The following is a 270,993-nucleotide window of genomic DNA, read 5'->3' on the forward strand; positions in this document are numbered from 1 at the left end:
GGACGTGTTTGCGTTCACACAGAACGTACTCTAGCAATTCTATGGCAATTTTCTGGGATCAAGAGGTGGAATTTTCTGTGAAAGAGTCAGTTTAAAATAACAGTGTCGATGTTGCATAATTCGTCAATTATGAAACAAAAGTCGAATCAGAATACAGAAATCTGTGGTGTCATCATTCAGCTCAATTCAGTTCAAGTTTTCTTGCCATCCAGTAGTGGCCACTTTTAGAGACTTGATTAATTGCAGACGCAGCACAGCAGGCCCTTATTTGTAGTTCTACGTAATGCTTATATTGACGAAAACTCTGATGTCCTCAAACAGCTGTCGGTTGGAAACATCCCCTTACTGTCGTCCATCATGGAGGTTCACCGCATTGGGTGAGACAGGGCCGTTCTTTCCGTCCAACGCAGGCAACGGAGCCGCTGATTGTCCCGGGACGAGCCTCCAGTGTACATCTCTCGCAGGAGGAGATCCAGAAGCTGCGCTTCAAACCCACCGTGGGCAAAATCCAGCGCTCGGAGGGGACCGAGGTCACGTTCAACTGCTCCATAGACATCAACGACGTGAGCCAGGCCCAGGACCTGAATATTCTGTGGTTTAGGAATGGGAAGGAAATCCCTGATGGCATGCAGACGCAGATCTACATACAACGGACATACATCTTGCAGTCCACTATAAGGTGAGATGACGTTCTTACAGCTCAAAAACAAGCATTCAGTTGTGACCAATTCATAGTTTTCACGTGGCGTCACACCATTATAGGAACGCCCATCTGGAGAGCAAAAAGAGCCTTTCCTCCATTGCATTGTCTTTTTTTTTTTTTTTTTTTTACCAGGTTTGTAGTAAGACAGAAATATGAAAAAAAACAAATTCATTATACACTTTATTGATTATGCATACTTTGTACAGGCAGGCGAATGAACAGAATACTAATTATTAAGTGTTTTTTCCATCGAAAAGCATTATAAAGAAAACACGTTGCGTTTATATTCTTGGCTCATTTGCTCGCCTCTATATAGTATGCATTATCAAAAAATGTGTAAACTGAATTTGATCTTTTAATATCACTGTTTTAGTACATTAAGTCACTTTAAGGGTGGGTTGCACAAATGTGACCCTGGACCACAAAACCAGTCACATGGGTCAATTTTCTGAAATTGAGATTTATACATCATCTGAAAGCTGAATAAATAAGCTTCCCATTGATGAATGGTTTGTTATGATTGGACAATATTTGGCCAACTATTTGAAAATCTGGAATCTGAGGGTGCAAAAAATTCTAAACATTGAAAAAATCTCCTTTAAAGTTGTGCATTTATGTTGGCGATTGTGCTGCATTCACTCACAAAAATAAATGTTTTATATATTTACGGTAGGAAATTTACAAAATATCTTCATGGATCATGATCTTTACTTACTATCCTAATGATTTTTGGCATAAAAGAAAAATCAATAATTTTGACCCATATAATGTATTGTTGGCTATTGCCACAGATACACCCGTGCGACTTATGACCAGGATCCAGGGTCACAAATAAGGATTCTTTAGCCTGGCCTTGGTTCGCCCTTTAATTCTAATGGTCTTTCTTTCTGTGTTTAAGTGGTGCAACACAACTCGATTTAAAATAAAACCCAGATCAACAAATCCTTGATTAGCGTTAACTTTGCTTAATTTAATCCTTATTGGTGCAACACATCCCTAAGTGTTTTTCACACTTCCCTTCTGTTTTTAGTGATTGAAAAACTGCAGCAGGAGCTTTATATGAAACACAACTGCACAAAACTTGCATCTTGTTTAAATATTTTTATATTGGTAGATGACAAGTTTGCCCAGTCAGGTTAACAGATGAATTAGTCTCAGAGTCTACGAATGTCCTTGTAATTGGATAATTTTGTATTTTTTGTAAGTGGAGTTTTGTGAATGTTAAGGAAATCCATTCACGACACCTTTTCCATGAAAAATTTATTAATTTTGTTTATATTTTTTAATAAAAAAATTTAATTAAAAAATGTAAGATAAAATCGAATGCAAATAAATCTAATTAATCAAAATTAAATAAATCTCAATTTTCATCTTCTTCTACTCTTCTGCTGTAATATTACCAGCTCCTATTATACATTATTTTATGTTTTTAAGAATTTGAAAGTTGCATTGGTTATACTCATCTGCTAAATTAATAAATGTAAGTCTAATTGTTTGTATAATTTCAGCAATATTATGCATGTCGCAATTGCTATTGCATCAGCCTATGCATAAAATATCTGCACTATATCTTTCATCAGCCACCTTTCTCTTTGAAAAACAGTCAACTACTAAGAGTAAAATTTCATGCAACACGTTTTTGTGCCTCCAAAGCTGTAAAATCAAAATTTGATAAAAATGTATTTGTATACGTCCTCTTTCAGCATTAAAAGTGTCCAGAGAGCAGATGCTGGAGAATATCACTGCAGGCTTAGTGTCAGTAACAAGATCATTGAGTCAAATCCCATCATTTTAGAAGTGGAAGGTAAGTAAACCTTCAACCTAGCACACTAACATTTGCTTATGCATTTTAGACATTTGATGTTTTCCACATGTTACTCATATCCAGGCCTGCCGACCTTCACCATACAGCCGAGTGACGTGAACATCACGAGAAGCACTTCCTTCACGTTGACCTGTGAGGCGGTCGGTCCCCCGAACCCTGTAATCATCAAGTGGCTTCAAAATGGCACGAGATTTGTAGAACGCAATGAGTCGTCCAGCACCATCACTGTTAAAGGTGAGAACGTTGGCTTCTTGTATGGTCCTCAGTGCTGTTTTTAAGCTGCCCTGTTTCTTTAATTTAGCTGTAATTTAAAATGCTTTAGCTATATGTAGGAATTTTCATGTATTAATAGTTTTTTATTGCCAATGTGTGAACTGGGGCCTTGAATCACGTTCAGTCTCTTGTACGTTACGTATTCACAAGCAATAAGTTGCTGACTGCAGTTCACTTAACGGCCACCGGTGTCGCTAATAACAAAGGTTTCTGAATTCTCCATATGTGACCCTGGACCACAAAACCAGTCACATGGGTCAATTTTTGGAAATTGAGATTTATACATCATACGAAAACTGAATAAATAAGCTTTCCATTGATGTATGGTTTGTTATGATAGGACAATATTTGGCCGAGATACAACTATTAGAAAATCTGGAATCTGAGGGTGCAAAAAAATCGAAACATTGAGAAAATCTCCTTTAAAGTTGTTCATTTATGTTGGCAATTGTGCAGCATTCACTCACAAAAATAAATATATTTATGGTAGGAAATGTACAAAATATCTTCATGGAACATGATCTTTACTTAATATCCTAATGATTTTTGGCATAAAAGAAAAATCTATAATTTTGACCCATACAATGTATTGTTGGCTATCGCCACAGATATACCTGTGTGACTCGTGACTGGTTTTGTGATCCAGGGGCACATATAGCAGACGTGTTGTCAATATACAGTACAGTAGCAGAGAATCTCAAGGCCTTTAAAGTGAAACCTAGCTGACAAAAAATCTCTGAATTCAGAAAGAATGGAAGATTTTGTTTGGGTTACGGTAACAGATTTGCTGTCCACATTTTTATATTTGTGGTATAAGGTCTACCACAAGGTTGTACATTCCTAAGCGCCTGTTGACATTAAATGAGTCTTCAGTACGCTGACAAAAACATGACGAACTGTTCCTCTGGTCAATTAGGACATCCGTATTATAGGAAAACAGTAGTGGCCCAAACCTTGAACAACAGGAAACAATAGAAACCAAACTTAGATTTCCAGTGCTGAGGTAAGATTAAAGTGTGTTGTCGGGGCCAAAAAAAAAAAAGTCATTTATAAAAAGGGCAATTTTTTCTATAAAAAAGGTTTTAAGCATTTTTAAGTGTTAATAAATTGCTTTGTGCACAAAAAAAAAACATTCAGGATATTTTATTTGTATTTACTATTATAGTATTTATTTGTATTTTTTCAGTTTTAATTTTAGTTGGTTTAATCATTTTTATGTAATTTTGTCATTTTTATTAGTTTTTAGTTTTATAAAAAAGATCTGAATTTAGTTAATTTATATATATATATATATATATATATATATATATATATATATATATATATATATATATATATATATATATATATATAAAATTATTATTCTTTTTTTTTCAACTTAAGTTTTAAGTTTCATCTTAACATTTTTCATCTTAAGTTTTTTATCTAATATGTATATTTTATATTTTCAGTTTTATTTCAATGAATGAAAACAATTTTTAATGTTTTTTGTTTTAGTTAACAATAACATCACTGCACTTATTTCAGTAGAAATGCACAGCACAGAGAACCTGAACTCTACAGCTTTCTTATCCATTTACTTTTCAAACAGTTGATGTCATAAAACCTCTCAAATCCATTTTTATTGCCTAGCCTTCTATGGTGATTGTAATTTCCAGTTTTCCTCTAAAGTAATCAGTTTCATATTCCTAGCAGGGTCATGTATCCCCTCGAAGCAGCCGGGCTGAGGTCATCCGGCACATTTTGGAAAACGATTTGGAAATGTAAAGCAAACTCAAACCAACTCTGATTAATCAGTCGTGTTTAGATGTGAACTTTGAGACGGAGAAACAGTGTGATAAAATCTACTGATGACACCGTTTAACACTGGTAATTGAGCAGTCAGATTACACTGATTACAATGAGAACTTTAAACTGAGGGTCATTTTCTTTTTTGATCATATCAGGTGGTATAATTGAATCTGTTTCAGCTTTGATTGAGTCACTTGATTGATGAAATGGAAACTATTTTATAAATGTGTACTATTGAGCTTATAGTGAATGATTCATCCATGCATGTGACTCTAAATCATTTTTAATGTGATTTTCATTGCGATTTTAACTTAACTTATTAAAAATATTTTTTTGTTGTTAATTTTCATAATTATTAGCACTTTGAAATTCCCATTTCCTCTTTTGACTTGGCTAGTCTGCCTATTCTGTATCCCAGAATACACTACACTCTTATAAACAAAGGTTCACAGTGGCCCTCAAGGATCTGAGTTTAATTCATTTTTTTTTAAATGAATTAAAACAAAGTTTATTAATTAAAACTAAATCCATAAATTGATCCCTTTATGGAACTCCTAAAAGGTTCTATAACTGAAGTGCGTAACGGAACCTTATTGAGGTTTTATATACTATATAGAACAAATACAATTCTATTTTGTATTTTTACATTGTCTAAGTAATTAACGTTGTATTTATTAAAACTAAGTCTAAATCTCGTCAAGATAGTTTAAGCATTTTTACATTTATTCCAAAATAATAAACTAAAGGCAGTAACAATTTGAACAATATATTTTATTTGTGAACTGATGTTCAGCTGTTCTTCAGTAAACACTCGTGGTCACACAGAAATACCTTTAATTTCACCAAGCTGATTGCTCACTAAACCCCCCCCACAGTCATCATGTTTTCAGTCCATTACAATTTTGATTTTGATGCGACATAAAGCGGTGAAGTTGTTTACTTTTTAATTAGTATTTCCATTAACGGCATCATTGTCTTCATTCAGGCCGATTCGAGAACGCGCACGAAAACAAGCGGCGGGATTTATCATAACCATAACCAATCATAACCAATCACATCCAATCATAGTGTCATGATTGGATGTGTGTCCAATCACATCCAATCATGTGACTCTCACATGACTTTCCCCCATTCATTCTCAATTACCCCCCCACTAAACCCACCGTATGCTTTAGGGGGTGGACACTGTTGGACACTGTTACTATAGTAAAACAAGTGATTTATGCACTTTTTAATGTTATATTTTGTCATATTTGCGTTGTTTTATTTTTGTATTATAGATTATTTTCCTATTTTTTTGAGGAGGCACTGCCTCTCTTGCCTCCTCGGAGGAAACGCCCCTGGTTTGTTGGTTTTTATCAGATCAGTGTGTTACTCCTAGGGGTTGCACACACTAGTCGACTTTAATACTCTGCCATGACACTTTAACCTTGACGTCGACTAGTCGCTGATCACGGCCTATAGACCTTATGTAGCCCCGCCCCTTTTTCAGCGCTTCGCTCGTTGTCTTTTGTCTTCCAGTCTGTATTTTCACAGCAATCTTGCGTATTTATGAATGAACGACTCGTTTTAATATCTTCTCGGTCTACTGACGTATGTTAAGACATCTGCTTTAAAGGGGGGGTGAAATGCTCATTTTCACTCAATCTCCTGTTAATCTTGAGTACCTATAGAGTAGTATTGCATCCTTCATATCTCCAAAAAGTCTTTAGTTTTATTATATTTATAAAAGAAAGATAGGCTGTACCGAGTCTTTCCGGAAAAAAACGAGCGGCTGAAGGCGGGCCGTGTGGGCGGAGCTAAAGCTGTGCTAACGCGCCGAGCTAACAACACACAGAGACATTTGTTCAACAGTTTTACTCACCGCCTGCGACCGCGAACCTTTATCATTGTGACTGCTTGATCCTTAAGCATTAGACGATCTGCAAATCCGTCGATCTGGGCTTTGTTTATAAAACAATCATCGTCGAAATGCAGGGAACAAACAGTCTTGCACAAAAACAAACAGTCTCTGAAAAAACAAACTCCATCCACTGGTCCCTTAACGCTGGGTTCTTTAGGAATCTGTGCAGGGTTGACTTGCCCTGGCAACCAAAAACCCACTTCTTTGGTGACATTGACTTCCCTAAAGCCGAGCAGAGCGCTTTGATGGGCGTACTGCTTTCGCTCTCTTCTCTCTCTGGTCTACGAGTGCGCGCCCGCATACTTCCGGAGAAGTGCCCTTAGGACCCATATAAGGAAATTCCGCTACATCTGACGTCACACATGCCCATACTCGAAAAAAACTTTCCGAAACTTGTGACAAACCGGAAGGAGCATTTTTGGAACAGAAATACTCCTTCAAACGTACAATTTAATTTTTGAAACTTTGTCCATGGGAATGTTTAGCATGGGAATCCAACTCTTTAACAGTGTAAAAAACTCAGTATGCATGAAATAGCATTTCACCCCCCCTTTAAACATTACAGTCCTCATGATAACTTTCGTTAACTTTACGTTAAGTAAATCCACTTCAAAAGCTAATTACTCCTGGACAGCAGCGCCATAGAAATATACAGAGCGACCGCAAAAACGGAAGTTCAAAGACAGTATTCTAAAGATGGCGGCGCCCTCGTTTCTCTGGCGCATAAGGTCTATAGAGGGCACAGCAGGATAAGAAATCTTTGAAGTCCACTTTTACGGTCCATTTCCAAAGAGTTAAAATGACAAATAAATGCAAACTCTGAGAGCGTTCCACAAGATATGGTTGATTCTACCATCGGGATGCTCAAAATGCACATTTTAAACAGCTTATTGTAAGCGACCAGCGTTCAGTCTCGGCTCGAGGTTCAGGCTTATTTGTTCATTAATTACGTCAGCGACTATTCGACATTGACTCGATTTTCATCACATAAATGTCGTCTTAAAATATTAGTTCAACCTCTAGTTACACCTGTCGCCGTTGGTCGGGTTTGTTTTCACCCAACTGAACATGTTCATTGTTTTTTGGTGTCTGTTAGTGCAGTGTGAACATGACTGTTATTGACTGTTACCAACATGTTTGCTGGTGTTTGTTGCCGTTTGTCTGTGCGATGTGAATTGGCCTTAAAAGTTTGGGATGGACGCAGTGAGTTTTGCAGGGAAAAACACTCACGGTTTCAGAAAATGCTTAAATGTGTTTTTGTGCTTAATCTCCAAGGTATGGTAATCGGTTTCTCAGCGTAACTCAGCGTAAACCTGAGTTATTGTGAAAGCAGGAGTTTTATGGTTAAAGTTTATTCAGCCGGTGCTATAGGGAGAGAGTGCTGATATCACACACACAAAAGCCTCATTCAGCTCCACTGCAGAGAGCCTTGAAAATAACACACAGATCAAACTTTAGATGGCTGGAGCCGACCCTTGCTCTCGTTATAATAAAGACTTTAATCGTTCTTTGCTGCACATTATATGTTCAACCACACTGTTTTAGTTGTTTATGGTCTTTCGAATATTAAAAAAGTTCTAGATGTTACGATACAGGTTCTTCAGATCAGATCTATATTATCTGTAATCTTTTAAAGAAACTAAAAGTGAAGCACTTTTAAATCCTTCAAAGCATCAGAACCTATTTATATTACTTAGAAGAATAGGCAGATATAAATATTTATACATATTTAATATTTGTATACATATTTAAATTTAATTATGTAAAAATATATTTTTAAAGACTTTTAAATGGAAACCTATACTTCCCTTACAAAAACGTACTGTGGTGATACCATGGTACAAGGATGATATCAGATGTACCATGGTGTTAATGATTATTATGGTAATTTCCTTTTCTTGTTGGTAAATTTAGTTAACTTTTGTGTTTTTCTTGACCATTTTTCACTTCTAGAATGAATCAGGGCCCACATTTGGCTTTAGCAAGAACTCTTTGGCGATGCACATGGGAAATATTTCACATAATTTTGATAAATTAAATCAGTGTGTCTTCACTTATGTTGTGATTGACACAATGAACTGTGCTTCTTGTTATTCGCATTCAAGGAAATCTGTTAAATTGATTGTCATGAGACAAAAAAATAACAACAATAATGTATAACACAGTTTTATAAATTTATTTTAAATAAATGTAATATATATTTGTGCAATAGCGTGACGTCAGAACCTGGAAGTCTAATTCGCCGCTGGTTCCCTTGAGATTTTCCATTGAGGTTTTTTGATTTATGTGTAAAATAAAGCCTGTGGTAAACAACTTTACGATACTTAAACGTTTTTGCTCTACAACGTTAACACCCATATCGAAAACACAAATTTTAAAGCTGTTTTTTATTTAAAAAAACGTATGTTTCTAATAAGTAGCAAGACGTTCGGAGTGTGATTGTGTCCAGTTTACGCTGGAGAGCAAAACGTTCAAGTATTGTCAAGGTATATTTACCGCACAGACCTTATTTTACTCATAAATTAAAAAACACCATTGGAAAATCTCGAAGGAAGATTGGACCTTTAGAAGGACTGCTCTATATCTAGGTCATATATCAAAGTTTAAAATGGCTTTGAATCTGACAGCGTGTTTAATCACATCAATTCAGTTTGTAGATCTTGTTTGAAGATCAAGATCAGATATGCGCATTTCTTTGTTTAATAAGTGCATGTTTCATCTCTCATGTATGAGACAAAAAGACTCAGTTCTCCTTTAAAGTGTTGTTCTTACTGGAATTGATTCAAACAATGTGAACACAGAAAGCCTCTGATTTTCCAAGTTGAACTCGGGCTCACTGTCCTTCTCCGCACAATGGATGCATTACGTAATGCTCACACAAACACTTTCTTTCTCTCTCTGGATGCTGTGTGTTTGCATTAAGAGGGAACTAGTTAGAGCTGGATATGACAGTTTCCCCTGTGTAGACTGGCCAGTAATTACTGCTAAAGTTACAAAATGTCCACGTTAATGCTGAGTTCGGTAAACCATTATGAAACTTCAGCCACTGCAAATGTGCTTAATCATTTCAGGACTTTTTATACACAGCTACACTTGTGTTTGGATGCAATTATATGCTCAATACGGACTCAAAACTTTAAATGTAATATATAAAATGTGCATCACTTCCTCCCAGTAACAAATCAACTAGACAACAGATTTCATATTCCAGACTGGTCTGAAACTGAAATAAATAGGCTAAAATATGGTTGGATGGTCGCAAGGGTGTTGCTATTTTATTTTGGGTGGATGAATGAATTTTAGAAGATGATTGGAGTACGTTTTACAAGAAAATACTGTTTCATTCCTTTTTGTACCTCAAAATTTCACATTTAAAGCAACACTAAAGAACTTTTTTTACCTTAAAATAATCTTTCCAAAATCGTATCAGTGGTTCATCAACTCGTAACAGGGTGAACGGCACTTCTGCATTCGCTTTGCGGCCCTCTATCGGCTATAACCGCACTATGCAAGTTTGCCAGATCGGGTAGCGGATCTGTAGTTCGAATGAGACATAAGAAACTACAAATTTGACTTGCTTTATGGCAAGCGTTATAATGTCATTATTTTGTTTTTCTTCGTTTCTGATGTCGCAATACATCATACTTTCATAAAATCATGCAACATACTCAACTTATCTGTGGACATCGTTCATTCTAAAGCTGGTGCTGGATAAACAAATAGTGTGCGTGCGACGGTAGGCTAAATTATTTACAATAGCGGTAATGGACAATTCTGCTTCCAACCTGTAGGGGGACCGAAGAGCAAGCAAGCAAGCAACTTTATTTATATAGCACATTTTCAAACAACAGACATTGCCCCAAAGTGCTTTACAGAAGCGAAAACATTCAAATCAAAGCAAACATAACTTATTCGAAAGCTAAAGAAAATAATTAAGAGGAAAAGTGCTTTGGTGTTGCTTTAAAGGCACAATATGTAAGATTTTTGCATTAAAATATCCAAAAACTACTTGCACAGTTCACTTGTGTACTTACATTATCTCAAATGTTTCCAACAATTTTTAAATCCAGAGAAATTCGCAATTTTAACCAATGTAACGTCATTGTGACTGTTCATTAGTGCTTCTCTTTACAAGTACGGGAAGATGGTTGGTGCATGTTTAGTTTCCAAATGCATGTTATAAGCGACTCGGAGCAGATGCAGAGATGAGTTCATGTGGAGCTGCATTTACTGTGAGCTGCTCGGAGACACTGAAAACACTGGATCATGAGCTGGAACACATTGAAACGCCCCGCATACACAGTATTGATTTAACTAAACTTCAGCCTCTGCAATTTGATAATCCGATAAGCCATGATCCGATTACGGATTTATTTCAGTTAATTTAGCAGCCCTAGCTGCCTGGATGTTGTTTGACAAATTAGATAGATAATACCATGCTATTTGTTTCAAGGTACATACAGAACAGGTAAGAATTACCATGGTACATGCTCAAAAAACTTCTTTCTGGTACTCTTTTGTTAGTGTTGTAGTAGTAGACCCTGTACCAGAGAGATTCCAGATTCTGCTGGATCCGTGTGCAAAGTCTGCTCGCATGGCTGTTCTCCAAACCCAATAATTACAGGCCGTCAGAAAATGCATAGTTCCTGGCACCCGTACAACGTGCAATCTGTCCAGCCTACTTGCATGCTTTTTTGGTTTCTTTTCATAGCTTTTTCTTTTTTTTTTCTTTGCAAATGGCCTAAATTTAGTCAGATTTCTGAAAAGGTGTTTGGAGAGTGTATACTTTCTGTTCCGTCATTTTTCTGCTGAACTGAAGCTAAAAATATGATCTTAACTTTACTAAATGTTCCTCTTCGTTTCTGGCATTTGATTTGGCTGACAATGTTTCTTTTAAAGTCCATTTGCTTTTCAAAACCATACTCGTGTATATGAACTCTTTGCAATTAATTAGTTTCAAAGGGATGGTTTATTTAAAATATATTTGAATGTTGTATATTGTATCTCTTCTCTGGGTAAGAGCAAGAAAAAAGTTAAACGTCTGGCCATTTGTCTTCTTGATGGAGGTCTACCTCAAAAATAATTAGTGCAAAACATCCCTGTGAGTTGGTTTCAGTAAATTAGTCATTTGGGAATACTGGAGCTTTTGTACTCAAGAAATCTTGCTTTTCCAAGACCAGATTGAACCCATAATCATTCCTACAGTGAATTAAATACTGGCATCTATTATTTAAATGTGCATCTTTTTCCAGACGGCATTTCAATAGCATAGTTCAGTCACTGTGGCGCTTGAAAATGGAGGCACGATCTTGTCCCACTGACAGTCAGAGATAGACACGTTTGATACTCAGAAACATGTCAACAACCAAACAAGCAGCTTCCTGTCATCTCCAGTGGGGGAGGCAATGTGTCCTTTGTGACCGAGTCTCTGGGCATGGGCAGAAATGCACTTGCACAAAAGGGATATTATGGTTGTGCTTGTGTCAGAGTGGGACTGGAGTGTTGGCGTGGAGTGGCACTGAAAGACTCGTGCTGTGAGACGCGCTGGCGCTCGACCTCCACGATTGATGCAAACCTTCATTGCATGTCACCTGGAGACTCGCATCACTATTATTTTGATTTTAAGGACCATTAGTGGCACCAAATAATAATATCTCTTTACAGCTTAAAAAAAATAAATAATTTAAGTGATGCATAATTGTGCAATTGTAGGCTGCTGTGGATGGCAGATCAGTTTCCAAATTTGTTTGTGCTTTTAATTGTGTTGCTAGGTGTGTGTATGTGTGTTATGTGGTAAAATGTCACTTCTGCTCTCCAAGGCTTCATTTATTTGATCAAAAATACAGTACAAAATTCTGAAATATTATTACAATTTAAAATAACTGCTTTCTATTTTAGTATACTGTAAAATGTCATTTATTCCTGTGATGCAAAGCTGAATTTTCAGCATCATCATGTGTCACATGATCCTTCAGAAATCATTCTAATATGTTGATTTGATGCTCAAGAAACATTTCTTATGGTCATCAGTGTTGAAAACATTTTTGTGGAAACTGTGATACATTATTTTCTGGATTCTTTGATGAATAGACAGTTCAAAGAATGGCATTTATATGAAATAGAAATCTTTTGTAACATGATAAATGTCTTTACTGTCACTTTTGATCAATTTAATGCATCCTTGCTGAATAAAAGTATTAATTTCTTTTAAAAAAAATCATACTGACCTCAAACTTTTGAGCAATATTATATAATTCTTAAAACCATGAGTAATAATAATAGTTAGCAAGCACCACTGATTGTTCCCGAACAGGCTCCCATCTTCCATAGTTTTAATATCTTTAAAAATACTTCTAATAGCATGTTCGAGTGAGATAGAAAATGTTTTCTTGTGTCTTCTCTGCAGGTGTTGATGCTCCCACACAGTACAGCTGTGAAGCTCACAACGAGAAGGGCCTCACAGTGTCCAGAGAAGCTCACGTCAATATCAAAGGTGCTGAACCTGAGAACAATGCTATATTTAGCATTATTTATATACTATATATTATTTTTATATTTTCAGTGTTCATTTTAGTTTAAGTTTTAGTAGTTTTGTTATGTGCTTTGGTCATTTTTATTCGGGTTTTTTTTTTGTTTCTATTTAGCTTCATCTAATATTTATATTTTATATTTATATTTCTGAAAGTGAATTTTACTTAACACTAAACAAAACTGTCTGAGAATGATTTTTTTCATGTAATTTCATAACGTAATGGCGATTCAAGTCATTTTCCGTTCTTCGCCATTTCCCACAAGGGTGTTACACAAAGGATTTGATGCGTTAATCCATAACTTGTCATGTAAAGGTTTAATTTTTCTTTGTTACATCATAAGAGAAATCAAAATCAAAAACTAGTTTACAATTAATCAAGTTCCAAAGGCATGAATTTTAGCGTTTTCCACAGTCAAAAGACCGTCTAGCATAAAACCCTTCCTTCTTCGTCAAATTGTAACACATACGTAACGTATAAAACTAGCTAAAGTCACGTGTTACAATACAAATAACACAAAATATACATTTATCAACAAAAAAAAATCTGAATTCTGAAAAGTCTTATTGACGTTGTTTTTGGCTCTAACACACGTTTTATTAATGTTTATCCAGAGCTTCCTGACAAAGTGTCAAACGTCACAGTAGTAAAACGTGAGTCCAACAAACTCCTCTTGAGCTGGACTCCGGGAAACGATGGCTTCTCTCCTCTCAACACGTGCCACATCACGGTAAGAGGGACAAAATGAATGAACACTGTTTGTACAAGGTTATTGTATTGTAAATAAATCCTCTGGGGAACAAAATGTTCAGCTCAGTTCAGGGTGATGTCTGTTTCCTGTGTTATTGTCCATCCATTTTAACTTGCGCCAAGTTGACATCGTAATTCTGTTCATTTGGTAAAGTAACACCACTGAAAGCTTTGATTCAGATGATGATCATCATTTTTGTAACGGGTCATAAATCATCTGTTATAGGTGCGAGAGCTCGGCCGAGAGCCGGGGAGTCCTACTGCCGTACAAAGCACACAAGTGCCTCCATTCCAGTATGAAATCAGCAACCTCAAAGCCATGACCTGGTACAACATGAGTGTGTCCTGCATCAATGAAATCGGGTCGTCACCGCCCAGCGCTTGGGTCCAGAGCAACACCACTGAGGGCGGTGAGTCAGATTCCTGGAGCAACTTCCTGGACTTTCAGTAAATAAACAAACATTCTGAGTCACAGGCTTCATTACCATTCAAAAGATTTACATTTTTCGACAGACGTCTCTTATGTGCATTTATTTGATCAAAAATACAGTTCCTGACATGCAACGCTGAATTTTCAGCATCATTACTCCAGTCTTCAGTGTCACATGATCCTTCAGAAATCACTCTAATATGATGATTTGCTGCTCATGAAATATTTCTGGTTATTATCAATGTTGAAAACAGTTTGCAGAAACCCTAATACATGTTTTCAGGATTGTTTGATGAACAGACAGATAAACCGCATTTATTAAAAATCGAAATCTTATAGTATATTAAAAATGTCTGTACTGGCACTTTTGATCAATTTAATGTAGAGCTGCATGATTCTGGATAAGTGGAGAATCACAATATATTTGTTAAAAATAGAGATCATGATTCTGAATAGACAACTACACAAAACAGTCTATTTATTTTTTTTTTTTTTTAAATCGGATTGAATGAATGATTCAATGACTCACTCATATAGACTTCACTTGTTTCATCACTGGATGAATTAGCATTTCTGAATGAATCTCTTGAATGAATGATTCAATGACTCACTCATATAGACTTCACTTGTTTCATCACTGGATGAATTAGCATTTTTGAACAAATCTCTTGAATGAATGATTCAATGACACACATTTTTAAGCCACTTGTCTCCACCTACTGGTGTAACGATGTAATTAATAAAAAATTTATATGAAGCTCAAGTTTCAGCAAGGTGACTTACTCTATTTTGATCGCTACCATAGACATCAGTGTTTATATCCGAAATATAAACATTTATCCCAGTACTTCTTGAGCGCAAGTGTATGTTCAGAATGGAACACTAGCTTACCACATAGTGTATACTGTACTGCATACTCATTTTAAGGAAAATGATATGCATTTGCAACAATAAACATGTTAAACATTGATATGCTGCTTTGTCACATGTGAGTACATTCAGTTACCTTAGAAAGAAAAGCTTTCCATTTTTATTATCAAATAACAATTAAAAAAGGTATTAAAATAATTTAATTTCCACTTAATTCTGCACACTGGAAATGAAAGATGTAGTTGAGAGCAATATGAGACTACCGTTTTGCTAATAAGAGAAAGATTAGAAGAGAATTCCTGTAGTATGTAATTATGTCTTTCATGTCCAAGAATTTTCCAAATGCCAAATGGGAATGGGAGTGACCTGGGAGTTAGAAATGCTTTTCTTATGGGTGTGTCCGTAAAGGATTTCCTCTGTATTCCTAAAAGAACTGTGAAGGATGTTTTTAGTCCCTGATAAGCATTTTGGTTTGTTATACTTTAATGTAATATAATCAGGAATTGATTTCAAACTAAGTAGTCCTTTGGTTTGTCTTTGGTCAGTATTTTCCATGTTGCTCAAGAGATGATTTATCTGAAATGAAAGTGTAATTTTACTTTTTCTTTTATTATTGTCAGTTCCTTTGGAGGCCCCCCAAAACTTGACTGTTAATGTGAACAATTCCATGTTGATGATCCGATGGGAAGCTCCGCCCCCTGACAAGTTGAATGGAGTCTTGCAAGGATATGATGTCACTATTAAGCATGGGACACGTACGAACAAGGTTAGTAATTGGGTTTGCCAATTGTGTTTTGTGTACTAACAAAACTGAATTTAGTAAATGTCAATTAAATTCTGTCTTTTCACTCACAACACTCTGGACATTTGCGATACTTCACCGATTAGCATGAAGCTTTGTATCAGTAGAAACCCGGTCATATTTTCGAATGGACGTGCTTCCCTCCCTCATGTCCCCCTGAGACGAGAGATTTCTGTATTGTGTGTCTGGAAAAAAAACTCAGATGACGCAAAAATCGTCATTTATCATCATCTGAGGCTTTTTTGTCCAGAGGCGAGAGACTCCAGCCAGTAGGAGGAGCTCGTCCCGCATGTCTTCAACCCGCCCATAGGGGGATCTCACGATAAAACGCCGTCTTTTCAGTTTCAAGTCAGCTAGTAGCCTAGTCGTATCATTTCTCCTGATACTGCCCTCTGTAACCGGTGGGCGTGGCTTGGGAGTGACCTCGTAGGGCAGCGAAGCAAGTGCATTCTGGGAGTTGTTGTCTTTCATCCACATGAGCCAAAAATACATTTAATGGCTTTTCTCAGTCTAGAAGGCACCAACTTCTAAAATAATTTCACATTCTACTACATAAATGACCTAATTTACATACACATTCATCTTTCTTGCGGTGAAATATCCCTTTAATGCTTGCTTGCAATGTCTTTTTATTTAGAAATCAGCTGAAAAACTTGCCCAAAGTTGTCACAGCGTATAGGAACGTTCTTTAAAGGGGGGGTGAAATGCTCATTTTCACTCAATCTCCTGTTAATCTTGAGTACCTATAGAGTAGTATTGCATCCTTCATATCTCCAAAACGTCTTTAGTTTTATTATATTTATAAAAGAAAGATAGGCTGTACCGAGTCTTTCCGGAAAAAAACGAGCGGCTGGAGGCGGGCCGTGTGGGCGGTGTGCTAAAGCAGTGCTAACCGAGCTAACAACACAGAGAGACATTTGAAGCAGTTTCTTACTCACCGAACCTTTATCATTGTGACTGCTCGATCCTTAAGCATTAGACGATCTGCAAATCCGTCGATCTGGGCTTTGTTTATAAAACAATCATCGTCGAAATGCAGGGAACAAACAGTCTACACAACTCCATTTATGCTCTGAAAAAACAAACTCCATCCACTATTCCCTTAACGCTGGGTTCTTTGGGAATCTGTGCAGGGTTGTCTTGCCCTGGCAACCAAAAACACACTTCTTTGGTGACATTGGCTTCCCAAAAGCCGGGCAGGGCGCTTTGATGGCGAACTGCTTTTGCTCTCTTGCTCTGGTGTACGAGTGCGCGCGCGCCCGCGATCTTACCGGAGAAGTGCCCTTAGGACCCATATAAGGAAATTCCGCTACATCTGACGTCACACATGCCCATACTCGAAAAAAACTTTCCGAAACTTGTGACAAACCGGAAGGAGCATTTTTGGCACAGAAATACTCCTTCAAACGTACAATTTAATTTTTGAAACTTTGTCCATGTTTAGCATGGGAATCCAACTCTTTAACAGTGTAAAAAACTCAGTATGCATGAAATAGCATTTCACCCCCCCTTTAAGAAACTTTGCTGAATTTGATAAATTATTATTTAAAGATTCTCTCAAAGAATATGTTTACTATTGAGTGTCAAGGTTTAAGGTTTAAACAATGACTATATAAAGGTAAACACAATTTTATTTTATTTTTTTCGTAACTGGTCACTGTATCTTTGACATTTTCCGTATTTTTATTCACTTGTTGTGCAGTTCACTTAAATAGTCTTTGGTGCAAAAGCGTTTTTATTAGTACAAATATTCTTCTTAATATAAAACTGTATGCTTAATTTATTATTATACAATAATTATTGCTGTTTTACTGAAGATTTTCACTTTCAGCTGGTGAAAATATTCACATAAATTCTACTTTACTCTGTTTACTGTGCTGCAACCAGGGTTATTATCATTAACCACAACTAAAAACATAAATTACTTAAAATAAACATTAACTGAAATAAAGTAAAATATTAAAAAAAAAATTAAAATGACTTTATTTTAAGCTAGTTGCCAAAGCAACATTTCTAATTTTCATTTAGTTTAAGTTCTTAAGTACTAAAGTAACTAAAACCAAATAAATTCAAACTTAAAACTTAATAAAAACAATAGATATATTTACAAAAGATAAATAATAAAAATGTTTTACTAAAACTTCAACTTAAATGAAAATATAACAAATATAACTTAAATGAAAATATAAAAATATTAATTCCAAATATTAACAAAAACTATAATAGTAAATCACTGATACTAAAATAACACTAGTAACAACTGAAGTAAACATCCACACATCTGTTCTGTCTGTTCTGTGCCACACAAAATAAGAGCAAAACCCCCTGAGTTCACTTTATAGGATCTACATATCCTGTACGTAACCAATTTGTTTTTATTACTCAGTTCATCTACTTCTAAGTTGCCCAGAGCAGCATTTTAGTCGTCGGTGTTGCTCTACAGACATGAGATTTTCACCAGCTGTGAGGAAATTGGCTAGAGCCATTAAAATAAAACAGCTGTTCTTGTTTCTAAGATGAAAGCGACAGTCTGAGATCATTAATGTTTCGTTTCCTTCGGCATGACAGCCTTCTTGAGTTCATCTGTATTATTAAATGCCCCTTAGGCAAATGTCTTCATTATGATGTTATGCCTTTATCATTGCAGATCAGTTTGCAATGTGTGATATTTGCCACGAAAAATTCGACATGAAACTAAAGTTGCGCTAGTCTTTTATTCCCTAATTTGAGACAAATCTGAGTGAAAAAGCTTCTTGAACTAGAGAAAATGTAGGGCGGGACCTGATTTTGTCCATCAGGATTTGGTTGGATGGTTGTGGTTTGCTATTGGTCGATCATTTGAGTGACAGGTTGCCCCACCCTTACGCCAGTAAACACATCATCAGAGAAGAGAAGAGATGCTGCAAGAGGGAGGGGAAGTTATTTTGATTACAGATTACGAGGCACTTGAATTTAAACAAAATCATGTGCACGGATAAATCATTTATAATAAATAATGCAATATTCCATACAAAAAATAAAATTGGCCAATTTTGGTTTCATGGTGACTTTTAAGGAGAATTGTGTCATTTCTCTAAGTGCAATTGACCCTCGCAGGGATTTTGATTGTCAGGCGATCTGACCAATCATAATCCGCCATCCGCCGAATCCGCCATTTTTGTCCGACAAAGCAGTCAGGAGAGTTTGCAGATTAACGTCTTTCCGCGGTTAAAACAACATTCCTTCTGATGGACACTCATGTTTATTTGATGCTATAAATGAACTAGAAGGAAGAGATGATCGGTTCACGAGCAGCTTTAACTACAGCGATCTGTCAGACACATTAAAGAGCCACAAAACCGTATTTATTGTTTAAATTTTGTTAAAAAATGACCAAATTTCAAATTGTTTCATATCAAAAGTACCCTGGTCTGTGCTGTCTGTCAGTGTGTTGTCAGTGTCCTCTCGTCTCCGCGATGCATATTTCACTGTGAGAACGTGTGGCGTGAGAGAGGCGTGGGCGTGGCTTGTCGGACATAGCAACAGTAACTAAAGGGGGCGGGTCTAATTTGAAAAATAATGACTATTAATAAAACACTTTAAAACACAGTTTGGGTTGTAAGTCCCACTAGAATTAATAGTTTTCGAGGTCAAGTGTGTAACAACATGGGGGAAAAAGTATCATAGCTGCTAGCGCTGTGGAATATAATCGTTTTTATGATTTTATGACGATTCTGCATCGATGCATAAAAACTAAAATTATTTAAAAAGGCCTATCATACATATTATTGTACTGTTTTATTGAAAATAAAGTACTCAGAAAGTTGTGTATTTCGTAACTTATGCTTTAGTTTTCACAAAAAGACGCATGAATGAGGAAATAAAGTGCGGGACGTGCTTGATGTTAAGCAGTTTTGCCTTGACAACTCTTGTCTTGACCAGTATTTGAAGGTTGAGCAGCGAGTTCATTGGCTACTGATACTGCAGGAACCAATCAGCTGTGCCCTATAGAGATGATGTGATTGCAAGCAGATTGAGTTAAGGACTGATCAGCCTGCGCCATCTAGAGTTTCATGATAGAACTTTGAAAAAGATCTCAATGTGTTACTCGCACTGACTTACACACTCAAATTATGTGTACACGAGTATTCACGTAAGCATAGTCAGTTATGACTTAAAGCGGTGGTATAATGCCCTTTTCACAAGATGTAAAATAAGTCTCTGATGTCCCCAGAGTGTGTGTTTGAAGTTTTAGCTCTAAATACCCCACAGATATTTTTATATAGCATGTTAAAATTGTCTATTTTTGAGGGTGAGTAAAAACGCACCGTTTTGTGTCTGTTCCTTTAAATGCAAATGAGCTGATACTCCCAGCACAGGGGGCGGAGCTTCAACAGCTTGTGTCCTTTTACCTCACACACACATGCACTGAAAATTTCTAAAACGTTTAGCCAACAGGACATTTCTGAATGGTTAGTTAATGAATTTATGTAGCTTATGTGTAGATATCTTCTAGTCATTGATTAGCATATTCTATAAATCGTGATATGATAATCTATAAATCGTGTCCCGGGGGGTGGGGTTTATGTAAATTCTAGGGTTGGTGATGTCACTAACCCGGGAGGAATGTGGTGTAGTCTCTACCAGCCGTTTGTTGTAGTCCTTAAAAAGCAAATATCTCCCTTTGCTTTGAACTTTGAGCGTTGTAACTTTGCAGAAGTTGTTTATGCTCAAACAGCAACATTACACACTAACTAAAGTTAGAAAAGTGAAATCATAATCAACCACCCTTTTAAGTGAACGTAAACATTTGGGAGGAAAAATCTGATGTGTAACATTTTATTAAATCTGTGCATTTGCTCTTAATATAATAAACCTGCTGCTTTTAATGTTGATCAAACAACAAAAGAAAAGAGGGAATCACTCACTGCTCTTGACTGAATAACATTTTTATAGCTTTTATTAAAATCAGTTTATTTATTTTTTGTATTATTTCTCACTTGAATGCTTCTGTTCAATAGAATTGGAGGAAAATATGCATCATGATGCATTGAGAATCGCTTTACAATCGAATCGTTGCCCTCTGAATCATAATCGTCGTGAGGCAAGTGAAGATTCACTCCTCTATTTATAGGTGCACTTGTTAAGCTACAAAGTCATTAGTTTAGTTCCCATAGTCTATCACCTCTGAATGCCCTGTGAGATCTTTTGTCGATGGCCGGTGACCGATCATATGGGAGTGGTTTTGTAACAGCATGGCATTTATTTCTCTCCTGGCACAATGATGTACTTCCTTTTTCTGTGCTAGTCACAGGAAAGCGACGGCATGTGGAGAAGTCATTTGTTATTGTATGTCTGTCGTGACTCACCACTGAGTGACCTGGAGTTCATGACGACAAATCAATGGCTGTGGTTAACAATCTGTTGTATTCTATAGCTGTGACTGACCTGTGTGATCTCATACTGTGATCTGTGTGAAAACAACAGTAACTGGAAATGAGCTGGTCTTGGACCGACACCTGTTGCTCTCCCTCAACAAAATGACTTTGTAGTTCATCGAGTAACAACTGCTCATGGAATAGTGCATTATTGCATTATTTTGTTCTACATTTGTGTTTGGGTTTTTGCCAAACACTTTATCACAGCACATATAAGTGTTTAAAGACTAATCTTATAAAACCTGTAAAGAGCTTGTACTATAATTTTATATTAAATATATATATATTTATATTTCTAAGTTCTGTTTTTTTTATGCTTTTGTCTTTTTTCATAGGTTTAATTTATTTTTATTTAACTAGAAATTTTAGAAATTTGTCTTCTTATTTCAGTAAGTTGGCAAGGCAACATTTCTAATTTTTGTTTAGTTTAAGTTTTTCATCTAATATTTATTTTATTTTATTTTATTTTATTTTATTTCAGCTTTATATCAGTTAACATGTTTCAAACTAAAACAATTTAAGAAAAAAATTATATATTTTTCTTACTTGCTTTATTTTCTTTTTTATTTTATTTACTATATTTATATATATGTATATGTATATATGTTTAAAAAAAAAATATATATATATATTTATTTTACTTTATTTAAGAAGGTTCCTTGATTCCTTCATCATGACATCAGGCCTAGACAAGAAAAAGCCTTAAAGTTTGCCTAAAATAGTGTTGCCTGTTTTAGCTCTAATGCAGTTACTGCAATAGTTACTGGAATAGTTAAATTATTATTTAAAAAACAAAATCTTTGCTTCACAGGTACATTTACAATAATGACAGTGTGGGTTATTTATTGTTTGTTAAACCCTTGAAGTCCAAATAAGTATTTACTTATTTGTATATTATAAGTTCTCATTCGGTGCATCGAGACAGTAATGCATTGCAGGAGGTTATTCAGTAAATGAGTTGGAAAACATGTTGTTTTATGCTTGGGTTGAGTATAACTGCTGAGTTCGCTTTTCTGACCATAATCCAAGGGTTCCTTCAGCAAACCGAGGGCAAGGATTGAAAAACTTCAGGACCAGTAAAAAAACAGAAAGCTATTATGTGAACTAGATGACCAGAAGTGGCTTATCGCAGTGACTGGGCAGGATTTAGTTCTTCTTTTGGGTTTATTTTTCTTTCTAGCATCTATTTAACCCTTATTGTGTTGATTCTCATGCATGGTCAACAGAAATGTGCACATAATAGGAAATGCAAATCCAGTTTAGTAGATAAACATGCAAGTATTTCAATATTTAAAAACCAGAAACCATTTACATGCAGAAATGAGTTGCATGCACCCTAAATACCCTAAACTGCCCATGTGTACTTCTCAGGGCCCCTAGAACGAATCACTTCTTGTTTCGAGATGTGCAGATGCAGTTTTTCCACATTTTTCACTGACTCAGTTTTAGTGTAAGTGTCAGAATGTCTGATCTTATGGAAACAGAAGTGGCAAATTTACGCAACCAGCACATCGGTGTGTCACATGCGTCATGTGTTAACCTCCCGATATCCTCATGCTCACTGCTCACGAATCCACAAAAAAAACAGCTTCTCTTTTTCATCCAGCCTTTGTTTTGTTTTTACCCTTGATTTCATATAAAAGGTTTTTCATTCCTGCAATGCTAAACAATATTTTCATAATACTTTTTTTTTTTTTTTTTTTGAGAACCAATTATGTAATTTTTCAAAGTTTTGGGCACTACTAGAATAGGTTTACATGCTTGAATGTTCAAAAAACACATTATTTTTCACATATTGTACAGCTCCTCTCTTGCCAGTCTGTCAGTAACGCTCTGTTTAGTTCCTGTCTCTATGAAGCCCCTCCTTCTGAAAGCACACTGTGCTCTGATTGGTCGGCTGGAGCAGTGTGTTGTGATTGGTCAAGCGCTTCGAGTGTGTTTGGGAAATGTCCCGCCCCTTTCCATAACCGCCAGTTTAACACACTACTAACTAACTCAACCAGGCCCCGCCCCTTTATTCTGCGTATGAATTATTTAAATGAGGAATATGTGACGTGTTCGTTCCCGGAAGAAACTCAAGATTACACTGGAGGCGTTTCAGGGAGTTCGTAAACAGTGACACTGATATAGAGAATAACTCAAAGAGGGACTTTGCAGACCTTTTCAATGCTCAAACAGCAACATTACACAATAAATAAAGTTGAAAATGTAAAAAAAGCATAATAGGAGCCCTTTAAGACCCGTACTAAACCAGCTTGGACAAGCATGGAGATTCAGACTGGTCTATGCTAGACATTTGACAATACAATGATTAAAAAAAATGTGTGTGTGTGTTTCAGATTCACAGCATCACCACAGAGGCCGCAGTGACACTGCAGGTGTTCAACACCACATACAGTGTGGAGGTCGTGGCCTGCACTCAGAGCGGCTGTGGGACCAAAAGGTCACGCTTTATCTTCGTACCAAACACTGGTGAGCAGATGCACGAACATTCCTCTGGGTTTTACCATTAGTAGATGTAGTGAAACATTGCAATGGAGTGACACTGCAAAAAGAAAAAAGAAAAGTTAGTGATGTTTCCCTGTATTTGAAGTTTTTGGTTTTGCCTTTGCTGTGCTTTTTGTTTTGTTGTGTTTGTTTTACTGCTTTCTGGTGGAATTCAGCAGACAAATGTGTTTGTATAATGACCACTAAACTGTATAATGAACTATTTTCCCATGTAACATAGATCTATCAGTGATTAATCATTGAAAGATCACGATCTCGATTCACTGACCCAGAGAGAGCAGTTGTCATATTCAGGTTTTAAAGAGCTTGACAAACACTGGGATAAAAGTTAATAGTGCGGATATAAACACATACACATTAATGTACTAATGTATTAATAAACACATTAATGTCTACGGTAGCGATCAAAATCGAGCAAATCAGCTTTTAAAAGTAAGTTGATGCTTCAAATAAAGATTGTATCAACTAGAAAAATGCATTTCCGGAGGAACTGCAAAGTGTGCTTGCTCGGGTGCAGTGCACTAACGTTAGCAGGTAGTGGATAGATGCGAGATGCGAGAAAAAATGCGAGAATGCGAGAAAAAAGATGTCAAACTGTCTTTTATTTTCAAATTTAATTCCTCAATCAGTGCTGGACCGGCATTTTCTGTCTTCCGCTGAGCCCTGGCCGTAGACAGATCATATGTTTTACCCTGTCAATGCAGTGGTCTGCGTTGCGCTGATCTTATTCACACTATCGAGTGTAGGTGCAGCATTCTAACATTGAGTCATAATGAGCTGTTTGTGAAGAAATTATCCTCTTCCAAATTATGTCATTTTAATCACGAAATTGAAACATTAAAAAACAATTTGCTCTTTATGGTGTGCGAGTGATAGAGCGCGGCAGCAACGAACCATCAGCTTGCAGCGTAACAACATTGAATGCTCGGCCGAACAGGTGATCATAGCTGTACAGGGCGCCTTATTATTTTTCATCTCCATAAATATATCTAGTAGTAAAGCTAATGCAAGGGCTAGAAATCTATTAATCTTTTGCTGATACTTCCTTAGCTGTGTCTGAAACCGCTCACTCGTTCACTCATTCACTAATCCCTACATAGTGAATGGCAGTTGAGTGCACTACATCAGCAAAGAATTCGGACGCTGACATAATTATCACGCGCCAGAGAGCTCGGACAATTTGTCATAAACATTACCTACCCATCTTTAATATTTCCTTTTTTTGGCTGTATGAATTGTATGTAACAATTGTATGTATGTATTTTTCACGTTTATTGCGTTATTTGATTTAAAAAAAAGATAATAAAAACACTTGCTTGTCATATTTATTTACTTTTTACATTTATATGTGAAAATAAAAGAGAACAAAACACTACACAACACATTTGTTTATTCAAATATAGATATAACGGTATATATAAATATAAATAAATAACCAGGCGTCTGGTCTTATAAATGATTGTTTTCTAACTCGCATGCACCGTTGCCATGGTGACATTTTTGTTTATTTTTCATTCGCGCTCTATCACCTTATCGTGTTGGATTGTGGGAAATAGTGTCTCAGCAAGTGTACATCGTATGTACACTCGAATTCAGAGAGGATTGTGGGTAAAAGTAGTGAAGAATGTAGGGAATGATGTCGTTCACTCAGAATTCGGACACCACTACAAAATGGCCGACACCCTAAATAGTGCATTGTATAGTGGATAGGGAGCGATTTCAGACATAGCTCTTGTCATCATGGAGCAGTTCATGGTTGCATAGCAACGACAGACGCCACAGGAGAACAAGCGCTTGTGGAAAGGAGACAGTGGCGCGCTCGCGCTTTCCACTTGTTTTACACATTGATTGTTTGAGCATGTGACTGCGCGTTTCTCCTTGTTTTCTATTGTTATGCGCAGCATATTTCCCATGCGCACAAACACAGCCACAGACAATGAATTGTTTGTTCGGTTAGCGAAGAAGAGCATGATGTATTTTGTATAAAGTTTTTTTTTGTTTTTGTTATTAACTGCTTTGAGAACTGGAAATGCACAATTCATGCATACAAATCTGTATATATTAATACAGATGATGATTAAATTAGACCAATGCAAAAAACGAAATTCATGCCTGCATTTATTAAGACAAACCTAGTAAAAACGAATGCAGTGTATATACACTGACTTGGCAGCTCTGTGAAATGTAATACAACAGTGCCACCTACTGTCTAAATGCATTAACATTAAAAGTGTGAGGAAACTCTTGCATAGACATAGGTAAATGGGTTTGTCTATTAGCCTGAAATAAAAAAAATAAAAAATAAAGTCAGATCTTGTGCTTCCTCACATTGGAGTCTCAAGTTAATGTACAAAGTTTGGTTTCAATATGTGACAGCGTTCCTGAAATATTAACTACTTCCTGTTTTGGCGACTACGCCACTGATTTCGTTTGGCTGTGACGGGCAAACGCTTCCGAAAATAAAAAATCCTTCTAGTAACTTTTGTGAGGCTTGGTCCAAGGATCATGTACGTCCAGTTTCGTGAAGTTCGGACCAAATTTGTGACCTGTGAAACTTTAGTTTCGCTTTCTGTTCAATCCACTATGGCGGACAAACAACATGGACTCGTGATGTCATCTTCGCGAGCAACTTACACCGGTACTGACCGAACGTTTTAAAGTTGGAACGGTATCTCTGTCTCAAAGGGCCTAGGCGCAGGAGCTGGCCAAAATTTTTCTCCCGGGAATAATAATAATAATAATAATAAGAAGAAGAAAACTTAAGAAGAACAATAAGTGTGCTGCTTTCAGCAAGCACACTTAATTACATCATTACACCAGTTGGTGGTGATAAGTGACTGTTAAAACGTATTTGTCATTGAATCATTCATTCAAAAGATTCGTTCAAAAATGATTCATCCAGTACTGAAACAAGTGAGTCATTGAATCACTCATTCACATAAATTAACTAATAATTAATTCAAATTATATGTCCAAATATTTTTTAAATAGACAGCAGCAATTAACATTTTGTCAGAACCTCTAGAAATTAAATTACATGTTATTTTGTTTGTCTATTCAGAATCGTGGGAGAATCGTGACCTCTATTTTAAACAAAAAGTCTTGATTCTCAATTTATCCAGAATCGTCCAGCTCTAACGTAACAGATTTCCTCTGTGGATTTATTAATTCATATATATATGTATATATATATGTATATATATATATTTATATATTATTTTAATTTAAATAAAATATATATTCTTATTTATTTTAACTTTTTTTCCATTTATATGTTATTTTAAATGTTATATACACATACATTTTGTATATATATATATATATAATAAAAAAAAAATATATATATATACACATATATATATATATATATATACACACACACACACATACATTATATCTTTATATATATATATATATATATATATATATATACATACACACACACACACACACACACACACACACACACACACACACACACACACACACACACACACACACACACATTATATCTTTATATATGTGTGTGTGTGTGTGTGTGTGTTATTTCTTAAGAAGCTCCTGTAAATAATTACCAGCCTAAATATATTTTTGATATTTAAAAGCACTGCAGCAAACCTGAGTTAGTGCAAACAGCTTCTTTCTGGAAGGCATCCCACTGAACGATTATCTTGATTTTGTAAATTAATGCAGTAAATACATCCCTTGTTTCCCATAAGATACATTTCCAGTTGATCTTAAAATTAAAAACCTCTTTAAAAATGTAGTCGACTAAATAAAAATAGTCTCTCAGCGGCCAGGAGGGATATTTGTTCGGAAAGAATGCAGTTAAATCACTCTTGTGTGATCTCAACATTTTGGACAACAAAAGAGGGTCATGAGCAAAGGACACATCATCACCTGTTTGATGAACGAGTTTCCAGAGCAGCAAAACTCAAGAGAGGATCATATTAATATCACTATATTGTCCATTACAGTGTGGATGTCTAGTATTCTGCTGACCTTTTGTTAGAAGTACAGATAGTCTTATTGTTGTTTATGCTCTTGTTTATGAGATGGTGAAGTGCATACATGTGTGTTCTGCTTTCAGGATCTCTTGATTCTCCATCCTCGACGCCAGTTCCCAGTCGTTCCGACTCCGTGTACATTGTGCTTGGAGTGGTTTGCGGCTTCTGTCTGTTGTTGGTAGTGATGTTTGGCGTCTTGTGGCTGCGCAGTCACTCTTTTTTGCCGTAAGTTTCTTTGTCATTTCTCTTTTTTTTAATCTTTTATAGTCAACATGACATCAAAATCGACTCGGTTTACTTGAACACAATTTCCTGTTTTTATATTACATGATTTATTAGCACATGTTATTCCAAAGAAAAACCCTTTAAAATAACTTTTAACCTGACGTCATAATGTTAGCATCATAATAAAATAGCTGTTTAAAATGGAGGCTTGTTTCCGTCACAGAATTAGAAATAAAAAAGGGAACTGCGACTTGTTACCTCACAATTCTGACTTCTTTCCCTCGCAATTGTTTGTTTATGTCTTATAATTTGAATTTTGCAAACTTGCAATTGCAAGTTTATCTCTCAATATTCTGATCAAAAATAAAAAATATTGAAAAGGTGTTTTTTTTCTCAGAATTGTGAGAAGCCTGTGAATCTTATTTATTTTTTCTATTTATTTGGTCTGCATATGTTATTTAATTTACTTTACTTTTCTCTTTCCGTATGCATTTTTTTCTATTTATTCAGTTTGCATATGTTATTTCATTTACTTTACTTTTCACTGTCCATATGCATTTTTTTTCTGTTTATTCAGTTTGCATGTGTCATTTAATTTACTTTACTTTTCACTGTCCGTATGCATTTTTTTCTATTTATTCAGTTTGCATGTGTTGTTTCATTTACTTTACTTTTCACTGTCTGTATGCATTTTGTTTGCTTGTTATTGTGTTTTACCGAGCCAGTAGAATGTAATATGTTTCACTCTGTATTTCTTTGCTGTAATTGTTGCTAAATCTCACTGCTGTGCGATTTCAGACGTCTTTTCACTCTTAAGACCAAATCTGAAAAACAAGGGCTATTTTAGGAACCAGAGTTTGTTCATATTAATGTACTTGGGACAAGAAATGAAAGGCTTCAGGAAAGAAAAGTAGGGGGAAGGTTGCAGTGCTTGGTCTGTAAAAACAGCATGGCTTCTTAGTAAAACAAAATTATGGAGGACAGAGTTGGCCAAAGTAGTGCTATAAGCAAAGAGCTTCTAGTGAGACTAACAACATCCCGTTTTCATCATTCTCCGGAATACTTGAACAGCCTCCGGCTGACTTCACTGATAATGTGCAGTGGGGGTTGTGGTCGCTTTGCGGTTAAATATCCACTAAGTTATTAACCAAATGTTAACTATAAAAGGTCCTTTTTCAGGACTCCAGACTGCATCTAAAGTGACTGCAAATCTGAAGTCTAATCTGCATAGAAGACAGGAAAACCAGCATGTATTTGGACAAACAAGGGTTAATGAGAAGTAGCTGTTTGCTGTGAGTTCATCATTTGAGCTGTGTATTGCAGTATGTGAATAATGCTGGTAAAAATAACCACATTTCTTAGAGAATAATGAGATAAATGGAAATTGCATGTAAACGCGAGTTAAAAGGTTTGCTTGTAAACATCTTACTGTGATTAAGACCATACTCTGTTTAGGTAAAGGTCAACTTTCATAAGAGAGTTTTGTTGTAATTCATACTGAATTTTAAAATAATAATCATATATTATAGTCAGTTCATCCCATTTCAAGGTAGTGTCTGCTTTTTAAAAGGAGGCAAAATAAAGAAACTAGGAAGAAATGCTTCCGCTCAACACTAAAGTGCATTTCATTTCTATTGCATTTTAGGATCCTATGGCTTTTTAGTCTTTTATTTTGTTTGTAGCTCCTCCATTGCTGGCTTAGACCTGCATGAAGTTTTATAGTTTTTGCTGGTTAGTAGTACTGGTTTTGTACTGATATAGCTGGCTGATTTACATTATAGTCAACTAGCACTAGAAGTAGGTGGACCAAGGAGTTCCTGCTGGTTCAACAGATTTACTGCAACTTAATGTCAGCTTTTCAGCCTGAAACTTCATGAAATCCTAAATCTCAAAATTGCTAAGGGTTACAGTTAGTAATTAGTAATATGTTATGGGGAAATGTGTACATTGTGAGTCTAAATGAATGATTTTTATTTGTGTGCTGTGTATAACTGTATCACTGGCTCCCTCTACAGGTGTTTGTTTGGTGCTGATGACAAGCTCACTCCTAATGTTGAGTACAGACCTCAGAGATCCTACAACCGTTCAGTCATCGAAACTACACGTACGTCAAGCATTGCTAGCATTTTTCCAAAAAAAACTTGAAGATTTAAAATATTATAGATTGTAAAGTATTTCTTCTTTGTTTTAGTTGCCAGTCTGGGCATTAGCAGTGAGCTTCAGGCCAAACTCCAGGACGTGATGATCTTAAGGAACCTGCTGTCCATCGGTAAAGTCCTCGGAGAAGGTGAGAACGCAGTCTGGTGTTGTGTTGTGTTGTGTTGTGTTGTGTTGTGTTGTGTTGTGTTGCAGCTCATGTCAGATGCATTTATTGACCTAATGTCTCTTCTTTAGGTGAGTTTGGATCTGTGATGGAGGGGCATCTCATACAGCCTGATGGAACCTCTGAAAAAGTTGCTGTGAAAACCATGAAATGTAAGTGTTTGATTTCAAAAGTGCAAATAATTTTAGTTTGCATATTTTAGATTAAGATTATGAAGGTGGATACTTTTTACTTTTATTAAGTATTTAATTTAAAATTAGTTATTTTTTATTTTGAAAAATTACATTTACTTATAATTATTATTATTATTATTATTAAAATATTAAAGTTTTACATTTTTAATTTAAAATTATTTAGAAAAATGATTACATTTATAATATTACAATTAATATTTTATTTATTTATTATTACAAATTTTATTATAAACACTTTTATTGAACTGTAAAAAAATATTAATAATTGTTGTTATTTAAAAATATTAAGTTAAAGTATTACATATATATAATATTACACTTTATTATGTAGTATTACATAAATTATTAATAAGTATTACATTTATTATTATTAAAAAAATTAATTATAAAATTAATAATAAATGTAATACTTTTTTCAAAATATTTTTTATCATTATTATTATTATTATTATTAGAAAAATATTTAAAAAGAGTATTATATTTTTCATTCTTAATAATATTAGTTTTTTTGTCAAATTTAATTTAATATTTAACATTTATATTTTATTTATTAATTCTTACTATTTAAAAAATATTTTAAGTTAATTATTTTTTTTAAGTATTACATTTATTATTATAGTATTTTTTTTTTATCACATGTATTCATTTATTACTGTTTTTGTTATTACCATATTTGCAGAGATTCCCAGAGATTCTTTTGTATGTTTGTTTTTCATTTTTTACAGCAATAGATCTTTACAATGGTCTGCAAAGACACTAAACTTATATTTTATGTGAGATCTATATAACTAGAAGAGAATATGATATAAAATAATGAAATAAAGCATTAATTTCTGCCTCTTTCAGTGGATAACTTCTCCCAGAGAGAGATTGAAGAGTTTCTGAATGAAGCTGCTTGCATGAAGGATTTTCACCATCATAATGTCATCAGACTCTTGGGTAAGAAGCATGCCTGGCACCTGCGTTATTGAACACACTAGAAATATACACTCATTATTATCAAATAGAGTGAAAACATTCTGATATCAACATGCAAAGTGTTTAAATCCATAATATGTTCAGGTCCATGATATCAAAGCGTATATCCCTCATTCTTTATCTACTGCTATAATGCTGATTTGTTCACGTAGGTGTTTGTTTAGAAGTGGGTTCAGGACACTTTCCTAAACCAATGGTCGTGCTCCCCTTCATGAAGTACGGAGACTTGCATAGTTTCCTCCTGCGCTCACGTCTCGAGGAAGATCCTGTGGTGAGATGCCAAATAAGCAGCATTACTATTGGTCTCCATGCATGAACCAAACTGTGAAGTTATCATGGGTCTAACAGATGCTGTGTTGCATTTCCAGTTTCTCCCTACACAGATGCTCCTGAAGTTCATGATTGACATCGCTCTGGGAATGGAGTATCTCAGCAACAGAAACTTCCTACACCGGGACCTTGCGGCTCGCAACTGCATGTGTGTATCCTGAAACTTATAGTCACCTATTAACTGAAAAAAAATAAATAATAATTAAGCAGTTTTTGAACATTGATCATTATCAGAAATGTTTCCTGAGCATCAAATCATCATATTAGAATGATTTCTGAAGGATCATGTGACACTGAAGACTGGAGTAATGATGCTGAAAATTCAGCTTTGATCTCAGGAATAAATGACATCTTAACATATATTCACATAGAAAACAGTATATTATAAAATATTTCATAATATTACTGTTTTTACTGTATTTTTGATCAAATAAATGCAGCTTTGGTGAGCAGAAGACCTTAAATGCAATGCTAGGGATTTTATTACTGTTTATTTGAACTTTATAAGTTTCAGTGTTTGTTTCAAGCAATTCATTTATTTTTTCATCCAGGTTGCGAGATGACTTGAGCGTGTGTGTTGCGGATTTCGGCCTGTCAAAGAAAATCTACAGTGGGGACTATTACAGACAGGGCCGGATAGCCAAGATGCCTGTCAAATGGATCGCAGTGGAAAGCCTAGCTGACAGAGTCTTCACAGTGAAAAGTGATGTGGTAAGAACAGCCTCTTCATAACTCTGTTTTATTCAAATTCACCAGAGGATGTGTGATGTATTTATTATCTACAGCTGCTCATAACTTTTATAGTTCCTTTTATTTGACATAAACTACATTCATTTTTTTTAAATGGCTTTAAAAGAAGTCTCTTCTGTTCAGCAAGGGTGCATTTATTTGATCAAAAATACAGTAAAAACAGCAATATTCTGTAATATTATTACTATTTTAAGTAATGTATTTTATTTTAAAATGTAATTTATTCCTGTGATCAAAGCTGAATTTTCAGCATCATTACTCCAGTCTTCAGTGTCACATGATCCTTCAGAAATCATTCTAATTTGTGACCCTGGACCACAAAACCAGTCACATGGGTAATTTTTTTTTGATTTATACATCATATGAAAGCTGAATAAATAAGCTTTCCATTAATGTATGGTTTATGATATGACTATATTTGGCTGAGATAAAACTATTGAAAATCTGGAATCTGAGGGTGCAGAAATATCGAAACATTGATAAAATCTCCTTTAAAGTTGTTCATTTATGTTGGCGATTGTGCTGCATTCACTCACAAAAATAAATGTTTTATATGTTTACGGTAGGAAATGTACAAAATATCTTCATGGATCATGATCTTTACTTAATATCCTAATGATTTTTGGCATAAAAGAAAAATCGATCATTTTGACCCATACAATGTATTGTTGGCTATTGCCACAGATAAACCCGTGCGACTCGAGACTGGTTTTGTGATCCAGGGTCACATATGATAATTTATCAATGTTGGAAAACAGTTCATGCGGCTTCATATGTTTGTGGAAACGTGATAATTTATTCAGCATTATTTGATGAATAGAAAGTTCAAAAGAACAGCATTTATTTGAAGTAGAAATCTTTTGTAACATTATAAATGTCATTTTTGATCAATTTACTGCCTCCTTGCTAAATAAAAGTATAAAAATCTTACTGACCTTAAACTTCAAACTTTTGAACTGAAGTGTGTGCTACTTCAGTACAAGAAACGGCTGTTCATATGGCATATGACTTCTCATTGATAAGCTTTAGACCATAGTCAGGGTTTTTGAATGTTTGTTGATGTTCAGTTATTAATGTTTATTATCCCTTAATGTCCTGTTTAGTGGGCGTTTGGAGTGACCATGTGGGAAATAGCCACTCGAGGCATGACCCCATACCCTGGAGTACAAAACCATGAGATTTACGACTATCTCCTTGATGGAAACCGACTGAAACAACCCAATGACTGTCTTGATGAACTGTGAGTTTTAAAATGTCTGTGGACAAAACTACCTTTTTCCTGGACTAAACTTGTATCCAGTCCAAAACTGTTAGTTAACATGAAATCCTAATTGACCCCATTTACTTTTTTTAATATGCATTACTTACCGCATGTCATATTGTGCATAATTCATCAGTATATTATTCTAAAAGACGATAAAACGTTGTGCTTTATCAAAATATAATAATTTTATGCACCAGAAACAACTTTGCTTATATGTGACCCTGGATCACAAAACCAGTCACGAGTCGCACGGGTATATCTGTGGCAATAGCCAACAATACATTGTATGGGTCAAAATTATCAATTTTTCTTTTATGCCAAAAATCATTAGGATATTAAGTAAAGATCATGTTCCATGAAGATATTTAGCAAATTTCCTACCGTAAATATATAAAACATTTATTTTTGTGAGTGAATGCAGCACAATCACCAACATAAATGAACAACTTTAAAGGAGATTTTCTCAATGTTTCGATTTTTTTGCACCCTCAGATTCCAGATTTTCTAATAGTTGTATCTCGGCCAAATATTGTCCTATCCTAACAAACAAGCTTATTTATTCAGCTTTCATGTGATGTATAAATGCATGTGACTGGTTTTGTGGTCCAGGGTCACATATCTTATGCATGTTCCTTCACAGGTTAATTTATCTGTTAATTTCATGTAGTGTGTAGTAGAGCTGTTTGTGAATGTTAAAGGTCTGTAAAGTTTTAAAGATCAAGGATAAATAGAGTCTCCCAAAAGGACCCAAAATGAGTCGCCAGTAATTGTAATCTTACTTCCTGCTAAAACCTATGTAGGTTTGTACCAAATTTGCATAATGCCAGCCTGTGGTCCTCATTGGCTGCCCTCGAACAACGTCTACTTTGCCCCGCCCTCAAACACTGTAGTTTATCTGAGACTGGAAGAGTTTGGTTTCGTGTTGTTCATGTCGAGAAGATGCTTTTTTCCAAATCCACTTTGCATGAACTTCCAAAAGATGAAGATTCGTGCTTGAATTGATGCGCTAAAAAAACACCATTGTTACTCTTCATATCACCTGAGGAAGAGCTGAAATTCAGATATGGTAATAGGTTGGCGTTTCATTTTCAACACGCGCTGTAAGCGGTCGACCAATCACAACAGACTGGGCCGTTGGACCAATCAGAGCAGAGGAAGCTCTCAGAAAGAGGAGGGGTTTAAAGAGAGTTTCAGACACTGTAAGAAAAGAGTTAATGCTGAGTTAATAAATAGTTTTTTTGACCTTAGATGCATGTAAACCTATTGTAGGAGACTCAAAAACAAAATTAGGAACCTTTAAAATAACATAATAGAGGAAATACTGGAAAACAAGTCAGAACTGCTGATTAACTGATGTGATTTTTCTTTTTTAGTAAATCTGATTTGACTATCATAACATGTCTTGTGTGGTGTTTCAGGTATGATATCATGTTCAGCTGCTGGAGCGCTGATCCGGTGGACCGACCCGACTTCACACAGGTTAGGAAGAGACTGGAGAATCTGGCCGGGAAGCTCCCCGCGGTGTCCAACCGGAGGGACATCATCTACATCAACACCAGCTTCCCTGAGGAGGAGGACGAACCACCCGGCGTGGCGGCGGAAGGGCCTGTGATGACCTCCTCACCGTCCTGCAGTCGCCAAACCACGGCGGACGTTCACGAGAGCACAGACGCGGAGGACGACCGCTACGTGGTTGTCATCAAATCCTCCGGGGAACACGCGGCGAGAACTGCTGTTGACATGCCACTATTGAGTCACAGACTCTTGCAACAGGACAGCGATGAAGTGGTCAGGGACGCGACGGGGACGCAGCAAACATCCAGTGACATGACACGTTTGCTCTGATGGAGAGTTGCATGATGGGAACTTGAAATGCATCAGAAAATTTACTTTTTTTCGTGCCGTCCAACTAAAGTGTGTAATTTCGGTGTCACTAGCGCCAACACACTGAAGAAATAATGACTTCATTCAGATTTTTTGAACACTTGTGGTCGGACAAACTGTGCCGAACTCACACCATTGTTTGAGGTGGTGTCATTGCGATGGGCTTGATGGGATGCTCAAAAATGTTTTGAAAGCAACGCAGAGACGCTGTTACTCTTTACAGAGGAATCATGAATGCTTTAAATATAGACTGTATATTAAAGGGGTGGTTCAGGATTTTGGACATCGGACCTCATTTCCAAGTTAGCCTGGGTTATTTATCAGTAGGGCTGGTCCGAATACCATTTTTTGAGCTTCGAAGCTTCTATAGTAATGAACATCGAATATTCGAAGCTTCGGAGAGAGGGTGCTGAACATATTCTTCTCTCTAATAAAGGCAGGAATCTCTATGTGTCTTTATGTCCGTTTGCATTTAGATTATTTCGAGAACCGTTCATCCAGTCGACTTCACAAGGGAGTGCAGCGTCACATTTGGTGCAATATAGATGGACACCAGACGCGACACATTCAGAATTAATAAACTTTTAGTAAAACTACAGAACAGCGCGAGCGGGAAGCGGCGCGCCTCACGCGGGCAGGGCTTATATGCTCCGAGAACGGACACTGCACTAGTGATATAAAATGCACACACACAGGTCTGTTAAATTAAGCAATACTTTTAAGGTAGTCTAATATTTTTTTCTGACTAACAAATTACTGACACAAGGGTAGATTTAAATAAAGAAAAACTAAATTTAAATAAAGAAAAATGAAATTTAAATAAAGAAAAAACTAAATTTAAATAAAGAAAAAACGAAATTTAAATAAAGAAAAAACGAAATTTAAATAAAGAAAAACGAAATTAAAGGAGAACTCCGGTCAATTTTAACATTGAGCTCATTTTTTTGTACATTTGGAGTGCTGTCAATACAGAGAACAACGACAAAAATCGGTGTTGCCTACACCGAGTTATCCTCTTTTTAAAATTTGCACCCTGTTGACTTCAATGGGGCAAGTACTAAACCTGCTTTTAGCCTCTTAACATCCTTGATGTGTCATTACAAGTGCACAGAAAATGTGAGTGATTCCTTCAGAGTGAACACGAGTGAATCTGACTGCAGTAGATGTGAAAGATATGTATAAAAATGATGTTATTTAAGCCAGCGCAAATACCTTTGTTTACATCCTGTTTTTCGGTTGAAGTCCAAAGTAGTCGATTGCCGAGTTCACGCGCGTGATCATAGGTATTAAACCTATGCGTGTGAACTCTGCAATCGACTACTTTGGACTTCAACCGAAAAACAGGATGTAAACAAAGGTATTTGCGCTGGCTTAAATAACATCATTTTTATACATATCTTTCACATCTACTGCAGTCAGATTCACCGTGTTCACTCTGAAGGAATCACTCACATTTTCTGTGCACTTGTAATGACACATCAAGGATGTTAAGAGGCTAAAAGCAGGTTTAGTACTTGCCCCATTGAAGTCAACAGGGTGCAAATTTTAAAAATAGAATAACTCGGTGTAGGCAACACCGATTTTTGTCGTTGTTCTCTGTACTGACAGCACTCCAAATGTACAAAAAAATGAGCTCAATGTTAAAATTGACCGGAGTTCTCCTTTAAGTTAAATTAAAAAATGAGATTAATTTAGATTGATAATAACGGGTAAAAAGGCTAATACATTTTGTTTCTATTATTATATTTTCCACAATGTCAAAGCAACGCAGTTTAACCCAAAACACAAGCTCAGGCATGCACTTCTATTTCTAGCATGCACGCGTTTTCCGCGTGGCTGGAGCCGCACCTGAGCGTGTGCAAACACCAACCTGTTAACATGGGAGCCGAAAAACGGACACGCCACGCAGCCAGTGTGGCGCCGGCCTTATTCAAGGGTGAGAACCATTTCGCGGGGGATCCCAGGTGTGCAAAAAATTTTTTAAAAACGAATATTCGAATGTCAAATTTTCAAATCGAATACCAACCCACCGAACGAATATTCGAATGTTCGAATATTCGGGTCCAGCCCTAAGGAGACAGTTTTCAACATTTTTCATCCAGTCCTTCCAGTTGCATAGTCCATATCACTCCGCCGCTGCTGTAGACTGTGCTAATAAATACAGGGAACAAAGTATAACTATTGCAATGCGATGAAAGGGTAGTTTGATTTCTAACATTATTCTCTCAACAGACATTTACATCGATAGTCTGGCGTTATAATTTATTTGCTTTTGGTGTACTGTGGAGTGGGTAAAACTGTTTTAATGGCAGGCTAGCAGATACCATTGACTCGCGCTAGCCTAGCACCGGCGAACTATGCAACTGGAAGGACTGGATGAAAAATGTTGAAAACTGTCTCCACTGATAAATAACACCCAGGCTAACTTGGAAATGAGGTCCAATGTCCAAAATCCTGAACCACCCCTTTAAGACGAGTTACGAGAAAATGTTTTGACATCAAAAAGTTGCATCACTGCAAAGTATGCAATAAATTGGTATTTTCTGTTTACAAGCCATCTCTAAAACACATCTGTGTGATTTATATAAGATTATTAGAAATGTGCTGACTTGTTAAATACTCTCAGATGTTGTAGAGGAAAGTCTGAAGTAACATCATGATGGCATTCATTACTACACTGCCTTTCAAATAATAGGGGTCAGTATGATTTTTTGCTTCTTTTTTTAAAAGAAATTAATACTTTTATTCAGCAAGGACACATTAAATTAATTAAAGGTGACAGGAAAGACATGTATAATGTTATAAAAGATTTCTATTTCAAATAAATGAGCTTTCTATTCTTGAAAGAATCTTGAAAAAAAGAATGTTTTAAACTTTGATAATAATCAGAAATGTTTCTTGAGCTGTGTATCAGCGTATTAGAATGATTTGTGAAGGATCATGTGACACTGAAGAGTAATGCAACTAAAATTCAGCTTTTAAAATGTCATAATATTTCACAATATTTCATTGTTTTTGATGAGTATAAAGACTTTTTTCTTCGAAAAATCTTACCGACCCAAGACTTTTGAACAGTAGTGTACAGTATGCCAGTATATTGCAACCAATTTCCAATTTCATGTCTTGCAATATGACAGATTGAGTGCAGTGTGAAGAAAGCCTTGTGCAGGTTTGACCTCAGACAGTCTTTCACAGTTCACAGAATCACGACGGACCCTAAACTCACCTGGCTGAACTGGTCAGAAAGCTTTACCATGGTGTTGTCTTTGCCTTAATGCATGTTAACGCACAGACCGCAAAACTGTGATGCTACAACTGTTATGAAACAAGTCTTGTATTTTTCAGAGGAGACTGTTTCCTTTTGTAATGTAATTGTCTTCAAAAGTGTTATAAAATTAAGCTACATTGTGATTTTAAGCTTTTTCTAAACTTTGTTTTTGCATAGAATCTGATTTGTATATTAGTAATGCATTTTTGTAAATATAAAGGACATGCTCTTTGTCTATATGTAGTGTTTTTTACATTTTAACTTAGAAGTTAAACTGACATGAAGAAAATCTATGGGAGAAATGTTCAAATGTTGTCTGAAGTAATTTGTATGAGTGTACCTTTTGATTGAGGCACAATAGCAATATCTATAATATTAATTTGAGATTGATATAAAAGTGCAATTTATTACTGCCATTATGAACAATATCTTATTAAATAGTTCTAACAAAATGACATTTGCTTTGAGGTTCTGTGTAATTGTTTTTGTCCATGTTTTTTCTTTAACCCTCTGGTGCTGTTCGGTCATTTTTTTGACAGAAAAATAACAAAAAAAAAGTTTTTTTATAATTTACCGGAATGGTACGAAACTTGGTAAAGGTTTTGGCACTTGCTGTGTGAACACACAAAAAAATCATAGATATGATTCGAAAAGGTTAAATGGTCCTGAAAAAATAGTCACACTTGTGTTGTTCACAGTCAAAAATGAGCGCATTGGAAATAATTGTTTGCTACTTTTTTAAGATGTCAACCTCAAATTTGGAACACAACTTGTTTAGAGTTATAGCTTTGATTTCCTCACATTTTTAGATTAAAACATGTTTTGGAAAATATATATTTCATATTAAAATGGAAAATTGTATTTTTGAGCATTTTTCATAACAATAAGTGTAAAGTTTTATAACTGTTTTTCAAGTTTACTTTTAAAACTTTTTTCACTACATAATTTGCCAAGTGTCATCTTTATTTTTAACCAAGTGTTTGATATTTATGAGCGTTTAAGTTGGAAATTTTATTTTCAGGTCCACGCTCATAAAGTGAATAAATGGATTACAGCATAAATATAATTCAGTGCCATAAAAATACAAAATATTAAATAAAAAAACTTATTGAACTAGAATATGGTACAATCATTTCATTGAAATTAAAATAAATTCTGTCATTTTTTGACAGGCACGTGAACAGTACCTGAGGGTTTTGCAGTCATAAATGTTAACCCAGACTAGTAGCCTGAATGAGCAATTTAATATGAATTTTTTTTACCATTAATATGAGAAGCTGTCACTCAGAAACGTTCCCTTGTGATTTTTAGTGTGAATTCCACTTCAAATCTGACTTTCATCAATCAATATGTAAGTATCACAACATTTCAGTTCTGCTATAAATACCATGGTTAAACTTAGTATAGCAAAACCATGTTTAATTTACTTTTTTTAAGAGTTTTTCATACTATTATTATTATTTTAGTAAAACTATGGTTAATTTTCGTAAGGCTTATTATTAATGTGTAAAAAATAATTATTTAATAAGTGTAGGCGAACATGAAAAAATCAAATCACAAAATTGTCATTTCAGGCGTGTCAATAAAATTGTGTGTCATTTTTAGTTGTTATCGCTTAATTTCAAAAGGTTTATGAGAGGATTAATTTTGTCGAAACGATATTTTGTTTGTTTTATGACAAGGAAGGGCATGACGTGTCAGGTCACGCGCACGCACAGGTGTGTGTGTGTGTGTGTGTGTGTGTAGCTCCGTTCGAAATCACATACTTCCCTACTATATAATTGACGAAAAACAGTATGTGACAAAAGCAGTATGTCCAAATTCACAGTAGGCTACTGATAAAAGAGTATTGTGGGCAAAAAAATACCTGGATGACCTTCTACTTCCAGCGAGATTCTGGTGTGCATATGATACTATATATAACATACCTTTTTTAGCAGCCCTGAAGTAATTACTCAAATTTAAAATAAGTACCTACTCAAGACAGTATGCGATTTCGGACGCAGCCTGTGTATGTTTGCGTGCGTGTGTTTGCGTGTGCGCGCGCGCGCGTGCGTGTGATTGTGCGTCTCTGGTCAGTAAACATGGCCGTCCGAAGCTGTCGGTGGATACGGGACAGCAGCCGTTTGCTCTTTTTAATCCCATTTCTATTAATCGTTTCATCATTAAATGGAGTTAACGCCGCTCCAGAGATGGGAATGTGGACTATCACAGTGCTTAATGTGAGAGTGGATGATATTTTTGATTATAAATGGATGACAATGAGCGAAGAGGCCAAATGCTAACAGCTAGTATTATATACCAGGGCATCTTTATTTTATAGATTACGAGTTTTTACGTTACTGTTAGTAAGACAACCCCTAGAAATTAGATTAAAACGTTATGAAACGGCTGTCGGAGTCATTCGGATTACGAAATACTGCTAAATTGTTGAAGTATAACGCTGCTGTGTTTACATGGGGGGAGTCAGTGATAGTGATAGCTCAGTGATTCATACTACAGCTTTCCAAAAATTAATATTGTGTCTTTTTTGCTAATTTAACTGGCATGAAGGGCTGCGGTAATGAGCCCCATATTTAATATTGCTGTCATGATCAGATGGTTGTATTTGTTAGTTCTGGGTCATGTAGCAGGCTGCTATGATGTGCCATAAATGATAGTATTTACAATATAAGTTAACCAGTTTAATCACTATACACGCAGGACACAATGCAAAGAAGCAAGGTGTTGAGGGAAAAAAGAGAACATTTGTCACTATTTGCTGTATCTGATAGCAATAAATGGAGCCTTTTCCTGCAAACTGAGGATTTTACTTTATTGCTTTTGACTGTGACGCTGTCACCTTTGATTGTCCATATGATCTGTGTTAAAGTTTGTGACAAGGTCTTATCAAATATTTAAAGACCTGTCTAATTTTTCCACGAAGGTTTCCAGTGGCTGCCACTGTAAGACAATGCCATTTACTTTAGTTTAATTTACTAGCAAGCTCTTTCTCTGAAAAAAAAAAAAAAAAACTATAGAAAGATTTTGTACATTGTATGTTTTCTGTATATGTTTCAGTAACTCAATATTCTCTTTTCTAGACATCAAGACCTTTATTGTTAAGAAAATCCATGTATAAGGACACTGACATTGAACTGAAAGGTATCTGGGGTTTTTTGTGTTTTTGCATAGATCAAAGATGAAGCTGAATAAACACATTAATTTAATATGATTGTTATTAACTGCATATTGACGTAAGGTCTTTATTCTCCTTGCAGTGACATCATTTGGTTGCCCAGAGGAAGTGACGTTCACCATTCAGTGGTTTTTGAAGCATTACCCATGTCACAATGAGTACAACAACATTGAAGTGAGTGGCACCTGTAGTATGCTTCTGAAATCCAGCTGTGTGTGATGCTCTTTCTTTGTTGATCGCTTGTTTGTTTGCTCGCTCAGGAAATGTATGAAAAGACGCCACTGAGTCGAGGCAAGAGTATGGACCCGAACCCTCTCGGACCCGGAGAGTATATTCAGCACAAATACAGGGAATTTTCCTGCCGCAGTGACATGCACATCTTCCCTATGTTCAATGTACGTTTGCAACACTTGATCTCACTCAGTACTGTAGCTGATATTGCCTCATTTTTAATCAGCTTGACTTGACATTTTTTATTGTGAGTCCAGATAAGTGTTGTTTAAGTATTATTTAGTATATACCGTTTAGAAAAATCTTATTTTTCTTTTTATATTTTCAGTTTTCATTTTAGTAAATGTTATGTGCTTTTGTCACTTTTGTTTATTTATTATTTTAAATATTTCTGTTTAGCTTTCAAGATCATTGGTGAATGCACTGTGAACTAATATGAACAAGAATATTTTCATTAACTAACATCAATAAATGCTATATTGCTTATTGTTAGGTAATGTTAGTTTATGTTAACTGTGACCATTTTTATTTCAGTTTTAGTAATTTTAGTACTTCAGTTAGTTGAAGTAAGGAAATATTTCTCTTGTTTTTCTTAAAAATTTTATAGTTCAGATTTATTTCAATTAACAAAATTAATTTTTAATAGTTTTAGTTAGTCAACAATACTGGTCAGAGACCAGAATTATTATTATTTTTTTATTTTTTTTGCATTTTATGTAGTACACTACACACACACACACAACTACAATGTGAAAGAAATCTCATTCTCACATTCTCTGTGTCCGGACACAATGATGTGTCTTAAAACATTAAAATCAGCATAAATTAAAGGCAGTTCAACAAATACTAGCGTGATGTATACTTATAAAAACAGCTCACAATAATGTCATATGAGTGTCTTGTTTACAACCTCTTTCAACTTCCTGACAGTCAGCTGATGTTAATCTTTATTTCATAATTGCATGTTAGGAGATCAAATGTTACTTGCTTTTTTAAAATGTTGTCTATTACATATTTCTCTGCAGAAATCAAAAGCAGAACCGAAAACACTGAAAACGGTTGCAGTGGATGGCGAGATCCAGGTAGTTGCCGTGAACTTTTGACCTGCTTCAAAAGCCTGATTGTTCTCCAAATATCTAAGAGAAACATATTTTTGTTTTTTTAATATTAGGAAGGCAGTTTCACAAGTTCTCCTGTTGCTGAGGCTGAAGCAAAGGTGAGACATTTCTGGGACATAATATATGGAGTATTTGCCAATTTGCCTGCAGTAAAAGATTGAGAGAGTAAAAGATTTGTTACATAATGGCGCATAATTTCTTTGTTGGAAGGAAAATGTGATTGCTACGACCTGGAGGGACGGGCCGTACCTGCTGGTGGTGGCGATCCATCCAAACAAACATGATGTCAACTGGAATTTAACTTGTAGGCATAATCACCTTATCTGATCTGATCATAAATGCATGAATAATTCGCTGCTTAAAAAGGTGTTTCTGTGCAGTTACGTCGTCTTTTCTCATTGCATCTTATCTAAATTGTGTGTTTCAGTCAGTGTTATGATGAAGGGAACCCACGGCTTTCTCTCTGTCACTGAATGGCCTCTCATGATCGTAAGTAGTTGCTCATCGGTTTTGTGTCATTTGTTTATTGGCGCAATAAGATCAGTGTTATAATAAAATATATAATATGCGTTATTATAATTAAATATACACAAGTTCAGAAAAGTTTGGGGTCGGTGAGATTTTTTTTTATATTTTTGAAAGAATTCTCTTATGTTCACCAAGGCTGCATTTATTTAATAAAAATCTGAATGCCTTCATTCAATATTAATTTCTTTAAAAAAAATCTTGCAAAATATTTTTTTTATCAATTTTCTTATCAAAAGCCATAATTAAAACCCTAGAAAGCCCTATTAAGCTTATCCTGCCATATTTGTGCTGTGAACATGAGTGAAAGTTTAAATCCTGCTTAAGTCTGGTTGAGGAGAGATGTGCTTTACTAAGTGGAAGGTTTTAATCTGGTGAATGCTAAAATCTTAATTGTAAAAAAATCGTAGGTTACGTTTACATGACAACAGTGTACTAAAGACGGAAACGTTTGACAACGTTGTCAAAACGATTCCCGTTCTCACAGATTCGTGAAAACGACTAAAAACGCTGTATTCTGCTGCCAGGCCAGTAGTTGGCGATGTCATTTTGTGAAGAAACACTACGGGCCTATAGATTGAACCTTTTTATACTGTCTATGGATTGAACATGTGATACGCACACTTGATAGTTTACAACAGGGCTTCCAACTCTCACGCATTGAGCGTGAGACTCACACAATTGACACTTTTCACACGCTCTCACGCCACACATCCATTTTCTCACACACAGAAAAATTGCGGAGAAAAGAGGTACTTTTAATATTAAACTAATTCTCAGCTCTTAGATTCCGTCAATTTTATTACGAAATTCAGGCAAAAATACGTTTGGCGCTTGTAAATGTGACGTGACAGATCGCTGAGCGCCTCAGTTCAAGTGCACGTGAACCGATCATCTGGTACTTTTTTATTTAAAGATGCAGTACAACTTACCGAAAGTATACATAATATCGACCAATTAGTGTTTTTCAACCACGGAAAGAGGTCAATAAAACAGCAGGAGAACAATTATGTCACATAACGTTACATTTACCTCAGAAAAGCCATTTAATGGCTATAGCATGTTAACTGAATAGAAAAAATTGCTAGAGAGGAGATTTTGTTTCCATATTTTTCACACTATATTACATATTTATTATTTTTACTTATGTCATTAAATAATTGTTATTATAACAAAAAACTGCATTATATTTAATTTAATTTGTTATTTTTAACCTTTAATAATACCAGCAGATTGGGCCCTATATGTTTACAGCATTAGGTGAGATTATTTTTTTAAATAAAATTTAAAATAAACATGTATCCAAATTAGTCAATATTGAATCAAAATCAGAATCAAATCACAAGAATGGAATTGAAATCTTGAAATTTTTGTCAAGCAATAATAAAAACTGTATCCTACCAGTCATTGTACAATGTAAACATTGTAACATGTTGTCACTAAACTTCATAAAATTCTATTTCGTTACCAAATGTTTTGACAATCACAATTACACTTATTGTGATGCAATATTTGTTTTTACATACACCCCCCCCCCCCCCCAAAAATCTCACTCCAAGCTAAACTCAAAAGTTGGCAGCCCTGTTACAAGGAGACTTGCACTTTGAAACCTGTTTTCCAAAGTTTGCTTGTTCAGGCCCCCAAAACACTGTTGTAGTGTAAATGAACAGCCAAAAGGCAAAAAGTTTTCCGTTTTTGGTTGAAACGGTGTTGTGTAATAACACATTTTCTGTCTCTTTTCTTCAGTTCTACATGGTGATGTGTATGGTGTACATTTTGTACGCTCTGCTCTGGTTCGTGTGGTCGTCCTGCTACTGGAAAGACCTGCTGAGGATCCAGTTCTGGATTGCAGGAGTCATATTTTTGGGCATGATAGAGAAGGCCGTCTTCTGCGCTGAATATCAGAACACTAACAACGTGGGATCTGCGTGTTAGTCAGAATACACTCTAACACACTTTCTTTCTCAATTTCAGAACTTCTCTTACCATGGCCAAACAAATGTAGACACTTAAGTTACACGTAAAACTGTTGCGTGAGATAAAATGTTTTTTTTATTTTTCATTTTCTTTTCATTTTTTTGTAATTTGGAGTGCTGTCAGTACAGAGAACAATGACAAAAATCGGTGTTGCCTACACCGTGTTATCCTCTTTTTAAAATTTGCACCCTGTTGACTTCAATGGGGCAAGTTTTAAACCTGTTTTTAGCCTCTTAACATCCTTGATGTGTCATTACAAGTGCCCAGCCATGTGAGTGATTCCTTCAGAGTGAACGCGGGTCAATCTGACTGCAGTAGATGTGAAAGATATGAATAAAAATGATGTTATTTCAGCCAGCGCTTATACCTGTATTTACATCCTGTTTTCGGTCAAAGTCCATAGTAATCGATTGTCGAGTTCACGCACATTGGTTTAGTACCTATGATCATGCATGTGAACTCGACAATCGATTACTCTGGACTTCGACCGAAAACAGGATGTAAATACAGGTATGAGCGCTGGCTGAAATAACATCATTTTTATTCATATCTTTCACATCTACTGCAGTCAGATTGACCCGCGTTCACTCTGAAGGAATCACTCACATGACCTGTGCACTTGTAATGACACATCAAGGATGTTAAGAGGCTAAAAGCAGGTTTAAAACTTGCCCCATTGAAGTCAACAGGGTGCAAATTTTAAAAAGAGGATAACACGGTGTAGGCAACACCGATTTTTGTCATTGTTCTCTGTACTGACAGCACTCCAAATTGACAAAAAACTGAGCTCAATGTTAAAATTGACCGGAGTTCTCCTTTAAAATGAATGACACTTGGATCGATATTTTTACTAAAAAACAAACTTCAAATAGGATTCTATGTTTAATAGTAAATAGTTGACTCTGTTTCTAGTTAATAGTTTGTGTACTCTCCAGCTCAGGGTCTTCTGATCTTCGCCGAGCTCGTCTCTGCTCTGAAGAGGACTCTGGCCCGTTTGCTCGTCATCATCGTTAGTCTTGGGTACGGCATTGTCAAGTGAGTGATGAAAGCATTGATTTGCAGGTTTCAGGATGATTATAGAGCGTGAGATGATGATGTTTTTCTGTCCTCAGACCACGTTTAGGCACCGTCATGCACAGAGTGGTGGGTCTGGGTGTGCTTTACTTCTCATTCGCTGCGATCGAGGGCGTTCTGAGGATCACTGGGGTAAAGATGACGTCCTGGAGCATTTTTTCTTATGCTGCTTAATTTAAACGGCCGGTTTTCTTCTAATACATGTCAATGAGACGTCATTAGGGCTTTAGAGTTGCAAGCATTTATCTGTTGTGAATAATGAATGTGATTGGTGTATGTTGATCTATAAGGGTCGAGATAATGGACCAGCCCTCATCTCTTATGTCATACTAGCTATGTTTGATTCTTCGTTCATCTGGTTCATATCCTTCCGATGGGCTTATCAAACCTGTTAGATTATTCATTGTTTATTCATTCTTTTATTTTGGATAGCCCCTTGAGATGTACCATCTCATTTTCAAGGGGGTCCTTTCAATCACTGATTGAAAATAACAACAAGAGCCACACATGCTCAAAACATGACAATACACAATAACACATGTAAAAAGAAAGACAGCACAAAAATAAAGACCAAACTCAACAGGACATCATTCACAGCATGTTCCCCCATAAGACCCACCACCTCCCCAAATTATACAATAAATTACATTATCAGGGTATCAGTTTACAATGAGGTTTCATTTGTTAGTTTTCTACATTAAATGCATTTATTAATCTTAGTTGATGTCACTCAAATTTAACATTTACAACATCAAAAGTTGTATTTGTTAACATTAGTTAATGCACTGTAAATGAAAATAAAAAACATTTTCTTTCTTCTAACTAACATTAACAAAGATGAATAAATGCTTTAAAGATGTTTTGCTCATTTTAGCCAATGCATTAACTAATGTTAACAAATGAGATCTTATTGTAAAGCGTCACCGATAACCTAACCGTGTTTAAAATGACTTATTCTGTCATTGCATATTTCTTGCATGTGTAGTTGAGAAGTGTTTTACAAGGTGTATGTTCATTTCAGTGTGATTTAGTTTTCAGTTTATATTGGAGAAGAACTTGTTCCTTATTTTCCCGGCGCTGTCCATCTCTCTCTCTCTCAGGCTAAAGACTCTGACCTGGCCCTGCTAGCCAACATTCCCCTGGCTCTGCTTGACTCCTCTCTGTGTTGGTGGATATCCTTTTAGGGAGCCGTGTTTGTGTCTTTGCCCCTGCACAGTGTGTCTATTGGCCATATTTATTCCTGCATGATGCCGTATGCCTTTCCTGCTAGAATAATCCGTTTTATTTTCAGCATAATGTCTGTATGTCCTCGTCCTTCACTGTGTAAATCAATGTGAAATGTTTACTGTAAAGATCCATATAATGCAAGCTGGTGTATTTTAGCATTATACTATAGTTCAAAAGTTTGGGGTCAGTTAGATTTTTTTATTAAATTAATACTTTTATTAAGCAAGGATGCATTAAATCGATCAAACATGACAGCAAAGACTTTTATAATGTTACAAAATATTTCTATTTCAAATAAATGTTTTTCTTTTGAACTTTCTATTAATCAAAGAATCCTAGTTTCCACAAAAATATGAAGCTGCACAACTGTTTTCAACACTGATAATAATAAGAAATGAATGTTATTAATACATTTTATAATATATTCAAATAGAAAACAGTTCTTTTAAGTAATTTAAGTCTTAAAAAGGATTAAAAAAATCTCACCGACCCCAAACATTTGAACGGTAGTGTATCTTGATCTTGAATAGTTAACTCAGCCTGACTGCATACCAAAACATAGTATTTTATTATTAAATATATTATAAATAATAGGCATATTATGATATCAAAATATAAAACTTGTGTAGCTAGAAGTGCTTGCGTTCACAATATTGTGTAGAGTATGTCTCATGCCTAACATTTATGTGCATGGTTATACTTTTAATGTAGTGTGATAGTTGCATATTTTCAACATTATTCTATTCTAGTTTATTATTATTTTTCCCTCTGTGATAATTGATGGCATGCCACACGACACACAAACATTAGGTTAATAACAACCCATAATATTCCTAGTCTTTTGTTCCTGTATAAGCCTGTGTCTCATTTCCTTGACTATATCTCACATATTTGTCAGTCTGGCACAAACCATTAAGACTCTAAAACTCAGGAGAAACCCAGTGAAGTTGTCTTTGTACAGACACTTCACCAACACGCTCATCTTTGCTGTACTCGGTGAGTATAAGGCATGAACTGAATAGAGTTAAAAAATGAAACCCAGTCAAAGTTGATTTATATGTGGCGTGTGTTTCAGCCTCCATCATTTTCATGGTTTGGACAACAAAGAAGTTCCGGTTATCAGACTGCCAGGCGGTGAGTATCTGAACTCTCTGAGGTCACAGCTCTACTCAGATAGGAGCAGATCCAGAACACTTGAAACTGGTTGTTGTGTGTTTATGAGCAGGACTGGATGGAGCTGTGGGTGGACGATGCTTTCTGGAGGTTCCTCTTCTCCATCATTCTGCTGGTCATCATGTTTCTGTGGAGGCCGTCTGCCAACAACCAAAGGCAAGCGTACTGAACATATCATCTTTATGGTCCAAATCTAGATGATATGTTCAGTCCAATGTAAATCCAGTCCAAAGAAACCAATTTCTTCTAAAGCAGCGTCCATATGCTCTGTGTGTAGGTATGCCTTCACGCCGCTCATTGATGACTCGGATGATGAAGAGATTGAAGAGTTCCTGGTGTCTGCAAATATTGGTCAGTAACCCTTTTTTTGTCTATATGTATTGAGGTATTCACTGTATATTATTGCACTGTGTGGAAATGGTGTTAAATGAAAATTGTGTGTTAATTAATATGCACTCTTTCATCTTCAGCTGATGGGATAAAGTTGAGAGCAGCGAAGACAGAAACCAATGGAACAGTGAAGCCTGCAGCTGCTAATGCGGTCAGTTTCATTCTCCAATATAGTTATAAAACTTATTCAAAGATATTTTTACAGTAACATTTTTTTAAAGCAATCTTTTTTTTAGCAAGGATGCCTTAAAATAATCAAAAGTGACAGTAAAGACATTTATAATGTCACAAAAGATTTTTTATTTATTTATTTAAATGCTGTTCTTTTTTATTTATTCTGTTCATCAAAGAAGCATGAAAAAATATATCACGGTTTTCCATAAAAATGTGAAGCAGCAAAACTGTTTTCAACATTGATAATAATAGGAAATATTTCTGATGCTGAAAATACATTATTTAACAGTCACTTGTCTCCACCTACTGGTGTAACAATGTAATTGATACAGTTTTTATTTGAAGCATCAAGTTTCTTTTAAATGCTGATTTTGTTTGCTTCCGTAGACAATCGTGTTTATATCCGAGTTATTATTATATTTTTATCCCAGTACTTCTGTGATAATAGGTTGAAAAGACTGTTTGTGAAGTTGTTTCATTCCTAAACATGACAACTGCTCCCTCTGGGTTAGTGGCAGCGTGAATGCAGATCTGAATGTTCAGCTGTGATCGTACTTGTCAAAGGTTTTAATAGACATAGCAGAGTCGTCATTTAAGAATAAGATTGCGTGGGTGTTTGAATGTCCATAATAAAAATCTAGTAAATATCAATACATGTAATTATTCATGCAACAAGAAATATTTGATTGTTGCAGGATGACGACTTGAAGTGGGTGGAGGACAATATTCCTACCTCTCTTTCTGATGTGTAGGTCATTTTCTGTTTTACAAACATACATACTTAAATACCCACATACATGCATACATACATACGCCCTCTGCTGTCTACAAGAAAAAACGACTTCCCATGTCAATTTCTAATTATTCAAGTCTCTTATTTTCAGAGCTCTTCCTGTTCTTCTCGACTCAGATGAGGTATGTAAACTCATTTTATTTCTACCATAGCTTTGCTTTGCTTTATCTTTTAGTTTTTTTCTTACTGTTTTGCTACTGAAATGGGATAGACAAAATAATGAGTCATCACATTGTGTCATTTTATAATTATTGCGTTGCATTAAAGTATGCAGTATGGTACAGAACAGCAAGGTATTAATGTTGGAAATTAAATAAAAACAAAAAACTGACAAAAATTGGTTTGTAAATTGAAATGTCAGATGTGTGCATTAGACACATCATTAAAATGTCATTTCCATTATTTTGTCCATCACTTGTGTACATATAATTTGATTAATTAATACATGATTTTCAACAGGAGATCATGACCACCAAGTATGAGATGTCTAAAATGGAGTGAGGATGCGAAAGCAAAGCTCCAGAGATCAACCAAACCGCTGTTCCTACGACTGGCATCTGACCCTCACCAGAGAGCCACAGGCTCCTCCTTTGGTCCGTTTGGTTGGCGGATTTGGGGTACATTGAAGGAATCGTGCTGAAGCGGTGGACGCATTCTAGATGATCTAGACGCCGCACTACCTGAACTTTATGTGAGGTGATACCTCTTTTTTTCCTGAACTGTTCAAACGTCCAGAAGACTTTAAAGTCATCATTGATCTGTATAAAGTGACGACGGTCTATGTTTCTAAACTTTCGTGATGACATACCTGTCAAAATTATGAAGAACTGATCATATGGAGAGATAATGTATTATTCAAATGGGTTTGTTTTGTGTGAGTGTCATTTGATATTGAAAAACATTGATAAGGAACTTCAAGTTGACCAAAGCGTCTTCTTCATTTCTTTGGCTGTTTATAAAGTGTTATTTCAAACATTTTGTCTATAATTTCAGCACATGATGTGAATAGTAGAATGTCTGTCGGTTTGTTGAATTTGTATTTGTACAGGGAGTGATTTAAATACGCAGAATGATTCTTAATTTTTCATAAATATTCTGAATAATTGTATGAAGTTGTTTTTGTTTTGCACAGAGCCCAGCTCAACTTTTCCCCCTGAAATCGAAATTATTTATTTGGCCTCATTTTCGTACCATGGAAGTTCTGAAAGAAAATTTAGTAGTGCATACGACTTGTGCAAGTCTTCTGAAATCATATGATAGCTTTGTGTGAGGAACAGAGCTAAATTTAATCCATTATTGGCCAAAAACCTTTGTGAATGAGATTTAAGAGCAGTGAATAACTTATATTTTGGTCTGTTCCTCACACAAAACTATTGAGTTGGAATATAGCGCATGAGATGCATTTTTGTGTTTTTAAGATGCATTTTTTGAGCTTGAACTTTGGTTGTAGGCAACAAAGTAGCATAAAGGCTTGCAGCTTTTGCATTTCATGGTGAAATATTCCTTTACATGTTAGTTTTTCTTTTTGAGGAAAAGCGTACAACTCTTGGATCTGTGTGTAGACGCATACTGAAGCCTTAACACACTTCTGCTCTTAAGTTTTGTTCTGCAGTATCACTGTAAAATCGGCCCTGGTCTCGGTTGGACATTCTGTGACATGTCTGCTTAACAGAACGATGTGACTGTTAAACTTCCAAAAGATGTCTTTTATTTCCTTTATGTGTCCTTGAGAAGAAATGAAACATGTGAAACAACTTCTTAATTGTGTATATTATAAAGCGCACTTTAAGTTATTGTGGTTTCTTTTGGTCATGGGATGCGGTGATGTGCTTAATTTATCTGTATGATGCTGACCTTGTCCTTCATGTGTTACTGTTTTGTTTGCTTCATAAAAACGCTTTACTTTACAGTGTTTTTCATTGCCTTTTCTGTTTGCTAACAACCAGGTAGTCTCCTCGAATGTGAGCTCACATTATTCAAAGAGGAAAGCACAGTAGAGCTCAGGTCCTGTCTGTTTTCTGTCTACATGAATGTTTATCCACGTTTCATACACGTTAAACAATGTGGGTTGCAATAAAGACTCTTTACTACAGTCAAATCGTGAGTTCGGAGGCGTCGAGTTGTTATGGGTTTTATTGTATCATATGTTATTTAATAGGGTTCACGGTGTCCTGAAGGTGAGAACATATCTGATAATATGATTGACCATGACATTGTCATTTCATTTAATCTGTTCTATGAAAGATAAGCTTGAAAATGAAGGTCATCTTTTAGATTAGTAAATACTTTACCAAGTATTACCAATATTTTTCACCAATTTCGTGAAAAGAGTTTCGTGACTGAACACATTCATCACCATGACTCCACTAGACCGAGTGTTTTTTTGTTTGTTTACTAATCAAACGCTCTCTAGACTGAGATTTTCGTTCCTCGTCAACCTTAGCCAGGTTAGACGCCATTTTGAATTTACCGCGGATAAAAACAAGGCTGTGAGGGACAGACTTACCATCATTGTTTTGTCTCGAGATGCACACCTGTAAAAATAATAATAATAATAATAATAATTCTAAGGCATGTTTATAAAAGCTACTTTAATGTCCTAATTTAACTAAGGCCTAATCCTGGCTTAATCTAAACCCTTAGCCTTAGCCATGTCTGTGAAACTAGGCCTTTAAATTTTATATTTATTATTTCCCATCTATGTTTTCAGTGAAGCCACAAGGGGGCATCCCTAACCAAATGGTAAGCACAGCACTTCTTCATATACTTGATAAAAACAATGGATGTAATACTGTTAATTTCTGTATGATTTATAAATGTTCTATTCAATTTGAGGAATCTAAAGCAATTTGCCCGTAAACGTTTTGTCTTTAGTGAATAGTGAATTGTCTTTTCATTTTAATCCATTCGCCTATCTCAAATAAGATTCTGTTAATTCAGCATCAGATTTTGTTGTTGTTGTTGATAAAATGAAGGGGAAAGTGTACATACAGCGTTTTCTCCTCTCAAAACAACCACAAGTCCGTAAGAGTCTTTCAGCTAATCCGTGAACTTTGAGTCTTAAACCAAGGAACATGACAAACAAACACAACTGTACCATGACCAGAACTAAACATAGGCAAGATAACAATCTACTTTTCCAATGGCAAACACATGTGGTTATAGTGATGCATGACATTTTCCTCCTATTGTTTCTCCTCTTATTTTATATCCCAGTCCAAAATACTAATTTACAAAAACACATGTATGCACAACTCAATCTCTCAAACACTTCAACACCAGGTGTTTACTGGGTAAATTACATACTATTGTTGAATTACATTTCAGTGAGTCCTCACACATAGCTATCGTATGAATTCAAAAGATTGTTTTATGAGAACGTTTATGCTTTTCTCTCTATATGCTTTCAGTGAATGGAAAAGAGCAGCGTGAACATTCCTGAAAACCATCTGTTTTCCACAGAAGGAAGACAGAAATTAAGGTTTTGGAACGACATGAGAGTGAGTAAATGATTCCTTTCGTTTAAATGTTTGCTTATCTCTTCTTCCCTCAAATTGTCCATGTTTATTTCTTGTAGTGAAAGATAAATGATGACTTTGGCCCTTAAGTTTTCTCTGGCAAATCCAACTGTACTTAAAACCTTTTGAAAGGTTCAGAGTGGCCCGTTGGACTGTGAGAAGAGATGTTTCACAATAATTATGAAGAGATTTTGTGGTTGATGTGCATTGTCATTTAAAATGGGACCCGGCCGTCCTGAACATGTGCTTCTGGAAGCTTGTGGTTCTTTTGATCATCTTATTGCAAGTTAAAGCACAGACAGAGAGAGAGAGAGAGAGAGAAGGGGGTGGGCAACCACATGTGGTCAACATTACTTTCCTTTTCTCTTTCTAGCAAACACGTAATTGAAAAACACATTGAGGAATACTCTTTAATTTCCTGATTGTTATTGTTCCCGGCATTCCTCTAATTTTTAAGGTTATGATACTCGTCACGTGAAGGAGCTTCATATTTCATTTCATATTTTCAATACTCATTTAAACCAAAATAAGAGATTGAGAATAGAAAGAACAGTATTAAAAGAACATTTATTTGAAATATAAAACTTTTTTAACTGTAATTTTTTATCAATTGAATGCATGCTTCCTGAACAAAAGTATTAATTTCTTCATCTTCTTTTTTACATTTTTTTTACTTACTGACCCCAAACTAATCGATTGTTTATTTGCTGTGGAGGATCAAAGAAACCAGAGAAAGACATCAAAACTCTGACTTTATTTAAGAAACGTTCAACACGTGTGTGCAAGACAGAGAAATAAAACACAATAATGTGTGAAATAGCCATTGATTTCAATATTAGATACCAATCCTGATATACACTAGCATGAGCAGCAGACATGAAGAGCAATATATCATACTCAAATGCATACTTTTGAGTAATCAGACTTTGTTGATCTTATTGTAAAACACCTAACAAACATAATGGAACAATAATTAAAAACAGGCCATTTTTCATGTACTGTAGATGCTAAGAAGTGCTGTTGTTCATTTCAGTCTGTCTAAACCTCACTGACCGACAGCAGTGCATATTTACAAGCTGAAATTAACTTTACTGAAACTGAAGAAGGTAATAAAAACAAGGAACGACTCGCCGCTCTGTTCAACAGGTTTAGCTGATTTTGTGTCTGTCTTTAGACTTTCAATCTCTAGCACTTCAACATGGTCACATGGTCTTTTCCTCACTGACTGATCTAACCAATCATAAAGCTCTCCTTGTTGTTAATTCCCAGGAACCGCACCTTTCCCCCCACTTTTTTTCTTTTTCTTCAACATGTGCATAATACACTTTCCTGTACTATTTTTCCACTTGCATTAACCTTTATTGCGTAACAAAAAAACCTGCACGTTTTATGTTTGACCATTACTGTAGTTCTTGGATGAGATGTGCAATTGTGTCATTTTTGTGACGCAAGCAACACCAAACGTTAGGTTAAATATCTTAAATGGTATAACAAAAGTCTTAATTATCATTTAAGAGGTCTTAAATTTGAGGATGGAAAAACAGGAATCGTGATATGACCTAATGTGATTATTAATCTTTTAAAATGTATATGAAATAGCGTTTTAATTACAGTAAGTAAAAGAATCGGAGATGCATGCTTTATTTTGTGATTGCATAGGACATCATACAGCATTCATTTTAATTGTGCAGGTCTTAAAAAGGGTCTTAAATTTGATTTTAAAAGCGAATAAATGAAAGTATTTTAACAGAGAAAATAATTTCACGCTTCACCTTTAACCACAAATGTACCAGCAGGTAAAGCAAAAGCATTTTTCTTTACTTATTAATTTAAAATATTAATTTGACTTCCATTTGAGCATGACTTTCCACTGTACTTCCCGTATTTTCATTTTTGCGCCATCCCAACATCAAAATCCGAGCCGCCTCTGAGAACAACTCTATCATTCAGCTTTAGCAATAAGGAAAACATTCTTTCCTCTTGGAGTCTAAACATCAACTCTGGATTTGGACAGCAAGCAGCCTCTCTTCAGAACTCGTAGGGTGAGATCAGGAGGTGGACCCGTGCCAGATGTTTGGCTTGGAAGGTGCGCTCGGCGTACTCGGACATCTCCACCTCCACGCTGAGCTCCTGTGGGCCTGGCATGGGCCGGACGAGGATCAGCTCTCCGGTCTGACGGTCCGAGCGCTGCATCACGAACGTGCTCCTGGAGTCTCCTCCTCCTGCGATGCCGAAGCGGAGGCTGTCGGGACCGGGCCGACCCGGGGCCGTCGCGGTGGCCATGCGGAACAGGGTGGCCGGGGTGCGCAGGTTGGACGGCAGGGACAGGTAGTGGTGAGAAATGGTCTTGGCGGCGAGCGGACAGGACCGGCTCTCCATGGGACAGGGATTCCTTTCACACTGGCTGTGGTGGAGGACAGAACATCAACGTTACCTCATTAACGGTGTTTGAAATACTGCACATCTGTTCCAAAATACAGTCCCAAGAACTTTACAAGCAATCCCATTTCCAGCACATGAGAAAAAAAAAATCATGCTTTGGTAAATGATAATTATGACATAAAATGTTGACATATTAAGTCATAGTGTACGTGCTAAGTCATTGAGATAAAGTTGAAATTGAGATAAAAAGTCAAAATTACAACAATTATTACAAACATTTTGACTGTCATAACTTTTTATCTCATTATTGTGGCTTTATGTCATAATTATACCTTATGAAAATGTTGACATACTAAGTCATAATTATGAGATAAAAGTCGAAATGTCACAATTTGATTTTTGTATCCCATTATTGGCTTGTCATAATTGTAACTTTATCTCATTATTATGACTGTCATAATTATAACATGAAAATTTTGACATACTAAGTCATAATTATGAGATAAAAGTCAAAATGTCACAATTTTATTTTCTTATCTCATAATTGGCTTGTCATAATTTTAACTTTTTCTCATAATTATGACGACTTATCTCATTATTATGAATGTATATCATAATTATGCCTTGGAAAATTTTGACATACTAAGTCATAACTATGAGATAAAAGTCTGAAATGTCATAATTGTATTTTTGTATCTCATAACTCAATCTTTTTCTCATAATTATGATTTGTGAACATTTAAACTTTTTAATCTCATAATTCTAATTTACCAAAGCATCATTTTTTTTCTTATGTGGTGGAAATGGGGGGGGATTTTGCTTTCAGATGATGTAGTTATTAATAAAAGCATCTACCAGCAGGGACGAACTGGACCATGCTAACCAACTCAAAGTTTCCTTTTGCACTACATCTTAACATGGGCTATGCCAGTTATGATTGTAAATATTTCTGGTGCTGTTACTGAGAATATAGCATGTGTGCCTAAAACTTCAAGGTTTAGTGACTCACAGATCACAGCCTCTCACATTTAGCAGGACACAAAGGGCCCATTCACAGCTTAAAAAACATCTTACATAATAAAACAAGCATAAAAGTGTCATACAAGAAAAACAAATGATTGTAACCCACTTAAATTACACCGCAAGCAAGTGGCAAGTGATTTAGAGGAGGCATGAGTGGCCCCCAGTGCTGTGAGGGACTCCAGGAGACACATATGTGTGTGTTAGCTATGGAAACACAAGTTCAACATGCATTACTCCCGTCCATGTCATTTTCTCCCGGTTTCTAGTCGAAATCGTCACATGCAAATCTGTGAGAAAGATAATTCTATGATTATTTACTCACCCTCGTGTCATTCTGAACCCGTATGCTGGTAAAACTAAAAGTTTTTAAATCACATAGATATTTTGAATAAAACAACAGTTCATAGTGGTTACAGGCAGGTTTGATGTCATACATTTCAGCTGGTTTCCTCACACAAAGTTTTCGTATGACTTCAGTCTTAACAGCCCCTGGTCCACTATGAACTGTCATTGACTGCTTCTATGTACACAGTATATATATATATGAAGAGTTCAGATGCAAAAGCCTCTAAGTGCCATCTGAAATTTTCTTCTAGAATGATCATTTTTATCAAGCTCGTATATTTAAGTTCAGTAATTTCACTTAATGACAATTCATAGGTAATTTTCATTGCCATTGAAGTGAAATTACTGAACTTAAATATACGAGCTTCATAAAAATGATCATTCTAGAAGAATTTCAGATGGCTTTTGCATCTGAACTCTTCATATATACACAGTATATATATATATGTATGTATATACATTCACACACACTCATCGGCCACTTTATTAGGTACACCTGCTCATTAACACAAATATCTAATCTAATCATTATCTAATGGATCAAAGTGTACGTTTTTGAAAATGATACCGTTATCATCACCATGCAAACAACAAAAATGTGAGTTTGTGGTGCCCGTGAGTATCACGTGTTCAGTCTACAGGCACATAGTGTTTCTTTTACAAAGTGATGTCTGGCATATATTTTAATGGACACCTGCCATGGTGTTTCTTATTTGATTTAGATTTGTGTCTATGAGTGTGTCCTAAGCCAATGCACCGTACCGTTTATTTACTCATAGCCACTGCTCGCCACCAGTGTAATCTTGTGTGTGAAGCAGGTTCTCCTTCAGATATGCTGCAGTGTACAGCTCACTGAGCTTTAGTGTGTGTATGCTCACTTACAACGGTGACGTCTTGACGTAGCTGACGTTGCCGTGCGAGCGCGGACACTCGGGGTTCACACACTGGAAAGCTCCTCCGGTGTTGATACAGGTGGTGCCACGGCTGCAGTTGTGCTGTTGTGTAAGACATTCATCCACATCTGGAGCGCCGGAGGGAAGGGAGACATCAGAGGAATAATACAGTGAAAGAAGAATAGAGGAAAATAGTGAGTTTGCTACATGCGGGACTGCTTGTTGTGACTGTAAATTTGATTTGCGTACAGGTCTGTGATCGTAGACGTGTTCCTGGCTGGATTTCGGAGTGAGATCATCTTTGAAACACACCGTCACCCGTGTTAAGATACTAAAGCTACAACCCATCTGACATACAAGATCCTTTCAATTACTTGTGTGATATCTAAAGTCTATGTATCCTTACAATATAATTCTATTAGCATTTTTCTATATATCTGTATATCTCATATTTAAATGTTCTGCATCTTCTGAAAGAAAGAAATTAGCACTTTTATTCAGCAAGGATGAATTAAATTGATAAAAAGTTACAGTAAAGACATTTATAATGTTACATAAGATTTCTATTTCAAATAAATGCTGTTCTTTTGAACTTTCTATTTGTATATAACAATACCAGTAATACAAGAAGACACCATCATTTATATAACATAAATTTACACAACATAAAATCCCCAAAAATACTAGTTGATTAGTGAGGTCAACTACTTTATTTGTTTATTTTTAGATATTTTATAACAGTGATGCTACTACTGAAATGTATTTATTTTATTTATATTTCTTTCAACACTGAGTGTCACTGACAACCAGGGCTTGACATTACCTTTTTCACTCACAGTGGTTTTCCAAAGTTACTAGCCAACTCAGCATTTTCACAATTTTGACATCGATACCATGGGGAAAAACTTCCATATAGATATTTTTAATATGATCTCATAATTTGGCAGCAGGTTTATTAGGCTGCTGTCACTTTAAGACCTGATCCATTATACTGTTACACATGTGTTTTATTTCTCAACTGTTTACGTTCACTTAAAACATAACTGATTGTGTTTACATGAATACTCACCTTTTTATATTATTTTGTGTGTATTTGACTGTTTAAGCGCAATAAGCAGCAAAAAAGACTCAGTGTGTGAGCACAAAATCTGCGGGAATTAGTAAAATTATGCGCAATCTCACGCCGAAATTCAAGCCCTATAACACCAACAATATTCATCCCGAGCAAATTAAACGAGTGAGTGAGGAGAGGCGGGTTTGTGTGTCAATCGCTGTCGGAGAGATTCATGAGAGAGAGAGAGAGAGAGAGAGAGAGAGAGAGAGAGAGAGAGAGAGAGAGAGAGAGAGAAGCACAGTATCGTATACCTATTCTGCGTAAAATGAGTATTGGAAGCGTTTCAGATTTGAGTATCAATATGTATTGAAAAATGTATATTTTTACAACACTACATAGCACCTAGTTTATTATTTCAGAAGCATTTTTTAAAAGACTACAATTGAAAAACTGTATATATATATATGTCAGTGTTTCCGCTACATTCATTCTGCCGTGGTGGTCCGCCACAACAAAAATCATCCCGCCACGGCTGCAGCTTCTCAGTGAGGTCCGATATTGTGCATACTATTGTGTTAAGCCCCACTAAAGGCATAAAAAACACTGTAAAGCACCATAAAGTTTTCGTGCACTATATTCCAAGACTTCTAAAGTCATTCGATAGCATATGTGTGGTAAAAATGAATATTTAAGTCGTTAATGGAAACTCATCTCTCCTCAGTCATTCTCCATTCAGCATTCAAACAGCGCGACGCGTTCGGTTACGACAGTAACACGATGACACTCCCTTCAAGATCAATGTTCCCATTATTATACTTTATTTGTAGATAAACTTCTATGGTTTGACTTTATCTTGCTGGAGTTTATTGCGCTTTCTAAATCCTATTCCTTTCTCCCGGGTGTCTGTTAGATTACAGCACTGGAGTAGAGAGCACTATGTATTGATCTTCATGCGCACTGTAACTGAAATTTAAAACTGTTAAAAGAAAAGACTCAATAAACTGTTGCATAGATATAATACACTAATACTTCTTCGCTTTGTGCTTTTCAATGCGAAGCGCTGCACGCTGTGACTTCGTGTTGCTTCAAGTGCATCATTCTGCTTCATTCATTCGCTTTGCCGCTCTAAATTGGAGCCTTTCATATTATAATACTTCAGGGAGGTTTCAATAGAGCTGGTAAGTCCCGCCCCTTCCATAAAACCCCACTGGACCTCTAGGTTGAAAAATCGTCAATGCAAGTGAATGTGAGAAAATAATTATTTTCTGGTCCCGTTTGAATTGTGCCATGAATGTGAACATATGTTGTCTGTGAATTTTTTATATAATCTTTCATGTTACGAGTTTGACAGTATATGGTATGATTCTTCGGCTAGCAGTTGTGGAAAAGACATAACGAGAAAGACTGCATGTCGCCTATGTGACGTCACCCCATAAAGTTGACTTGCCCGTAATTTTCGCCAACCTCAACGATTTTGTCCTCTCCCTGAAAGAAGGCGGTGAAGTGCACCAAAGACACAGCCATGTTTAGCGGGATCCGTGAGCTAGTGTCCGTGTGCGAGTGGTGGTGACGTTTCAAACGCGTCGAAAGCAGCGAAGAGTTGTAGTCCACAAAGTGCTCTCACACAAAGTCTAACCGTATCAAACTTCTACCCGCTAAATTGTAGCATTCTTCACACGAAAGATTATATAAAAAATTCACAGACAACATATGTTCACATTCATGGCACAATTCAAACGGGACCAGAAAATAATTATTTTCTCCCATTCACTTGCATTGACGATTTTTCAACCTAGAGGTCCAGCGGGGTTAGCGGAAGGGGCGGGACTTACCAGCTCTATACCTGGGGCAAGGGGGCGTGGCCTATGGGAATATCACTCATGGGCGACGCCCCCTCCCCTGGGAAATGGGCCTGCCACCACAGCTGGAAAACAATCCTAGAGGAAACACTGTATATTTTATATATAAAATTCAACCCGCCAAAGTGTCTAGTAGGAGTGACTGCATTACACCCCTGCTGAAATACACACGCATTTGGCGGTTGGAGGGTGTTAATGTCAAGCCCTGCTGACAACACAGACCCAAGAGCTGAAATCGTTTGCAGGATTGATTCATATCAAGCAGAAGAACTCCCTCACCTTTGCTCTCCAAATGTTCCTCCAACTCACCAGCCAAAAACTGAGTCAAACGATTTTCCTCCACATCCTCACTATTTGTCTTCATCTACCAGCTTCATTTACCCCTGGAGGTCTTTGTAAGGTGTCCAAATGACTTTTACAGAGTATGTCCGGCCTGTTGCACTTTCAGATTCAAACAACTAAGAATAGAGGGTCTTTCAGCAAAGAACTCGTTCAGATTTGGAACGACATGTGGATGAGTAAATAACGTTATTTTTAGTTGAACTATTTCCTATGGGTGTGAAACACTTCTAATCTGAAGCGCTGTTTGTCAGTGTATGTTTCTCACTCACCCTCACAGCTTCTTCCATCGGCGAGCAGCTTGTATCCGGTGGGACAGGAACAGTGGTACGATCCCGGGACGTTTACACAGGCATGGCCACACAGAGGCCCTCCACGGTCAGCCTTATACACCTCACATTCATTCACATCTGGACACACATGCACACATAATAACTCAACGTATGATTAAATGACAGGAGAGAGTGACGGAAAGGAAACGAGACAAAAAAAACAAAACATAAAATGCCTTGTGGAAAATGTGCTTTTCACTACTTCCAGGATTGCAGGAAAAATATGTTTTTATTGAACGTTGATGGAGCAGCAAATTTTGAGGGAAAATAATAAATCATAAAAGCGTTTTGTTTTGTTTAATAATAATATAAATGTATGAGTTGGCGAGTGGGGCCTTTTGCCCCGCAGTACTGATACAAATACAGTTAGCTAAAGTAATATTAACAAGTTGATACTTGTTCAAAACAATAACTTCAGCAAAGTTTGTACTATTTTCTGTTTATTTTGATCATTTGTTTTTGTTCAAGCGGTGGTATAATGCCCTTTTCACAAGATGAAAAATAAATCTCTGATGTTTCTGAGTGTGTGTGTGAAGTTTTAGCTCAAAATACCCCACAGATATTTTTATAGACTCAAGAAGAAGTGCAACAGGACGTCTCTGAATGGTTAGTTGATGAATTTATGTTGCTGATGTGGAGTTAGCTATCTTCAGTTAGCATATTCTGTCATGATAATCTATAAATCACTCGTATAGGAACTGATGTGAGATGCACAAAGAGTGACTTTCTATTGCGTGTGAAAAGACGGATGCTACAGTTTGAGCCGACTCACAAATGTGCTTGACTACAACAACTCAACATGGAGTGTGTATTCCGGGGGCGGGGTTTATGTAAATTCTAGGGTTGGTGATGTCACTAACCCGGGAGGAATGTGGTGTAGTCTCTACCAGTCGTTTGTTGTAGTCCTTAAAAAGCAATTTCTTTAAAAGCAAATATCTCCCTTTGCTTTGAACTTTGAGCGTTGTAACTTTGCAGATGTTGTTTATGCTCAAACAGCAACATTACACACTAACTAAAGTTAGAAAAGTGAAAAAATACTGAAAAATTATTCTGAAAGCTCTCTCATAATAATGTAATTTGGATTTACAGTTACAGTGTGATAAAATAAACTTTATTGCTAAATTATACAAATTGCTGCAAAATGATTAAATGTAATGTAATGTAAATGTCTCAAGCGATATCCTTGTATGTGGTTGTTTGAAGCTATGAATCCTGGACATACCCTGACAGATGCTGTTGTCGGAGGTGCCGCTCATGTGGAAGCCGGCGTCACAGCTGCAGTGTTGAGCTCGGTCCACTCTCGCACAGCGAGGCTTGCGGCTGAAGGCCGGGTCATTCATGACACTCCACTCCGGAGGGGCTGAGAGAGAGACAGAGAGAGAGAAAGGAAATGGAAAAGAAGAGGTTTAACCTCCCACAAACACTCAGACCCACATATACAGCAATGAAGACAAACATTCACATGCATGCTTTCATTTATGGACCGGAACACAGGTTAAAGGTGAAGTGTGTAACTTCTGCTTCACTAGCAGGCACATTTGAAATTGCAAATGTATTTTTTTAATTTTCTGGAAAAAAAAAAAAGTGTTGCAAAAGTCGCCACCTAGTGGGCAGTGTTGGGGTAACGCATTACATGTAACGTGCATTACGTAATCAGATTACTTTTTTTGATGTAACGAGTAAAGTAGTGCATTACTTTCTAAATGTACACATTAATATTTGAGTTTTTTTTTTTTTTCTAAATTAAATGTAATGAATTAGATTAAACATTTTTTAAAACTGCTAAATTAAAATGATCTTCTCCATCCGTGCACGGAAACAGATAAAAAGTAATTAGTTTTGAATTTCAATAATAATAGTTCAACACCTGAAATGTTGAGAGAACTTGTGTATGGCATTTGTGTATGGCAACTCTTATAATATTCTAATACTCTTCTATATTCTAATTCTTGTTGTTAGCATGTTTCGGTTACACTTTATTTTACAGTGTCCTTGTTACATATGTTACATGTACATACCATAGTAATAACAGTAAATTATGCATAATTACATGCAAGTAACACCATAACCAAATCCTAATCATACCATAACTCTATAGTAAGTACATGTAGTTTCTTGATATTACTCAGTACTTAAATATATAATTACACTGTAACAATGACACCTTAAAATAAAGTGTAACCCATGTTTCTATGTGAATTAGTATGTGTCCTCTATAAGCTGCATGATTTGACACCTAATTAAGGTGTATGATGTTACATAGGCTATGTTTTTGATTGCATTACTGCATTGATCACTTGTAAAAAGCTCAGAGCGAGCCTCAGCCGTTGGCTGAGAGATAAAAGAAGAGATTGGCTAGAAGAGATAAAAGAAGCACAGACCTGTCTGCGTCTGGTATTGACATTGACTCCCGCTCCAGTTGTGTGGACAGGTGCACTTGTACTGGTTCAGAGCCTCCGCACAGGTGCCACCGTTCTGACACGGGTTACTGGCACACACACTCACATCTGTGTGAAAGATAACAGCCTTAGTACTGACAATTAACAGGTCTTATGGCAAATCAAGTCAAGTCATGTTGCCTTTAGTAATAAACAGAGAGTAACAGATTCGTATGATTCGAAAATGTTAAATGGTCCTGAAAAATATTGTCACACTTGAGCTCCTTGCGGTCAAAAATGAGCGCATTGAAAATGAATGGGAGACTAAGTGATCTAGTGGAAGCGTTTGGTACTGCGGCCAAACAAAATCTTACTGAAAGCTCATTTTTTGAGATATCAACCTCAAATTTGGAACACAACTTGTTTAGATTTATGACTTTGTCTTGCATTTTTAGAGTAAAACTTGTTTTTGAAAATATATATTTCATAATGCAATACTTGAAAAATGAGAAAAGGTCCAATTCTGCTGTAAAGCAGTTCTAAAACCACAAAAGTGACATTATTCAGCTCAGTTTAGTTCAGTTCAGTTCAGTTCAGTTCAATAACTGTAAAGAATTAAGTTCAGTTCATCTATAACCATCTCTACTGAAGATACTGATGACGTGTCATTATTCAGCTTGGATTTGGATTAATTTGAGTTCAGTAATCAGTTTTGAAAAACGATTGATTCAGCTGTAATGCAGAAGACTTTAATGCAGCTCACTTCAGTTAAACATTTGTTCTCATCTAATAGTGTCAGTGCAGTTACATCATAAAAATATTGCTGAATATTAAGTTAAAGCTTCCTAAATGCTGTCCGAATGCTAATAATGCTTATCATCGTAAATGGATCCTATTTTTAGGACCATTAAGTTGTTTTGAAGTGTGACATTTATTTTCTTGACAATTGACCTACTGATGCTCTTCAGTCAAAATTTACGTTTTGTTTTTTGTAGAATTTTTTACAGAATCATCGAAATGGTACGAAACTTGGTAACGTTTTAGGCACTTGCTAGACAATTTACATGATTCGAAAAAGTTAAATGGTCCTGAAAAAAATAGTCACTCCTCGTGGTCAAAAATGAGCGCATTGGAAATGAATGGGAGACGAAGTGATCTAGTGGAAGCGTTTGCTACTGCAGCCAAACTAAATCTTACCGAAAGCTCAATTTCTGAGATATCAACCTCAAATTTGGAACGCAACTTGTTTAGATTTATGGCTTTGATTTTCTTGCAGTTTTCGAGTAAAACGTGTTTTTGAAAATATATATTTCACATAAAAATTTAAAATAGTATTTTTGTGCATTTTTCATAACAATAAACGTAAAATTCTGTAACTTTTTTTAAGTTCACTTTTTAAACTTTTTTCACTTCAGCAATAATCTGCTAAGTTTGATCTCTTTTTCAAAGACGACACTTGGGCCAAATGTCATCTTTGAAAAGAGATCGAACTTAAAGGAGAACTCCGGTCAATTTTAACATTGAGCTCATTTTTTTGTACATTTGGAGTGCTGTCAATACAGAGAACAACTACAAAAATCGGTGTTGCCTACACCGAGTTATTCTATTTTTAAAATTTGCACCCTGTTGACTTCAATAGGGCAAGTAGTAAGCCTGCTTTTTAGCCTCTTAACATCCTTTAAGTGTCATTACAAGTGCACAGAAAATGTGAGTGATTCTTTCCGAGTGAACACGGGTGGATTTGACTGCAGTAGATGTTAGAGATATTAATAAAAACGAAGTTAATTCAGCCAGCGCTCATGCCTTTGTTTACATCCTGTTTTCGGTGGAACGCCATAGTAATCGATTGTCGAGTTCACGCGCGTGATCATTGGTAACTAAACCTATGCGCGTGAACTCGACAATCGATTACTATGGCGTTCCACCGAAAACAGGATGTAAACAAAGGCATGAGCGCTGGCTGAATTAACTTCGTTTTTATTAATATCTCTAACATCTACTGCAGTCAAATCCACCCGTGTTCACTCGGAAAGAATCACTCACATTTTCTGTGCACTTGTAATGACACTTAAAGGATGTTAAGAGGCTAAAAAGCAGGCTTACTACTTGCCCTATTGAAGTCAACAGGGTGCAAATTTTAAAAATAGAATAACTCGGTGTAGGCAACACCGATTTTTGTCGTTGTTCTCTGTATTGACAGCACTCCAAATGTACAAAAAAATGAGCTCAATGTTAAAATTGACCGGAGTTCTCCTTTAAGTCTGTCGCTCTAAAGCATTCAAGATTTACGACAGTTTAAGTTGGAAATGTAATTTTCAGGTCTATGCTCAAAAAGTGATTTAAAATGGATTATTAAAACAGCATAAATATAATTTAGCACCATAAAATCCCATAAATACAAAATATATACAATAAAAAACATTATCGAACTAAAATATAGTACATTAATTTCATTGAAATAAAAAAAAAAAATCGACACGCAGTACCTGAGGGTTAAATAAAAAATATATTACTGCAATGAATCTGGACCTGTTTTCTTTTTTCGTTTTGCCAATTTTCATTATTCGTAATAATTATTTCTATAGTATTTTTTTTTTAAATATGGAATAGTAAAAAATGTAATACAATGATTTTTTTTTCAACCAACTTAAATCAGTGATTTAATTCAACATAAATTAAAGGCAGTACAATAATGCATACTATGACATACATACTTTTTAAATACAATTTAAATAATATTTTATGCATTGTTTAAAGTAATGAGAATGGGTAAATATGCTCTCATGAAAATAATATCACAATGCAAAAAAAAAAAAAAAAGTTTCTTTTGATTTTGGGGTAAAATATATCCCAAAAATGAGATTAATCCTGAATGGTCGTGTTTTGTAAAGCCACTAAATCCGGAATACCGTCTTTTTATCATGGATTTGCACTCCTAATTAAAGCAGAATGAAAGAAATACTTGAAATGTCCCAGATTCTTATCTCCTTGTCTGTACAGAGCTGAGGATTATGTGTCCATGGAAAACACCTGAATTGTTGAAGGAATTAAACGAGCCCACATTCTTCCCTATTTCCTGTACAGAATGAAACCGCTGGAATGTTAACAACGGAGTGGAGAAACAGAGGAAAGCTGAGTTCATCTAACCTGTGGTTCTCTCACAAGCCCGCTGTCACATTCACAGTGTTCGTTTGAGTCCCTATCATAAACGTTTGAGAGGTCGGTTAGGTTTACAACAGCTTCTGTGCCACACAACATCTGTCCACGGCAGCTGCGGGCTGCAAACTTCATCTGCTCTCGATGGGAATTTACTGCCGATGCTGTAAATATCATTGATGGGCAGTGAGAGCATGCTTGTACAGAAGAAGCGTTAACACATGTTCCTCAAAGATGAGGAGATAGAGCTCTGCTAGCTACACATGTTAGGGCAGAGATCCCTGAAGAGCTGATCAAATGATCCTTGAAACCACTTTCTTTTGACTTGATTTGAGGTTATTTCTATAATAAAAGAGTGCAACTGCTGTGGTCTAGTATCTGGTTTAGATGATTCCAGAAATATGCCAAAGGACAGATTTGCTTCATTGTGCAATAGTCAAAAACACTATATAAAAAGAAAAGCTCTGTAATCAGTGTTTTAAATGCTCAATTTCAGATCAATGCATTATGATGATGAAGGTTTCATGATAAACACAGACTTGCACCATCAGGACTTAAAAGCAGATATTTGAAGCAGTGTTATTTTTTTAGTATTTATATACACTATTATAATATTTTCAATTCATTTTGTTACCGTATGTGCCTTTGTCATTTTTATTTTTTGTTTCAGATTATAGCTTTAATCTATTTTTAGTTTTAATAATTTTAGGATTTCAACTTTAACTGTAAGTTTTTCATCTAATATTTATATTTTATTTTGGCTTTTATTTTAATTAACTAAAAATATTTGTAATATTTTAATAAATAACACTAATGTGAAGCATTTTTGTTAAAGCCAACATAATTCCCATATATATATATATATAGTAATGAAAACGAGTTAGTTTTGCTTAATTGTTATGAAAATAATGTCACAATGTAAAGTTTACATTTTTTAAATGTAATTATTGTTTAATTAAATTGAAAATGGCATAAAAATGGAGCCTATTTTAGGACCATAAGATGTTTTGATAACAATAACACTAATATGAAGAATGCATTTTTGTTAAAGCCAACATAATTCCCATATATATCCCTATTTTAAGACACTTTTTCATGAAAATTAAACACAGATTCTCATTATCATCAGGACACTTTCCTTTTGTGTTTGTGTGTTTGTAATTTTTATAATTTTTCTAAGTAAAAAAGTCTTTATTTTGTGTCCTTACGAGAGGGTTTAGCGACTCAAACATGAGGGACGATTCTGTGGTAATCAACATTATGCCAAAAATGCTTTCAATACGAGTTTCTACAAATAAAGAAAAATTTCTACAGTTGTCCAGTTAAAGAAATGTCCAGTTAGACATCAGACACAAGGACATTTAAGTAGAAAGAAGTGAATGAGAAAAATTAGGTTTGAAAATCTAAAGTTTTGACTCTCCGGCCAAAGGAATGTTTCTTCGACAACAGTGCTCACGATCCTTCTCCTGTTTATTTTCTTTCCCAGGAGGCTTAAGCACGAGAATTTGCAGATGTAAAAGGTTCACTTCAGTCCCTAAACTATTTCAAAACTCCTTATGAACATATTTATGTGTTTTCATCCACTCTGAGTGGTGCTTTCGGAAGCAAAACTCTCAAAATAGACTCACTTACTCCCACCTGCAGAAACAGAGACATTACAGCGTCTGTGCTGCCTTTCAAAGCCAAACTCTCCTCAAACACACACACACCCCTTTCAAACACACTGCGGCACGCACGCCCCGTCCCACTGTACCACTAGGAATGTCCCGAACGCTGCCAGCAGCGATATTAAAGGAAGTCATCAATAGCATGCTTAGCATAGTTGCGTGCCATCGGAGCATGGGCCGCTTAATGAGATGTGTGCATGAGCTTAACCTCTGCCCACTGAGACTTTACACACACACACAGTCTGAAGCTGGACTATCATAATAACATTTTCTCATTTTAGAGAAGTGGAAGTATGGGAATGATTTAGTGAGCAAAACATGAAAACTATTACTCTATATTCTTGTGCTTCTATGTTTCGATTCCAGTTCTGCTCATGAAGTGCATCCTGGGAATGTGTTCAGACACTATTGAAGGAGGAACATGTGTGATCTTCATGTTATCCTGTTTCCACTTCAGAGTCAAAAATCAAACAGGTCAGATAAAGGGAAAATATGAGATATGCAACAATTAGAAACATAGTTGCAACTGTAAGAAATAGTCACAACTTTTATTTACTAGCCTGGAAATCCAGCCCTAAATCTAAAAGATGAATGGTCTGGCATCGACTAATGAAAATGCATTGCATGCATTTGAAAATATCACTGCACGCAATTGGATAACACTACGACCAATCACAACAAGCCCCATACGCTTAGCTACCAGCGGAGCTAACTGGTAGATTAGACTCTTGCCGTATCCGGTCGGCAAAACAGCAAAAACGCCCTTCTTGCAAAGGAAGGATTCGAGCGCCGTCTTCTGTTCCTCTTTTAGAGAAAAAGCCAAGTCTAACTCGTTCATTGTAGCGGCCAAAGCCGTTTCAAACAACTGGTGTTCATCCATAGCCATCTTGCAACGTTTACTAATGACTTCAACTTCACAGCACTGTCATCATCTGTTTAGCTCCGCCTATATCAGATAACCCGATGTGATTGGTGCAGCTCGGATACAAGGGCATATTTAATGAGCATCATTACTCGACGCCAGAGTAACTCGCTGAGCAAATTCAACTTGTGCTCTCGCGAGAACTCTGGATTTCCAGGGTATTTATTTATTTTTGTTTTTATTTAATTTAATTTAATTTAATTTTAGTTACTTAACTTTTTACTCAACTTACACTTGTTTTATTTCAATGAAACATTTCTTATTTCCAAACCTTGCAAGATCATGTTTAATAGATGTAGTTAACAACACAAATTTGAATATATATATATATATACAGCGTACAATAATGAGAATGGGGTGATGTGCTTCATTGTTATAAAAATGCTATCATAAAGTAGTTTAAAATAGTTTAATTTATTAAATTGTTTAATTTAACATTTTTCATGATAATTAAATTCGTATTAGGCATTTGGCCCTTTCAATTTTGTGTATGTGAAAACTTTTTATTTAGAGTATTTTTTTTTTTTTTTAATAAAACTTTTTTTTTTATTTAGAGTATTAATATTTCCTTTATTTAAGTTTTTTTTTAACTTTCAGGTGGAAATGGGTTCCCATACCTCCTCCTGCATCCATTAAAAATGTTATTAAAATAATTAAAATCTTGTCTCACAGAAACTTTAGTTTTAGTTTATAAGAAATATGTAGAGACAAATAATGTTGGTAACATGTTACAATAAGCTCCCATTAATGTTAGTTAATGCATTCACTAACGATGAGCAATGAATTTGTCACAGTATTGTACATCTTTGTTAACGTTGTTCAATACAAAAACAACTGTTCATTGTTAGTCCACGTTAACTAATGTAGATAGCGCTATTGTGAAGTGTTATTATTATGTTTGTCTACTTTGTTTAAAACGTTTGTTTTTTCAGTCACATGTTCTCCTTTGTCTTAGTTTCCCGCTAATCATTACTTTCTATGGACACTGATTAATCATTACAGCTGCTTATCATTTAGTTAATTATCTCTGTCTATTTAAGTTCCCCTGTTTGTATCACTCACTGTCTGGTATTGTTTATGCGTAACACAGTTTCATGTTGTTTTTCTGTGTTCAATAAAGCTAGCTGTTATTGGGAAATACTTTTTCATCCTCGTTGACCAGGGATTGTAACACAAATGTTTTTAAGATTACGGGAAACACAAGTTCAGTCGAGTGTGTCCAGACTTTTGTGTGGTGGTAGTGTATCTGAAACTTGACCTATGAGTCTGGCTCTTTTTACAGTAGCCCTGCCAGCAGAGTCGAACCCGAAGCATGAAGGCGTTGAGACGCACCATGGACAGGAATGCAAGTACAGGTGTTTTTCTGCGTCTCGGGACACTTAATGCTCCTTTAACGAGCGCTTCATTCAGTGCAGCTCAGAGGCGAAGAATGCCTCTCTTTCTTCACCCACTCCTTATCTCTGTGCCTGTGTGTGTGTAGTGTTCGCTTTAGCTGTGGTGTTCACAGTCAGTTTCTTTCACAAGCACGGGTATTCAGGCACTATCTCAGTAGTGTCACTCTCAATGGGATTTCAGATTACCCAGCTCACAATATAATGTGTGTCTTAGTCCAGGAATTCTGCTCAATAACACAGATATAGTTACATAGCAGAGAATGTGTGAGGTATGTCTGATGATGATGCATGCTGCTTTATCAGATTTTTGAGTTTCTAAGCTACTTTAAAGCAACACCAAAGCACTTTTTCTCTTCGGTCCCCCTACAGGTTGGAAGCGGAATTGTCCATTACCGCTGTCGTAAATAACTTAGCCTACCGTCGCACGCACGCTATTTGTTTATCCAGCACCGGCTTTGGAAATAACGATGTCCACAGACACGGTAGAGTATGTTGCATGATTTTATGAAAGTATGATGTATTGCGACATCAGAAACAGCTATTTTTTATGTAGGCTCCACCTATCAGCTATAGTAACGCTTGCCGTAAAGCAAGTCAAATTTTTAATTTCTTATGTCTCATTCGAACTACAGATCCGCTACCCAATCTGGCAAACTTGCATAGTTCGGTCATAGCCAATAGAGGGTCGCGAAGCGGATGCAGAAGTGCCGATCACCCTGTTACGAGTTGATGAACCACTGAAACGATTCTGGAAACATTATTTTAAGGTACAAAATAATCTTTAGTGTTGCTTTAAAACATAGCCTAATCATTTAAAAAATGTCTTCAACCTTTTTCAGGTCAAGGTCTCTGGGCACTTTAATATGACTATAATAGATCAATATTATTATCATATTATTATTTTATATATTACCATATAATATTCATATACATAATTTTTATCTTTATATATATATATATATATATATATATATATATATATATTGTGTGTAACGGTACACAGAAGTCACGGTTCAGTATGTACCTTAGTTTTGGGATCACGGTTCGATACGAGATCAGTATGTTTACATGCCTGATTGCTTAAAGTAAAAAAATGAAGGAATTGTTGATTTGTTACTCTGTACCTCCTCTAAAGGTTAGATAAAAAGCACAGGACAGTCTGTTTGGACCAATAACAGCTTATTAACTTGACCGTTTTTGACGCACCTTTACAGACGACACCGGCTCCGCTCCAGGTCCCGTTCTCCTGGCACACGCGTGTCCCCGGTCCAATCAGGCGATAACCCTGAGAACACGTGAAATGAACCTCATGACCCACCAGGTGCTTCGAGCCAAACTTTCTGCCGTGGGCCGGAGCCACCAGAGCTGGGCATGAGAACTGGGCTAGAGATGAAAACACAGGAGAAAGAGACATAAAGAGAGGAGGAATGTCAGAGCAGAGAAGGGTTACATGAGGGACGGAAGTCACGCATGCTGAAATGCTGAGATATTTTGCCTGAAGGCAGGCACATGTTACTGAATGTGGGAACTGTCATGGGAAAAGATTCATGGGAAATGCCTCATTTCATACAGACAGCTTATGAATACGTGAACAATAGCACATGGACCACGCAGAACAACAAGAGCTGGTGCTTGTCTGTTGTTTATGCCTTCTTGAAGTGAACATGAAATCAAAGTTGACTTAAAAAAGTCGGCCTTCTTGTGCACAATTCATGCACAAAGAAAAATAGTTTGCTTTTGTAACATCAAAATGCTATAATTTGCTTCTGAAACAACTTCAAATCATCAAAGCCAATGTTATTATAGTTAACTAATAGTAAACTAATATTATCTCAATGAAACTAAACTAACACTGATCTCAAACCTGCTCTACAATATTTTAAATTGAACACTTTGTTTCATTCCAAAATATGTCACAACACGGAAATAAAATATATTGTTGGTTTTCAACTTTTTTAAAATCCACGTTAATACCATTGTACATTTTCTGTGTAATATGTGAGATGAAACAACTAATGCATGTTGGATTATAATTATTTTTTTTTATGTTGAATAAATACAGGACACTGAGAGTTAAAAAAAAATCCAAGCAACAATAAGTATGTTTTTAAAAGGGATTGTTTTTTAAGAAGTCCAATAGGGGAATAAGAAAAATGCACAATCCTGTCACATCAGCGCATAAATGTAAAAGATGATCGGTAGTTTGTCACAAAATCTTCATCATTTTGTCCTGTCAAGCAGTGGCTGCTACAAACACCAAAGTAATTCTTGATCATGAAATGTGCATCAGCGTGAGCCAAACGACACAGTCTCACATCCGACACATTCACATTATCCGTAGAGTAATCCAGACCTTGGACTCCTTTCCAAACCTGAAGAACCAGCCAGAACACTCATTTGAAGGAAGGAAGGAAGTCATTTCATGCTTATAAAATACTAATAGATTTCGAGAGATCTTGGATTTGTTGGAATTGTGCAGCCCTTTCAACTCGTTAATAAGGATTAATAAATCCTATTTGCCAGAATTACTGTCCAAAAACAATTTTTTTATTGACTGAATACTTTTATCGCCAACTAACACACGCTCTTTCGTTCAAAAAACACATTTGCATGGGGAAATGTTTGATTAAAGACCCTTCTGTGTAACTTCCTGATTAGAAGAACGGATTTAAACACAAGGCTGTAGCCAGAAAACATATTTAAAGGGATAATTCACCCAAAAATGAAAATTCTGTCATTAATTACTCACCCTCATGTCGTGCCAAACCAATAACACTTTCATTCATCTTCGGAGCACAAAAGAAGAACTTTTTGATGAAATCTGAGAGATTTCTGTCTCTCCATTGAAGGCTATGCACTTTGACACATCCAAAAGTTCATAAAGAGATCATAAAACAAATCCATAGAAAAATTTAGCCGTTCAGTCCAAATTTTCTGAAAGGGACACAATCGCTTTATATGACGAACAGATTTAAATTAGGCTTTTATTCACATAAAACAGAAGTTCAACTGAACCTGCTTGACGCGTGAGAACAAGCCTCATTGGTTCTTGCTGAAGCTCAAGCGTGCTGTCATGAATGATTATGAATGCTGAAGTACAGAGCAATGCAGCCTCTTAAAGGGATGGTTCGGAGTAATTTCAACCTAGGGTCCTTTGCACCATGACCTCAAGCCACACACCCCCCCAGAAGCCTTTTTCCCTCGGTTGAACATTATTAATGTTAGAGCTTATTTAGAGATATCAGCCGGATGGCTTAGTGCAGACGCTAATGGATCCAAGGATGTATCTCGTAAATTACCCCACTAATAATGCCCAGAATGATACCAAACTTCTACAGTAGTACAAATAGGTTCTGTACTCATAAAACGAGGCATTGGAAAGTTTGTAAGTACATCAGGAGTTTATTTAAATAACACTTGCCTGACGACTTCGAGGTCACTTCCTTTGCAAAACTCATAAGTGTAAGGGAAAAGCTAGTGAATTTAACACTCCATAGAAATATATCCCAAAAAAAAAAATTCTTTTTTCCAAAGTGTTGACAACTTAGTGTTAACTAATAATTGTTGCAAACTGGTACTAACAACAAAATATTAGTGCATTCCTGGAACTGGGCGTCGTTACACTACATCCTCATGCATCGCTTTCTGTCAGGACTCTTACAGGCTTTTCCCAAATCACGGAAGTGACGTTGACGTCCGGGTTAGCGGTAGCATGAGCCGTCAAGCAAGTGTTATTTAAATAAACTCCTGATGTACTTAATGCCTCGTTTTATGAGTACAGAACCTATTTGTACTACTGTAGAAGTTTGGTATCATTCTGGGCATTATTAGTGGGGTAATTTACGAGATACAACCTTGGATCCATTAGCGTCTGCACTAAGCCATTCGGCTGATATCTCTAAATAAGCTCTAACTTTAATAATGTTCGACCGAGGGAAAAAAGGCTTCTGGGGGAGATTTTGGCTCGAGGTCTTGGTGCAAAGGACCCTAGGTTGAAATTACTCCGAATCATCCCTTTAAACAGTCTGTACATTTTTTAATTTCTCAATGCCTCGTTTTTTTATAGGCTTAGATGTCAAATTAAATATACCATCTACCCTGACTAAGGCTATTCATCTTCCAATTTAGGGCAGCTTGCATATTTTTATTATGTGTTTTATCTAATATTCATTTATTTTTATTTCAGCTTTATGTTACCAACAATTATTTCTGATATTTTTAGTTGTATTTTTAGTTTTAGTTGTAAAACAATAACAACACTGGCCTCAAATCCTGAAGCAGCCTGCAGGGTTACATCTTTAATACACAACTCTGATGTATGTTTTACGGTCTGGAGTTGACGCCAGCAACTCCAGATGCCTAAATGACATTTCTCTCTGTCACACACACACACACACACACACACACACACACACACACACACACACACACACACACACACACACACACACAACACACACACAACACACACACACACACACACACACACAACACACACACACAACACACACACACACACACAGAATTAGAAGTATATAGGATACAACGGGGCTATTTTGTGACAAAGGTCTTGTTAATAATTTTCAAGGTAATTAAAGCTTTTTATTAAGTTTATAAAAGTTTATTTTTTATTAAAGTTTTATATTAATATTTGAACAAAAATGAATTCTTTTATTTATCAAAATAAACCGAAAATAGTACAAACTTTGCTAAAATGATTGTTTTGAACAAGTATGAACTTAGACATATATTTTAAGTATTTGTATCGATACTTAGTGCCTTTCGCCCCATGCTGGTTTTACACAGTGTTTCTAAGGGGAAAAGACCTCATAGATTTATATGATTTTTTTTAAACAAACTACATTTATGATTTATTTTCATACTAAATCTATTTCTCCATCAGTATTCAATAAAAGCATGTATATTTTTCTGTGATCATATATGGGAGAAGTGAAAAGCACTTTTTTCTCAAGGTGTGCCTTTAGCCCCGTTGTACCCTACATATAAAAATAATGATTCCACAGAGATAATGAGATATGTGAATATGCCATGCGTGACTTACATGAGGACTGGTCTGCTTGTGGGAACTTGGACACTGAGTTTTGAATGTTGGTGAGCTTGGATTTCATTATCCGAAGCCCTTCGGTGAATCGGATCTCCTGTCCTTTAAGAAACTTCTCCATCTGACGCAGGATGCCCATCACTCGGTGCTTATCCATGCAACCCTGAGGCACAAAAGTGCACGAGTTAAGAAACCATCCGAGCACCTGGTTACAATTTGATGGCAAGCAGTTATCCCGAAATTACAGAACACAAGCTCATATGGAGGAGATATTGGACATCTAAAACGATCGCAAGAAACATTCCCACTAAACGTTAGCTTTGTATGGAAATGAAAAATGGCACACATGAATTATCAAGGCCAGATGTTGTGGGTGATGTCATGGGGACTCCTGTGGGGCATGACATGAAAGCTCAGGCCAGGGTTTAGCAGCTCATCGGTGTGCCAACACACAACCAAGTCCCCTTAGAAACACAAATATTACTCCAGCAACGATTTATCGAGTCGATGTTGTCCCAGATGCATTTGGGCCGTGTGTTCGGTCAGTGGGCAACCTCTAAGGTCCTCTCCAGGAACCACATGTAAGCGTCTAATACTCTTTTTCTCTTCAGCGGCTTGATGGCAGTTGTACAAAAAGCTGTTAGGCAGATGTCTCTGCGACCTCTGTCCAAAAGGCTGGTCTCCTGTCTGTTATTCATGGCAGTTAAATACAGACTCGTTAGAGGAGAGAGGAAATGTATTGGCTTTAAATTTCACTAAGCATTTGCCATGGTAAACAAAGACCGTGCTAATCTGGATCACACACAAAAATGCATCTGACATATTTAATGATATAACTTTGTCTCCTGTAGTGGTTTCGAAAACGTTTTGGGCACACTTAAAATGTCTGAATGTCATTGCACTAGATTAGAGAAATTATTTTGCTATATTGTTTGTTATATTTTTTTTATATTCAATTATGTGAACTACACCTGTGGTTCACTTGAGAAGTAATGACTTCATAGATCCACTAAAAATAAAATTTCAAGACATTGAGCAAAAAATGATAAAGGAAAGTAAAGAGAGTGCAGAATTTATGCACAGATGATACTTAATATTTAGTTTTTATTTTTAAGTGCGATTTAAGTGTCCAAATACTTTTGGGGCCTCTGTAAATTAACATTGTTATTTTTTAATAACTAAAATAGCATGCAATGTGCATTCAGATAAATGTAGGGGTGAATTCATGTTGATTGGGACACTTTTTCACAGTCATCTCATTGGCAAAAAGTGTCCCAAATGTATCAACCTGAATTCACCCCTACATACAGCCTATATGCCTTGTCAAATGTTTTTAATTAAGATTGCTTTCATTACCAACATTTTTTGCAACATGACATACATTATATTAGGCTTTATTTATATATTATATACATATTATAAATAATATTAATTAATTGTGTTATAGAAATATGAATCTAAATATTAATTTAATATACGAGTATACTTACTTGCGTTGCATCATTACAGTTGCACAGTGATAAGAAGTTTAGCAGGAGAAAAACTGTGTATGATAAATTCATCCTCCTGTATCCGAGTCAATGTAAAACCGCAGAATTGTGTTCTTGTGTCGGTTGTTTTTAATCCTCAAGTGTCTTTACGGTTCCAAACTGTGCAGACTCAGTCTGATAGTCATTGAAACAAGCCTGAGAGGAAATGTTTGATAAACGGTTGCAGAAGTTGGTAAAGATGCTCCTGTTCTCCTCATGAAGATTCTGAGCGCATGAGGAGTCGTGATGTCTGATTCGCGATTTGTTCTTTTCGATCGATTCTTTTAAATGATTTGTTTGAACCGATTCGCAAAACGTGGATTCCTCTGTGAGTGCAGCATTTATCTATGCATCAAAATGTCACTATGTGAACTATAACAGCAATACTGTGCAGATACAGATATAAAACATGTGTAGCCTACTACATCTGATGCCATTTGTCTCCTAAATCTTCAAAAAATGTAAAGGTAGAGAAGTTGTATTTATTGAAAGACATGTCAGATTTTTGGGGTTTTGCTGCCACCGGATGTTCAGGGTGAGTCTTGCACAGCAAATATAGATTTTTTTATTTTATTTTATAATGATTAAAGGACACTAATGTATGCAAACACTGATTTACAGAATAAATATTAAAATTAAACATGCAATAAAAATAATTTAAATATCCTCTGATGGATTAGATTACCTAAATCAATGAATTCTATACTGTGCTCATCTAAGATGTACTTCAGTTTTTCAAAAGCATCATTATAATTGAGAATGCCATGTTCTTCTTAAAATCAGGACAGATGTCATGATGCCCAACAGGATCCCGAGAGGTAGTGAATAAGCCCAGTAGGGATGTGATGTGTGTACAGCTGGAAACTCAGGCCCTTGAGGAAAGAGCAGAAGGTGTGTATTATGAAGGCAATGTATTACTTTTTTAAATGCAATTTGTATTTCATAATTTTTCAAAAAAAGGGAATGAACTCACCCCACACTTTCATTGTGGGTTCAGCCATACTACTGTGTCTCACTTCACATGTGTACTCGTCTCCAGTCCGCGGGGTGATAGTCATGTACTTGTACACTCTGAAGGTCCAGTCTTTGCTGTACATTAAGTCAGAGGTCTTTACCTTCACAATTGACTTATGGCCATTTTGAAAAAAGTTTATTTCAATGTCACCAGGGTAAAACCCCGTGGCATAGCAGTAAAGTACATTTGCTTTTCCTTCTTCCTCAGGAAACTCAGTATACACATTGACTGAAGGGCGTACTGTGGACAAGCAATATAATTAGATTAGTAAAAGATTCTGCAAAACAGAAGCAATTTACTTGTTAATGGTGATCATCAGATTTACCCAAAAGTGGCTTTGATGAGTTTGTTTCCTCTTTGAGTTTTTCCAGGTATTCAGCTTGTCGATAGAATCCCTTTGTCACCTCGCCCAGGCAGAAAATGCTGTCTCGCTTCTCTAAAACAGAAAATCCGGCGCTTGCACTGGGACGTAGGGCAAACGTTTTATTTTCCTGGTCAAAGTATGCAAATACGCTGTCATTCACCAAAACAACAACTGCCTGATCCATGGACCCCTTTCCCATCATGCGAGTATAGGCCAGGACATTTACTGTATGGTACTCTAAAAAAAAAAAGAGAGAGTAATGATAAGGAATTGATCGGTTTGTTATTTATATTAATGCATTTCTTTTAGGACATCAAAGATGATTGACAGATAGCATACAGTGGTGGCATGGTTCTGTTCTGGGCAAGAAGAGCAGGGAGCGCAGCGATGACCCCCATAGGCTAAACAAAACAGAACCAGCATATTGCCGAAATCATTCATGTTCTTAATGACAATAATTTAATGTAGCAACAACATAAATCAAGTGAAAAGACAGTCTGATTTGAAGAGAAAGGCAAGAAAGTCCTGACTGGACGAGAGGAGGAGCTGGGGATGGAGGAGGGTAAATATTCTGCCTTCACATGCCATCGGAAATTGTATTTCCCACTTCTAAAGTCGTAATTACGAGCTCATTACGTTCAAGTGCTTTGTTGTCTGAAAGAGCAGGAGGACACCAGGTTTATTCTTAGATATTAACTGGGAAAATCGTATTAAAGCCAAAATGATATTAAGCCCATTAATTGGCAACCATAGGCCTATAAACATTCACCATCACTAAATCTATAGTCATGTTACGGACGTAGGCCAGTAAGAGCTGTGTGTGTAAACCTCACTCCCCTGGCCCCAAGAGGCACGCTAGCACCTGATGCTAGCAGCTGTGGTCTTTAGCATGCTTGTTAGTGTGCCCGCCTCCCATGCCGTCGACTTTGGTTCGAATCCTGCTCAGAGCGGGTCGAAGAAGACCGGTTACAGTCAGTGGAATTTCGGTAAAAAACAGGCTATTATATATAAACAATATGCTTCAAATGATTATTCATGTACGTAAATGCACTACTGTTATGTCCAAGGATGTTTTAATATTTTTTGTTTGTGTTATTTATGCAAGAAGTGTTAGTGGAGTTTGTATTTCTCTCTCTCTCTCTCTCTCTCTCTCTCTCTCTCTCTCTCTCTCTCTCTCTCTCTCTCTCTCTCTCTCTCTCTCTCTCTCTCTCTCTCCCCCTCTCTCTCTCTCTCTCTCTCTCTCTCTCTCTAAGGACAAGACAAGGCGATGTAGCGGTTATGGAAAAAACTAATAAAGAATAGCAGTCACAGCAACTATCGTTTTCCCTTCGCCATGTGTAAAGTTTGTGGCTCTCTTATCTCAGGAACTCGGGTATCAAAAGTATCCCCGAAGTTCCCAGTGGTAAATACGACTTGAGAGGGCGTTCATGTCGAATTTTTAACCAGGAAACTCGTAATTTACAATAATTCCTATAGCACTGAAAGCAGCATTAACTCCTGAGAAATGTATTAAACTTATATGCATAAAAGATTGCCTGACAGTAAAAAGTAAAAGAAACCGTTATGAATCATTTACCTGTCCACATTGTGATGATCTGTGGATACAGCAGAAGAGTTAACACAGATGCTCGGACAGTTAATATTTCCATGTCTGCCATTTAAAGACTCGTCTCTTTGCTGTTGTTCTGTTGTCTATAAATGGTGCCCTATGTTTAATCACACTGGGTTCCCCCTACTCTAGTGAACACAGTTTCACTTTTGTTCTTCCTGCGGTATCATTTCACAATTTGTTTTTTCGCTTTCACATTTTAAATAATGTAGACGTGGACTGTGTCAGAGCAAAATGTTGGCTTTTCTCCTCATTGTGGCTTTGCATGAAATCATCCTTGGCGCAGGTAGGACTGTCCTTAGAGGATTACCCTTTTGCCAATATGATTTATAGATGTGTATGTAAATAAAGCACAACTTACTTGCTCTTGTAGCATCTGTCAATGAGTCGTTTAGTCGTTAATAGGCTATTGCACTGTGGGGAAATAAAATACAGGAGGAAACTTTATTTGGATGTTGAATTTGGATTCATGTGCAATGCATTTGTGAAGGGAAGTAAACAAGGTTAAATAAATATATGTCAATAATCTAAGGACGCTGACATCTGCCAGTAGGTTTTATAGCAGCATAACATTGGTCCAACAGATGTAATTCCTCCAAATATGATGTCAGAAAGATTAAACCATTATATTAGAACCATTATACCATTTCCTGAGAATGAACCAGTATCAATGTTCTGTGCATATTTTCATTTGAAATAATTGACAATAAAAAAAGAGTTGATGTTATTGTTGTCCTTTAGAAGAACATGCATACCAGCAGTTCATCGAGTGTGCATTCGACAGTCAAGGGCAAGTAGACCATACATGGCGCTATGGGTATGATGGTAAAGACATCATGCATGTGGATTTGGTGAAGAAAGCTGTGGTTGCTACCAGTGAACCTGGTAAAATGTTAGAAGAAGAGAGAAAACATATGGAATACATTAAGAGGAAAGAAGAAAAACTAAAGATGGTGTGCTCCGCTGTGAAAACTGTCTTCTTAAAGTCCAACAATTCTCTATCTAGGGCAGGTAAATTTAAACAAAGTAACCCTCATTGCCAGATTTCTAATAAGGATGTTAGAAAATTATTATTTATTTAACAACACGTAGTGCTATAGTAGGCACCTGAGACTTTATATATACTGTACTATATAGATCTTGTAAATCTCAAAATTTCAATCCAGTTAGACAATTATAAATTTATTCAAACTGTTACTTTGTTTCTTCAATGTAGCAAAACCAGCAGTGCTTTTATCTGCTGGAGGAAAACAGGATCAGAAATATCTTAAATGTGTTGTGCATGGCTTCTATCCGAATGTCATCCGAGTGCGTTGGACCCAAAAAGGAAGGCCGGTCTATTTTGGTGTATCAAGTACTGGAATACTCCCGCACAGAGATGGCACATTTCAGATGACCTCCTATCTTAGCCTTATTAACATGAGTGCTCACGGTGTTACCTGTGAGACTGAACACTTAAGCCTGAATGGGATATTGAGAAAAACCTATGGTAAGTGATTCAGAAGGGCATACATAATTCATATGAGCATTGTGATAAATGATGTGAAAACTCAAATGACTTGCTCTGTCTTTTTGTTTTAGAGGAGGAATCACAAATCACAGAACATGTTCTTTGGGCAGTGGCTGCCTTTGTTCCCGGTTTTGCATTGCCGGTGTTCCTAACTCTATTATTTATTTGGAAAAGGCGACACACAACAAAACCACCTGAGGACACAAGTGACAGATCAGAAGCATCTTTATCTTTGAATTTAATGAATATGTCTCAGGAAACATAAAATATATAAGCGAGTGTGACTCCAAACCAAATTGTATTTATTATCATTTTGACCACAGACAAATACTTGTATAAAATGTATAATAATTATATAGAATTGAATCACAAGCATAGTATACACATCATTTGTGTATCTCTATAGGCAATAAAAGTTTATGCAAGAGATTTACATATAATTACTAAAGTTGTGATGCTTGATCCCTTTTAAAAAAGTTTATAAATGTTGTGGAACTTTATTGTCGCTATAACTAGTTTATTTTGCATAGTCTAACATACATACTTCACAGTACTGTAATTAGCTATGGAATTAGCCTCACTTGCAGTCATTTATTTGCACACAATAAACAGGTTATTTATGGGAAATGCTGAATAGTACTTTAGGTAGCCTATTGCTTTAGGAATGTGAGTTATTGTTTAAATCTTTTTAGCCTTTGTCATGTTTAGCTATATCTGTTTAACTCAGATCTTATGATTTGCACCTTATACCGTCGTATTAAATGTTAGTCTTTAAATGTATGTATTTTTTGTTTTCTTGTTGATTAAATTTCAAAACATGTAAAGGGGCTATGTATATTGGAATACTTTAGAAAATGAATTGTTGTTTAAATAAAAGGATAAAAACAGAACTGTTACCAAAAAGTCATAAACATCAGAATATAAATAGTGCGTCATACTAACATGTACGCGCTGAGCAAAATGATTGGCATCTTCAACAACCAAACAGATCAACAGAAAATTGCCCTCGCACTTAGGCGCCAGTGCTTCAACCAATAGTAGAGCAAGACAATGCAGCTTCTCGACGGCGGAAAGGCCAGTGATTGGCTCCGAACACAAACTGGGCGGGACCACACGCTGCTGCAAGATCCTTGCAGCCATTTTCACGAAAGTGTTGCGGCCGCCATGACTGTGGAAGATCCCGAAAAAACCTTCGATTATAAACACTATATTCTGCGTCTGCAGTCTCGCACCAGGTCATCTGTGAAACCGCCGGGGACATAAACAAAGCTGAGGGTATCAAAGCTGTGTTGAGACAGCGTTAAACATGAGACCGGATATAATGTCTGTTAAGCGTCTCATGTGTTGTTGAGACGTGTAAACCGTGAGTTTTTCTCCAGACTGTCAGTATATCAAAACCTTCAGCCAACGAGTGACTGATGCTCCTAACTCTGGTTGCGGAGAAGGGCCAGTTGCGTTTCCAACCATCATGGCTTTTGTGAGCCTCTTCTCCAGTCCCCCAAGCCCCGTACTTGACAAAAACATGACAGACTGTGAGCTGACAGGGGAAGAAAGGTCGAGTAAACATGTTCTTATCTGCAAATGCTTCACTGTGCAGGTTCATGTGTGTGAATGTGAATCTTTTGGCACCTATCTTGTTTTTTTTTCAACGTCAAGTCTTCGTTTTCGTTTTTGGACAGGCCTTTCCCCCAGTTCACTAAGTAGTGGTCATGTTTTCCTGCATGCACTTTCATTTTAATATCTGTTAAAGAGGAAAGAAAGTGACACTGCTCATCTTTGTCAGTTTTCATTGTTTTCCCCCACTTGGTTTGCGCTCTTATCTAGCTGATTTTGAAGGACATTTGAGTTTTTGTAGAAGGCTGTAGCTGGTTATTATTACAGTAATGTTAATAAGTCGTTTCAAGGCTGTTGAATATGTAAATGGATATTTTGCCCCGCCCACTCACGTACAATCGGATCGCCCCGCCCACCTGGGAAAGGAAAACATGTCTGGTAGGGATTCGTGGCAGGACTGTTGAGGCTTTGTAAGCCATGCGTTGAGCTGTTGTAATTGTCAACCAGGTCAGGTTGACAAGAGTCTGACATAAGTTTAAGTTTATCTGCCCATTGTTAACTTGACATGAAAACCGGCCCAATTTATTTTCTTTAATGCATTCATGGTTTTATTGAGCACCATTCATCATCACACTGCGTGTTGTCCATATTTGTCAAATGTCATTGTTAGAAATTGTTGAATCGGTTCATTGAAACAAACATTCACATCCCAATTGGTTTTAATCCAACAAGAGTTTGCTGCTCCATTAACGTTGCAATGGGAATTTAAGAGGATAGTTTATGTAACTCTGGAATTACCCAAAGTTTATTTTTATTCATCACAATTTTTATAATGCTGTGTTGCCCATTTTTGACAAATTTCATTGGCATAATTGATGTTAAATCAATTTATTGAAATGGTCATGTTTTTGAACTCATAAATAGATCGGCCTAGAATAAAATAAATATTAAGTTATGTAACGGATAGGCCTAACATTTCCCCCCTCCCTACTTATCTAGGGCATTTTGGAGGCTTTTTTGTCCTGATTCCTGAATAATTTCTGACCCTTATTCAGATGCATTTATATCCCATTAATATAATTGCACTTCAGTTGCAAATATGACCAACAGTGATATAGCATGCATTATTGAATAAAGAGATTGCTGGCTTGGCCTTGACAGAATCCACATGCAAAAACAGTCTCATTTCAATTCCAAAACATGCCAGCTGTTTTTCAGATAGCTTTTTACAGCAATGTCTCACCTCTGCATGTGCATTACATGCTTTTCATTTCAATCTGTTTAATATTGAAGAAGTGTAATGTGTTTTAAATATTGTAATCATTGAGTTTTGCTTCCATTTCCCCTTGTTTTTGCCCTCCAAGTTCAACACAGAAGACACCCAAGTTTGTCATCAAACCACTGATCTCACATACATAGTGACCACATCCTCCTGTTTACAGACGTGTTGAAACATTTTCTCGTTGGGTTATTAAACACACTAAGGGCCATTTTTGGCATGTTCAATGCTAAGTCACTGTGTAAAGGCCATTTATTTAGCTGTAATACCCAGACGTGAAAAAAATCCAATAGATCTTGGTTTCTTTCTACAGTGTCATGGCCTACTTTGTCTAAAACTGAGAGACCTTCAGAGCCTCAGTGTTATCGTGTCCTTGTTCTCGCTCCAGACTTTAACGCTGAGAAACTGTTGGGAATTTGACAACTGGCAAAACAAACATTCACGTCCATTTTGGTTTTAATCCAAAAAGAGTTTTCCATTGATGTTGCATTGGGCATTTAAGTAGAAAGTTTATGCCCCAGGGTTATGTGACTCTGGAATTACCCAAAAGATTTATTTAATCTTAAACATATCCAAAAAAACACAACTTCATAAAAAATAAATAAAAATAGGCTATAAATAAAAGCAAAGCAAACTGTATTGTTCGTATCCAGCCTATTATAGGCCTTTAGAATAGAAGCTTATTTTGTGTGTTATATTCTTTTTAGTTATTTTTACTTTTCGATTTACAAGAATTTAATATGTACTGAAGAAAACGAGTGTTGTTTGCCCAAGCAAAACTGAACGACACTATACTATGGTGTTGTGGGTGTTTGCCAGTGCATTGCTATGCAGTTTCTAGGATGTTCTTTGAGGTTGCTAGAGCATTGTGGGTGGATGCTTTTTGGCATAATTCTTACTTCATAACAAACTCCTAACTGAGTATGCACATTAATAGTAGTGTTTCTATACTGTTTTGCCTAGAATATTAATTTATTTCACTGATTTGATAGTCTTTTCTTGGCTTGATCGTTTTTGTTAATGATACGCTCAAACGTTTTCTTACAGGGAGGATGGTGAATTGGAGGATGGAGAAATAGATGATGAAGGCATAAGCATAGAAGAAGTAAAGGAAAGTAAGGAAGAGTCTGAAGGGGCCGAGAAAGACAAAGAGAAGGTAAAAGACGAGAAGTCACACCGGCATTCACGAAAGCGACACAGGAAAATTAAAGAAAAGCGACGGTCGAAGAGGAGACGACGAGAACGGCAAAAGGTAATCTATCATTGCATTTTTTTTGTGCAACTCGTTTGTTTTGACCTTTTCTTTAATGCTTTTTTTCCACCAATTTTTTTTCCAATTTCAGCATCACTCTCCATCCAGTGGCTCCAGCTCGGACAGCTATGACTCTGAGCATGAGCGTCAAGAAAGACCTAAGAGCAAGAAGAGCAAAGGGACATATCGTGATCATGACAGCGAGTTGTCTCAGGTGAGTTCAGGGTTTTCCCTACAGAATTTCAAATTTCATTATCATCCCGCTCAATTAATTTCCCTTTCTACCTGTGATCCCAGCGTGAAAATGAACCTGTAAAACCACCGAGATCAATGCAGCACAAGAACAGCGATCTGGACAAATACAGTGACTACAGTGAAGAAAAGTATGACTATGATGACGAGGATGATTTCTCAGAGGAGTTGTCGAAATACAAACATGCTAAGGAGTCATCTGGTCGTGGCAGAGGAGGACCACCGAGGGACCAGGCCAAGAGACCAATTATGAAGGGACAACAACAGCAGTGTATGTTCGTTTACTTCAAAATATTATAGAGGTCTGCATGGAAATTAATTTGAAGACCCAACAGAGTGAATCGTGTGGTTATCTCTTATTCTTTTACTTGTTATATAGTTGGTGGACAACGTGGTAGAGGTCGTGGTGCCCTTGGCAGGGGGCGAGGAATGCCCAACAAAAATAAGAAACAAAAGGGGAAGAACTGGGGCCGAGGCCGTGGTCGAGGAGGAGAGCAGGGTGGAGGAGACATGGTGAGAATTTCTCATTTTTGATCGGATCATCACCATTAGGATCTCAGAGCACTCTTTTTATATGTCGTCATATGTCTTGTAGCAGGAATCTAAAGGCCCGCCCAGTTTCCAGAAGAAGCGTCCAATCATGAGCCAGGAATTCATTAATCAGCATACGGTTGAACACAATGGGAGGCACATTTGTAAATATTTCCTTGAGGGTCGATGCATCAAAGTAAGCTATTACAAAACTATAATACAAATACATCACACAAACATGGTTAAACATTTCATTTAATTCAAATTTGTTAAAAATGTGTACATGCTTTTAAGATCTTTTATTCACTTTGCTTACAGGGGGACCAGTGCAAGTTTGAACATGATAATGTTGTTCCAGAGAAGAAAAAGGAACTGTGCAAATTTTATGTCCAGGGATACTGTACCAAAGGAGATATCTGTATATACATGCACAATATCCTTTCAAAACATTTATTGGATGAGTTTTTTTTTGTACAGATTAACTGTAAAAGAGATAATCTTCACATGTCTTTAGGGCTTTCTCTTGTTGCACTGAATGTGTGTAGGCACCTATCGTAGTTGTTAGTGTTCTTCTTTTTCTTCCGCTTCTTCTTCTTTCACGCTTGAGTCTAAGGCAGCCCATAGACCGGCTTGTGGGAAAGTTATAAAATTTGGCACACAGATAGAGGACAGTCTGAACATTAACCACAACAATTTTGTAGTTTCTTAGCTCAATCCCTCTAGCGCCACTAACTGTCCAAAATTTCCCTTACGTTTATGCTAATAACTTTTGAACCGTAAGGGCTAGAAACAAAATTGAACCAGATCATCTTCAAACCATGGTGACAAAAAGTTATGGAATTTAAGTTGATTCGTCAATCCGTTCTCGAATAATGCTCGAAAGAATTCGATAAAGAGCAAAAATGGACGTGAGGCTATATCTCCGCAACGCTTTAGCTTATTCTGACCAAACTTGGTGTGTGTAATGACAACCATGACCTAAGGGTATATGCACAGTTTCGACACAGAGCCACCTAGTGGTCGGGAGATATGAAAAATGTCTATTTTTGCTTATAACTTTGAACGGTTTGGCCAAATATCACAGTTTGGGTGTCGGCCATTTTTAATTTTGTGTTTAATTAAACATTGTTGTATCGTTACGAAACTCGGTATGTGTCATCAGCACCATGCCCTGAAGGTACTCAAAAAGTTTCGAGACAGCACCACCTTGTGTTAAAAAATTACAATGAAATTTCCAAAAATGTTAATAGCTTTTGATTAAATTAGCCCTATTGTAATGAAATTTCTTGGGTCATGCTGAGAATAAAGATACTAATTTTGCTATAGTCGGATTAACTTCCTGTCCACCTTTTTGATTTTCTTTAAAAACCTACTTTTTCGAACTCCTCCTACACCATCTGTCTGATTTTCACAAAACTCGACTCAAATCATCTTCAGACCATGTTGGCAAAAAGTTATGGATTTCGTGTCGATAGACGAAAACATTTTTGTATACCGCAGAGACAAATTTGATGGCATGATGCTAAAACGACTCTGAGTCTGTCTCTCTGCAATGCTTTGGCTTATTGACACCATACTTTGCATGTGTCATTATGACCTTACTCTGACCACACCACATCAATTCGGTCAAAGTTTTTTTTAAGCCATTTTGCCTAAAATCATCTTAATATGTCTTAATCATTGTTACAGTTGGTCTGATGCTGGCATGACTTCTTTGTGCTTGGCCCTTTAATTTATGCTTGCAGCTTTATTTTTTCCTTGTTTTGGACCTTGACCTTAAAGTTTATGTGAGTATCCTTGCAAGTTCTTTCACACCGGAGCAAAGTGTTATCAAGGAGATAACTGCAAATTTTCCCATGAGCCTTTAACCGATGTGACCAAGGAACTTTTGGACAAGGTATGGGCTAACTTGTCACTTAACATTCATTTTCCCTACAAATACATGCACTGTATGCATATTTAAAAAGCACTGATGTTAAAAATTTAAGTAACCTGGGATAATGCGTCTTGCTCAGCTATGTAATGGTAATAAAAAATGTGTTCTCAGCAACTGTCCAGTTCCAGGCTCAAAATGATGCTTTTTTTAGCACTTTATAAAACTAACTTCAGCTGGACAATAACTTAATCCTAGAGCTGCTGTAAAGCCAAAACAAACTCTGTTACTGTAAGTTCCTATTATCACCGTAAAGCTGCTTTGAAACAATTAATATTGTTAAAAGCGCTATATAAATGAAGGTGACTTGACTTTACATTTATGCATTTGGCAGATGCTTTTATCCAAAGCGACTCACATTGCATTTCAAGGTACACATTTACATTCTTATCAGTTCTTGCTTTTCCTGGGAATCGAACCCATGACCCATGGCGAACCCGCCAATGCTTTACTGTTTGAGCTACAGGAAAGCTACTGTTTATATGCAGTCCATTGGCAAGATGCATAAACAGCCAATATGTTAAGACTGTGTCTTTAGAACTAGTCTGACCCACAAGGGGTAATACGTCTTACTTTTCAGATTCAAATTAGATCAATTTACTTTTTTATGTAACTAACAGAGAACAATTAGATGACTAACTTGTAAGAGTAGTCCAAGCAATTTATGCCACCAGCCACAGGTATGGAAATATCAATCTCATATCTAGCTAATTTTAAGTTTAAAATATTTTCAACTCTTAGAAATATTTGGTCAAATTCAACAAATAAAGCATGCAATGGAAACCTGATTGATGTCGCACATTTTAGATCCTCAATACAGATGAGGAAACTGTCAATGAAGATGAGATGGAGTTAGCAGATCTGAGAAAACAAGGAATTGCCCCACTGCCGAAACCCCCTCCCGGAGTCGGATTGTTACCCACCCCTGGGCCTGGAAGTCCCCCGGATGGAGGAAAGAAGATCCCCTCTCTGTTTGAGATCAAAGTTCAGCCTACTGTGGACTTGGCACAGAAGATTGCTCTAAGGTACTATTGCCATTTATTGACTGAATCCCCTTTTAACTGTGTTTACATCCAGAATATTTAGTCAAGATTGGTCTGTTTACATCCGTTTCATAAAGTCATAATAAATAGTGGATTCCCCCCTATTTTTTGCAAGTTAAACTTCTTTAAAATTGAGAACTGTTGTTAGCATGGATGGATTACCTATTCAAAATAATAGAAAAGTAAAGTTCACAAACTTTTTTCCTCCAATAGTCCAAATAACTTTGTTCTAGAGCTGCTGTAAAGCCAAAACAATCTCTGTTACTTTGATTTCCTATTATCACTGTAAAGCTGCTTTGAAACAATCTATATTGTTAAAAGCACTATATAAATGAAGGTGACTTGACTTGACTTAGTTATGATTTTATATCTTGCTATTTTATTTGTGCATTAATTTGTTGTGTATTTTATTGCAGGCCCAATTTCTACAACAGTGCATCTCCCCCTGCTGGTCAGTTTCAAGGTGGTCCACAGTTTGGAAGTAGCCCTGAGGATATACAGGCTGGCAATATGATGTCTTCTCCACCCAATCCTTCCCATCCCCCTCATCCAGGCTCCATAAGGAGCCCTCCCTTACCATTCACAGGTCCAGGAATGCCCCAAAGTCCACCAGGCCAACCTCCACCCCAAGGCTTTCCAATGCCACCTCCAGGTCAGCCTCCTCCTTTCCACGTCAACATGCAGCACATGAACCATCCTCCATTGAATCACCAGGGGGCTCCATTTCAACCTGTGCCTGACATGCAAATGCAAATGCCTTTCCCAAACATGGGCCAGATGCCCTCCGAGTTCTTCAAGAATTTGTTTAGCAGTCAGTCTCTGGCCCAAGGGGGTAGGTCTTCATTTAGCTTTAAAAAGTCTTTTCCCATTAATAGATGAAAAAAGCTTGATATATATGAAATACCCTATTTCTGTTGTACCTACAGATGAGGGACCCATCCAGGACTCCCAGCCACATGGTAACACTAATTCCAGTGGGATGCAGGACTTCCTGCCAGCTGTACAGAAGGTTTTGCTTTTACATCTAAACCAGAACAAGCAAGACTCTGACTCTCATAGGGACGAGGGATGTGGACAAGGGTCTGCACCTCCCAACAGAGAGAAAGGTTAGAGAGGGATGTTGAAAAATAAACATTTTGAAACAATATTGCTTTAACTTTGAACAATGGCGTGCTGCAGGAATGAGTTCCGAAAATGGGAAAAAAGTTGTTGTTTTTTACTTCTGCTAATGTGTTTTTGGTTAAATGTTTGAAATAAGGTCTGTGGTTAACACAAGCTCAAGAAATTTTATTACATGTCAAAATGCATCAGTTGTGATTTAAAAAAAAAGTTTTTACGTGTCTTGAAAAAGGCAGTGGCTAAATGGGACTACAGAGATTGTCGGGGACATTTAACATCATCATGATGAACAGGAAAACGCATCTACTCAATATCTACTTTTACAGCTTAGTTGTGTTTATATTCAGATTCTTACAAACTATTCTAAAACTTTTCACTTTGTTGATTTTAAATTTAAAAGATTGTTTAGATGTGCACCAATAATGCAATCTTTTCCAATAATCAGAGTAATGACATGAGCAAACCTCTGCAGTCCTATTTACATGCAATTTTCGTTATTCTGATTATTCACTCAGAAGTGTGGTTATTTCTACCGCCATTATTTGCACACCCCACAGAACAAATTATGAACTCACATACTTGTTATATACATGCATGTTACTGGCCACTGTTTTAATTTACTTGCATCAAATGCAAAACACATTTCCACGGACATATTGGATATTATTCGGTGCCGTGATGAACATAGCAATGGTGCAATTAGAATTTTAATTGCATTAGTTTGATCAAACTATTGTGTTTACATGATGAGGTAAAGTTTAATGGCAATATTTCCAAAATCGCATTATAATTGCATTACAAGTGTGCATGTAAACATACACGTTGAAAGAGTTGTCGAAAGCTTGGTGACGAAGTCAGGTTTGTTTATAGCCTAACTTTAAATTTTAATTCTGGCAATTGTATTTAGACTTCAAAATTCATTAAAACTGGGTTAATTTGTGAAGATTATTTTGAAGACAAAACTTGTAAGAATCAAGCGTTGGCCTACAAAATTACATAATTCCTGCAGCACTGAAACTAAGAACTTTTTTTTTACATTTTTATATAGTCAAACCGTGTTATTATTGGATAGTAATAAACTAGCAAAGATGGATAGTTCTTGGTTCCGGTTTGAAAGTTCATATTCTAATATAATTTCTGTTTATTAGATGAAACCCCTAATTGGTACTCCAGTGATGAGGAAGAGGGCAGTAGCGTAACAGCCATCCTTAATTCTCTAAAGAAGCAGAATGATATGCTGAAAAACCAGCCAAGCATGCCACCAGCCGACCCTAGACTCCAAAAGGAGCGAGCATTGCCCAGCGATCCTCGAATAAAAACTGACCCGCGTCAGAGACCTCCAGACCCCAGGAAAGACGCTGGAGATGGTGTCGGGGATCCCAGGCTTGCCAGAGACCCACGCAAGATGAAACCTATGGATGCCTCCAAACCTGACGCTCATCGCCACCCAAACCCCTCCAGGTCCCACAAACCGCCCACTGGAGAGGATGATGAGGAGTTTGAAAGAGAGCTAAGGGAAAGAGCAGCCTTGATCCCATTGGATCCCAGTCCTGGAGCCACGCTGCGAGACCCGCGCTGTCAGATTAAGCCGTTTAGTCACATCCGGGTGGATATACTCCTTCAGCGTCCGGCCTTTGCTCAAACCGTGGTTTGGGCTCCAGAAGACCTCATTCCTCTGTTGATTCCCAAACAGGAGCACTCCATAAACCTGCCGCTCCCACCTTTAATAGCAGATGCTCAACTAAACCGTACCCTTTCCTCCCCTCCGGATCATCCTCCATCAGCAACTCCGTCTTCTCCTGATCCACGTCTCGCAGCCGCCCGCTTTAAGGAGGGTGTTAGTCGACTCGGGAGCCCTCCCGGTAGGACGGTAGATTCTCGCCACCACCATCCGGACAAGCCCTTGGACCCACGTACTCACAAGACTCTTGATCCCAGAATCAGCCGATCTGGCAGCCTGGACTCCAAGCCTCCAGGTGTGAGGGAGAGTCCATCAGGAGGAGGAGATCCACGGCTACAGCGTGGATCCTCAAACCAACCGGTTGCCGCTTCCGTTAAGCCCGATTCGGAGAAGTTGCCTCCATATGCTCCCCGTCTGGCATCTTCCATCGGTGCAGGTCTTGATAGTCCAACCACGCTGTTAGGTGGGATCAGTTTATACGATCCGCGCAATCACAGCTTACTCTCCCCGAAACGTGAAAGCGAGGAGCCACCTAAAAAGTCGAGTATCCTAAAGCCTTCTGCGAAGCTCCAAAGCTCTCCACCACATGCCTCGCCGTCACAGGGAACAGGGATGGAAAAAGATGAAAAAAGTCCAGTTGATGACTCTGAGAGCAACACAAGTGGCTGTACGTCACATCCTCCTGCTCCTCCTCCTCCTGTGCCTACAGTAATGCCAGCGTCTCCGTGTTCGCCAGTCCGAGCGCCAGCTCCCGCTGTGCACAACTTGCCCATCCAGGCACTAGCAGGACTGATACGGCCTGCTTACACGGACCCACGCCAGAACAAACCTGTGGGATCTGCCGGTGGGACTCAGCAAGAGGATGAGGAGGACAAAGACAGTAAGAAGAAAGACAGGCCCCTGAGGGATGTCTTTAAAACCTTTGACCCGACAGCCTCACCATTCTGTCAGTAAACACACTTATACTGAATATAGCTCATGCATTTACTGTATTCTGTACTTTGTATTCACCCTGCATGTATATGAAGCTTTTCTATTTATTTATATTTGTTTGTACACATATTCTCCACTGCTGCATCATTGTCTAAGCAGAGATATTTTTCTTTTGGCTCTTGTGCGTTTATAGATTCTCATTAGATAGTCAGTTGTGTCACAGCAAAAGACTTTATTTGCTCAAGAAGCATTTTAAGTACATTTGTATCTGGTATATGGACACTTTGGTAAGCAGAGTCTGCTGATCAGGTGCGCATTAGTGACACATTGTTGCTTTAGAAGGTTAAAAAAGGGATGTGTGGCTTATAGTATTCATATTTGTAGTACTGTGTAATACATAAATCTATTAAAAATATACATTTTTGCTAAATTCCCACAGTATTTATCATAACTACATACAAAGCATATATAAACACTGTAATATAGCAGAACTTCTATGTCTCATTTATCTAAAATGTGCATTTTCATCAAAGGTACAGTTGTGATTTTGGTGAGGAAAACGTATGAGATTCCTTTCAGAGAGTCTATTGTAAATGGTTTTCTTTTTAACACTCGAGGCATTTTTCATCTTTTTTATTGTCATTGTCCTTTTCTGTAGATATTTTTTATTGTGTTAATGTATATTTTTCCACAGAAAATGCTGAATTGCTTTTGTGTTCTTTTTACCATTGATGGAAATGCTAGTAAGGGAATTTAAATACAGCAATCACTTTCTTCCTTTTTTTAATTCATTGTCTAAAATAAAATAAAAACAAATTATGTGATTCTGATGTTGACTTCAGTCATTGTTGTAGCCTTCTGCATTTTATTCGTTTTATAGTAAATGTTTATTCAGAGGCCATAAAAGTGCTCTGTGCAAAAACAAAATGGTTTCAATGTCACATCATCGTTTGTTTCGAAGTACAAATTGTACACCTGATCTTATATCTGAAATGTATGTATGCTGAAAAATCTATCTATAAATGTACGCCAAAAATGTTTGTAATTGAAACGTAATATAAAACAATCAGACAATGAGTTGAAAATGAACAATTAAATGCAACTCATCAACATATTTTTCTTCCTTTAGATTTCAGGAATATAAGTTATTTATTTTTTATTTTTTTCTACACAATTTTATAATATATAAATGTCTGAACATGTATAAGTATTGCGGTAAATGATTTATAAATGTGATCAGGCATGCAATTTCTATTTAGACTTTGCATTATGCACATTATTTTTATGGCCTCAATACATGTTTGTTTTTTTGAAAATCACAAAGCACATTGTGTGCAGGCTCTTTTATGGTTTCTCACTATACAATAACAACAGAATAAAACCAAAAGTTACAAGCAAAAATTAAGACCATTTATTTCATGTTTACTTGTTTGTAATTCTCTAACACATTGAGGGGTGGAGCAAGGCTGGGAGCCGCTGAATGCTGGGAGGTCCTACGTAGCCCCAAATCATCGGTTTCAGGGTTGAGCTGTTCTTGAGCTCGGTGGATAAGGAGACTCTTTTTCCACTGGAAACAGAAAGCTGCTGCCTTTGCTGCTTCAGAATTTGGCTCAGGTTGTTTCAAACCCTGTAAAATCAGATAGAGCCATTTAAAATTGAAAACAACAATGTTGATCATGCCAGATAACATACAAGAGAAGATAGACACCACTACTTTTTACTCATTCCCTGGTGTAATGTAGCCTGGAAATCCAGACCTAAATCTGAAAGATTAATGGTCTGGCATCGACTATTGAAAATTGGCCAGCTCGAGGGGCGGCACCAAGCATGCATTTGAACATCTCACTGCATGCAATTGGATAACACTACGACCAATCACAACAAGCCCCATACGCTTAGCTAGCAGCGGAGATAGCTGGTAGATTAGACTCTTGCCGTATATCCGGTCGGCAAAACAGCAAACAGTCTATATCAGATAACCCGATCTGATTGGTGCAGCTCGGATACAAGGGCATATTTAATGAGCATCATTACTCGACGCCAGAGTAGACTCGCTGAGCAAATTCAACTTGTGCTCTCGCGAGAACTCTGGATTTCCAGGGTAGGTGTAATGCACCAGACTTTGGTTTCCTTTTTGCCCTGTCTGTTCACCACAGTGAAACTTTTGCTCCCTAAATGTTATTTTGGAGTAAAGTTTTTTCAACTTCTCTTACCCTGATGCAAGCAGTTTCTGCAGCTCGTACTCCTTGGATAACCGTCTGGAGTAGATTCTGTGCGTTCTTCACCAGGATCTCATCTGATGATTTACACCCAGGAGTAACTGCATTAACACTGGAGAGACACCATGCACCCCTTGGGTCACATGAGATTTTTGCACGTTTAATTTATTGGTAATATTGTCGTTTAAACAAGATTGAATTAGTCAGTGATGTAGGGAAGAAAGACCTTCAACCAGAATTGTTGGGATTCAGGGAGATTAATATGCTATTGATTATCTCTCACCTAGATATGATGGTAAGTTGGTTGGAAATGGTAAGAATCTGCTCTGCAATGACACAGAGCTCATCTGTGCAATGCTTGTCCAAACAGTGGTCCGCTATGACACGCACAAACTGGGTGATCGACTGGCCACTTGAGACGAGATCTTTAGCAGATGTTACAAAAGCATCTTTAGTCTACAGGTGAAACAAACTTTTGTCAATATGGGAACACAACCTTTGTTCAAAACAAAACTTTAAAAGTTTCTGACCTGGATTGGCCCTTTCTTCTTTAGGTACTGGGCCATGTGATAGAGTTTATCTGCCATTTCTTTTGTCACCTTGACAATCTGGTTACCCTTGTCATCCCACTTCTCAGTCTCCCATTTCAGAAAGAGAGATGTGTAAGAGAGAGTTGTACCTACTAAAGTGAACACAGGACCTCCTGGGCTCCTCTGGGATGTCTCTTCCTAGGGTAGATAAATTATATTTGACATGGCTTAGTCTAAATTGTTGTGTACAATTACATGAATCATAAACAATTGTGTTACCTTCTTTGGCTCCTGATTGGACACATCTGGGACACTGGTACTTGGTTTGCTTTTAATAGGAACTTGAGTATTTGTGGAAATAGGATGTGGTGTTGCCTTTTGTGTCCGCGACATGACAAATCCACTAGACTCTTTGCCCTGCAAGCCACACTTGATCTGTTCCTTTGTGACCACAAGAATTCCATCAACTTTACTAAGTTCTTCAACAAGGTAATGTGCCTTTGCTGACCAGCACTGTGAGTGAACATCAAGAGTGAGAGTGTCTCCAAGAGTTTGCGTCTCTGCAATTAATCTGGCTCTACTCACAATGTCTGACATCTGAAATGTCAAGTGGTCATTAATGAATCTCAGATTGGACCTTTCCTTTGGGTCTCTAATGAAGTTGAAACAGTCCTGGATGGAGTCTGCGGCGTTTTTAACATTCTGCATAAGCAATTCTGAAGCACTTTCAAATTGCGCAAGTTTATCTTCAGTTTCCATTTCACTGTCTTTTGTTTGGACCGAGCATGCCAAAGCAATAGTATTTTGAATGGCCATCACATAATCTTGGTTAACTTTGCTCAAAAGACAACACAGTGCTTTCATTTTAATCTGAAGCTGTCTCTGAAGCAGCTCTGACTTCGCCAGCATTAGGGCACTTGAGAGGGACACGGTACTAACCCCTTCAGCAGCCTGTAGGTAGGAGTCCATAAGCATCTTCACGTCTTCTCGTTGCTCTCCTAGCAGCTTTACTTTATAGGTGTCTCGACAGTTCAGAGAAGACAATCTTGCGGCTTCTTGTATACGAAGTGAGTTCTCGGACATTACTGCCAACCATTTCTTAGGTGTCATTTGATGTGTAATTAGGTGCCCCTTACCATCAGTAGTAGTAGTTCCCAACATCTTATCCAATGAGTTCAACAGTACTTGGACAGACAAGGCCCAAAGCATGCAGTGACCATCAAGCTCATCAGTTCGAGTTGGTCTTGAACCCACTATGTCCGTGAGATTCTTAGTGTTGGTTTGAGCTTTTTGGAGCTTGCTCTGCAAAGACCCTATACTCTCATGACACCCACCTATCAACTTTATATCTGCTGATGTCACAAGTTGCACGGCATCTGCACATAAACACATGACCTCAGTGAGTTCCTGTGTGATGGACTCCAACATATTTGGTACATAGTTTTGAAACATAGAGGATACAGCATGGTACCACATCCCAGCCACTGGCAGCAGTATCTTCCGCACATTTTTTATGAGGTCAGAGAATTGCGTACTGTGCCTATAAATGCTATCTGTACCCATGGCTGAGCTCATGGCTGTTTCCTGCGCTGTCTGGACTAGCAAGGGTGTCAAAGATACAAGTTTGGACCGTAGACTTTCCACTTCTTCATTATCGGCAGCGTCTATGACACTGATGGCTTCTCTTGTAGCTTGGGCATAGCTATTTGAGAGTCCTAAAACTCCAGTGCAAGCCATGTTGAGAGCCTCTACATCTTTACCTTTGGTCATGCAGACAACTTCACACAAAAGAGGCAACAACTCAATATTATGGAGATGTACAACAGCTTTAGATTCCATGACAGGTGCAACCCATGCTTCTTCTGTGATTGGCAAAACATGGTCTATTGTTGTTTGAACAGCCTGATTCTCCAAACCAACTTCAAGTTGACAAGGAATTTCTTCACTAGTGGAACTTTGCACTGAAGATTCTGTTTTATCAGAGTCTGAAGGTAATCTTTCATGTTCTGAAATGGACGTAGTACATGATACAGCACCAGCAGACTGGCGAGCTCCCTCTCGAAGTGGGCTAAGAAGGTGTGGATGCTGCAAACCATCAAGTCCTTCACGTAGAATGTCAAAGTGTTTTAAAGCTGTTGAGACACTTGTAGAAAGCAATGAGAAAGCCTCGTTGCTAAGACTGGTGTGAGAATATACATCAGTGACACAGCTTGCAACTTCAGCAGCAGATTCTTCCGCTTGCTTTATCAGAACCAGGAGTCCATTACGGTAGATTGGATTGTCACTCCTACTGACATGTCTTCTCACGAGCTGGATAACCAAGCTCATATGGCCAATGAGCAAGCTTGCCTGTTTTGTGAGAAACTGTGCATCCTCATCTTTATGTGCCTCAATGCACCCCTTGAAGTTGCTCTCCATCTCCTGCAAAGCAACACAAACAAAGTCCTTCACGTTTATAATGCTACTACAAGCATGCAAGAGCTGCTCCATCTCCTCTGACCATCTCTGATGCATCTCTTTTAGCTTTTCCAGAGTTTCACTTGAACACACCTGGTCTTCCTCAAAATTTTGTACAAGTGCTGCAATTGCATGTTTCAGTCTCATAATGCATCCCCTTGAGTTCTCCACACCCTCAAGACTCTTTTCATCAAGCGCTAAAGCTGAGATGAAGCCAGCCACCTCTGATATTTTGTCAGCATGAGCCGTGAAGGATTCCAGTTGCACACGAAGTGTTTCCACATCCAACCCATCATCATCTTGCTCATCCTGGAAAGTATAGCCTACGGTGTGCACCAACTGTTCCAAGGGAGTTGAACTTGTGACAAATATGTTCATTACTTGCAACTGGCTGGCTTTTACCACAGCATCTTCAAGTTTGTGGATTTGCTGCAATAGGGAAGCACATGATTTTGCAAGCTGTTGATCATCACAGCATTTCATGTGTTGTGATATCTCTGACCAGAGCTGAAGGACTTGCTTGGAGTGTGCAGCAACCTCAAACTGAACATCCCTCCGAGACGTGTTTGCTACCGCCATGCTGTGAAACACTAGGTCATGAAGCACAACATCAAACCCACCATCTTTAACAGAAGTAGGGTCAGACAGCAGTCTTAGTATCTTGTTCTGTATTTCAGTGTAGTATCCACATGAACCCGTGGAAGCTGGTTCACAGTTGCTCTTGAGTGTGGTTATGATGTCATTTACAGTTGAATCCACCTGGTTTAAGATGTACTGCTTTGCACCCTGAGCCTCTTCGCTGTGTGGATGTTTGATGGTTGTGTACATGGCAGTGTGAAGCATGGAAACACATTTTTTCAGGGTTTCCAGAGAAGCCCTCAAATGCTCTTGCTGTTTGCCGTCACGCAGTTCCTGAATTCTTTCCACCACTAATTTGTGAAGAAACAGCATTGCCTTTGAGTATACTTGAAATGCTTTTAATAAGGACGAGATGTTCGCTGCGGCTCCAACTTGAGAAAGACACTGCAGAAGCCAGTCAGCAGCTGCCGTGATCTTCCTAATAGTTGCATCATCTTCAACTAGGAGGATCTATAGTGCAAAAACAATAGAAATTGGGGGCATTTCAATCATGTAAGCCGATCGTGTTTAGATGGTCAAAACCTTTTTCTGCAAAACTCAAAAGATTTGATTGAAAGTTCATGTTTAATGTTCAAGAGTTAGGGATAGATTTACAGCAAGGGTTGCAGCACAACTCTAAATAAACTATGATTTCCCCATGTGAATTTTCCCCAACACAAACATGTAGGCTAGGGCTCCTATCTCTGGCCCTCAAGGTTCACTTTCCTTCCTCCATCCCTAATCAAACACACACGAATAAGCTAAACAAGGGATGTGTCCAAAATCGCCCCCTATTCCCTCATTCACTATTCCCTAAAACGATTGAGTAAATTCGAAAACTGTTCGAGTTCGAGTGCCACATTTGCATAGTTTCTGCTTGCTGTTTAAAGGCACACAGTTCATCAGTTTCCGTTTTTCTCAAACAGCGACCCCTAGAGTCACTGTGGAGTACTTGTATTTAACGTTACTGTCGTAAATACCACGTAAATACTCTCTGCGCTTTTCCGACCACGCTTTCTGCGTTTTCTTCGTCGACTCTGCCATGATTCACGTCTCTTCCATAGAGGCTGCTTCATTATGTTAAAGGACTTTATACCTGTATGACATTACACTGTAGTAGCCACATTGGACCAACGGTTTGGAAAATGGATGGATGGATGATTCAACTGCGGCGCCATCTTCTGGTCAGACACGGTAATTCATTCAGCATTACATCACGGACTTGTAGGAAAACTGCTTAGGGTGCCATTTGGGACAGGGCCATCGTCCACTATGGTCACCAACTTTCGGACACCACTACAAATGTTTGTCCCCTCATGTGCCCTATTTAAGGGTATAGGGGGCGATTTTGGGCACAGCAAAAGTCTTCAGGATTAACAGAAAGTTACAGGCAGGTGAGTTTGATCAAGAAAGTAAACACTGAGGTCTAGAGCTGAGAACCCCTGATATTAGCCTACAGTACAGTACACAACCCATTACTCTAATTTCAGAATACAGTTATTTTTCTTTACAGCACAAAAGATGTGTTACCTTGACCACACCTAACAGCACATTTTGAGTGGCCTCGATGAGCTCTTCTCTGTGCTCGATGACCTCTGGTTGTATGCTGAGCTTTTGGGTGGCCAGGAGCACATGTTGGCCTGAAACAGTCAGAGATTCAACAAGTGGATTCATCTCCATTTTCAGGATCTCGTCTTCAGTATCTGCCACTAGCCTGAATGCAAGGATATGAGGTATAATGTGAATATCAATTCCTCAATTCTATCAAAACCTCTGTGGACCCGGTATACCATAGAACAAAAAAGTAGCATGGTATTTCCTTGGTTTTTCCCCACACATGGTACCACGCTAATGTTTTTTATTTATTTATTTTTATATATGGTAACTTTTTTTTTTTTTTTTTTACATGTACCATAGTAATTCCCCCACTTTTGTTTTCATAAGGCAACATTTCAGAATCAGAATGAAATTTAATGCCAAGTATGTTAACACACACACACACACACACGCATTGGAATTTGTCTTGGTGAGGGTGGTAAAAAGAAATATAGCATAATAATAATAAAAAAGCAATACATTTAAACTAAATTAAATGTAATTTAAATTACATTTAAATACAATTCATACAATAATAAAAAATATAGAAAATTAACAATTGATAAAATAACGTATATAGATGTAGTTATGTGCAAAATGTAAGTGTAGAATGAGGCTGTGCAAATGAAAAATGGAATGAATGTGCAGAAGCAAAGCTTTTTTTTTATAGATTTAAATTATATTATCACATTGTATGGAACAATCAGGTGGAAAGATCACCTGAGGGAAATTTTTTATAATGTAAATATTAATATGCTTCACCTTCTACCCCGTTAGAAAAACAATCATGCAACTGACCTCGTGGCTACAGCTGCCATGTTTTTGGATGCTTTGGCCACGGCTTTAGCGGCAGCTTCCAGTGGGACGAGTTCGTGGAGTTCAGTCTCGCTCCCGCACAGCAGGGTGAGGTGACACAGGTGAGTGGACAGAGGAGCCGCAACCTGCTCTATTGAGCTCGTTTTTATCAAGCCATCCTCCAGTACAGATGTCATTCCTCTAGCACAAGAAATAAGCACTTTTACTGAATACATGTCTATATAAATGCATTACTTGGTGGGGAACAAAACATAACATGTGCTACTCTGAGACTGGAATATCAGGTCAAACAGTTTCAGATACTGACATTGCTAATGGATATATTGAAATAAGCATACCTGGTGGTGTAGAAGCTCCATGCAAGTGCTCTGCCTGTCACACAATGAACGAGCTAATGAATAATGCAGTGCATTTGCAGTGTTGCAGCACTGTTTGTTTGGCTCTCGGATGTCCCATGGTAACCAAAGTAATTTATCCCAAACTAATTACAAAGTGAGATAAAGAGCTAGTGTAATTGTATAACACGACTAAAACAATCAATAATTTAATTCAGAATATTAAAACATACATTTCTGTGCAGTTTCATTTGTTTAAATGTCTAAACAGATGCCGAGAACAATTTGAGCACTTTCCTGATTTTGATGCAAACTTGTAATTCCATCCATCACTCAATATAGCAATCCTTGTAATTACAAAATATAAATATATATATTTTTAATACTGTATTCCAGAATACAATGCATTTCCATCCACTTCCAGTATGAATTAACCATTCTATATAAGCTGTGATTTTCAACATCCCAACTCATCATTTGATTGCATTGCTAAAGATGCATTGCTAAAATTCAAAAGAACAATTTTAAACACATTTTTAAGATAACCACTTCATATGTAACTTACATATGCACTTGCTAAATTCCTACTACTCAAGCATATTACTTTTATTTTAAATTTTTATAAAGCATATCATTGTATAATGAATTTGGTCATATATTGATAAGTAAAAAAGAGCAGACATTGAACACTGCAGTAAAGAGTAAGCAGTACGCTAGTTTTACACTAGAGGGCCTCAGTGCTACAAGCAACACACTAAATATTTTGGGTGGCACCGAAACAAAACAGAGACGAAACATCTGTTTGTGATTTTTAATTTTAAAATGGCAGTTTCAGTAGATAAATATACAGCTTGAGCTTGTACAACAAACATATTTCTCAATACATCTATAAAACTGAAATTCAGTGACAGTAGTTTATTCTAAAATGCTCAAAATAGGTGATAATGGCAACAACACTCACAGTTATGTTATACACTTACAATGTCAAGTATGTGTCTCTCTGAAACACACCGATGCAAGAACCTGGTGTTGGGCCGGACATGAAAAGCAGACGTGTTTTTGCCATGCCATGGTGATATATATATATATATATATATATATATATATATATATATATATATATATATATATATATATATGTATACTTTTTTTTTGTTGAAAATCTTCCAGAGATCATTTGACATCCAATTGCAAAGCTATTGATCATTCGGTAAACATTTACTTTCAAAGTAACCCTCCAAAATGAGAGGGAAATGGAAAATGTAACAAAACAAGCAACCAAGTTCAATGAACGTCTAAAACAACATCAGTTCCATTTTTGTCTTTCAGATGAGATATTTTAAAATCTCTATATTTAAAAGCTAAACTTATTTGGGCTCTGCGCCATTTCTGCATTGGTAACAAGCTTTGTTTGAGCGGTTAAAGGCAGAATGGATGTGAAGTCTGACAGCGAACAGCTCATGTGAAGTCCAAACAAGCTGTTCTCATAAGATCCAAAGTACGAGTTTGTGCCCAGTGATGAAGTACTGCACATTCCCACCTATTTTTAGGCCATTACACACTGCAGGTCCTACATGGTTAAAACACGAGCATACGCAGTCTGAACTTGTCATGGGATTTGTTCAAAAGCAGGAGACACATACTATATGGTGTTAGATTGACTGAAGAAGAATAACACAGAACATGCTGCAAGTCCAAAAAGAATATTTTTACACTTGCAGTAGAATTGTAATTCATGACTTGAGATCTTAAGTCAAACAATTGCGACATTGTGAGTGAAATAAGGATTCAATGAGGAGAATTTGTAGGGTGGGATTTGATTCATTGCACCCATTAAGAATTGATTAGATAATGAAAAGTTTCTATTTGACAAGTGGTTGGAAAATAAGACAAAGTCAGAGAAAGTTCATATATTTTGGTTAAAGATTATGAAGACTTTTCCTTTGGAATATCATGCATCTTTCAGTGGGGTCAATATCCAGTGCAGAACAAACAATGCTCTAAGCTGTGAATTTCACATATCATGAACAAAACGTGTTTGAGCTGAGAACGTAGATGCTTTTCTCTTTCTGTTTTTTAGCACGACTGGACTGAAATGAGCAACTCGAGCAGTTTGCAATGATGCAGTTTGTCTGGGATAAGGGTTCATTCTCGTTTGTTCATGACATTTAGTAGCTCGAGAGTTGTCCGAATGAAGGACACAAACGTTTGCTATGTATTCTCTGTAAATGAAACCTTGTGGGGATAAAGAGATACAATCCATCTTCAAGGTCTCCCCTTCATCTGAAAACACTGTGAAGGAATAACATCATCTGTTTGGCATGTGTCAGTCATCAGTGCTTTAAAAACAACTCTTGAAGCTCTCTTCTATACAGTATGGAATACATTTTATAAAAAATAGATTTTTTTTGCTTTTCAACAGCGCCCTGAGGGTTGTAATTGTCTGCTAGTATTGACACAATATCCACATTCCTTTTCAGGAAGTCTCTCTTTCCGTCTCTTCAAGAGGCCTGTCCCATTGGGATCAATGGTATTCCACTGCGAGTGTTTTCTGGCAGGCCACACGGTCCCCTTAAACGTCAGCTAGATCACCATCAATGAAAAAAAAAGTGTCAAACCTCCGAAAAATCTGGAGAATATTCTTTTCTTCCACATATGGAAGGCTGGAGGGTTTTAGGAGAGAGCCGTGATGAAGGTAGCAGCTTATTGGATTTTCTGAACCCAATCCAAGCTCTCATTGGCTCTTCTGGACCCAATCCCAGCTTTCATCGCTGTCCTTCCTGTTCTTTTCCGCCTCTATGATTTCTCTGTAATGCCTCCTGAAGAATCCCATCTGCAAAACACAAAAATAATTGTGTCAGCAACATTCAGGGTGTGACAGTGGACAGATGTACAGACGCTCGCTGACAAAATTACACCCCGTTTCCCAAGAAAAATCATGCTAATACACTACCTTTCAATATTGTGAAAACATTAATACTTTTATTTAGCAAGGGTGCATTAAACTGATCAAAAGAAACAGTAAAAACATTTATAATGTTACAGAAGACTTCTATTTTAATTAAATGCTATTCTATTCATTTAAGAATTCTGAAAAATGTCAGTTTCCATAAAAATATGAAGCAGCACAACAGTTTTCAACATTGATAATAATCAAAAATGTTTCACGAGCATCAAATCATCACATTCGAATGATTTCTGAAGGATCATGTGACACTGAAGACTGGAGTAATGATGCAGCTTTGATCACAGGAATAAATTAGTTTCACATATTTAAATAGAAAGCATAATTTTAAATTGTAATTTTAAATTTTACTGTATATTTGTTCAAATAAACGCAGCCTTGTTGAGCAGAAACATTAAACATATTACCGACCCCAAACTTTTGATCGATAGTAGAAAAAGGAAGGAAAACTACTTGTTTTAACTGGCAGATCAGATACACTCAACCTAATGCAATCCTGCTGTCAGAGGAAAGGGGATGGAAATATGTATTTAATCAAATTAAATATAGTATATGAAAATACCACACATTTTGAAGGCCTTGATCTAACATAAGGTTTCATTATGAAATCCCTAATGACTGATGATATTCAAACTGTAAGAGGAATGCTTTATCATATAGGTATCCAAAAATATTATTTATACATCCTATAAATGTACATTAGCAATGGTATTAGGTGTCATCAATGCCTGGATTGAATGTGTACACATGGATATTTTGAATTGCTAATGAAATTTGAGCAACAGCAGAGGAGACGTTTTTAAATAACTATATATATATATATATAATGTATATACACAGTTGCAATTGAAATTATTCAACCCCCATTGAAAATCTGGTTTTTGGGTAAAATTTACAGACTTTCAGCTGTTTGCAGTGAACAAATGACAAAAGTCATTTAAATAGCTCAACACAACAAATGTGGTTTCCCCAAATTCAACTTTTAATGACTTCTGCAGTTTCTTAAAGGGATGGTTCGGAGTAATTTCAACCTAGGGTCCTTTGCACCATGACCTCGAGCCACACACCCCCCCAGAAGCCTTTTTTTCCCTTGGTCGAACATTATTAAAGTTAGAGCTTATTTAGAGATATCAGCCGGATGGTTTAGTGCAGACGCTAATGGATCCAAGGATGTATCTCGTAAATTACCCCACTAATAATGCCCAGAATGATACCAAACTTATACAGTAGTACAAATAGGTACAAATTTGGGAAAAGCCTGTAAAAGTACTGGCAGAAAGCGATGCATGAGGACGTAGTGTAATGACGCCCAGTTCCAGGAATGCACTAATATTTTGTTGGTAGTACCAGTTTGCAACAATTATTAGTTAACACTAAAGGTGATGATACACAGGGCAACTTTTTGAGCAATGTTGCTGGGCAATCTTGCATAGCGATTGTTGCTTGGGCACTTTCCCATTGAAAATGGGCAATACATTTCTATCTGGATCATTTAAATTGGTCGTGGGCCCTGTGTCTCATCTGGTTGCCCGTTGATGGCAACATTGCTCAAAAAGTTGCCCTGTGTATCATCACCTTAAAGGACAAGTTCGGTATTTTACACTTAAAGCCCTGTTTACAGATCGTTTCTGATGAAATAGAACGGTTAAGATTAAATTTTGGACAAATGCTGCTGTCCCGAGAATTTTAGGTTTCTTTCGCTTTCCCCCCCACCAGTAGACTGGGTGTATAGGTGCACTGGAACAGTCCTTCCTAAAACACATTAAACTTTCGTTTACAAAGACGTGAAACTCACCGAGTGGTCAGGGGTGTTCACTGATATGCTCACACAAAAATCGCTGCAAAAGATGCTTTCCAACAGGTTTTATCGTAGTTTTTGTCCAACTCCATTGACTTGCATTGGATGTGCTGTGAGGTACGGTATTACTCCGCGCCGGAAACTGAAGTGGGGTTGTTTTCTTCTTCTTCTTCGTGTTTTTTTTTTACGGCGGATCGCAAACAATGAAATGCCAGTGGTTTGCTTGCAAAGGTGCATTATCGCCACCAACTGGGCTGGAGTGTCTATTATTCAAGCTCTCAACGGAAGAAGTACGGGTGTGAGACGTTTGTAAAAATAGGTCCACAGTTTTACAACGAATGGTAAAACACCTGTTGGAAAGCATATTTTGCAGCGATTTTTGTGTGAGCATATCAGTGAACACCCCTGACCACTCGGTGAGTTTCACGTCTTTGTAAACGAAAGTTTAATGTGTTTTAGGAAGGAGTGTTCCAGTGCACCTATACACCCAGTCTACTGGTGGGGGGGAAAGCGAAAGAAACCTAAAATTCTCGGGACAGCAGCATTTGTCCAAAATTTAATCTTAACCGTTCTATTTCATCAGAAACGATCTGTAAACAGGGCTTTAAGTGTAAAATACCGAACTTGTCCTTTAAGTTGTTAACACTTTCTGTGTTTTCTTTCTGTAACACTTTGCTTTCTGCCAGGACTTTTATGTGCTTTTCCCAAATCACTGAAGTGACCTCGACTACCGGGTTAGCGGTAGCATGAGCCATCAGGCAAGTGTTATTTAAATAAACTCCTGATGTACTTACAAACTTTCCAATGCCTTGTTTGAATGAATTTTGCCAATAAACCTGATTTGCAATGGGGGTCGAATAATTTCGATTGCAACTGTGTGTATATATGTATATGTGTATGTATATATACACACACACAGTGGAATATGGTCCAATTTATTGTATGGAAAACTCGTTTGTGTTTCTCAGAAGAGAGAAAATCACACAGATTCTGAGCAACAAGAGAGAGTAAATGATGTCATTTTTGAGTGAACTATCTCTTTGTGTAGTTCGAGCCAACGGAGCGGCTGGGAGTCAGATAAATAGTGGGATGGGCGACACAGATAACGCTACTGTAAAGAACCGCGTCAGCGCAGGAAACGTGCTGTTCCTCTTCCTGTGACTCAACAGGTTTGTCTTTGTTTGAATGCAGTTTATTGATTCAGACCTCGGCTCTCTCCAGGCATTTCCTGAAGCTGGAGTAGCTGGACATGTGCAGCTCATGTTGAGGAGGTTTACTTTGGCAGTTTTGGGATTTGGGGGGGAAAGTATCCCTACACCAACATTCCAGGATTTGCTCTAGTATTCCCACTGGAAAGTAATGGAGTGGAAAAGAAAAGAAGGTCTTGTTCGGGAAGCCTTGAAATCCGTTCGATTCACTTTTATGTGTAAGTGTAAATTATTGTCAGCGCTGTGTTTTGTTCACTTTACGGCCGGTCTAAAGCTCTCTATTGAGCCCTCAGGCCAAGAAAAACAACAGTAGTGTGTGAATGAGGGTCTAAGGGACATGTGACCCTCTACAAGACTCCCGCTAAGTCTAGCTAAAGTGGCTCTGTACTTTTACTTTGCACAATGACAATAAAGTTGAATCTGAATCTGAATCTAAAGACCATCAATACACTAATTATAATCCAAGTCGTCATTCATGTACTGCATCATTTCACTGATGTTTCATTATCTAAGAACTGTTACTGTACAGTTCAACCACATCCGTTTTACTGTGCCTTTTTTTGTCAGAGGATATTAAAAGCAAGCCAGTGCTAATTTAACTGTAATGGGACGCTGCACATGAGCAGGTGGTTGTACTCTTTCAACACACCGTGACCTGATGGGTCACATTCTCTGCTGACATTTACTTTGCAAAGAACCGAACTGCTGTCTAACAGGAACCATTTCTGGCTTTTGATTTGTACTGGGTCTCATGTGAAAAGACAAAGTGAACATGACAAGCACATTTGGACTGGACGTCTCTGTGTGTTGGACCAATGAGGGAGGAAACCTAGTATGAGCATGTGTATGGTTCACCATCCTCTGTTGATTCTGGAATAAGGTTTATACCCCAAATCACTCTTAAATACCAGCATAACCCTAACATCAGAGAGAAATGACAGGTCGATAATGCTCGAGCTGCTGAACTTAATCCTCAAGGCCTCAGAAACGATCTGAAAAGTGTGGCGTACACAAATCATTAAGCTTTCCAGCGTGGCTCATGAATATTAATTAGCTGCCATATAGCAGATAAGTGTGCGGTAACAGCAGTCTATTACTGTTTACCCGATCCAGTCTTGTGTCGAGTGTAAATATAACTCGTTTGGGTTACACTTTATTTTAAGGTGTCGTTGTTACAGTGTAATTATATATTTAAGTACTGGGTAATAATAAGCAACTACATGTACTTACTATAGAGTTAGGGTAGGATTAGGGTTTGGTTGAGGGTTAGTTGCATGTAATTATGCATAATTTATTGTTATTACTATGGTAAGTACATGTAACATATGTAACAAGGACACTGTAAAATAAAGTGTTTCCCTTGTTTGTTTACAAGTAAACTCCACTGTGTAAGCTACCTTTTAATTTAGGGCCCAATGAAATTAGTTTAATTTTTATCCCCAAATTCTGTGTTTTATGATTTAATACAAAATCATAAAACTTACAAAATTTCAAAAATTAGTTTTTTTTCAATGTTTCAATATTTTTGAAAGAAGTCTCTTCTGCTCACCGATTCTGCATTTATGTAATCAAAAATAGAGTAAATATTATTACAAATTAAAAGAAAAATAGTGATATGGATTCATTGCCCAGTTCTAGTGGTTGCTACAGTAGATGCTTCTGCTTGGTCTTACAGTCGCTGTTTTACAGTATGTGGACGGCTCCTATTTCTTCCCTTTGCACAGTGACCGGAACTCATAAAATATGATTATTTCCCAAAAAGTGTGGGTGGTGAAATATCTAAACATGTTAAACGTTTGGTGCACTCCTGCCAACCCTAAATCTAATCCTAACCTACTCCTAAAATCAGAGAGAAATTCTAGGCTGATAAGAATGTTATTCAAGCCCCTAAATTCAACAGCAACCTCGAATGTTTTCTCCAGAACCAACACGGATGTTGATCCAGGAGCATGTGTTGTCTAAAGCGGTACCTTCCAGAGGAGCACAGCGAGAAGCAGAAAGATGAGGATCCCAACCAGCAGACTGATGGCAATGATCCATCCCACCACGTAACCCCTGGGCTCCTGACTGTGAAGAGCCTCAAACACCAGCTGCAAGAGAGAGAACACACACACAACATTCAGCAGAGCCCGTCATAACCTCACTGAGTTGAATAAACATATTAGAGAACGTCATTCTCAGTGGGACCAAAGATCTGATTTTATAGACTGTATGAATCAGTGTGTAATTTCCTGGATGTTATAATGTCTGCGCTGAGTCTACAGTATATTAGGCATTGACTCAATCAAAGGGAAATGAGATTTCAAGTCAACAAATCAATCAAACACACATCCGTGAAGGTTTTCATTTATCCAGATCATTGTATAATGTCAGTAAGAGATCATTTATTTACAACTGGACTTCATTTATCATTATAAAAGGATGAGCTATCCTTCTAAATAACACTCGAAACGCATACATACACAGTTTTATGCACAATATGTGTTATATGGCATGCGTGCTTGCTGACCGTAAAATGTGGAAGAATTTCACCTCTGAAAACCATAATGCACTTCCATAAAAACACAGCGAGAGCAACAGTTCCCTCAATGGATCTGGATTTAAATGTTGCATGAAAAGCTAGCAGAAAATCCCAGTCTGGAGAAAGATGCCAGCCCAGATAAATCTCGCTTCAGCTTCTGGACACAATTTCACTCCTTGACTATGAGGGCCGGAATAAAGTACCACAGTTCACGGCCCGCAGTCGTGTAAAATCACAAATGAGATCTCTTTAATATCTCAGTTGTTTCTTCTAAACAGTAATGAGATACAAATGAAGACCTTTGAAGAAGTCTCCAGCTTCTCTGATGTTTCTCCTGAGACACCAGTATCTCACATGTAGCTCCTCGTTATGAGTTATGAGAAACTATAAACTCTGCTCAGATTTGCCAAAGTTTTTTCCCCCCAGAATTATTTACTTACTTTTAGGATCTTCTAAGATGAAGTCAATCCTGAGCTATGAAAGAGCAATAATATCTTCAACTGTGTGCTGTCTATGAGATAAACAGTACTATATATCACTTCTATTCTTGACTAACAATGGAAACTGAAGGGTAGGATATAAATATCGCACTAAATATATCGAAAGCATTTGTTGAGTTCAGATGACTCAGTCGAACACTGAAGTAAAGATATAGTAGCATATAAAGGTTTAGCGATCACAGTCGGTCTGTCATTTCCAATTTGTCTAGGTGGCTGTGAACATGATGGAAATTATACATTTGAAGCACGCTAGAAGACTGTGTGGTATTAATGCAATTTCTAAATGAGAGTTGCATGTCCACCATTTGCCCGAGGGACTGTCTTGTGCAACTTAATAAAAGATTGCTCTGGGACTGATACATTACCTAAGTGCCGAGGGCAGAAGGGGCACAGACCCATTAAACATCCCTATTAGGAATTGGCCACTACACTGGTTGAAACCGGGTCAGAAACCCAATCAGCTGAATGCAGGGCTGAGTGAGATGCCATGGCACCAGACACCATCAGCTCCACTGAAACACGTCCCATATTCCTCCAATCAATCGGCACGCCGAGGTCTGCAGTATTAGAGTCGACTGTTCCTGAGCACAGCTGTAGAGTAAAAAAAGCCTCCTACTCCCACATGAGCAGCAAACTCGACCCACATCTACAAGTTGATGAGCTCCGAATCATGCAAACGGACAATTTAATTCTCTTGCGTGCATCAGGGGTCCTGATCGGTTTCAAAGACAATAATCATACCGGTTTCAAATCGCACAATGAAAACCACTAACATGTCGGCTTGGGTCTTGAGTGTAGTTTACGGTAATGGTACAAATATGCTTGGCAAGAAATGCCTGACTGTTGGATTGGATTATTCATCGGTTTGATCACTTACAGAAATCTCCTCTGGAAGTCCGGTGGAGACCTCCACGGCCCTGTCGTCCAGCTGGACGTGACCTCGTGTCACAAACTGAATCACAGAGGAGCTGTCCTGCAAACCACACATAAAGACAGACACATTTACAGACAGACAGAGACGCATCAGCCTAATTTATAAATGTTAAGGCACTGCTCAACTGTTCCAGTTACCATGTCTTTTTTGTAGCGAAATATTGTGTTAAAACTGTTATTTAGCACTATTTTTGATTACGGTTTCTGCTTTATTAGTTGTATATTATATATATATACGCAAAGCTGAATTTTTAGAATCATTAATCCAGTCTTCAGTGTCACATGATCATTAAGAAATCTTTCTAATATGCTGATTTGCTCAAAAAACATTTCTTATGGTGTTTTAAATGTTGCAGAATTTAATACTAAATTACTCATCATTTAAAGTAGTTAAACTACAGTCAGGCTAGACTGTAGTTTAACTACTTTAAATGATGAGTAATTTAGTATTAAATTCTGCAACATTTAAAATTTGAATCAGATCAGTAAATTAAAATCACAGAATTTCCTTCACCACACTCTCATGACTTGCATTGACATTTCAATAACTTTTTTACTCAATTACTCACCCTCTGTAGTATTTCAGTGTTCAGTAGTATTTGCACATCTATACTTGTGGCCTCTTCTTTAGCCTGAGAGCCCAGACTGCAGGAAATTGTTAGACACGCTCTGCCAGGCCGGTCGCAGTCCTGTTGACACAGTATACCATCAAAGATTCACCCGTTCAGCACAAAAACTGATGTGAAATGAGGAGAGTGTTTTTAGGGGGCATTAAATGCTGTGATCCGCTGCACTAATACAAATGCGTCGACAAAAAGTGCTGTCAAACAACATTAAATATGCAAATATGGCTTATTTCCAAAAGCTAAATGCATTTGGATGCCATTTTCACACAGTGAGGTTTTTTCACCAATAAGTGAACTATTTCCAATAAGTCCTTTGTCATACCAGAACTTTTCTTCCGGATTTGGTGAAGAAGGCAAAAATGGTGTGGAAGATGCTCTCCTTGTCCTGTGGGATTGTGCAGGGTTTGGGGTTCTTGTGCCACGTGCAGTTCCCTCGACCTTCTGATACCTGAAGACACACAGAAAACAAGATCAAATTCATTGTGGGAGAGTCTCACACTCAGTGTTATTTTAGCATCATTCATATACTACTTAGTTAACTATAATAAACCGGCTTACAGTTCCGTTTGAGGCTTAAACACACTTGTTCACTGTTGAATTACTGCTGCCATCATCAATAGAATATGTCCATAAACATATCAAAATATGTCCAATAAAATTCTTTTCATTTGCAAACTGCCAATGGTTGGGTTGGATTATTGAAAGGTGATGTGCTGACATTGTAAGTCATCCAGTGAGCTCAGACCTGCTAAGTAATTCAGATAACGAAAGGAAGTTCTTTCCCAGTGGGAGTTCGGAAGCCTTTCTCTGGCAGCGCGTCCCATCTGGAGTGATTTAATGTCCCGCTGCCCCTTCCACCCCTCTGGCCCCGGGGAACACTTCACCTCTTCCTTTAATTCGCATCCTTTCCAGTCAGACCTCCATAGAGTAAAGCATCTAAAGACCTCACATTGTCTTCTCTCAAGTCAAAGGAAAGGATCTCAGCCTGTTTCATGTATGACTTAACGAGCCTACTTTACAGTGTGTCATTTACTCCCGGGCTGATTTTCACTACAAAACCTAGTGACTTGCCTCCCTAGACAGCGCTTTAAGAAATATACAACCCAAGCTTATTGGAAATTGGCGACATCACTGAAAAATATTGCTTCTAGCACGTTTGAATTGTGAAATGTCCAGTGAGTGCCGCTAAATGTACATTTAGTTTTTATCCGAACCAGATGAAAATGAATCTGGCAACATTTTATTATGTTATTATGCATCGCGACAGTTCAGAAATGAAATGGTAAAAGGTTAATGCTCTATCGCCTTTGAAAATAATGTACCACCTACAATAAACCCAATCAACAGTGTTGACAAAAGCAAACGTGAGATAAAAATGCATTTGCTGAAGGAACGATGTCATTTTAGCTTGCTTCTACTTTGAGCTTTATTTTGTGATCGAACAATGACTTCATAAGAAAAGTCATACATAAGTAGCTGATTATGTGATGCAAACTTTAAAATGTATTAGTTTACAAATTATGTACTATGGTAAAAGTGTTGTGAGGTCATAACAGTATTATGCAAGAAACTGTGCAGAAATAAGCCTTTATTAATAGACATTCTGCCATTGTAATCCTAATTTGTGTGAAAAGGATTGAAAATTGTTGGTGTTTTACTGCAGTGAACTGTATGTATACAATTTGCCTATATGTGCGCTCTCAACACCAATGTCATTCCAAATAATAGGCAGTAAAATTAATGCAAACATTTCTAGCTACACAAGATAAACTGTGTAAACTGTAATGCAAAAGCACACGTTAAGTATGTTTAAAAAAAAACTGTGTACTTGCCAATCATCCACTTTTGCATTCAAGTATTTGCTTGTGTTAATAAAATAGGTCCTCTGTTGGTGTTAGAGGTCACATTAAACCCAAATTATATAATATATCATTCATATTTTAGTCTAAGCTATAATAAAGGTTTTCTTTTTCTTTTCTTTTTTTTTATATTTGGCTCTTTGCTGTTTTTCAAAGTGTCGATTTCTGGTGAATTGCATGTAAACCAGTGGGGGTCAATTTGACTCCTAACACTATAGCAGGCACAACATTTATACAGCCCTTCCAAAACTACATTACATCTACAGTGAAAAAATTGGTGAAGAAACAATTTTCACTTAGAAATTGCTAGTAAACAAAAAGAATTGGCAAGTAACACATTGAATTAAACATTACATTTTGAAGTAGAAAGACTGAAATAATGTTTTCTTATAAAACAAACTCCAATAATCGGTTTTATTTATAACTTTCAAAAATATTTTTTTTACAGTGTGTGTGTCGCAACTTGCACATTCATGACCCTGAAGTCATAAATAAACAATTTACCCAGTGTTTGAAGCAGTTTAAATGCGGGTCAAATTGACCCGAACACAAAAGCAGGGTTAAAGCATGTTTGTGGCTTTGGAAGGTAGAAGACGACTTTAACCAGCTCTAGGGTTTGGAACAAAGCTATGTCACGTAACCCTCACTAATTTAAGACATCTCCTCAGCGTCGAGGGACCAGCCCAAACTGTTTATGTAAAAACGCCCCATATGTTTTCAGCCATGTGAGCAGTGGAATTCTTCCACGTGTGCATTTTTAATTAGGCCGAGTGTTTGTGCGGTCCGTGTGGGCGCCTGGGAACATCCACTCCTCTGTGAGTCGGGTTACCCGGCATTGCCACTGTGCTACAGGTTAGTCAGGGTGAACAGAAGCTTTTCCCCAAGTGTCCCATTCCACCCTTTCGTGCAAGCCGTCTAATCCCTCGTAAGTGATTCCATATGGGGCGTACAGAGTGGGATACAAACCTCCCCTGTCCTCCCATTCACAGTCAACAGGTTGATCCCTTGCCTGATCTAGTAATATGGCCGCCGTAAGGGTTAAATCAACATTGAATGCGGTGCTGGTCTTGAATTTCTACCCTCGATATGAAGCTTATTGTGAGTCTAACTTAGGCACTATCCATGGCACCTTGTCTATCACCTCTGAGTTAACTATAAGCCTGAGGATGTTGACCTCTCTAAACTCCGTGCTGTATGTGAAAAGAACATAATCAACACGCCGCCCTCATTTCTATAGATACAGTATAGAAAAAGCCTAGCTCTGTATATTTAGCTGAAAAATCAAAACATGCAACGATTGTGGCATTTATGAAGTACTTTATAAGGTAAATATAGTACATGTAATCATACTTAACCTTAAGTAAAAACAATGTTTTACACGTAATATAAGTAAGGCATAATTGACAATGGACCATTGAATTATTGAAAATTGTATGCATGTAATATAGGCATAATGCAACAATCCAGGATGAGTTGTTCTACTTATACCATGATTGCCATGTGTACGTTTACGTCAAGACATTTTCCGAGATTGTTTTGTCCATTAAACGTTCTCTAAAAGTCCTTACTTACTCATTTAACTCACAATTAACCCTCATCAAGGCTGCAAAGTCATTTCAAAAGTGTCTGAACCGATTCAGAAATAACGTTCTGAACTGATTTAGAAACCGATTCAAGAAATAACGTGGCAAAATGATATATGTAAGGAATAATTGATGATGGGGACATGAAATTATTGCAAATAAAGGCACCCTAAGGTGGCAATGCAGATATGATGCAATTTGCGTTCATTTTGGTTTGCAATAAATGCTGCTCCTCATGAGAGAAACAAATAAATAATGGATGAATGAATGAATTTAGAAGCTTAAAACGAACATGGTGAAGTGACATGGAAATTATTCAAACTCTCTGAGATTGGTCAGCCAATCAAAAATCAACAATGCCGTGGTGTGACACAAAATACCAAGGAAGAAAAGCTTACAGCACTAACACATTACATTTAGATGAGAAGGTACTGAGAATGAAGTCTAGCTAAATAAACAAGAGCATCAGTGGCAGGAACTCACTTGTGTGTCAATGATATGGAACATATCTGGTCCGTTCCCAGCCAGGCGGTTGGGTATCCTGATGTCCATCGTGGAGCCTGGAAGTCTGCTGGGCCCATTGTTTATCACCTACACAAACAGCACATGGGAAACGGATTTAAACTGGGATTTATGCTCTGCACAACAACTAACTGCTAATTAATCACAGCAAATAGTACACTTCATATTCATTTAAAGCACATTATAATGCAGCTTGGTTCTGGACTGGACATTTTAAAGTCACTTTATTTTGCATAATGATACTAATTGGACCCTTTTCACTTTTCCAGGGTTTTCAGAAGCGGAAGTTGTTATAGTTGGGTAAACTAAACTTGAACGGAAGCTACATTTGACCCAATAGCAAAAGAAGAAAATCATGATAGCGCTGCTATGACTTTCCAAAAGAAGAAAAAATATTGAGAGATTGATTATGTTGGTCAGAAGAGAGAAAGACATCAAAACTGCCATCACTCTCTCACAGTTATGCACTCATTTAGCACCGAAAAATACTTTTCATTTGAGTTTTAATTGACGTTTACTGGACAGGTAAGTTTTGCCTCAAAACTCCATAAAAATTCAGTATCAAGTATGTTTAATGTTACCCTCAATATAACTATAGAACTGAATCACATTGAAGTAAATTGAGCTGAATAATGACACTATTGTCTTCAGTAGAGCTGCTGCACAGCTGAAAATGAAATTGGTTTTTAATAAATGAAAATATAAAAAATATTTTCTAGATTTGCAGTGTTAAAAACTGTGGAAAGGCATAATCACAGTCTGTTTATTGTCTTTAGGATATAACAAGATATCATCCATTCAAACAAACACACAGGGAAGGGGGAGCAACAGATATTATCAATAACTAAACAGAATGAGATAAAAAAAAAAAAAGGAAAAAAGGGGAGGGGAGGAGGGTATAATTAACCATTTTATAAGGCAATTGATCCCCTGATATCTCTAGTGCTTTGATTCAAACGCAAAGCAACATTTCATGTCTTTATTTATTTGGGAAGTAATCATGTAAGTGTGATAGCATACAGTTAACCAGTCATTATCGTAAAATAAAGTCCTTCAGAGTATACGTCACCCTGCTGGTTCAGGGTCCTGATCACTCTGTCAGTGTTTACTGATCACTAAAGTCAGAGTCTGCAATAAAATGCCCAGAAAAACTTTATATCTGAACAGCAAATGAACACATGGGATACCTGAAAGGTGAAGTTGAGCGGCTGAAAGCGGCACTCCATGTCTTCCAGCTGAAGGAAGCGTGATCGGTCGACTGAGTTTCCATATACAAAAGACGTAGGGTTGACCACACTGCAGAAACGGACACACAGTTATACGGCAATCCTTCATTGTGCTTTAATATTATGTCTTTCACTTAAAGAGGACCTATTATTCCCTTTTACAAAGTCTTGATTTTGTTTATAGGCTCTACTAGAATAGGTTTTCATGCATGAATGTTCAAAACATTTTTCACACATTGTACATTGTTGCGGCTCCTCTCTTCCCAATCTGTCAGTAACGCTCTGTTTACTTCCCGTCTCTATGAAGCCCCTCCCTCTGAAAAGCACACTGTGCTCTGATTGGTCGGCTGGATCAGTGTGTTGTGATTGGTCGAGCGCTTTGAGCGTGTTTGGGAAATGTCCCACCCCTTACCATAACCGCCAGTTTAACACACTACTAACTAACTCAACCAGGCCCCGCCCCTTTATTCAGCGTATGAATTATTTAAAGGAGACATATCATGCTTTTAAATCGTTCCTTTTTACATATAAATCATACATTTGTAGTCTATATAAAGCGTAACTGCAATGCTTGGGTCTGAATTCCTCATTATTATAGCTCCACAGGCCCCTTTTCTACCCCTTTTCTGGTGTGCGTCTGAGAGCAACTCGTTTTGGTGCGGTCTCTTTAAATGCAAATGAGACACTTCATACCCCGCCCCCTCTCCAGGATGCAGAGGTGACACTCGGTTCAACTCCACCCTGTTCGGCCATTTTTGTAGTTTGATAGCAGAGATACGATTATCTAGCGGCACAGAAACTTTTTATTCACACGTTATTAACAAAATGTCAACAACTGAAGACTTGTCCAGCCAGCCTTACGTGTTCGAGCCAGAGTCGGAGCCGGAGCGAGATGAAAATGAAGACGACGAACCTGCAGAACAACGTCTTCATATGGATGTATCGCAATGGTGTGTTACTGTATTTACACATGAAACTTTGGTCTCCCGACCTTTTACCACCGTGTCGATTTATTTTGATTAATGTGCGAGGGAGAGAGAGCAAGACAGCGTCTAGTTTGGAGACGGTGTCTTGTTTACACTTTCGCCTGGCTCCGAAGAGAGAGAGAGAGAGTGCGTGCGCGCGACCGGGTCTCTCTCTCTCTCTGCTCGTTCTTTCAGTTAAACGTGCTCGGCAGTTCATCTACATTAGACGGTGTAATGAAGCGTGTGCGTTGCTACATCCAACAATGTGCGTTTCATTTAAGACTTTAAAATGTGGCAAATCCGAACCTGCCAGGAAAGGGATCTCTCAAACATACAATACTGATTAGTGATAAAGTGACGGACAGGGGACATTTGTGCAAGTGGCTATTGAAGAGTACATTAAAGGAATAGTTCAACCAAACATTAAAATGGTCTCATACTTATCCTATGTCATTCATATCATATGACTTTAATTCTTCTGCAGAACACAAGAGAAGATATATCAGTGTTTTTTGTCCATAAAATGAAAGTCAGTGCGAGGTTCAGTGTTGTTTTGGACCTCAATGCAGTTCATTATATGGACAAAATCAGTTGAAACATTCAGAGAAAAGAACCATGACGGTGAATAAATAATGATAGAATTTTCATTTTTTTGGGTGAACTATCCATGACCATTTGAAATCGACATTTTTTACTTTATTATTGTGGTTGTGACTCACGCCCCATTTCTGGTATTAAAGGAGACATATCATGCTTTTAAATTGTTCCTTTTTACATATAAATCATACATTTGTAGTCTATATAAAGCGGAACTGCAATGCTTGGGTCTGAATTCCTCATTATTATAGCTCCACAGGCCCCTTTTTTACCCCTTTTCTGATGTGCTTCTGACAGCAACTCGTTTTGGTGCGGTCTCTTTAAATACAATTGAGACACTTCATACCCCGCCCCCTCTCCAGGTTGCAGAGGTTCAACTCCACCCCGTTCGGCCATTTTTGTAGTCTGATAGCAGAGATAGGATTATCTAGCGGCACATAAACTTTTTATGCACACGTTATTAACAAAATGTCAACAACGGAAGACTTGTCCAGCCAGCCTTACATGTTCGAGCCAGACTCGGAGCCGGAGCGAGATGAAAATGAAGACGACGAACCTGCAGAACAACGTCTTCATATGGATGTATCGCAATGGTGTGTTACTGTATTTATACATGAAACTTTGGTCTTCCGACCTTTTACCACCATGTCGATTTATTTTGATTAATATGTGCGAGGGAGAGAGAGCAAGACAGCGTCTAGTTTGGAGACGGTGAATCTTGTTTACACTTTCGCCGGGCTCCGAGAGAGAGAGAGAGTGCGAGCGCGACCGGGTCTCTGGTCTCTGCTCGTTCTTTCAGTTAAACATGTGGATATGGCAGTTCATCTACATTAGACGGTGTAATGAAGCGTGTAATGAAGCGTGTGCGTTGCTACATCCAACAACCGAACATTTTAACTTACCCTCTCGTAACTTCTGCATCTTTTAGCTTGGACTACAAAATTGCAGCGAGAAATAAAAATGGCGGATTGCTCGAAGTTTTGGGCTGGAAGTCAATGTCCTTATTTGGCAGTTCCGCTGCAAATACTGTGACGTAATAGTTCACAAAACGTCATAGATAACAGAAAAATCGGAACAGGTTGAAAAATAAGGCCAAAACAGAATATAAAGATATCAACGAAGCACATGAAGAGAATAATTTAAACTTTTCTGTACTTCTAAACACTCCAAATATACAACAAAATGCATTTAAGGGCTAAAAAAGTGGATTTAGCATGATATGTCCCCTTCAAATGAGGAATATTGTGACGTGTTTGTTCCCGGAAGAAACTCAAGACTACACTGGAGGCATTTCAGGGAGTTCAGAAACACTGACACTGATATAGAGAAGAACTCCCACTGGAGGAAACCTTTTTCATGCTTAAACAGCAACATCACACACTAAAGAAAGATGAACATGCAAAAAAACATTATAGGAGGAAACCCTTTAATGTGATTAATTTGATGGTAGCTTTGATCTATAATATAATGTAAGTGTGCTGCTCTCAAAATTACTTCATTTTAGTAAAACATTGCAGCTTTTATAGTTAAAACATCTGGAAAATATTCCATGCAAGAAGAGTATTGCATAGGTTTGTCTATAGGTACTAAATACAATCTTTATATTCATAAACTGATTACAGAAACCTTCTAATACATATGAAGTTAACCTGCTAAATTACACAAAACAGACTTTGATCTGGTTTTACTTCGAACCTCTGGAGTTTGTGTTTATATATTAAAGTGTAGTCTCTGGCGCGCTCATCTAAAACATTACAGGGAGGACGTTCACATTATCAGGCTGTACATCTGGCTGAAGAACATGTTGTATATTCAAGCATCATTCATCTCTGTGAAACAAGTGTCTGCGAGCCTTTAACTTTGAAATACTCCAGCGGTGCAAAGAAACAGGAGCCAAAAAAGAAATGTGCACATAAGAACTAAACACTGAGCGGACCACATATGTCTCTGGTGTTATCTGGCAGTGTGATCGACTACAAAGCTCTTACAAGAATAGGCTACCAAAAACAATGAAAAGAAAACTCTTATATCATGTACTTACTCTCATGTTAAAAGCATGTATGAATTGATATTTCCCCCCCACACAACACCAAAGGAGATGTTGTGAAGAAATCTCAATCTGGTCTTATGGATTCAATGAAAGTGCGTAGATTTTTGGGCAGTTCTTCAGAGTTATCATCTAGCTTCAGAATATGGTGTACAATATTAAGTCTTATATTATATTTAGACTAAATTTTTAGGTATTTTAGGTTTTTTTTTGTGACAATCCACAGAGGAAAGAGAGTCATACAGGTTTTGAACAACATGAGGGTGAATAAATAAGCAAGTAAACTTTTCCTTTAAGCTTGTGAAGTGTAAATCTTACCCAGTGATTGCTGTGTCCACCTCATGTACCAGCGGTATGGACAACTCCAGTGTGTTATCATGAAGAGTGCTATTATGCTCTGGATTGGCACTAAGAAAGAAAGAACAATAATATTGAACAAAGAACATTTGAATTATTAAATTACACAGATTAAAATCTCAAGTTGACAGTTTAACATTTGAGCCCAAGCCTCCGTTACTAATTCGAAAATGTGACTTTAGAACTAGAAATGAAGAAACGCTGAGTCACTTTATTGAACGATTGCTCATATACAGTAGTTTAGTTTGGGGTAAGTAAGATTTTTTTTATTTTATTTTTTATTCAACAAGGATGCATTAAATTGATCAAAAAAATTGACAGTAAATACATTGATAATGTTACAAAAGATTTCTATTTCAAATAAATGTTGTTCTTTTGAACTTTCTATTCATCTATGAATCCTGAAAAAAATTATCAAGGTTTCCAAAAGAAAATATGAAGCAGCACAACTGTTTTCAATATTGATCATAATAAGAAATGTTTCTTGAGCATCATATTAGAATGATTTCTGAAGGATCATGTGACACTGAAGACTGGAGTAATGATGCTGAAAATTCAGCTTTGATCACAGGAATAAATTATATTTTAACATATATTCAAAAATACTTTTAAAATTTTAAGAAAATTATTGTTTTACTGTATTTTGTTTCTTTCAAAAACATAAAAAAATTCTTACAGATTCAAAACGTTAAACGGTAGTATTGGTACTGACATAGCATGGTTATATATACAGTTTAATTGATTAAGTTTCCACTGTAAGATGGCCAAATATGCATTATGAGAGTTATATTTGCCTCACAGAGAGCTAGACTTTACCACTTAAGTGTGTAATGCACATCTCTGAGCAAAGAAAACACATCTGGCCAGCATTAGATTCATATCACGACTTCAATATCAAGCAAAACCACTTAATTTCTCACAAATGAGCCAAACAGGGAAAAGTCCAAATGTCTAATCTAGCTAGTTGTTTCAAATATAAACATCATGCGGCATGCCATTGGACTGATGATGTGAACCATGTGTATTTTAATCATAGAAATAAACCATGAACTTCTGGGGGGGGGGATAATTAAATCTGTTCAAAGCTCACCTTCTAGCGTGTACTAAAAACAGCAGTGTCTCATTTTCACCAGATAGATGACTCGTGTCAAAAAGCACAGATAGATGGTACTGGAAAAAAAAGGTTAAAACTACAAGGTTAAATGGAATTGCTCTATAATTAACAAGATCACTAAGTAAATCATTAAGTTGTTAAACTGAAGCTCCTGTCATACTACCTTGGTTTGTGCCCTCATGAAAGGAAATCCAACGCTGCACTTGAGGAAGTCCAGCTCTACCAGCATACAGGAAATGCCCTTCTCTTCCTGGAGCCGAAACAGACAGAGAAAACACCAAATGACAGTGAGAATAACCAGTCAAACCCTTCAAACGCTGTACTAATTGGTACGGACCCCAGCAGAAAGTCTCAGCAACCGCAGTGCCGTCCTACAAAGCATGCCTTACAAAACATCCACAAAAAAACACAAGAAATCACTGATTCCCATCCCAGGCAAACATTCAGAAGGCATACAAATGGTTTACCATTGAGTAAAATAAACTCTAGCAAGCTGGATTCAATATGATTTACAATTATGTTTAGATCTCCAATTTAGGTCTGCATAAAGACAGTTGGAGGGAAAAAAATAAGGATTTTTATGTTTAGCTCTTGCAATTTCGAGAAGAACTGGTCGGCTAGATTTCAGGCAAGTTTGTTTGTTTGTTAGACTTTATTGTCTGTTCTGATTTACTAGACAGAAATTCATCTTTAACAGTGGCATAAGACACAGATACATCAGACAACACTGTACAACCACATTGTATACCACATTGCATACATGATTAAAACAAATGAATACAATATGTATACACACGTTCATACTCCTATAGTAACTACCTCAATTGAAAATTTGATTTGAAGGAACACGCCGACTTTTTGGGACTTTAGCTTATTCACCGTATCCCCCAGAGTTAGATAAGTCCATACATACCATTCTCATCTCCGTGCGTGCCGTAACTCTGTCTGACGCACCCACCGCTAGCCTAGCTTAGCACAAAGACTGGAGGTAAACGGCTCCAGCTAGCATACTGCTCCCAATAAGTGACAAAATAACGCCAACATTTTCCTATTTACATGTTGTGATTTGTATAGTCACAGGACTCACAGCGTGTACAAATAACAAGGTCACATGAGACACAGCCATCTTCTAACCGTATACATACTGGGAACTATATTCTCAGAAGGCGAAGCACTGCTACTTGGGCGGAGGGATTTGTTTGCAGCGCCTGAGAAGCGCCGTGGTGAGGAGCAGAGAGTTTGCTCAGAGTTGGAGTAAATCACTCAGCAGAAGTAGCAGTGCTTCGCCCTCTGAGAATATAGTTCCCAGTATGTATAATGTAAAATGTTGCCGTTATTTTGTCACTTATTGGGAGCAGTATGCTAGCTGGAGCCGTTTACCTCCAGTCTTTGTGCTAAGCTAGGCTAGCGGTGGGTGCGTCAGACAGCACGCACGGAGATGAAAAGGGTATGTATGGATTTATCTAACTCCGGGGGATACGGTGAATAAGCTAAAGTCCTAAAAAGTCGGCGTGTTCCTTTAAAACAGTCACCGCCAATGGAACAAATTATCTTTTATAAATGTTCTTTTTAGCAAATGGTATACGCAGCTAGGGTGTTGTGGGTGGTTGCTATGCAGTTGCTAAGGTGTTCTGGGTTGTTGCCAGGGTATTTTGGGTGGTTACTAGAGCGTTTCTAGACGGTTGCTAGGGTGTTCAGGGTGGTTGCTATGGTGTTACTAGGTGGTTGGTAGTTGTCACAGATGGAGTTTTTATAGAGTTCTTAAAATCTTCAGTAACTTTAGTACGGCACTACATTTAACATTTTTTGCAGCATCTACAACCAGTCGAAATGTGTCTCGCAAATGTGGACACTGGAAGAGTGTTGTGAAAGGAACAAGCCATGAGATGGATATTGTGCACAAGGCATTCGGCAAAAGTTTGAAGTCAGTCTTGGGACAGTATAACATAAACACGGTTAACTTAAGATACAATAAAGATAAAATAAAACACCAGGAAAACTTTTTGGGGTTTAAAAGAGTGTATATATTCAGTAATATCAGTGATTTAACTGCACTGACTATCGGAAGAGAACAAAATGTGAACTGAACTGAGCTCAATAATAATACTAACTTTGCAACATCGACTTATTGAACTGAAATGAATTAACACTGAACTGGCTTGAGCTGAATAATCACACTATTGTGTTCTGCGGAGCTGGTTCACAGATAAAACATGTATTCATTTCATAACTGATGAACTTTGCAACATTAACACTGTTATTGAACTGAATTAAATCATCACTGAACTGAATTGAACTTAATAATAATGACAGTTGTCTTCTGTGGAGCTGCTTTATAGCTGAATTTGATTTGGTTTCACAACTGATTAATTTTACATTTAATACTGTCGTTTTCCTGATTATTAACGTGTATAAAGGCAGGGCTATATAAAAAATTTTAACTTGACTTGACTAACCCATAAATAACTGTACTCTCACTAGGAGAACAGAAACAGGGACAATCGCCAGTGAGAGTCGAGAGCTTCTTCTAAACACAGCAGAGAGCACCGGCTGGTCTGTGTAAACAGCTGAGATTGGACTCTGTGAGGGGTGAGCGTTCCTACAGCGAGAGTTCACGAAGCTGTCATTTTACAGAGCCGAGAAGGTAAAATACGTCAGGGCCGCTGATCAACCAGACGGCCTCACGCTGCTGGAACAATGCAGAGGACGAGCGCTTAACTCGGGGATCTTCAGTTCCACGTGAGGTCTTGCACGTGTTCCCCATTCTTGAGTTTATACTGGAGCTATTCTTAGCGAGGTTGCAGCAATAACAAGAACTGCTGCCGGAGAAAATACATCAATAAATAAGTCAAAATAGATGAGGGGGGTGCAGGAAAGCCTAGGACTGTTTGCAAAACTCATTTTTTATGCACTTGGCGGCTCTCTGGGGAAGAGTTTGAGGCTTTGGCCTCACGTTTTGCACTGGTTTGGAGCGTTTACACGAACACCCTGGTTTCCCCATGCAGATTTGCGTATTGCTAATGCACAGCAGGGCACCTCAACTGGCGGCCCGCGGACTAAATGTGGCCTGTTAATCATTTCTGAGCTCAAGAGCATTCAGTGGTGCTCAATTTGCGGTCTGTGGTCCATATCCGCACCAGATCAAGCATTTTCACATTTCTTTGTCTGTAGTTCAGCTACTCTAGTTTCCCAAAATATTATTAGGCTCAGATATTCAAATGTGTCTGATGCAATCTGATGTACACTACCGTTCAAAAGTTGGGAGTTATACAATAACAATATTCAGCAAGGATGCATTAAATTGATCAAAAATGACAGAAAAGACATTTCTAATGTACAAAAGATTTATATTTCAAATAAATTTTATTCTTTGGAACTTTCATTTCATGAAAGAATCTTGAAAAAAGTGAATCACAGATTCGGCACAACTGTTTTCAACATTGATAATAATGAGAAATGTTTCTTGAATGATTTCTGAAGGATCATGTGACACTGATGACTGGAGTAATGATGCTGAAAATTCAGCTTTGATCACAGGAATAAATTACACTTTCAAATATATATATATACACTCACCTAAAGGATTATTAGGAACACCATACTAATACTGTGTTTGACCCCCTTTCGTCTTCAGAACTGCCTTAATTCTATGTGGCATTGATTCAACAAGGTGCTGAAAGCATTCTTTAGAAATGTTGGCCCATATTGATAGGATAGCATCCTGCAGTTGATGGAGATTTGTGGGATGCACATCCAGGGCACGAAGCTCCCGTTCCACCACATCCCAAAGATGCTCTATTGGGTTGAGATCTGGTGACTGTGGGGGCCATTTTAGTACAGTGAACTCATTGTCATGTTCAAGAAACCAATTTGAAATGATTCGAGCTTTGTGACATGGTGCATTATCCTGCTGGAAGTAGCCATCAGAGGATGGGTACATGGTGGTCATAAAGGGATGGACATGGTCAGAAACAATGCTCAGGTAGGCCGTGGCATTTAAACGATGCCCAATTGGCACTAAGGGGCCTAAAGTGTGCCAAGAAAACATCCCCCACACCATTACACCACCACCACCAGCCTGCACAGTGGTAACAAGGCATGATGGATCCATGTTCTCATTCTGACTCTACCATCTGAATGTCTCAACAGAAATCGAGACTCATCAGACCTTGCCTGGTGTTATTCAGTGGTATCTAACAGCAATGAATTTAGAAGTGACCAAACACATCAACGTTTTCCCTATTTAAAAACAGTTACACAAGTAGTTATACGACCAAGTATGGTGACACAAAATAAAACGTGGCGCTTTTCTAAGTGGGTTAAAAAGGATAACTATAATGTAGGGCGGAATAGCACTTTTGGGAGTACTTTGGGAGTACGCAGTAAAAAGTCACGCCTGATCCTCTTCCTCTCACTTCTGTCATTAGAAGTAGAACAAACGTGACTTTTTACTGCGCCGAGTCAAAGTACTCCCAAAAGTGCTATTCCGCCATACATTATAGTTATCCTTTTTAACCCGCTTAGAAAAGCAACACGTTTTAATTTGTGTCACCATACTTGGTCGTATAACTACTCGTGTAACTGTTTTTAAATAGGGAAAACGTGGAGGTGTTTGGTCACTTCTAAATTCATTGCTGTTATATACCACTGAATATACTGGGCTAAGCTAAGTGCTATCAAAGTGTCACCGCGCTCCAGAGCGATTAAGTGCACGCACTGAGATGAGAGAGGTATGTATCAACTCGTCTTAGTTAAGGGAATAACATAATATAATATGAAAAAACGGTGAAGTATCCCTTTAACCCTGGCCTGAACATCATAAAATGTGTTCTGTGTTCAATAATAATTTTTCCACACAAATATCTACACAGTCTCCATTTGTGCCCAGAAATGATCATGTTTACAGTTTATCAAAACCTATTGGAATTGTTAGACATCTAAGCCAGATAGGACTTTAAAGGTGACCTTAACAAACACCTGATTACATTAATATATCAGACTCAAAATGCTACAATGTTATATATAGATGGATAATGTTCTGTCCCCCTTTTTATTTACATAATGGCCCTTGAACATAAGTGGTATAAGATCCCTCACGTACGATATGTGGCAAGAATCGTTCAACATTATTTATACAGTCGTCTCCCTCTTGCTCAGCACTTTTTCTGCAGTTTGGTCTCATTAAGGAGCCGTACTCTTTGTCTTCATCAAGTCGACATAAATAAGCAACTCTCTGACTCAACGTCCTCTAAAGTACTAACAGGAAAACCCCAGGACAACTCGAGTTCAATAAGGACCTCTATTTCGCCAAACAAACAGTTAGTGGTCCTACGGAGAAGAGCGGGCAGCAGGGAAGTGCACGTGTTTACCCATCAGCCACCTGGGACAGTATCTGGTGGGCATGAGCAGGGCCCTGCGGATCATGTGACATAAAATGTTTTATCGTTTTATCCTATTATTTTATTTTGCAAGTTTATCTCTGGCTTTATTTCAGTAGATTCTCATGCAGGGATTGTCGAGGTCTGTAAGATTTATGCTCACCGACATTTATTTGATCAAAAATACAGCAAAAACAGAAATATAATGTAAAAAATAACAGTTTATATATATTAAAATGTATGCTAATATATTCCTGTGATCAAAGCTGAATTTTCAGCATCATTACTCCAGTCTTCAGTGTCACATGATCCTTCAGAAATCATTCTAATATGATGATTTGCTGCTCAAGAAACATTTATCATTAGTATCAATATTGAAAACATTTGTGATACTTTTTTTCAGGATTCTTTGATGGATAGAAAGTTCAAAATAACAGCAATTATTTGAAATATAAATCTTTGTAACATTATTAATGTCTTTACTCTCAACTTTGATTAATTTAACGCATCCTCGCTGAATAAAAGTATTCATTTCTTAATAAATCTTACTAACCACAACTTTTCAACAATAGTGTACATGAACATGTTCCACAAGTGTTTCACAAGCACAAAGTGGCACAGTCACATTTTCTAAATTGTATCTATTGTTTTATCATTTTAATAATTTGTTTTTTGGTATTTAAATTATATTAAATTTTTTGGTGTGCTTGTACTATATCCTTTTTCTCAAAGAAATGCCCCTTCTCTAAATCTGTCCAGTGTTTTGTCACTACTGTTTCAGTAATTGTATTCCACCATGACGTACAGGAAGGAACGAGGTGTTTTTATTAAGTCACCATTCTCTGGTTTGTTTGTTATTAAACTGAAACATTAACAAATCTCAAATGATGTATGTATTGGCAGCGTCTCTCTAAAATAAACTTCATATCCAGCTAGATTGTTTCACTCTCTCTCTCTCGGCCTCGTCATTTAGCGCTTCAGTAACTCTAAAATAAATCGAATTGTTTCCGAGACACCAATTTGAAGGTCTTCGCTTCTCCTGCCACAATCGAATAAAAGGACAATCCACCGTTTATCTAATTACAGTGAGTGTGTTTCTTCACAAGAGGGGGCCCGGGGCCACCTGAATGAGGCAATGGAGCTTCTGAAACCAATTCACTGCTGCAGATGGTGTGGGTTGCAAGACAAACACACGGCCAACAGGACCTACTATAAAACAAGAGGCGAGCGCAAGTTCACACTCGGCATGATGGAAAGCTGAACTGGCCTGAGGGAGACATTCTGGCCTGACCTCCACCGAGTGAAGACGGGTCACATCAACACAGACGACTTCTCACGGCGTTGGTAATTAGACGGGTCCTGCTGAGCGTACAGTGCTAGAACAGCAAACAAAGTACGGCCACTGTCTTCTCACAATACACTTCCACCTGGACCCCTGCATGCATCCTATTCAACAGTCATGACCAATTACTCTCAGAAGAGGGAGGAAGCACCGCAGAAAATGATCAAAATGAAATTTAAGACTGTAAAGCAATGTTAAGCGCTTCATCTCTGTCAAAACACAAGGATTTATAGAGTGAAATCTGAGCACTTCAAAAACAAACAAATTAATTTAGAAGGATTTTGGAACGCTGAAGGAGAAGAAAACAAATGATGGTCAAATGACTAAATCCAAAAAGTCTAGACCAAACATAAATTGTTTGGAATTCTTCACCTGAAAATAAAAATGATGTCATACTTTATTCACCTTTCCAAACCAGTATGACTTTTTATCTTCTGTGGAACATTAAAAAGGAGATGTTTTGTTGAGTGTTCATGCTGCCCTTTTCCATGCATTGAAAGTGAATGAAGACGGATACCATCAAACTTCAAAAAGGGCAAATAAACATTGAATATGTTTTTGGAAAAGAGCAGCATTATTTTTTTATGCGGATTTATGATAATTTATTTTATGTTGATGTAGTTACACATTACTACATGTACTTGCTATAGTAATAACTGTAAATTATGCATAATTACAAGTAACTAATCCTAAACCAAACCCTAGTAATGTGTAACCACGTCACCTTAAGATAAAGAGTTACACTGTATTTTAAGGTGTCATTATTACAGTGTAATTATATATTTAAATACTGAGTAATATTAAGCAACTACATGTACTTACTACAGGGTTAGGGTAGGATTAGGATTTGGTTGAGGGTTAGTTGCATGTAATTATGCATAATTTACTGTTATTACTATGTCAAGTATAACCCTAACCCTAACCCTAACCCTAACATATGTAACAAGGACACTGTAAAAAAAAAGTTACCAAATAAAGTTTAACTAAATTTATTTATTTAAACATTTATTTTTATTTTTAAGAAAATCATCCTGGTTTGGAACGACAGGAGGGTGAGTAAATAATGCCAGAAAATGTATTTTTGGGTGTACTATCCTTTTAAGTAGGAGTATTTCTGTCGCAGTTATTGATAGTCCATTCTCGCATCTTCAGCATTTTTTTTTTTTTAAATCAATAAAGTTGTTAAAAAAAAAATCAGTAAATCTAGAAAAGGTCACAATTAGGAAAGACATGTACAAATTTAGATATTATCCCTTAAAATTAGAGAACAACCATTAAAGTGCGCAATTCTGCTGCATCGTTTCCCTCTTGAGAAGATTGATTTTATCACAGAGGTCCGTTTAGCAATCTTAAAGAGTTTCTCCATTATTGTCAAACTAAAGGAGGAAATGTTCTTGCTCATGCTACTGATAAGCACAGAAAGCTTTTCAGCAGAGGAAACAGACCTTGAAGGAGCTGTAACAGAGATTTCAGTGTGAGAGACGTGTTCTAGAAGCCTGAGATAACGATACACTGACCAGCTGCAAGTGCGATCATCGGTAACTGTGCACTTCCTCCTGTTTCCACAACTTCCTCTGCTGACTGAACGCATATCTCGACATATCCTACACTATTTTTTCCATTGTGTCCCTTTAAATCATGGATATGATGACCACATTTCCTTATAAAGAAGATTCAAATTGGTCACATTTTCCATTTAATCTATTTGTCAGTATTTGGCACCTAGTTCATGGCACACCCATGAGCCGCATGGTGTGTATTATAAACAAGAGTGGCAAGAGCTCTGCAAACTTCAAACTTCTGTCTAACTGGCTGGCTTTACACAATCTTCAGTAGGTTTTTAAAACTCCACTGGGAAACAAATTGGTGTTTATCAGGCTGCTATAATGAACACATCTGAAGGTACTAGTCCTGAGGAACTACTTACTGGATAAGTTCTTAGCAATCAATCTTTGAAAAACATTGGGGAATTTAGTTTGAAGCAGGTTTTGACATTAACTTTGATATTCTCTGGCTAGTGGTTTTCCCTGGCCACAATTTTGACATCGATACCATGGGGAAAAACTGCCATATAGATATTTATTAATATTGTCTCATAATTTGGCAGCAGGTTTATTAGGCGTCTGTCACTTTAAGACCTGATCCATTATACTGTTACACATGCGTTTTCTTTCTCAACTGTTTATGTTCACTTAAGACATAACTGACTGTGTTTACATGAATACTCGCCAAGATTGGCATTATGATATGTGTACTTGACTGTTTAAGCGCAATAAGCAGCGAAAAATAACTCAATTTAGTTCTGAAAGACGGCTTTATGTGCGCAAACTTTGTGTGTGAGCACAAAACTTGATAATGAGTAAAATTATGCGCAATCTCACAGCGAAATTCAAGCCCTGTAACACCAACAATATTCATCCAGAGCAAATTAAACAAGTGAGTGAGGAGAGGCGGGTTTGTGTCAATCACTGTCGGAGAGATGAGAGAGAGAGAAAGAGCTGCGGGTATCATGTATCTAATCTGCGGGAAATGAGTATTGGAAGCTTTTCAGATATTTTAGTATCAAAAAATCTATATTTTTGACAACTACATCACACTTAGTTTATTATTTCAGATGCCTTTTTAAAAGACTACAATTGAAAAATGTATAGGCTATATTATGTATAAATTTAAACCCGCCAAAGTGGCTAGTAGGTGTGACTGCGTTACACTCCACTGTTGTGAATGTCAAGCCCTGCCTGTATGTCATGTTAACAATAGTGTGTCACTTTACATGTCAGTCAGTTCTTAAGCTGCAAACTGGACAAGACTGCAATTCATCAGTCAAAAGTCTGGTTTAGAGAAACTACCGGTAATATATCAGACTTACTCTTTGTAAGAAGTTGATGTAGTGAACCTCTCTGGAGAAGTTCAAGTAGATGTTGGTGTCATAGGCGTCATCTCCAGCATTAGAGATGGTCAAATTTAATGACACATTTTTCACTCCACCTAGAGCCAGATGAGAACTGATGTAACGCCTGAGAAATGAGAGAAACAAAAGAGAAAACAAGTTGGACAAGGAAAATCTCAACCTGTTAAAATATTTCTGGGTCATATATATCACTGTATTTCTATATTTTGATGGTTTAAATAACAAAAAAATACGGTAACACTTTATATTACATTGTTATTGTTACATATGTTACACATAGTTACTAACTAATAGTAATAACTATAAATTATGCATAATTACATGCAACTAACCCTAAACCAAACCAAACTCTGATCCTAATCCTATAGTAAGTACATGAAGTTACTTTATAATTACAGCGTTACTTTATAATAGGCACCTAATAAATAAAGTGCAACCAAAATTACTATTACTTAAAAACTTAAAATACTTACTTTTTAAAAGTTAAACCAACAAAATCAGTTTTTATAGTGCACTAATAATAAAAAATGTAAAATATGTGAATATATTTGAATAATGAAAATATTGAAATGTAAAAAAAATGTAAAGAGGTCCTAAAATAGACTTCATTTTCCTTATACAAATACATAGAGCATAGAACATGAATGCCTGTTTTGTAGTCATTACAGTAAAATATGTTTTCAATTACTAGCTCTAATACATACTGTAAGTAGTGAATCCCCATCTGCTCTTTAAACAGTGAAGGTTCAGCGTTTAAGGAAACTACAGAGAAACCAGGTCCAGATCATTCAGAACCAGACTAGGCCTTCCTAAAGACGGTCTAATGAATGACGTCATGGGCCGGTGAGAGCCAAGCGTGTGTCCACACCCACAGCGACTCAACCCTAATGACGTCAATGAACTGAAACGAGCCGCTGCGCAGAACCTGGAGAGGAGAAGACCGGGGGCTTTACCCAGAAAGCAGAAGTTTCCCATGAAGCCTCAGGTCAGCGGCACAGTCGTCTGACAGACAGTTCTTCTCAAACCACGTCTGTGAAGAGTCAAACAGAGCACAGGATGTTTACACAACTTAAACTGTCAGGATAACCCGAGTTGGGAAGCAAATACTAGAGGGTGCTGTTGTGCAAGACTTCACGATGGCCTGAAAAGCTTTAGTATGAGTGGCGGTTTCAAGCGTAATGAAGAAGAAAGTGCCGTGTGTTCGTGCTGGATAGATTTTAACATCAACACCTTTGCTTTAGCGCTACAGACAAACGGGTGGACACAGTTACTAATGGCCTCAGATTCCATCATAATGGATTCCTGCCGCGCTGAAAGATGCCAGCGCCATGTTTCCTCGAGCTCAGAGGGAAAAGCATGTCGACTAACAGGAGGGCTGGATATGAAGTGGGCTGTTGGCAAATAAATTCATCAATCTTCCACATTCCATTCACAAAGAGTCAACAGCCATTATTGAGCGCTAACTAAAACCACATTTACATATGCATTGTAATTTCTGGCATTCTGAGCTGCTGGGTGATGCCAACGGCAAATGAGTACGAGGCGGTAACTTTAGCTGGACAATAACTTTATTCTAGAGCTGCTATAAAGCCAAAACACTTTCCTTTCCTATTATCAATGTAAAGGAACAACATTACATTGTTAAAAGCGCTATATAAATGAAGATGACTTGACTTGACGTGAGTAACAGTCTCAGAGTAAATTAGAATAATGTACTATATAAAACCACTGTAAAGATGTTAAAATGTTAAAACGAGCAATATATAAGGTTTTATAAGTGTTCTAATCAGGTGTGATATGTTTGTATAAACATTCAAAATCACAGGGAATCAGAACATATTTGATTTGATGTGATATTTTACTTTTTTAACACACGTGTAGTCTTTTTGTGCATGATTTATCAGTGCTTGTGGAAGATCATGTTCAAAAAAGCAACCAGAAAATTGTCTTGGCTAATTAGGACAGAAAATCTGATTAACGTGGAAAATTAACATGCTTAAAGTTTCTTAGATTATTCATTTTCTTTACTTGTATTAAAAACTATATTATATTAAAACATACTTTACTCTACTCTACTGTACTGTACTATTAACTCTTTACCCACCAGCGTGAAAAAGTTGCCAGCAATTTTGATCATTTCCACAAAACTTTCATGGCTCCCAGAATATTTTGTTGTAACATGCAATACAAAACAGTTTATTCTAGCTTTATGTATTCTTTCTTTATCAACACTTGAATGTGGGTAAGTTTCATTAAAAAAGCAACATTTTGAGCAAAAAGCTTAGAAAAATGTGTTTTTGTCAAAGACCATGCATGCCCGGATCGGATTCAGAATGATGACTAATACACAGATGGAGTAGATCGAGTCCATCATCACCCCTAAAGTCCTGTCTCTCGTCCTGGATCGACATTTCATTAGGCAGTTTTGATTTATATGCTGTTTAATGTTTGATGATCACGTTATTTTACATGTGCGTAAGCAATGCTTCTATCGCTTGTTTGTGCTGCTTCTTCGTCTGTGTTTTGATCAGGAGTTTCTTTACTCTTTCAGAAGATGAGTAATAGCGCCCCCTACCGTATAACAGTGAAAACACGGAAAACTGGAAAATTCCATCAATGGTGGGGAAAGAGTTAAAATAATTATACTAAATTTAATTTAAAAAAAGAATAATAATGCATTAAATATATATTTGTGCATTATGGTATTTTTTTGTTAGTTAGGTTAAGTTAGGCAAGTTATTTCTGGCCTTTCATGCCTTTATTTAAAAAAAAAAATTGAATTTAAATCGATTGGATAGGATATTACAGATCAGACTGGAAAGCATGAGGCGGAGAGAGGGAAAGAGCAAAGGACCTTGAGCCGTTTAATGGATCCGTGTGTCAAGTCTTAAAGTGACAACAGCCTAAAATACCTGCTGCCAAATTATGAGACAATATTAAAAAATATCTATATGGCAGTTTTTAAATCAAACTCGGGTCGCCGAAGGTGCAGTTGGCCATCCGACATTAATTCCTAAAGGTTATCTTCATTTCTGGTGCTATCCTGTTTAAAATGGATTCTTCAGGTGCAGAGAAAGCTGACGAATACAAACCTCGTTCTTAGCGGCGATCTTCTCTCCTTTTTTCCAGCGTAGAATAGGAGTCAGAGAGGGAAGGTCACGGTCCTGATATCCATCCACGACGTGCTTTCCTAAACTGTATGCTGCCTCAAACACGATGGCGGCGAACACATCCTTCACTTCTCTCTGATGAAAAGCACAAACATGGGAAAATGTGACATATAAACAACAATAAGAAAAACTTCAAATCTTTAAAAGCTGAAATGTGTCAGTATCATTGATTTACTATTCAAGTTTTTGTAAATATATTCCATTTTAGTTTTCATTCAAATTCTTCATTATTTTCATTCTAATTCTTTGTTTGTCATTTTTATTGCTTTTATTGCTTTTTAAAATGTCTTTATATTTTTTATTTTAGTACTTTAAATACAATCCTCTATCCTTGTCAACTAGCTTAAATAAAATAAGTTATGCAAATGCTTATATGTTTTAGTTAACCCTGAAATGTGCCACAAACACAGAAAAAAAAAAGTTATTCCTGATACTGAAACAACAATCACTCTTTTCCTTTCACGACAGTGCATCACATCCACTAATATTTCAAAATAAAAGCACAGACTAATAAAAGTTTAGATGAATGGCCCATATGACAAGTAGCTCACCCAATTGGTGGCCGTGTAACTGGCTTTGCACGGGCTAAAATCGTATTTGCGGTGAAAAGCTTTATAGCCGAAGCTCTTTGCAAAGCTCTTGTTGGCTCGGTCAAGTACTATGTGCCTTTAAAGAGCCACCAAAAGCTATCGGATGAACATTTGGAAAAAGCTGGCACTGCCCTGCCCCAACACACTTCATCTTCCCTTATTTTGGCAATATGAGCCGCAGCCCGAGGAGTGTTTCCTTTGGCACACGACTTGGAAACAGTCGGACGAAAGACTGAACAGGATCAAACCTCGACATCCTTGTTATAGGACACTAAAGAGGGAGGGACATGGGAAAAGTAGACCTCTCCTGTGCCCTCTTCTCTCCGATCCCCTGACGATTAAACATCATTGGCACCACATTGGCTTTCATCTGTACCAACATGATAGAAGAGAAGCACCCCTTCTCTTTCTTTCGTCCCGAGAGATTTATCACATGCTATCTGTTTGTCCACCCACCCATCCTCTTCCTCAGCGGCGCTGAATCAGACCGATGTTTTAACACATCATGATAAAATAGATGCACATCCTGTCCTGGTGTCCAGCCGACCCGCACCTTCACATGCTGATAGAGTTACTGCAGGAAAGAGAGGAGTGGTGGCGGACCGGACAGCTTTTAGCCTCCACTAGACTTATTTACACCATCAAATGGGGCGTATGTGTTCATTATGGATGACAGAATTAAGACAATATTTGAATTAAAATAGTTCACACAAATATGAAAACACTGTGATCATTCACTCACCCATTTCAACCCTGCATGACATTCTGTATGTTTGCCAAGCTTTCATTTCAATAACATTTAAGAATTTACCAATAAAACACACACCATAAATGTGTCATATATTATTTTGTAGATCAGAATTGGAAATAAATATATTAATAATTGAACACAAGTAAAGTTTTTCAGGCTGTTCCACCCGAGAGGAAAAAGGAGATAAAAACAGTGACAGTTAAAAAGTAATAAAAAAAACAACAACAAACAAACAAAAAACAAATACAGTAAAACATATTTGGTGTAGAAACCAAGTAAATTTCATAAATTAATTATAAAGATATAGAAAGAAACACATTTAAGTAAACATGAACTTGAAGTAGAAAGACTGAAATAGTATTTTCTTGTCAAATGTACTCCAATAATCTTTGTTTTATTTACAGCTTAAAAAAATGAATATATTAGTTTTAATTTATTACTTTTTATTTTTATTTTATTTTTTTGTTTCCATGTATAATATCTTCATTGGTTTTCCACAAAAGAAAAAAAGTCATACAAGTTTGGAATGACATGAGGAGTAAATGATAACAGAAATAATTTTTTTTGGGTGAACAGGTCCAGAACATTTGGGCTTTTTTGCCTTTCTTTGATATAAGCAATAATAATCATCATAAATCTCATGCTACGGACCTTACTAAAGGTATTATTAAAATGAAAACTGAAAATACAGCTAATAAAATAAGTATATATATATATAAAAAAAATAAAGTAAGAGATGCGGTTACTGACCAAAAACAAACAAACAAAACAAAAAAACCCTGCTTTGTGCTTTAGGTGTATTAACCAAAATATCTGTAGAATCAAAGCTTGTGTGATAAACCCTAATTACCCATTAATCACCGGAGCCCTGGTTCATCAGCTGAGGGCTTCTCATGTGCCCTTTGGCGTCCAGAGAGAGAGGGTTTTGTTACAGTAATACGCTCGAGTCGTAAAATGAACAACATAAAGCTCAGTGTTGTGTAAAGAGCTGGTGCTCTCCTCAGGTCCCAGATGGGATTAAAGCAGTATGTATCAAATGGGCCTTATGACCTGTCCGACCAATGACCCCAACTCAGGGGAGCAGTAAAGACCAGGCGTTCAGGCTTCACCAACAGTCTATGTGCCACTTTCATTGGGACACATGTGAATTGAGAGCATGAATGACCTCTTGTTCTCCAATACGAAAGTGTGCACCAACTTCATTTATGACAATAAACATGCCATAGTAAAATATAATCACCAGTCCAATAGCGATGTCTACTGTAAATGGAGTACTTTATTTTCAAACTGTCCAACTTATCTGGACTGATCACAACCTCACTTGAATTGATCCCTGATTTAAATGACGCTTGTGGGCAATCGTCATGTAAGTTCAGCTCCTATCAACCTAAACAGCTAAAGGCTGAAAAAATATCTGCCAAACATTCATTTCAATCACAATTAAGAATTCATCAATAAAGCAAAACAAAAGTATATTATTGTGCTTATAAGTAACTTTGCAACTACATGTCAATTAGCAGTCATTGGAGTATTTGCAGACTGTCTGCTTAATATCTGCAAACCCTAACTATAAGCAACTACATCAACTTATTCTACTAACCCTAACCCAACAGTCTACTAACAGTTGACTACAGTCTACTAATACTCTAATGACTGCTAGCTGACATGTAGTTGCCAAAGTTACTTATAGTTAGAAGAATGTCTGAAGTGGATGATTGAATGAATGAATGGCTTGTTTCAGGTTGGTCCATTTGTCCAAGTAGACAAACATTTAGTTAATATATAACTATAATATTATATATGTAACGTATATATAATATATATTTGCATCTCTGTCGTCATTGCAATTCATGTGCACCTAACTCAAATTACAATTTTGACACTTGTAGGCTGCTTAAAGGGATATTTCACTGCTGGAAAGATGAATGTGTATGTAAATTAGGTCATTTATGTAGTAGAAATGTGAAATTATTTTAGAAGTTGGTGCCTTCTAGACTGAGAAAAGCCAGAAAATGTATTTTTGGCTCATGTGGATGAAAGACAACAACTCCCAGAATGCACTTGCTTCGCTGCCCTACGAGGTCACGCCCAAGCCACGCCTACCGGTTACAGAGGGCAGTATCGGAAGAAATGATACAAATAGGCTACTAGTCGACTCGAAACTGTAAAGACGGCGTATTATCGTAAGATCCCCCTATGGGCGGGTTGAAGACATGCGGAACGAGCTCCTCCTACTGGCTGGAGTCTCTCGCCTCTGGACAAAAAAGCCTCTGATGACGCTAAATGATGATTTTTGCATCATCGGAGGATTTTTTCCAGACACACAATACAGAAATCTCTCGTCTCAGGGGGACATGAGGGAGGGAAGCACGGTCATTCGAGAATACTACCGGGTTTCAACTGATACAAAGCTTCATGCTAATCGGTTAAGTATCCCTTTAAGGGCTGTTTTGAAAAAAAGTTGTCACTCCAAACCAGAAAACCAAACACAGGAGACACAACAGGAACAAGCACCTCCTGCACATTAGGAAGTAGTAGAGGTCAAATCTGAGCCTTGACCCGGGCTTTTATCATCATTATTAATGTTCCCGTTTGCCTTCTGCTTCTTCCTTTCCCAGCCCCCTGAACTCCATCATAAACTGTATGTATTTATAGAGCAGAAGAAAGCAGGTCTCAGGACCGACCTCATGCTTTTAATTGGGTGGGTGGTATCTGAAGGAACCCAAACAACTGTTCCTCACACACTGCTCACACACACTGACAGACTTGAGCCAAGCAGGTCAGTCAGTCGCCACAGGGCTTCATTGTACAAGACGAACGGCTGAAGCGTCATCTGTTTCCTTACATTGTTCCCATTTGGCACAGTAAAGGCTTTCACGGAAAGAGACGGCACTACAGAATGGCTTCCCACAGGCGGATTCGCAAGTCATAATAGCCTTTTTTAACGACAGTAATAAAACGAAACTTTCAGAAGCAATGGTCACATTTTAGGCTAAAGTGTTCATGTTACTGTGCATTTATATTAGTAATCATACAACACTACTGAAAACTAGTATGAATAATGAATGCTGGATCTGTACGTGCTGGCATCTTGCCAAACCAAGCACCAATGTAATAAACATCATGTGCATAATGGGTAATTATTTGGGGGAGCTGCAAGTAATTAGTGGTGTTTTGATATACATTGGTTATATAACCATTCAACCATTTGATACATACCATAGCACATACTGATTGTCATAACAGTGTCTAAAACATGGTACTTTTTGTAAGGTCTTACCAAACAAGCATGATGGACTCGAAGAGACTGTGTTTGTAGGTTATGTGTTTCTGAACATAATCTGACGCTGTCATTCAGCACTCTTGTAGGAAAGTATGATTAAAAAACCTCTATAGTCGCGAGTGCAGGAAATACAGTGTCTAATTTACTGTATGCAGGGTTGGATGCCGTCCATTCCCAAACTCACCAGAGATATAATCTCTCATCTGAGGATCATTGGGTCTGACCTCACGCTTTTAAACATGGAGACAGTGGTGAAAAATATTGCTGAGTGAATGATCAGAGCTTGTGAAGAGCTTGTTTAGAGTTTCACACAAAGACATCTTGATGATCATCAGAAAAAAAAGTGTTGAATGTCATTATAAGTGGTCAATCTTAGTCTAAATAAAATGCATTAGGAGTCTTACTATTGAGGCTATTATAGGTTGTTATTATAAGTTAAAAAACTTGTCTTGAGTAAAAAATAAATAACACATGATTGCAAGATATACCGTTCGAAAGTTTGGGGTCGAGAAGATTTCTTTAATGTCAATGAAAGAAGTTTCTTCTGCTCACCAAGGCTGCATTTATTGGATCAAAAATACAGTAAAAACTGTAATATTGTAAAATATTATTACAATTTAAAATAATTGTTTTCTGTGTGAATATATTTTAAAATGTAATTTATTCCTGTGATCAAAGCTGAATTTTCAGCATCATTACTCCAGTCTTCAGTGTCACATGATCCTTCAGAAATCATTCTAGTATGATGATTTGATGCTCAAAATACATTTCTGATTATTATCAATGTTGAAAACAGTCATGCTGCTTCATATTTTTGTGGAAACTGATACATTTTATCAGGATTTTTTGATGAAATTTCAAAAGAACAGCATTTATTTGAAATAGAAACATTATAAATAACATTATAAATGTCTTTACTTTCACTGATGAATAAGCAGTTTTACTTCTAAAGTAAAGTTCTTGTTTTAAAGATTGTTTTTCCATTTTTCAGGTTTTCTGTAAAACCCTTTTTTTTTTCCTGACAAACTTTGACACACTTCAAATCTGTGGGCAGAAACCGGGAGGCTGATATCATGCAATGCTCTTAAGAATGTAATTTGTATTTAATTGCCTAAGTTCTCCAGTTATGTGCCAACATGAGAAGAGTTGCAGAACCAGAGGCTTTGACACATAAAACTGGTCAGTTTATCTTTAAGATAAGCAGCGCGGCTGAACTCAACTTCTTTCTGTTCTTCAGGGAAGACAGAAGGGATGATGTCATCTGAGCAGCGGCGATCGTGATTGGCTGAGGGGATCTGAGCTGCCCGCGCTCACGTGGCTTCCACCAGATCGTTCCAAGAGTTATTAAATACATGCACACGGTGCACAAACCGGGGCTTTATCGAGATCAAGACCCTCGGAGCTAAACTCACAGTTCCTGCTATTAATTTACGCTCGGCTCTAGGATTCCCTTTTAAGGCCAGATGCGTGCATGACATGTATTTAGAGTTATGCTAAAAATATAAACTTCAGCAATTCATGCACTTCAATTCCAAAGATGTATAAAAAATATCACTATTTATATCGCTCATATTTGAAAAGCTATTAAACTTCAGCATGCAATCTATCCCACATTATTTGTTTAATGCATTAAAAACCACTGAGAACATAGCAACTCCATAATAACACCCTAGCAACATGATAGTTTTGCACATGCACACAACTAATATTTAAAAATTATTTTTATTTACCAATGCTGTTATTTACGCTAAAACCCAAGGTCATCATGTAACCTAAATTTTCCACAGCCATTTTATTTCTTGCAAGTGATGAATGAGTGAAACCTGAAGTACTTCCTGTATAAAAGCCCTCATATAGCATTTCATTCATACTCACATGACCCATCTGAACATGATCCTCCCACTGGATACTTCAACAAGGTGAGCTATAGTCCAACAACGTCAAATCCCATAGTAATATAGTCCCTGACAGACATTGTTCAAGACAACAACATCCCATATGGAACCAATTAAAAAGCAATTCAGGGCATGAACATTAATAACTGTGGAGAAGTACACAACCCATGCCACCTGAAATAACCATGTTTATGTGCTGCATGTGTTTGCAAATGAGATTAACTTATTAGAGTGTCAGATCAAACAGATTTAGACATTTACAACGCCAATTGTGTTCCACCTTTGGTCGCATAAGTTCAGGATAGATCACTTAGTCTGTGGAAAACTAAATTAGCATGAAAGATTAATTAATATATCGCCAGAACAAGTTCTCTGGAGCTGAGCAGGTGAATCTGCATTTGATTCCTGCATTAAAAGCCGGAATGAAACGGTCATGAACCGAGCAAAGCCTGAGCGTGAAGATATTTCTCAGATCTCTCTCCAAAGTCCACGAGCTCAACTAAAACCCATGATAAATCACAGACACTCATTCCTGAAGTGTTAGTCCATGTACAGAAATGCCTTATTTCATAAACAAATCAAACTAGCAGCTCTCCAACAGCTGCAAAATGAGCCAAAGAAAAGAAAGCCTTCTGATGTCAAACAGATCATAATTAAACTGAGTGGAGAGAGACATGATGAGCTTTAGTTCAGTGGTTCACAACTGGTGTGTCACAACAACCCATAAATGGGTCACAGGTCTGTTCTGATAGTGAGAACAATGCTTCTAGATATATAAATAAGCATAGATGGTCAAAGTGTTATTAAATGTACTATTATAGTATTTAGAATGAGCTTTTATTGTTATATTTTCAGCTTTCCTTTGTAATTTTGAATAATGTTCCTTAGTAATTGTTTAATAATTTTGATGGGTTTTAATAATTTGCATTATTTTTTATTATTTCTCAGTTTTAGTTTGCTATTTTTTAACTTAATCTTCAACTTAATTATATTAATTATTTCAAATAGCATTTCTCATTTTCGTTTACCTTTTTTTTTTAAGTCACAATTTTTCATATAATATTTATGTATATTTTTTCTGCTTCATAGTTTGACAAAAACTATTTTTTACTAGTTTTACTTAAACAACACTGAGATGGGATGGCAAAATAAACAGACAACAGAGAAAACGCTTTCCCTAATAGTAATATATGAAGATTTATATAATGCAAAAGTGACAAAATGCTAAATTTCACACCAGCAATGTCGCATCTCTTCTGAGCATTTATTCAATTACATCTAAAAAATTACCTATATCTTCAACCTTTACCCATAAACGACACTTTATACCAAATGGCAGTGAACAAGAGTTCAAGAGAAAGCGTCGCCTCGTTTCACAATATGTGTCTGCTTGCTGCAATTTTTGTTACTCATTTGCTGTGTCCCAAAACCTAGTGTAAGCAGCTTTGCTAACTAGCATCCTGACTGAATATACAAAATGCATACACGCATATAAAATGCATAACGCAATTTTGGTTTGTTGTTGCAACGCATTCTGGGATTAGCCCTTTTGGTCTCCATACCTTTTGGAACAAACTTGGAACACAGTTGTGATGATTTTGATGCCGTCATGTGGTGTCTAGTTAGGCAGCTCACTAGGTTTCAAAACAAAGCTTTCCTCTTGAAATGTTGTGATGTCAAGGCAGATACAATTTCGGCTTGTTTGCCCAAACTGCAGGAGTTATCACAGGGACAAATAGTTTCCAAGCCTTTCTATTAACCCCCCTGAGAACTGCTGACATTTTCCCATGAGAATGACGATGGTTAACGCACACTGGAGTGAGAGCATATGGGACGCCCATCACTTCAGCTGGCTGGAAACTGATTCCATCTGTGGTTAGTATGCAGAACCCCTCCACACTAACTGCTTTCCCCTTACTGTACACACAACACACACTTCTAGATAATTAATAACACACTGGCTGTGCAACATATACAGAATATGCACCAATACATGCCTCAAACAGTTGAATGCTACATAGTTGTCACATGACCTTGCATATTCCGTGCAACTCACACAGTATATACATACTGCAGAAAAAAAGAAGCAAATGTACAGTATGAAAGAGATGATATAATACTCAGTGACACATAAGAGAATGAAATACCGGAGCAATGTCCTTGTAAAAAATCAATAACAGTGAACTTTTATGGGCTGGTGTACATAATGTAAAAGGTATTTAGCATGTGACCCTCAGTTGAAAACACAGCTGGGATTTATAAAGCTGGAATGGAGGTGCCATGCTCCCGTGGCGTAAATGGGCACATGGAAAACATTTTCTCTCTGAACAATGAAAAAATCATTGTTCATCCAGCACTAAGGAACATCTACCAACAAATTAAGGATTTTGCATATTACAGTTGCGCACAGTGCTAGCAACGTCAAGGTCATGGGTTCGATTCCTAGGGAAAGCAAGGACTGATCAAACGTGTACCTTGATTGCAATGTAAGTTTTATGGATGTCAACATGATTAAGCATGATTGGTCAGTTACTGGCTTATGAACAAAAACAATTTAGTGACATCTAAAGACATGTTTGGTCTATTCAGTGTCTTCATCTACCACAGTAAAAGTAATGTCTTTGACTTATCTTCTTTTGGGGGATTTTCTCAATTAACATATGTGATTAAATAAATAAATAAATAGGGATGCACTGCCTATATTTCTACGGCAATTGAAATAAAATAGGAATTATAAAAGAATAAACTCAAAAATACAATATTTTGAAAATTTGATGGGAAATATGCTTAATAGGCCTATGTCACGAAAAAATTGAAGACCAGAAGTACGTCTTTTAGTAGGGATACGGCTCTTCAGGTTAGCTTTTTACAATGGTGGAGTCCGATAGATACCGCTGGACCAAATCTCTCCGCAACCTGCCTGAAGTCACATGTGACGATGTGGTTCGGATGGTAAATGAAAACTCTCAAGTGGAAACGTCAAAACTGAGGAAAGGGTACAAGTTCTTCTGGGAGAAATTCATTTTCAATTACAGAGGTGTTTGAATTCCGCCGCCAGTAAGGTAAACGTTTCTATGGTAACAGCGAGTTGGACCAATCAGCAGACGTTGCTGCTACGCTTAGGATTGTGGGTAGTGTAGTTTTTTTTTCATAAGGTCGTGGATAAAACATGTTTTTCTTAAACCAAGGTTGATTTCATACGAACTTATAGCTTCTACAGGAGAAAAAACCTTCGTTTCACAACCTCATAGCTCGTGGTCAGTCTACCTCGGATGGTTTAGACATTATGGCTGATAATCGAAATCCTTATCGAGAAATACTGTTGACCGGAAGTTCTGAATCCCTACTCCGCGTTCCGGAAGCAGGAAGTGTGACATAGGCCTATTGCCAAGATAAAATTTCACGATAAAAAAAAAACACTTATCTGAAAACTATGCTTCATTTTCTTCTTGCACAATATATTTCCATTTTTTCTCTTGATTTTGTGTTGAAGTGACCTGCACATGCTCTTGACAGGTTTTGTGCAAAGAACAAAAACAAAAAAAAAGACTTGTTATTAGAGTGAGAACAAAGCATTCATCAAATGCTTATGGAGACATCAGGCCAAGATACACACACTCTCTTAACACTTCACCAAAAATTAAACTGCCTGGAAATCTTTCCACTGTGCAAAAATACACTGGTATTTAGAAGGACATCCAGCAGTGCCTTTTCATTTGGAAGAGCAACAACTCAATCCCTTTGGCCTTGACATGTACAGTAATATTTCCATTGCTTTATACGTGCTCTCTGCTGTTATCCGTCAACATAAATGCCTGGAATAACTGATATGCCCTTAAGTTTAACTCACTTAGTGAGCAGGTGGGTCATGTCAAGGGTAAGTGTAGGGAGAGCCAACAAAATCCATTACTCCTGCTACTCATTCCCAGAATTCCAAGCCATTCCTCCTTCAATCATCCGGCCCGCTCTCTGCTCCGGCTCACGGTCCCCTTATCTGGCTGAAAACTGAGCACTCCTGTGAAGGTCCCACCAGCACTATACGCACCCGGGAAGCACAAGTCATGAAGAGAGGATTGGGATTAGTTCCTTTTATGGAGTTGTAATGTGAGTTAGGGATGCTGGCTGGGAAATATGGCTTCCATCACACAGTTATTCCCTAAATACCAGTTCATGAACACAGATCGTGTACAAAACAAGTATTTTAAGAAGCTGCACTGCAAATATTATTGTCTTCCTCAGTATTTTGTCTTGTTTTCCAGGACTTAAATAGCTTAAATTACTTGGGAAGCAAAAAACGACTCTTGTTTTCTGAAAGAATGATCAAAATAATGCTTATTTTATGAGTTTATGCTTAAAACAAGAAAACTTATCTGCAAGCGGCGTCAGAAAAATAAACTTCAATTAAAGAGAAAAGTTTATTTTTCTGACCCATTGTCAGATATTTTTTATTGTTTTAAGCATAAAGTCACTGACTTTGATACATTTTTCAGAAGAAAAAAACACTTGTTATCTTATGTCATTTTTGCTTCTCTGGTAAGTGTATCTTGATTTAAGGAGGTTTAGATATTTGCACTGGAAAACAAGACAAAAATGCTAAAGAAAATGACCTCCTGCTTTTCTAGCATTCAGTCACTGAGAGGCATTAGATCATATCTATGTGACTTAATGGCAGTAGTCATCTATAATGCATTTATCAAAACTGACAGGAGCCTAAAAATAATTTATGCTTCGCCTTTTGCCAGAGATTCGATGTTTGCTCTGTTTTATTAAGAAAAACACAGGAATAACAACAACAAAAAAGGTTATAGGACTTCCTTTTGGTGAGGGATGGACTTCCAGCTGTCATTTATATTCCATTTATAATAAAACCCTATATCCTATCTTTAAAAAAATAACATTCAAAACTACAAAAAAGTAGCATCTAGTGATCATCTAGGAAATTATTTAGCATTTCTATACAATATTGTGAGAAAAATGAACAGCTGACTCTCCTATTTGGCTGAAATATCAATGCATGACTTCAGATGTCCAGTGAATGTTCATAGATTAAACTGCCTGTTTTCTGTTCAACACCAGAGATTGTATTAGTTTTATCTCTGCTGAAGCATCTCTGTGAACGTCAGTTCATCCTGAATGGTCAGAACGGCAGCGACAGATGCTTCCTCCGTCTGATGAGATCAGGGCTCATAAAACTGGTCCACTTTTACAGTGTAGTTATTCTGGGTCTATTGTTCTAATCGATGCAGCCTGGATACAATCTTTAAATCTACTGCGCGTGGGCCGAGAGACACTTCAGCTCTTGTAAAATAAACTGCTATACTTGATATGTTTGAGCCCCACACACCGAAGGAAGTCCACCACCGCGCTCCAATAGGAAAACAGACACGATTCCAACAACAACCAGGGTGTGGATGAGGTTGACCGAGTCACTAGTGTGGCTGTTGTTAAACATTCACTAGAGAGAAGTCAGGTGTTGAACACCACACATAACAGCATGTCCATCAGACCATATAAATAAAACCCTCTAAAGTCCTGCTTTAGGGAACAGAAAAACAAATTTATCAGAACATTGTGTGGTTGACAAAATGCACATTTATGCAAGCCAAATCTCACAATGGAAATGTTGCTTGAAACACGTTTTCTTGGTGCACATATACACTCAGTATTCATACACATACACTCACCACTTACAGGTAAAACTGGTCAACTGCTCGCTGTTAAGGCAAATATCTAATCAGCCAATCACATGGCAGCAACTCTAGGCATGTAGACTTACACACTACCATCTCTAGGGTTTACAGAGAATGGTCTGAAAAGAGAAATATCCAGTGAGTGAAAATGCCTTGTTGATGCCGGAGTTCAGTGGAGAATGACCAGACTGGTTCATTAACAGCAACAGTAACTCAAATAAGCACTCGATACAACCGAGATCTGCAGAAGAGCGTCTCTGAACGCTCAACATGTCCAACACTGAAGCAGAAGAGCTACAGCAGAAGAAGACACACCGATGACACTCCTGTCAGATAACAACAGCAAACTGAGGCTACAATTCACACGGACTCATTAAAACTGGACAATAGAAGATTGGGAAAACGTTGCCTGGTTTGATGAGTCTCGATTTCTGCTGCAACATTCAGATGGTCGGGACAGAATTTGGTGTAAAGAGTGAAAAGCATGGATCCATCCTGCCTTATATCACCAGTTCAGGCTGCTGGAGGTGTAATAGTGTGTTATATATTTTCTTGGCACACTCTCAGTACCAGCTGAGCATCATTTAAACACCACAGTCTACCTGAGTATTGTTGCTGACCATGTCCATCTCTTTATGACCACAGAGTATCATCTTCTGATGGATCCTTCCAGCAGGATAACATGCCGTCACAAAGCTCAAATCATCTCAAACTGGTTTCTTGATCATGACAGTGAGTCACTAAACTCAAACATCTCCACAGTCACCAGATCTCAGTCCAGCAGAGCAGATTTGGGATTTGCTGGAACGGGAGATTCACATCATGGATGTGCAGCCGACAAATCTGCAGCAAATGTGTGATGCTTTCATGTCAATATAGACCAAAATCTCTGAGGATTGTTTTCAGCACCTTGTTGAATCTATGCTATGAAGAATGAAGGCATATATAGTTATTAAATCTGATTATGTCATATAATACAGTATGATGATTGTCAGGGGACCCGATATTGATTCTGATATTGAATTTTACCAATAAAAATCACTTGTGAAATCTGAAATTTCTCATCAAGATGTGCAGTAGGTCCACAGAGTAAAGGAAGATCACTGCCGTGTTGAAACATTCATTCAGTGACACGACTCTCCAGCATCATGCTGTCCACTTTCCCTGAATTCAGCAAGCAACTAAACAGATGCTTGGCTACTTCATATGAAGTTTTCTCCCATTTCGACATGTTTCAGAGTTCTTTCCATGACATTAATGGTCAGTATTGTGGGTTTCTTGCAATTTAATATTTTTCCGTCACCATGTTTTATAAATAGATGCTGGAGTCGTGAGCGTGTTTATTGGGAGACAGCTGGATATGATTACCTTCCTGCCGTGTGGATTCATTGTATCAGCTTTCTTGGCTGTGCGTAAATGAAGCCCGTGGAATGGCATTGGAGGAATTGCAGCGTTATGCGGGACTGTTATATGTGGCAACACAAAGCCAGTAGTGTGGCAAACGGCCTAGTCCTCTCACTAGGTCAGAACTATGAATACCATCAGATCAGCACTGCAGGATCTGACACAGTATATGCATGTATGGGAAATAGTATCAGTGCTGTGTGACACTTAGCTCTTTGCCAAAACCTAGTGAGCAGCCTGTACCTAGACAGCACTTTAGGGCACAATGCTTCTGGTGTGGTTTTGAACAGGGCTGCCTTCAAAGATAGCTAATTTAGGCCCAATTTACTCAGCATTTCTAGACAAATTAGATTGGGGGGAAAAATAATCCAAAAAAACTGAAATAGTCTAGAGAAATGTTATAAATAAATAAAAGAACAAAAGACGTTCTTAAAGATTTTTAATACTTTTAATCAGCAAGCATGTGGGAAATTGATCAAAAGTGACATTTTTAATGTTATAAAATATTTTCTTTTCTTTTCTTAATAATTATTTTCAACTTTTAAAGAATCTTGAAAAGAATTTTGAATGGTTTCCACAAGATGACACAGCACAACTGTTTTCATCATTGATATGAGAATGATTTCTGAAGGATCATGTGACACTGAAGACTGGAGTAATGATGCTGAAAATTCAGCTTTGGATCACAGGAATAAATTACATATTAAAATATGTTCAAATAGAAAACAGTTATTTTAAATTGTAAATAATATTTCAGAATACTGCTGTTTTTACTGTTTTTTTGATCAAATTAATGCAGCCTTGGTAAGATTAAGAGACTTCTTTTTTAACGTTTTTTTTTTAATGGTAGTGAATATTGCATTCAACACTGAAAGATAAAACAGATCATTTTAATTAAAACATGTGAGTGTGTACTGTTTATTTCATGCTTGAAGTATCACATCTTTATCATAGCAACATGCTTATTTCAGACTCAATAATCAGTCACTTTCGAGGTTCTCTTGAATTAGGATTATGCCTAACACAGCAGTAGACAGCTAGGTTTGGAATGGAGCTTATGCCACAACTTTACAAGCAAGTATATGTAACTTACTTTACTAGTTTCTCTATCAGCATGCCAGTACAGTATAAACTGATGAGTGTTGTGAGCTTAACTGTGTCAGTTGTATATTGAGCACGAGAGCAACACTTTAAAATGGGCTGCTTTCCTCACTTGCTCCTTACATTGCCACAGACATCAGTAAAGCCCGTGCAGGATTTGAGGCATTTATGTAAACATGGTAAAGAGAACTATGAGTGACATACAATACAACAACCAGACAGCTAAAGGAATCTGACAGCCTGTAGCTTCTCCATAGAGCATGTGCAACAAATCCCAAGCCTATCTCATGTGGGACCGTGACTAATGGGTTTCCTATCGCTGAACGAGTGATTGAAGTGGACAGTAACAAAGTACATTTACTTGAGTACTGTACTGTACTTAAGTACACTTTTTGAGTATCTGTACTTTACTTGAGTATTATATTTTTCTGGAAACTTTTTACTTTAACATCACTACACTTGAAAGACAAATATCGTACTTTTTACTCCATTACATTTCTGTCAAGGTCCTTAAGTAGAAAGTAGTAATGTCAGTCAGGGAATGATTTTTTTTCATCTCTAAAACATGATTGTTTTTTTTGTAGGTGACAGACATTCAGACAGCCTATCAGTGATCAGTCTTGTAGGGTAACGTGTCGTGGAGTTCAGCGATTTACCATCATGTTCTTTGAACACTACTACCCTGGAAATCCAGAGTTCTCGCGAGAGCACAAGTTGAATTTGCTCAGCGAGTTTACTCTGGCGTCGAGTAATGATGCTCATTAAATATGCCCTTGTATCCGAGCTGCACCAATCACATCGGGTTATCTGATATAGGCGGGCCAGAGGCGAGCTAAAGATGACGACAGCGCTGCGACGTCCAAGTCATTAGTAAACATTGCAAGATGGCTATGGATGAACACCAGTTGTTTGAAACGGCTTTGGCCGCTACAATGAACGAGTTAGACTTGGCTTTTTATCTAAAAGAGGAACAGAAGACGGCGCTCGAATCCTTCCTTTGCAAGAAGGGCGTTTTTGCTGTTTTGCCGACCGGATACGGCAAGAGTCTAATCTACCAGTTATCTCCACTGCTAGCTAAGCGTATGGGGCTTGTTGTGATTGGTCGTAGTGTTATCCAATTGTGTGCAGTGAGATTTTCAAATGCATGCTTGGTGCCGCCCCTCGAGCTGGCCGATCTTTCTTTTAATCTTTCAGATTTAGGTCTGGATTTCCAGGCTAGAACACTACTCAACTGGTGGCAAAATGTACGAAGACAGATCCTCGGCACAGTGCGTGCATCCATGGCAAATAGGTCTGTTTTGCTGTTTGTTAAAGCAGTTTTGCTGTTGGGCAGTTTCACAGCTATGGTTGTGGAGCTGGGTTTTAAACCAGGTTGGATTTTTATAGAAACACTTGATTCAAATGTGCATAGATGACACATAGATGTGTACTTCTTTTGTTGGGTGGTAGGAGTGTAAAAAAAAAAAAAAAAAAAAAAAAAAAAAAAAGAGGAAGATGATTATGGCTGTCTTTTTTTGTCAATTCAGTTTAATTTCTATAGGTTTTATCACATTCTAAAAGCTCTTAAATTCCACAGATACTACTAACTGATAGGTGTCTTCTCTAGGTTGCTTCAGAGGCATAAGGTACTGTAAGTATTACATACAACAATGCAACAATAATAAAACACTGCATTGACATTTGCTTCTTACTTTTGATACTAAAGTACTTTTAAAAACGAGTACTTCTGTACTTTTACTTCAGTAAAAATCGGTCTTTATAAATTTTACTTAATATTTGACAAGTAGTATCTGTACTTTCACTCAAGTAAGGAAGTTGTGTACTTTGTCCATCATATGTGATAAATTATGCTAAGCTATTTACATAGATTTGCTATGAGGAAAAAAACTGAATCAATATGAGGAATCATCTGACAATATATATAATCGAGGAATTCAGGCCTATTTATTGCAATGGGATCCAGGGTAAACCACATCTAGTCTAACAGTCCAGAAAATACTATTGTCATTTCCTTTCTACTAGAGAGAACAGTGTGTGTGGCTGCCATAATAACACAGGAAATAGATTTGTCCCTCGCATCTGGTTCTGCTCATTTGAGTGTTGATTCCTCTAATGCCTCATCCTTCAGCATGGACATTTAAACTTGCCCTGATCTCTATATGCAATATGGAAAATCCACCCAAGCAGTTTTTCGACCCATTGTGCATGAAAAAAACATTGGATTGTGAAAATGTCATGAGGTGATGAAGTGAACGGTTAGCATGAGGGTGGCAATGGTAAGACAAGAAACCAGCCGAATCTTCCACTCAACTCCAAAAGTTCATCCAAAAACATCCATCAATATCAAAAAACATTTAACAAAACATTTGCTCGCTTGCTCTTAGGTGCTAGTGCACCACATATGCAGTTTATCTGGCTAAAAATAACCAAGCAAAGAACATCTGGCAGTCTGGTATGATATTCCATAAAACTGTGCCAATAAAAACATGTTTAAAATGATCAACATGAATCTGTTACGTAATGCCTCCTATTCTAGCGGAGGGAAATTATAACTAGACTATTTACTAGAATTTTGAGAAGCCCGTGTAGATGCTTGTTTCTTTTGGCTTCATGCAGGGGTTTCACAAAGTTTTTCTAACCTCAGTGTGCACAGGAATGCTTGTGTCAAACCAACCACAGCAACCTTTGGAAAAGAACAATCTGTTCAATTAAACGTACGTCCTGCAGGTCAAATTTCATCTAATTAAATCACAACTAATTCTGGATTGCGCTGCGATGCACATTACTAAACAGGAAATGGTGTAGCTTGTTCCTGTTTGGGGAACTAATTGAATAAAGATAAACAAAATTATATAACTAGAGTTCAACATATGTATCTACTTGGCCACAATGAAGCTAGTCTTGGACATAATGTAAACATTATAATATATAATAAAATATATTATTTATACCATTTTAAACACTAATCTACTGCAAACATATTCACAATACTGACAGAGAACATATTCAAACATCATATACTGTATATTAACATACATAAAGTATATTAATATGAATGCATGCAGTTACATCGTGTACCTTTAAATGCTTTTAACAGATACTGTTCTACTGCAAATATTAATATATTCATATTTATGCTAATTAAGCAAAGATTAAAATAATATTTAAAGAAAATATTCAAGTTTTTCAAATGAACACTCCTCTAAACAGCACATAAAAGCAAAGCAGACTGTGACTGGGCACTTTATATCTCTGTCAGAGTTATTCTCGCAACCGAATCCTAATGGCCCGGTCATGTGGCGAAGAATAAGAATTCAATAAAGATTTAAAAGTCAATCAAACGTGAAATCCAATTTCAAGGTCTATTTAAAAAAACTTGCGAGATCAAAAAAGCAAAAAACAAAGTAAGATCAGCCAATGCAAATATCACATTCATTGGCCTCAACTAACCTAAATCAGCAGGTATTTTCTTTGCTCAGAAACCAAGGTTAACAAAGAAAAACAATATGCAGATATCTCTTAAATCAAGATGAAGGTTCGTCCAAATGTTCTCCTGCAAAATATAGTGAAGTGAGTCTGAACGCATTCACAGACTGAAACCAGTTCAATGTCACCGGAGGGCCAGAACAAGAGCTCCAGTTGACTAAACAACATCTCCCCGGACCGCTGTGACGTTCCTCACAGTGCTTTCAACGTGTGAGAGTTAGTGAAGGTTCCCTCCAGAGATCCCAGCGGAGAGCCAGCTGGTTTCCATTAGCATACCTCAGATAGAGAGTGGGGGTCCTGGCTTCTTGCGGGGAGACACTAACACCCGGATAAATGAGAGGAGAGCCGTGCAGACCCGGCCCTCGGGACAGCAGCCAAATCACACTTGATGACGGGGGATTTGTGCTGCTTTAAACTCGCCGACTGAATAAACACACTCATGTTTTGGAACATATTTGAGTGTTGTTTGACAAACCGATACGAGGCTTATAATTATGGGAATCCATTAGAGTGAATCAGTTTTATCTGCATCGTTTTTGGATTGACTATTTATAGTAAAGTAATTTTTTAAAGAAATTAATACTTTTCACTATACAGCAAGGATGCATTAAATTGATCGAAAAGACATTTATAATGCTACAAAATGTTGTTCTTTTGAACTTTCTATTCATCACATGTAGCTGTAGTTCAAACAGTAGAGCGTTGGTGCTTGCAACGCCAAGGTCATGGGTTCGATTCCCAGGGAAAGCAAGAACTGATAAGACTGTAAATGTGTAGCTTGAAATGCAATGTAAGTCACTTTGGATAAAAGCGTCTGCCAAATATGTAAATATAAATGTCATCAAATGATCCTGAAAAAAATGCATCACAGTTTCCAAAAAAAATATGAGGGAGCACAAACTGTTTTCAACTTTGATAATAATAAGAAATGTTTATTGAGCAGCACATCAGCATGTTAAAATGATTTCTGAAGGATCATGTGACACTGAAGACTGGAGTAATGATGCTGAAAATTCAGCTTTGAGCACAGGAATAAATTACATTTTAAAAAATATTCATGTAGAATATATATTCATGTTATTTGAAATTGTAATAGTATTTAAAAAAAAAAAAATTTTACTGTATTTTTATTGAATAAATTCTGCCTTGGTGAGTATAAGTTTAAAAACAGTAATAATAAAAAAAAATCTTATAGACCTCAAACTTCTGAACTGTGTAACTCCTTTGCTCTACTATACCACCCAGTGCACATAAAAACGGCCTGACAACTTCCATAATATAACTCCACTAAAGCCATGCCTGGCATAATCAGTTTAAACAATCCTAAGACACGTCATAGGCACAGATACTTTTCTTACACAAACAGCTCTGCTAATGCAAACACTTCTCACAAATGCACAAAGAATACAGTGCAATAAAAGTACGTCTCACTTACATAAGGCTGACAGGTTGATTCAAAGTTGTGCTAACAGGGTCAATTTACTTCAGACTAAGTTGAAAGTGTTTGCTATGATTATACTCTTGCTGTGTATACTATGTACTTTGCAATATAATACAAATTCATACTGCAAATTAGTAGAGAAAATTCAATATTAGATTAGATTTACATGTTCTGAAGAAAACGTGAGTGGAGTTTGCCCATGCAAAACTTGCCGTCATGATGCCAAAGTGCAGTGGGATGAGATACACACCAAAGTCGAACATGAGCAGAAGTAGTAGGGCCTTAGAAAGCACCAGCAAATACCAAAAGATAACAGTTTTCTCCACATGGAACTACTAAATATCAAGCTGGATGGAAACACTTGTAAAGCCGTCTTTGTTGGACATTCAGACTTGTAATGTAAGTGAGATACAGAAGTTTCTCCACTGACAGACAGGATCCACGTCAAATCTACCAAGACAAGTGTGACAAATGAGTGTATTTACTGTAGTAGATGAAGTGTGTTTAAGCTGCTTGATCCATTAAGGATCACCCAGTGAGAAGGCATGGTGATCCGCCTGCCCACCCAGAACACAAGGACAACTTTTGAAGGCATTACGTTACAATTCTCACTCATTAACCAGCCATTAAAACACATATCCCTCTATCTGAGATTCCCTAGTCCAAAAAAGTTTCTCCAAAACATTTAAAACATAAAATAAACCACGCTGACTCAGACCATCAGTGAAAAATGTGCAATAAACAGCAGCTCTCTGGTTGTTTTAGGCCTTGAGAGGAGATTGTACAATGTTTAATTGAAAGTACAAACACAATGAAAGATGCAGCAACAAATCTGCAGTGTCTATAAACAAGATGAAATATTAAGATGCATTATGTCTCCCCTTCGCTACAGCAAAGCTGTATTCATGTGTATTTGTTAGCAGCTACTTTAAAGTCAAAGACATTTAAGGGTCATTGTGTAAAAAAGGAGCCTTTTCTACTTCAAAAAGTTGATATTTAAAGCCTTTTACTCAAGGTCATCATGAAACTGTATGCTTCTTAGAGAATTGAATGCTGGTATTTAATGCCACAAATACACAGTTTTCAATACTCAATAGCTTGCTTTTCAAAATCATGGGAACAAGGTTCACAATTTAAAGGGTTTGTTCACCCAGAAATGAAAATTATCTGACTTTCTTCTTTCAGCCGAACACAATCAGAGTTATATTAAAAATATTCTGGCTCTTCGAAGCTTTATAATGGGAGTGAATGCTACCTTGTTTTTACTTTTATAATGGATGGATGGATGTGCTTTTTTGGGCTTAAAAAAAAGGTACCATTCACTTCCATTATAAAGCTTGGAATAACATATTTTTGAATATAACTCTGATTGTGTTCGGTTGAAAAAAGAAAGTCATATACACCTAGAGTGGCTTGAGGGTGAGTAAATTATGGGATAATTTTAATTTAATTTGGGTGAACTAACCCTTTAAAACGGTCCCCTAATGACAAAACTAACTTTTTTTTAATACATACCACATATTCAGTTTTTGAGTTAAGTTGTTAAAAGTGTTAAAGTCATTAGTCATGCATGTAATGTAAGAACACAAAAGGCACATTTTGTAGCATGACCCTTACCAGTCTTACAGCTGCCAAAGGAAAACCATGTGTGAATGTACTTAAGACCAGGTCAGCAAACTCTATTGTCACAGGCTTAATGTTGTTGGTTAAAGCATATTTGTATCATGCGCTGTTTCGTGTAAAGCAAAAACAGGAGCATGGTATGGGGCAAACCCTTCCTGTAAGAAGATCCCCTATGGAGAAGTGACTCATAAAGCAGTGCCAGTGAAGTTTACAGGCTCCGTGTGGGCCTTCTCGTCACGGCCGGGAAGCCCTGAGGATACTGACGCTGTGATAGCAGCCTGTTACCAGCAGACAGACAACAAGAGGCTAACTGTGTGCTCACAATGACCACTGTCTCTCGGCCCACTCACAAAACAAGGTCTCTCATTAAGCACGCTGCATTTCAAAGGTAGTTGTTTGTCACCTGATGGTGGGTATCTCATTTTGATAGTGAGACTTTATTATAGGTCACTTAGTGAAAATCTCCTTTGACTCAAACCACACAAGCTCCTACATGATTTAATCAGAGCTCGGCACCAAAGACATGGATAGTCCTTTGAAGGGAAGATTGCAGTACATGGCAACACAATTTGGCCATTTCCTCACACAAATCTATCGTATTGCTTCAGAACACAGCACACAAGTCATTTTTAAGTGTGCTCTTTTGAGTTTTTACGAGCTTGACAGTCAAAATTGCCATACTAACTATTTATTTAATGTGCAGGTGTGAAATCACACCGTTTTCAAATTCATAGCTTGTATTATTCGACAACCAGCAACAAATAAAAACCAACAAAAGCTACGATTTCGAAGCAGTTACAGAAAACTGCGTATGGACATATTTGGTGCATGTTGATGGAGTGAAAGAAAGTTCAGCACAACATGGCTTGACCTCCAGCACAGGGCTGTTTACAGTACAGGTCATGGGAGAGAAAAGACACTGGGTCAGTCGAGGACAAGTGCAAACAACATCACATGGACCAGCATGAATTCTGCGGTGCTGATACATCCAGACTACAAGACAAAATGTAGTCAAAATGAAATGATGTTCACAACCCATTTTACTTTGTAATGTCCCGGTGAAACGGGACATTTTACGAGAAAGAAAGTAGGCTGGATCTTCATCAGGAACTGAATGCATTTTAAAAGTGAGCTTTACATCTCATAATTGATATTAATCAACATCTATATTTACCAATAAGAAAGATGATATTTAAATGCTTAGTTTTACGATCAAAGCTTGTAGTTTTTAAACACATAATGCAATGCAATACAATGATGATTAAGAGATGAAAAAATAAACCTTCCTCAAAAGCCTGATGAGCCGGAAACTCACATTTGAACATGATTCAAAATTTGCGTATTAAATATAAAACAGTAGCCTTTACATGGTTAAAACAGCAGCCTAAAAATGTTGCTTTTTGGCTATTGGTTATTAACTTTTGATGAAAGATTACAAAGACAAATTTTATTTGTTGGGATAACAAGGATGAATGCACAACAAGACCAGGAATGTACATTACGGAAGTAAAACGGGTACATTTTGATTTTATATTGACTCAAGGACAAATCCCTGGAGTCTGAACCATTGGAACATGAGGTATGCTGGGATATCTTTGAGTAAACTCACCCTTACAAAGGACGTGTACTGATGGCACTGCTGTCGGTTGATTTCCAGGCTGAAACGCTGACTTACAGCACTGGTCTGCTCAACACCGTTTCCAAAATACACCCGGGCCGGCAGACCTTTGAGTCTCTTATCTGCATCTGCTGTTAGATTGTACAGCAACTCTGAGGAGGAAAACAGACACACACATTTCTGTAAGACAACAATGTGTAAACATCTCTCATAACATGATCTGTGGTTAAACACACACTATCAGAAGCATTCCAGGGCGATTTTAGATTTAAAAACAAAGTCAAGTAAGACGTCAAGTTCCCACTGTCAAAGTTGTGGAAACGAGAGAGAACAGTACAAGAACATTTCCTGGGCCACGTCCAAGAGTTAAAGGTTTCATTTGTGGAAGTCTGAGAAAACAGCAAGGACATTGAAGAAATATGGTTCAAATGGTACTGATGAATCATTAAAAAATAAAATAAATAAAAACTTGAATAAATAAATAAATATTTAATGACAAATAAGTACATTTCATCAATATAATGCAAATAAAATCTCATTATCATTACTGTTATATTGTGATATTTTTTAACACATTTAAATTATGATGTGTACTTAAAATTATACAATACAATTCAAACAATATTATATTTTTTCACATTACAATAATGAGATGTTTTGCATTAAAGAGGAAATGTGCTGAATTGTCATTAATACAACGTCAAAAAAAATAAAAAAAATAATAAGTTTGGCCTTGCTCTTAAAGTAAGTTTCAGGTTCTTTATGAAAAATAATATTGCATTTTTCTTTTTGTTTTGGGATGAAATATGATCCAGACATCTCTTGGTGAGATTCATCCATCTACACCTACAGGCTTTTCCAAAACCCAGAAATTGATCAAAAACACAGAACTCTTGGACAGGACCCCAGAAATAGCGGCTTTCTTTCCACTGCCATGAGTGTGACTGGAGGAACTTGATGAATTTCTCGACAGTTTTTGTGATGAGGTCAAATGTTTAATTGCAGGACCCTTGCTCCAATCCTGACGGTGAGTAAGAGCTATTATTTCTCTGCTAGTCTCACAGGGTGTTACTCTAATGAGGGTCTGTGAGCAGGAAGGGGCTCCTGGACCAATGCAGGGGATTGTTCTTTGAACACATCCAGCTGTGAGCGCACTATGAGCTCACTCCGGCCTACAGAACCAGGGCGTTACCCAGACACAAGGTGCACTTCCCAATGCGAGTGCCATATGGAGCTAACACTAGTGCTCTGTACTTCCCTGAAACGTCCCATTATGTAACACCCCCTTTATATACTCCATCTCCCATAAGGCCACACCCACTCAGCAAGCAGTGGCCACACCCAACGGTTTAGCAAGAGGTCATTCTCATGCAGTCAGGCTCATTGAGTCAAGCAACAAAAACAAAATATCAGAAACAAAACAACTAGATTTAATGGGAAAAAAAAGACTTTTTTTCAGAGCAATTTTAAAAATATGTTTGGTGATATCTGCCAAAAGTGATTCATAGTGAATTACTGTTTATCAAGAGTATGTAGTTATGGGTTTAGTGAGTAAAATAAAATAAAAATAATAACAATTAAATAATACATATTAAAAAATGCTTTAAAATAAAATGCCATGAATTAAAATGCATTGCAATAAAATAAATTAAATTAAAATGATCTAAAATGCATTGCAATGCAATAAAACGCAATGCAATAAAATAAAATAAAATAAAAATCCCAAAACACTGAACCAAAAACCCTCCCAAAAACGAATCTATAGAGAGTCACCTATGTGGCCAGGCACATGTTTTCCTCGAAAGCTCATGCAGATGGTGACATTGAAGCAGTTGAGATGCTGTGGACCCTCATGACACTGCGGTACTGTGATGTTTATTGAGACAGGCAAAAAGATGGAGACGTCCACCGAGATCACTGGCCTGGATCTGTCACATGCAACAGCAAAGAAAGGTCAAAGCTACACCGGAATGGATGGGATGATTATAAGAGATCACTAACTAGGAACTGATGTAATTAAGCTTTTGTTGGATCCGAAGTGCACAACTTACCTTAACAAAACCACACTGTCAGCCATGAACGCCCCTATCGTCACATCTGATATGGATGAAAACAAACAAACAAAATCGTTTATCTGGATGATAAGATGTTATCATAAGATAAAATTCAGAGCTTAAAACTATTAAAAATCATAATTGGTGAGATAAAATGAAATATAAATATTAGGGCTGTCAAACGATTAATGGCGATTAATCGCATCCAAGATAAAAGTTTGTGTTTACATAATATATGTGTGTGTATGGAGTATAATTATTTTCTATATATAAATACACACACATGCATATATATTTAAGAAAAATGTGTTATTTATATATAAAATATTTATATATAATATAAATTATATAATATAAATATATATACACAGTATATACATGCAAATATTTCTTAAATATATACATGCATGTGTGTATATTTATATATAGAAAATAATTATACACCGTACACACACATATATTATGTAAAAACAAACTTTTATTTTGGATGTGATTAATCGCGATTAATCGTTTGACAGCCCATATAAATATTAGATGAAGAACTTAAAAAATAGAATGTAATTGAAGTACTAAAACAAAAAATACATAAAAAAGGAGTACTATAGAAATAAAATAAAAACTTATAAAAACTAATAAAAATGACAAAAGCACATGAGAAAATTCTTAAAACTTAAGCTAAGTTAACAATTAAGCTAACAATTAAAAATTATATATATATATATATAAAAGTAAAATATGAATAAATACTATAAATATTAAAATATTTTTTCTGTGATAGCAAAAGGTTATGATTGGTCACCACTAATTAGTAAACTCTAATGCAAAACAGCACAATTATTGTACATGCTAACTGCTATCCAGTATATAAAGGAAGTGTTTTTTTGAACACTTTTTTTTTTTAAATTGTTTAAATCACTTAGAAGATGAAGTCTTCTTTGTTGATATTCTCTTTCGCCTCTGTTTAATCAGAGCGTCCACTGTGGAATGCTGTAAACAAAATGCTTGCTGGCCACAGCAGTACGAGCTCGGCCGAGCAGACACAACGTGTCAAGAAGCGGTTGAGAAAATTAAGCAAACACCACTTAATCCACATTCCTCGGATTAGAGAAGCATGGGACATTCTCCATCATATAATTAATCCTGTCTTGGACCAGATTCTTCTGTGGATGCAAAAAAAGATGAGAAGCATCTTTTGGCCATTTTTACAGCAGCTTTCACATCATAAGCCCGATCGCTTTGGACAAATCACATGATTTGACGAATCATTCATGTCATGAGTTACACACTGAAGTTTAATACTTAGAGGTTTCCAGAATGGAATAAACGAACTGAAGGTCGTTAAAATTTTTACATGTTTCCCATCTTTACGCAGAGATCGCAAAAGGCCAATGTTAGTGGTCTGGCACCAGTCATGGTTTCTCACTGAATGCGGTTGGTTTTGATCTAGTTAATTCGGAACATTCTCAATGTTCATTCGAGCAGAACTAGCCAAGTTTCTAAAGTAAAGCCAAACCTGGATATCCGTTTCCATCCATGTCCACATTGCCGGAAATTGACTGGCCGAACATTTGGAGGGTGGGGTTGATGCTTCGCCCAGACAATCTCTGCATGCGATCAAGGTGAGAGAGAAAATCACATCAACCAATCAGAGACGTTTCATAACATCTGAATTAACACGTTCACACAGAAAGAAAAAAAAACATTAATAAAACATCTAGAGATTTCAAAACGCCACTCAGTTCTACACATTTCCTTTCCCTTGTGTGTTCATTTATTAAATATTTGAGCTAATTTGATTTTTCTTTCAGCTACCAATATCCATCTAACACTCTCAGCTCCATTTAAGGCATTTTTCCATAAAATCAGCCGATAGATATAATCTGATGAACCTACTGCTTACCCATCAATCAAACTGTTAAACTGCATGAGCTATTAGGTTTCTCAATAAAACAAGTGAGCCATTGCCAACTAAATCAATCCATCAAATTCATTTTAAAAAGGGGTGGTTGATTATGATTTGACTTTTCTAACTTTAGTTAGTGTGTAATGTTGCTGTTTGAGCATAAACAACATCTGCAAAGTTACGACGCTCAAAGTTCAAAGCAAAGGGAGATATTTGCTTTTAAAGAAATTACTTGTTAAGGACTACAACAAATGACTGGTAGAGACTACACAACATTCCTCCCGGGTTAGTGACATCACCAACCCTAAAATTTACATAAACCCCGCCCCCGGAACACGATTAATAGATTATCATGACAGAATATGCTAATCAGTGACTAGAAGATAACTACACATTCATCAACCAATCATTCAGAAATGTCCTGTTGCATTCTACATGTTGTCACTTCTTCTTGAGTCTCTCCATCATTGTCTGACTCCAGTTTGAACATAAAAGGCTAAAAGTTTTTGAAACTTAAAAGGACACAAGCTCTTGAAGCTCCGCCCCCCGTGCCGGGAGCAGCAGCTCATTTGCATTTAAAGGGACAGACAGAAAAACGGTGTGTTTTTGCTCACCCTCAAAAAGTGACAATTTTAATATCTGTGGGGTATTTTGAGCTAAAACTTCACACACACACTCTGGGGACATCAGAGACTTATTTTACATTTTGTGAATAGGGCATTATACCATCCCTTTAAAACAGTCACCAATCCAAACTCAATAACATTATAAATAAACAGAAAAAAAACTAAACTAATGGTCAACTCTACCATATACTATTGAAAGCTGACAAAATACAATTTAAAATAAAATTAAAAAAATAATAAAAATAATAATATCGATACTAATTTTCAGTAAGTAATACAAACAGTTGAGCAAATCACTTCAGCAAAATAATGGTTGATTACCATTGAGTACGTGTTAACTATTCCTGTGGCATCACCATGGTAGATGTAGACAGCTCCTCCATAGTCATCCTCTTCAGGAGCTCCAATCGCAACATCTACAGCACAAAAGACCAGCAAACAAGGCAATGAGAAAGATGGAAACAAGGGAGAAACAGAGAGTAAAGCCGGGTGCACACTGTATGATATTTACCATGATTCTGTCATCTAAATTTTAAAACATTTCTTTCGTAGGCCAAACAGAGTTTCGCGTCTCATTAATGGATGGAAGAACATAGCACATGAATTGATCTTAAAACAAAGTCTTAGCTGAGATAGACAGTCTGACTTAATATACAGTCGTCGTAGAGTCTGCCTTGGCTTTTACTCAAGATCTTATTGGGTTCATGACGGACAGTCTGACGAGCAACAATCGTAAATGTTAGAAAAAACAGCATAGTTTGCAGCCGGCCTACGACTGGAATAGAAACGCTAGAAGTGGATTTGAGTGTGTCAGGACCCCAATAAATGACTGTTTGCTTTAAGCTCATCTCTGTTAGAAAGACGCTCTGCTAAGTCACTTAATGGACACTTACGTGTTTTTGAGAGCCTGTAAAGGTCTGTGAAACTTCAGGGGGGTTTAAACGGAGTCATAAAAAACCCTTGTGCATGAACAGCAGCAGTACACATTTCACTAACACATATTTAAAATGTGCTGAGCTTTGAAAACTTTAACATTTTTATAACTGCTTTGCTTTAAGGTTGACAGTTTTAATGGCATCTGTTTGCATATAGTTCGTCTGATTTGTGATTCTGGATCTGTTTCGTATATGATGGAATTCTGAAACAATAAAAAACATTTGTATAACTGCAAATAATTATAGAAATTCCTGCGAACACTAAATCTGAAGCACCAACCATTAATATCTATATTTATAGGCTGAGATATTTTTGCCACTTGAGACTGAGACAATTTATATGCAAAACCTTTAAATAATTTGCATTCAGAGTTTGGGGTTGGTAAGATTATTTAATGTTTTTGTAAGAAGTCTCTTATATTAACTTAGGCTGCATTTATTTGAACACAAAAATACAGTCAAATTGTGAAATATTATTCTATGCGAAAACTATATTTTAAAACGTAATTTATTCATGCGTTGCAAAGCTGAATTTTCAACATCATTACTCCAGTCTTCAGTGTCACATGATCCTTCAGAAATCATTCTAATGCTCAGGAAACATTTATGATTATTCTTATTAACAGTTGTGATGCTTAATGTTTTTGTGGAAACCTTGAAGGATTTTTTTTCAGGATTCTCTGACAAATAGAAAGTTTAAAAGAGCAGGATTTATTTGCAATAGAAATCTTTATTAGGGAACAGACCCCCCTGTTTTTCACATGCTGATGTAAATTTATACCCAATAAGAGGCAGGTCAAAGGGAAACAGGTTAACCTCATGTAATCTCTTTATGGTTACAGCCTCCTAAAAGACAATTTACTACAACACTGACCCCTAAAGAAGTTAATGCTTCTCGATACACACGTACATTTTTACTAAGATGCTTGATTGTTTGAATCAGATTCTTGTTTTAAAAGTGCTGCCAACCCCCTCGCTGTCCCACAACGGAAAGATTCACTTCCTGTTTAATCTGACACATCTGTCTCCACTTCTCAGATATTCCTCAGGCCATTTGAATTAGCTTTTTCATAAGCTCTGATTTCTTACCATCTTGTTTCCACATGAATGGATTTGTGTTTGGTCTTTTATTATCAGATGGTCAGTCTCCCTAAACACTTTCAGTAACACTTATGAGGAAAGTCCGTACTAAAACTACAAAAAAAGGCAACATGCAGAAAATAGAGCTACAATCAAGCAATGCATCAGGTAAAGAGCGAAACCAGATGCCAAGAAAAGCCTCCGACTGGATTCTGGGGTGCCAGGAAAATCAAGAGTGAGAACACAAGTCACAGAGGAGATATCTGAGGTTTGAGTCTGCTTCACATCAAAATATCTTTTCCAGTTACTTGACAAACGATGTCTGTCTGTCTCCAATACAGTGGAAATATGAGTTTTGCAAAATTTGCTTTTGTGATCATTTTGAATTTAAAGGACTATACCAGGTTAAACATATGTGTACTGTAACACACTTACAATTCATTGTGTGATAACTGCATATTTAAAACATCAACTACCATTCAAAAGTTTTTTATTTTTATGTTTTTAATAGAAGTCTCTTCTGCTCACCAAGGCTCCATTTATTTGATCAAAAATACAGTAAAAACAGTAATATTGTGAAATATTGTAAAATGTAATTTATTCCTGTGATCAAAGCTGAATTTTCATCATCATTACTCCAGTTTTCAGTGTCACATGATCCTTCAGAAATCATTCTTATTAGATGATTTGCGGCTCGAAGAAATTTTGTTTATTGTTATCAATGTTGAAAAACCATGATACACTTTTTTTTTAGGATTCTTTACATTTTCAAAGTTCAAATTAGCAGTATTTATTTGAAATATGATTTTTTTTGTAACATTATAAACGTCTTTACTGTCAATTTTGATCAATTTAATGCATCCTTGCTGAATAAAAGTATTAATTTATTTCAAAGAAATAATCTGACAGACTCTTTCAGAATATTCCTTTATGTTGAAGGTCTTCACTATTAGTTGCTCATGCACTGCTCTGATGTGTGATCATTTTGAACTCAAGCAGACTTTGGACACTGACCTTGGTAGCCATCGTCATCAATGTCCCCAAGAGACGTGATACACTCTCCAAAATGAGCGTTGTATGCATTGTCACCGTTCAATATCGCGACCTCCTCCATTACTCCCTGAACAAACAGGAACAAAAAACTTGTGTTCAAAACATTTGTCAAGTTGCATGAAGATATTTACCTTAAAATTAAAACCTGGTCACAATGCAGCTTTAAGACATTAGTGTACCAACTTTAAAAGCATTTAAGTGTCGTTTATGACAAATATTGGCATCATTAATAAGTAACACAGTATGTATGTAAGGCATGGTGAACTCACATTACCACTGCTGAGGTAAACAGAAACTTGGCCTTCATCCCGGATTTTGCTGTGCATGGGTGCTCCCACCAGCAAGTCCGACAGTCCGTCCGCGTTTAGGTCAACTGCACACAATGAGGAGCCAAAGTAAGAGCCCATCTGAAACCAAGCCGAGCCAAGAGCAAACGGGTCAGGTTACAACGCCATGCACAGGGCACATACACCTCCATAAGATGCATTACCTCATACTGTTCCCTTTTGGAAGAAAGTCAAGCTACGCTGACCTATATTTGAATATACTGTACATGAATATATATAAGATCTGAGAGCTGTTTTTCAACTAACAACTTCAATTTTTGTCCTTTTTTCTTACATTCAAAACTTGGGACATAGATCATGAGTCATATGCACGACTTTAACCCTGTAAAACACATTTAGACACAATATAAGAAACAAGTTGGCATATGTTTTTTTTTTGTTGAGTATCATATTTGATGCATCAGGCTTTTATGACTAATATGATATAGTGAATTTCTTACTCAAGGAGGAAAAAAGTCCTCAATTTCATTGTCAGACTCAAATTGAGCAAAACTATGCAATTTGATGCAGTTGATAATATATATATATGGTAAAATAATTAAATTTGATAGCTTGTAAAGTAAACAAATGAGATCTTTATAACAGTATAGCAACTACTTACATAAATTGCATATAAATATCAGTGGACACTCTATATCTCCCAATAATGTCTCAGTAAGATGATATTTAAATGCTTGGTTTTATGATCAAATCTCTGTAGTTTTTATTGTGTGTGTGTGTGTGGGGGGGGGGGGGGCATAATAGAATGCAATACAACAATGCCTACTGTTTCATATTATATTCACATTTTAACACGATTTTTTCTAAAAAAGAAAAAATTATGTAAGGATAATTACGTAAACCTAAGTTGCTTCAGTCCAATAAGTGTCCATCTTAAAATATTACTAACAATATAAAAGTTATGTTTACTTTATAAAAATCATTTAGATACTAAAATGACTTTTACTTGCTAAAAAAGTAAAAACTATCAATCAGAGGGCATGTAGTAGATTTGATCATATTGACAATTTAGAGGCATAAGAAATTTGCATATCAAGTATGATACACTAGGCGTTTAAAGGGTTAATGGCATTTTTATGATGCTTTTTGTCCTTTTAGGATCTCCACAGCCCCTGATCAACACATGCATTTGTACAAATTCTTCAAAACTGTGTTGCACAGAAAAGAGAACGATTCCTTTAAATAGCAATGAGTGATTAAATAAACATCTAACATTTGGAAGAAATGAGTAAACCTGAACACTATACCCACCATTTTCCCTGAGGCTTGAAAGATCTTCACAAGAGATGTTCCCTCAATTCTGAAGACGTAAACCTAAAATGACGGATGACAATGTGGTTTTATAATGTCAAAGTTGGTGTAATGTAAACAGAACCTGGAAGCAATGATGCAATTTCTGAACACTGCAGGAAACTAAGTGAAAACCACCCACTTTTCCACCACCACTGTCTTGAGGTGCACCAGCTGCCACATCTATGGTGTTTGGAGAGGAAAAGTGACCAGCAGTCACAGCATACCCTAAAAAACACAAATCTGTGATGGACTGACTACAGCATGCAATATTGAAGTAGTTATTAACATCTAAATAAGCAGGAATTACCAAGGTAGCTGTATCTATGAGGGCTCAGGTCGTCTTGATTAAGGTTGTAGTGAGTATTGGATGTCATGTTAAACACTTTGACTGTTCCGGTCCAGTAGTAAGAACCAGGTGCACCCATGATAACCAGCTCCTAGAAAACAATATCAAAAGCAATGGAGATCCATTCAAAAAGACAAAAAAAATTCAACAGGCTTCAGCACATTTCCTTACAGCTGAAAAGAAAGTTACATTTCAAATTATAGGATAAAAACACAGAGCTGTTGGTGTGGCTTTGGTCAACCGAAAGCCACAAACCATGTTGTATTATCTGCTGGTAACCCAACCGTGAGCTGAAATGGCAGCTGCTGTTCTTCGCTTTGATCACTCAATGGACTTTAAACTGGAGGAGAACTCAAGCCTTTGAACTGTTTTAATTGCTCCACATTGTCACACTCCAAATAAGACATTTTTTTATTTACATGGCTGCCCCAATGGAGCACAACAGTAGGGTAAGAAGCAAACATCTCATTCTGTTTCTCCATAGAGAAATGTATTTTTTGTGAAAGATCAATGTAAGGTTGTTCACTTTTCTAACTTTAAGTTCAACATTTATTTAGCCATTTCAAAATTATATTTGTTAGGAATTTGTCTTGGTATGCTCACATATACAACTTAATTAACAACAATACACTGACACAACAACACATCCCACACCTCACATATACCCCCCAATAACATCAAATACACAGACATGAACAACACATATTGCACATTAAGTGTGTCAGCGGGTTATGAACCAGTCCATAATTGCTTTAGTTAGTGTGTAATGTTGCTGTTTGAGCATAAACAACATCTGCAAAGTTACGACGCTCAAAGTTCAAAGCAAAGGGAGATATCTGCTTTTAAAGAAATCGCTTTTTAAGGACTACAACAAACGGCTGGTAGAGACTACACCACATTCCTCCATTCCTAAAATTTACATAAACCCCACCCCCGGAACACGATTTATAGATTATCAAGACAGAATATGCTAATCAATGACTAGAAGATAACTACACATAAGCTACATAAATTCATCAACTAACCATTCAGAAATGTCCTGTTGCTTCTACATGTTGTCACTTCTTCTTGAGTCTCTCCATCTTTGTCTGACTCCGGTTTGAACATAAAAGGCTAAAAGTTTTAGAAATTTTCAGTGCATGTCTGTGTGATGTAAAAGGACACAAGCTTTTGAAGCTCCGCCCCCTGTGCCGGGAGCAGCAGCTCATTTGCATTTAAAGGACAGGCAAAAAACTGCGTTTTTGCTCACCCTCAAAAAGTGACAACTTTAACATGCTATATAAAAATATCTGTGGGATATTTTGAGCTAAAACTTCGCATACACACTCTGGGGACATCAGAGACTTATTTTACATCTTGTGAAAAAGGCATTATACCACCCCTTTTAGCAATGACATATACTAGGTAAAAAAAAATAAAAATAAAAATAAATGTTTAGTTCCTCACATTAATACTAAAATCCAGAAAAGAAATCAAACAATTAGAAAATTTAGTGTTTTTTAATCTCAATATTTTTATTTATTTATTGCATATAGTATACTTGATTTTTTTTATTAATATAATATAATATATTAATATAATATAATATAGATTTATAAAATATATAGATTTACACTGTTTAATTGGCAATGCTTAGAACCCTTATAAAATCTCTATGAAGAAAATGAAATGGAAAAATACTTGGAACGTGGAACCAAAGCCACTGGAAAGGTTGGTGGTCCCTGTTGTGCTCTAATCGACATATACATTTCAAAAAACGCACAATTTGGCATAAATGTTTAGCTCTGAATCTTTGGTGGGAAATTTTTTTTTTTCCCTTTTTCCGACACCCATTATCTCTGAGGATACAAATATAATGACAGAAGAATTAGGCTCTTTTACGTAGTTATTTTGAGTTTCATCAAGCCACAAATGGACGCTCTCCACTGCTTTTTCCATTTCACAACGCATGACTGCTAAAAAACTCACAAATGCTGTTTGACTTGGTCAGTCCTGCCAAACATGTAAAAACACCACCTCCAGCTGAGCCGACAGCATTCAATCAAGGAGTTTTTAGACATCTGTTTTAGCCACTTAAGGTCTAGATGGTCACATTCTTCCAAATGATAAAGAGCCATTACCACCCAAACTACAAAGCCATGCCATTCTTCTATGGGTCAAGCCTTTTGAATTCCTCTCTGTGAATGTCCAACACTGATCTGGTCAGCTTTAAAACTATATAGACAACAAGCTCTGTTCCAAAATCTAGTGAACTACCATTTCTCAGCCATCTCTTAAAACACACAGTCTGATAAATGAATAACACCTCAGTAATCAGAACCTCTAGGGAGTTTATTTTCCAGTCATATTTCGTTCTCGTTTAAGAAAAACAAAGTGAAAAGGGTCAGAGAGTGAGTGATGATATTGATGAACCGTTGGGCATCACATCTGTCAGCCTGTGTTCTCGTATCTGATCCAAACATTGTTTCCAAAGCCTGGACTGCACGTTAACAGGTTGGCTGCACTTCATACAAAACACCGAAACGGTCAATGTGCAAAACGAAGAGCGAGTGGACAAACAACTCGCAAGCCTTCATGCAAACGTGTGCATCGCACACAAAAACTTTGAATTCTGTTCAAATTCTTGCAGGGATCTGTTAAACAGAGGCTAACAGGCCTGTCGAGCCAAGGACTGGATTTTATGCAACCTTCTTCTTAAAGGGATAGTTCACACTAACATTTTTAAGAAAAACTATTTTAAAGAAAGCTCTAACTGCTCTTTCCCAATCAATAAAAGCATATAGTGACTAGAAGCTGTCAACCTCCAAAAAGGACAAAATCGGACCATAAATGCAATAAAGTAGACTGTGCATATGACTTGTGCATTCAATTTTAAGACTTCTGAAGTCGTATAATGGCTATAGTTAACCTTGATTCCCATCCTACACGACTATCATTCACATATGCACATGTGCAAATGCAAATTGAAAATATTCAGAAGCACATCAAGGTGTACAGACTACTTTTATTGGTCTTGATAGCCACAGATGGAAAAAGCAGATTGGGGATTCTGCTAAACATCTTCATTTGTGTTCAAAACATCACAGGTTTGGTGAGTAAATAATGAGACATATTTGGGTGAACCCTGGAGAATGAATATATCAATCACACACTGTTATATGTCTGTGTTCATACATGTAATCAAGTCATCTGAGCGCCACACATGTGAAAACACATAACAAGCTCGTACTTCTACTGACCTCGGTGAAAACGCCTGCGATCCCGGCTTGGCACGAGCCATGTTCTTCCCCATAGGTCTTCTTATGGTCTGTGAGAGTGAGTAGGGGGAAAGAGACAGAGGAAGAAAAAAAAAAACATCAGACCACAAATGATTTCGCTGTAAGTCTGAGCCAGCATTTACTGGAGTTCTTCCGACATTCCATATGGAGTTAGTCAAAGTCCCAACTCCATCCAAGAGGAATCTGGGGGCCGCGAGACAGACTGAGAACGACCTAACAGCAACACGTTCAACAACAGCTCACACTCAGGAGGGCTTCGAGAACGGGGGGGGTTGGGGGGGTTTGGGGGGCTGGGGGATTGCTGTGCTCTCCGGTTACAGAAAATATTGGGCTTGGATCTCCCCATAATGCACTGCACACACATTGAATGCCCCCAATGCTAACTCATTGGAGACAGGAAAAGATATGGAAGGAAATAAATAACTCAGGAGCTGAACACGGAAACAAATTCTGATCAAGAATTCGTGCACCCTCCCTCGCTCTTTCCGCAGCGAATCAAAACATCTTGTAAAATACGATGAATCCTTCTGGGATGATTAAATTCAATGCTGACGGAGGCGATGAATTTAATATACTACAATAACATCTGTCAAATGTATAATATGTGATACAGGGAGTGATATACAGTCAGTGCAAGCGAATTTTGATATTGACAGCTGTTGATTGGCACCCTTAAAGAAACGTTCATTTCTGTGCATCTGTATTTTTGACTCGTTTCTCAGTATGTAAAAATAAAGAAAGTAGGTGAAAAAAGACTAAACACTTTTGGGTGAAATGCAGAAGGAACACTGACATGAGGCAAAAGTGTTTTAATGAAAGTAACTGTGAATTTTGTTTTTGTATTTTTTCGTAAAAAAAATAAAAGTATTAAAATAAAAAAATAAAATGAGAGAAAGCTGAATCAATTTTTTGTAGTAGTTAATATAATGCCACAAATTCAGGTAAATCTAAACCTAAACATCTCTTTAACAAGCACGTATTGTGATCTCTCATGGGTACATATAACAGCTTTCACAAAAAAAAGTATCAAAAATAGTATCATGGTATTATTATTTCTTTGGATTTGGTAACATGGTGACATCATGGTTTTTTGGACATGCATCCAGGCCATAATGTTTGCTGAATAAAGTCTAAACCATCCCTCAGCTTGATGTGTAAAAAGTAGTGCTGTCAAATCGATTAATCGCGATTAATCACATCTAACATAAAGGTTTTTGTTTACATAATATATGTGTGTGTATATACAGTATATACACACACTCACACAGACATATATACTGTATTTATTTTATATATATATGTATATATATAAATATAATAATATGTATATTATGTAAACAAAGCTTTTATTTTAGATGCGATTAATCGCGATGAATCGATTTGACAGTCTAGTAAAAAGTCAAATATTGAATCTGCATAAGTCCTCCAGATTCCCAAGTGCTGTGCTCTGGTCACATTTCTCTCCAGCAGAGTCTGGAAATGTGCTGCTTCTTTTTGATTCTGGATGTCTGATGCCAGACAACATCACTCTGAGGTTTTGGAGGAAGTTCAGGGCGCCATAACTCATTGTGAAGCCTGTTGAGAACATGTGCCACAATAAACAGTGTCATCTTTCCAACTTGTTCTGAGGGTTCAAGGCTCAGACTTGGCCATCACTGCTGTAGCCTGCTTTCAGTTTTGTGTTTGCTGGGCTTGATGAAGAACTTCTCCTACAATAGGGCTGGTTAGCACCAACTACCTCACGGTACAATATACATTGTCTTACATTTCCAAGATTCATATACATTGCAATGCATCACCATACCACAACTGAACTGAACAATGTCAACTGACATGTATTAGCAAGATCAGTTTCAATGTCTCTCGCGCGGTTCACTTCACTTTAGTCCATTATGGCGCCTCATGGAAGCGGCTCTGACCACACTGAGAAACAGCGGTTTCAGAGTTCACGCTCATTTAGACGACCTGCTTCTACATTAGTTAAATTGTGGCGCAATTATGGTAATACTTGGGGTTAGAGGTTTGCTTAAATGAATAACCTTAAGTATTATTCGTAATAGTAATAGCAATGTTTGCTTTAGCAGTTACCACTAACACATACTCTCTCATTGCTGAATAACAGGACAATAACAATCAATGATCTTGATACAACTGATACGCTGAAAGTAACTTTCAAATCGCTTGTACATTTAAAAGACCAGAGCTGTTGTTAACTAAAACAAAATAAAATAAAAATTTGTTAAATGAAATAAAGCTAAATAAAATAAATAAATAAAATTAAATATAAATATTAGATTTTAGACAAGTACTAAAATTACTAAAAATAAAATAAAGAAAAATATTATATAAAAAGTTAAATAGATAAATTAAAAAAATAAAACTGACAAATGCACATAACAAAACTAAATGTGAAATAAAAATAAATGAAGGCTAAATAGAACTACTTAAAAACAACAACAACTACTAATAAAACTGGCAAAAGCACATACAATTACCAGACCTTTAAAACGGAAATTGAGATGAAAACTGAAAATATGAAAATAAAATCTAATTCAAAACATTAAATACTATAGCAGTATATAAAAATATAAAAAATAACACTACAAGAATGACTATTGAGGGAGTTAAAGTGATAGAGAGCGAGTCGATACCTTCATAACACGGTATGAGAGGCTGTGATTTGCCCTGGAGATTGGCTGAGATGATGGAGCAGTATCCGTGGGGAAGAATATACTCCGATTCATAGTATACATTCTTCCAGCGGTGAGCGCAGGCCTGCAGACAATAAAAGAAAAGGAAGGGGGGAGTAGTTAGACAGTGTAGACAGCTTATTTAATTTGACATGAATCACAGGTACAAGTACAACCCATTGACCAGACTCTACATCCCTTACAGCCTCTTTTTCATTTGCATCTAATTAAATATGGTGTCTACCATGACTAAGGCGTGTATATATCTCACACACATCAGGTCTAAATTTGCATCATCATCATCATCATCAGCATGGTAATTGCACCAAGAAACCAACAGGATACACAGACAAAGCTTCTTCTCTTTATTCCAGTGCCAAATTAACTTCTGAGACAAAACCAGCTGGCCACGGCTGTGGATCTAATATGTCCACTGAGAGGGGGTTGTTGGTTTTAGAAAGCTGAGCATCTTCATTCAAACATCTCTGATCCCTGGAACAACAGAAGCGCTCAAGGCTGTGAAGCCAGCCAGAGAGCAGAGAGACTCTGAGAGAGAGAGAGAGAGAGAACAGACAAAGAGAAAGCAAAAAGGTCATAGACAGAGGACAGTAACTAAAGTAGTTGCATTTCCTGAAGGAAGTGCCTGAAGGAAGTTCTTGCAAGGACGGATAGTGTTAAAGATTAGGATTGTAACAGAAACCCTCTAAGAGTCCATGCATTAATATTTTTTCTTAATATTCTCCTGATTTTGGCTTAATTTTCCTCATGATTCGAACAGATTTTTTCTTTTGTTTACAGTGATCTGGACATCGCATTAATATTCATGTCTGTAGCACAAACAGTTCACACTTCAAAGTCTAATAATGCTGTTTGTATGAGAAATAGAAACAGTGATACTTGTCTTAGCAAACACCACTAACAACTTCAAGTAGCAACCACTAACAACTTTTAACAAGTCATTATAACAACAACAATAACATGGAAATGATCACGCAAACCCTGCCATCAACAATCTAAAACCTCTCTGTTTCGCTCATTAAAACAGTCCTATAATCGTGTGCCACAAACTTTCCTTTCCCCATTTTATTTAGAGTCAAATCCCTTGTCGAAAAGCTCAGGATTGTGGAGAAACCAAATTCCCACCAAAACACAGTTCAGCTTCCTGTTTCTCCATGATGGAAACGGCACAACAGCTCCGTTGAGATAAACAACCAAGTTTAGGATATTACAGCCACACGGATTCATACAAAATGCTCACACATGATGTCAGATGACTATCTGGCAGTAGTTTGTTGTGTTGAGAAACACTGCTAGTCTGTTTGACTGTCAGAGCCTTATGCCTGCTACAGACTTTGTGATTTCGGCAATCCTAGAAGATCATTACAAATCACACTGTACGACATGGACTGAGTGCAACATGCATGTAGACTGTACGATAATGACACCTATTGAATCGTGGCTACGACGAATGAAAAGTCATCAGTATGCGCTGGTAGCAAACAAATAGAGCAAGATGAATCGCATTTTGGCAATTTTTATGTGCGATAAAAAAAGAGGATGAAGCAAAAGAGGAGAATATGGATGCGGTCATGGCTAGGGAAAAGAGGCCAACTTGGCATGCCAATTTTGCAAATGGAGCTCGAGGTAATAGTTTTAAGTTTTAGCACCATATCGTGTTGATCAATACGCCATTTCATGTTGCATTTTTATTGGCTTTACACACTGTAAGATGATCATGTCAAATTTCTGACATTGTCAGAAAATGATCACAGGCTATCTTTGGTCGCAAGATCGTGACAACGGCCATCTTTTAACGTCTCTCACTGTACGACGTAGGACCATCGTTAAGGAGCCACAACCACAGAAATCCCCATTATTGTTCACCTTTCGTCTGGGACAGCCCAAAATCACACAATGTGTACCGGGCATAAAGCAGTTCACTATCATCTAAACTCAAAACAATCCACATTTGACAACCTGAATGTCAATAAAACATCCTCAGCCTGTCTAATGACAACCAAAGGAACAAACTCCAACTTATTCCCTGGCAGCCGGCATTGGGAAACACACAGCACAGACGTAGTGAAATACGTAATGCTTAACTAAATCAGGAATGAGTCTGAGATGTGCTTTTCCCCTCAGAGGCTCTGAGTCACCGTGGATCACGGGCTAATCATGTTTCTGCTCATGCTGAGAGCTGATTGGCTGAGGGAAGGCCAACACATCTGCCCAACAGCTCTCTTATATGCCTTACATGTAAACGTGACTCCCTTCAAATGCAGCTATTTGTTGCGGTGGGACACACACTGTAAACGCATGTATATGCGTCTATAAAGTCAAAGTGCTTTCAGGTTATAAAATACATTTTGTATGCTCACATATGCACACAGCTTTCATTGTAAAGCACATTTGATCATTCAAATGTTTGGGATTGGTAAGACTTACAGTCTGTAATGTTTTTAAGGTAAAGACTACATTTATTACAAATACAGTAAAAGCAGCAATATAATATAATTAAAATATCAGTTCTCTATCTGAATATATTTTAAAACGTAGTTTATTCCTGTAATGCAAATCATTACTCCAATCTTCAGTGTCACATGATCCCTCAGAAATCACTCTAATATGCTGATTTGAAGAAACATTTCTTCTTATTATCAATGTTGAAAACAGTTGTGCAGCTTAATGTTTTTTTTTTCAGGATTATTTGATGAATAGAAAGTTTAAAAGAACAGCATTAAAGGGGTCATGACTAGCCTGGTTAAAACCAGACCATTCTCAGTAGTAACTGAGTTATGGTCTGGCAAAGCTTCATTAATAACTAATTTCCAAAGGGGCGTCACCAACGGATGTCGCTCAAATGCCTCTGGGCGCAGTTGGATAGACCTAAAACCAATCAGAGCGATCGTCATCGTGTAAAGCCATATGCTGCGTCCCAATTCGCCTAAGTTACACTACGCCATAAAAGTATGTACTCTTTTTGTGAAGAAAAGGTATTTACTTTTGAATGTGTAGCAAAAAAGTAGGCAAGCTTTGGGACATACTACTTCGTCATCTTTATCGGACGGATCTGTCGCGTGCATCCTGTCATGTAAACTGCCCTGTCAATCATCTTGTCACAGTTAAAATCCTCTATTAAATCTAATTTAATTTCCTACCGTTTCGGAGAGAAATGTAGTAGCACGTTCATCTGACAGTGGGTCTTTCATGGAGACTGTCCTCATGTGTTTGCAATTTGAATATAATAATGCATTTAAAAGTTGCTGCGCTTCACCAACAGACGTCGCTCAATGGGCGCAATTGGATAGACCTAAAACCAGAACGATCAGAGCGATCGTCATCGTGTAAAGCCCGCCCCAACGTTTCTGATTGGTGCCGCGATATTGACAGATTAGAAATGGGCTTGAATGAGCTCTTTGCCAGACTACTTGCAGAGCAAATCTAAATTTGCCGGAAGTTGTCTGGGTTTTCCCAGGCTTGGTCATGACATGAGAAACCAAATTTGCTTTGATCTTTTGGTATGTAAGAGGTCTTTGTACCATTAAAACTTCCTGCAAGTTTCATAGCTTAAGACGTCCTCCCCATTATAAATGAAGCATTTATTTAATCAAGCTCTAATTAAAGCTCGTTGGAGATCCGTGGTAAGAAGTGACGTCACAGTACGAAGTGACGTACCAGTCGTTTGCATATGACCGCCTCCAGCGCAAGACAACTACGCCTCGTTTCGCATCATCGCATTGTTGTCACGCTCACAGGTGTTCAGTCGACGTGCAGCGAGTGGGTCTGTCTACAAGAAGATTGCGACGCCACGCAGATGTGCTATTCCTGGCTGTGGACAAACAAAATGTTTGAATACGCTGCCGAACGATCCAGACGTCAGGGAAAAATGGATGTAGTTTATTTTTTTGCGGACGTCCCAGTCACGGCAGTGTTAATTTAAGCGTGTATTCTCTACATTTCAAGGATGACTGTTTTGAGAACAAATCGCAGTATGATGCTGGCTTTGCCAGAAAACTGTTGCTGAAAGATCAGGCCGTGCCGACTATTCTGGGTCCCAACGACGCCGCAAACTGTAAGTAATGTATTTCATCTTAAAACTACTTTTAGCCAATGACTTTAGCCAATCATAACAGTGGGCGTTAACACTGAACTCTTAAAGAGGAAACACCCCCAAAACAGACTGTTTGAATCAGAGGATGAGAAACAGGGTGGGAAAAGGTCATTTAAACGTTTTTTTGTCCAAAAAACTATAGTAATACCATAATTGCACCTAAGGGAACATAATAAAACAAAAACAAAAACCATGTTATGACCCCTTTAACATTATAAATGTCTTTACTGTCACTTTTGATCGTTTGAATGTGTCCTAGCTGAATAAAAGCATTCATTTCTCTAAAAGAAATTAAACAGACGCCAAACGGTAGCATGCATATCGAGTTTATGGTGCAATCAAGAGATCAAAAAACTCAACGTCACCCTGACTGCAATCTCACCTCCGTGGAAAAACACACTATATAAAACAGCTCTAAAATCTTATTGCATGAGCTAACGCCACGTCTTCGGTTGCTGTGCCACATCTCCCGCCAATTAAAAACATTTATACAGCCTTGATTGTGTTGGTGTCTCTCTTGCACGTGGTTCTCCTGGGCAATGCCCATATGTTTAATCCGGTCCTGAATTGTAAATACTAATCTACCAACCAAATTACCATCATTACAGCTTCCACTATAACATGCCATCTCTCCCTCAACCTCTTTGATTTGAACATATCAGTGCTGTAAGTGTCCTTGCCTCTGTCAGACCACCCTGATCCTGCCTTCCTGTAAGACGCCCATCAAAACCCAGAGAACCCCACGACAGGGTTCTGCAGTTAAGACGTAACGAGGAGTCTGACCTCGAATCGGACCACCACGACACAATTCAAGCCTGAAGAAACCTGGAAACAGAGCAGATCGGTGCTGCTGACGTCTTGTTTGACTTCTTTGTCCATTTAGAGCATCTATCCTAGAGCTCCAGTTTGTCATCATGATAAAATGGCCCTCACTTCAAACACTCTTGCTGTCTCTTGATGTATGGAACAGCTGGAGTTTAACAATGCGGTCGTAGTGAAAGATATTTGTAACAATGATGGCTTTAGTTTCTGCCCATGTTTTACAAGTCGATGTGGTTTGTATTAAACAACTGCTGAGATGGTTGAAAAATAGGTTGTTAAGAAAAAAAAGTGGAACAACGAATAAAGCAAAGCATGATTGAGATTATTATTACAAAAAAAAGTCTATTGTATTCAAACAAAACCCCTGTTGGCGAAAAGCATCAATTTCCTACTCTTATACATCAGTCACGTTAAATCTGGACCATTTTGACCATAATTACCTGTTTAACGCTTGAGTCTTTCATCCTCATGTTTCATTAAACTTTGAACAGGTTACTGTAAAATATTAAGGCAATCGTGCTGCAAAAATGAGTCCTAAAACCCAGAAACTAGTTAATATTTTTCCACTTCTGGTTCATCCCAATATTTTTTGGTTTTTTTTTTGATAAATGCCTGAATGTGATTGTAATTAGGCTTCAAAATTTCATAAAAGTTGTGTTCATTTGTGAAGACCATCTTGTTGAACAAAATGAACTCTTTTGGGGTCACAGAGCTTTATTTCTGCAATAATCCAAAAGCCAATGGATAAATCCATAAATGGTAACCAGGGTGATGATAACTTCCGGTTTGGCCTACAAAAAAACCGTCATCTCTGCATGTGCAAAAAACACAACTCATCCAATCAGAATTTAGAGTCACAGTTGGAAACCAATGGTTGTTTTCAGTGTTTAAACGGAACATACCAGAATTTTGCCGTTGGTTTTGTCCTGTCGAGCGAGACTGACCCCCATCCACTCGTTGTTCCTGTCGCCTTGACACGTCTTCCCACAGGACTCCCTCTGCTTATTTCCTAGAGTAAAGAATGAGAACGTTAGCCAACAGAGAAACAAACATCTCTGTCTGCAAAGAGAAACATAATAAAACCACGCTGAGACACGCACCAGACAGCCTGAAACAAAACTCAAACAGACAATTGTTTGAGACAGTTTAATATGCTTAAATACAGACAATGCATCTACAGATGGAACAAGAGAATTTGTGTTAGTAAGATGAGTCGGCACAAAATATTTGAAATGTGAAACTCATCAAATATGAATACATAAAGTGTGTGAACTCATTCCAATGCTCACAATGCTGGTGTGCAACTGCTCTACTTGGGAATCATAAAGTCTAGACTAGGGCTTCTCCCTAATAGTCAACTAATCGTTAAATGTAAAACTTCTAGTCGACCACAATTGTATTAGTCGGTTAGTCGCTTAGAAAAAAAAGAAAAAAGTCACACAGTCACGTGAGGACGTTACCGGCGGGTCATTGTGTTACGTGTTTACATGTCGGGCAGTAAATCTGAAGGTTCACCCATCATCCATCGACCTCAAATATGGCTTATCATTTGAAACATGTAAGAAGTAGCAACTTTACTTGGCTGCTCACTCTAACATTAAGTGTGCGCTATTATTAGTCGCATATCCAAGTGTTTGTGCAGCGTGTGGAAGCTAAAGTATTAGCATGCTTACTGCATGACAGAGGCGTCGGCGTGATCACTTGCATTTCTTCCTGATAACAGCGAAAACAACTTATTTTTGGTCATACAAAATGATGGTTTAGATAAGAGTAATACATCATTCAATACTGTTCTTTTATGTGTGTACACTCACAATAACAACAAAATGTTGCGCTTTTGTAAAATAAAGAAAACAAACCGGATGTGCTTTCTGCCGTCTCAGTCTCCGTGAACTGCAGCGCGTCACAGAAATGAACCGAAACTCAGTGTATAGGCTTCTTGCCTTACAGGCACGTCTACTTTTAAACTAACCAATTCAATTAGAAAACAAATACTCTATGGTTAAGGTCCATTTTCTCTCTAAAGCGCGTCCATTCAATTCCGTTTAATAACTGTCAAGCAAGACTAAGAAGACTGTAGAGACTATTTCTACTAATGGTTGCTTTTGGGAAACGCATCCCAGTCTGTTTACTAAAATGCAAGGCTTAAAGGGTAACTCTCGCCAAAATGCAACCTAGGGTCTTTTTGTTAATCTACCCGAGTCAAAGTTTCGTGTAAAGGCATAATTAGAATGGAAACTCCACTTTTAAGATTGACCGTATTTTCATTTTTGGTCAAAATGCCTTTTGAATGGGAGTGCATGGGGCACTATATGACAGTATCAAAAATCGCTATTTTTAAAACACTAAGAAGGCTCGACACAACATGAAACTGTGCTGAAGTATCACCAGGGGCTCTACACATGAACTCCAGCATTGAGAACATTGTTTGTGTACACAGAGTTTACTAAAAAGAAAGATTTTGAACATCTCACTGTAGCTGTGTCCGCCGGCATTTTGTCAGTCAAAAATAGTCGATCTCCGAATGTGAATGAACTGACTCTGAATTTTAGTATTGTTTCTTGAGGATCCTTTTTCAAATACAAGGTTAAAGCATGATATCGATTCATTTATCTCTAAATGTTTGGATTAAATATGATTAAAGGTGACCTTGGGAAATATGAACCATGACGTATCAGCTTCTTGAATAAGATATGTTCTAATTTGGAGATATTCTATTGTCTATTTTGGGCTTTTATTAGTGTACAGAAATGGAGGATTTATGAGCACAGGCGTGTTATTCCTGCAGGGAGTTTATCTAAGCATAAGGGTCGACTTTAATGTTTATCTATGAGCGTTGAGCTACAGCGGCCCTCTGAGGGGCAAACTGTGATTGTCCGCAGGAAAAGAGTGATGGCTCCCGGGACTACGGCTGTTTTCTTTGGCTCTGGTTATTTTCTCTTCCTTCTCAGCAGACTGACAGCATCGGCTCAGAGACTTCCAGACTTAGGCTGTGAAATGCCCAGTTGAACTCGGATGTCTGTTCTACTCCCAGCCAGTTTTGGTATGAATAAATGAAGCAATGCATTACCAAAAAAATAATAATTCACACCAGTCCAAAACCGAGTAAAAAGTGAGAAAACTACTCAAAAGTGAGTAGTTTTGCAGTCTACTACCAACACTTGTTGGTAAAATCGGTGAAATTTATGGTAAAAATGGCATCTGTGGTTGCCAGAACTTTACTGTAAAGATACGATAACAACATTTTAGGTTTTAAAGATTTAACGTAAAATATGAACGTACATATTTCATTAACTAGTATATAATATGTTAATATACCAACCTATTGAAGTACTATCTGTTTGGCATTTTTATAGTGCACTGACTCACAACCACCAAAAACAGGTGGTGATGAGAAAGTCACATGAAGAATCAAAGCTCAAGTACAAGCTGAAGTAAATACTAATATAAAGGAGGTGCACAGTGTCATTCACACAACACAAAACAAAACACAATCATGGTAACACACGACACTAAAATGATATTCAGAATAGAAAGTTAAAATGAACAGAATTCGTTTGAAATAAAACTGTTTCGTAACAAGTCTTTACTGTCACTTTTGATCAATTTAATAAATCGTTGCTGAGTAAAACTTTTGTAATTTTGAATGGTAATGTACTGTATATATAGGACCATGGTCGACTAGGCAAGTTTTTGTCTCGGGTGGTTCATAAGCTAGTATTTTCAGCAGTTATTACATGAAATCTTGTCAGGAAACAACCTTTTACCTCCTAAACAGCAGTTTGTCAAAGGTGGGACAAATGGTTCTAATCACGTCTTGTTTGAGTTGTTTGGAGTTAATGCTTTTGCCCCTAAAGCTGCGAAGCATCCAAAGCACACAAGGATGAGCGCCAGATCTCGAGTTAGGAGGAAAATACAAACTGTCAAAAACCAAGATGAAGTTTGCTTGGGATATGGACGAAACATTATTTTCAGCAATTAGCAGCGAAGCGCCATCCAAAAAACACTACTCGTCGAACACAGATATATTTCACGGGTTCAAGACTGCAGGAAAACCGCAAGAAGAAATTCCCTTCTAAAAAACCTTGGCCATTGCTTCAAATGAGAGGGCGCGAGGAATGTTCCTCAGACTATAAACATCTCATCAAATCACCGACCCCGGTTCCCCCCGGCTATCTCCGTAACAGACGTGTTTGTTTTCTCATCTGTGAGGGTCCTGAAAGCCGTGTTCTTCTGGTTGTGAACCGCTCAGCGAGGGGATGGCCTTCTCTTTGAAGAGAAGCAGAATGAGATCTGGAAGTCTGGAGTGACAGAGCGAGAGGCTGGAGTGTGCTGGTTGGTTAACTGATAACTGAAGGAAAACAAATGCGCATGCTATCTCTACTTTGATCGTCATGCTAGGCTTAAAGGGTAACTCTCGCCAAAATTGAACCTAGGCTCTTTTTGTTAATCTACCCGAGTCAAACTCTCGTGTATAGGCATAATTAGAATGGAAACGGCACTTTTATGATTGACCGTATTTTCGTTTTAGGTCAAAATGCCTTTTGAATGGGAGTGCATGGGGCACTACTATGATAGCATCAAAAATCACTATTTTTAAAACACTAAGAAGGCTCGACACAACATGAAACTGCTGGAAGTATCACCAGGGGCTCTACACATGAACTCCAGCATTGAGAACATTGTGTGTGTACACAGAGTTTACTAAAAAGAAAGATTTTGTACGACCCACTTTATCAGTTAGTGTTTCCGGTGGCTGGAATTTTGTCAGTCAAAAGTAGTCAATCTCCGAATGCAATGTAACATGAGGAGAGTAAAGATGGAAAGCTCCTAAAGCTTGTTTCCATAAAAACAAAAACAAAAGAGCCTAGGTTCAATTTTGGAGAGAGTTACCCTTTAAGCTAAGCTTGAGAGTTGGTCGACAGAGAATTAGTCAGGTGAGGATCTTTTTAACACCATGGAATCAAAATTACTGCCAATAATAGCTCAGTCCAATCGTTGGCATTAGCATGTTGCTTAGCTAGTAATGCAATACTAAAACACAGTTACTACATTACACTACATTAGACCTATTTTCTGTACAAACTGCACTATTGTATGAAATGTAAACAACCCAGGCCCATTGGGAAACTGTGCCTCTTCCAACATTTACCAAAACCGTATTGGTATGGTAACACTTTACTTACAGCCTTTGTATATAATGCATAAAGTATAACGTAAATACATAAAGCATAACGTATTCAATTCAATGAATTAATCATGCCTTCTAATGCACCTAGTATGGTTTCATGAATAATCGTAACCAGTTATAACACATTATAATACTTATCTATTCATTGAACACACTTTTAGAAAGTATACGTAATTTCCGACGTAATAAAGATGTAATGCATTATAATGTACATTATGAATACATTTATAATGCATTATGTATAAAGGCTTTAAGTAATGTGTTCCAATAACCAGTAAAACACCAACAACTTTTATTCCTTTTCACTCAAAGATTACCTGTTATTTTTAATAAAGACTTATTTTTGCACGGTTCCTTGCACAATACTATATCATGACCTCACAACACTTTTACCACAGTGCACGGTTTCTAAACTAGTGTTGGGTGTAATGCATTACTAAGTAATTAATTACTGTAATTCAATTACTTTTCCCTTGAAAAAGTAAAGTAAGGAATGCTCTTAATTTTTCTGTAATTTGATTACAGTTACTTCTGATGTAATTGCATTAAATACTGTATAGACTATAGAACAATTTTATATAAAACAAATGTAATGTCTAATGAAAAAAAATATGCTTCTCCCTTTAAATACTCAGTTGGAGAATAATTTATGCAATTTTACAATATTTATTTGAAAGAATTAAAAGAGTCAAGAATTTCATGTCTTGACTGGTCGAGATTGATATGGAATTTAGAAAGTAATCAGTAATAACTAATGCAAATCTTTTTAGAGAGAGTAATTAGTACAGTATTGAAGATGTAATTAGTAGCTAGTAATTAAGTTCATATGCTCGTGATTCTGATGGAGTAAAGATTTGTAGACGCAAGTTACTGCATGTTAGCTTCTGCAATTGTGTTTTTATTTCTCGTCTGCTTTTTTAACACTAATTTTGGTACGGTTTAGGAGGAGGTTTGCTATTTTCAAACATCTATGATGCCTTTAAAGGGTGTCTAGGTAGTCATCTCACTAGGTTTTGAAACTTAGACAGAACTATTCTTATAGTTCACAGTACACTATGCAATACAATACCACATTCAGTGCAAAAAACCCTCATCACACAGACAATTATATTACTCTAAATAAAGATCGTAATTGCTCTTCCTGTATGTCTTTGAATGGGATCTGTGTTGCTTGAAAAGGAAATATCATAATTACTGTATTTGATGAAGCTAATGTCATTCTATAAAGTGGAGAATTATCTCCCATAACAACTGAGGACAGTTGGAACGTATTTCACTTTACCAGTAATGAACGTCAATGAATGCTGTAAAAATCTTCAGTGCACGGCTAAAGAACTGCACTAAATATGCTTGCAATTATCAAGATCAAGACCATTCTGGAACCAATAAATTGTTTTGTGTCTCCTAGTGGATGAGTAAATGTCTAGTTATGGCACTGTGTGTATCGTCTGACCCCGTGCACAAGAGTCATGAAACATTCTTCATAAATTGACAACAGACATTCATAATAAGTTTTAAAGAAATAGTTTGCTAAAAATAAAAATCTGGCATAGTTTACTCACCCTTATGTCATTTCCTTCTTCTGTGGAACATAAAAAATTATATTCTTATTCACCTTTTTATATAATGCGTTACACAAAACTGATTGTTTCAAAGCAGCTTTGCAGTGATTAACAGGAAAATAGCAATCAATGCTATTACACAAAGTCCCTCCAGTGGGAGTTCTTCTCTATATCAGTGTCAGTGTTTCTGAACTCCCTGAAACGCCTCCATTGTAGTCTTGTTTTCTTCCGGGAATGAACACGTCACAATATTCCTCATTTAAATAATTAATACGCAGAATAAAGAGGCGGGGCCTGGTTGAGTTAATTAGTAGTGTGTTTTAACTGTTGGTTATGGTAAGGGCCGGGACATTTCCCAAACACGCTTGAAGCGCTCGACCAATTACAACACACTGGTGCAGCCGACCAATCAGAGCACAGCGTGCTTTTCAGAAGGAGGGGCTTCATAGAGACGGGAAGTAAACAGAGCGTTCCTGACAGACTGGGAAAAGAGGAGCCGCAACAATGGAGAATATGTGAAAAATAATGTGTTTTGAACATTCATGCATGAAAACCTATTCAAGTAGAGCCTAAAAACTAAATCAAGATTTAGCAAAAAGGGCATAATAGGTCCTTTTTAACTGACTCTAGTTTACCTCGTATCAGTAGCAGTATTTCTCGAGGGGGGCTTCTGAGGGGTCTTATCCCGCATGATTGATGTAAACTCAAAGCTGGGGCCCCAGGCCCGCTGACACGCCTCATTTGCTCATGTGTGTTCCGTCAGTAAGACCCAGCGTAAGCAGAAGTGTGTGCATTAAAGCCACATAAACCACTCTCATCTCTCCACCACAAGAAAAGAACTCAGAGCTTCAAGAGATTTCTACACACTGGATCCTTGGCACGGCCGATCGGAAAATATTAGCCAAACCATTCATCATTTCTATCAAAATACTTCAGGAGCCAGACAGAAAATGCTACAGACATTGTAACTGATTTCACACAGTAATATTAATAATGTTCAAAAAAGAAAAAGCTTTTAAGATACTGCTGTCTATCACATAAACAAGCTCATAGTATGATGCATGTTTGCAAAAGGAGAAGTGTAAATCTCCCGCTATCAGTGCTGAAAATATCTGTTAGCATAACACGGGTAGTGTGAAAACAACAGGATATAAAATAACAGCCCTGTTTTTGATTATAACTGTGAAAAGTTATTAAAATTGATGAAAACAAGGCAGCTAAAACATTCGTCCAGGCAGGTTTTCAAATATTGACCAGTCCAAATTCCATGTTTAACTTCATGAGCCATTTCAGTGGTAAAGTGGTTTGGGTTAAACTACCCGCGTAAAACAGTTCGCTCGGTGATTTGACTGCACAGATGGCATCTCCTCACTGTTTTTTACTTGAGCTGGTGCTGTCAAACACAAGCACACTTTGACACACACACAATAACACTGTTTCACTTCCCTTTTTACAAGTTCCAAAGTTCTCTTATACACGTTCAACATTGACTTATACAAGTTTTTTGTATATACAATTTCTAGTGCTTTTTTAATGATACGCATTGTTTCAAAGCAGCTTTACAGAAAATCTTTATGTTAATGATCATAATATCCTAATATCTTCATGCCTTGGTCACATTTAGCATATTAGAGCTGGGCGATAATATAGTTTACATTTTGTGATGATACAAGCAATCAAGCAGTTGAGATGTGTGCAACATAGTATATATCAGCCTATGTGTGAATGTGCTGTACATATGCAGACATATATACTTATGTACAACTTATATACCTATACATTGGACATACTTATATAGACCTTTATATGAAGAGCTGAGTGATAATATGGTTACATTTTGTGAGATTTGCTATATAGTATCACTTTACATGAATACTGATTGTATGCAGAGAAAGCTGGATATAATATATATCCAACTTGGGATGGATGGATGGATGGATGGAGCTGTGCGATAATACAATGCAAAGACGCAACCAAGATTTGCTATATAGATTATATTGCTATATACGTAAGAACAATATACTGTATGCATGCAGGTAAAGTAGGATGTACTATCCAACTTTTAATATTTTGCTAATGCAGTTTACATTTTTAAGCAGATGAGATTTACTATATAGTATATACAACTTAAAGGAGAACTCCGGTCAATTTTAACATTGAGCTCATTTTTTTGTACATTTGGAGTGCTGTCAATACAGAGAACAACGACAAAAATCGGTGTTGCCTACACCGAGTTATTCTATTTTTAAAATTTGCACCCTGTTGACTTCAATGGGGCAAGTACTAAACCTGCTTTTAGCCTCTTAACATCCTTGATGTGTCATTACAAGTGCACAGAAAATGTGAGTGATTCCTTCTGAGTGAACACGAGTGGATCTGACTGCAGTAGATGTGAAAGATATGTATAAAAATGATGTTATTTAAGCCAGCGCAAATACCTTTGTTTACATCCTGTTTTTCGGGTGAAGTCCAAAGTAGTCGATTGCCGAGTTCACGCGCATAGGTTTAGTTACCTATGATCACGCGCGTGAACTCGGCAATGCATGCAAGTATGTATATATCATTCTCACACATATATTATACAAACTTTTATGTTAGATGTGATTAATCGCGATTATTCGAGTCGACAGCACTATACTACCTGTATGTATATATATATAGTTTTTTGGTGACTGTATTCTGCTGTTCTTTGATATCAGTGTGAGTTTGGGATGTTTGTGAGATGATGTGAGATACACACCTCTGCCGAGGTCCATCTCAGTGCAGCGTTGCTCTGGGTTGTTGCGGATTCGGCACTTGTACACGGCTCCGGGAGACTGAACTGAACTACTGAAAGACGAGTTTGCTCTGGGAGCCCCAACCACAATCCTACAAACATCAGGAGGAGAAACACACTGTCACTGTACATCACAACACAGCTACACACACACAACCTCTGAGGATACAACACAGTCAATTCATACAGTTTTTGGTCATTGTAAAAGGGAAAATAAAACTAATATTCTTTGTAGGTCTGTTTCTTTTATCTGGAAGTGTCATGTAGCCTATATGACTAATAAGGATGCCTAATAAGTGAATTAGGCCTGGAGGTGGTTTCGCCTTGTCACACTGTCATGGTTTGGCTCTTCAATTCAGTGATGTAAGCACTACATCATTATCTCCACTGAAGCACAAGGCAATGATTTGGGTGCTGGCCAGTGTTTCCCTTTCAAATTTAGGACAGATTTTGGAAGAAAGACTTAACATCTGTGCAGTCACAAGAGAATTTTAAAAAAGTTGCATGTTCGAAATGTATTGGCAAAAGTCGGTTGTAAAAGAAAGGAAAAAAAAAAGTGCTTTACACACTGCAAAAAATGCTTTTCTTACTTAGTATTTTTTTCTCGTTTTCAGTCCAAATATAAAAAATATAGTTTTTGCTTAAAACAAGTAAAATTATCTGCCAAAGGGGTGAGAAAAATAATATTGTTTTTGATTGAATTTAGATTATTTTTCTTACCCCATTGGCATAAATTTGATAATTTTGCTTGTTTTAAGCAAAAACTTACTTAATTTTGATTTATATTCCCAGAAAACAAGTCATACTATCTTATGGCATTTTACTACTTTAGTAAAGACATCTTGACTTTAATTAAGAATTTTTAGATATTGGAAACAAGACAAAAATACTAAAGTAAGAAAAGCATTTTTTTTTTTTTTTTGCAGTGCAGTGCTCATGTTACTGTGTATTTTACTATGGTACTGTGTATTTTACTATGGTACGAGCTGTTAATGCTTAAGAATGTAATGTGATTAAGTGTGATTATTTTGTGGTGCTGCTTGTGATCAGTAATCATAAAATATTAGACAACAAAACATCAAACCTAGTGTAATTCTCCCTCAAATGCATCATCATTTTTGCTCAGTGACTTTAATCAACCTGGTTTGAAAGTCAATTTTATTGATTTATTTATTGATTGCTTTAAATCACCTAATGCAATAAAATTCACATTTCAAGTATTCCAAAATTGAAAATTCTGTCCTCACCCTCAAGTTGTTCCAAACCTGTATGAGCTTCTTTCTTATGTTTAACACAAAAGAAAATATTTTAAAGAATGTTGGTAATCAAACAGTTTACTGTAGCCATTGACTTCCATAGTAGGAAAAAAAAAAAAAAAAAAAATACTACGGATGTCAATGGGGTCCATCAACTGTTTGATTACCGACATTCATGCAGGGTTGGATAAATTATGACAGAATTTTCATTTTTGGATTAATTATCCATTTAAGGGTCGACAAAAATGTTTGGAGCCAACTTGACAATCCAAAACCAAGATAAAGCTAAATAAACAAGACCATTCATACAGAAAATGTGAATTAATTGAGTTTCACTTTGGCGCTAAAACGACGATATTAACGAATATTCGTATACACACAGCAATGGAAGACCGCGACAAAAGGTGAATACTTTTAACTCATTATTTCTCATATTATTAGAGATTTATTTAAAACAAAACTTTATTTAAAATGTCTTTAATGTAGTTTACATCTGACATACTGTGCTAGGGGCGACAACGTAATGATATTAATCGACTTTTAAAACAAACGGCTAGTCTGTAGTAGGCCAACATAGTTTATTAATATAACATTAAGAACACTTCAGTGACCACAAAAGTTAACTTAAAAAGAAGTTAGAAGCCTAAAAAGTGCGGTTATTTTCACCTGGCGCAAATGATGAAGAAGGGACGTTTGCATGAGGAGGTATCCATGGCAACCGAAGAGCGCTCGAGCGCTTCCGTTAGAAAAATAACGGGAAAACGTAAGTACTGTGGTTATTTATTTATGGGCCTACTTAATTATATATTTATACATAAGTTTTAACATTTTTATTTTTTTATATTTTTTTATAACCTCTTTAAGACAGTTGGCCAAAGGCTTTGGCTTACTATGCTAGAAGTTGGGTTGCGCGAGACAAACCTCAACATACTTAAAAAAAATAAAAATAAAGTTAATTTGAAGACGTTGAACGTCTTTAAAACCATTGTACAATTCGCATACTGCAAAACCATACTCATAACCAACTATTTACATCTGTATTGGATGAACTCACCAGCGCGAGTTGTCATGGACGTGCTCCAGGACTGAATATCCAAAAAACGTCGCATCTGGACCCCGAAACACCAGGGGATGTTGCAAGTCGATGTTAAAGGAATAAGCCAACGAAACAAAACAGAAATACACAAAAACATCCAAAGCGCTTCTTTTCCGTGTAGAAAGTTCCGTCATTCTGTTTTGCATCCTCAGTGCTGAAGCCAATTTCATGAGAACTTTATAAAAGCAATTAAATCTGTATAAAGAGTCTCAAAATTAAAGAAAAAAAAAAAAAAACTACGTCCTTTTCCTAATTTGGGAATTTAACGCATGCGAAGAGGATTTGAGTGTGTGAATCGGAGGTTGAGGTTAGAGTAGGGGTCTCATTGCGTGGCTCTTCCCTTCTGCTGCTCAGTCTGTTGCGTCTCTAGAGTTTATCTTGGAGTTGAAGCGTGTGTTGCGCGCGAGCTGACGCACGAGCATCACATTTCACTCAGCAGAAGCAGAGCGCGCGCCCCCTGCCGGCAGCTCTCGGTACTGAACAACACTGCACTCATTGGCAATACAGTTTTGCATTATGTTGCATAGGATCAGAGCACCATATAACATATTACTTTTTTTTTTTTTTATGCAAACTTGATCATTCTCAGGAACAAATCTGAATGCTGACTAAAAATTTTGGTAATTATTTTTTTAGAGGACCCTGGAAATATCATGTTATATATTATCGGTCAAAAGTTTGGAAACATTACTATTTTTAATGCTTTTAAAAGAAGTCTCTTATAAATAAATAAACTTATAAATTCAAGCCTGAATTTATTTGATAAAAAAAAAAAAAAAAAAAACCCAGTAATATTGTGAAATATTATTACAATTTAAAATAACTGTTTTCTATTTGATTATATAATGTAATGTATTCCTGTGATCAAACCTGCATTTTCAGCATCATTACTTCAGTCTTCAGTGTCACATGATCCTTCAGAAATTATTCTAATATGATGATTTATTATCAATGTTGGAAACAGTGGTGCTGCTTAATATTTTTTATAACCTGCGATACTTTTTTCAGGATTCTTTGATGAATAAAAAGTAAAAAAAGTATTTATATTTTTTTTTTGTGACAATATAGACTACCTTTTGAAAAATTGGGGTCGGTATTGTTTTTTTTAAAGAAATTAATACTTTTATTCAGCAAGGATGTGTTAAATTGATAAAAAGTGATAGTAAAGATTTATATTAAGTTAGCATCAATGCAATGATGCTGAAAATTCAGCTTTGCATCACAGAAATATATTATATATCAAAGTATATTAAAATAGAAAACCATTATTTTAAATTGTAATAATATTTCACAATATTATAGTTTTTTCAAATAAATGCAGCCTTGTTTCAGACATCTTTCAAAAACATTAAAAATAGTAATGTTTCAAAACCTCTGACTGGTACTGTATGAATATGATAATCGTTCAGTACAATGATAGTCCTTGCACATTTGGCCAACAGTGATTGTAAATATTACAGTAAACATAAAGACGATGGTTACCTGACAACTGCAACTATGCAGAATAAAGAGCATGTGAATGTAGTGTAAATAAAACTTTATTAGTTGTCTTAAAATGTATTAACCACCTCAAAGTGCCCTATGACAGAGATTTATAGCCTTTTTTCCATCAATGATTATTTACAGTATGAAGCATGATTCTAATTAGTCAGTTTCCCCGAAAATACAGGATTAAGTTACAAAAACAAACAAACAAAAGAAAGCATAGTAAACAGTCATCATACTATGAGCCTGTGTCTTTATCCTGTACATGTGCTGTGCAGACAGACAGTTAAAGGGTCGTTTCATCTCACCTTACAGAGGAAAGGAGAATACAAACATAATGATTGAGGAAGAATAGATCAAACAAACTGAAACTTACAATCAAACTTATTGCACAAGTCTTCAAATCATAGAAACGCAGCTTTATAAAAAGAACAGTCTAGCCTAAAAAGAAAAAGAGAAAGCAGGAAAAAATCCACATAATAAATTATTTTCTGGCAAGCTACAAATTTAAGAATATTCTTTACATTTTCTCTCAGTTTCTTAATCTAACCTAGTTCCCTTGTACCGGTAACCGTACACACACACACACACACACACACACACACAGCTCTCTCTCTGTCTCTCACACACACACACACACACAAACACACACACACACACACACACACACACACACACTGCTCGCTCTCTCTCTCTCTCTCTCACACACACACTGCTCTCTCTCTGTCTCACACACACGCACACACACTGCTCTCTCTCTGTCTCACACACACACACACACACACTGCTCTGTCTCTGACACACACACACACACACACACTGCTCTCTCTCTCTCACACACACACACAGCTCTCTCTCTCTCTCTCGCACACACACACACAGCTCACTCTCTCACACACACTGCTCTCTCTCTCGCGCACACACACACTGCTCTGTCTCTCTCTCTCTCTCTCACACACACACACACACACACACACACAGATAAGCAGGCCGGGCTCGATCAGGTCAGTAGCATCCCTCAGCAGCAGCAGGAGGAGGAGGATCGGTGGTTTAGTCAGGCAGGTTCAGGCACAGTTCTGGTTCCACCTTACCGAAGCCAAGGCTGTAAAACACAGATGGGGAACAGAAGCCCAGTTACTTCAACTATTTTTATAACTATTTGCTGCAGGGACATGCATTAAAATGAACAGCCAAAACCGACATCACAGAAAGAGCACAGGGGGAAAGCTCCGGTGCTGAGGTGTTGTTCAGCAGGTGGTTGCCAGGGTGTTGCTATGCTTATATCCAACTCTTAGTAGATACATATTTAAAATACATAAATAATCAAAACAGCAAGTAGAACATCCTGATTCAAGGCTGTGATGTACACTACCATTCAAAAGTTTGGGGTCAGTTATATATTTAATATAAAATTAATACTTTTCGTCAGCAAGGATGTATTAAACTGATCAAAAGTGATAGTAAATATATAATACATATATAATGTAACAAACTTATATAATGCTTTTTAACCTTCTATTCACTGGTATCATGGTTTCCACACATATTAAGCAGCACAACTGTTTTCAACATTGATCAATTTCTTGAGCATCAAATCATCATATTAGAGTGATTTCTGAAGGATCATGTGACACTGAAGCCTGGAGTAATGATGCTGAAAATTCAGCTTTGATCACAGGAATAAATTATACTTTACTATATATTCACACAGAAAACAGCTATTTTAAATTGTAATAATATTTCACAATATTACAGTTTTTACTGTGTTTCTGATGATAAATGGAGCCTTGGTGAGCAGAAGAGACTTCTTTCAAAAGCATCAACATCTCTGGATATTAAAAATCATTACAGAACTAAAAGTTCCTGAGCGGGTGAGAAGTAACAAATGACTAAACAGCTGGAGAAAGTGAAATAAATGTCATGAATTCAGTTTCCTGAAATAATGATACTATATGAATTTAATGGAAAATTGAAAAGGAAACGCTGTGACCACACTGCAGAAACCTGATAACAAACAAACCATAAAGTAATCAATAAGAAACACTTATGTGACCCTGGACCACAAAACCAGTCACATGGGTCAATTTTTTTAAATTGAGATTCATACATCACCTGAAAGCTGAATCAATAAGCTTTCCATTGATGTGTGGTTTGTTAGAAAAAGCCAATACCTGGAATCTGAGGGTGCAGAAAAATGTGAAACATTGAGAAAATCTCCTTTAAAGTTGTTCATTTATGTTGGCGATTGTGCTGCATTCACTCACAAAAATAAATGTTTTTTTACTAAATATCTTCATGGAACATGATCTTTACTTAATGTCCTAATGATTTTTGGCCTAAAAGAAAAATCGATAATTTTGACTCGTATAATGTATTGTTGGCTATTGCCACAGATAAACCCGTGCGACTCGTGACTGGTTTTGTGATCCAGGGTTAGTGGTGTAGTCTAGTTTTTTGTAGTGAGTATACTCTAATATAACACCCCCCCCCCCCCCCCCCCCCCGCCGCATACTCACCCATCCCAGAGCGTCACCCCATAAGCACCACCACACTCACTAATGCATACAGTATGCATCGACATGTAATTGAGAGCATTATGAAATACTAAGTGTTATCAACATGTCAATTTATTATAAGCAACACAAGACTTTAACAGCCAATGACATTTACAGCTGGGGAGACTGGACTGATTTTCTACTGTTTAGTGTTAATCACCATCTAACTCAGTCAGTTAAGAGCTACCTTTAGCCTTAGATGTTATATGAATATGGTCCCTGAAGCACAGGTTTTATCAGTTGACAATTTTCAACAATTTTTTTTAAAGCATTATAGGCACAAATACAAATTTACTTTTAGAAATGGTGTTTTTGAAAAAAATTTTTTATTTTAAAATACATTTTACTGTGCAATTTCTTTCTAATTAATTTGAGTGAGACCGAACTTTTATTTTGGTGGGTTGTAGACATTTGAGTTTCTGTGTGTTTTAATAAACTATTATTATTATTATTATTATTATTATTATTATTATTATTATTATTAGGCCTGAAGTATACTCTGTGCAATAGTAATATATTTCTGTTATAATTTCTTCAAGTTATACAGAACTTTTATTTTGACAGGTTGTCGTAAAGACATAACAGTTTCTGTGTGTATATGAAACGAATGAATGACGATAGTTTTATCAAATGAAATGGTGAAATTCTCATCAAGTGACTCTCGCAGCTCTGCGATGAAATGCACATGTGTAGCTTACATCATGTCTCAATACAGTGAAACGCTGAAAACACCACGAGCGTGAGTCACGCGTGCTTCTGTGTGTGTGTGTGTGTGTGTAGTGGAGCACACACGGAGCGCTCATTCCCAGAGACGCGTAGAACAATTGCAGTCTCTTTTAACTTTAATATTCCTAGACACTAGTCCATATCGAGATTTGATTCATTGTACAGCCCTACTTTTGATTTATTCGTTCAAAAATAGCCAAATTCCGTGACGTTCTGCTTTATATAGCAAGTTCCATTTGTGACTGGATTCCGCGATTCGATCCGTCGCTTCGCAAACACAGACGGGGTGAATTTATGAATGAAAGTGTGAAAGTTCTGACACAAAACGAAGTTGATACGTATCCTCACGCTTTTTTTAAGTGGGTATACGCAAATCCTTGGCCTTTTCTAGTGGGTATACGGCGTATACCTGCGTATCACGTAGACTACACCACTGTCCAGGGTCACATATGAAGCAACCGTGAGGATCTGCACATACAGACAGAACATTAGGGCACACATCTGGGATACCCGTTTCAGTCCGACTGTTAACATATGGAGAGTTTCGGAGAGTCTTTAAAGGTTACGTTTAAACTCACAGCTGCTTCGTCATACTAAACACACAGCCAAACACACAGCTCACCATCACACGAGAGTCCTCACGCTCCAGAACCTTCTGCGCCTGGTCCGGAGGAAACTTCAGCATGGATGTTATCACTTTGGCCATCGTCTAAAGAAAAAAGAAAAAAGAGTGAGAAATGAAAATGATCTCATATCAAATCAGCATCTAACATTACACTCTGTTATTTAAGCGCAAGAAATTACTTAATGATTACATTTGTTCATAAGTGATGTTACCCATTTATTCCTATCTAGTCTTTATATAAAACAATAGTAAAACCATGTGAAGGAGTGAAGCACACATGCAAGTGCAGAAAACAGACCCGTGCTCAGTATTATTGATGTGTTTATTATTGTTTATTAATTATTTGAATTAGATTTATATTTTAGTTTAAGTTTTAGTCATTTTGTTGTGCTTTTGTCATTGTTATCAGTTTTAGTTTTTTATATATATACACAGTACCAGTCAAAAGTTTGGAAACATTACTATTTTTAATGTTTTTGAAAGAAGTCTCTTATGCTCATCAAGCCTGCAGTTAAAAAAAAACAAAAACAAAAACAAAAACAGTAATATTATGAAATATTATTACAATTTAAAATAATGGTTCTCTTTTTTTATATATTTTAAAATGTAATTTATTTTTGTGATGCAAAGCTGAATTTTCATCAGCAAGTACTCCAGTCTTTGGTGTCTTATGATCCTTCAGAAATCATTCTAATATGATGATTTGATACTCAGTTATTATCAATGATGGAAACAGTTGTGCTGTTTAATATATTTTTTTGGAATACTTTTTTCAGGATTCATTGATGAGTAAAACGTTAACAGCATTTATTCATAAAAACAGCATTTATTCAAAATAAAAACATTTCTAACAATATAAATCGTTACCATCACCTTTTATCAATTTAACACATCCTTGTTGAATTAAAGTACTAATTTCTTTAAAAAAAACGGTACCCAAACTTTTGAACGGTAGTGTATAGTGTTACAAAAGATTTATATTCTAAATAAATACAGTTCTTTTTAACTTTTTATTCATCAAATAATCCTGAAAAAAGTATCTCAGGTTATAAAAAAAATATTAAGCAGCACAACTGTTTCCAACATTGACCATAAATCATCATATTAGAATGATTTCTGAAGGATCATAAGACACCAAAGACTGGAGTACTTGCTGATGAAAATTCAGCTTTGCATCACAAAAATAAATTACATTTTAAAGTATATTAAAAAAGAGAACCATTATTTTAAATTGTAATAATATTTCATAATATTACTGTTTTTTTTTTTTTTTTTTTTTTTAACTGCAGGCTTGATGAGCATAAGAGACTTCTTTCAAAAACATTAAAAATAGTAATGTTTCCAAACTTTTGACTGGTACTGTATATATATATATATATATATATATATATATATATATATACACACATATATACATACACACACACCTACCTACATACACATACATATATATGTGTAGTCCTCATTATATATTGGATAAATATTATTTGATAGTACCAAAATTTCAAAAGGTGGTTAAAAAAAATATTACAATCATGGATTCTGGAATTTAACATCCTCAAATCAGTGTCTAATAGTACTTATATACTATTACAGTAATTATTAATATTTTTTAGGTTTTCAAATTAATTTTAGTTTTAGTTTTTGTAATGTGTTCTTTGCCAATTTATATTTATATACATTTAGCATTATTTTATTTCCATTTTTGTTTTAGTAATTTTAGTTAAAAACTTAAACTTTTTCATTTAATATTTATATTTGTTTCAGCTTTATTTCAATGAAAAAAAAAGATATATATATATACTCAGGACCCATTGACTTCCATAGTATTTTTTTCCATACTATGGAAGTCAATGGGTCCATTAACTGTTTGGTTCCCCATATTTTTCAAACTTTTGAGAAACTCATACAGGTTTGGAGGAACTTTTCTGGGTGAACTCCCTTTAAGTCAGTTTTATTTCAGTTAGCGAAAACAATTTTTTACAAATTTAAGTTTTAGTTAACAATAACAACACTGCCGCCCATCTTTAGCGGAGCTGCTGCTCCCACTCTTCTGTGAGCAATTACATCTCGCAAAGACAAAAAGCTCATTATCTGCAGCCTGCTGGGTAATCAGCCCGAGATAGCTCCGCCATATACAGCGCTAATCAGAACCAGCACAGCCGTTTACCCCGAGCAACTCTCTTAAAATGGCAGGCGTTACTGGGTCATGTGATGAGAACGAGCCACATCCTCTCTGACAGGGAGGCCTGTTGTGATGTCATAAGGACCCGACTGTTTATTAGCAACGAGGGGGAATCCCGCTGGCTTTAGGGCGGCATCAACGGCCTGTTAATTAGTCCTGGCTAAACGGACAAGATTGGCTCATTAGGGTCCTGCTGAATGGACACGGAATTATGCTGTCGGGAGTTTTCATGGGAACGAATCATTTTATAGGCTTCCATCCGGACTCCCCGTCACACTTATTTACTGCATCCTTCCTCTAACAAATGGCATTATTATGTTGTGGAAAACTTTGTGCATTCTGGGAAAAAAACATTATGATAAAATGCAAGTTTTACAACATGGAAGAATATGATCAGAAAATGAGTCGTATATATAGTCCCCATTATATATTGGATAAATATTATTTGATAGTACCAAAATTTCAAAAGGTGGTTAAAAAAATATTACAATCATGTGACATCCTCAAATCAGTGTCTAATAGTACTTATATACTATTACAGTAATTATTAATATTTTTTTAGGTTTTTTCAAATTAATTTCAGTTTTTGTAATGTGTTTTTTGCCATTTTCTAATATTTATATTTAGCATTATTTCCATTTTTGTTTTAGTAATTTTAGTCCAACTTAAACTTGTTTATTTCAGTTAGTTGCCAAGGCAGCATTTTTAATTGTCATTTAAGTTTTTCCATTTAATACTTATATTTGTTTCAGCTTTATTCATTGAACAAAAATTATTTTAATAGTTTTAATTAACAATAACAACACTGATCCTCATGTAAGCAAACTCGGCCCCTAACTTTAGCTCTTATGTCATATTAAAGTTAATATTTAAAAAATATATATATTAGTCTTCCCCAAAATGTACCTTTGTCTCTCTTCCCATCATGTACTCAAACATGACCTTCTTGAGGTACTCGTATTCGGTGGGCTCGGAGAAGGGGTCCGTGCTGTTGTGTGACATATCTGTGAAGACAAACAAACAGCAGATTCATCATAATCATAATCTATGAGTTTAAGCTCAGTGTTAGATGAAACAGTCACCGCTTTTTAAAGTACAAAACCCTTATTCAGTCAAGATCTGCTGAACACTGCTCCATCAGGCACGTAATTAAAACCAGAACAGCCAGATGACGAACTTATAAACCCTCCGAACACTCCACACCAACCATCATCTTATAATAGCTGAACCAACAGAGTCAGAGAGAAAAGACAATGTAAATAATGTTGCAACTTGTAACTAGACTTTTACATTGAAAACCTGTTTGCCTCGATTCTAGGACGGTTTAATTGTTTGAAATCTGAAGAATTAAGCATTAATAAGAGTTAATCTTTCAGAACCTGCACTGGTAATGGAGGACAATTTTCCTCAGCTTTGACATCAATAAGATAAGCATGCATTCATACACTCAATACATTCATTAAACACACACCCTGCGTGGCAATAATCAGCCCGTAAATCAGAGCGCTAGACGCGCCTCACTTCCAGGCACAGTAGTTAAGGGTGCCAGCTCGCAGCGACACTGGAAACACTATAATGACAGCATTGTGGGTAAAATACAAGAAGCTTTGGCTCAATCTAGGTGGGGGCTTTTCCGTTTTCCACCCTGCTTTTAATGGATGAAGAAGTGAGAGCAGAAACGTAACAGGAGACGTTGAGACCATGAATGAACAAAAAGTAACTTTTAAAAAGGCATGTAATAAAGCTGGCAATGGGTGGGTAGGTTTCTGCGCTGCTGATACCATGGAAAACATGACGTAAAATACCTACGAGAACACCACATCTTCAGAATCGCAAGCCAGTACAACCGCCACACCTAAAATATTTTTTACAAATCTTACCGACCCCAAAATTGTGAACAGTAGTGTACGTTTTTGCTAAATTGAGTTTTTTTTTGCTAAATAGAGCAAAATTTGAGCTATTTCGCTAAATAGAGGTTGCTAAATTCTCTCCTTTTCCTTTTATCCTCCCTTGTCTGGGTTATGGTACTCTGAGCAATGCCTGAACTTTGTATTTTGAGCACTTCTTGTGTTGTTTATGCCTCTTCACGATGATTCACTTGCTTTAGTCCTCATTTGTAAGTCGCTTTGGACAAAGGTGTCTGCTAAAATGACTAAATGTAAATGTGCACATGTGGTAAACATCATGCGCATTCAAAGCACCCCAGATGTGCAGTAAATCTTCAGTATTGTCTCACAGCAGTGATGTAAGGATTAAGCAATTATCCATTTTTGAGTGAAACGGTTATTTTGAAATATGCATTACAATATCTAGAGCATGCAGAAACGGCACAGAAGGCACAGCGATCTGTTTGTTTGCCTCATTAAACCTGTGAATGACTGGCAATTAGCAGGAGGAGCCGTGCGTCTCTCTGGAAAGTCCATTTAACCCGCGCTGAAGACACTCGGGTGGCTGAACGACCAGGAACAAGACGGCTTGACAGAGAGAGCTGGAACTCGAGGTGCCGCTGAAACTCAAACAGGCCTTTGATCAGGAAGCATGGAGAAATGAGAGGCGAATAAATAACCCGACCTGTCTGACTGACCTCAGGACAGCCCAGCTGGGCCGAAACACGAGCCAAATCAGTCTCATCTCCAAAACAACACATCCATACAGACGGCCTGGTTTACGACAACCGTTAGCACATGCTTAAACTGTTGACTGCACAATGAACAAAAAACATTAATAATATAGAAAACAATGAATAGTGACCATAAATCACTCTATCAAAGACTTCTGCAGGTCGTTTCTGAGGCAGTGTGTGACTTGTGAGCGAGCGTTTATTGGAGGGTGAGGCGGTCAGAAGGTCAAAAAGACTTTATAAACTACTGTCCCTTTAATGTGGAGGCCACACAGATAAGCTGAGGGATAAATGGATGAGATTTGTTTATGTATAAGGTCTGAGTGAGCAGATAACAGGCGGTTTGTTTAGTTGCATGTCAGAGACGTCTTCAAAGGAAAACCTCCTTAGGGAAATAATTTAGGACATTTAATGTGGTTTATGAGGAGAGATGATGACTAGAGCTCTGTTTCCAAACCTAAGACAAGCTTTCTAAGGCTTCATCGACACTCGCAAAATGAAGACTGTTTTAAGACGTCATCTTTGGGACAAATTCAGCATTTCATGTTTATTTTGCAGATAAAGTAACTGAAGAAAGCATTACAAAAAAGCTCTGAAAAAATGCATCCAGGAAGTTTGATTCATTCATGAAGATGCTGAGAGGAAAAGTTGATTGAGGTCAGTGTCTTTTTTCATTGTTTTTTGAAAGAATAACTCTTTTGCTCACCAAGGCTGCGTTTATTTGATAAAAAAAATACAGTAAAAACACTAATACTGTGAAATATTATTATTTATTATTAATGTAATTTATTCCTGTGATCAAAGCTGAATTTTCAGCATCATTACTCCAGTCTTCAGAGTCACATGATCCTTCAGAAATCACTCTAATATGATGATTTGATGCTCAAGAACCATTTATGATTATTATCAGTGTTGGAAACAGTTGTGCTGCTTCATATTCTTGTGGAAACCAAGGTACTTTTTTTTTTTTTCAGGATTCTCTGATGAATAGAAAGTTCAAAAGAACAGCATTTATTTGAAACAGAAATCTTTTGTAATATTATAAATGTCTTTACTGTCACATTTGATCGATTTAATGCATCCTTGCTGAATAAAAGTATTAGTTTTTTTTTAAAAAGAAAGAAAAAAAGAACTGACCCCAAACTTTTGAACAGTGTTGTATATTTAAAGACATCATGAATCAGTGTTCACAGTGCTCTAACTTATCGTTTACTGAAAATTCAGTCTACATTTCCTCATCATTGTATCCAAAAACCATATGACATTCTTTCCTCCATGTAACACAAAAGATATTTTTTGGTGCTGATAATGACGCTGCTCTCATCCAAACAATGCGAGTATAAAAGACGCTGCAGATCTCTGAGACGACTGTCTGGATCTGGGGTCATTTGTGGGAACTGGGGAGAAACATGGTCTGTGAAACCCATTAGATTCAGAGATGAGCTCTTTATTACACCAGCAGGGAAGGGCCGTGGAGGGGCAGATCTCTCTACAACACCGGCCTCTGGCTGCCCATATGTTTAAGGTCTGCATATGTGCATGATTGATAGCAGGGTGTTAAAGCACGGCTCTCCTGTGGAGACTGATGGCTCTGAGCTAGTGAAGATGAAGCTGAGGTTTGTTTGCCAAGGGTCAGTGTTCCACATCATTCATTAACCTCTGGGAACTACAGGAGATACTTGACAAGCATTTTACAGTCATTAGGTGGCTAAACCCCCCCTCCAAATTCATATTACAAACAGATAAATAAGACAGTAAATGACATCTGGATAACAGCTGGCTTTAAAACCATTGTTCTGCTTGCCCCCAGATGACATCGCACTCAAAAGCCATCTTTATAGAAAATGATTAGGATTATTTACCTCGATATGTGCTTCCCAGGTGGGTCACCACTGTGTTTTTATGGGAGCGTCTTATTTTGTCTTCCAGAGCGTGAATCTAAAAAATAAATTGAGAATAAAGACCATTATTGAAAATAAATAAATACAGTGTAAAAGTGATCTTTAAAGTGAACGGTCTAGGCTATAGTTTAATACAGGTTTTAGGAATTGAAAAAAATAAATAAAAATAGGACACGAGAAATGCAATCAGGCATAAAAACTAGTCATGAAATCCCACAGCAATCTTTGTCTACGTCTACACTAATACAGATACATTTGAAAATGCTGTTTCCGTGTGGACTGTGAAAACAGAGATATTCCAAAACAGTGACGCATGTTTAGTCATGTGACGCATATTGTACCCAGTTTTATACCGGTGTGTCCCAGCTGTGAGCTATTCACTTTCACAGTGTTGATAAAGATAAATGTTACTTTGTACAACCTTCATATTGCATTCCTGCAAAGATGACACAACATTAATTTGCAATTGCTGTCCTGTGTCAAAACATGAGGGCAATTGCTCTTTAACTAACTAACTAACTAACTAACTAACTAAATAAATATCAATAAGTGCTGAGATATTTTGCTAATAAAATGATAATGCCAGAAGAACAGCATGAGAAGAACTTTATTATGTTTGGTCTCTCTATATCATCTCAGTGAGTTTTTATTACGTTTTACGCATGCACAGTTTTGGCTTTTTTAATTTTTTATCTTGTTGTCTGAGGTCAACTTATGACGTTCGCTTGGTTTTTACATTCAAAAACATCAAAATGAATAAGTAATAGGCTATTTTCTACCCTGGTTTTGAGCCTAGCTCCTGAAACGCTCGGTTTTTATGGGCGTGCCGCATTGAAGACTTGGAAGTAAACGCCCACTTCTATGATTGGATAACAGTTTTGCATATTATAATGAGTTTCATGTAATGCGTGAATCGTTGGGCGGGGCTAAACAGGCAGAGTTGAAGTAGGCGTTGATCTTCTCCTGTGGAGGCGGGGTTTGATACCCTGTGACGTCATAGATCCCCACTTTGAAAAACCTGTCGTTCGCTGTGCCTGGTGTCAATAAAAGCTTTTATTGGACTAACAAGGAAGTTTTCAGTTCTGAAACTTACAGGATATTCTTATAGTATGATGACCTCTTATATGTCAAAAGCTCAAGGAAAATTTGATTTCTCAGTTCATCACTCCTTTAAGGACAATTTTTTGGGGGAAAACGCATAAAATGCTAATGTGGACGGAGCACTTTGAAATGAAAATACCGTTTTCAAATGTGTCTAGATTAATGTAGACATAGCCTTAAAATGAGTAATAACTTCCCCTACACTAGTCCTCAAATTAACAACAATGTATGGCCCAGGGTGAAGCCGGGTTATAAAAATAAAGGCATGTTCAGTGTGTTCGCCTCCTCGTGTGAGTTAGCATTCGTGTGGGGTGAGAGAAACAGCATGAGCGCTGCTGTAACTGTTTGTAAAGTTGAAATAAGAGTAAACAGATGTGCGGTGCAATGAATCTAATCTCGTTTCGGTTTTACACCGCTAAAGGGGTGCAGGAGCTCTGGGAATGTGACGGGTTGCTAAACGCTCCTCTCATTCTTTCTCTTTGCCTTCTACATTGTCTTTGTGTGCTAAACACTTCTTAGGCCTAAAAGATACTCTGTGCAAGCACGCAAACACAAGCTCGAGATTGTCTTCTTCTACGGTCAGTTCTCTCATTCAGGTCAACTACTGAAATGGCAAAGCAAGAGAATCCTGATGAACAAGCTAGTTAAAGTTAGTTAAACTGTCAACAGGGTTTATTGCTAGCTACATGAAAAATAACACATCCGGTTAAGTGGTACAGAGCGCTACCCATCCTGCTAAACTCTCCGTCTTTCTGCTTGTATACCTCTTCACTTACCCTGTCATGGTATTCCTGCTCTTTTAGCTTGGCTTCGCTCAACATGGTTGTCTTTTCTGCAAGCTGAACCTGATTGGACAGAGAAAAAGACTAGAGGTCAAAATAATATATAAGAGCAACACGTGGAGGAACACCACGTTTTTTTTAATGTTTTTGAAAGAAAAAAAGAGTCTCTTATGTTCATAGAGGGTTATCAAAAACATAAGTAAAAATAGTAAAATAAATCTAAGATTGTGTAATATTTTTTACAATCAAAAGCTGTATTTTCTGCATATTTACTCCAATATTTTCAGGATTCTTTGATAAATAGAAAGTTCAAAAGAACAGCATGATCAAGTTAATGCATCCTTGCTGAATAACTTAATTTCTTTGGGGGGAAAAACAACAACTTTTAAATGCTAGAGTACACAGTGTCTTGTTTTCAGTCCCCCTGTGGTGAAAATCCAGCTTTTAATGTTGTTTATATGTGTATGTGCTGTTTTTTAATATGCTTTAAGACAAACCATGTGCAAATTCATAAGTCGACACTATTGTGGAGTATTTTCTCTTTAAAACTGCAGTGAACCAAAGACAGTTGTAATCGTTGGTGTTTCAACCAGTTAAAATTTCCAAAAACTTGAGTTAATCAGACAAATAGATGAAAATAAAACCTACCTGTAACTCATCAAGACCCTGAAACACAAAACAGAATCAGCAGGTCACATGACTGCACAATTCAAACAATTCAACAATCAATTATAACTAGATGTTGTGGTGTTTGCCCACAGAAAGCTTGTGACATCAGACTGCAGAAATGCAGCATGGGCCCCAGAGGTGTTTCACGTCACAGAGCAAGCGCTTTGTAACGGCACCGAACACACAAGGACCGCTTTATCCTGAACAAGGCTCAACTTTTTGCCTCTCTCCAAGCATGCACGGCTCGCCTGAGAGCGCACTGTGGCATAAATCTAACAGCCCAGGATGCTCTCTGAGGGGTTAATTGAGAACAGAGACTGTTTAAGGCCTCTTTCTCAGGGATACATTCCAAACCTTTTCAGGAAAATTCATTCCTATGGCCTATTCTTTTACAGTATGTCCACATTTAAACATGGAAACTTGTATTTACGATAATTCCGATAGAGTGTGAAAGCAGCATTCATTTATTTACAAATCAAAATCCATATGGAAATTTAAGCAGTCATTTGAAGTCAATTTGTATGTCGGAATTATTGTCAAAGCGCAATAAATATAAAACATAACATGAGCAAACACTGATGCTTCAGGTTAAAGGGATAGTTCACTTTGAAATTAAATTTTGGTATGTTTTAGCTTACCTGAAGGGCATCCAAGATGTAGGTGTCTTTTTTTCCGCAGTAGTTTCAATTTTGATATTTTTAGGTCAAACCGTTCTTGTCTGACAGTCATATCATGCAGGTCTATGGTCACTATCTCAAAGAGCATGCACAGAGTCCAAATTAAAACAATTCCCCATCGTCCAAATTAAACAATTCCCCATCGTAAGTACACATTGATGGCCTAAGACACGAAACGAGCGGTTTGTGTGAGAAAACGAACAGTATTTATATCGGTTTTACCTCTTATAACACAACCACGTCCAAGTGATCTGAGGGCGCGAGCGCATCCTGGTGTGTGTCGTGTGCGCAGACTGATGCATAGATATATACACTAGATGTCGCCTTGGCTACGGCAGTTCATTGGAACGAATGTCTTTAATGCGACATCTAGTGTATATACAGTGAGGAAAATAAGTATTTGAACACCCTGCTATTTTGCCAGTTCTCCCACTTAGAAATCATGGAGGGGTCTGAAATTGTCATCGTAGGTGCATGTCCACTGTGAGAGACATAATCTAAAAAAAAAAATCCAGAAATCACAATGTATGATTTTTTAACTATTTATTTGTATGATACAGCTGCAAATAAGTATTTGAACACCTGAGAAAATCAATGTTAATATTTGGTACAGTAGCCTTTGTTTGCAATTACAGAGGTCAAACGTTTCCTGTAGTTTTTCACCAGGTTTGCACACACTGCAGGAGGGATTTTGGCCCACTCCTCCACACAGATCTTCTCTAGATCAGTCAGGTTTCTGGGCTGTCGCTGAGAAACACAGAGTTTGAGCTCCCTCCAAAGATTCTCTATTGGGTTTAGGTCTGGAGACTGGCTAGGCCACGCCAGAACCTTGATATGCTTCTTACAGAGCCACTCCTTGGTTATCCTGGCTGTGTGCTTCGGGTCATTGTCGTGTTGGAAGACCCAGCCTCGACCCATCTTCAATGCTCTAACTGAGGGAAGGAGGTTGTTCCCCAAAATCTCGCAATACATGGCCCCGGTCATCCTCTCCTTAATACAGTGCAGTCGCCCTGTCCCATGTGCAGAGAAACACCCCCAAAGCATGATGCTACCACCCCCATGCTTCACAGTAGGGATGGTGTTCTTGGGATGGTACTCATCATCATTCTTCTTCCTCCAAACACGTTTAGTGGAATTATGACCAAAAAGTTCTATTTTGGTCTCATCTGACCACATGACTTTCTCCCATGACTCCTCTGGATCATCCAAATGGTCATTGGCAAACTTAAGACGGGCCTTGACATGTGCTGGTTTAAGCAGGAGAACCTTCCGTGCCATGCATGATTTCAAACCATGACGTCTTAGTGTATTACCAACAGTAACCTTGGAAACGGTGGTCCCAGCTCTTTTCAGGTCATTGACCAGCTCCTCCCGTGTAATTCTGGGCTGATTTCTCACCTTTCTTAGGATCATTGAGACCCCACGAGGTGAGATCTTGCATGGAGCCCCAGTCCGAGGGAGACTGACAGTCATGTTTAGCTTCTTCCATTTTCTAATGATTGCTCCAACAGTGGACCTTTTTTCACCAAGCTGCTTGGCAATTTCCCCGTAGCCCTTTCCAGCCTTGTGGAGGTGTAAAATTTTGTCTCTAGTGTCTTTGGACAGCTCTTTGGTCTTGGCCATGTTAGTAGTTGGATTCTTACTAATTGTATGGGGTGAACAGGTGTCTTTATGCAGCTAACAACCTCAAACAGGTGCATCTAATTTAGGATAATAAATGGAGAGGAGGTGGACATTTTAAAGGCAGACTAACAGGTCTTTGAGGGTCAGAATTCTAGCTGATAGACAGGTGTTCAAATACTTATTTGCAGCTTTATCATACAAATAAATAGTTAAAAAATCATACATTGTGATTTCTGGATTTTTTTTTTTTAGATTATGTCTCTCACAGTGGACATGCACCTACGATGACAATTTCAGACCCCTCCATGATTTCCAAGTGGGAGAACTTGCAAAATAGCAGGGTGTTCAAATACTTATTTTCCTCACTGTATATCTATGCACCAGTCTACGTACACGTCACACAGCAGGAAGCGCCCGCACCCTCAGATCACTTGGACGTTAATTTCAAAGTGAACTATCCCTTTAATGGCAACGTTTTTTTCTATGAACTCCTTTTTTTTTTTTAACTCTTTCCCCGCCAACGTTTAAAAAAAGTTGCCAGCATTTTTTTTTTTTCACAAAAGTTTCATGGCCCTCAGAATATTTGGTTGTATGAATATCTGAACATACAATATATCAAAAGATAGAGCGCTTTGAAATGAAAATGCCGTTTTCAAATGTGTCTAGATTAATGTAGACATAGCCTTAAAATGAGTAATAACTTCCTCTACACTAGTCCTCAAATTAACAACGTTTTTTTTTGTATGAATTTTGTTGTATGAATATCTGAACATACAATATCTCAAAAGAAAGAATAGAGCCTCTGCTAACTTCATGCATTCTTTTTATATCAACACTTGAATGTGAGTAAGTTTCATTAAAATAAAAAGCAAAACTTTGAGCAAAAAGCTGAGAAAATCGTGTAAAGATTCAGAATGATGATCAAAGCACAGATGGAGTAAATCGAGTCCATAAACACCCCTAAAGTCCTGTACTTCGTCCTGGGTCGACATTTCATTGAGTAACGTTAGGCAGTTTTGATTTCTATTTTGTTACGTTATTTTACATGTGCGTAAGCAATGCTTGTATCGCTTGTTTCTGCTTCTTCTTCGCCTGTGTTTTGATCAGGAGATTCTGTACTCTTTCAGAAGATGCATAATTGCGCCCCCTACTGTATACCAACGATAACATGGATTGCCAGAAATTCCGTCAATGGCAGGGAAAGAGTTAATTAATTAAATATAAATTATTTAATTCAGTGGTGCTAATTGCATTATTTTTTAATAATGACTTTAAATTAAATTCACGTTGAATTAACATTTAATTAAAAACGACAACTCATGGTGTGTAAACTGAGGCTCTGTACCTGTGGGCCGCTGAGACTCCTCTGTTGAAGATCCTCTAACTCCTTCTGCACCTCCCAAACACGGTCGCCCATCTCCGCCTCACGACTCTACAAGAAGACCAAACTCTGAGCAAAGGTGAATCTCTGAATCATTTTACAATGCTGTCATATTATATTAATTTCCAGGTAATAAACTTGGGTCTTAAAATGCATGGGTAAACAATTAGATCTATGAGATGTGGAAATAATCCTATTACAAATAGTTAGCATACTTCTCAGCCAGGATGGATGTAAGCAGCATAAGGTCTACATCATTCACTACAGCTCTAGGGGGAGTTTGAGGTGCTAGTTTACTGAGGTAAGTGTTTCCTGATGATTCACAAACTATACGCTGAAACCTGAACTTACTGACTTTATGTGGTGGAATTAGCAAAAGCTATAAACTCCTCACAAAATGATTCCTGTGCCAATGTCTTTCTATAAAGTGTTATCTGAAGCATCTGCTGGCCATTTATCAATAACTCGCAATTATATACAAAAGCTACAATTTCACTTTATTTTGCTGTACCTGAAGGACCTGCTCGTAACGCTGAACCATTTTGTTTAGGTCTTCTTCCTTCTGGGCGATCGTTTTCTGAAGTTGACTGACTTCATATCGATGGCTATTTATAAGCTCAGATTCAACACTTTGAGCTTTCTCTGTGTGGAAACAATAAACAGGAAAGTACAGTAAGAAGACATGAAGATTGTTACCATGCCTGAATGTAAAACACTAATTTCCAGACTGGATGGATCAAATGACAGGATTGAAAAGACGGTAAGATGGTAAATCAATTATGAATTTCATATTTCGCACTTCCTGAGGCCAGTAAATCAGCAACTGTAACCAACTATAAAAACACAGTTGTTTTATATCATGTCCACAATGCTTGTCAAGACTATTGGTACTTGTTTTTTTGTTTTGTTTTTCAGTATTTTTAACAAATATTTTTGTTTTACTCAAAGGAATACTCGACATCAAAATTAAAATTACATAATTTACTTCCTAACATCTTTTTAAAAAAAACATATAATTCCTTTGTCCATCGAACAGAAAAGATGTCAGGCAGAATGTTCACAATGCAACTTTTAATATAAAGAAATTAAATGAGAATCAAAGCAAACAAATTTTCAGGTGAGCTATTACTTTTAATATTTAAATAACCTGCCCCTTTATATATTTATTACCATATTCATATAGCATGATATTTGCACCTTACCACAAGGTTCTTTAAAGAACGCCATGGTATTATACTTATCACAGTGGTATCCGGAAAACACAGTATTACCATGTTAACATGAGCAATAAACAGTACTTTTGTAATATGCCCCTCTTACCAATGGTCTCCTTCACAGAACCTTCCAGTTCCTTTTCCTTCAGGGCCATTTGGGTGTTGAACTCCCTCATTAACTGCTTAAGAGAAGAGTTGTGTTTCATTTCTATGTCTTCCAATTCAAGCCTGTTTAAAAAAAAAAGAAAAAAAGATCACCAATCATATGAACCCTGGGAAGAACGGTGTAGCAGAAAATATGCATCCTTAAATTAAGGAGAAACATAAAATACTCCCCCCACCTGTTACTAAAATAAAACAAAAAAAAAAGTGTCATAAATCTTACTTGAGCTTCTTCTCGTTTTCCTCAGCCATCTCCTTTTTCAGGAAATCCAGCTCCTTCTCATGCTCTTTCCTTAAAGAGCGAAGGTCTTTTTGTAGTCTGGTGTAATCTTTGTGGAGCTTCTGCTTCTCGTTCTCAGCCTCTACCAGTTTGATCTGAAGATCATTCTCTGAGGTGTTTGTATTGTTGATTAGGCACTCACTATCAGTCTCCCCGTTTCCTTGAGGCGAACTCTGTTGTGCTTTCAGCTGATTTTCTTTCTCTTCGAGCCTCTGCTGTAAATCTTGGAGCTTCTCCTCGTATTCCTTGACCAACGAGTCCTTTTGACTTGTCCAATCGTCTTGGTCCCTGCTTTCCCTGGCCACTAACATTGCAGGCTCCATTCCTAATCTACTAGAGGTCATTTGCACTTCAGAAACCTGTTCATTCTCTACTTGATCAATCTGTTTCTCCTTAATCTGTTCTTGAAGATCCAGGCATGTCTGTTGAAGCTCTTGCACTCGAACCGTCTGTTCAAGCAGGTCTGCTTTAAGGCGACTTACCTCAGCTTGGTAGTTTGTAATCTGCTCATTAGACTCCGCAAGTTTGGTCTCAAGCTCCTCAAGTCTGGACGAAGTTTCTCTTGCAGCGAAAGCAGATTGCTCCTCTTTTGCAGACGCATCTTTATGAATAACAGCAAGCTTCTCTTCATACATATCTTTTAAGTTTTGCAGAGAGACCTGTCTTTCCTCATCTTCTTTCTGCTGCAATTCTTTTAGATGTTTTGCATGCTCTTCCTTTAATTTTGCGGTGGACTCCTCCATCGTCTTCTCAATTTCCTCTAGAGACTTTATACGTTCTTCTTTTTCAGTCTGGGTTTGCTTGATACCTTCCAACTGCATCTGCATGTCTTTGATAGCCTGCTCCTTTTCCTCAATTTGTGAAGTCAACTGTTTACGAATCATGCCGATCTTCTGCTCTGCCTTCTTCTTCAACTCAGCTACTTTACCAGCCGTCTCAGAGGACGCCTTTTCCCGAGCTGCATTAACAGCCTCTTCTTTTGCCCTCAGAATCTCTGCCTTCTCCCTCTCAAAGTCGTTCCTTTGGGATTCCAGTTCCTGCTTGGCCGTTTCAACTTCTTTCTGTAAAGACTGAAGACCTTCCTCAGTTTTCTGTATTAGGGCGCCACTTTGAGAGCGTTGGTCCTGAGCTTCCTGCACCTGTTTCATCAACTCCACCTTTTCGCTCTCCCTAATGTTAAGTTGCTGCTGCAAATCAGCTGCAAGTTGTTCTCGCTCTTTTGTCCGCAATTCCAGCTGCTCCTCCAAATCACAAACTTTCTTTGAGCAGCTTTCCAGCTCTGAGGTCAAGGCATGAACCCTCTGTTCTTTCTCACTAAGTGCCTGGTCCATCTCGGACTTACTAATAGAGTGATTGTCAACACTGGCAGTGAGCATCTGAAGTTGTTCGTCCTTCTCCGAAATCTGCCTCTCCATTTCCGCAACTTTATCTTGAAGAGACTTAACGGTGCTGTGACTCTGACTGAACTTCTTTTTCTGCTCAGAGAACTTATTCCTGAGTGAGTCTACCTGCTCTCGAAGTGAGGTCTTTTCTTTATCAAGTCTTTCCACCTTCTCCCCCATTTGGCATGTTAACCTCTCCTTGTCCTCATTGTGCTGCTGATTCAGCAGAGATATGGCTTCCTCCTTTTCAGTTATGCTACTCGATAACTGGGTCTTCAAGTCATTTATGACAGATTCTAGATCGCTGATTTGCAAAACATTTGCTTTGAGATTTTCTGATATGTTTATGTTCTCCTTGCGAAGCTGCTCAATGTTAAGGTCTTTCTCAGAAAGTACTTGGGAGCGATTCTCTGCATGGTTTTGCAGAGACTCCATTTCAGTTTGTAAGGCTTTAAGAGTCTCTGAACTTGCACTAAACTCAAGAGTTACCTCATCAAGAGAGCTCTTTAGGTTACGGTTCTCGACGAAAGTCTGCTGAAGTTCTTTCTCTAAAGTGCTGATTCTGTTGTCCTTCGTCATGATAATATTTTTTAGATATGTAACCTTATTCTGATTATCAGTAACCCGGTTTTGTAATTCCCTAACTCGTTTCTCAACTTTCTTACACAGCTCAACAGAGAAACCATCTAACTTATCCTGTGCTTTCTGAAAACACTGTTCAAACTCCGTTGTGATGGTACACAACTGTGTCTGGAATTCTTTTTCTTTGTTTTTAAGTTCAGCCATTTTTTCTGCAAGTGTCCTCTGGAGATCTTCACCCTCTTTACACTTGGATGTTTCAAGCAAACTCAATTTTTGCTGAGTGTTTATCAACTCTTCAGATATGCCCTGCAATTTCTCTTTACTAGTTTCCTCAGCCTTTCTCAGTTCATCCTGTAGAAGGTTCCGTTCATTCAAGGCCTGGTTTAGATTCTTCTCCATGGTTTCGACTTGTCTTTTGAATATACCTTCCCCTTCAGACAAACTTTCCAGCTTGCTTGCTGCTTCCCTGAGCTCTGTCTGTAGTTTCTGCACAGTGGTTTCCCTCATGGCAAGCTCCTCCCTGAGGTTCTGGATGTCTTTCATAATCTGTTCCTTTTCTTCCCTGCTGGCTGAAAACAGCTGCGAGATCTCCTCCAACTCTTGTGCTTTCTCTTGCAAAGATTGGGCATGTTTTTCTTGCATGTCCTCCTCATGCTGGTTGAGTTTCTCCTGCCAATGTCGAACAAGGTCTTCCTGTTCCTGTTTATGGGTCACCTTAAGCTTGTCTAAGTGCTCCTTGTGATTGGCCTCCAAATCAGACATGGTTGTGCTGAGGCCCTCAGAGCTTGCTTGTGCCATCTCAAGGATCTTCTCCTTCAGTTGCTGGTCTTTCCGTTCTAACTCTTGAACGGTCTTAGATAACTCTGCTTTGGCATTCTCTTCTTGATCCTGAAGCTTCTTATTCAACTTGTCCTGTGCTTCTTTGACTTTCTGCTTGAATTTCTCCATTTTGTTTTCCTGGGATTTCAGCTTGCAATCCATGTCTTTCCTAATGTTCTCAAGTTTCTTCTCATAAGAACTCTTCTGGTCATCCAGTTGCTTCCTCAACCGGTTTTGCTCATCTTCCATTGTTTTGCAGGTTGCAGAATGCAAATCCTCTTTTTCAGATAGGTCCCTCTTGACTTGCTCCATCTTCTGCACTAGTTCCTGAAGTTCATTTGTCTTCTGTTCAAGACACACTCCTTTCTCCTGACAATCGTTAAGCACTGCCTCAAGGGTTTGCTCAAGATCTTTCACTTGATTCTTGGTTTGCTGGAGTTCTTCTGTAAGTGTGCTAATCTGAGATCTTGATTCCTCAAGGGCCTCTTTATTCGACTGTGCCCTGAGATTAAGTTCCTCCAACTGAGCACTTCCATTTTCGTGCAAAGTCTTTTCCCTGAGCACATGTTCCTCTACTGCTTTTTCCTTCTCCTCCAACACAGTCTTCAGCTGATTTATCTGTTCTTTCAGCATTTTCTCCACCATTGCAAATGACTGTTGATTCTGTATCGCAGCTTCGATCTCCACCTGATATTTTGTTTGTTCTTCCTTAAGTCTTTCCTCAAACTCTTGTCTTGTGGTTTCACCGGTGACCTCCATAGAGGACAGCCTCTCTTCTAACTGTTGTCTAATATTCAGTACTTCACTGAGATCAGAAGACAGGGTCTCAATCTCTGTCTGTTTGTCACTCAGCTTATCAAGCATCTTTTTGTTCATGTCTTCCACATGAGAATGGAACTGTTCCTCCTTGTCTTTCAGAATAGATTCAATCTCTACCTTGTGTTTCTGCATGAGCTCTTCCATAACAACATCATGCTGCTGGTTGAGGTCTGCTATTTGCTCTGTCTTTGTCCTTTCCAGTTCTTGCTTATGTGCCTCTTCTAAAGCAGCTATTTCAGCCTCATGTTTCTTTCTCTGCTCTTCCAATTGCGCAGAGAGATCATCCGACTTGGTGTAATCCTTCTCTGGGTTACTCAGACAACTCTCAAGTTCTTGAATTCTCTGTAAAAAAAAAAAAAAAAAAAAAAAATTATAGGAATGTATATTGCAAAAAATATGGCACTGCTTTCATTCAAATCCTCATTCATGCTGACTATGTAGTTATATTGCATTATTTGGCCATGCAACTACAATAAGGATATCCTGTTGATCTAATCTCAGATAGAGTGGCATATAAACTCACCGTTCTGGCAGACTCCAACTCTAGCTGTAGTTCCTTGGCTTTGTTCTCCCCCTCAGACTGAATTGCAGATTTCTGCAGCTCTGCTTCCTCCAGAGCGAGAGATGCCTGCTGTTCTCTTTCCTTTGCCAACTGCAACAGCTCCTCACGACACTGCTCCTGAGGTAAAAAACAAAACAAAAAGAAGAGCATTAGAGCATGCAAATAGCTTGGGTAACGGCTACATCCAAGCTAATATTTCAATGAACTTATCACAAGTTACTACAGAAATAATAATCAGGGCATACCACCGCCTGTTTGATCTGGGCACTCAGTTCCTGTTCTTTGCTAGCCATAGCATCTGAGTGTAACTGCTCCATTTCTGCTATCCTGTCCTCGGTGGACTTCTGAAACAAAAGAAACCATGGAAAAATATTAACCTTTGTCAAGTTTGATGGACAATTTTTGGTAACACTTTATTTTACAGTGTCCTTGTTACATATGTTACATGTACTTACCATAGTAATAACAGTAAATTATGCATAATTACATGCAACTAACCCTCTCAACCAATCCAAATTGTTTGCTTTATTGCCATATCAGCATCAAATACATTCATGGCAATATTTTGGATTGTATTATTTTAAAAATGAAATAATAAAATACAAAAACAATTAACAATAAAATAACTACCGGTATATAAAATGTCTCAGTTTAATGTTTAATAAAAACTGATTCCCATATGAATATAAAATATTCCCACATGAAACCTTTCTAAAAAATCTATTAATGCGATTTATGGTGAAAAAAAAAACGATATAAATAAAATATATATGGACTATATATATAAAGAATAGTTATAATAAATAAATATAATAAAATGATTCACATTAAAACAGTGAATCTTTTAAATTTTCTCACGAATAAACTCAATGGGTACACCATAAGAATTTGAAATATCTCATTTGACTAATCCCCATGGCATCATGGTTTGGTGAAATAATTAACCGACTCAAAATGTCACTCTTCAATGAATTATTGGCAAGCGAAACAGAGACGTACTGTATTTTTCTTTGTTATGGCATGGATTATGGTCATGATGAATGAAACAGAACTGAATTTCTGAAAAATGAAGCCTATCTCAGATACATGCAGAAAGAATGGTGGGCTGTCAATGTGGCATCAATTTAGTAAATTTTGATTTACTATTGCCATTTAGTTAATGAATCATCCTCCAATACACAAAGGAAGAGACCAGAGATGTGCATATCTATAAAAACACACATCCTTCGTGAGAACTTTGCAGTCATGGACGTTAAAACGCTCATCCAGACAATTCTCAGGATGAATGTGACACTGAGTGTGGACTGATGGCTTTTCCAGGCAAAATAACTTTAAACAGGTCGAGTACAAATGAGGACAGAGAAAAGGCAAAAGAAACATATCAAAATGCAAAATTTGTTTCATGTATGACTGTCTTTTTAATGCTAGTGTCTAAATTAATGCATCTCCTCATCTCAAACAACACTGATGTGTGTGAAAACAACTGAAATAGTTGCATTGACTTTTTTGTGACATAAACAGTCAACATTTAGTCCCCTTTTCCACGCTCTCTAAGACCCTTAAAACTGAACAGTTTGTTATTTTTTTCTTCTGAAACCCCGTTAACAAGCACTCTTTTAATAAGTGATCAAATAAAATGTGATAAGCGTGCACACCTTCATAATGGTGACCACTTCTTGTTTGACCCTGGTCAGCTCCTGTTGCAGGCTTCTCCTTTCTTCCTCGCTGGCCTTCTCCACCTGCTTCACCTGCTCCTCCATGCTCAGCTGTAGCTGACGGCGTGTCTCCTCCGCCCGCTGGGACACACCCAGGGCTCTCTCCAGCTCCTCAAATGCTGGGAAAGAGTCACATAAAGCGCAGTTAGGACGAGTAGAAACAAAGGTGGGATAAAGAGAAAGGAGATAGTCTCACTCACCTGCTTTCTCGGATTTCTCTTTCTGTTCCTGCAGCTCATCTTTCTGCGCGAGGGTTTGCTGGAGTCTGGAGCGCAGCTGAGCGATCTCATCTTCCTTCATCTCTAAAGTCTCATGCATCTGACGCTTCGTTTCAGCAATGACCATTCCCTTCAAAATGATGCCGTAGGTGAGTATTAAAGGGGTAGTAGTATACATTACACACAAATTAAATGTACTTTTTTAATGGGTAGATGTTCAGACAATAAAGGCTAAATTTTGTTCTCAATTTTAAGATATCATAGGTTTGCCTATTTTTAAGAAGAGCCTGCATATTGAAACCTCAAATGTACAATATTGCAGTCACTTTTGTTCAGCAAATCTGCTGTCAATTATGTTCAAATGCGTGTGCAAAACAGGTTCCTGCTCCTCTACAGCATTTCTGTGCTCAGTTTGAGGACGCAACGCTAATAGTTTCTGACATATGTTTGCATTCTTTCACATTCCATACAGTGACCCGAGAGGAAATCATCTCTATCCTGCAGGGTGAAGGTCAAATGCTACACACAACATGACTGATTCGATCACAACTCAGTAGCAGACAGACAGCTCTCCATATTTCACATAATTCAAACCTAGATTACATCTCAAAGACTATTTCTTGATCACAAGGTGCAAAATAAACACTCTACCAAGACCAAATGCACATCAAAATAAGTATAAAATATAAACGTAACAGTCTGAAACTAAAAATTGATATTTGAATTTGTGTAATATTATATTTTATTGAAAAATGTAATTTATATATGGATATACATTAATTATATATTATTATTGAAAATTGTAATTTATATATTCATATAAATTAATATTATAGAAATAATATACATTTATATACATTTCAAGAATAATATATTATATAATAACACTTTTATTTATATATATATATATAAATAAAAGTGTTATTATATATATATGCATGTATGTAAAATGTGTATATATAATGTGTGTGTGAGAGTTCATTTTATTGTGTTATTTTATATATATTTTAAATAATATTCATGCGTATATTTTTATATATATATATATATTTATATATATATATATATATATATATATATATATAAATAAATAAATATATACACACATAATATATATTGTATATAAATTAATATTATTTAAAAAATATATACATTTTCATTTAAAATAATGCAAGCTACAATTATATGGCCTGTGAAAATATTTTGATTGGTCAATTCACCCACCGCTGGCAGATGTGGCAAAAGGTTCGGACCCTGCTTTATCACTGTCCTAAAATAATAAGCAATATATATCCAGGCTTACTTTTATATGCAAACGTGACAAATTGAATGACCCACAGGAAATGTGTGATGTTTTCCGATCATTTTAAAAAGCCTTCCGGGATAATTCATCTTTGTCTTTGGCTAAGAGGGCTAGTGGAATTTGTAATCTTCTGTTCATGCTGGCTCATAAACAGTCCTGTGGCAGACACACAACATAGCTGAACCCATCTGAGGAGTGAGATGAAGCGTGTTAGCGTCTCTCTCACCTTGTCCTGCTCCAGCTGTTCGATGAGGTTCTTGGCGTCTCCCAGCTGTGTGATCAGCTTCGTCTTCTCTGAAGTGTGGAGTTCCTGGTAAACAGACGATGATGAGTGTGTGACGATGGATCTTAATCCATTATTCTCAGAATAATAATCAACACTTATTGAGCATCTATCATAAAGACCCCAGAGCCAGCTGGTCTAGACAACCTGGATTAGAGTCACTTGGAAACGTACGGGCCAGTTGGAACTGAACTGACCTGAAACTTTGACTTCCAGAATGTGGAAAAAAAAGGTTTGGTTGGATGTCAAAGGAAATTTTGCACATCCAATAAGTCTGGCTACACAAAATGGTATCAGCAACCATACAGTTAAGCTGTCTTACATCATATTTCTGTTGCGATGTGCCCAAGAACATGCTTTAACTGTGGAAACACTGTAATTTACTTTATCATAACAGCTGTTAAATGCCATCACACTGATCTTCCAGATAACTATAACATATAATTAATGACCAGGCGCTTAAATTAAAACAGCAACCAAGAAGCTGTGAATAATTTTCAATGTCTCCACCGGCTGCGCTGAACTCCTGCCACAGATAAACACACACACACACACACACACGAACCAGGCCACATCCACATCACAGCAGCCCTTGGAGTCTCCGCACCAGACCGACAATCAAACCTCAATTACAGTCGGGACAGCAGCCAGTGGTTGTGGCGGATTCGCCTCCAACGCAGAGCGACACTCAGTCAGGGAACGTTCCTGTTTCCTGATGGTTTTCCTGAACTAGAGAGTTTGACACTTACAACTCAAAAAATAAATAAACTAAAACGGTACAGAATAAATGGGAATAAAAGCACTTAAAATGCTTTATTTAGTTTAACAAAAATGCTTTTTTTAAATAAATTTTTGGTCTTTGCTGAAATCTGAATAAACTTTGGTGCATAACTTTGTGCTTCAGACATAAATGATTCCTCTAAACCTCACAGCTTTATTGAGAAGCAATAAGAAAAGTGATCTAACTTGTAATTTTAACCTGGTGGGTGATAAAATGGCCAAGGAAAAAAAATCATACACTGCAAAAATGATTTTCTTACTTAAAATTTTTGTCTTGTTTTCCAGTACAAATATCTAAAATCAAGATACATTTACTTGAGAATCAAAATAACTTAAGGTATTAAGACCATTAAAATCCATCAAAATTAAGTGATTTTATGTTTAAAACAAGACAAAATATCTGCCAATTCGGTATGAAAAATCAAACTTATTCAAAAGGAAAATGATTATCTCTCTTACCCCATTGGCAGATGCTTGTTCTTGTTTTGGAATTAACTAACTTAACTTTACGTTTTTCAGGAAAAACTCCCTTTAAAGGGATTGTTCAGCCAAAAATGAAAAGGCCATGATTTACTCACCCTGAAGCCATCTTAGGTGTATACGACATTCTTATTTCAGACGAATACAATCTGAGTTATATTAAAAAATGTCCTGGCACTTCCAAGCTTTATAGTGAGAGTCAATGGGTATATTTTTTTGGAAGTCCATCAAATCGCATCCATCCATGATAAAAGTGCTCCACACTGCTCTGGGGGGTTAATAAAGGCCTTCTGAAGTGAAGCGATGCGTTCGTGTAAGAAAAATATTCATATTTAAAACCTTATCAACTAAAATAACTACCTTCCGGCAGACGACTTGCGCCAAAATAAGAATGTCATATACACCTAGGATGGCTTCAGGGTGAGTAAATCATGGGCTTATTTTCATTTTTGGGTGAACTATCCCTTGAAGGCAAGTCATGTGACTCAGTGGCCATCTTTGAAACGCCTCTCTGGCAGCTTTTTCAGTCATGCAAGTGCAGCTCCTATCTCTTTGAATAAGGAAACATCAAATTCTCCAAAGCTGTTCACCAAGCTTACGATTAAATTTCATATTTGAAATCGCCAATGAAATCTGACAACATCTGTATCATGCATTTTGCTTATACTTAACATTATACTTAGCATTATGCTTAACACTCAAATCATGACAAAAAAAATGCATTTTTCAGGCTGGACCAGACAATGCGCATGTGCAGTCCTAAGAGTGCATCTCAGAACAATGACAATTTCTAAAAATAAAAAAAAATCTAAATCTTTACTAATAGGCGATTGGCTCTTTTATTTAGAGGGCGGGACTTATTCTGCTATACTGCGTGTTGCGTCTCCCATTCATAGTAAATATGAGTGCACTGTTATTTTGTTTCTCAAGTCAATATATCTTGATTCAAGAATGTTTGGATATTTGTACTGGAAAACAAAACAAAAATACTGACAAAAGAAATCATTTTTGTAGTGTATAGACCTGAAGGTATAGAGACTTAACCACCAATCGACCAACAAGTAACACCCTAGCATTGTGTTTTGCATTGGGCAAGCACCACTTACATTGTCTTCAGAAAATTGGCCTGTACAAATCTAGTTTTATCCTAGCACTTTAATTTAACGCAGAACTTCAGTGTTTCACATAAATCTGAAATGATTTAATGGTCAAGTAAAGCAAAGACGAGTAAATCACTGAGTTGCGCGTCAGCTGGTGTGTTTTAGTGTGAGTGAGTGTGACGGTGTGTCCGTACGCTGTTTGAGGCAGGGCGGGGGGAGCTGTTAACCTCTGCTCTCACCGTCTCCGCTGAGCACCATTCCCACACACAGCACAAACGCATCACATCCACAGGAAACACACTCTCGGCACTCCACCCGCTACCTCTCCAACACACACACACACACATTTTCTAAATAGGGACATTCCATAGACGTTTTTATACTGTACAAACTGTATATTCTGTCCCCTTACACTAATCCGACCCCTAACCTACCCATCACACACACACACACACACACTAACCCGACCCCTAACCTACCCATCACACACACACACACACACACACACACACACACACACACACACACACACACACACACACACACTAACCCGACCCCTAACCTACCCATCACACACACACACACACTAACCCGACCCCTAACCTACCCATCACACACACACACACACACACACACACACGCACACACACACACTAACCCGACCCCTAACCTACCCATCACACACACACACACACACACACACACTAACCCGACCCCTAACCTACCCATCACACACACACACACACACACTAACCCAACCCCTAAAAATCACACCAAACTTTCTGCATTTTTACATTTAAAAAAAACAAACTTTAAATACTTTATTTTTATACTAGATTTACAATTGAGGACGAGAGGTTTTCGGAGATTTTGTCAGGTTTTGGTCACAAATTTGTCCCCAAAATATAGTTAAGTACTGTAGGTACACACACACACACACACACAGACACACATTAAATAATATATATAAAAAAATGTAAATAAACTAATGTATGAATAAAATCAAAAGAAAAATAATAAAATAAACGTGTATGAATAAAATAAATAAAGAATGTATGAAAAACAAAAACCCACTTATGAATAAAATAAAAAAATAAAATAAACCATGTATGAAATAAACAAAATAAACAAAAAATGTGTGTGTCATTTCGTTTGTCAATACCTTGATTTTCTCAAGCTCTTGCAGCCTCTCCTGCAGCTGCTGCTGTAAAACCTCATTCTCGCTGCCCAGCTGAGCGGAGCGCTCTTTACTGGAGCGAATCATCTCTTTGCATCTCTGCAGGAGACTCTCTTGCCTTTTGATTCGCTTCTGAAGCAACTCAAGGTCCACCGTGCCGCCCGGCTCTCCGCTGCCCTCTGCTGGACACACACACAGAAGACAAACAAACAGGTTCAAGGCAACTTTTGTGTAGAAACATGTTAAATGTGCACTAGAGAGTCGGCACACACCTGTGTTAGTCACGCTGTCATCTTTCGAGGGGCTCTGAGGGTCAGAGGTCGCGTCAACCGCATCCGTGGACGTCTCAAGCTCTGACGACACCATTCCTCCAGGCGCCTGTAGTCGTTTCTTCAAGAGAGACACCTGAAGACAAACAGCTTCAGTATCACCTCCGTTAACATGGGAATGACTCGAGCAATAGTAAAGAAAGGCGTACTTGAGTCTGCAGCACAGTGATCATCTGGTCCTTCTCCTCGAGAGCAGCATCAAACTCCTCCTGCAGGTGTTTCTTGGTCTGCTGGTCCATCTGGAGCTCCTGAGGAGGAGAGACGAGGCTCGCCGTCATATCAAGACTTCACAATTCTATTAGCATTTTCGCTACTTTTGAGTTTTGATGATCTCATACTTGGGAATTGGCAGTTTACTGGCGGTTTAAGGATAAATAAGCACTTTAAATCATTTCAATATAGAAAAAATAAATAATTTATATATTTTTATGCTTTTGAAAAAGTCTCTTCTGCTCACTAAGGCTGCATTTATTTACAAAAATACAGTAAAATCAGTAATGTTGTGAAATATTAATGCAATTTAAAATAACTGTTTTCTATTTTAATATAATTAGGGCTGAGCAACAATTAATCGCATCCAAAATAAAAGTTTGTGTTTACGTAATATATATGTGTGTGTACTGTGTATAATTATTTTGTGTATATATATATATATATATATACACACACACACACACATGCATGTATATATTTAAGATTTTTTTATTTATTTATATATAAAATCTTTTATATTTATATATATATATAATATAAATTATGTATAAATATATATACAGTATATACATGCAATTTTTTTAAAATATATATGTGTACACATATGTGTGTGTTTATATATATACAAAATAATTAATCGTATAATAATAATAAATTATGATTAATAATAAATCAATTAATCGTCGCCCAGACCTAGAATATATGTTTACAGTAGTGGTCAAAAGCTTGGAAATATTACTGTTTAAAATGTTATGTTATGCTCATCAAGCCTGCATTTATTTGATCAAAAAACTGTAATAAACAGAAAAAACTGTAATATTGTTAAATATTATTCCAATTTAAAATAATGGTTTTCTATTTTAAAATATGATTTATTCCTGTGATGCAAAGCTGAATTTTCAGCATCATTACTCCAGTCTTCAGTGTCACATGATCCTTCAGAAATCATTCTAATATGAAGATTTGCTGCTTAAGAATCATTTATGATTATCATCAATGATGCAAACAGTTATAAAAGCGGCTTAATATTTTTGTGGAAACTGTGACACATTTTTTCCCGGATTCTTTGATTGAAAATTCAAAAGAACAGCCTTTATTTGAAATATACATATATTTTTTGGAACATTGTACATCTTTACTGTCACCTTTGATCAAATTTAATGTATCCATGCTGAATAAATAAAATAAAAACATCTTACTGAGCCCAAATGTTTGAACAGTAGTGTATATTAAATATTTGATGTATTATCTTGATTAAATCAAAATCCTGAAATATCTCTGAAACATGCCACATTACAGACGTTAGCTGCATTGCGAATGCTGTCTTTAAGTAATAAATAATAGAGATATCAGAAGTGGAAAAACATTGACGGTAGAGCCTGTGATGAAGAATTAATGTGTGAGCCAGAGGCAAAAGACGAACCTCCCTGAGCTCTCCTATTCTTCTCAGGGCTTTATCTTGGCTCTGGCTGAGGATGGCCTGAGAGGCACACAGACAGAGATGAATGACAGACAGCACAAATACAGCAACTCATTAAAGGAAAAACATTAGGAAAACATCCCTCGAGTTGCGAGGAAACTACAGTCGTTAATTCTGCGGCATCGACTGAATATGAAATTACCTGAGTTTTCTCTTTATCCCGCTGTACGGTTCTGTAGGCTGTCACCAACTGAGAGAAGAAAAGGAGGAAGAATATATCAGTCAAGTGACAATGAACAAACTGTCCCATTCCCAAATCAGGATCACATGATCTGATCGGAACTGGGATCAGAAACATCTCAGGGATCATACATGTCCAACTTGAGTGATCTAATTTACACTTTTGACTAGTTCTGCCACTAGTCAATGCTTTGTCGACTAGTTGTAGGTCATTATATATATATATATATATATATATATATATATATATATATATATATATATATATACATATATACATACATACATACATGCATACATGCATACATACATACATACATGCATACATACATACATACATACATACATACATACATACACGCATACAGTAGTGGTCAAAAGTTTGGAAATATTACTGTTTAAAATGTTATGCTATGCTTAACCTTAACCTCATCAAGCCTGCATTTATTTGATCAAAAATACAGAAAAAAACAGTAATATTGTTAAATATATTCCAATTTAAAATGTTTTTCTATTTTAATATACTTTAAAATATAATTTATTCCTGTGATGCAAAGCTGAATTTTCAGCATCATTACTCCAGTCTTCAGAGTCACATGATCCTTCAGAAACCATTCTAATACTGTATTTGTTTTTGCAGTCAGATGGTTGTCTTATTTTTAAAGCTTATTTAAAACTTATTTTGGCAAATTAAAAATGAATAACCGTTAATAACCCTCTCACTGTCTTATCTCAGATATCTGTTCGACTGAGGCGGCACTGATGTGTCATGTTTAGTATGCATAGACTGTACTAGAGGGCTGAGCTATTCTTGAACAAAACAGACTTGTTCAAATAATCTCTTAATTAGAGCTTAACAATATGCAATGCATGTTCATACCGCAGAGGTTATTGATCTATTACTTGGCGATTATCTCAGGACACATCTTACAGCAAAGGAAATGCAGGGATTACAAATGAGCCAAAGAGCTTTCCTTGAAACACGAAACCTTTTATATTCAACGTGCGTTTGTGCTTTAATTTGCATTTAACCAAACGCATCAGGAATGGGAGAGCCTTAGATTTGGTACCAGGCCAATAAATCCGCCAATATTTAACCATTTTAAGAGCATCGCAACTGGCCAATGGTTTGTTTAAATACCCAATGAGCAATAATACTACTTCTGGAACAAGATTGTAAGCATGAAAAAGTGCACTATATGCCACTTTGAATGAACTAAATCTGCTATTTGGCAAGTTATTAAAAAAAAAAAAAAAAAAAACGCAACGTTCACACACTGATATGACTGCTCCAGAAAAGTATTTATTGCAATGTTTCGACCATCAGGTCTTCATCAGGATATTACGTTTGTTTTTTGATTTAGTTTGTCTCCTTTGTCCTGCACCTTAGTTATTTAGAAATAAATATTTTGAATTAGATGCTCAACAATACTAGAAGCATGTAGTAACAGCCTGAAATCGGGTTGTAACAACAATACAGTTGCATTTGATGTGTCAGTCTCCAACATACATCATTAAAAACCTTATTAAAAACGCCTGGTGCAGAACTGACTAGACAAAATCTGACTCCACAGGAACACACTGACACACATTAATGCACTGCTCGCTCTAGTGCACGCTTACATAATTAACAATATAATCATAATTAAACATTTCATAAAGCAATAATATTAGGCATGTTTCCAAAATCATGAAAAATTACTTTGAGATGCATGTATGTAATGTGAACATGATGGCACCCAGTGAGATCATAAATGTAATAAATATAAATATTAATCAGAAATAGTTACTTTTAAACAAATAAAATGCTAATTTTACATGAAATGACAAAAAAAGTGTGCATTTTGTGTACGTAAAAAAATTATATATATATATATATATATATATATTGCAATTGTACTTGTATTGTAAACAGTATCTGATGTGACCACCAACTTATCTAACAAGTAAAAATTGTGGCAAAACAAAAGTTTAAACTTCTGCATCTGACTACTTGCAGAAGTAATATGTGACCCTGGATCACAAAACCAGTCACGAGTCGCACGGGTTTATTTGTGGCAATAGCCAACAATACATTAAATGGGTCAAAATTATAGATTTTTCTTTTATGCCAAAAATCATTAGGATATTAAGTAAAGATAATGTTCCATGAAGATATTTTGTAAATTTCCTACTGTAAATATATAAAACATTTATTTTTGTGAGTGAATGCAGCACAATCGCCAACATAAATGAACAACTTTAAAGGAGATTTTCTCAATGTTTCGATTTTTTGCACCCTCAGATTTTCAAATAGTTGAATCTCGGCCAAATATTGTCCTATCCTAACAAACCATACATCAATGGAAAGCTTATTTATTCTTTCAGATGATGTATATTGTATAAATCTCAATTTTAAAAAAATTACCCATGTGACTGGTTTTGTGGTCCAGGGTCACATATATGTAATCTGAGGCACTCCCCTTGAAAATCCCTGCAAAACCAATCATAACTGGAAAAAAACCAAATCAGCAAACAGTCTGACCACGAGCGATTGGATCAGCCGAAATGTTTACACTGAGTGCGCTCACCTCTGAGTATTTCCCCCTGTAATTCCCGAGGCTTCTCTCCACCCTGTGCAGGCGGTTCAAGAGCTGCTCTTTGGACAGACTCTCGACGCTGCCGGGCGAATCTTCCGCCTCGCTCTCGATGTCTGACGGAGGGTCGTACGCCGGGGCGTCATTCTCTCCCATGAGCGTGAGGGATTCTCTGGAGGAGCTTCTAACCAGACTGTCCCGTGAGCTGGAGCGGAAGAGCCCTTCACTGCGACCCGAACCCCGGAGCAAAGACTCCATGGACGACACCTTCTGCTGCAGCTTCTGGGCCAGAGACTGAGACTCCTCTTTCTGGAGGACAAGCAATACAAACATTTCAGAAAAATAAGTAGACCTTATTTAAGATCAAAGATCTTACAATACAACAATACAGTCATACCCAACTGAAATCCAATGACAATTATACAACGACAATCTAAATGTGAAGTGCTGAAAAAGGGATCAATGTCCGTGACACATATAAAGTACTGTGCAAAAGTCATGCTTTACAAAAATATTTAAGACAAATTTACTGTATACCTTTTGCTTTAGTGACTTTCACACAGTACTGTGTGTGCACTACCGTTCAAAAGTTCAAAAAAAGTCTCTTACACTCATCGAGGCTGAATTAATTTGATTAAAAAATACAGTAAAAATAGTAATATTGTGAAATATTATTAACATTTAAAATAACTGTTTTCTATGTGAATATATAGTAAAGTGTAATTTATTCCTGTGATCAAAGCTGAATTTTCAGCATCATTACTCCAGTCTTCAGTGTCACATGATCCTTCAGAAATCATTCTAATATGATGATTTGATGCTCAAGACACATTAATGATTATTATCAATGTTGAAAACAGTTGTGCTGCTTCATATTCTTGTGGAAACCAAGGTACTTTTTATTTTCAGGATTCTTTGATGAATAGAATGAAAATATTTTTTGTAACATTATAAATATCTAATTTTGATCAATTTAATGCACCTTTACTGAATCAAAGTATTAATTTCTTTCATTAAAAAATGACTTTGCTGTCAAACTTATTTCAGAAAAATCAGCATCAAACACTATAGCCCCTTTCACACAGAGATTCCGGAAAATACACGGATAATGTGTCCCGGGATTTGATTTTGGCTCATTCACACATTTTACGGAATCTGTGAGTGCGTTCACACACATCCCGTAAAGATCCTGTAAAGACACATGACGTCAGGATGTGATAACTCCTGTCAGATGTCAGTTCTGCTGATAACTCTTCGTCATTTCTACACGAAGACGAGTCCATTCTCCCCAGTAGCGCCACTGGGTTTGCCGAGTGGCTCGTTCCCCATAGGCTGTAGCATAGGTTGTAGAAAGGCCCGTGCGTCATCACGACACACCCATTACAGCATTGGTCCTGGCTTTTGTTCACACAGAGTGCGTTCCGGGACTGATCCCGGCAATGTTACTAGGTCCCCATCCCGGCATCGATCCGGGATGTGTTTGCATTCACACAGAAGGCACTCTAGCAATTTTACGGCAATTTCTCAGGATCAACGCGATGTGAAAGGGGCTTATGTGAATTACACATTAAAACACATGCACTATACTGGTGTTGGTTGAGGAGAGATCCCCTTATGTGATTGTACAGCGCCATGGGTGTACAGTAGTGCATATGAAAGCACTATATAAATGCCTCCATTCATTCATTCATTCATACATAGACTGTCACTTGCCTGAGGAGAAGCGACTCCATCCCCGTTCACACTGCCTCTCGGAGAGCTCCCGGCTGCTTTAGCAACGCTCTGCACCAGAACAGAACCAACAAACATGAGTGAAACAGTGTCTCGCCGCTCAGCTTTAGGCCCGGTTAGTATTCCTCCAGCCATCGTGCTGCACCCCGATTACTCTGGGAGCAATATTAGTTTTTGCTACGAGAAATGCAGGGGCTTCTGGTTACACCCACCTTAACCTCATGCAAACTCGGAGATTAACACAGGGGTTAAATACAAACATAGACAGCATAACTATCGTTAAACGTTAACGAGCGTTAAACAAACAAGGAGTTAAACACAGCAGCACTACACTAGAGGCTTTGTCAACGGCAAACGGTCCAAACCCACGAGAGGAGCCGGTTACTGAGAGCGTGTGCAGGAGTTAGACGGCCACAGCGTTCTCCCTGAGGTAGATGAAACAAGTCATGGGTAATGTTCCTCTGTTTGTGTTCATGGACATGAGAATGTATACAAATCTCACTATTGCACCTTCAGAATTGAACGTTTTTTTTTTTTTTTAAATGAACAGGTTAACAAAATCTAAAGCTGCACACTGTATAACTATTCCTTTTTCAGGCATAACATTGGCGACATTAAAGTTTATTTTTTGAACTTGTGCTGTTAAACGCCCAATCAATGTTGTCCCAGTTTTATCTAAAATGCATATCATATAGTCTGACATAAAATATAGTAAGATTGCATAAAATTTTAAATGGAAGAAAAAAATAAATGCATTTAAAAAATAATGCATAAATCATAATAATATGAAAGATTAACCAAAGTCTGGACCTCTGTGACCTCAGAAAGATGGGTTTAAATTTCCTCTTAAAATGCAATATGCTGGAAACGGCATTTTGCTGCAGGTTAAAGGTCAAAGCTAGCCGTATTTACATTAAAATCAACAACTGAAGCGCACTTTCTGTTCTGTGCAGAAGGCAATCCCTACACACTTCAGGCCAAAAGTAATAAAGCACAGCATTATCGGACAGTTTTTCACTTTGATAACCTAAAACAAGGACACTCAAACCACAAGTGTCCTTCAGAATATTATACACAAGTTTAGCAATAAACACTTCAAGTTTACAGAGGGATGAACTAAACACATTTGCATATGCCAATGAAGGCCAGGGAGACTTTGAATATATTATGTCACATTATAAGCACAATCTCTAACAACACCAGCATTATATTTATTTATGCAGTTATCATTGCACTGGTCTCTTGCTGTACAATACAGAATCAATTCAAGGACAAATTATTAATCAACAATACTACAAATAACAGCGTCAGAAATGGACTTTTTAACACAATATTTGTCCCTAGAATTGATTTGCAGTGCATTTTCACCTTCATTATAGCATTTATTCTCTAATCATGTAAAAAAAAAAACACAGTTTGTTGCAATGCTGAAGGAAAAAAAGCAATGCATAGTTTTCTAACAAACATCACAGAGTCTCTGCTTAATCAGATTAGGGCCAATCGAGATTTATATAACTAATTTGGTGCAGATACAAAATACACCCTTAAACATTTAATATACATTCCAACTCCCATTATGCTGAAAAACAAAATTAAGTCCACTTTACACATCAGAATATTCTGAAATATATCACCCGAATTGCATAATCCTTTTGTCTATTTGTACCTGATGAACATGCTGTGGCTAATAATCCACCAGATCACATGAGCAGTGTGTTGGATCTGATTGGTGGTGCTGTATGTCAGCTGATGTGTGTGTAATGTGCTCAGGTGCATGTGGAGGGATTATCTGTATCTAGAGATAATGAGCAAATCCTTCTGTCAGAGCTGAGCCTGAGTCTCCACAGATACAATAACTGTAGTGGAAAGAGCAAGCCGTTACCAGGCCTTAAGTATAAAAACACATTATTATTATGATTTAAATTGTTATTATTATCATTAGATTACATTATTATATTTTATATTACATTACTTAACCAATTAACATAACCGTTAAATCCCCCTTGTGTCAGTTTCAAAATCAAAAAACATTTTAATAAGAGTAAATAAGAGTAAAATAACTAAAGCGTGCACTGGGAAATGTTGGCGCAAGTCATGCGAAAGGACCTTCAGTAATCCAAGTTTAGAAGCACAAAAACTTTAAACAAAGAATCTGAATGTTTTTGTAAGGAAATCACAAGAACTCTCAGGGAACAGCAAGGGAACATTCAACATTGTCTAACCGAGGGGAATCTATCAGGATACTACTTAGGGAAAGGGACAGGGAATCCATGGCAATTTCTATCACTACGGGAATAACATTCATTCCTGGAGATGCCAAATTAGAGGAACTAGGGATGGGCGGTATGACGATATATATCATTACCACGGTATAAAATGTCTTGCTATATCTTGTATATCGCGGTATGTAAATATATAGCACTATTGACCCTTCAGAGTGATGAAATGCATGAATGAGAATATAAGGAGATCTTGATGTTAAAAAAAGTTATGAGTGCAATATAAACTGAAAAGGAACTCGTGTGGTGCTCGTGCTGAAAGTGCCTCTCTCAGAAGGCGAGCGCGAATTCAATTCTCTTTCAGGTCTTACTGCGCTTGAACGGTCGAATACACACGCAATTATGTCAAAATGCCCATCGTGTGCAGTATTCATGTAAACACAGCCGGTTATGTCTCAAGTGAAAGTAAACAGTTGGGTGTAAACCGGATGTGTAACAGTGTAATAGATCCGTGCGTTTTTTGTCTTAAAGTGACAGCATCCTAATATACCTACCTAAAATAACTTACTGCTCTTGACTGAATAACTTTTTTAATTCTTAAACTTTTAATAAGAATAAATTTATATTTAATTCATACAGTGAAGACAATTATTATATTTCTGTACTAATTCTAACTACATGTTAAATAAACCTATAGTACCTATAGTAGTAGAAAATCTGGAATCTGAGGGTGCAAAAAAAATGGAAACTTTGAGAAAATCTCCTTTAAAGTTGTTCATTTATGTTGGCGATTGTGCTGCATTCACTCACAAAAATAAATGTTTTATATATTTACGGTAGGAAATTTACAAAATATCTTCATGGAACATGATCTTTACTTAATATCCTAATGATTTTTGGCATAAAAGATAAATCGATAATTTAGACCCATATTGTTGGCTATTGCCACAAATAAACCCGTGCGACTTAAGACTGGTTTTGTGATCCAGGGTCACATATTGTGAAATAAGAATTCAGTCATATCGCCCAACCCCTAGGAGGAACCATTCCGAGGTACAAAAACGGAGAAAAGCAACTGCCATCCCACAAATCACTCAGGCCTAACGAGGAACGCAAGATATTAGATGCAGGGGTTAGGAGCGAGATGCCTTTGAGTTATGCAGAGCGGCTAGTGAAACGCTCAGTGAGAAAAGCTGCAAGCAGGGGTTACTCGGCCTCCTCTAGCCCATAACCTCCAAAGGCATCACAGAGGGACGGAGGGGGGTTTGTCGTATTTCTCCAGGGGTGAGGAAGAGGAGGCGATGTGTGAGGACAGACTCACCGCACTGGGCACCTGGGCCGCTTTGGGTCGTTTTGAGTGGTCCAGAGCAAAGATAGTATACTCAGAGAGAAAAGCAGGTTCTGCTATCATCCCAGCCAGCAGCTGAACGACCCCCCCATACGAGTCAATGCATTAATGACGGGACCAAGGAGTGAAGAGCAATGAGAAAACAACACAATGAGTGAAACGACAGGAAAAAGAGCCAGAGCATGAGATAATGACATCTGTGGAAACAGAAAGAGAATTGAGACAGCGGATCCACACTGAGGCTGCAGACTTACACTATTTCATGTCACTACCAAGGCTGATTTTGTGTCTTTGAACGTGTAGAGTTTCATGATTGGCATCAAAGCATGATATGCCATTAGTAGAGACATCAAAAAGGTAATTCTAGCCATCTTGGCACAGAAGAAATTAGGGCTCAAAAATAAGGATGGGCAAAGCTGCTTTGTCTTGTACTTTATCTTACAGTTATTGATGGTGTACATGAGTTTTTGTGTGTGTCAAATTAAATGTCAACCAGGTAAATTTTTAACTTTAGTGACTCTAGGACTCAAAACTCTAAACTTATTTTTCATTAAAACATATAGTCCTGGTTTCACAGATAGGGTTTAGATTAAGCCAGGATTAGGCCTTAGTTCAATTAGGGCATTTAAGTAGCTTTTATAAACGTGTCTTAGAGAAAAACATTACTGGTGTGCATCTTGAGACAAAACAATGGCACTGATATATTTTAAGATATGTTGCTCAAATTTGCAATTTAGTCTGAGACTAGCTTAAGCATTGTCTGTGAAACCGGGGGATACAATCATAATAGTGTAATCTAATAAAAATTAAATGTTTAATAAAACAAAATCTATATTATAAATAATTATAAATCTTTATAAATACTAGCATAGCTATTATATCATTTATAAATACTAGTAGTATTTATAAAATACTAATACATATAAATCTTTAGAATAATATCTTTATAAATAAATATATTTGTATAAAGTTCTATATATTATTATTACTACTAAATAAAATAAATATTATATAAAGTATTTACATTTAAATATTTAGAAAATAAAATTCTGACAGACATCAATTTATGTTTTTGCATCTATTAATATATGGAGGACCAGTGAAAATGTTGACAGTGATAATAAAAATAAAAAAAAGACACAAAAAATCCTTATTGTTGAGCCCTGGAAATGCTGAGATGATGTGGAATTCATTCTGAGATCTGATGGAAATTTCAAAAAGAAATACAAACAGAAAATGTGAGAGAGAAAAGTTCAATCAAACCCTCGGCTCACTGGTCGGTAAAACGGTTCATCCGCAACGGTGATACACTTCATTCTAAGCTTCATTTTATTTGAGCTGTGATTCATAAATGAGGACAATAACATCAATAAAGCAAAAAATAGTAACTTGACTCATGCTACTTTGATGAAACTCCCAAAGATAAACCAAGAGGAGTGTCTGAAAGTCCATTAAGGTGTATTCATAAGTCATTATTTGCCATGTTTAAAGATTCATGCTTCAAAGGGGGTCTAATGTCACCGTCCAGAAATGACAAAACCGAATCATCTAGACTATTATTAGCCCGCATTAGTACAATAATAGCATGTCATGTGTTAACCAACCAGCTGGAGACTATCAAACTGATTTTATATCCCTGCACAACGTTCTCTGTAAAACAAGAGATCATTTAACTCAACCAGCATTTTTAATTAAATCTCATTTAAAACAGAATTTATTTCCTTAAACCAGTATTTAGACACTTTAAGTGACACTTTATATTACAAATATAAACCGAGTATAATTTATTTTTAATGAAGAATAGCACAAGCACACTTTTCAAGCTAAACTTTTGCCATTTCTTAGGTTTAAACGAATGCAATTATAAAGTAAATACTTTAATTGTAGTATTGGACACGTTGCATATCCCGATAAACACCAAAATTCAAGGGAAGCAATTAGCAGATCTGACCTGAAGGCATTCGTTAAATGTATTGTGTCTGCAGTCTTGTGAAAAGCATGTGTTATGACAATATTGTGTATTCTTATTGAGATATTCTGTGCAGAAGAGTTAAAGGGCATATCTGGCACAGGGAAGCAGTTGCTGCTCATTTACATGCACTCTTGACCAATGAGAAGAAGGCCTGTTTCCGTTTGTCCGCTTACCTCTCTGTCATTGGGGGAGGCCGGGGCATCTTGGTACGGGACAGGGGGTTGAGCACGCCTCTCTCCTGAACTCACCTGCTGGACACAGACATGTGCGTTATACACCAAGACACAATAATCACTAGCAGTGCACCAAATACATTAGAGACAGAGGAAACTACAGCTGGAGACTGTCTTTAAAGGGATACTTCACCGATTAGCATGAAGCTTTGTATCGGTAGAAAACCCGATAGTATTTTCGAATTGACATGCATGACATTCCCTCCCTCATGTCCCCCTGAGACGAGAGATTTCTGTATTGTGTGTCTGGAAAACAACCTCAGATGACGCAAAAATCGTCATTTAGCTCATCTGAGGCTTTTTTGTCCAGAGGCGAGAGACTCCAGCCAGTAGGAGGAGCTCGTTCCGCATGTCTTCAACCCGCCCATAGGGGGATCTCATGATAAAACGCCGTCTTTTCAGTTTCGAGTCGACTAGTAGCCTAGTTGTATCATTTCTTCCGATACTGCCCTCTGTAACCGGTAGGTGTGGCTTGGGAGTGGCCTCGTAGGGCAGCGAAGCAAGTGCATTCTGGGAGTTGTTGTCTTTCATCCACATGAGCCAAAAATACATTTTCTGGCTTTTCTGAGTCTAGAAGGCACCAACTTCTTAAATAATTTCACGTTTCTACTACATAAATGACCCAATTTAAATACATTAATCTTTCCAGCGGTGAAATATCCCTTTAAAGTCACCATGAAATCAAAAATTGACAATTGTTCAGCATTTGTTATAAATGATTTATCCGTGCACAACTGCACATCATTAGTTTTGTTAAATTCACATGCCCTTGTAATCTTGAATCAAATGAACTTCCCCTCTCTCTTGCAGCATCTCTTCTCTACTCTGATGACGTGTTTACTAATGTGAGGGCGGGGCAACCTGTCACTCACATGATCGACCAATAGCAAACCACAACCATCTAATTAATCACCCACGGACAAAATCAAGCCCTGCCCTACATTTCTTCTTGTTCCAAAAGCCATAAGAAAAGACTAACGCAACTTCTGTTTCATGCGTTTTTTACTGCGCTGATTTCAGCATGGACACAAGAGGCCAAACACAAAAGAAATGGCATATTTAAATAGTAAAAATAAGAAATTAAATTCTGCATGAAGAAAATGTCCAAAAAAAAATTAAATAAAGGGACATTGAGATATTTTTGCCATATGATATTATTTATGCAATAAAGAATATTTCCCTCTCAAATTTCCATTACTGTACTAAAGAAAAACTCATTACTATAATATGTAATGAAAATCCTCCTGCGTTTTCTGTTCAAGTGTAACAAACACTACAATGACTGTACACTTCAATGTAAACTATATACTTATAAATGTAGTTTCACAACAACAGATTCATAATAAAAAATGTTTTATGTTTAGGTTTAAATGTGCTTAATTGTCCCTGCAAATGCAAATAAACTGTGTAAAATATGTTTGAAAATAAAGAAATAAATAGACAAATAGATGGATAAATTAACAGATATAAATAGATTTGGGGTAAAATATGACACTGGCATGTCTTTTTATTATTTTATATCATTTCTATTTATAACGTTGCTTAATATTTAAACCAGACAGACTTGAATTTCAACTGAAGTGTTAGTTTAACCTTTAAGTAGCGCGTCTGTTTAGGGAAACGTGCTCTCGGGTCTGGTTAACAGGTCAGGTTGGTCTGTGGCTCATTAAGTAGGCTAGTTGACAAACCAACACCCAAAATCCAAAAATGACTAATCTGATGACATAAACCTTCTGATGGCCTCTAAAATCTCTTAAATGTCATCATATTAACTATATAACTTATCTTTTATTATACCATGGTCAATACACAAAAAATACTGGCAGTACCATAGTACAGGTAACATTGTCACACCCATTTAAAACAATCTCAATACCAAAAAGTACCAGGGTATTACCATGCTATTAAGACATGTACCACGGTAGTACCATGGTATTATTATTAGAAGTACCTTACCATGAAAATACCATAGTACATTCAATTCAGTACCATGTATATTTCAAAACTACCATAGTATCCTCGGAGTATCATCATCATCATAGTATCATCACCATGGCATTAATTGAAATACCATGTTAATACCATGATCCATGAACATGGTAATCATTCAGTACCATATTAAAACCATCTGATTTTGGAACTGTTTTGTTAGTGTATAACCAATCCGCTAGTTTAATAGATATTTAAAGAGCTTATATTGTAATTTAAATATATAATACGGTAGTAAGTGTGTTATAATGCATATTTGTTGTAGTATATACTTGATGTTGTGTTTTGTTTTTGTTAGCATACATGCTACATGAGTGAAGTGCCCTGACCTGCGCCTGCGCGCTGCTCCGCTGAGGCGACTGCTCCTCTATCACCTTCTGCTTCAGTTTCTTAAACATCGCTCCATGCGATAATTGTCACGTCGGGAAAGATTTTAGTGTCCGATTCCCAGGGTAAAAAACTTGATGTATGTGTGGATGAGAGCAGTGCGCAGATGCAGCTGACGTGGAGGAAAAGTGAACAGCTACGGGTCCACGAGAGGCTCAGAAAGGACGATTGTGAGTTATTGAACTTGCATCTTGCAATGTTGCTAAGAAGAACATAAACTCAGACAGTGTGACACTTAAAAATAGATAACCTTGATATATAACATGCTACTAAACTTCATATAGCAGGGTATTTATGTGGTACTGCAGGGTTTTTCAAAGAACACCATGGTAATATTGTGGTAATAAAAACAATAGTCATTAAATAAAAATAATAAAACTATACTTATAGTCAATTAAAATATGTCATTATATATTATTATTATTATTATTGATAATAATTTTAACATAGATTTAGATTTCTGAAGAGGTCTTATGATCAAAATAGGTACAATAAAATGTGAATTAAATTTTTTTATCATTTATAATTAAAAATTTTATTAAAAACATCACGCTGATTCGACGTGTTAAAATTTCCCGGTTGATTATATTTTATTAACCTTTTTACAAGTATTTAGCATTAAATGGGGTATTAAAACTTAATTGCATAATGATGAAATAGCCAAACTTCAACAAAAGAACCTTTCATACTGTATAGAAATAGCTAAGTAAATTAAATGATGTGCATATAAACCTCTTAGCAAAATAAAAGTGTATTTTTATTTTATTTTGCATTAATGATCTGTTGCTTGTGGGGTTTTTTTACTGTGTTTTTGTCATGTAAAACCACTTACTGCACAAACAGACTGAACATTTAACCTTAATCACACTTTGTATGATAAAAATAACCTTTGAACTGTCTTTAATTATATTCCAATGTCTTCATTAGGACTCTGTGCTCTTCTACACATATCAGGGGTCAAAGGTTATAATGGTTAAAGATATGGGCTGATAATCAAACCCTAGAAGGGAAGTTACTGGAGTTTTACGTGTTTCTCCAGTAGAAACTGCATTGTATAATTGACTTCGGGAAAGCATCCGCCTAATGAGCCATACATATTTGATTACTGTTTGCAGTACAATTAAAAACAACACATTATTTACGGATGAGAAGTATTGAATATTCACACGTGATCTGTTCAGTGGCTCACTGTTTCTTGTGCTGTAAAGCAGTTTTGCTCTCCATTTAATCGCATTGCCGTCTAGGAGAAACAATTGAGATATTAAAGAGATCGCAACTGATTTTTCTCTCTTTTTGGCTCACAACTCAGTGTTGCACATAGTCTCGAGAAGCTCTAGAGGGCGCTCACTGTAACCATAAAAGCCATAGTATCTCTGATAAAGTCAATGGGAACACTATAAAAATAAAAAAACATTAGGCTACATCAAGGCTGTCGCCTCTGTTATAATCTCTTTTTGATCAATCACTATATTAAACATTGTAGGGAAGTTTCTCCCTGAATATCTCAAGTGATTTACAATATAAACCTTCCATGCAATATCAATATGCTCCTGTGATATATAATGCACAGTGTTTATAACTTATTTGATCTTCATTTTTTTTTTTACATGTAAACGTCCTGTACAGACTCATACCTCATTGCATATACTTTTGTACATTGTACTTTTTTCTGTAAATTATATTATTCTTCAGTAATGTCTGTGTTTCTATGAGGACTGGAAGCATCTGTTACCAAATCAAATTTGTGCATGAGCCAGTGAAAATCTTTCCGATTCTGGTTACAGTATTACATTACAAGAAAACAGTCCCTTGTTCCAAAAGTACAGGACAGTTTTAGTAGTAGTGTGTTTTGCATAGATAACCTGAGTTTGATTAGTCATCCTGGAGCAGATAATGCCACGCACATCAGTGTGGAGATCTGTGCCAGCATCATGAGCGATCAATGATCATCAGCAGGTTTCAGATCTGTGCTCATCCTTCTGGCCGTATACAGACAACAATCCATCAATGTCTGAAGGCACCATGCTCAGAATGCTGGATCCAGGAATACTAGATTTCATTTCATGCATAATGTGGTTATCTTCTGTGTATCAAATGTTTCGACAACAGATTATCATGTTATAGTTTTTAGGTAATCGTTTTAATTTATGTAGCATGTTAAGTTTATCGTAAATGCATCATATTATGAAAGTTGAAAGCTGTTAAAAGAGAATCTGCTAGGATTTCTACCCTACCTAAAGTTAACCTTTTCATACAAAAAACAAATAAAAACAATAACATTTCAACCAAATAGGCACTCATGCATTCATCAGTTACCCTATATATTCATGTTAGTCATATTATAGTCATTCATGTTTATTCATCATAAACATCTATCATATTATATTATTTTGTTTAATAGTAATCCATGGGCTTTTTTTTACATTTATTGGACAGGAAAGGAAATATGAGGGAAATAATGGGAATAGGATTTAAACATGATGCAAGCCAGCCTCAAACTCGTGTCCTATGTATACTTTGTGTCGTGTGGATTAACTGCGCATCAGCACGTCAGCTTTGCTTAATTCAACCTTCTTCTATTTGACCCTTTATATTCATAGAATGAAATCACCATGCCAAATAACATCCATCCTCAGGAAACCGCAGGGCATCACCAGGGGCGTAAATTTCATCTAAATGTTGGGGGGGACAATAAACATAACATTCCTCACAAGCAATTTTTTGAAGGGGACACCAATAATATAGGCAAAATTGTACTTTCTATGGATATGTGTGTACACAGAGGAAAGCCTTACTGCTATTATTAGTGTAGCTAGACCGTTCCATTATCCTTCTCTCAAAGTTTCTCTCTGGTTCATTGAAAAAGCTGACTAAATTGACCAAAATATTCTTCATTGGTGTGCGAAATTGACAACAAAATGATGGTTGATGATTAATTCAGGGATTTTATCGATAACGATAATTAGACAATATTTTGCTGAGTGTATTATTGTGCTGGTAACTTGGCATGTTTAGGACTGCTGAGGACAGCCGACTCCTAAAGTTTTTGATATTCTTCATTGGCATTTTTACCTTTATAAATGTATTTTTAAACCTAAATATATGCATGCATCATCTTTTGTGTCAATTTCATACATTAAATTAAATTATAATAATAAGACACAATAGGGCTGTTACCAATCAAATTAAATAATATCAACAAAATCTTTGCAATGGAGAGGAAACACAAAAGTTGCATTTGAAATGGCATTTAGATTTTACACAGACATAAATAATGTTTTGTTTAAAACATAAAACGTTGAATATTGATATGTAAAATGATTTAGAACATGAAAAGATACTTTAAATGTGAAATTAAAACCGCCAGTAGGTGGCAGCAATTCATTGTTAATGAGTGAGTCATTGCGATTCAACTGATTCGTTCAAAAAGCTGATTCATAATTCAGTAGGGAAATACCTCAGTGTTTCTCTGAGACGCAAATACAGTGCTTTGGCTTAGTTTTCAACTATTTTCGTTAGCGAAATAGAGTTAAAACAGGCAATATGGTGTCTAAAAGTAAACTTTTCAATTATCAATTTATTAAATCACATTTATTATCATGTTAATATCTGGAGAAAAACTGCACTCTTTGTGTGATATTATATTAGATTAACTATATTAAATGATATAAACTGACTAAATCACACAGTGAAAGTGTGAAAATCTAAATGCGCACACGCACTTGTCTAATCTACAAGACTACGCAAGGTGTATGCGTACACTCTATGGGTGTGTGTGTGAGGGAACGGTTTTAAACAATCTAAGTAACGTTTAATGCACAGACTGTATAAAACAAGGTTATAATCGCCAACATAGCGAGGCGGACTACATCGGTGACAAAAGTACATTGGTTAGCCTATCATAACATTTTATGTCAATGATTTTGTAAATGACGCAGACGCAGCATATTCTGTATTAAAGAGAAAATAATCGCTTCATCCGAGGTTTAAAGTAAATAAAATAGCCTTGACTTACTGGAGTTTATTGGAGTTGTTTGTGATGAGGTAAAAGGGGAGCGGGCAGTGGACCGAAGCACTGAGGCAAGGGAGGGGGGACTCAAAATTTTAAAACGTTAATTTGTATTTGCCCCGTTTGCATTTTTATTGTTTTACTACTTAAACAATTATTTTAAGTATATATCATTATATTATTTTCAATACACATATTTTAATTATATTTTTAGGAGGGGACAACCCTCAGATAGGGGGGGTCCTGACCCCCCCGACCCCCCCGCGATTTCCGCCTATGGGCATCACACATAACTGCAGCATACATGTATATAGGCTAATGTACATGATGTGATTTCTGTGAGTGACATAAGCCTCTCTGAGCCTTGAGATGTGATCATGGGACACCACAGCTTCTCTGAGGTGCCACAGCTGTGTTATTGGTTTGTGTAAAACCTCTAGCACTGGGTCTAATAACACACAGGTTCATTAAATCATATTTCCTGCAGATTTGTGTCAGAAATCTGATAAATGCAGCATTCACAGCTGGGAGATTAGGACAGCATCATGGCCACCATCTACATGCAATGTTTGCGTATCATCCAGTCAGCGAGGAAGTAAGGCGTAAATTATGTGTAAATCATGACAATACAGCCAATAAAGTTTCATTTAAACAAGTTTAATACAGGAAAAATGCAAAATGCAAAATATATACAGTGCAAATTCAATACAATTGTGTTAACCCAGCCACAATGAAACTGTGCAAAGAGTATAAGTCGGGGTAAGATGACCATGGTTTCTCCTGACCATAATGACACAAAATCTCATCTCAGCAATTACCTAGTGTTATTGTTTTTAAATGTAATAATTATTGTAATTAATGGGGTTATTATTCAGAATTTCCATGAATTAGATGTAGCCTACATTTCAGACATATTTGCTTGCATTAAAACCTATAGTTGAGTGAAATCATTAAATTTAGTGTTAGTGTTGCTATTATGACATATCTTCGATTAAAATATGGGCAATTAAATATGTAAATATTAATATGCCTGTAAATAAGACACAGAATAATTTTACCTTTCACATAAATCTCTTTTGATTCTGCTTTGTCTCTCATTGTTTATTCAATTATTATCAACTATATAGTCATAATTCAAATTTAAATAGAATAGCTGATTTAGTATTTTAGGTTAATGACACTTTAAACATTAAATAAATATGAATAAGAATTATATCAAAAGTAATTTCTACATTCTGTAAAAGTTTAGCCAGGGGTGGGGGTGGTTATTAACTCAGGTAAGATGGCCTCTTTGAATAATTTTATATTTTGTTCTATAACAACTAAATTAGCAAATGTTTCTGTTTATTTCCAATAATAACACATTGGCTGATGCATCATCATCCTGCACATCCTGCACCCCGTCTTCCCCTATTTTAAATCTGAATTAAATAGCAATGTGATTTAAGTAATCCGGCACCATCAGCAGATTTCGAAACACTCACGACAGCCGTCATCGACTGCATCGCTAGGCGTTTTTCGCCACTCATTTGCACAAAGTCGAACTTTCGTGAACTTATTTTGACATTCTCCCCATGCTATCAATCCCACAATCCCCAGCGCGAGACTCCCATAGAGAGTGAATGGCAAGCGTCTGCTCCTCTCCGCGCCAGTGCACGCGCATCGTTAGCCTGATCTGCAAGCAAAAACACTTTAACTTCCTTCTAAGAAGATCCTTCGTGTGTCCTCAAGGAAACGGCCTTTCACATTATTCATTGTTTTCATCACCTTCTCTTCTGAGCCCATGAAATATTCATCCAATTCAAAGTGTCAGTTTCAGCAGGGAAAATCTCGAGGTGACTCGTTATTCTGAGGTGAATCGATCGTCCCGCTGTCATGCGGATGTTCCCGTCGTGACTGTCACTGTGTATGGGGAGAAAACAGGCCAGACCACAAGCACACTTTTGTTTCTTACTAAAGCAAGTTTATATTCAGGGTTAGTGATCTGAATAAACCCCAACCCAAGTATGACAGAGTTAATATCGCAGAGACCATGAGCACTTTTGACTCTCTTTTTTTTTTTAGCATAGCAACACTCTAGCAATCACTCAGAACACCTTGGCAACTGCATAGCAACGCCCTAGCAACCACCCACGACATCATACTGGCAAATTTTGCATGAGCACCACTTCTCATTTATATGTTGATTCAAAATTCTAGTTTATTACATGATGCAGCCAGATTATTTAATTGTCCAATAGTTATGTTATCTAACTCCAGATAAGAAATTATTTAAATTGAATTAAAATTAATTGAATTTAAAAACTGAAAGGAAACATATGTAAGTTTGGAATTTGATTTGGAAATGAAAAAAATAGAATAATCGTAAAATATGTGGTATAAATGGAGATTTTATGGAAATTAGATATATGTGACCCAAATAAATACACTGTAAAAAAATGAATTAATAAGTTATGACAACATATGTTGTATACGTCGATTTAAGCAATTTCCTACTTTTTTAATGTTATACAAGATTCAACTAATTTTTAAGGTCAGTTTAACATAATTTAATTTGAAATGACTTAAACATCCAAGTTGATTGTACTTAAAAATGTACAGTGTAAAAACAAATTTCCAAAGTCATAAATAAAAAGATTTTACAGAAAAACATTTTTTTTTAAAAGAAGAAAGATTTTTAAGTTACAAAGTTAAGTTATTGGAGTATGTTTTACAAGAAAATACAATTTCAGTGTTTTTCTTCTTAAAAAAAAAATCATGTTTCAATGTGTTACTTACAGTACTGGCATTTCTGTGAGAAAATCCTTTTTTTTTTTCAGTGTATATGTAATATGGTAAAGTTGTGCGTGAAAAAAAAAAGGTAGATTCTCTCTCGGCTGAAGTCTCACTGAAAAAGTGAACCCTGCTTTCTGCTGGCTTCTCAACCTCTAATTTTACACAGAATATCTTTACACACCTACACACTCTCTCTTCAGCCGCGGAATGAGGAACGGTCCGTAGCTAGCATTAGCATTTTCCCTCCATTGAGTCAGAGATGTGCGGGAGACTCCAGAGGGATATGGGAGAAATGAGTGATGGAAACAACAGAGGCATGATGGAGTTCCTTCTTTACCCTCTGAAGCCCATCAGACATTACTCACCTGCATTCAGAAAATACTCGTCTCCTCATGCATCTGCAATTATTTAATATATACTGTGTGTGTGTGTGTGTGTGTGTGTATATATATATATATATATATATATATATATATATATATATATATATATATATACACCATATAACCATGCATATATACATACTGTTTATGCTCAAATATATTTTGTAACAATATATGTAGTATGACAACAAATCTTAATACTTTATCTTGTTTTAAGGATGTTTAGATGTTGTTTTATTAAAAGACAAAGATATTAAGAACTTGATTTTGAAAAAGCATCAAGGCAAGTGTAATTTTTAATTCATGACTGCATTCAATAGAGTTATTATACATGCATAATTGTAATTGGATAAAAATCAATATTTTTTCCAAAATGCCTCGAGTTAACAGTGTAAACTCAATATGCTGTTTTTACCCCAGCCACATTCTGGCCACAGTGACACTGGTGAAACCTACACTTAAGCACTAAATCACATTGTTAGCATTTTGTTTATTGCAGAGTTGTTATCAGCTCTAATATATTTTCAGTGGTCAAAGCCTTTTCATATGGGACAGTTGCATGGCAACACTATAGTAACACCATAAATAAACTCCTCTGCATCTCAACAAGTCCCGCTGAAAGATGCATGATGGGTCACGCGTTGACCACTATGCTTGAATCAGAGGCTGGATATATTGTTGCCTTAACTCACCCCATCCTCCACACACACACACACACACACACACACACACACACACACACACACACACACACACACACACACACACACACACACACCAGCCATTACCATAATAAAAAGCTTTTTAGAGCTGACCTATGGCAAGCTCTCATGCATAATTAGGTGCTCAGGAAGAATAGAGCGAGTGAGTTTTTCATACACAAGAAGATATTTGCATTAGAGGAATAAAGACAAGCACACACTCTTGCCAAAGCTATTGTTATCTGAGACCTTTCACAAAGCATCTCTTTTCCAGTGGTAGCATTAGATTTAGCGAGATTAACTGCTGTAAATGTGGAATGGATATATTTCTGCTTTGATTATTTTAATTTCGATGATTCAAGATTCTTTTAATAAACACTAGGACTAAACAAAGCACTACACACTAGCATTACGTTAACAGAGGACCAGGAACTGAGGAAAACCAACGGCTTAAAGGGATACTTCAGGATTTAGCATTAAGCTTTGTATTAGTATAGAAAACCTGTAGTATTTACGAATTACCGTGCTTTCCTCCCTCATGTCTCCCTGAGACGAGAGATTTATGTATTTTTTGTCTGGAAAAAATGCAAAATGCATCATCGGAGGATTTTTTGGCCAGAGGCTAAAGACTACAGCCAGTAGGAGGAGCTGTCCCGCATGTTTTCAACCCGCCCATAGAGGGTGGGATCTCACTCACAGAATGTACACACAGTGTCAGCCATCTTTTATTTGGAAGCTAAGCTAACGGTTCTTATTCTGTGGAGAAAGCTGAGTAGCAGGGGTTACCATCCTCTTTTTCCCGGACAAGTCTGGCCGTCAAGATCGTCCAAAATGTCCGGGATTCGGCTTTTGCTTTCTGCAGTCGCCATTCATTGTTTACATGCACACCTTTTGTTTCAATCTAACTGAATTCATTCCGATTGGTGAATCTGAATGTAGTGTTTACATGAACGCTAAACAAGTGATCGGTTGATGTGCGTTTTAACATTGCTAAGAAAATTCCGTGAGAGATACGAGACCGGTGCGTCTCACAGGTGTCGCTCATCAGTGATCACGCCACCGGCCTCGCACCGTTCTCCCGCGCCCCTCAGCCTCGTCCTGCTCGCCACAGTAAACATGATGAATGGCGACTGTAGAACGCAAAAGCCGAATCCCGGACATTTTGGGCGATCTCGAAATCAGACTCGTCACAGAGACTCACTAGTAGCCTAGCCTTGTTGTTTTAAACTGCCCTCTGTAACCGGTAGGCGTGGCTTGGGCGTGGCCTCCTAGGGCAGCGAAGCAAGTGCATTCTGGGAGTTGTTGTCTTTCATCCACATAAGCCAAAAATACATTTTCTGGCTTTTCTCAGTCTAGAAAGCTCCAAATTCAAAAATAATTTCTAGGGCTGTCAAACGATTAATCGCGATTAATCGCATCCAAAATAAAAGTTTGTTTTTACATAATATATGTGTGTGTACGGTGTATAATTATTTTCTATATATAAATACACACACATGCATGTATATATTTAAGAAATATTTGCATGTATATACTGTGTATATATATTTATATTATATATAATTTATATTATATATAAATATTTTATATATAAATAACAAATTTTTCTTAAATATTTATGCATGTGTGTGTATTTATATATAGAAAATAATTATACTCCATACACACACATATATTATGTAATAATTAATCGCGATTAATCTTTTGACAGCCCTAATAATTTCACATTTCTTCTACATAAATGACCAATTTTAAATACACATTCATCTTTCCAGAGGTGAAGTATCCCTTTAAATCCACAGGGGAAGATAATCAACAGAACAGGGAACAGGTGTTTAACTCAATTAGAAACCATGGAAACAACCAAGGAACTAGAACTGTGGCAAACGGGAACAGGGAAAACCAAACTAAGGGTGTGTTTACATGACAACAATGTACTAAAAACGGAAAAGTGTGCATTACATGGCCCCTAAAACACAATGAAACTAAACATAACCCTTACACACAGAAACAATATAGCGGAAAAGTTCAGCTTTTGACAATGAAACTGGTCTTGCAACAATAAATACACTATTAATGTGCTTTTCAAAATAATAAACTCTTATTCATTAAATAACAAACAATTGGGGAAATTATGGAAATTCAATGTTTAACTCTTTCCCCGCTAATGACAGAATTATCCGCCTTTCCGTGTTTTCACTGTTATACGGTAGGGGGCGGTATTACAGCAAAATATTCTTGGAGCCATGAAGGTTTTTTTATTTTTTTATTTTATTATTATCATCAATTATCCTGAGAAAACAGAACAGAATTTGTATTCAGCAGAATAGATAATTATACTAAATTTAAATAATTTTATTTGGATGAATTCTATTTATCTGATTATTAGAATGTTATAAATAAATTATAGAATAGAATGTTATAAATAAAAATATCTATTATTTATTTTTACTTGTTTATAATGATTGTTATAATTATAATCTATTTATTTATTTATAGACTGAGACTATAATTGATAAACCTACTTTTAATCTGTATTATGGAATTGTCTTGTTGTTTGCAGACACTGAACTTACAGGGTTAGTTCACCCAAAAATGAAAATTCTGTCATTAATTACTCACCCTCATGTTGTTCCAACCCCGTAAGACCTTCGTTCATCTTCGGAACACAAATTAAGATATTTTTGATGAAATCTGAGTGCTGGATCACCCCTCCATAGGCTTCTAAGGCATTATAACTTGCTGGCCCAGAAAATGTATTAAAGAGATTGTTAATATAGTCCAAGTAACTCCAGTGGCTCAATCTTAAGTTTATAAAGTGACGAGAATACTTTTTGTGCGCAAAAACAAACAAAAATAACGACTTTATTCCACTATTCATTTCCTTCTCTCTGGGCCTCGTAGTGTTTTTGCGCAGCGCGTCTGTGTTGCACGTCAGACGCATCACACACATGACCAGCGTCGGCCAATAGTGAGCCTACGTGGTGACGTGCAACACAGACGCGCTACGCTTAAACACTACGTGAAAAGACTCGAGGCCCAGAGAGAAGGAAATGAATAGTGGAATAAAGTCGTTATTTTTGTTTGTTTTTGCGCACAAAAAGTATTCTCGTCGCTTGATATACTTAAGATTGAGCCACTGGAGTCACTTGGACTATATTAACGATGTCTTTAATAACTTTTCTGGGCCAGCAAGTTTCAGTCCCTTAGAAGCCTATGGGGGAGTGATCCAGCTCTCAGATTTAATCAAAAATATCTTAATTTGTGTTCCGAAGATGAACGAAGGTCTTATGGGGTTGGAACAACATGAGGGTGAGTAATTACTGACAGAATTTTCATTTTTGGGTGAACTAACCCTTTAATTCTATTAAGCTTTCAATACTGGAACTAAGCGTCATGCAGCATGTCTTCTCATTAAAGCATTAACACACGCTGATCAATCCCTGCTTCATGTCTCTCGCCAGAGTTTCAACTAGACGCCACCAATATTTCAGAAACTACACCTCACATGTGCTGAAATAATGCCCATCTGCTTTAGATTAAACTCAACAGATCAACAGATGAACGAGAATCTTAAGATCTGCTGGAATGTAAGAAGTAATTTTGCACATACTAATGCTTGTGAAAAGCTTTTGAATCTGAAAAGCAATTAAACTGTCAGTCATAATTGCAAGCTTTTGAGGGGCATTCAAATGAGATTTTAAAATACTTTCTCTAATATTTAACATTCAACTATAAACCATTAGCAGTTTGACTTTGTGAAGTGTAACTTTTAAACGTGTATCTGTCAGATTAAAAGGGATAGTTCACCCCAAAATGACAGTTTGCATTAGTTTAGCTGAAGATGCAGCACTGACATTTCTTTTTCTTTGTTATGGTGAATCTTTACTTCATATTTAGTGTTTGCTTTTATATTGAAAGAATGAGGTGCACTAGAAAATGCATGAGCGCTATAGTCCCAAACATTACACTAATGAAGGACTGGAACTTGTAAGTAATGAACAAACACATCCATCACCACACACTGGCACAGCTGAAACGTTCGGCTGGATTAATGAGAACACTGGGATCCAAGAAGATGGCAAGTTAAACTACATATTCTTTTGAAAATGCAAGTTCAGCAAAATGCAGCTTATGCAGCTACTAAGATCTTTGTTAGGTGAATGCTATGTGTTCTTGTGTTTGCTAGGTGGTTATTTACTAGTAAAAAGAGCTGAATGCAGCCATTGATTTAAAGTGGGAGCAGAATAAACCAAAATATGAAGAAGGTCTTTATTCTGGAAGTCTGAGGGTATCTCATCATAAGCATACCCTAAAAATGAAAATGTAACTGTCAAGAGCCAGAACTGCTTTATAAGAGGACAACTCCACAGGCAATGACAAAATGTCTCAGTAGCAGAAATACAATTGATGCACAGACCACACAGACCTGGACTCATTTCATGTCTAACCTCAGGTGTAATAAACTCTGTGCAGAGTTTCAAACTGCCTTTCCCAAGAGGAATTAGAGGCTTGAACACAAATGGGCTTGCGTAATTCATTCTTAGTTTCTGTTTCAATTACACTGCCCAAATCTGCTTCCCATTTATCCTTAAAGGTGCTCTAAGCGATGTCACTTGTTTTTTAGGCCAAAACTTTTTTTGTCACATCCAGTAAACATGCTCTCTCTACCCGCTCGCTGCCTGTCCCCTGAACACACTGTAAGAAAGCGCGGTCTCTGTAGACAGCCCAGGCTCCACAAACGGCAACAAAAACAAACTGGCCCAGCCTGGACCACGAAACATAACAAACAGTGTTCCAGCCAATAACCGACAAGAATGATGTGGGGGTGGGGGATGGGGGGTTAGTGCGCTTGCACATGAAGGGGGGTGTGGGGAATGGAGGAGAGAGAAGCATGAGGAGGGAAGTTAGCTAGAGGAGAGATGTCCTAGACAACGACAACGACTAACGTTGAAATTGTATATTCTTGAGAATTTTGATATGGCCGACACACGACCAAAGAGACGGCGTTCCGATGAAGAAATAACAAAGAAGAGGGAAAAGGAGAAGGAACGCGCGTGTCCCGAATTTACATCGGAAAAACCCTTTCGGGGCAGAAAGTCCCGAATTTACATCGGAAAAGCATTCAAAAGGTGGTGAGAACTCCGCCGGTAGAAGGGCTTCCAATCCGACATTCAGCTGGCTCGGTTTTTGCTGGACTGGTGTGTAAATCCAGTTTCAGGAAGCACGGGAGGGAGGGAGAGGGGACGGGATGAGGAGGAGGGAGGGTCGAGCTAGCCTCCGTTTTGTTTGACAATACTTCGAACGTCAACAAGAAGTGACGTCACCCAGCATCGCTTAGAGCATCTTTAAGAGTGTCAGGTTTATCTGTTTTAAGGCCACAAAGTATATTATAATCTCATCTCGTGACAAACTGAACCTGCTTAACAACAGCCAATAGTGATTCAATAGTGGAGACAGCAAATCCTCCAGGGCATTCTCTTAATTTAGTCTAAATAAAATTTTGAACCTGCAAATACTTAATGAAATCCACATTAGTAACCCTAAACCTGTTGGAAAAATGTGGCATTGTCTAATTAAATATGCCCTAATTTGCATAATTATCCAGAATAAAAATCTAAACATTGGATAAAGCCAGATTTAAAATTCTTGTCGACATATCAGAGTTTTTACAGGATTCTTTTTTCGATTTATTTATATCGCTCCATTAATCAGAAATTACTGTACAGAAACAAAAAAAAACAAAAAATTCTCCATGATATGAATAAAATGTTGTCTAATATCAGGCAAATTATATATTTTATAAGGACAAAAAACATCCAGAATATAGATAGGAATAAAACTGTAAAGTTGTGGAGATTTATGACTATTAACTAGTTGCTTATTAGCATGCATATTACTAGGATATTGTCTGTTTATTAGTACTTATAAAGCACATATTAATGCCTTATTCTGCATGACCATATTCTACATCCCTTAATCCTAGCCAATACCTAAATTTAACAACTACCTTAATAATATTAATAATAGTAATTAGGGGTTTATTGAGGCAAAAGTCGTAGTTAATAGTTAGTTACAGTAATAGTGAGAATTGGACCCTAAACTAAAGTGTGACCCATTAAACACATCTTGACGAAACCGACTTTAAAGATATGCATTGTAACTGAAATCTACAGATGCAAATAGATAAAGTGCAATAAAGTGTATTTTGCATGTTTTTTTACACTGCGAAACAACACATTATGAAAACCCAAAATGTCTGCAATGTCTTGCCTGCAAACAACACATTATGAAAACCCAAAATGTCTGCAATGTCTTGCCTGCAAAAAAAAAAAACACACTAAATATCCCTCTTGAAAACTGCATGATGTACATGCATAAAGTGAGATGGCATGTGTGTTGGTTCTTCATAAAGCACAAACACATCTGAAATATGAACACAGCCCTGAGCACCATGCTTGTTCAGCATAAGGGTATAGAACAATAAAAGTGAATGTTATGACTCTGCTGTCACTCAAAGCAACATCACACTAACTCCACTGATGCTCAAGTAAAAGAAGTAAAACAGGGGCTTCTCTTCTTTGGTGGCCTGGAATGAAAAGTCTGCAGTGCTTGAGTTTGTTTATGTGTGTCTCTTGTGACAAATGCAGTTTGTGTTCAGTGGCTTGCGGCACAAAAGCCCCATCAATCAAACCTCATGCATCCTCAGCAGAACGCCACACTTCATCCAGACCAGTGATGGAAATGATATGAGGGATGAGAAAGCAGAACATTCTGGGAACAAAGGACAATAGTGTGATGTTTACTGTTGGAAAACACTTCTCAAAAGACGTCACACATATGACATATTATTTATCTGTGATCTTCTGGTCTCTTGATACTGCATGGCACAGCTCCTTCAGTGCAATTCTCTGGGATCCCCACCCCCAGTGAAGTACATGTTCACACCAAGAACGATAAGTATAACGATAACTGTATTATAACTGTACTAATGCACAATATTATTGTTTAGTAATGAAAGGCTGAAGCCTCAGGGTCTCTTCATCATGTACACAGTATGAACCCCAGTGGTCATGCTTTGTGCATGCATGATTAACCCAATAAAACCTTGCATACCGTATTTGATATGCAAATTTACAAGGCCTCTAAATTATCTACATGATCAAAACTCTGCTGAAAAAAACTTGTACATACTACATGCCTTCTGTCATGTGATTGATAGTTTATACTTTTTAACATATAATTGTTAAAATGTGTTCAATGATTTTTTTTACATATAGTAAAAAAAAAAAAAAAAAATTGATGTAGTATATATAGTTAGTAATATTTCAAGATGAACACATACTGGATTTTTACCTGATTATCCATTATTATTTAATTTTTTTTTAGAAAAATCATGTTCAAATGTGAGTCTCAAGTATATAGGATCATCCGGCTTTTGAGGTCATTTATGTGATCATTTTATCGCATTTCATTATATGTTTTAAAACTACAGTGCTTTGATCATAAAACTAAGCATTTAAATATTATCTTTATAAGACATATTTTTCTCCTTGAGCTCCATATTCTCACTATATCATATTATATGGGCCATAAAAACTTGTTTTTATGATTCAAAAAAATTACCACTCAGATGCAAGATTTTGTCTATAGGTTACATAAACTGTTCCATTTTCATATGTCAGACAATTATTTAATATGTCAGGCTTTACAGGGTTTATGGGGTCATGTCATAATGCATTAAATATTTCTCCATGAGGTCCACCTAGTGCATTAAAAACATCAGAACATCATAATAATTAGTTCTGCATGACCTTTCCGCGCCCTCTCCTGACCTTCAGAGTTAAAGGGGTCGATCTGTCCGCTGTGCCTTTGAAACATGTTTCAAGTCTTTGCATGTGAAATGAGAAGCAGGAATTACATGCTTTTTTATCCACCAGTTCACAAAGTAAAAGTTTCACCTTCATAAATAATTTAGTGTTGGTTCAGATCAGTCTGAAATGATGAGGGATCCTCCTCAGAAGACACACAGACAGAAACAGCACAAGCTTTCGCACACCGCATTTTACTCTTATTGTTAGATCTTCCACGGTTTATGAATAATAGCATCACAAAATCATCATAGTACTGGGATATTTCAGTCAGTTAATAATTAGTCCCCAGTGCAAATCAGAACAGCAACACAAACACATCACATCTGGTTACCTAAGACAAACAAGAAGGGCGAGAGATGTTATCCTTTGACCTTTTCTCACACATGTTTAATGTCATCACTGAATCTGAAGGATTCTGTCATCTGTCAGCATCACTCGCTCTCATCTGTCAGTGATGATGATGAAGCACTAACAGCACAGTCTTTCTCTTAGTCCTCGAATCTGTATGTGTGAGATCGAGATCTTTATTGTTTAAAATCCAATAAATGTTTCCAGACGCTCCAAAAAGCTTCTTTTTATATTGTGCTTCTGAATAATTCCCAAGGCGAAACAAAAACAAGATGAAGAAATAAACTCGTTCTAGTGCATAAGGGCATGGACAACATTGCTGGTGTTACAGATACAAATGTGTTTCCCCTCATTCCAGTAAGAGAAAGATTTGTGTCGGCATATGGAAATGAAAAGTCATGATGAAAAAAAAGAAAAAAAAAAGATGGAGATTTTAAAAAAGAACGTGCTTTAGAGAAAATGCAGAAATGACACATATCATCTGCACCCTTCACTGGAGGGAATGCCTTTCACAGAGGAATTATGTCTTTACTACTTTAAACTACTTTAAATTATGAGCAGCTTGTAGATTGACAAGCTACAGATTACATTGGTTGAAGTATTAAGCTTCACTAACAAACAACATACCAGAACACCCTAACAACTGCAAAGTTACTAAACAAAATAGCAAACAACATTCCAGGGCACCCTAGCAACCACTCAGAACACACCTGCATAGCACCATCCTAGCGACCATCCAGAACACCCTAGCAACCACCCAGGACACCCTAACAACTGCAAAGTTACTAAACAAAATAGCAAACAACATTCCAGGGTACACTAGCAACCACTCAAAACACCCTAGTAACCACATAGCAACTGCATAGCACCATCCTAGTGACCACCCAGAACATCCTAACAACTGCAAAGTAACTAAACAAAATAGCAAACAACATTCCAGGGCACCCTAGCAACCCCTCAGAACACCCTAACAACTGCAAAGTTACTAAACAAAATAGCAAACAACATTCCAGGGTATCCTAGCAAGCACTCAGAACACCCTAGTAACCACATAGCAACTGCATAGCACCATCCTAGCGACCATCCAGAACACTCTAGCAACCACCCAGAACACCCTAACAACTGCAAAGTTACTAAACAAAATAGCAAACAACATTCCAGGGCACCCTAGCAACCATTCAGAACACCCTAGTAACCACATAGCAACTGCATAGCACCATCCTAGCGACCATCCAGAACACCCTAACAACTGCAAAGTTACTAAACAAAATAGCAAACAACATTCCAGGGCACCCTAGCAACCATTCAGAACACCCTAGTAACCACATAGCAACTGCATAGCACCATCCCAGCAACCATCCAGAACACCCTAACAACTGCAAAGTTACTAAACAAAATAGCAAACAACATTCCAGGGCACCCTAGCAACCACTCAAAACACCCTAGTAAACACATAGCAACTGCATAGCACCATCCTAGCGACCATCCAGAACACCATAGCAACTGCATAGTACCATCCTAGCAACCACCCAGAACATCCTAACAACTGCAAAGTTACTAAACAAAATAGCAAACAACATTCCAGGGCACCCTAGCAACCCCTCAGAACACCCTAACAACTGCAAAGTTACTAAACAAAATAGCAAACAACATTCCAGGGCACCCTAGCAACCACTCAAAACACCCTAGTAAACACATAGCAACTGCATAGCACCATCCTAGCGACCATCCAGAACACCATAGCAACTGCATAGCAACATGATAGCAAAGAAGTTGAAGTAGTTCGTTTCACTAAAGTTACTAAAAACAGCGAACTGCATAGCAACACCTTAACAAGCTGTTGGAAGTAAGTAGTTAGCTTCACAAAAGCTAGTTACGAAAAATAGCAAGCCACATCCCAGAACACCCAAAGCAAAGCAACACCCTAGCAACCAGTCAGAACACCCAAGCAACATCCAATCTCTTTGTCTGATAGACCTTAACCTAGTTTAAACATTACACCGCTATTTTTGTAATATTTGCAATGTTTTGTGCTGTACGTTAGTGACCGTTTTGATAACACTAAACATTCAATCTGGGATCAATCAAGCATCTGTCTGATGGACTCTTGCCAGAAACATGTTTTGCTGATGGCAGATGTTAGCACACGTTTTCACCACTATTATCAAATAACTAGTCACACAATGAAAAGGACTGAGAAACAACTAAATGCCCCCTATACAGTACGCATGCACGTACACAAGTACACACACACAAACTACTAGTCATTATTCTACAGAAATAACTTGGTCAGCATGCAGCCCATCGCTGGTTTGAGGTGTTCGGGCACACGAGAACAGCAGGACGCCAATCAGCCTGAAAATCACATCTAGCACACGCATCATCACTCTACGCATCATATCCTGAAATCTCTCCAGCCACTGACACCAGAATAGCTCATCAGCCAATCAGATCAGGCTATTTTTACCACTGACCAGGACCAATGATCAGACTAATGATGACGGGTCATTTTCAGGAAACCCTCCTAATTGTGCCCTGTGCGTCCTAATGAGTTACTTTTATGATTATCAGGATAGTCGACGCAGTGACGTTATTTAAAGTGACAGTACGCCCAAAAATGAATATTTTGGCTGTCCCAATTCGAAGGCTTCTTCAAATGCGTCCTTGGTTTCCCATGCAATGAAGGAGGCAACAGATGGATCATTCAAGGCCTTGCCTGACCTAGAATTCATTATGCGCCAGTTTTGAGAGAAATTGCCGAAGTACACTTTTAACTGTAGGTATTGGGTTTCAACTTACTCATAATGAAATGTAAAAATTAAATATAAAACACTTTAAATAAAACACCCATTGAAGTGCCTTGAAACGCACAGCATTATTTAATGTGTTGACGTAATTTCCACTGAAACAGGAAGACAGGGCGGGACATATCGAACAGCTCCTCCCCTTTTTTTAAAATAGCCAATAGCGTTTGGTTGATATTACAGCTCCGCCAGAGCCGTTGAACTCGATAACGCCTCAGTTTCCTCCTAATCTCTAACCGTTTCTCCTCCTGATCTCCTCCATATCGCTTTAAAATACAGCATTCTGTGCAGAATATCAAACGGGTCCGATATGTTTTCTGGTCTGAGCGACTCGATCATATGATCCGCTCTGTGTATCGTGTCTCTGGACCGGAGCTGTGGCGGTTCACGTGACTCTGACGTGAAATCAGACTTCATTCGCAATGGAAAGCATATTTACACTGTCTGAATCGTTCCCTATCCCCTATATAGTGCACTATGTGCCGTTCACCATGTAGAAAATAGTAAATGTGTGAACAAGTGACGGATTTCAGCCGCAGCGTCAGCATCTATTATAGTGTAGGGGGCGGAGCTTCAGATTCTAGAGAGCATTTGATTGGACAGAAAATCTGATGAGAAGCTGAAGTGCAGAGTGATGTCATCAAAATCATTCATATTAATTGGTGGAAGTGATAAACTGTAAGTTTTCAATGTTTATATCTTCTAAATGTGAATTTTGTCATTGTTTTGGAGCAAACTAGCTTATAGATAACAGTAAGGCTAACATATTCATACTAAAAGCCAAAAAACTTCAATTTTGCTTTCATAGGGACTTTAAAGCAGTTCAAATGTTGACTTCTATCTTACTATGTGATTATAGTTTATCCTTTTTATTGTATACAAAAAATGGACCATGATGAACATATTTGGACAGTTTGTGAACCCTGTTTAGTTTTCAGACAGTTTAATATAAAAAAAGTCCAGTACAAACGTTACTGTCACTCGTTAACGGCAGCTGTCACGGTTGCTAGGCAACAAGAACAGTGGTCAGTAGGCCAGACCATCATTACGGACCTTCGCTAGGATGCAGCCGCTGGATTGGGATGCAGTTAGCATCTCATCCTCATGTCATCCCAAAACTGTTTGAATTTGAGAAATGCCTCAGTGTTTTGTTTTTGTCCATGCAATGAAAGTCAATGGGTTCCAAAGTTGTTTGTTCTGAAAGAAAGAAAGAAAGAAAGAAAGAAAGAAAGAAAGAAAGAAAGAAACTCATACAGATTTGCAACGACATGAGAGTTAATAAATGAAGACAGATGTTTTATTTTTGGGTGAACTTTTCTTTTAATTAAGCTTTGTTTATAATGCCAAGATATTGCAAAGTAAAACTTTTTTTTTTAAATGAATATCATTAGAATATGATCCATCTAAAATCCACCTAAATTTGCTTTTACTGAAATTTCAGTTATTTAAACAAATTATTTAAGGAATTACTGAATATGTAAATTAGTTTTAATTGTATATATAGTTAGGGGTTTTTATGCAGAATTTGTCTCCCTGTTTTGAAATCATTTTATCTTTCTGAAATCATATTTCAAGGGATTTTTTGATCACATGGTTCAAACAGATAACTTTCTCAGCATTTATCAGAATGATATTTGATTGTTTATACTTACATTGACATCGTCAGTAGTTTGACTTAAAAATTTCATCATTTTACAAAAAGAAACACTAAATATTGTTCTTGTCACAAAGAACACGAACATTGACTGTAATTTCAACCCCAAATCATTTTTGACAGAATTTACTCTAACAAATTGCCTTTATGAATTTCAAATCTACTATTATAGAGTATCATAAATGACTGTTTCCTGAGATAAGCTGATACTATAATTGCTGATTTAGTTCTCATGTTGTGTAATGCATGCTTTGTAGTTAAGAGCTGGTGTATGAATTTATCACTCAAACTAATTTGCATAAAACAAAATAAAAATCCAGGCAGTGTCAAAACAGCATATTGTAAATCAGGTGTTCTTTCAGCATTCACACCCATGAACCCGCTCACCTTCAAGAGGAATATCTGCTCTCGTCAACGCTTGTCAAATGTAGTTTATGCAGTGGCATCCTGACTGCGCATGCATATTCATATTCATACACAGTTCATCAACTCCCGCTCCGTCCTAATGTGAGCGCCCGAGGCTGGAGCACACAGAAGAACAGCGCTCTTCCGAAACACAGGCCATCCATCAAAGAAATGCAAATCTTTCTGGTGAGGCATGTTGAGGAAGAGAATACAAAGATGAGAAATGAAGAATTTAAGTGATGGAAACTCATGTCAGTTGATTTACCAAAGGCTGAACCTTTAAGGTTCTGAAGAATGGAAAAATCCAAGATGCTGGGAAAATTAATTATAGTATTTTTTTCCTTTTCATCTGTGACTGTTGTTGATTACAAAAAGACTGATACGTTTAATGTTTCTTAGTTTGTTATATCAAACAGAAAATATATTTATAATAATGCACTTACAATCAAAGCTCAGCAGACTGAAGGGTTTAAACCGAGAAATGAAGAGGATTATATTTTGTTTAAAGGTGCATGCTGTTCAGATCACATGACCAGCCGAATAACTTTACACACAAAAAGTTGATGAGTTTTTACTCATGTTGATGAGTTAAAGCAATGTAAAAACATATGTTGTCATAATTTCTGTATATTGAGTGTCCCTAAGAAGGACTTGTTCACTGCTGAAACATTTTGGATATGCATCCATGATTTGCATTTATGGATGAAATATCCCTTTTAATGACATAATGAAATCTGCAATAAAAACATATTTTAAAAAGAAAATACAAAATAAATGAAAAATAAATAAATAAATAAATAAAAAATCAAAACCATTTCTAAAAGTAACTATAACTAAAACCAAATGTAATGTAATTTGAAAACAGTGCTAAGTTAAAAACCCATTTGAAAATATAAAAATTAGGGCTGTGAAAAGATTAATCGCGATTAATCGCATCCAAAATGCAGTTTGTGTTTAAATAATATATGTGTGTGTACTGTGTATAATTAAATTTGTATATATAAATACACACACATGCATGTATATATTTAAGAAAAACTGTCTTATTTATATATAAAAAAATTATACTTATATATAATATAAATTATATATAAATATATACAGTATATGTATGCAAATATTTCTTAAATATATACATGCATGTGTGTGTATTTATATATACAAAATAATTATACCAAGTACAAACACATATATTATGTAAACAAACTTTTATTTTGGATGCGATTAATCGCGATTAATCTTTTCACAGCCCTAATAAAAATATAATAACCCATCTTCATTGAAAAGGTCTGATCTGACAGAGCTGAAGCTCTTCCTGAAAGAGTGTTAATACACTAGTGTTGAATCGCAGGCTGTAACGCATTCGCCTCTCAGGGAATTAAAGAAGCTCTGCTGTCTGATATCGGCTATTAACTTCACTTAACTGATTTCACACGTGAGCGGAGAAACTCTGTCCGAAGGGACGAGGAAAGCATGGACACAAGCGAGTGTGTGTGAAGAGGAATTACCATACAGATTGGCTCTTTCAATGTTCCATTATGTGCTCAGGTTTCACATGGCAGGTTTCAGCTGTGAAAGGAAACAAATGCCAAACATACATTCAATGACATAGACATTAAATCCGCAAAAAGTAGGTTAAATTTGCAATTACTCTGATTTCATGACTTTGCATTCATAACATTTCATTTAATTCATTTCCACCAGCCACATTAATCTCATTCATCAACAGAATAGGCCTATCTGTTTGTGCATTGCATTATAGCATTTATATGTAGACTTCTTTGCTACAGTAAGTTGCATTCAAAACAGAAATGCTGACATATTGGCTACTGGCTATTACATTTTCTTTTTTTAAAATATATATATAGTTAAATAAATAAACAGTCAGAAAAAAAGAGAAAAATAAGTACTTCTATAAACAAACAAATAAATAAATACATGTAAACAAAGAAAAAGGAAAAGAGAAAAGGAAAAATAAATATTTCCTTAAACTTAAATAATTATTGATGAAATATAAATAAATAGGCAAAAAGAAAAAAGATAAATAAATATTTTGTTACATTTAAATAATCATTGATGAAATATAAATAAATAAAAGGAAAAGGAAAAATAAGTATCTTTAAAGAAATAAATAAATAATTTTAAACAATGAAAAGAAAAATAAATATTTCTTTAAATTTAAATAATTATTGATGAAATATAAATAAATAAATAGTCAAAAAGAAAAAGGAAAATAAGTAGGCTATTTCTTTAAATAAATTGAAAAAAGAAAAAGGAAAAGAGGAAAGAAAAAAAATAATATTTCTTTCCATTTGAATAATTATTGATGAAATATAAATATATAAATAAAAAGGCAGAAAAAGACAAATAAATATTTATTTAAATTTAAATAATTATTAATTAAACAAATAAACAAACAAACAAGGAAATGACAAAAGAAAAGGAAAAATAACTATTTCTTTACATTTATGTATGAAAAGGAAAAAAGGAAAGTAAAGGAAAAAAAGTATATTTCTTTAAACAAACAAACAAATAAATGGAAATAAAATAAAATGAAACAAAGAAAAGTCAAAAGGAAATGGCAAAAAAATATTTCTTTAAATTTAAATAATAGTTATTTTCATAAAAAAAAAAGTTATGTCATACCAAAACTTCCTCTTTTAATAAGACATTTGTTCATAACATTTATTGTTTAATACATAAACATATGTAAATAAAATGCAATGGCTAGTTTGATGGGATTTGTGAGGTGCGTATAGAGTCGGTGGGTTTCCCTCTTCTCAGTGATCCTTCATTAATCACAGTGTTTAGCAGCACTTTTTGGCCCTGTCCTGCATCGACCTTCCCATTAGCTCTTCGATGGCTGTTGGCAGGAGACATACGTTATCAGGTTCTGCTCTCATCTCCATTAGCCCGTTGAGGACATCTAACTCGCTTCACACGGAGAGCTTCTGATTTGATATGTAAAGCCGCTGGCGTGTGGGATACCTGATGAGAATGTGCTGACAGGTCTCCACGAGGATCATGATAATTGACGTCTGCAAAAGGGACACTAATAATGCAGAAGGCGTAGAGCTTCTCCAGATTTAAAGAGCTCTTTCTGCTGTTTTCAACAAGTGCCAGCCACTAACAGTGAGCTTTAGCTAAACTCTTCCCCTGGACTCATTTTATGCTTGCCTTTTCTATTTTGGAGAAATATCCAAGTTGATTTCTGTAAGACTTGTGCCACCTTACGATAAATGATGAACTTGATGCAGGTGAAACATTTCAAGGCAAAATACCTTGCCTTTATCAAGGTTGTGGCCTTTCATTAAATGCATGAGTCAAACATATGACTTCTAGGAATAGAAAAAGAGCAGGTGAAAAATAAAGTTGTGTGTTAATTTAAAGGGTTAGTTCACCTAAAAATGAAAATTCTGTCAGTAATTACTCACTCTTATGTTGTTCCAAACCCTGTAAGACTTTCGTTCATCTTCGGAACACAAATTAAGATATTTTTGATGAAATCTGAGAGCTGGATCACTCCTCCATAGGCTTCTATGGGATCGAAACTTGCCGGCCCAGAAAAGTTATTAAAGACATTGTTAAAATAGTCCAAGTGACTACAGTGGCTCAAGCACAAGTTTATTAAGCGACGAGAATACTTTTTGCACGCAAAAAAACAACAAAAATAACGACTTTATTCAACTATTAATTTTCGTCTGTGTGGGCCTGAATGAATTCACGTAGTGTAAAAGCGCAGAGCTTCTGTGTTGTACGTCACCACGTAGGCTCACTATTGGCCGACGCTGCACTGTTAGGGCCGTTACATAGTCAACACTAGCAAGCGACGTGAGCGACGCGCTCCCTTTCATAGTCTAAACAGTGGACGCAAACAGACGCAAGCGTCACGGGTGATGCGTGAAATGCAATACACCGCTCATGCAACAGGGGGTAGTAGAGTCATAGCTCTAAACCCCCGTCTATTTAGCTTCAAATGCTCGTTAGGCGCGTCCTATTCACTTTGGACGCGAGAATGGATTCAAAATGTTCAAGCGTCGAACTAGACGCGATAGATGCGAATTTGACGCTCTATTCGCGTTTGGTGTGAACGCAGCATAATAACAGGCTGCAATGTCAAGATTGCAATGCTGGAATGTGTGTGTGTGTGTGTGTGTGTGTGTCAGAGAGAGAGAGAGAGGCACGGGCGCGATCGAACAGTGGAAACATAAAAACATACTCCGTCATTTTGTTCATACAGGACATCATTAAAACGGCAAAGTGTTTAGCCTAGGCTACTTATATTTGTGTAAAACACAACCTTGTGCTTTTGTCAAACTGTAATCTCTTGTCAAACTGTAACCTACAACTGTCACCCAACCAAAATCTCACACACACACACACACACACACACACACACACACACACTGTAGAGGAGATAGGCTACGTATAAGCTCGCATAATTTTTAGCGCAATTTTCCACCGGACAAAATTGCGATTGTTAACTCATGATTTCTGTTCTGTCTGTGCGCACCAATCTTGCACTTCTATCTATACTCCTCAACCAGACCACCTAGAGACTTCGGGTTTTCGGCATTATGTTAAGGAAGGTCTAATCTCAGGAACGCACAAAAAAAAATCCAGGAAAAGATTTACTATCTCTTAGTGTTGTGATCCCATGACGTCAGAAAATTGCGCTAAAACACTCACTGAGTTTTTATTACTTGTTTCTCTTCGCCCGCCATTGTATTCAAACCTTCTTCTGTAAACATAATATATTTGAATTAATGTACAATACTTGCAATGTCGCCCCCACCGACAACGCATAGTATTGCGTGCATCGGCGCGTCGTGTATCAAAAACTAGGACGACACATTTGGCTACGCATCGACGCATAATGGCGGCCGACGCGTAGCGCGTTGATGACTTTCGTTCATCTTCGGAACACAAATGAAGGTATTTTTGTGTGGGCCTGAAGATGAACGAAAGTCTTACAGGGTTGTAACAGCATGAGGGTGAGTAATTACTGACAGTATTTTCATTTTTGGGTGAACACTTTAATGACAGGGTTGATATGTTACTGAACAAATCTTGTCAAGCACAAAAAATGACTCGGATGATCCCACTTCCTCTTCATTGTTTCATTTTAAAATAAAATGTTGAGATAAATAACTGGTGTGACAGGGTGAATCAAAATTCACAGACACAGATGATCCTGCGTTAATAAAATATATTATAGAAATAAATGTTTCATATAAATGTGATTAATAAAATTGTGCTCTGGTGTGTTGTTTTAGAATAAAAATATTTTAAATAAATTACTTAATATTAATTTAAAACGTAATTAATATGAATACATTATTTAATAGCTTATAAAATATAAAAAAAATTGCACATGCTCTTAAAAAAAACTTAAAATATTTTTAATAGAGTTACGTTTTGCCTGAAATACTGTGGACACTAATGGTAATTCTAAAGTATTTATCCCTTCTTTTATTATCTGTTTGGTGAAAACATGATAAAAATGGTGGAAAATCCTTTAGAACTGATGAGTTTAAGAGTTTAATCAGTGATTATGAGTTATAGTATAGACAAAGTGGCCATAGCAGACATCAATAATCTCAATGTGGAAGTAGATCTTTCCGCCTCTGTGTTCTGGTCTGGACTGATGGTGTACTTCTCAAATATATGTAATGTAATGTCTATGGGGGCAGTTTTCGCTATTTCGAAGTCCAAAATTGTTCAGTAAATGCTTGTTATTCTTTCCTCCCTAAAGCACAAGCTCCGACAAAACATCTGCCTAATAAAAGCTCATTTTGCTCGGGCGCTCGTATGAGTTGTGCCGCTTTCAGCATGATAATAGCTAGTAAAAACACTATTGAGTTTCCATGTCTGGCCACATTCTCACCTATTGAGGAGCCAGTACTGTGTTCGTCTGTTACAATGCAAAAAAATGCTTCTCTTATTTAGTATTTTTGTCTTGTTTCCAGTCCAAAATATCTAAAAATTCTTAAATCAAGATGCATTTACTAGAGTAAAATGACATAAGATATTATGTCCTGTTTTCCAGGGGGAATTAAACAAAATTAAGTGTTGATGCTTAAAAAAAGCAAAGTTATCTGCCAATGGGGTAAGGAAAGTAATCTTAATTCAAACAGAAACACGATTATTTTTCTTACCCCATTGGCAGATAATTAGTCTTTTTTTAAACAAAAACTCACTTAATTTCATTGTCATTTTACTAATCTAGTAAATGCATCTTGAGCGAAGAATTGTTAGATATTTGGACTGGAAACAAGACAAAAATACTAAGTAAGAGAAGCATTTTTTGCAGTGTATCTAAGAACATAGATAAATCCCAGTTTAACTTCCCATGACCAAATTGTGCAGTGTTGCATAGGATGCATTTCGAATACTTAACACTTGGTCCACCAGCTTCACCAGTCAATTTTGGCACCAAACCAGCTCTGAAGTCCTCTTGCCGATGAACTCTTGTTCTGATTTTTGCTTCATGACTGCCGATGATTTAATACTGTAATTAGACTAAGAAAAGTCAGAACTAACAGAAAAAGCAGCCAACATGAGCTCCTAGTCAACACGGCAGAGGGAGTGAATGAAGACGGAAGTTGAGTTGTGTAATTGTTTTAAATAGTTCAGTTTTCCTGTGAGGGCAGAGAGTGAGTTTCTGAAAGTTAAAACCCAGAAAAGTGTCCAATAATGCATGTTTTCAATGTGATTGTCAGCAGGATAATGCAGTGATACAGCTGACGTTCACACCAACTATAGCTGATAAACTCTCTCCTAATGAACACCATAGCTGTACATCTGTTAGATCCCTCAGATCAAGGTTCACCCATGAAAGATTTACTCACCCTCATGTTGTCCCAAACCTGTATGACTTTATTGTGTGGAGCAGAAAAGTAGATATTTAGCAGAAAGTTCACGCTGATCTTGACCATACAATGAAAACAGTCGGCTCTAAACCTTAAAGTGTTAGAAAAGTGTTATAAAATTGTTATAAAAGTAATCCTAACACTATAAATCTTCTGAAACAACCATTTAATATATATATATAATATTATTATTATTATTATAATTTTTTTTTTTTTACTTTTGGTATTGCTTTATATGGGTCATATCATGAAAAACAACAACATTTTCTTTAGTTTTTGAACTACGTAATCTATTGTATTGTATGTAAATATACTGTTAACTAAAAATCGTTCTCAATACAAAATGACCAAATTAAGCTTCACAAACAGTTGCCAAGCACATTGCATGGCAATGGAAAAAAATAATTAAAAAAACACGCAACACCGTTCATTTTTATTATTATAATATGCTGATTTGCTGCTCAAGAAACATTTCTTATTATTATCAATGTTGAAAATAGTTGTGCTGCTTCATATTTCTGCAGAAACCAGTTTTTCTTTCAAGATTCTTTGATGAATAGAAAGTTCAAAAGAACATAATAGAAATCATTTCTGACATTATAAATGTCGTTACTGTCACTTTTGATCAGTTTAATGCATCCTTGCTGAATAAAAGTAATTTTTAACTTTTTTTCTCTGAATTGTGAGTTTATATCACGCAATTCTAAGAAAAAAGTCAGAATTGTGAGAGAAAAAGGCGCAATTACCTTTTTTATTTTTTATTCTGTGGCGGAGACAAGCTTCCATATAAAAACAATGCGATCCTGTCATGCAGGCTTTTTCAAAACAAGCTGTTATAGAAAGATTTCAATTATAATTGACCCATTTCCACAACTCAAAATTGTTATTTATTCTGAGGGTCAGAGAGAGGCTAGAAAATGGTCATGAGAAACGAAATTACGACTATTTCTGTGCTAGACATCTTGACTAACACAAGTGGCCCTTAGGAGAAAAATCAAGTTTCATGATATGTTTTCATTCGGTGATCATTTAACATCTTTAGAAGTTCATCAAAGCTTTCAGTTCCTGCGCACAGTCAGACATACTTGGGCCGGCTTGCCAATTATTTAATTCAACCATGCATTTTCATCTTGCATGCAATTACTGCTTTTGTTTTAATTACAGTTCTGTGGCAACACAAGAGTTCTGCATTGCTTTACAGTGATGATGTTTGCTAGCCTGATGTAAGCAGATGTTATCTCAGTTTAATGCAAGCCCACAAAAAAGACCTATTGACTAGCAGGCCGTGATTATTCCGGTTGTGTAGGACTGATTGTAATTCGCTCTGGGCTAGTCAACACAGTTCAGCCTCACAGCTTGTTTCCGTGCGCGAGGATCACGACCTCAGCTAGTGTAGAAAAACAATTTGTTCAGTGGTGTCGGGGAAGGTTCGCAGCTTCACTCTGAATGAGCATCACCAGGAAGATTGAGCCGAGCAGACACACGCCGGTGAACACACACAAAAACACACCGATGCATAATGCTTTCTGACATGTCATCGCACACTGAACTGTGTGAAGGAGAAGGAGCTCGGGATGAGAGGAAAGTTGCAGCCTTTGGAGTTCCACTGCAAAAACAACAACACAAGGACAGCATTTTCATGTTTGGGTGAACTATCCCTTTATAGGACGCTCAGCTATTATGTTGTCTTGCACAGTTTAGTTGCTGAAACAAATGTCAAACCACAGACGGCAACATGTGCAATTACTCGCCTCCGTTAGCTTGCATCATAAAAGATATGAGGAGAAAAAAAAAAGACAGAGAAATTCTTAGAATAGATTTTAATTTCTTATATGCATGACTCATTAGATATCATCTTTTTAAAATACTTATAAAAGTACAATCATCGTTATAAATGTGCAACTTGCAACCAGAAGTAATTTGCATACAGTAAATGAATGATGCGCCACGATGCAGGCAACATGGGACAGGTTTGAGTCTCGGATGAAGACTTATGAGCGCTGAGAATCAGGAAACCAGCTCTAGATTACTGACCAGCGTAACAATAAAGCACTGGAAGCCTTCACACCACACACACATGGCTAAAGTGGAGACTATAACTGTACTAGAATTTGATTTAAAGTCAACATGAAATCATCCACATGAAAAATCAACCCTGTTTTTTGTATAAATGTACATACCGTATTTACAATTAGCAAATGTTCCTGGTCTTGTTATGAATGATTCATAGGGACATGTTATTTCAGTGAAACATAATGTTTATCTTCCACAAAAACATCAACATTTCAGATAGATGAAGTCGAGATTAACCTGTTTCGGGTTTCCTTTAGAAAGGTCAATAATAAAATGGGCTTTGAATGCCATTTCATGTTGACTTTAACCTTCGTTGTCGATGAAGAAGAGAATTATTCATCTAATCGGACGGTTTCCTTACATGCATGTTTCTGCAAAAACACGAGAGAGAGAGAGAGAGAGAGAGAGAGAGAGAGAGAGAGAGAGAGAGAGAGAGAGAGAGAGAGAGAGAGATTGAGTAGGCGAACACCTATTCTGCTCTGCTCTTCTTGCATATTGATAAGTAATCTTTCTTAAAATAAAATGATGATGAAAATTCACGTCAACAGTTAAACAGTCTGAGTCACACTTATCACAATTATAAAATCTGATATATGCACATCCATCTTTTCATTGTACACTGCAAAATACTGTCTGAATCTGCAATCTCAGTGCTTCTTTTGGACATTTTGTACTTTATTAATCTACCTGCCATCTTCTATACGAAACATTCATATGCCAACAGTGAGAATTGCATAAAGACTAAAATAAAAAATTCAACATGAGAATGGCAGTATGATTTAATCACTGTATTGTTTAATATTTATTAATATTACTTACTAAATTATACCCTTAACTAATTGTTCTGGCTGACACAGATAATGTAACAAAGGACTGGAACCATGCTTAGAATTGCAGTAAATTAAACCCTTTTTGCAATCATCTAATAAATCAAAAATACCAATAAACTAGATCATTTAATGCAATAAAGCATATTAAATATGTTAACTCTTTCCCCGCCATTGATAGAATTTTCCTGCAATCCGTGTTTTCACTGTTATACGGTAGGGGGCGCTGTTACTCATCTTCTGAAAGAGTGCTGGATCTCCTGATCAAAACACAGGCAATGAAGAAGAAGCAGAAACAAGCGATAAAAACATGTCAAATAACTCTCATTAAACATTTAACAGCATATAAATCAAAACTGTCTAACGTTACTGAATGAAAATTTTTTTTGTTGCTTTTTTAATAAAACTTACCCATATTCAAGCATTGATAAAAATAAAGCATGAATAAATAGCTAGAAAAAAAATATATTGTTTAAAAGCAGAGGCTCTGTTCTTTCGTTTGATATATTGAATGTTCAGATTCAACAAAATATTCTGAGGGAAACTTATTTTGGCGGGGAAAGAGTTAAATATTCAATCTCACAGTTCTACCATGAAATATTGCATTATTTGTTCTGTCATAAAATGTAATGTTACGACCGTCTCCAACCTCACAGCCACGATAAAACCTTGTAGCTTCCAGCGATATCATTTATGTTCTTAACTTCTAACCAACAACCTATTTAAATACAAAATCATTATACCTTGAGATATAGAAATAAAAATACTGGATGGGCAAGAAGATCAGTTTCTCCAACACAGTCAATTTGCAAATATTTTACATTTTGCTTAATTGGTGGCTAATTCGTACAAACTTCCACTAACAATAATTTGACCTTGAGTGTGAGTGTGAGTGAAGAAATGAATGTTATAATTGCAGCGGTCACTAAAATTCAGTATAAACACGTAAAGAAACCATTTACAGAAAGTCCCTTTCACTGTCATTTTCATGTCATTCTCTGATTGATGTCTTCTTCATGCATTTTCCAAAACAATTTTAATCAGAAAGCCGTTGTAATCTAAACCTGGTTTCCACCTTACAAAGATCGAAAGCTTTGTGACAATGATATTGGACTTTATATTGCTGTAAAAACACAAAGGAAAACATGATGGACAGGTTATTTGAGTCTGTTTTATATAGGCTACAAAAAAAAAAAAAAGATAGATAAATAAATACAACTGTGAAATTCCCAGATCTCCCAACTCCTGGGGAAAATGGAGGACTTCAGTTCAGTTAGATCCATTGCAATCAATGGAGATTCATTTTGCAAAAGGCAAAAGATTTACTGTACAGAGTTAAGTCAGATCTACATTATAGTTACATGTGGTTGAGGAACAAAATAAGGCATTGATATCGAGCCATGCATGCATTTTAAGAGAACAAACTGAGTCTTAAATATGTTTATTTTAAATATTTCAAGGTTTGCGGAAACACGTTCCTTCACAAGCTCATACCAAGATATGTTTTGAGTTGCACTTCCATTGCAATGTTAGCATCTCAAACTCTCTCTTACTGTACATCACTCATGCGCAATGATATGTTCAGTTCATGATGACACTAGCAGTTTTCTACAAATTTGATGTCTTCATTAGGGGTCAGCGGTATAAGGTATATTATCATTAACTAAAACTACTAGAAAACATGTTTTGTAAATCAAAATAGCTGAAATAAAATAAAATATAAATATTAGCTAAAAACGTTTTTTTTTAGTTGAAGCACTAAAATTACTACCTGGACATAAATAAAAAATCCAACTGAAATTTTAAAATAAACATAATTTAACCTAAATAGTCAATTTTAAAAAGAATTAAAAATGACAAAATCACTAAAAAAGAACTAATTAAAATGAGAACTAAAAAACTAATATAAAAGATAATTCATAATTTGAAAAAAAACTATAATAGTATATAATACGGTATACAGCATGCAAAAACCAGTATGACCACCTTAAAATGGCACGACTAGCTGGTAACTGGTTTCTTGCTGATCCAAGATGGTTTTGGACCAGCTAATGACCAAGTTAGATGAGCTATAAACCAATCACCATTGACATGATAT

The 270,993-nt window shown here is 36.9% G+C and overlaps 9 protein-coding genes and 1 long non-coding RNA gene across 23 annotated transcripts in view; 4 read left to right on the forward strand and 6 right to left on the reverse strand.

Annotated features, from left to right (window-relative positions):
• Positions 1 to 36,532, forward strand: part of mertka (c-mer proto-oncogene tyrosine kinase a) — a 38,288-nt gene extending 1,756 nt beyond the window's left edge. Inside the window, exons 2-19 of the mRNA XM_079855358.1 lie at positions 322 to 679; positions 2,407 to 2,507; positions 2,592 to 2,762; positions 12,902 to 12,988; positions 13,640 to 13,755; positions 14,002 to 14,185; positions 15,696 to 15,841; positions 23,634 to 23,766; positions 27,893 to 28,034; positions 30,050 to 30,138; positions 30,226 to 30,321; positions 30,429 to 30,509; positions 31,398 to 31,490; positions 31,682 to 31,800; positions 31,898 to 32,007; positions 32,411 to 32,570; positions 33,713 to 33,849; positions 35,292 to 36,532. Coding sequence (XP_079711484.1) covers positions 322 to 679; positions 2,407 to 2,507; positions 2,592 to 2,762; positions 12,902 to 12,988; positions 13,640 to 13,755; positions 14,002 to 14,185; positions 15,696 to 15,841; positions 23,634 to 23,766; positions 27,893 to 28,034; positions 30,050 to 30,138; positions 30,226 to 30,321; positions 30,429 to 30,509; positions 31,398 to 31,490; positions 31,682 to 31,800; positions 31,898 to 32,007; positions 32,411 to 32,570; positions 33,713 to 33,849; positions 35,292 to 35,718 — 2,750 coding nt within the window. The 3' untranslated portion in view covers positions 35,719 to 36,532. The remainder of the gene's footprint in view (positions 1 to 321; positions 680 to 2,406; positions 2,508 to 2,591; positions 2,763 to 12,901; positions 12,989 to 13,639; positions 13,756 to 14,001; positions 14,186 to 15,695; positions 15,842 to 23,633; positions 23,767 to 27,892; positions 28,035 to 30,049; positions 30,139 to 30,225; positions 30,322 to 30,428; positions 30,510 to 31,397; positions 31,491 to 31,681; positions 31,801 to 31,897; positions 32,008 to 32,410; positions 32,571 to 33,712; positions 33,850 to 35,291) is intronic.
• A 4,538-nt stretch (positions 36,533 to 41,070) lies between these two features.
• On the forward strand, positions 41,071 to 52,980 carry tmem87b (transmembrane protein 87B). The gene is made up of 20 exons (XM_079854947.1): positions 41,071 to 41,247; positions 42,109 to 42,169; positions 42,286 to 42,377; positions 42,464 to 42,598; positions 43,460 to 43,516; positions 43,606 to 43,650; positions 43,763 to 43,856; positions 43,980 to 44,041; positions 45,824 to 46,007; positions 46,990 to 47,089; positions 47,167 to 47,260; positions 48,229 to 48,300; positions 49,243 to 49,351; positions 49,431 to 49,489; positions 49,581 to 49,684; positions 49,806 to 49,879; positions 49,999 to 50,069; positions 50,788 to 50,840; positions 50,977 to 51,007; positions 51,345 to 52,980. Exons 1-20 carry the CDS (start codon positions 41,110 to 41,112, stop codon positions 51,384 to 51,386), a joined length of 1,677 nt encoding a protein of 558 aa, XP_079711073.1. The 5' UTR covers positions 41,071 to 41,109; the 3' UTR covers positions 51,387 to 52,980.
• Positions 52,981 to 55,138: 2,158 nt separating this feature from the next.
• On the reverse strand, positions 55,139 to 79,192 carry fbln7 (fibulin 7). The gene is made up of 8 exons (XM_079855359.1): positions 78,700 to 79,192; positions 77,210 to 77,372; positions 73,354 to 73,530; positions 65,012 to 65,137; positions 63,853 to 63,990; positions 62,571 to 62,708; positions 59,036 to 59,174; positions 55,139 to 56,807 (listed from the first exon to the last, which is right to left on the reverse strand). The coding sequence occupies exons 1-8, from the start codon at positions 78,769 to 78,771 to the stop codon at positions 56,432 to 56,434; spliced, it is 1,329 nt and encodes a 442-aa protein (XP_079711485.1). The 5' UTR covers positions 78,772 to 79,192; the 3' UTR covers positions 55,139 to 56,431.
• Positions 79,193 to 79,199: 7 nt separating this feature from the next.
• On the reverse strand, positions 79,200 to 81,856 carry LOC307149198 (uncharacterized protein). Its single transcript, XM_079855361.1, has 4 exons — positions 81,694 to 81,856; positions 80,079 to 80,354; positions 79,712 to 79,993; positions 79,200 to 79,610 (listed from the first exon to the last, which is right to left on the reverse strand). The coding sequence occupies exons 1-4, from the start codon at positions 81,773 to 81,775 to the stop codon at positions 79,486 to 79,488; spliced, it is 765 nt and encodes a 254-aa protein (XP_079711487.1). The 5' UTR covers positions 81,776 to 81,856; the 3' UTR covers positions 79,200 to 79,485.
• Positions 81,857 to 81,876: 20 nt separating this feature from the next.
• Positions 81,877 to 84,104, forward strand: LOC307149197 (H-2 class II histocompatibility antigen, E-D alpha chain). The gene is made up of 4 exons (XM_079855360.1): positions 81,877 to 82,012; positions 82,468 to 82,737; positions 82,943 to 83,215; positions 83,308 to 84,104. Exons 1-4 carry the CDS (start codon positions 81,961 to 81,963, stop codon positions 83,499 to 83,501), a joined length of 789 nt encoding a protein of 262 aa, XP_079711486.1. The 5' UTR covers positions 81,877 to 81,960; the 3' UTR covers positions 83,502 to 84,104.
• Positions 84,105 to 84,354: 250 nt separating this feature from the next.
• Positions 84,355 to 96,204, forward strand: zc3h6 (zinc finger CCCH-type containing 6). 2 transcript variants are annotated; one of them, XM_079855362.1, is made up of 12 exons: positions 84,355 to 84,790; positions 87,117 to 87,321; positions 87,413 to 87,535; positions 87,619 to 87,844; positions 87,953 to 88,086; positions 88,169 to 88,300; positions 88,423 to 88,537; positions 89,892 to 90,001; positions 90,845 to 91,062; positions 91,497 to 91,912; positions 92,007 to 92,186; positions 93,348 to 96,204. In XM_079855362.1, exons 1-12 carry the CDS (start codon positions 84,705 to 84,707, stop codon positions 94,832 to 94,834), a joined length of 3,432 nt encoding a protein of 1,143 aa, XP_079711488.1. In that variant the 5' UTR covers positions 84,355 to 84,704; the 3' UTR covers positions 94,835 to 96,204. The 2 variants fall into 2 exon arrangements, with proteins under 2 accessions (XP_079711488.1, XP_079711489.1); XM_079855363.1 differs by having other exon boundaries at positions 88,172 to 88,300.
• Positions 96,205 to 96,224: 20 nt separating this feature from the next.
• Positions 96,225 to 103,440, reverse strand: LOC307149826 (uncharacterized protein; the record flags this gene model as incomplete). The annotated part of the gene is made up of 8 exons (XM_079856392.1): positions 103,388 to 103,440; positions 103,032 to 103,227; positions 102,168 to 102,351; positions 97,842 to 101,108; positions 97,563 to 97,760; positions 97,316 to 97,488; positions 97,027 to 97,165; positions 96,225 to 96,440 (listed from the first exon to the last, which is right to left on the reverse strand). The coding sequence occupies exons 2-8, from the start codon at positions 103,223 to 103,225 to the stop codon at positions 96,225 to 96,227; spliced, it is 4,371 nt and encodes a 1,456-aa protein (XP_079712518.1). The 5' UTR covers positions 103,226 to 103,227; positions 103,388 to 103,440.
• A 1,101-nt stretch (positions 103,441 to 104,541) lies between these two features.
• On the reverse strand, positions 104,542 to 192,709 carry itga9 (integrin, alpha 9). 2 transcript variants are annotated; one of them, XM_079854513.1, is made up of 28 exons: positions 192,266 to 192,709; positions 189,920 to 190,047; positions 181,329 to 181,435; positions 175,455 to 175,578; positions 172,765 to 172,832; positions 169,487 to 169,616; positions 169,319 to 169,404; positions 169,138 to 169,200; positions 167,809 to 167,946; positions 167,501 to 167,606; positions 164,793 to 164,887; positions 163,456 to 163,546; positions 161,940 to 161,985; positions 161,662 to 161,816; positions 159,880 to 160,040; positions 136,929 to 137,081; positions 134,790 to 134,866; positions 133,795 to 133,942; positions 124,369 to 124,455; positions 124,182 to 124,261; positions 123,053 to 123,142; positions 119,087 to 119,195; positions 117,861 to 117,968; positions 114,258 to 114,383; positions 113,879 to 113,998; positions 113,254 to 113,349; positions 111,326 to 111,445; positions 104,542 to 106,217 (listed from the first exon to the last, which is right to left on the reverse strand). In XM_079854513.1, the coding sequence occupies exons 1-28, from the start codon at positions 192,475 to 192,477 to the stop codon at positions 106,119 to 106,121; spliced, it is 3,123 nt and encodes a 1,040-aa protein (XP_079710639.1). In that variant the 5' UTR covers positions 192,478 to 192,709; the 3' UTR covers positions 104,542 to 106,118. The 2 variants fall into 2 exon arrangements, with proteins under 2 accessions (XP_079710639.1, XP_079710638.1); XM_079854512.1 differs by having other exon boundaries at positions 159,886 to 160,040; positions 192,266 to 192,657.
• Positions 192,710 to 193,827: 1,118 nt separating this feature from the next.
• golga4 (golgin A4) lies at positions 193,828 to 238,316 on the reverse strand. 12 transcript variants are annotated; one of them, XM_079856166.1, is made up of 25 exons: positions 238,113 to 238,292; positions 235,735 to 235,812; positions 233,563 to 233,664; positions 230,001 to 230,073; positions 228,286 to 228,596; positions 225,678 to 225,725; positions 225,479 to 225,535; positions 223,992 to 224,090; positions 223,786 to 223,918; positions 223,499 to 223,695; positions 219,920 to 220,003; positions 218,373 to 218,520; positions 218,113 to 218,291; positions 216,703 to 216,801; positions 216,419 to 216,574; positions 212,237 to 216,237; positions 211,958 to 212,079; positions 211,149 to 211,279; positions 210,602 to 210,688; positions 206,936 to 206,953; positions 206,282 to 206,350; positions 204,366 to 204,441; positions 200,790 to 200,887; positions 197,696 to 197,782; positions 193,828 to 194,894 (listed from the first exon to the last, which is right to left on the reverse strand). In XM_079856166.1, the coding sequence occupies exons 1-25, from the start codon at positions 238,179 to 238,181 to the stop codon at positions 194,880 to 194,882; spliced, it is 6,537 nt and encodes a 2,178-aa protein (XP_079712292.1). In that variant the 5' UTR covers positions 238,182 to 238,292; the 3' UTR covers positions 193,828 to 194,879. The 12 variants fall into 12 exon arrangements, with proteins under 12 accessions (XP_079712292.1, XP_079712291.1, XP_079712289.1 ...); XM_079856165.1 differs by lacking the exon at positions 193,828 to 194,894 and adding an exon at positions 195,905 to 195,970 and having other exon boundaries at positions 223,499 to 223,692; positions 228,286 to 228,600; positions 230,005 to 230,073; positions 235,735 to 235,809; positions 238,113 to 238,304; XM_079856163.1 differs by lacking the exon at positions 193,828 to 194,894 and adding an exon at positions 195,905 to 195,970 and having other exon boundaries at positions 228,286 to 228,600; positions 230,005 to 230,073; positions 235,735 to 235,809.
• Positions 238,317 to 257,991: 19,675 nt separating this feature from the next.
• LOC307149569 lies at positions 257,992 to 260,785 on the reverse strand. Its single transcript, XR_013819586.1, has 3 exons — positions 260,632 to 260,785; positions 259,106 to 259,306; positions 257,992 to 258,261 (listed from the first exon to the last, which is right to left on the reverse strand). It is a non-coding gene; the product is annotated as an uncharacterized lncRNA (long non-coding RNA).
• Between the last annotated feature and the right edge of the window lie 10,208 nt (positions 260,786 to 270,993).

This window comes from Squalius cephalus, assembly GCF_949319135.1.
Source record: "Squalius cephalus genome assembly, chromosome: 21".
Lineage (NCBI taxonomy): Eukaryota > Metazoa > Chordata > Actinopteri > Cypriniformes > Leuciscidae > Squalius > Squalius cephalus.

What these genes read in the sequence shown, in the direction of transcription:
- tmem87b (XM_079854947.1), top strand. Translation starts at nt 41,110, where the DNA reads ATGGCCGTCCGAAGCTGTCGGTGGATACGGGACAGCAGCCGTTTGCTC. An exon ending in CACTGACATTGAACTGAAAG is followed by an intron (nt 42,170 to 42,285) that starts GTATCTGGGGTT and finishes TTCTCCTTGCAG; the next exon opens with TGACATCATTTGGTTGCCCA. An exon ending in CTTGGGTACGGCATTGTCAA is followed by an intron (nt 47,090 to 47,166) that starts GTGAGTGATGAA and finishes TTCTGTCCTCAG; the next exon opens with ACCACGTTTAGGCACCGTCA.
- fbln7 (XM_079855359.1), bottom strand. Translation starts at nt 78,771, where the DNA reads ATGAATTTATCATACACAGTTTTTCTCCTGCTAAACTTCTTATCACTG. An exon ending in AGCCGGTGTCGTCTGTAAAG is followed by an intron (nt 65,138 to 73,353) that starts GTGCGTCAAAAA and finishes TCTTTCACACAG; the next exon opens with ATGTGAGTGTGTGTGCCAGT. An exon ending in TACGTCAAGACGTCACCGTT is followed by an intron (nt 56,808 to 59,035) that starts GTAAGTGAGCAT and finishes CCTCCACCACAG; the next exon opens with CCAGTGTGAAAGGAATCCCT.
- LOC307149198 (XM_079855361.1), bottom strand. Translation starts at nt 81,775, where the DNA reads ATGGCAGACATGGAAATATTAACTGTCCGAGCATCTGTGTTAACTCTT. An exon ending in GATCATCACAATGTGGACAG is followed by an intron (nt 80,355 to 81,693) that starts GTAAATGATTCA and finishes TTTTTTTTTTAG; the next exon opens with AGTACCATACAGTAAATGTC. An exon ending in CTCATCAAAGCCACTTTTGG is followed by an intron (nt 79,994 to 80,078) that starts GTAAATCTGATG and finishes GCTTGTCCACAG; the next exon opens with TACGCCCTTCAGTCAATGTG.
- LOC307149197 (XM_079855360.1), top strand. Translation starts at nt 81,961, where the DNA reads ATGTTGGCTTTTCTCCTCATTGTGGCTTTGCATGAAATCATCCTTGGC. An exon ending in TGAAATCATCCTTGGCGCAG is followed by an intron (nt 82,013 to 82,467) that starts GTAGGACTGTCC and finishes GTTGTCCTTTAG; the next exon opens with AAGAACATGCATACCAGCAG. An exon ending in GATATTGAGAAAAACCTATG is followed by an intron (nt 83,216 to 83,307) that starts GTAAGTGATTCA and finishes TTTTTGTTTTAG; the next exon opens with AGGAGGAATCACAAATCACA.
- zc3h6 (XM_079855362.1), top strand. Translation starts at nt 84,705, where the DNA reads ATGGCTTTTGTGAGCCTCTTCTCCAGTCCCCCAAGCCCCGTACTTGAC. An exon ending in TTGAGGGTCGATGCATCAAA is followed by an intron (nt 88,301 to 88,422) that starts GTAAGCTATTAC and finishes CTTTGCTTACAG; the next exon opens with GGGGACCAGTGCAAGTTTGA. An exon ending in GCACAGAAGATTGCTCTAAG is followed by an intron (nt 91,063 to 91,496) that starts GTACTATTGCCA and finishes ATTTTATTGCAG; the next exon opens with GCCCAATTTCTACAACAGTG.
- itga9 (XM_079854513.1), bottom strand. Translation starts at nt 192,477, where the DNA reads ATGAAATTGGCTTCAGCACTGAGGATGCAAAACAGAATGACGGAACTT. An exon ending in TGAGATGGACCTCGGCAGAG is followed by an intron (nt 181,436 to 189,919) that starts GTGTGTATCTCA and finishes TCTTTACTCTAG; the next exon opens with GAAATAAGCAGAGGGAGTCC. An exon ending in GGGAAACTTCTGCTTTCTGG is followed by an intron (nt 133,943 to 134,789) that starts GTAAAGCCCCCG and finishes CTCATTTCTCAG; the next exon opens with GCGTTACATCAGTTCTCATC.
- golga4 (XM_079856161.1), bottom strand. Translation starts at nt 238,181, where the DNA reads ATGTTTAAGAAACTGAAGCAGAAGGTGATAGAGGAGCAGTCGCCTCAG. An exon ending in CGGCCCAGGTGCCCAGTGCG is followed by an intron (nt 230,074 to 233,562) that starts GTGAGTCTGTCC and finishes GTTCTGGTGCAG; the next exon opens with AGCGTTGCTAAAGCAGCCGG. An exon ending in TGATGGGAAGAGAGACAAAG is followed by an intron (nt 197,783 to 200,789) that starts GTACATTTTGGG and finishes TTTTTTCTTTAG; the next exon opens with ACGATGGCCAAAGTGATAAC.